Below are 288,358 nucleotides of genomic sequence, written 5' to 3'. Positions count from 1 at the left end.
TAAGGTGGACATTATAGTGAAGGCAAAGGCTACTGTGGCTAGAGTCTATACAATGATGGAGATGAGGTGGTCAGAACATGAGGGTTCTTGTATATCAAAGTATGTTAGTTTTACACCATACATTTATTATTATGAATTCAGCTGCGAGGAACAGAAACCTGCAATTCAGCTGGCTTAAACACTGAGGAAAATTTATTATCACATATAATATGTTCAAAGGCAGTTCCAGGATGACTGAATTCAGTGGCTCGACTCTGACATTAAGGACTTAGGTTCTTTCCATTTTTTTGCTCTGCCATCCTTGGTATGATGGTTAGCTCTCAGACTTGCTCTTCTCCTGATCACGAGGTGACCAAAGAGGAAGAGATATTTGTTATTTGTTTTTGAGGTTTGTTGGTGTTTGTTTCTGTCTTGACTTGTATCTTTTCAATCGGTAAGGAAAATCTTTCCTAAGGAGCTCTCCTGCCACTTCCATCAGACTCATCCTCATGCCTCAGTGGCCAAAAGTGCATCACGTGCCCAATCCTAAACCATTCACTGGCAAGGGGAATGCAACCACCATTACTGGCTTAGACCAATCTTGATTCACTCCCTGGAAGAATTGTCCCACTTCTGGATTACATGGCACAGGTAGAGGATACTGGAACAAAATTGGGTTTCCGATAGAAAGTAGGAGAAAGGGAGACAACTGATTGCTGAGTTGGCAACCAACAACATTTGCTATGGTAGATGATGGGAAACCAGTGTAGATAATTGAGCAGGAGTGGCATGATCAGCCTTTTACGTTTAAAGAAAGTCCTATCGGAAATGTAGGGTTGAGCTTAATAGATAGAAAATTTGAGAACACATGGAATAGTCTTGTGAGCAGCCAAGCAGTTGATCAACATACATGTGGAACTGGAGCTAAAACTTTTCTGGAGTCGTGCTTCTGTAGTGGTAGGAGGAGGTATTTAGGGGTAGAAAGGCAACTAATGCAGAGGAGAGATTTACCAAGAAGTTCCTTATGGTACTATGGCAACCATGCAACTTTTTAAAAAAGTTCAGATGATAATGTGGTCCACTCAGAGGAGCCACTGTGGTGACAGAATGCCAGCGTTTTGGAACTGGTAGTGATCTTGACGTCATCTAGTTCAAGACCTTTATTTTACAAATTACAGAACTGGGACCCAGACAAGCAAAGTGATTTGTTAAGTTCCTATGTGTGGGGTCCATGGCTGAACTAGAACCATGCCCATAGATATTCTGACTTTCAGCCCAGAGCTCTTTGTAACGGGTTCTCAGGGCCCTCTCTCATGGGATTTAACATGTACATTCAGGAGTGCTGTAAAAACTCCACAGACCTTCTTCCTTTGTTTCCCTTATTCTTGACAACAATTCTATTGTTGGAATTTTGTTGATATTGTTTAAATATGATTTTGGTTTCTATAAAAATGCAAATAATACTGATAAGCATAATGTTTTAAGCTCTTATATTCATTTGGATCTTAAAGTGAATGTGTCTTTGGTTTTTTCTTTGAAGCAGATTTTAATGGGGGATGGGAATAAGAAATTCAGGGTATTGGAAACATGAGAGAGAAAAAGAGGCGCTAAGAAGAATCCCTGAAGCTGGAGGCTGAAGGTTCATTACTTTGTTGAGGGTGTTTCTTGTGACACCAAATAAGACCCATGGTGCCGGAGATACTAATGAGAGGCAATTGCCATGCTAATGTGAGTTGGGGCCTCTGGCCCACTTTTCTTGACAATCTAAACATCCATTCACAATGACCCAACTACACTTCTTCACTCTTTCCTTTGGTCTTCAATGTACCTATGCCTATCCTCCCCAGAACATATACAGTTTTTGCTAAAATTGCTATGCAGAAACGTTTGGAAATTTGCCCTGGTAGACAAAGCATGACAGCAGATATCAAAAAAGAAAAAAAAAAGTTCAGTAAAAACAAGAAAATGGTTTGAGAATCAAGCTCTTACTGACAAGGACTCTTATCATTTTGGAGCTGGAAGTGACCCTGAAGTCATCTGGTTCAAGGCCTTTATTTTACAAATGAGAAAACTAGGACCTGGGCAAGCAAAGTGAGTTGTTAAGTTCCTATGTGTGGTCCATGGCTGAACTAGAACCATACCCATAGATTTTCTTCCCTTCAGCCCAGGGCTCTTTGCAATGGGTTCTCACCAAGCTTAAGTATAGACTGATCTGTAAAATCAATTTATTTCAACTTGACGTTTGAAAATATTCCGAAGTATTAATATATTAGTTTATATTTTTGGTAGTATGCCAAACATCATAAAACTGCTAGTTTTAGATATAGACAGTGGAGAAAGATTGAGCTAAATCTGTATAGATTGTGGCCTTTTGAGGCATTTGGTAAAAGACAATACTGTTTCTGTAAAACAAATACTGGAAAGAGAAGAAAAAAAGCACATATGTATGTGTATGTTCATCTAAGATTGTTTAAGCCTGGAAAAACATGGAAGGATGTATATGAAGTTGTTATCATGGGTTTGCCAGGCAGTGCTGATGCGGGTGGAAGAGGAGGGATGGGATAAGCTGTACAAATGTACGAAAAAGGGACTAAAAAGGGATATCTATGATAATATTTATATAAATTTATTTCTAGCTGTGGCTGTATATTGAAAAAAATTGAGTAAAATACTTTAAAAAGTGATCTGGAAAATGAGAAAACAAAACTGTAATTCTCATGTGCATTTAAAATTACAGTGTGTCAAATGCTTGTCTAAATTGGATGATCAGTAAGAATACAATTGAACTGGAAATTTTCATTAAAGGTGCTAAATTAAAGGTACTAATATGTAGCTGGACGTACTCTTCTATTTTCATTTACATTGTGTTTTACTTTTATCCATTCGCTATGTAGTTTTTCCTCTCATGCATTTTTTTGCTACTTTATGTCAGTAGTGGTTGAATTGTATTTGAAAAATATGTATTATGTATAATTACATACACACAATTAAAGCTAAGTTTATTTCAAAATTGTGTATCATTTATTCTAAAATGTATATTAAATCCATCTTTAAAAATCCTTTAGTATTTTTATGATGTTCTTATCTAAAAAAAACCCCTCAAAGTATTAGGACGAGAACTCTGAATAAGCTAGTGAAGTTGACATTTTTACTTGAGATCTTGTAAACCCTTTTCTAAAACTGTGCTTAACGAACTGTAACTGCTTCTGGGTTCACTCGGTACATCCAGTGGCACTTTTAACTGTGGAGAGACTAAGTGCATTCATTTATACCATCCCTCCCTCCACCTCCCAAATACCTCCCAGCACACGCAGGTAGACCAACAGCATTTATTAAGCATTTATCAGGTGTTAGATACTTTCCTCACGATAAACTAGTAAGGGCAAATATTTTATGCCCATTTAATAGATGAGGAAACTGAGTCCAAAAGTAATTAAGAATTTACTCAGGTGAATGAACTGAGCCAGGTTTTAAATCCTGGGCTCTTTGAATCCACAGGTCAGGGGTTTTTTGTTTTTGTTTTTTTCTTTTTTTCTTTTTTGCCATTTGTTTACTACACAACCTAAGCCACATAACAAGGAAAATTGGAAGGGTTTTCTTACTCCAAAGACTTTACCCAGGCATTGTTTCTGAGATGTGGAAGAGGATATGGAAGAGAAAGAACAGGAAGGGAAAGAGAGGGACAGTCTCTATCCACTTGAACACCAGGTTTTCCTAGGAGAAATGACTATCTTGGAATAGTTCAGTCTTGGGGTAACCGTCCTCTAAGAACTTCATCCATTCACTCCTAAAACCAATACCTAACATCACTCACCTGGCTTCCAGAATATTCTAACTTTCTTAAGGCCATGTTACTCCTACCATGTTTAAGCAGAGAGAAATGGAGCTTGGAAATATTCAAAGGCACCAAAATTAGAATAAAATGGGGGCACGGGGTCTTGATTTGAACAGGCTGATTTTTTTTCCCCCAAATCTTGGCGCACCCCAAGGGTAAGCTTTCTTTTGTTAAGTAGCAAGAGTTAAAAGAAAAAGCCAGGAAAAGGAACACTCACTGTAATCTCCTATCGCCTACAATAAAATGAAAATGAGGCAATGTGGATTTTTTTTTTCAGCTACCACTTTGGACCCTCTACCAGTCCTAAGATCCAACTGAGTGAAAATGCATTTGTTATGTTTATTTTTCTCTGACACACGCACTTTAAAATTAAACTGTTCTTCGAGTTGGTTAATGGCGATAAATCCAGGGAGCCTATTTGACATTTTAAGTCGTTAATTGTTGTGTAGGCTTTACCAATTGTTTTAACAGAAGGCTTTTGTTTGCTTCCTACATATTTAAGATTTTCTTTTTTACTTTTAAATAGGACAAAATAGCAGAGGATTAATATTTTCTTTCTGTTGGCTCAAGCAGGAATCCAAGACAGATTTCAATTCTACCATGTCTGATTGATAACTTTGAGAGCACCTAGCCAGGTATTCTGTGATCAAGTATGTAACTGCTGGAGAGTGTGTGGCAAAAGAAACCACACAGGAAGGGGCCAAATCACTTTTTTAAAAATTATCAGATAATTTTAGAATAAGTTAATGCTTAACACAATGTAATCTGACATTTCACACAGTGTATAGTATACATTACTGTGTGTATAGTCATACAATTATGTTTTGGGTATGATTGCTCACATAACATATTTTAAATTAAAGTCTGTCTTTTGAGTTTTTTGCAGAAAAATTATATTTGACACAGGTTAATACAAATTAAATACAAGATTAGAGTATGTATAGTTGTTTTGGGTATCTGATATCCACCATCTGCCCATTTCATAGTGATATAACTACATTCTGCAATAATAAATTATTAGTTCAGAAGTTTTCAAGACTAGGAGAAAGATGACCCAAGACATTTCAAAGGGTGGCATCAGAAATAACAATCAAAAGTAATTATAAAAAGGAAATAAGTACAGTTGAACTGGTGGTGTTCCAGCCTTCACTTCCTTTATTTTTCCTTTTCATTGGATAATTAGAGGATCCTAAAAGGCATCTTCACTGTCTTTTCCCAAGGAATTATGAGCTTTCATGTGCCTGGTATTGGGGAATTGTGGTCTGTTGCTGTCTAGTTAGGAAATATGCTCTAAACAGCTCCTAAGACACTGCTGAGCATTAAACAGATACAAAATAACTGAAAACAGTAGTTTTTATACCCTTTAAGTTCAAGGAAATTAATAGCTAATTTTAGGGGTAGAAAAGAATAATTAACTTGAAGATGCTCACATTCTCTTCTTGATGATAGGGGTAGCTGATACCAAAGCTTTTTTTCAACTAGTCTCCTAATTCTTACAGAGAAGTAAACTGAGGCTTACAGATACTAGAGGCAAGATTCAAACGCAATCACATTTCAAAGCTTAAATGCTTTCTGCCACATCTCATCAAGTGTATTGTTGACAGAAGAGGATGTCCATTTTGATGAGATATCAAAGAAAAACAAATTCTGCACTCACTTCACTCTATACATCTGATGAATAGAGAAATTTTTTACAGAGTACCTTCTAGCTCCATGCATTTCAAACTCTGTTTCTTCTCCATTATACATATACTTTTGGGATCAGTTTCCTGTAAGACATTTATATTATGGTATAACATCTGGTCTTGTACCTTTGTTTGATGATACCGGGTGAATGAGCACAGTAACGGCAGACATAATCCCAAAACCTACTCTTTATACTGGAATGGCTAGCAAAGCAGATAAATATATCCTATTAAATCTAAACTAATATATCCCCAGATTAACTTCTCCTTAATTGGATCTCAAAAATACATCTACTTCAAGGCCAGCTGATACAAGAAATGTGACAAAAGGAAGGTCAGAGTGGAAAGAGACGAGAATGTTAACTGAATGAGATGAAAATTTCTTAATTTTCCAAAGCATATGATAATGTGTACATATTGCCAGGGCCACTCCCAGAGCCTTGGAATGGGCCTGTACAAGTGAGAGGATCTGGAGCTTAAGGCTCATTAGCTTCATGGTAAATGTGTCTTTGATTGTCACATTCCCAATGTAAAGGTTACCAATGACTTTTCGCTTTGTATCTTCTTAATATATAGTCAACGCATAAATCCGATGGCTGTACCCAGTGTAAAAGAACATACACACACACACGAATTACATACAAGGCAAAAATAAGACTTGTGTCTGCACTTCAACTAAAAAAGCATTTTCAAGATAATATAATTTTGAGTGACATAGTCTAAAAACATTTTGTTGTATATATGAAAGGGCATGTACATATAATCCACACTTTGAGGAAAGTACCTTATTTTCAATGTACTGCAAAGATTATAGCACATTAACTGGCTCTGGTAGGAGAGAAAGTTTACTGATCTCCACAGCTTCTGGTTCTTCTTTTATCCCACATCTTGAAGGTCTGCTCCTGAGCCTCTCCCCGCTGTCACCACTGAGGAATGTGTCTCCACATCTCTTCAGGCCCTTCATCACTGCCATTGCTTGGATGCTTGCCATGCACTTCAGACATTGGAAACAACCACGAAGGCACTCTGCCTTGCTTCACCATTGTACTTTTACCTCCCCAGGGCTATAGCAATCTATAGCTGTACCTTGGCTCCTTTGCTCCTGGCTTCTTTCAGAATAGAAATTAACTCAAGTTGTTAGAGGGGGAAGAACTGCAAATTGTAGCAGAAAAATAGGCTGTCAAATCAAAGGAGAAGGAAGGTGTTCTAATTTTGGCCACTGCAAATACATTAAACCACTTATTGAAGTTTTCTTGGTGCCTTAATATTATATGGCCTCATGGCCTTCACTCCAGGCACCTAAGATTAATCAGCTTTGAAGGAAGGTAGACAGTCTCAAACAACAAAACAAGAAATAGGACACCCCAAATCTGGGGCCAGTCACTGTGAGACTAGAACATAACAGACAGCACATCTGAATTTTGTAAGGTCACAGAATAGCTGTTTCTATTCAGGAATTCTTTGGTATCCAAAGAAAGAAGGCTGTGAGAGCCAAGTGGAGGAGGAGGATAAAGTGGATAAAATTCTTTGCTTACATACATTAATTGGTAAGATATATGAACTCTGGGAGTAAGCTATGTCTACAGTAGTTCTTTGAGGGGAACAGTTATATCTCTAAAGTTATGGCCTCAGGAAGAGAGGAGAGTAGGAAGTTTTGGCCTAGCTATTGGTAACCAAGTGGTAGTTAATTATGGCATTTCTTATACCCAGAATGGGCATTTAAAGATTGAATTTTGTTTGTGCTTAGTTATTCTTAAATGTAAAGTGCCTTAGTCTTTACTGGAATATTACAGAAAAGGCTTTTATTTATCAACTGTAGGTATTTCGTTTTTTAGATGCCAACAAAATGAATATTGTTAAAATGAAAATCCTCTGGTTTTAGCCCTCAGATGGATTAGAGAGGAGATATTTTCAGTAACTTTTGGCATCTGGCTAGATACTCACACATACTCTCTTCTCTCAAACCCCAACCTACAGAAAAGATTCAGCTAGATTTGCTTATTTGGTTTGATATGTGGATATATAGCTATAGCAAGTCTGGGAGCCTGTAGCCTGCTTGGTTCCTAGGCGAGCAGACCATCAATTCAGCTCAGTGCCCATCAAGCTTTAGGATGGTGAAATTGTCTTCTGCACTGAAGGCCAGCACTTTGCTCTTTTGTTCTTCATCATCCCACAGCATGTAAACGACACCCCTACTCATCATGCTCAGCTTCTACCCACCCTATGAAACCGGAATATCTCCTACTCTGTGTCAAACCAACATTTGTTTATAGCAGTTTCAGCATCATTGATGGAATTAAACATGACACTACTACTACTCTACCAGCCATATCCAGAGAGGAGCATGGTGGCACTTGCTATGCCCTGCAGTGGGAGCTATCCTTCACTGCCAGCTTCCATGGACCTTGGGGTCCAGAAGGAAGGTCTAACATAATGGTGGCTGATGTAGAGCACACTGTACTTCTGTACTTTGGGCTGATTTATTTCTCCTTTGTCTCTCTCTCTCTCTCTCTTTCTCTTTCTTTCCTCTGTCTTTCTTTCTCTTCTTTCTCTTTCTTTCTTTTTTCCTTTTGCTTTCTCTCTCTCTCTTTCTTTTCTTTTCCTTTCTCTTCTTTCTCTTTCTTTTTTCCTTCCTTCCTTCCCTCCTTCCTTCCTTCCTTCCTTCCTTCCTTCCTTCCTTCCTTCCTTCCTTCCTTCCTTCCTTCCTTCCTTCCTTTCTTTCTTTCTTTCTTTCTTTCTTTCTTTCTTTCTTTCTTTCTTTCTTTCTTTCTTTCTTTCTTTCTTTCTTTCTTTCTTTCTTTCTTTCTTTCTTTCTTTCTTTCTTTCTTCCTTCCTTCCTTCCTTCCTTCCTTCCTTCCTTCCTTCCTTCCTTCCTTCCTTCCTTCTTTCCTTCCTTCCTTCCTTCTTTTTTCCTTTCTTTCTTCTTCATTTTCTGAAATGGGGGTCTCACTCAGTCACCCAGGCTAGAGAGCAATGGCATGAATCTCAGCTCACTGCAACTTCTACTTGTGAGGCTCAAGCAATCCTCCCACCTCAGCCTCCTGAATACCTGGGACCACAGGCACACACCACCATGCCCAGATAATTTTTGTATATTTGTGGAAACAAGGTTTTGTCATCTGGCCCAGGCTGGTCTCAAGCTCCTGGACTCAAGTTATCTTGAGTCTTGGCCTCCCAAAGTGCTGGGATTACAGGGTTCAGCCATTGCAGCTGGCCTTGATTTCTTCAATGATTTGTTCACCTTACAGATGGCTGTTTTTATCTTTTTAAAATCTTCTGGTAGAATATTAAGCTTGATCCCCAGACCATGAACTAATCTAGCAGAATTTGCTTTTTCTAAATTAGTCTATTTGGCCATGGAGGCAGCGGAAGGAAGGCAGCAGAAAGAAAAGGTGAAAAAATTGGTCTTCCTCCATATGAAGGGGTCTTGGTCATGGAGCCTGGTATCGGTACCATGGCTTGGACCATCAATTATCCTTGGCAGATTCAGGACATCATTTAGTGGTATCCAGAAAGATCAGATCTGTGAGTTCAGGGAAAGAAAATGGTGAATTGGAAAGACCACGATTCACGTAGAAATTGAGATGGTGATGGAAACTTTGAACCAAAAATAAATAAATAAATAAAATGGATTTGTTGTGCTCTTTATAGTTTATCTTGAAACTTTCTACCAAGTTCTAGTTGTCTCTATTCAAGGGACAACTTGTGCAGGCTTTAGTTGCTAAGCTATTCTCACAGTCTCCTAAACACTGGTGTCAGGACCAGTGGGGTGAGACAGCTGCAACTGCTAAACAGCCATACAAAGAAAGAATGCAGCTCTTCCTGTATGTCAAACCAAAAAGCAGTGGTGTCCAGAAAATACAATGTGTGTGTGTTAGTGGGGACATCATTTCCAATGAGAGACAAAGATTATTCAAGGATCCAAATTTGTTGCCATGTTATTGTCATTTTAGAAGGCATAGCAGAAAGTTGGGTCTAATTTCTATTTTTATTTACTAATACATTTCTCCCTGAAAACACACTGTTTGGTCTGAGCTCTCTGACTTCAGGGTATAGAGATGGCAAATGCAGATTAAATTCATCTGTCAACAGTGCCTGGAGGTGTTCTTGACTTTGGCATAGCCTTCTTCTCTACCTCCATACTTGTCCCCATCTTAAACCTAACAAGTTGAGAAGGACACTTAGACTGATTTGAAAGTTTGCCATCTTGGATCCTCCTCAGTTTGAGAGGAGGAAGGAAAACTTATATACTAATTGCCTCTATTTTAAATTCTATTTTAATTATCCACTTTTAAAGTCTGGGTGAAAATGTCACTAATCAAAATGATGGGTTTTTCTGATCACAGTATAATCTTCTGTCCTAGTTTTCCCATTTCTAGGATATTTCTGCTGTATGAATGAAAACCTTTGATTTTGGAATAGGAAACAAGATTCTCACAGCAGGTCAAGTGCAAGGCTGGCTGTTCTGATAAAACAGAAGCCATGCTTGGGAGTATGGAGAAAGGAGGACATTTTCCCCAGTAATGTGTGGTCAAAACCATGGGGGAAGGCACACACGTCCTGTCTGGGACTGGAAAGAACAAAGGCCTTTGAAACAAACTGAGTCTTGGTTTCATTTCTTAAAAGCTCTATAGCTTTGGATAAGTTGATTTACTAAACTTTAGCATGCATTACAGTCCCCAGAGGGCTATCTTCATACACATTTGAGGAATCTACCAAACTTTCTAATTCAATGTATTGGGTTGGGCTTAGGAATTTGCATGTCTTCAAAAAATTGGCTGGCCGTGGTGGCACATGCTTGTAGTCCCAGCTACTTGGGAGGCTGAGGTGGGAGGATCACTTGAGCCCAGGAAATTGAGCCTGCCGTGAGCTATGATAATGCCGTTGCACTCCAGCCTGGGTGGACAGGGTCAGACCCTATCCCAAAAAAGAAAATAAAGAGAGAGAGAGAGAAAAAGAATTTGCACTTTTAACAAGTTTCCAGAGGCCAGACTTTGAGAACTTAGATTAACCCATCTGAGTCCCAGGCTTTTCACCTATGAAATGGTGCTAATGTTACCTACATCACAGGATTGTTGGGACAATAAAACACAACTTACATTGAGCACATACCAGCCAGGCATTATACTAAGCATGTTACAAGCTTCCTGTCATTCAATTCTCACAAAACCCTCATGAGGAAGGATTTGCTTTGGAGCGTTTGCAAAGTCAAACAGCTAGGAAAGAGCAGAAGCAAAATTTGAACTCAGACAGTCTTGGTACCATAGCCCATGCTCTTAACCATTCCCCTAGGCCATCTTTGAAATTAAATGAGATGATGTGTAAGGTATCTATTATGGTGTCTGGCACATGGGTGCTTAATATTTGAGTAATTTCTGGTAATTTTGGGTTCTTTCTTGAAATGGCACAGGGGAAGGGGAAAAAAGGAACTATATGTAAGTGCTGTTACGATGGCTTCTGTTTCGTGCTGCCAGGCTGCTGGTGGCTTGGCTCCTTGAGCCTCTTTGCTTCCTTTGCTTGTATGTCAGAGAAAAGGGATAGTCCCAGGAGATGCACTTTTCAGGGGTTTCACCACACTATAGTGTCTGGTGTGATTCATCATGCTTTTGTTTGTTTATTTTGTTTTGAGACAGGGTCTCGCTCTATCATCTAGGCTAGAGTGCATAGAGTGCAGTGGTGCAATTATGGCTCACTGCAGCATCGACCTCTCCAGCTCAGGTGATCCTCCCACATCAGCTTCTTGAATATCTAGGACTACAGTCATGCCATGTGCCACCACGCCCAGCTAATTTTTCTTCCTTTTTTTTTTTTTTTTTTTGTATTTTGTGTAGACATTGCGTTTTACCATGTTACACAGGCAGGTCTCAAACTTCTGGGCTCAAGAGATCCTCCCACCTCAGCCTCCCAAGTGCTAGGATTACAGGCTTGAGTCACCATGCCCAGCCTATATTATGGTTAAAACCCTTAGATTTCACTCTCTCAGGTTCAGACAAACTCTAAACTCCAAAGTAAGTAAAGTTGTTATACACACATCTTCCAGATTGGTTCAGGTGTGACCAGAGGGAGTGTTATTCAGGGTCAAGCTTTGGCATTCTCAGTAAAACTTGAAAACACTGAAATTCAAACATATTACCTTGAGCCAACTTTGACTCTCTGGCTGATATAATAATAACACTTTATATCACAAGACAGGACATACAGAACATGAGAAGCTACTGCTTACTTGTTGCATCGTTTGCATTTAATGAAGGTCTGTGGAATGACTCTGGGGGACCTGGAAATTGCTTCCAGGAGAGCTAACTCAACTTCTCAACTTATCACTAGCTTTTCTAAAAAAGAAGTCAGAACCTTAGTGTTTAAAAGCTTGTAAGTCTCAGCAAGCCCCAAACCAAACCTCTAGTTAAAAAAAAAAAAATCCCCCTGGTTCAATGCTTTAATAAACATCAATGTTAGCAGAAAAAATGTTGATATTATGGAAGATACTGTAACTGATAACTTCTCTATTTCGCTGTATTTGGAAAATAATGTCTTAAAACTCAAACAAGATCTTCAACTTTGCCTTTCTGATATTTTTTCATTTGCACCTTGAGATATATTAGTCATACAGCTCAAACAAATTCAGTAAAATTTATATTGCAAAAATCTGACACTTTGAAAATTTAGAGGGATCTTTTTTTCAAAGTAGGAAATACAGCAAATCCAATTATTTATGGTTGCAACTGGAAGTATTCCATTTACTCTGGATTTAACAATTATTCCCTTGAGACGGCAATAGGGATTGCCAAAGGATAAGGGGAAAGTGATAAGTGGGGATATGATTTTACTTTTTTAACTATGATCATTAAAACTATATACATACATATATCTACATTATATATTTTTCCACAAGTTATTACATATTGAAAACTAAGACTTAGGAGAAATGCACAATAGAAAACATAATTGACAGAACTGAACACCTTTCATCAAGAACAGTGCATTTTTTCTGGCCCTGCAACAAATGGTCTGAGCAAGTTGTTGAAGCCCTATTGTAGACCGCATTTTTCTTTCCATCCACGTTCCTTATTTCCAGAATGAGATGTTATGATAATTACTGGGACAAGGTTAGCAAATGAATCTAGAACTCTGTGGTAGAGGGTGGCACCAGAAATCAAAGTATAATTATGTTTTGGAATTTTGACATTCTAAGATCTATCTAACTTCTCTGACTAAAGATTCCTATACGGACACAAATACCAGATCCTAGTGCCTATAAAAATTCCATTGCTGGTAACTTCTCTGTAGTCATTAGCTGGAGACCTTTGATGTTTTCTATCTACAAAGTTTCTAATCTTTCTGAGAAATAAATAAAGCATTCATTCTTTTACCTTTTACATTTAGCGCTTGAATTTTCTAATTCCACCTTCCCCTTCCCCCATCTTTCCCACTTTGCAGATCTCACAGGTGTCTGGTCAGACCCGTCAGGTGGGTCTCTGTTTGCCTGTCATTTGGGAAGCTGATGGTCTTACCTGGGCATGGCTGATTGCACAGAGCAGAACAGGGGTTAGTTTGAATTGCAGGTGTGAGCAATCAGTGTAGATCAACACTAATCCATCAGCTATTAGAACAGCCAAGCTGCAGCAGACCCAGCAGAGAGAGCCAAACGCTGAGCGTGTGTGTGTCTGTGTGGGTAGTCAATGGTTTCCAGTGCTGAGGCATTTTGCATTTGCAGAACATGGTCTCCATGACTCTTATAATGACACTTCTTCATTGAGTCCTCACCCTGTTCATGCTGTGTGAGAAACCATGGTGATCGGAGACATCTTCAGGTGGTTTATAACCCAGAAGAGACACAATGATATATAACACAAGGGGTAACAGCTCAGGCTTTAGAATTCTGGGTTCAAATAACCTTTCTGTTATTTATCATCTGTTTGATCTTGGGCAAGTTTCTTGTTTTCACTAACTCTCCTTTTCTCATCTGCAAAATAGAGATAGTACCTATTTCAATGAGTTGTCTCCGGCAAATAGTATGCACTAGGTACATGCTAGTTGTTGTCAATTCTACTATTATTAGAAAGCAGTACATTTTAAGGGATATTGAGTAAGAAGAGGAAGATACTCCTCCCGGTCTGGGAGGCCAAGGAAGATTTCGGGAGTGGGGTGGGTGGGGTGTGAAGAATTTGAGCCTTGAAGATTCACACATGATCAGAAGGAAGTGGCATAAACAAAGACTGTTCTGGGGCCAGCAAAGGGTTTATTTAGGTTGATTTGGCAGTTTGGAGATAAAGGTCTATGGGGCCCAGTTTGTCAAGGACTATGCTCTGTAAGGTTTTTGTCCTTTCAAAACAAATTCTGTGATATGAGAGGGCCAGCACCCATTTATCAAAAGATTCCCTTGCAAATATTGTCACTGTGATCCACCTGTCAAGCAAAAAGCCAGGGGCACATAAGAAAGCACACTCTTCTCTTTTGTCGGTAAGGTTGAGTGGCTCAATATGCATTCCTTGAAAAGTATATAAAATAGGAGGAGGTTGCCCTTGGGATACTCTTGTGCCTTTAAACTTCATATCAAAATATGGAACATAGCCTTTGATTTCCATGAAGCCGAAGGCAGCCTAAGGCTGAGATACTCAGAAAGATGACTTGTTGGCAGAAGCAGAATTGATCACATTGTCAGGTAGATGTAGTAATATATGAAGTAAAAATCATTTGTCATTTATTAGTGGGGAGACTTTGGAGCAAGTCACCTCTTCTTCCTATTACCCAGTTGCAACATTTGTAAAATTAGGGTGTCACACTGATCATCAGTAAAAATCAAATTTTTCTAAGTCTTTTTCTTAGGCAGCAAAAGCCCTCTAGGTCAATCAACCCAATGCAAACTCCCAATATGTAGATGAAATAACAGCAGGGTGGAGGATCCTGCTGAGGCCTCAGTGTACTCTGCCTCTTTCCCTAACCTGAGAGTGGGGCAGAGATGGACACCTGGGCCTTTGTGGGTCTGGTGTCCAAGCTGATGAACTTCAGAATTGCTGAGATTCCTTCTATTTCAGATGTACTACAATTCTGTAACAGTGTAAATTACCATCACACAGAGGACTTGGAGGTCTCAATCTTTCTATTAACTTGATTGAAAAGTTTTAGAAAATAAACTCATCCCCCGTGGGCCTCTCTGTTAAAAAATTGCACAATATTTATTTATACAATGGTTCTTCCCAGACATATTTCACTTAATATACTAGAGCTCAAACACCTAGTGCCCTTTGAAGAAGGACATTGAAATATAACTGATTGTATGTATGTTGGAGATATTCAGCTAGGAAGCCATCTTTATTAGCAATGATACTGAAGTGTTTGCAGTAAAAGTCTTGCCTGTCATTGGAACAGAGGTGAGGAAACTTAAAGGAATAGGTTCTCTGAGCTGCAGAAGCGGCTTCCTCTGGAGTTGGTTGACACTTGCCTATTGATGATCCTCCAAGTGAGAGTAGCTGTGGTCACATGGAAGGGCAAATGCTCCATTCCTAAGGAATTTGAGGAAATAGGAAAGCAGCGGAAAGATGCTGATATCCTAACCCTTCAAAAGTATCCCTGTCCATTCCTGCTGCTGTCAGAGCAGTTAATTCTAAGTTGGAGAAGATAATGCCTTAAAATAAGGGCTTTGCAAACCTCCTAGCATTGTTATCCTCCAGCAGTTGAACTTAACTGGAGAAGAAAGTCAAGGCCTTGACTGTCTGTAATGCTACCAGAAGCCCGGACCACACTCTAAGGAAGACGATTATGCACAAACCGCAGAATTAATGCATCATAGACTTAGAAATCATATCCTATACCTAGTCACCAACTACTGTCTTAGACTATCTGTGGCCAGGTGCCATGCTCCGTCTCAGAGAAGCAGGTGTACAGGCCAAAGGATTCCCATGAGCTTCTTGAGTTACTCAAACTTCACCTTAGTGGCTGGGAAACCCTGGAGCTAGCAAGGGGACGTGGTCATCTCCTCTGTGACTCATTTACAGTCATGTATTCAATAACTAGGTTTTATCCTGGAAGATTTTATCTTCAGAAAGTCTCAGATTCATCAATAATTCCGTGAGAGTTACACTTGAAATTCTATGCTCATTTCAAATTCTATACTAATATTGAATTACTATGCTAATATTTCTATGCATCTAAATGCATTATTATACACTTTTTAAAAGTAAAACAAAGAAACAAGCCCTGACAAACAGAGAAGTCAATGGCAAGTTGAATTCTGTATGGTGACTTTACCAGAAAAGATAGTTAATTATTCCTGCTGTGTAGGGTTAATCTAATTCAAACTCTAATACTTTGAAAAGTCCCTTAACATCTCCAATCCTCAATTTCCTCTTCTGTAACACAAATTTAATAAAACTTACTTTGCAGAGTGGTTGCGAGATGTAGAATGTATATATTTTTTACCCTGTTAGCATAGTAGTGGCTTATTATAACTTATATACTTATATACTAACTTTATTATTGTCACTTTTAGTTTCTATTTGCTAATCAATTGATTCTGTTGACCAATTGTGTCTGAACCATGAAGCCATTAAACACATACTACTTATTTAAACTTTTGCAAAACACTTACCCTGCCAACGATTGGAGATTAGACAAGCTACATCCATACCTAGAGCATGTGAGCAATGGTCGATGGTAAACCGTCTAATGATATGTTGACATTCTGCAAATGGGAAGTATGATTTCATTATAAAACCTTAAATGAATACTAAATAAGCTACTATCACAAATAGTTTAAGGGACTAGTAGTACATGGTTTAGTCTTTTTGGAGGCAATTCTTACATAGTTCAGTTCAGACCAATTTCTAAAACACACAGGATTAATATTAAATAAACACATTGACAAAGTAATGTTAGGGAAGACACTCCAGAGTTGCTAGCTTAGTGCTAATGTGGACAAAGCTTAAATGGCTAATTCTACCTAGAAAGAAAGGTTTGAAGAGCCATCTCCTCTATATTCTTTTGACTAAGGCTAGGCTGTTTTTCTTAGCTTGTGAGAAAAAAAATACTCAGAAAAAGATTGCTGGGTATTTCTTTCCTTTGGTGTATTTTTTTTTTCAGCCAAAGTATAAGACCTTGCTTAGATGACTAGCAATTAAGGAATTTTTGTGGTTTATTTCCTGATCTAACTGCTTACTTCTGAAGAAAGCAATTCTGACAAGCTTGAGTTAACCTGGATCTTACCAAAACCATAGAGCCAAAAACATTTTTGAAAGATTCAGATAGAAAAGCCAGGCTGGAATTTTAACAATAAAGTGCTTCTTAAGGTTCTGTTTCCTAGGTCACATGTACTTTTTTTCCCCCTTGGATACTGATTTTGTAGAAAATAATATATTTTTCTGTGCATTAACTTTATGTTTTAATAATATCGGAGACCTGCAGCTGAACTAAAAGTAAGGCAAATAGTCAAATCAACGATGATTATTCTTACAATAATACTTTGAATTAATAAAGTCTTTACTTGAAAAGATTTCAACAAATTTTTTTTATAAATTTTACCTCTTTTCTCTGTAAGCATTAGTTGAATATGGATTTGAATTTTAAGTCTCTTTCAAGAATTGTTATAAGGAAGAAAAGAACTTTTAAAATCCATTTTCTAGGAGAAACTTCAAGATGTCACATTCAGTGTCAAGATGTAGATTTGCATCCTCCTGATTACCAGTAAATGCTGAGTATATTGCTAGCATCAGGGGAGCGTGAATCAGCAGCTCAAGTATGACCCAAGGATTAGATATTTTCATGTCTCTGTTTGCCATCTGTGGTGTTGACTTTATCTAACGAGGCTTTACTTATTGTTGCAAAATGACTGCCGGCAGCAACTAGGGCTGTTTGCTGTCTGCTTGGCCCAGTAGGTGAGCATGGCCATTTTTGCTCCAGTATTCTCTGCAGCTGTCCTGAGGTTCACTCTTATGGTACTGGCTTAGTTGTGGTTTTGGGAGGACCACGGACCATGTCTGTTGGCCAGGAGAATACAGCCAGGCTTCCGTATGTGGAGCCCTGAGCATATGATCCAAGAGGCAAGGATACATTCCCCTGGAGTTGCTGACAGTCAGACAAAACCTAGAATGAAACACAGAAATGTCCATGATATTGGTCACCAATTCACAAAGCTATGCTTTGGGACAATACTGTTGATGATAGAAGTCCGGTGAGAGCAGAGCCGGTGAGTAGAGAACAAGAGGGTGGAGATACTAAGGACTTTTGAGCAGAAATATGGCAAAACAAAATGGCAATTTAGGCGTTTAGGAATGGTAATGATAATGATAGTAATACCTTGCGTGACTAGTGCTTAGTATTCTCCAAAGCACTTTCACTTACTTGAGAGCTCTGGATCCTTTTGTAAGGTAGAAGGGGCAAGGCATATACCTATTTTGCAGATGAAATAGGGGTCTAGAGAAATTATTTACAGCTAACAAAAGAGCAAGGATGATGATTCAAACCTCTTAACTTTTGCTATAGGTCTCTTTTAACTATATTATCAAATTATTATATTAAAATAATATAATACAAATTATTATATTAATGACACCAAAGAAGATTACTGTATTTTTAAATACAGCAATTATTCACAGAGTATTTAGTGAATGATTATGATGTGCCAGGTATTACATTAATTTGTGGGGCTGAAGGACTTTACTAAGAGGTAATACCACATAAGCCAAATCATTGATCATCAGCTAAATAAAAGCACAGAGTAATACAGGATGTATTAATGTAGACTTGAAAGAGGTGGAGGTCCAGTTAGGGAAGTCTCCTTGAGTAAGAGTATCCAACTAAAACCTTCAAGACAAGTAGAGGTAAGGCAGATTCATGATAGAAGACCAAGAGTGTAGTGAGACCAAAGCTTTCCAACAGGAAACAGCATGTACAAGGGTCCTGGGGTGAAAGCATGGCATGTAGAAAAACTGCACAAAGTTGAATATGGCTGCAGCACCAAGTGCCATTGGTTGAGTCATAGAGATGAAAGAGGTTGGAGAGACGGGCTGTGGCCACACCACGAAGTGCCTTGAATGCTTTAGTTTTTTACCCTGAGGGAATGAGGGGACATGGAAAATGTTTTACAAAAGTCACTCAGCTTAGACAATGGAAAATCGGTGAGAATAGGGGGAGGAAGTGGGACAAGTAGCCTATTACGACTGTTTCAGTCAACAAGGAGCGAGGTAATGATGGCTCAGACTAAGGTAGTGTCAAAGGAAGGGAAATAAGTATGTATGCGGGTTTTTGAGGTATTAAGGTTGAAAACATACAAAATACTATTTTACTTCAAAGAAATAAGTAATGTCTCTTCAGAACACTAAGTTTTATCTTTTTGTTCAAGGTTTACTTAAAAATTTTTTTCATTGAATTTTCTTTATTCAGCAAACATTTATTGAAGCACCTGCAACAAGCCAGATATTCTAATACTCCAAGTGTTGGCATTCTTGATATCCAAGTTGTTTAGAATACATTTGCTTCTTTCAGGCATACCACAAAGTGGTCAGTTTCAGCCCTATTATACTTTATTTCAGAATTGCTCTGAATTAATATTATTTCGAGTGTAAGAGAGTTGTGAGATAACATTTCTTTTCACACATATTCCTAAACTAAAAAAACATTATTTTTCTGATGATATCTGGGAGAAAGTCAAAGTAGTGTCCTGAACAAATCACTTTACCACTTGATATAACTGTGTAAAAATCGCTACAAAAATTACTTGCAATGCATTTTGTGGGGCTTGCTGAAATTTCAAAATTAGGACAATTCTATATCCAACAGATGCAAATGAGAAAAGGTATTTAGCTCCTGCAGGGAATAAAAGGATGTAGGCAAATATGCAGTGTTTTTTAACTAATTAATTCAGCTAAATTTTGATGAAGTCCAATGTTTGAAAACACTCTGTTTATTTATGGAATTAAAAGTCCATACACTCCTCCGTTATCAGCAGGCTGGGCACATTCTTCACCCAGGTATCAGTTCCTCTAGTAATCTCTAAGCTGTTGTGGCGCTTTACAACTCTGACTGATAAAGGCAATTCTAATTTAGTGCACACGTTAATTATCAGTAATATTAAATGAATATATTGGAGCTATTTACATGTGTCATTCATAGTTGCTGTATGCTAAGGAAAATGATTATAATTGTTCTTATAGTTATCATATTTCATGCTTCTGCAATGAAATTCTTTTTTGGGGGGGTTGTTTTGGGGAATATCTTAGTGAGGAAAAAGGGCTTATAATATAAAATGTTCACAAGGCACTGAATAGCACTTTCTAATTCATTAGTCATATTTTATTGAAAAATTCCTTTGTGTTATTTGTTTTTCAGCACACGTAAACCAGGTTAAAAAGTAGCAGCCAGTCAATCTTCCTTAGTAATAACTGGCAAAAGAAATTATAATAGAGAATAAAAAACAGAATACCTCTGAGATTTGAGAAAGTTTAGATTTCTCTTTATTTTTGTTCATAGTTCTGTTAGGAGTTGAATATGAAAACATGAAACATACCTTTTGTTGCCTGAGTATTACCCAACTGGAATCCAACTCATAGTAACCCTGCAGGATAATTTGTTTCCACAGCATCTTTTTCTAAGCTGAAAGCATTTCACTGTACCCCATATTGAATACAAACTTATATTTCTAATATGTGGATTACCTGTCTGCTGTAGACACCTGATTAATTTTCAAAGTTGATTCAGTATTCTAAACTTTGCTATGACAATAAGAACTGCCAGATGTTCACTTGAATTGATTTATATAGAATGATGCCTCAGTTACTTAGTGCAATTGGGGGAATAAAATATTTCAAAAAGTGGATTATTTCCAAATAGCTGAAGTTCAAATCTTTAAATCATTTTCATCCTGAGCACTATTTATCATCCAAAGCTCAAGTCAACATTGCCTTTTTTGAAAATCTTTCCCTAATCTCTCTACCAGCCCCGGTTAGAGTTTATGCCCCCTTTCTTTGCATTGCCACACCATTTTGTACTGTAAACTCCCGTTTTACTCATCTGTCCTTATCAGCCTCCTTCCTTCTCCCTCGCCCTACTAAATCACTGAAAGTTGGAACTCCATCATACATGAATACTTCCAGTGCCTTATGCCACGTCTCATACACAGTAGATAAATTTTCACCATGTACTAGAAGCTATTTGAAAATAGAACATACATTTTCCTTTGAATAAAGTTTATTTAAAAGTAATAATCAAAGTTTGATCACTTATGTTTATCATTACGGTCCAGAGGTCCATACACCTTCCAAATGTGTATCTATTCATCTCACTGCTGTTCGTCTCATGGTTGAGCTGCCTAGGGTTTGTGTTCCCTTTAACAAGTTCCTAGAATGAGGTGAGTTCTTGGTGTCGGATTTCTAGAGCTGTTGCAAAATGCTTTGGTGTCCTTTGAGCTGATTCCAGACATCAGGGTGTCTGCCCCTCCATTCTTTAATTGACTTTTGACTTTTTTCCATTTCCTGTGACCCTCCTCATCTCTTTTCGCTTTAGTTTTGGCAATTGTTGGCTATTAAACTAAGCGCTGTGGTTTTCAGAACAATCAGCATCCTTTTTTTCCCAGGACATAAGCCAACTCATCCCAACACATCTTATGCCATCTTTTTGGCTAGTGTCATTACTGAACTCCAGATTTAATCACATTCTGAATGCTTGAACTGAGTATTTGATATGTCCAGAAAGGTGCTTTCTAGAAGACTGAGGTATCAAAATAATTGATTCCCATTTCAAATGACTCAAAATTTGTTTTGTGTCTAAAAAAAAAAAAAAAAAAAGCGTCTAGAAATGTAATTTTAACTTAGCAAGCAAAAACCAGAATGTGTACAGGTATTAAATTTATTTCAAGTAATTCTATAAATTTTTTTACTTTAAATTACTTTAGGGTAAGATTCTTCCTCCATTTCCTTTAAATTTTTCCTAGACTCTTCCTAGTCTTTTAGTATCACATGACTCTTACTTTAGGACATGCTTCTTTCTTTCTTTTTCTTTTCTTTTCTTTTTGTTTGAGACAGAGTCCCACTCTGTCACCCAGGCTGGAGTGCAGTGGTGTGATCTCAGCTCACTGCTAGCTCTGCCTCCCAAGTTCACGCCATTCTCCTGCCTCAGCCTCCAGAGTAGCTGGGACTACAGGTGCCCACCACCACGCCCGGTTAATTTTTTGTATTTTTAGTAGAGACGGGGTTTCACTGTGTTAGCCAGGATGGTTTCGATCTCCTGACCTCGTGATCCACCCGTGTCGGCCTCCCAAAGGACAGCTTCTTTCTGAGAGCTAACCTAAATACTTTCTACAGTGATTTTTGTCTCTTTTTTGCTGCATCATTTCCAGTGAAGGCACAGATTTTTCACTTACTGACATAGTCTATCCCTTGAAAGAATTGGTGACTACTCTAGAACTTATGTTTTTCCCTTAATTGTTGCTCCTTTCCAAGATGCACATTAGAGCAGCATTTCTCAAAATGTGATCCATTGGCCATCTGCATTAGAAGAAGGCTTATTTAGTATTTACTGTAAAAGTTCCCCAAAACTCCACTCTATTTATTCATTTATTCAGTATTTGGCTTTGTATAAAAATAAAAGTAATACCAATAATAAGGTGAGATTAAGTAAATGCAGATTATGGTCCACTCTGAACCCGATTATCCCCCTTGTCTGTTCAAAGTCAGCCTGCTTAATTATTTGTTATAGTGTTAAAAAGGCCCTGTACAGGTCAAGTAATCTTTCTCAGCTACATTTGAGAAATTCTCCTGTGTTTCCAATCCCAGGTTGGATTCTCCTTTCTGTCCATCCTCACTCCAGGCGAGTGCATCCAGTCTCATGGCTTTCAATGACATGTATGAGCTAATGGCTTCCAAATTTATAAGTCTGGTCCAACCTCTCCCCTGCACTCAGACCCATATATACAATTACCTATTTGTCACCTCCATTTGAGTATCTAATGGGCATCTCACACTCCATGGCCAGCAAATCTTAAGATAACTGAAACATAATTATTGACTCCCATCCCAACATCTAAAACCCATACTACTTCAAATCTTCCCCATTCCAATGAGAATCATTATGTTTATTTATCTTCTCAGGCCAGAAATCTAGGAGTCATTTTAGATTCCTCTCTTTCTCTTGTTTCTTACATCCAGTTTATTGGCAAGTCCTACTGGTATCACATCCAACATATATCCTAAATCTGACCAGTCTTCACTCCCTTCACTGCTATCATGCAGCTTCAAGCCACTATCTAGTTGGCTTGAATAGTTCTTGTAGTAGCCTTGTCACTGTTCTCATGACTTTCACTGCTATCCTCTATCCAGCAGCAGAATCAACTTTTTGTAACATTAGTCAGATTGCATTACTCCACTACCCAAAACCCTCTGAGCCCCTAGCCATACTCGGAATAAACCTAAGGTCCCTACCATGGTCTATGAAAGGTTTATATGATGTAGCCTGCCTGCTTCCCCTGCCTTCTCTCCTACCACTCTGTCCTTGTTCACTAACCTCCTGGCACGTTTCTACCTCAGCATCTTTGCAGTATTGTTTCTTCTGTCTGGAATCCCCTTTCCCCGTGTATCACCCTGAATTTTTCCATCACTTCTTTTAGGTGTGTGCTCCATATCACCTTATTTGAGCGGGCTCTCTCATTTAAACTGCCATCACTCTCCATTTCCTTACCCTGTTTGACTTTTCTCCAAAACACGTACACTATCTGGCATTATATTACATACTTATTTTGTTGTTTGCTGCCTATATTATTCCTGTCTGTGTTACTCTACTGGGAGCAGCACTTCTCATGCATTACTGTTTCTTCAGGGCCTGGAACAGTGTAAGCACATAGTATCTTTTGAATGTGTGAATTTAATCCATGTCCCTTCTTTATACAATACTTTAGTTAAATTATGGCTTAGAGTTTGAAAGAAAACATTTTGAAATTTTTCTATGGCCTAAAGTGACAATGACATCACTCAACTTTGGGTGGTCATTAAATTAGTCTGTTATTTATTTATTTATTTATTTATTTATTTATTTATCTATCTATCTATTTCTGAGACAGAGTCTTGCTCTGTCACCCAGGCTGGATTGCAATGATATCACTCAGCTTTGGGTGATCATTAAATTAATCTGTCAATTTTTTTTTTCCCCCAAGACAGAATCTTGCTCTGCCACCCAGGCTGGAGTGCAGTGGTGCGATCTTGACTCACTGCAACCTCCACCTCCCAGTTTCAAGCAATTCTCCTGCTTCAGTCTCCCAAGTAGCTGAGATTACAGGTGCAAGCCACCACACTTGGCTTTTTTTTTTTTTTTTTTTTGGTATTTTTACTAGAGATGGGGTTTCACCATGTTGACCAGGTGGTCTCGAACTCCTGACCTCATGACCCACCCACCTCGGCCTCCCAAAGTGCTGGGATTACAGGCATGAGCCACTGCGCCCGGCCTAGTCTGTCAATTTTTATTTTTTGGTTGTTTGAAATTGTGTCCTTAAATCTGATCGCACTCATTTTATTATTGAGACCTCTCTTTGTCTTGGCTGAGCATTCCTAGAGCCTCTTAGCTGCGCTGTCTATATCCCCAAATCTAAATTATAGCACTACCATAATTGTTTCTGTCATTGATATCACTGTGAGTCTGCGAATATAAGTAATCCACAGAAATTCTTCTGAGACATTTCTTGGTCTCATGTTCTTATTTATAAGTTAGATATACTTTGGACATGTTTAGTTATGTTTTTGCTCTCCAAGTGGCAATGAAAATATGTGAAATTGGATATCAGAAATATTAAAAGCTTCTTTTTCTTAGCTTGGCATCATCCACTGTGCTTATGTAGGTAGCTGAAGATATTATGCCCAGAATGTAGTATATGCATTAAATATGATAGAGTTCACTAGAAAATGTAAAAATAGAACAAAATGCAACACTTTGCTCACAGATTGGAGGTGAGGTGATTGGTATGTTAATTAAAGGCGACCTCAACACTCTTAATATTAACCTCCTGATTTTCTCCAGTGTTTCAGGTGGAAAAAAATTATTCTTCAATATTCCTAAGAATGAGATCGGATAAAGGACACAAATGAAGTCCAGACCAAGTACAAAAACATGAGCTCCTTCTCCTGGCTGCTCAACTAATGCAGACTTAGCCTGAGGATGAGATAACTATCTCAACAGCCATTCCATTGCTCAGACTTCAAATTATAGTAATTATGACAATTTGTGCCAATAGCCATGAGGTGGGATTTTTGATGTGGTTAAAAATAACATCTGTAAAACCCAATAAAAATTACATTTTGCTAATTTTCTGATAAGATACTGTTTTAACTATACTGTGTCTTCTGCCGCTGCCAGTTTTCAATTAGAGCATTCCTTAAAAAAATTTTTTTAACCCATTTTGTCTCCTGGATCCAATTCCATCCTCAGCAATGCATTTGTTTTAATGCTGTTAATTAATTGTTTTGTGTGAATTTTGCCTTTCATACTGATAGTAATCTTCGAGACTTTATTAATGTGCTGATTGCTAAATCTTGATACAAAAGGACCAATAGCACGACTCAGCTTGTTCTTTCTGGCTTAGAAAACAGAGTTCCCATAGCGGCCTGCTCAGTGAAGTCAGTGCAGAAAAGGACAATGATGAAGCGAATAATGGGGCTACTAAAACGGGTTGGGTATGCAGTTCTGTTGGGCTTGGAAATTGCTAGCTCGCTCTAGGAGCACAGCCATTGGTGATATTTCACAAAGAGGTCCCCTCAAATGCGTTGTAACAGTGCCTCGTGTCTTCCTATGTTATGTTTCCTTACACCCCTTTCCTCTTGATTAATTTTTGATGAAAAAAATATGTATTTTCCCATCTCTTTATTTCACAGGTGATAAAGTTGAGGTTTGGAGAGCTCAAGTGGCCTACCCAAGTTAGCTCAGAAGGTGGATGAGTACCAAAGGCAGGGCTAGCATAAGGGCCTTTTGATTCTCCTCTCATTGGTCTTGCAGTTTAACCATGTGGCCTCCAAGCCAATATGTTAGTGTGTGGGTAGTGCCAACTGCTGCTTCCTCAGAAATCATTTTCTCATCTTTGCCCTTTGTTTACTTCATCTTATCTCCAAACAAACAGATAAAGCTCCTTCTTGAGCTAGTAGCCTCCTCTAGCCACTACCTCATCCCTTTCCCTTCCTTTCCTTTTCTTCACACCTATACTTTATAAAGAATAGACTACTCTTGTTGACTCCACGTTTTCACATCCACTCAACAACATGGCACCACTAAACTGAGACAGTTGGTGACAGTATTAATCAAACCATTCTTCTCTCTTCATTTCTGTACTGGTCCGTTTTCACACTGCTGATAATGACATACCTGAGACTGGGAAGAAAAAAAGGTTCAATTGGACTTATAGTGCCGCATGGCTGGGGAGGCCTCAGAATCATGACGGGAGGCAAAAGGCACCCCTTACATGGTGGCAGCAAGAGAAAATGAGGAAGATGCAAAAGTGGAAACCCCTGATAAAACCATCAGATCTCTTGAGACTTATTCACCACCACAAGAGCAGTATGGGGGAAACAACCCCCTTGATTCAAATTATCTCCCACCAGGTCCCTCCCACAGCACGTGAGAATTGTGGGGATACAATTCAAGATAAGATTTGGATGGGGACACAGAGCCCAACCATATTATTATTATGTTTTTTTCTTTTTCTTTCTTTCTTTCTTTTTTTTTTTTTTTTTTTGCGACAGAGTCTCACTTTGTCACCCAGGCTGGAGTACAGTGGCGAGATCTCGGCTCACTGCAGCCTCTGCCTCCCAGGTTCCAGCGATTCTCCTGCCTCTGCCTGCCAAGTAGCTGGGATTACAGGCACGTGCCACTATGCCTGGCTAACTTTTGTATTTTTAGTAGAGACGGGGTTGCACCATGTTGGCCAGGCTGGTCTCGAACTCCTGACCTCAGGTGATCTGCTCACCTCAGCCTCCCAAAGTGCTAGGATTACAGGCATGAGCCACGGTGCCCGGCCATTATTTTTATCTTCACTGCTCCATTTCTGGCCCTATCTCTTCTCTGGCCATGTGGGTATTGGGTGATATGGGAAATAGGTGTTTCTTCATTTACACATTTACTAATTGCTGACGACATTATAGTCAGCAAAACACACACGACTCCTTCTCTCACTGAGCTTATAGGATCTTTTGGCCTGTTTAAGGTGAATGATTAAAGCCCTTCTCATTTCTAATGTCCTCTGTCTCTCCACCTCAATATGTGTACATAATCCTCTCACTAAAAAAAAAAAGATTTTACTGTAAACACTGTCAATAATTATATCCTTTTACATATATTAACTTCTGAAGCATAACAGCTAATACAATAGCTTAGTTATTATTAAAATATTAGGTTGGTGCAAAAGTCATTGTGGTTTTTGTCATACTTTAACAGCAATGACTTTTGCCCTAACCTAATAGAAGTCATATTCTCTAGTAGTATTTTTTGCTCCCCAAGATTGGTGTTTTTATTGACAGAGCATGCATTGTGTGTGTGTGTGTGTGTGTGTGTGTGTGTGTATGTGCACATATGTTATGGTAAGAGTTTATATGTAATATCTCATGTGCTAATTCTCTGGTTAGTATTTCTCTGTGAAGACTTTTTCTTACTTTGCCATTATTGATGAGTTTCAAACACACAAGTGTTTGCTTTAAAAAGGAGATTCGCCTTTTCATTCATTTTTTCCACTTGCAACTTAGTCTGTTGCAAAACATTGATAATACTACATTGCATTATCCAATTCCTCAGCAACCTTTTCCAATTAACTAATCAATTCCTTTAGTTATTTAAAATTTCCTTATTGGAAACAGACTAGACATTTATAGTTTATTTTACTTTAAGTAAAAAAAAAAAAAAATCCCTTTACAGCGACTCAATGTATTGTTTTATTTCACTTACGGTTTTGCTCCCTCTTCTTAGAGCTTGAAAACTCAGGTATGTCAAGAAATTAGTCCTTCTTGAATGTTTAAATAACTTGTTAGGAAACCGAGGCTCTGTCTGTGCCCAGAGCACAAATAAAGATGGCATGAACAGTTCTGGTAATGTTAGGAACCACCACAGAGTTCTAAAGGGTCAATTTCATATCAGTCATAAATATAGCTGGAAAGAAACAGCCATCTTCAGATTTTATCTTGCTGACCTGCTAAACACAGATTTGGTGTCAGGTAGAAAAGTGAATAAGGCCCATGTTTTTCATCATTCAAATCATGCACGGCTCACCTGAAACCTTGCAGGAGCTGAATTGAATGGGTAGAAGGGGACAATAAGGACAAGTGGTAAGGGAGTGCTTGGCTACTTAGGATATAAGGACCGAGGGCAGCCAGGCCACAGAGCTGTGAGGGTAAGGGCCACATCTGTTTTGCTTAGTATCATGATCCCATCACCTGTTGAATACTCATTAGTGAGAGTGGTTTCAGGTAAATGTTTTTGCTCTAATTACTGTGAGTTGCAAAGTAAATGGGAAGTGAAAAGGTAAAGGAATATGTAGTCTATTTATTCAAGAAGTTTGGTTGTTAAGGAAGAAAAGAGATAGGGTGATGGGTAGAGGAACTGTGGAATCAGAAGTTTTTTGCTTTGGTTTTTGGCAGGGGGTCATTTGAAGCAACTTAAATATATTTATAAGAGTGGCAGAGAGGTAGAGGAGAGATTAAAGACAAGAAGAAGATATTGATAGATTGAGATCCAAGGGAAAAAATGTAGGATACCTTACACACACTCTCTGCCACACACACCTTAACAGATATATGGCTTTTTGCCATACAGTATAAGGGCACCAGAGTTTTAAACCTTTTGATCTTTAGAGGAAAGTCTTTCTCTTGCTTTTCTTTTCTTTTTCCTTTTTTTTTTCTTTTTTTCTTTTTTTTTTGACAGAGTCTTACTCTGTCACCCAGGCTGCAGTGCAGTGGCCTGATCTTAGCTCACTGCAACCTCTGCCTCCTGGGTTCAAGTGATTCTCCTGCCGCAGCTTCCTGAGTATCTGGGACTACAGGCGCATGCCACCACATCTGGCTAGTTTTTGTATTTTTAGTAGAGACGGGGTTTCACCATATTGGCCAGGCCAGACTCAAACTCCTGACCTCAAGTGATCTGTCTGCCTCGGCCTCCCAAACTGCTGGTGTTACAGGCATGAGCCTCTTTTGCTTTTATTTCTGAAAACTTTCTGGTATAAAATTCCTAGTTCTGGAAAAATGTAAGTAGATGAAAAGAGAATTTCATCAAAGTATGGAACACTAGTCACACACACACGTTATATATATAGTATATATAAATTATATATGTTATATAAAATATGATATATAGATTTAAGGAAAGATTAGGGAAGCTAGCAAGGGTCATAAATGAAATAAGATTGACCGTGAGCATCCTATATTTTTTTATACATGAAAAATTTTACATAATAAAACATCTTTATAAAGTACTAAACAGTTGCCAAACTCAAATGCTCATTATTTACTCACTCATTGAGTTTTGAAGTGACTGTAAGACCTTGGGTAGTCTACAATGACAGTTAATTGGGTATGTTAATATCTTCAGTGAAAACTGCATTACATAATTTTTTAAATTCTCAGTCTCTTTAATTTTTTGATCTGAGAGATAATGAATGAGTTAACTAATTGCTTTATTGACAGTTATTTCAATTATTACTAACATTGAGCATCTCTCATGTGCTTATTGGCTATTTATTATTCTTCTTCTGTGGTTGAATTTTAAAATATTCTTTGCCAATTATATTTATTTCCTGTAAAAAATTACCACAAACTTGATGGCTTAAAACAACAGAAATTTATTCTCTCACAGTTCTGGAAGCCAGAAGTGGAAATCAGTATCACTGAACAGAAATCAAGGTGTCAGTAGGGCCATACTTCCTCTGGAGGTTCCAGGGGTGAATTTGTTCCATGCCTCCTTCATCTTCTTGTGTCTACCAGCATCCCTTGGACTGTAGCCATGTGACTCCAGTCTCAAGGCTAGCATCTTCAAACATCTCTCTGCTCCATCTTCACATCAACTTCTCTGTGTATACAAAATCCATTCGCCCTTTTGATATGATCTGAATGTATCCCCCAAAAAGCATGTGTTAGAAACTTAATCCCCAATTTAACAAACGTTGGAAGGTGGAGCCTAAAGGGAGGTGTTTAGGTCATGAGTATTCCATCGTCATGAATGGATTGATGCTAATTATAAAAGAGCTTGAGGTTGTAAGTTTGATTTATTATTCTTTCTTGCCCTCTCGCCCTTCCACCCTCTGCCATGGGCTGATGCAACAAAAAGACCCTCACCTGCTGCCAGATCCTCGATCTTGGACTACTCAACCTCCAGAACCATAAAAAAATAAATTTCTGTTTATTACAAATTACCCAGTCTTAAATATTCAGTTGTAGCATCATGGAATGAATTATGACACCCCTTCTTATAATAATACTTGTGAGTGCATTTAGGGCCTATCCAGACAATAATCTTATTTCACTCTATTCTCCCAAAATCTACTCAGGAGATCCAGAGTTAAGGACAGCTAGGCTACAGAGCTGTGAGGCTGTCTGTTTTACTTATCATAATCCCATTATATGATTAACTGAAACACACCTTCATAGCCTCTTTATCCTTGTTTTTTCCCCCTTTTGTCAAATAAAGTAACATTCACTGTTTCTAGGGTTTAAGATGTGGATATCTTTTGGTAGGCCATTTTTTAGTCTACCACACTCATTTTTATACTGCCCTTAAAAAAATAAATGTTTTATATTGGAATAATTTTAGATTCAGAGAAATGTTTCAAAACTAGCACTGTGTTCTCATTTATCTTTCACCCAGTTTCCCTAGGATGACTTTAAAGATGTTTTATTTCTTTAAAACTGTATTTCCGGATTTTTAGGCACTAATAAGTTTGGGTATAGTGTTTATTTTTACAATACAATGTTTTGGAAAAAAAGTTTATGTTGTTCTTTTTAATTAAAATGAGATCCCCATTATGCATCTCCTACTTTTCCAAAACAAGGAGGGAGAAGAGGACCATGATTCGGGCTAAAAAAGCAAATTGATATGTATAGCAAAGTCACATAATTCCACTTGGACCTACAACTGGACAACAGCCATGACTGTCAAATCCAAGAGAGTTGTAGCAATATTAATGTGACAATTCCCAAAGTTCCTTTTATACCTTGTCAATAAATTTCCATATAGATTTTGTTTAATTTGCTCAAGAACAGCTTGGGATATTTTAAGATTTTATGATTAGAAGGAAAAATTGAAAGTAGTAGATTTCAATTTTGTGTGTCACTGTGTATTGAGGAAAAGGGTACAGCCTAGTTGTCCCATTTACTAGTCCCATGCTATGTCATTAAATAAGACATTGAATATATTGAATTAATTATATACAGTCATGCATCAAATAATGATAGGAATACATTCTGAGAAATGCATCGTTAGGCTATTTCATCATTGTGCCAACATCACATAGTGTACTTATGCATAGATGTACTTAGGCATAGCCTGCTGCATATGTAGGCTATATATGTGGTATATAGCCTATTGCTCTTAGGCTGCAAAACTGTACAGCCTGTTAGTGTACTGAATATTACAGGCAATTGTAAAACAACGGTAAGTATTTGTGTGTCTAAACACAGAAAAGACACAGTAAAAATATTGTATAAAATAAAACATGATACACCTGTATAGGGTACTTACCATGATTGGAGCTCGCAGGACTGGAAATTGCTCTGGATGAGTCAGTGAGTGAGTAGTAAGGAAATGTGAAGGCCTAGGACATTACTATATTGTATACTTTATAAATACTGTACACTTAGGCCACACTAAAATTGTTTTCAAAAGTCAATAATAAATTTACGTTAGCTTACTGTAACATTTTTACTTTATACACTTTTTAATTAAAAAAACTTTTCTACTCTTTTAATAATGCTTAGCTTAAAACACAAACTGTACAACCATATAAAAATGTTCTTTATATCCTTATTCTATAAGCTTTTAAAATTTAAAATATTTTTGTAATTTTTATATTTTTTAACATGATTTTTTAAATTGAAAACTAAGTCACAAACACACACATTAGCCTAGGCCTACGTAGGGTCAGGATCATCAATATCACTGTCTTCCACCTCCACATCTTGTCCCACTGAAAGGTTTTCAGAAGCAGTATTAGGTATGAAGCTATTATCTTCCATGATAATAATATCTTCTTCTGGAATATCTTTTGAATGATTAACTGCAACTGTTTCAAAGTTAACTTTTTAAAATAAGGAGTACACTCTAAAATAATGATTAAAATTATAGTATAGTAAAGATATAAGCCGGTAAGTTAGTCGTTTGTTATCATTGTGAAGTATATACTGAACGTCGTTGTATGTGCTATACATTCATATAACTGGCAGCACAGTCGGTTGTTTACACCAACATTACTGCAAACATGGGGATTACGCATTGCACTATGATGTTAAGCAGCTATAATGTTACTAGGCGATAGAAATTCTCAGCTCTATTATAATCTTGTGGGACCACTGTTCGTTGTCCGTTGTTGATGGTAACATTACGTGGCACATGACTGCATAATTTATTGAATATTATGGAGTATGATGTGATCTAAACTCAAAACAATGTCAATATATCTAGGGGGTTCAGGTAAACCGCTCTAAATTTCACACAATTTCAGGCATTTGGTGGGATGGCCAAATGATCAGTGGCTACATTTTCACATTCATTTGTGTTTGCTTTCTGACACCTGAAGTTTGTCATCAAATATAGATTCGGCAATAGAGATCTGTGGACTGGTTTGTTGGGATTAAGGAAACAGAAGGTAAAATTCTATTTAAAGACTCGATTGGGTGATGACACATTTTTAACTTCTTTATGACCAGCCAGGTTAATATGAAGAATCAAACTGACTCTCTTAGTACAGGCAGCAGAACAATCATCTGTTTTCCACTATGCCATCTGGAGAAAGCTGCTGGTTGAATGACATTGTATATGATGTATGAGAGACTAATGAGAAATGCAAACCTTTTATTAAAGTTTGAGATCTCAGAACTCCTCAAGCCACCACAGTCTTCAAATACTGTTTTCTTAATGACTTTGGGCCAATTACTTAGCCTCTTTACCTCAGCTTCTCAACTGGAAAAATGGGAACTGTTATAGTGTGATTAATTTATCTCCTAAGGGGGTTGTTTATATTAATTAACTGCTGGTAAGAGCTTTGAAGATGAAAAGTGCTAACTGCTTATGTCATGATTACCCATGGAATAGTGGAATATGATAACTGCTTCACTAGATAAATGACTAAATCTGATACACACAAACTGTGAAATCAGTGGGAGGGGTTAAGAACCAGGGCAATGAGACAGCTGAGGAACTAACCTCATCGAGGAATATATTAGTTATGCTTTAGCCTTGATTTATACTGTTTAAACTACCTTCTGAAATACAAGTTTAAAAATCTCACAACGCAGGCATCACGTCTTGCTTTGCTAATGCCTATAATAACATTTCTTTCCTGGATATATTTTTTCTATAAACCTAAATAAATCTGCCTCGACTCATATTCTGAAAAAAAATTATTGTTTCAGTTACTCCTTTTGAGTGTGCTCACATCCACCCATAGACAACACACAGATTGTCATTGTTGATAGGGTAGAACATTCTGCTTCTTATTTGCATTGTTCAAAGCAAACCAAATATGTTAGTGGAGCATAAATGGCTATTTCTTTGAGACAATGGATTTTTTTTAAAATTATACTTTAAGTTCTGGGATACATGTGCAGCATGTGCAGGTTTGTTACATAGGTATACATGTGCCATGGTGGTTTGCTGCACCCATCAACCTGTCATCTACATTAGGTATTTCTCCTAATGCTATCTCTCCCCTTGCCCACAACCCCCTCAGGCCCAGTGTGTCATGTTCCCCTTCCTGTGCCCATATGTTCTCACTGTTCAACTCCCACTTATGAGTGAGAACATGGGGTGTTTGGTTTTCTGTTCCTGCGTTAGTTTGCTGAGAATGATGGTTTCCAGCTTCATCCATGTCCCCACAAAGAACGTGAACTTCTTCTTTTTTATGGCTGCGTAGTATTCCATGGTGCATATGTGCCACAGGTTCTTTATCCAGTCTGTCATTGATGGGCATTTGGGTGGGTTCCAAGTCTTTGCTATTGTGAACAGTGCTGCAATAAACATACACGTGCATGTGTCTTTATAGTAGAATGATTTATAATCCTTTGGGTATATACCCAGTAATGGGATCGCTGTGTCAAATGGTATTTCTAGTTCTAGATCCTCGAGGAATCACCACACTGTCTTCCACAATGGTTGAACTAATTTACACTTCCACCTACAATATAAAAGCGTTCCTATTTCTCCACATCCTCACTGGCGTGAGATGGTATCTCATTATGGTTTTGATTTGCATTTCTCTAATGACCAGTGATGATGAGCTTTTTTTCATGTTTCTTGACCACGTAAATGTCTTCTTTTGAGAAGCGTCTGTTCATATCCTTTGGACACTTTTTTTGTTTGTTTTTTTCTTGTAAATTTGTTTAAGTTCCTTGTAGATTCTGAATATTAGCTGTTTGTCAGATGGATAGATTGCAAACATTTTCCCCCATTCTGTAGGCTGCCTGTTCTCTCTGATGATAGTTTCTTTTACTGTGCAGAAGCTCTTTAGTTTAATTAGATTCCATTTGTCAATTTTGGCTTTTGTTGCCATTGCTTTTGGTGTTTTAGTCATGAAGCCCATGCCTGTGTCCTGAATGGTATTGCTTAGGTTTTCTTCTAGAGTTTTTACGGTTTTAGGTCTTACGTTTAAATCTTTAATCCATCTTGAGTTAATTTTTGTTTAAGGTGTAAGGAAGGGATCCAGTTTCAGTTTTCTGCATATGGTTAGCCAGTTTTCCCGACACCATTTATTAAATAGGGAATCCTTTCCCCATTTCTTGCTTTTGTCAGGTTTGTCAAAGGTCAGATGGTTGTAGATGTGTGGTATTATTTCTGAGGCCTGTGTTCTGTTCCTTTGGTCTATATATCTGTTTTGGTACCAGTACCATGCTGCTTTGGTTACTGTAGCCTTGTAATATAATTTGAAGTCAGGTAGCGTGATATCTCCAGCTTTGTTCTTTTTGCTTAGGATTGTCTTGGCTATATGGGCTCTGTTTTCATTCCATATGAAATTTAAAGTAGTTTTTTCTAGATCTGTGAAGAAAGTCAGTGGTAGCTTGATGGGAATAGCATTGAATCTATATATGACTTTGGGCAGTATGGCCATTTTCATGATATTCATTCTTCCTATCCGTAAGCATGGAACGTTTTTCCATTTGTTTGTGTCCTCTCTTATTTCCTCAAGCAGTGGTTTGTAGTTCTCCTTGAAGAGGTCCTTCACATTTCTTGCAATTTGTATTCCTAGGTATTTTATTCTCTTTGTAGCAATTGTGAATGGGAGTTTGCTCATGATTTGGCTCTCTGTTTGTCGGTTATTGGGGTGTAGGAATGTTTGTGATTTTTGCACATTGATTTTGTATCCTGAGCCTTTGCTGAAGTTGCTTATCAACTTCAGGAGTTTTGGGCTGAGATGATGGGGTTTTCTAAATAAACAGTCATATCATCTACAAACAGAGATAATTTTACTTCCTCTCTTCCTATTTGAATACTTTTTATTTCTTTCTCTTGCCTGATTGCCCTGGCCAGGACTTCCAATATTATGCTGAACAGGAGTGGTGAGAGAGGGCATCCTTGTCTTCTGCCGGTTTTCAAAGGGTATGTTTCCAGCTTTTGCCCATTCAGTATGACAGTGAGCCAATGAATACTTAAGGATATTAATTTACTTCCTCTAATAGTCTTTAAGAAATTCAAAAAATAAACATGTGGAACAAAGAATTAAAATGTCAAACCTTAAACTTCAGCTCTCACTGATGAGGACTGTGTTTTGGCATTGACCGTATCATTACCTACCTAGTTATGAGGTCATACTTCTGCATAGTTCATTAGAATTTATCTTTAATTTTATAGCAAACCATAAATGCAAAGCCAACATGTTTTGGTCAACATTTATTGCATGGGCATTTTTTTTCAAGGGTATACATTAAAGAAAACTAAAGGGACAGAGTCTCTCCAAAGTTCTTTGGATTAAGAGTCTTAATGATACTTTAAAATATTTCATTCAGATTATCATTTTGGGAACCTTCTCTAGCATTCTGATGATTCACAAATAATATGTAATACCATTTCATTTTGAGACAATTAATAGACTTTAAAATTTTTTCTCAATTTTTCTTTCCTAACTTATGCATATGCCACTTTGTTTTTAAAAAGGATTTAAGGCAGTCTCCTTTATTAGAACATGCCTGCTCTATATTGCAATATAGTTCTCAAAGCTGAGGAACATATCTGTAGTGGGATATGGGAAAGCACAAATTTAAATTAATTCTTGTTAGAATGCTTAATATTCATACCTAAGAGATATCACAGTATAGTGAAAAGCATATCAAATTTTTAGTCAAAAATCTGATTTTCATTCTCTAGCACTTACTTGATGGTGCAATTTTGACAAATCTTTTGACTTCATATTCCCACCTATAAGCTGGAAATAATATCTTCATCGTAGACTTACTATAAGGATTAAATGATTAATGTTTTTGAAAGAGTGTCTGGCATCTGATATGCACTACGCACATTTTATTTATCCTTTTTGGCCAGTAAAAATCCCTACAAAAGGGCCATTTTATATTTTTATCTAAAAATTGTGCTCGCATCAGTTCTATTTCTGTAAATAGTTCATTCATGAATAAGTCCTACAACTATAAGTTGGTTGCAGCTTTCTCATGCCATAACATTTATATTAAAAGCTTTTTTTTTTTTTTTTTAGACAGAGTCTTGCTCTGTCACCCAGGCTGGAGTGCAATAGTGCAATTATGGCTCACTGTAACCTTGACCTACTGGGCTCAAGCAATCTTCCCACCTTCTGAGTAGCTGGGACCACAGGTGCACACCACCATGCCTGGCTAATTTTTGTATTTTTTTTTTTTTTTTTGTAGAGACAGAGTCTCACTATGTTGCCCAGGTTGGTCTCGAATTCTTGAGCTGAAGTAATCCTCCTGCCTTGGTATCCCAAAGTACTGGATTACAGTCATGAGCCAAAGTACCCAACCGCTAATTTTCTTTTAAAGAATTGAATTTTAAGGGAAAAAAGACTTGTCCTTGATTATCTTTCAATTGAGAAATCAGTCGTGTGAAGGAGGTATCCTATGGCTTCATTTTAAACACAATCTTTTGGAATGATGAATGAGAGTATATTTTATGACCTGAGTTTGTTTAACAATTTAAACTTTTACAACCTTTAATTTGTGTGTCCCTGAATTCCCTATTTTCAGGCTTCAGCTACTACTTCAATGAATAAGGCATCAGTCCCTTAGACAAATGACAAGGAAATCCTCATATAATCTGAAAAAGAGAGAGAAAGGAATGGGGAAGTGCCTAAGCCTAACAGAGGAATAAGTCTTTCAGAATCCAAGCCCAAATAAATATTTGAACGAGAATGGTATCTTCATATGTGTAGTGGAAAATAGGTCCTTTTCAGGCTTCAGATTTTGGCAGACTGGCATGTTGACTTTATCACCTCGGGATCACTGGGGCTTCGGACGCCTTGCCACAGGCTTCATCATGCGCATGCGCACACCCCCTACCTGTTGGGCGCCAAGACCAGGCAGCAGGCCCAGGCCTGTGAGCCGCTTCCAGGAACATCACCTGGCTGTCTTCCGTCTTGGACCCCAGCCTTCAACTTCCCCTCCCTGTTGTTTAATCAATCTTCATCAAATGTCATTTTAGCTATGTCTACTTAATATCCCTGGAAGTCAGAAGTCTCTGCGCAACAGACAGAACCAACGACATCTCTATCCGAAGATAAGTTCCGCTTTCCTCATTTCAGTTTGATGATAAACACCATATGTTTGGATTAATTGGGAGGAAAGGCAAGAGGCCAAATGAAATGTTTGCAAGTTTGGGTTGTAGACTTAAAAAGGTTTTAAAAGGTCTAAAAAGAAGCGTAGACCACAGCAGTCTGGTAAATACAGATCTTTAACAAGTTCAGTTTGTTCATCCAGTGCAGTGGGCAGTTTAAAATGCCCTTTGGGAGGTACTTTAACAGTCATAAAGGTGGATATTCCCCAGGTTGCCCTCTTTGTTGGCTGATGTCTAAGAGAGAGATGGACTCGAGAGGTCATTTCTCGGGGCAGAAGACTCTGCTTGGTACCCAGTGCTCAGATTCTCACCACCAGCGGTCCCCAACCCCATGACCTGATGAGGCAGATACCTAAAAGTTAGCTTGAAGAATGGTATCACACTCTTATATGAAGTAAGAATGCCAGAAATAATGTATTATCCAAATGAGAGCCATCTGTTGTTTGCATTTTTAAGTATTTGCAAAGTTTTCAAAAAATAAATATCTTTGCTTGCTTTTTGAAAGTTACTCCATGATGTAAATGGTTATTTCACATGCCTTTTCTTATTTCATTCAGGCTTTATCTTTGAGAGATTAAGAATTTTAATTATTACGAGTATTATATTAAAGTAACAAATCATTGTTTATCATCAGCACTTTGATCTGCTTGCCTTTTTGAACTGGATCTCTCCCCCTTGCCATAAGCTTTGTTCTTTCAGCTAGACTTTGTTTGTTTCAATAGGTTACTGGGGAACAGGTGGTGTTTGGTTACACGAATAAGTTCTTTAGTGGAGATTTCTGAGATTTTGGTGCACCCATCACTTGAGCAGTGTGCACTGTACCCATTGTGCTTTCTTTTATTCCTCTCCACTCCCACTCTCCACCACCCAGTCCCCAAAGTCCATTGTATCATTCTTAGCCTTTGCATCTTCATAGCTTAGCTCCCACTTATGAATGAGAACATAAGATGTTTGATTTTCCATTTCTGAGTTACTTCACTTGGAATAATGGTCTCCAGTTCCATCCAGGTTACTGCAAATGCCATTATTTCGTTCTTTTTAATGGCTGAATAGTGTTCCATGGTGTGTGTGTATATATATACATGTGTGTATGTATGTATATACACACATATATATATATAATTTTATTTTTCCACTCGATTGATGGGCATTTGGGCTGGTTCCATATTTTTACACTTGCAAATTGTGCTGCCATAAACATGCATGTGCAAGTATCTTTTTCATAAAATGACTTCTTTTCCTCTCAGTAAATACCCAGTAGTGGGATCGCTGGTTCAAATGGTGATTCTACTTTTAGTACCTTAAAGAATATCCGCACTGTTTTCCATAGTGCTCGTACTGGGTTACATTCCCTCCGACAGTGTAAAAGTGTTCCCCTTTCACGACATCCATTCTGACATCTATTATTTTTTGATTTTTTGATTATGGCCATTCTTGGAGGAGTAAGATGGTATCGCATTGTGGTTTTTGACTTATGTTTCTTGATAATTAGTGATGTTGAGCATTTTTTCAAATGTTTATTGGCCAATTGTATATCTTCTTTTCAGGATTGTTTATTTATGTCCTTAGCCCAGTTTTTGGTGGGATTGTGTTTCTTGCTGATTTATTTGAGTTCCTTGTAGATTCTGGATATTAGTCCTTTGTCCGATGTATAGATTCTGAACATTTTCTCCTGCTCTGTGGATTGTCTGTTTACTCTGTTGATTGATTCTTTTGCTGTGCACAAGCGTTTTAGTTTAATTAAGTCCAATCTATTTATCTTAGTTTTTGTTGCATTTGCTTTTGGGTTCTTGGTCATGAAGTCTTTGCCTAAGCTAATGTCTAGAAGACTTTTTCTGATGTTACTTTATAGAATTTTTATGGTTTTAGGTCTTAGATTTAAGTCCTCGATCCAACGTGAGTTGATTTTTGTATAAGGTGAGAGATGAGAATCCAGTTTCATTCTTCTACATATGATTTGCCAATTATTCCTGCGCCATTTGTCGAATGGGGTGTCCTTTCCCCATTTTATGTTTTTGTTTGCTTTGTCAGAGATCAGTTGTCTTTCAGCCAGACTTTGAGAGAATTGGCAAGGCCCAGGCTTTCAACAGTCATCAAGAAAAGGAATATGATGTTGATACTAGTACTCAGCTTACTCCTCGGAGCAAAGGCTGGAATAAATAACCAATTTTAAAATAGGAAAAGTGATTTGGGCTGGACGCAGTGGCTCAGGCCTGTAATCCCAGCACTTCGGGAGGCCGAGACAGGCAGATCATTCGAGGTCAGGAGTTCGAGACCATCCTGACCAACATGGTGAAACCACATCTCTACTAAAAATACAAACAATTAGCTGGGTGTGGTGGTGCACGCTTGTAATATCAGTTGCTTGGGAGACCAAGGCAGGAGAATTGCTTGAACCCAGGAGACGAAGGTTGAAGTGAGCCGAGATCACACCACTGCACCCCAGCCTGGGAGACAGAGTAAGTCTCCATCAAAAGAAAAAAAAAGAGAGAGAGAGAAAGAAAAAGAAAAAAGAAAAGTGGTTTGACTCGTGTGAAGCATTCACCCAAATTTGTAAAGCTAGGGTCTAATGAACCTGCCTATGACTTTGTGGACAATTTATGAGCTTTTTACAAAGGTTTATAGGATTAAATGAGATAATGTTTGTAGAGTGCTGGGCATAGAGTCTGGCACACAAGAAAGCACTAAATTTTAAAAACCAATTATAATGCTGATAATACTGATTGTTATAACAAGCCTCCAGATTTTATTGACATCAAAGAGCAGGAAAAGTGGGAAGATCATGTCAACCATTGCTCTTATAGTTCTTCTGCAGTGCTCCAGTATGTGATCTATGAGGTACTCGGGAACTTCTTGGATCCCTGTGGAAAGTCTCCCTTTTTTATTGTCAGATTTACTCGGGAGAGACATTCGACAACACTTCTCAAACTGCATTGGCTTGCGCCCCCTGGCATTAACTATATGCCAGTAAAAATAGTCTGGGTTTTATTGACAGATGGATAAAGTTCTGGGGTCTTATCATTTGGGTCCCCAGTCAACTCTGGCCTTGGCTAGCAACCTTCCTCCAGACTTAGGAATACATCCTGGGTTTCCAAGGATATCGTCATCAGTTTGTAACTCATTTCATTGCTTTGACTCTATTCTTGACCAACCTGCTGTGTAAGAACCATGGCTTCTAGTGGTTGTTCAAGACTTGGCAGGTGAACTGAGCTCTAAAATGATGTTTTACAAGAGGATAGATCTTACTCTGGCTGGATCTGAATGCAGCAGCTTCACTGGGGAGGTAGATTGCAGGGAGGGGAGGGGAGGGGAGGCAGGAGTATGCCAGCTCAGTCTGAAACTGGCTTAAGTCCCAAATCACCATTAACTTTTCCAAAAGTGAATCCCGTTTCAATGACCAACCTCAAGCTGGCCTTTGGGACTTGACCTCACAGTCAAAGGGCCAGACCCCCACCAGGACTGGGAATTTCTTCAGGTGCACTTGGCCTGAAAACTCAGTGAGTAGCTGTCCACTTTTGTGGCCTGATATGGTTTGACTCTGTGTCCCCAACCAAATCTCACCTGGAATTGTAATAATCCCCACATATCAAGGGTGGGACCAAGTGGAGATAATTGAATCATGGGAACAGTTCCCCCTTCACTGTTCTCGTGATAGTGAGTTCTCACGAGATCTGATGGTTTTATAAGGGGCTTTCTGCTTTGCTTGACACTCATTCTCTCTCCTGCCATCCTGTGAAGGGGTGCCTTCCACCATGCTCATAAGTTTCCTAAGGACCCCCACCCCCAGCCATGTGGAACTGTGAGTCAATTAAACCTCTTTTCTTTATAAATTACCCAGTCTTGGGTATTTCTTCATAGCAGTGTGAGAACGGACTAATACGTGGCCATTCTGATTTCAAGAAAGCAAATCTTAAAATTTTAGAATAAATGTACAAAGGTCTTAGTTTGACCTGAGGATACCAGATGCCCACTAACAGCCTCTTTTCAGAGAACAGAAGGAGAAGGTTATTCTCCATTACTTGTCACTTTCTGTTTTTCTGTCTTTGTGCCCTTGTGGATGATTGGGTTGTAAGTGACTTTGTGTGGGGTGGGGGAATAGGGATTTCATAAACCTACACCAGGACAAGTGGGGCAATGAAGCTGGCCTAGGGGAGACTGAAATCACAGCCTTCCCAACATAGAATTTAGTATCCTGGTTATGACTGAGGCCAGTTTGAGGGCAATTTTGGAGGGGTGCTCCCTCCCCTTTTCTGGAACCTTAATCCTTTTCCTTCCTGCCTCACTTCCCACACTTCCACCATGCTCTTTATATTTCATTTGTGGCTTTTTAAAAGCCCCCAAAGAAATGCATCAGGCTATTAGTACTGGTTAATCTCAGTGAGGATATTTTCACTTTAAAAGCTCTCTCTACATTTTTAGATAATACTACTTGTTGCTTTAAGCATCTATTACATTTGGAATTAAAAGAAAAAGTTAATCTGCTCTGAGAAACAAGAAAAAACTAAAATAAAAAAGAATAAAAAAGTAAATAAATATATATATATTTTTTCCTTTACCACTCCCCTCCTCCAAGGCTTCTGGCTCAAAAGTGATTCTTCTTTCTATCCCTGATCAAAATTTTTATTTCCAAAATGCTGCCTTTTCACCTAGATAGTGATCAAGCTATTTGGTTAAAGTAATTCCACTAATGTGTGTATGAGAAGTGTTGTTGGGTATGTTGATGTAGATGATTATCCAAAGAGTGTCTGGAGGGCATTTGCAGAGCACATTGGCCTGGGTGGTAATCCCCCTACTGTTGGCTTCGTTTAGAACCTTCAGCATGTCATTTCAAATGCCTGTATCTCTGGCTTAATTCTTCATCTAACATGCAAAACTAAGAAAATAATGCTACTATGCTTGCTAACCTTACAAAAATACTTTTTTTTTTCCTTAGTCTGTGATTATCCATTGCATTTTCTCCTAGGTCCGGTGGAGATGGTGGTGATGGGATGCAGGGAGATGGAGAGAAAAATGGGAGCACCACCTTTCTTTACAAAGCCAAAAGATACATCCCCATTGACCTAGATGTCATATGAGTTTTTTTCCCCAAAGGCATATGCACCCTCAAGAGTAACTTGTAGTTGATAACAACCAAAACTAAAACACAAACTGCTTTACTTTGTACACTTTTTAGACTGACATGACCAAAACATGATTTCTTGATTGTCATTTCATTTTTCATAGAGCACCATGATGGAGAATTGGCTTTCCCAAGGACACACATACCTTTGTCACACCAAGCACCACCTTGTCCTCAGACTGTTCTTGTACTGGCTTTGTTTATAAAATAGAATTTTTTTAAATGAGAAAAATCAAATGTTCTCTTAAGAAGTGAAATATGAATAAAATTACAGTCTCAGGCAAAGCCTATTTTTAAAATCAGTGAATAAAGCAAGGGAAATTAAATCATGATCTTTACCTGAACCAGTTCTTCCTCTTTTTTTTTTAAATAGTATTCCTATAGTAGGAAAATAATTCATCTGGCTTGATTGTGTTCATTACCACATAGCTGGCATGGTTGTCTCACGCAAGCACCAAGAAAATATAAAGCTAAATCAACAGACCATAATTTGTTGGCTCTACCAAGTATAAACTAGCCACTGGAAAATCAAGTTGAAAACATAGGACAAATCTGCAAAAGAAACAAGCCACAGCTTGCAGGAAAGAAAATGTTTGCAGAAAACTCCAGCATTACAGGTTTATCTAAGGTGTGGTCTCCACTAAGCCTCAGTAATTACCCAGGATACCACAGCTAGTGGCTGAAAAATGTGCTTCACAGACTTAACCCTTTCACCCTACCCCTAGACAATTTCTTAGAGGAAATTGCACTACAGTCGGATTTAGCTTAAACAAGAAGACTTATTTTTATTGTAATTGAAGTTGTTTTTAAACATTGCTACTATGGTCTACTACAGATATTTTTAAACTGTGAACTTTAGCTTGTTTTTTCTGTAATAGCATAGGTTTATGAGTGGGTAGGACTTCATTTTATGATGCATCACAGTTGAGAATCTTATACCACTTGGGGGCTTTGTGGTTGAGGGGTAATATGGTTTAGGAAGAAAAAGGAGCTAAAAATTGCATTCTGGTCTTGTCTCTGGCCTGAAACAAATTTCTTCATAACTTGGATCTCAATTTTCTTATCCTATCCATGGCATTATGTGGTCTCTGAGGAAGCTTTTAGCTCTAACTCTCCATTTTTCTATTCTGTGTATGTGTGACATCAAGAAGCAGTTCTTTCTAACTGTATGCACAAAAATATGTCCAAGTTATTGATTATCACATCTGGATTCAGAAAAGCCATAATATTTGGAGTTTGCTTTGTTTTGTTAAATAATGATAAAACTGAAAAAACACTTGTTTTGGTTTGAATTGTACCCAAGTTAAAAAAAAAAATCTTCTACTTACTTTGCTTAACTTGAAAATGACCTGATTTGTCTTACTCTGTGTTTTGGATTTTTATATCATATTAACATTTATATGTACCCTGAGTATATTTCAATGTTTTCATTCCAAAGGATTTTAGTTTTGCATAAAATTTAGGGTTTTAGGTAGGGGACCTGCCTGGACCTACACCTGTATTCCTTCTAGAAGCTACCGCTTTACTTTGCTTTCATAACACAAATAGCCCCTTTCCCATAGAAACTGTGCAAATACCTATAGCTAGTGGTCCATCAAATCCTATAGCCAGAAGAAAATTCAGGCATAATCTCATCCAGCCTGATTTTTTTGATGACCATAGTATTGTAATAATTAATAACTATCATTCTTTGGGTACTTCCTGTAAAGCCAGATATTCTGCTGGGCATGTTATGTTCCTTATCGCATTGAGTTCTTAAAACAGCTTTGCAAAGTCAGAGTTATTATTCCCATCCCTTAGCAAGGAAAGTTTGAATAACTTGGCTCCAAGTCCATACACTTAATAACGGTTGAAACTGAGACTCAAACTCAGGCCTGTAAGATGCTAAAATCCTTTGATTTTAAACTCTAGTGTACGATGAGGATATTGAAACCAGAGACATTATATACAGCCTCAAGTTAGAGGACTTTGCATGTCCTGTTTCCTCTGCATGGAAAACTCTTATCCTCCCCATTCTCTATTCCATTCTCCAAACTCCTACCTACACCTCTTTTAGAGCAAATGGCCTTTTCAGCATTACTTTCTGCCTTGAGAGATGAGGTCAATCTCCTCAAACACCTGATCCTTTTATTGAAAAATGGTATTAGAAATCAACATCGCTAATAGCGTGTCATTACTTCCAGGCCCTCTCAGTGGAGAGAATTAGGAAATATATTTATGTGTGTGTGTGCGTGTGTGTGTGTGTGTGTATAGCAACCCACGTATACGCACATAACAATTTTCTTCTTTCATGGCCTCCGTACTTTTCTTCCACAGTGCCTTCATAGGATTTACAAAATGCAAAAATGTGAAACGTTTTTGTGATTATTTGATTAGTGTCAACTCCATAAGGACAAGGGTAATGTCTGACATTTATTTTTCGTGGTTGTTAAATTTAAATAAACTTTTAAAAAGAATAAGTTTAGATTCACAGAAAAGCTGAAAAGATAGCCCAGGCAATTCCTATATATTCTGCATGCAATTTCCCCTACTGTGAACATCTTACATTAACTACCTTGCCACAACTAAGGAAGGAACGTTGGTACATTACTATTAACTAAACTGTTCTTTCTTCAGATTTCACTAGTTTTTATTCTATATCCTTTGTTCATCCCAGGATTTCATCCAGGAAACACAGTATATTCAGATGTTGTGTCTCCTTAGGCTCACTTGTTCTGTGACACTTTCTTAGACTTTTCATAGCTTTTGATGACCTTGACAGTTTCAAGATATATATCTGTAGAAAGTCCAAAAGTTTGTCTGATGTTTTCTTGAAGTTAAACTGGAGTTAATGTGCTTTGGGGAGGAAGATTTCAAAGGTAAACTGCCTTTCTCATACGTCGTATCAAGGGTGCATAATATCAACATGACTTATCACAATATTAACCTGGCTGAAGTAGTGTCTGACAGGTTTCCCCTCTAAGGTTACCCCGTTTTTCCACCTCTTACATGCTCTACTCTTCAGAACTACATTACTAAGCATATTCCATATTCATGGTGTTTTTGTAGGGAAATAAGCTCTACCTTTTTTAAGAGGGTATATCCACAGATATTATTTGGGGTTTTTCTACGTTGGAGATCTATCTTCTCTCTCTCATTTATTTATTTATTCAACTATCTATTTATGTCAGTATGAACTCATTGATATTTATTTATACTTTGGGTTATAATCCAAAACTGTCATTTATTTTGTTGCTCAAATTGTTTCATCTTTGACCATTGGAAGCTCTTTCAAATTGGTTCCTATGTGCCATTGATATGCAACCCGTATCCTTTGATCTTTTAAGCAATTCCTTATTATTACTATTATTATTATTGGTCATTAAAAGATGCTCCTGGCTGGGCATGGTGGCTCATGCCTGTAATCCCAGCACTTTGGGAGGCTGAGGCAGGAGGATTGCTTGAACCCAGGAGTTTGAGACCAGCCTGGGCAACATCGTGAGGCTTCATTTCTAAAAAAATAGAAAAATTAGATGAAAGGATTGCTTGAGCCTAGGAGGTTGAGGCTGCAATGAGTCATGATCGTGCTACTGTGTTCCGGCCTGGGTGATGGGAGTGAAACCCTGTCTCAAAAAAAAAAAAAAGAAAAAATCCTCCAGTTCCAGACTTATCTTGCATATTTCCTGCCCCAGCTTTAGAATCAGTTAATTTTTCAAGAACACCTGATCCTTTTATTGAAAAATGGTATTAGAAATCAACATCGCTAATAGCGTGTCATTACTTCCAGGACCTCTCAGTGGAGAGAATTAGGAAATATATTTATGTGTATATGTGTGTGTGTGTGTGTGTGTGTGTCTATAGCAACCCACGTATACGCACATAACTATAATTTTTCTCTATCAAACCATCTGTATCTATATAAGCTAAACATGAGTTCACACTGATGTCTCTGAACCTAATCCAGTACCATGTGGTTCACTCTGGACTTCCCTCCTGGCTTATCTGTAACTTTCTATGCAAGCTGGTAGAAATTTGGTTCTTGTCATGCACCATCCATTTGCTCACTTGTTCAGTCTTAGTATAGATGTACAGCAATTTCATAATTGTTAGCCTGTACCCCCGTGAGAAAAGTCACCAACTAGAGTACAGGAAGTACAGTACAGTTTTGTTTAGTCTTACAGTTTCCAGTCAAAACACAGTTTTTCGAAGTTACTTAGGTCATCACCTTCCTCAGCCCCCCACTGACTTATTCACTTTATTTATTTAGTTATTCATTTATTTATTTAATTATTTATTTATTTTGAGACAGTGTCTTGCTCTGTCACCCAGGCTGGAGCACAATGGTGAGATCATGTCTTACTGCAGTCTCAACTCCTTGGCTCAAGTGATCCTCCTACTTCCACCTCCCAGTAGGTGGGACTACAGGTACATACCATCATGCCCGGCTAGTGTTTTGTATTTTTTGTGGTACAGGGTTTTGCTATGTTGCCCAGGCTCATCTCAAACTCCTGGGCTCCAGGGATCCACCCACCTCAGCCACCCAAAATGCTGGAATTACAGGTATGAGCCACCGTGCCAGGCCACTTAATCACTTTTATTTGTTCCAGAGCATAGAACAATATTTGGCATGTAAAAACCATTTTTAAAATATTGGCTGAATGAGTAAATGACATAAAAAATCATGAAAGGTCTCATATTTTTTCATTTGTTACCCTTTAGTGAAGATGACCTTGACAACTGATACATATTGCAGTCCAACCCCACATTCCCTATATGCCTTCGCTGATCTACTTCTGTTCATAGAACTTATCATCATCTACATATTATATTTGGGGCATGTTAGAACAGCAGTGATTATTGCAACAGAGTCTACCATTTATCCATGAATACTTCTTGCTATGAGCTTTAATGAGATATTCAACTGTTGCAATATATTTCATATGTCTATCTCTCACTTAAAAAATTATTATGCCTGTATCAAAACATTTTCTGTATCTTATAAATATATACACCTACTCCATACCAACAAAAATTTTTTAAAAATTAAAAATTTTTTTTCACATATAATCTTATTTAATCCTTCCAAAACCCTGTGAGGTGCACAGGGTAAATGCCTAAAGATGACAAATTGAGGTTCAGAGGAATAAATAATGTGACTCAAATCACACTATCAGTGATAAAGTTGGGATTCTTTTGTTAACCACTATATCTCCTGGGAGCATGAGCAAAAGGTATCTTGGGGATGAGATGAGATGGTGCTGATTGAGTTAGACAAGGCAACCAGGGCCCTAAGATACCCTTCTCCCCCTTCCTCCCCGATACATACTCACCTGGGAGAACACCTGTTACTAGGACAGAATAAGCGTGACTTTGTAAAGAATAATTCATGTCTTTAATAAAATTTACCTTCCATCAGTGGTAACTATGGCTGTGATAAAAAGAAACAAATCTAAAGATTTTTATGCCTTTTATCCATTACCATTGGAGAATCACTCTAGAGGAACTCAGAAACTCACACAATTGGGCCAGCTTTGTTTCTTGGCAAATGGGAGAGTATGAGCTGAGCCCAGATGACCACTTTAAGGGGCTGTCATAAGAAAAATTTAAGCAGGGAGGGCATGTGGATGAAGAAAGAAGGAAAACCAAATGACCTTACTTTTATTTAAAAGTAAAAGTCAACACCTTCCCCCGAACCCCCACTGACTGACTTACTTTTCTTTGGAGACAGGATCTTGCTGTGTCACACAGGCTGGAGCCCAGTGGTGAGATCACATGCAAATAAAAGTCTTTTATTTTTAAGGACTGTCCCATGAGCTGTTATGTTGGTTATTATGTCGGAGAGCAGACTCAGGGAGTAACTGGTATAATGATTTGACCAGCAACATGTATTCAAATATGTGGAATGACAGAATGTCTTGCCTTTTGCAAGGCAAGTTTACGTTTGGTATTGTAAAGCACATTAATGCATAAATATGACTTTGTTCATACTTTCCTTCTATAAACACTAAAGTGGTATTTGAGTCAGTTCCAATGAGAATATGTGGTTTTTAAAAGCCTAAAGTGCAAATTAAAACTATCTTTCCAGCTTCCACAGCACCCCTCAGCCTCTCACAACCACTTATAAGTAAGTTTATAGCTATTTTATGTTAAAACATTTTAACATAAAATTTAACATAAAGTATTCCCTGGAACATTTAGACTTGGCCTCGTAGCTACTCTGATCTTGATGAATCTGTAATCTGACTTTCACAAAAGTCAGTTACCTAGTTTCTTAAGTGGCTTCTTTTAGTTCTCTTCTCTTCAAGATAATGGCAATGGTAATGATTTATCTGCCAAAGGAGGCTGTAGTGAGGTAATATTGAGCACGCTCTACATGTTGCATTTTGGTCTATATTTACTACACACATACACTTGGGGATTTTCTGACAGGAGGCAGGAGGGTTGGAGTAGATGGTAAAAAAGGGGAAAGATGGGAGACAGGATTAAGAATTGGCATTCCTCTCTGAGACTGGAGTATTGGTTAGCTATTGTTGTGTAACAAAGTACTCCAAAATGTGGTGGCTTAAATCAACAAACATTTATTATCTCAGTTTCTATAGGCCAGAAATTTAGGCGAAGCTTAGTGAGTGGTTCATGAGGTTGTAACCAAAATGTTGGTTGTGGTCATCTGAAAGCTTAATTGGGGCTGGAAAATCTGCCTCCAAGATAGTCATTTACATGGCTTACACGTTAGTCCGGGCCGCTGGCGGGCAGCCTCATTTCCTTCTATGTGGGCCTCTTCATGGCTGCTTGAGTATCCTCATGACATGGCAGCTGGCTTTCCCCAGTGTAGGTGATTCAAGAAGGTGAGGCAAAAGCCTCAATGCCTTTCATTATATAGCCTTGGAAGCCATACCTCATCATTTTTGCATACTTTATTCGTGATACATATAGGTATTATTCACTGTGGGAGGAGACCACACAAGGGTGTGCATACTGGAAGCCTGATTACCACTTAGTTTCTATATTCATAAACTTAAGGTAATATTTGCCCAGCCTGTTCAGTGCTATTGGGAGACTCCCATGACATAGTGGATGTAGAAGCTAGACATGAAAGAGCATAGAAGTATAATGCTTTATCATTATAAATGTCCTTTTAAATTTATGATGGAGAAAATATTTGCTGAGCACCTGCCCTGTCTCAGGTACTGGGTAACAGTGGTGAACAAGACAGACAAAGTCCTGCCTTTATGGGCCTTATCTTCTAGTAGAAAAAAGAGGCCACAGGCAAGTAAAGGAATAGACAGTAATGATGAAATTGTGTTAGGTTTACATGTAAGAAAGAACAGCATCCTCTAACAGAAAGAAGTTGGGCACTGAGGCTAGATAGGGGGAACTACAAAATTCCCCTCTCAGGATTCAATTTCTTAGCCAAGATCTCAAGGAAAAGATGGAGACAGCCACATAAGGAGAGCTCAGATATCACTGGAATAGGGCTCATTACCAAACAGACTGTGAGCTCCTAGGCTGAATCCCACAAAACACCAAACTATGTATTTCAAAGGCCCACAGGAGTCCAACTTGCCTGTAATGCAGGCGTTAGTCATCGTCTCGAATCCTAGGATTATAAAGGTTGTCCATGGTGCTTTCTATTCAGGGAAAACTGCCTACTGACCTGTCTATAGAGGGGTGGTACCTAAAAGAAGGAATCTGTAAGATAGTTCACTTAGCAAACATCTGAGTATCAGGATCCACGACTCCCCTCCTACCCTCACCCTGCCCCATCACCATGCTGCCAGTCTTACAGTTTGCCAAAAAGTAGATAAACCCCTGGAAGGGCCAGAGGAGAAAACAATTAGACTTTTCTTCTCCTCTTGCTTCTATTTCAGGTGTTCATGGGGGCCAGCAGAGGATCGGAGGAAAGAGATTAGAAGATGCGAAGTGGAAATAAAGCTCCATGACAGGCTTCCCTGCCATTTATTCAGGACCAAGCCTCTTACCCACATTTTTATATCTCTTAGTTTGAAGAATCTTTCAGAACTAAAGGGATCATTAGACACAAAGGAAGTTTACCCTAGCAACGTTGGTTTCTGTGTTATTTTCTACTTAATTTTTAAAACCCTACTTTTGTTTTAATTATTTCTTATTTCTGGATCAGAGCAGTAGAGGTAATTCTTACAATTCTCAGCCCGACTAAGTAAACATAGACCTGAGTGGAGAGAAATCAGGTACCGTTAGTTTTGGGAGTGAATAAAAGATAAGGCAAAATATGTCATTAGGTCCTGGCTCTGAATCCTTTTGACTGAAGTCTAGCAGGAGTATCTTTTGCATGAGAAGGTTTTACAAAGAGATCATTGAATGCAGGAGACATTTCCAGATCCTTTGGGGATGTGTAACCTCTTCCCTTCACCCGACCTGTATCAGAACAAGCCAAATGAGAATACAGTATGACACACAAGCAGCTGGCAAAAGGCAGCTGGGCCTGCAGAGGCCTTAGAAAGAAAACTAAAAGCCAGCAAACCCCCCAAACCACTTTGTTTTAAATATGTTTTTCATGTTAATTTTAGTCATAATAGATGATGAAAATTAAAGGAACACTCTATGGAAAATCGCTGTAAAGCCCAATATAACAAGTCGCTTCTTGGCCAAGAAACATACCTGACAAATTGCTTCAGGATCATGCTGGATGAAGCCTTATTATGGTTATTAGCTGTATGACTTAGGGCCGTTTGCTACCTTTGATCTAGCCCACTACAGTCAATGTTACAAAAAAGAAGCCCAGGTTATGGCTACATGAGACCCCCAAGTTAACACTCAGTTAGAAGCCTGGCAGTCTGGCGTCATAGATACAGGCATTGGCATTGATGTTAAGTGGGCCTGAATCTCAGCTTTGCTGCTTCCTATCTTTAGAACTTTGGGCAACTCAAATCTCCCCAAGACTTCTTTCCAGTGGGGATGAAAACAGTATATACTTCCCAGGCATGTTGAAGATTCAACAAGATAATGTTGATAAAACAAATTTCATAGTAAGCACTCAATATATATTAGTTATTTTTATCATCATGTCTTTTTACTAATCTTCCTTCATTTGAAAAGGTCACTTTTGGCCTATTGGCAGGTGGATTCTACATGTATTATCAATTGCATCTCTATTATTTTTTTCCATAACAATTTTATTGTTTTAACAACAAATCCATCCATCCAGAAATTGTAGTATTTACTCAAACCTATATAGGCCATATTTCTGGAATTATACCACTTTATGTATTTGGGCAACCACAGTAATTAATGAATGAATATAGACCAGTGCTGAAGTTGAAGTTATGACTCCCAGTTAGGTGGGATGTGTTTAAGACAATTAGTGTACAATTTTGGGAAATCGTTTTAGCCATGTGGCAATCTTCCTATGAACCATTATATTAGTCTAGGGATCCTTTTTAGAGACATTAGCTGAAGATTTTATTATTCTTTAAAATTCATCTTAGAATATCAGGGAATAGTCGAGCTGATTGGAAAAGGCAGTGGGAACTTCAAGTTCAATGTAAATTATCAATGTGCTTTAGAAAAATTAAAGACCTCTTTAACTCCCTGGTGCTTGATATGAAAAGCATCCAGACTAACACAATAGGTCACACTCAAATGATTCTCTCCTTAAGAATTAAACTGTCTTTGCACCATGCATTGGTGGAAGAAGATAATAAGATGCAGCTCCCCTAACCGAATCTTTCTTAAAGGAACTGACCAGGTAAAAGAATGGAGTTACTGTGCATGAAAAAAGAAAAATACAAAAATAATTTGACCTGCGAAAAGAATCAATTTTTCTGTGTACTGGAGCAAGACGCTAACAAGCATGACAGTGAGCCCTTCCAGTATTGAAACACTCTGTAAAGGCTTTGCTTCAGCACGAAAGGCATCCATGGGCCAGATTTCAGCTGCAGGATGATTCAGCCACCTAGATCTGAATTCATAAAGGGTTTTAGATAGGATATGTCTGTAACCACCGGAGGCTGGAATTAGCTACAAGATTGTATGTGTGTGTGTTGTAGGTGGGGGTGATTATTAGGATACTGAGGACTCATAGCTCCATGGAGAAACAGAATATTACTTATATCTAAGATTGCCAGCCACCACAGAACACTTCCCTGTGGCTCAACTCTTCTTAAAAAGAGGACACTTTTGTTAGCATTAACATAGAAAGGGCACAGGACTAAATGGGGTTGATACATTTAATTTCTTCCTAATAAGGTGATATTTCACCTGAATAAGGTGGTAGTGGGTAGGGATGGAGTTGGGGAGGGCTCCATTTTTGTAGTGAGATTGCATAAAGGTGTCTGAAAAGCTCTGTCATACACTCTAGTGAAGAGACCTTTTAAGTTCTTCATATTGGAAATTATTTCATTGTAGCAAAATAATTATATCTATAAATGTGCATTGACTATGTGTGAGCCACTGTTCTTTATATCCATTTTTAAATGTAATGCCCATAATAACTCCCTAAGGCAACAGCAGATATTCTTAATTAACAGATTGGCAAACTAAGGCTCAGAGAGGAACAAGGCACAAATGGTAAGTGGTAAAGTAGGGATCTGAACCTGAGTCCATCCAATTCTAAGATGCTTTTATGAGGCTTCTAACCACTATGTGATCATCTTGATTCTGTATGGTCTTACTTGTCCCATGGTGAAGTGCAGGATGCCCCCAGAGGGACTGGAAACATGCCCTGTGCTGTTTCTCAAGAGAGGGAGTTACTTTCATGTTATGGCACTGCTCATTTAAATGGTTCACATGTGTCTGTTTGCTGCATGTTTTTAAATGTTGGTCATAAATATACTTACAAGGACATAGTATAAAATATTTTAAATAGAAACTATTAGACAATACTGAGTGCCTGGTCACCATAATTACAAGAGATATAACACAATGATCCTGCAATTTCTAGGGATTTACATAGCAGCTCAGATGAGATGCGTGGTTGAGGACATACTGAATATCTATATGAATCTATTTTCTTTTATATGGAATAAGTATGTAAGTGCCATTTAAAACTCCAGTGTGGGAACAAGTGACTCTAATCTTTAGTCAGTCTCACCTACCCTCCATGACCTTTTGGTCACTTCATCAGTTTCCCTGGCCCCTTGATCAGTGAGACTGGCTTAAATGGAACTGTGTGAATGAAATCAGATAATGTGAAAACACTAGCAAAGTAAACAGTGTGAACAAAACAGAGAAATTGCTAGAGCCACAAACTGACTGAGGCAACTGGAAAAACTCCAGTGTGCCGACTCGTGTATTCAGCTTCTCCCTATCATTACCTATTGGCCATCTGTTCCCTGGGCAAAATTCTCCTCCATTTCCCATCCCCAAATGAAACATCCTGGAAAGTGGACTCAATCCCATACTCTTCAATCTAGTTAGCTAGCTTCCAGCTAAAAAAAAAAAAAAAAAGTTCATATATTCCTACCAAGGATATTTTTAATCCAACAGGTTCAAATAGACTCCAACTCACCTTGCAAATAAAAAAGGATAAGAAACCTGAGTTTATCTAAATTTTCACATTAATTCTGAGTGCCAGAAAGTACAGAAAGCAGGGACCAAAGTGAATACTATTGAGGTTCGGTACTTGAACACAACCTTTGCTCTGAAAAGTACAGACCATAACGACAAAAGTCTTGACAGTAATAATGACTTCTTACTAAGTCATTTTGGCAACTAAGTATTGCAAAAAATAAAAATAAAGGTGGGGGAGAGAAAGAAAAGAAGGAAGGGAGGAAGGAGGGAGGGAAAAAGAAAGAAAAGGAGGGAAAAGTGAAAGAAAAAATGACAACATAATGGGTGCTACGAACCGTGTACTTTCAACCAGTTTGAACAAAATATGCAGTGGGTCAGATCCATGTTGGCAGCTAATGATGCATCATAATACACTCAAATGCCTTGAGAATTTCTGAGGGTTGTGGCAGAATTTTGCAGGGAGAGGAAAAGTAACCAAAGTTGTTATCGTAGTTTACAATAAGTCAGATACTAAAGACCAGCACAAATCTGTGAAAATAGACTGGATTTTCTTAAAAGTAAATGGTTTTTGTTAGGGGTTTATTTTCCTCACGTCAAAAATATGAAATTACTTGGTAAAAGGAAGTGGTAAAATCGGCATCACTCAAAGTCTTGAGGATGTATTCACGTGTTCCCACATGTTCAACCGTTATTGAAAGTGATTCTCATTTTACCTGCTAATCCAGTACTTGGAAGTGTTCAACAGGGAGCTTAGCCTTCTCCTCAGTTTTGTTTTCTGAGCAATTTCGGTGAACACATTCTGTTACAAAATACACTCAAATGTTTATAATTTTAGAACTTACTTTATGATCAAGTGTTTAATATGGCTCATCTATGGTGACAATAAAGCAACAATTTCTGATTAATATATATAGTCTGGCAAGTTTTCTTTGAAGAGAATTCGGGAAATACATAATGAATGTATACATTTCACCTATATACACGTTTAAAGTGACTCTGTGATGTATGATAATGAAACAAGTTTTTTAGCTGAAATAATGGAAAAAGTTCTCAGAATTGAGAGAAGAGCAACCTTAGCCTGAGGTGTTTTTAGATAACTGGTTCAATTCTGTAATTCTCCTCTTGCTGTAATCTCATACCATCTTAAATTTAGACTTTTGAATGAAAGATGGGGAGGAACATCGTGCAAACTTTCAATGAAGCATAAATGATCCCAAAGCAAAACTTGATCTCTAAATTTCTATGATACACTTCAAAAAGTTTAAGTGTATTGAAAAATTTTTAATATTTACAAATGAATAGAATATTAATTACTTCTGACATATAGCAAGGATAAGATATTAAGTCACTTTTTCTTAAGCCACTTGTAACATTACCTGTATTTTATATTTCAGTAAATATAACATATATTTTTGTATTTCATATATATAATATATACATTAAATATAACTTATACATTAAAATTATGTATACACACAAATATATATGTATAGTTTTTAAGGCAGTATTAAGGAACAGTTGATATCCTCTGAAATTAGTATACAGGCAAGATTTATCTACTTCAGAGGTCACAGTCCCTTAGGTTCTAATTTCCTGGATCCTTACTGACTTCAAAGTTTGCAGTTGTTCCTTAGTTGCTGATTTCCTGGGTCCATAACGCTGAGTGGAGCAACAGATCTTTTAACCTGGAAAGATGGAGAAACCAGTAAGACCAAATTGACCTAGTTCTTATGTGACCCTCCTACTGACTTGGAAAAGGAACATCAAGGTCTGTTGAGAGACATCAGTGGTATTAGTCAAAAGCACTAATTATGCTTTACATGGATCTAGTGATCAGAATTTCTGTGTGCTTGCATTGGTGTCATCTAATTTCTGAATTCAAGTGGCAGTAGTGTACCTTAAACTGTCTACAAAGCTGCAGGACTAAAACAAAAAGAAAAAGGTAATCTACCCATTGTTTTGAACCAAACCACCATCCAAACTCTGAATTTTGGTTTTCTTTTGGTACTATGAAGCACTGGTGAATGGATTATGCTTTTTCCATATCATTTCCTTAAGAGATAAAATAAAGATGGTCATTTCTGCTTATTTGGGGACTTTGTCTTAGAAATACACTATAAAAATAGGCTGTAACCACTTGGGACCAATGTTGCCAAATGCATGTACTGAGCACACTGTTGATTCAGGCTGAAGCATTCACTCAGCTTAGTGATTATCTAGCATTATCTCAGTGGATAATGATTTTAATACTTCATAACACTCATTATGGCATTAGTGGTTTCATATTAATAAGATATTAGTTTTGTTATTCAGGGAATCTAATACATGAAAGTAAAAAAAAAAAATCAACCCTAAAGCCTTTATTACCCAATAGGGTTTTTGTTTGTTTGTTGTTAATATCAAAAGGCCTTTCCTTATTAAAATAATTATTTGAACTTTCATGATTTTATCTCACTATTCTTAGTGTTAATTTATCTTGTTCCTTGACAATTTGACCCTTGTGAATGCCATACTTTGCATTTGGCTATAGTTGATCCAGGGAAAAATGTTAGATTATCTTATTTTAACTTCTTAGTTTGTTTATGCAAAGCGACTTGATCTCAATGCTTATCTTTCATTCTGTACAGATTAATTATAAAATGTACTGTAGATCAAAAAGCAAAATTTGGGGATAATGTCATTATATTTAGAAACCAGTGACTTTCAAAGGTTATGAATGAACAGAAAGTCCTTTGGTGTAACATCACTCATCTTGTTCTTATGACGAAGCATGCAAATTGACACAGGAGAGTGTCATGTCAAGGTTTATGAGAGGTCTGGCAATGCAGACGAAGGCTTTTACTGTAAAGACTGGGGAAAATTGCCTGAGGAGAAGTCATCCTTTAAAACCATAATATTTCCCAAGGAGTTTTAGAATTTTGAATTTAATCCCAAATGAAGAAAATCTAAAATCTTGGAGGAAAAAAACACATACATGCATATGTGTATATATATACACACACAGAGAACACATGCAGCTCATAAGATGATAGCTCTCCTAACTAGGTTACAATGTCTAATGCACAATTATAATTAAAAACAGGACTGATGTATTTATTTAATAAATATCTGTTGAGGACTTGCTATGTGTCTGGCACTGGGCTAAAAGCTAAAGGTAGAGATACAACTATGAATGAAACACAGTTTTTGCCCCAAGGAGCTATTTATTCAGTATAGTTCCTTGTCAGATCTCACAAGTATAAACCTTATTTTTCAGTATAAATAATAGCAGCATATTCTAAGTTTTCCTCGTATACACTACACCATCATCTTACAGTGAGCACAAAATAAAGAATTTGGATGACACAAAGTTTGACATAGAAAATAATACTGTTAGTAACACCTTCAAATTAGGAAGGCATGTGAAAGATACACTAGATCTATTCTTTTTCATAAAATTGATATTTTTTCCTCATAAAATTCTTTCTTGCAAAAGTTTTAGAAATGTATTTTTAAATCTATGGTTTAATAAACTAATTTTAGTTATTTTGATACCTCCCCCCCTCCAATTTCTTATTTTAGCCAGTTCTCCCAATAACAATGGAAGAATACATTCAGGGAAATTTGATTCTATTTCAAGTGACTCACGATGAAGTCTAAGGGAACTTACAAAAAGGATTTACTTTTCAATGCGTTTTTTTGGCAACTGAACCAAAAGCTTTAAAAATGCAGAGTGATCAGTAAATTCAAAACTATGAGAGTTGAAGGAAATACCACCAACTCAGAAGGCATGCTTTTTAATTTCTTGAATTTGAGAAATACTGATTTTTATGATACTTCAGTGTGTGTAAATGAAAAAATCATTATTGATGGTGGTGATTTTTACATATTGAAGAATGTTAAAATAGGTTTTTTTACATCTTGAGCTTTATGGAAAGTAATGGCTTAAAATTTAAATTTAGGGGCGTGAGGGAAAGTGTGATGGCACTCAGAATGGTCTGGGAATAAGAACCCATGTCATGAAAGTTTTAAAACAGAGGAAAGGATTCTAAATATATCAGGTAACTCTTGATATTATATTAAACGTACTTTGGAGATTGCACTGTAACACACTAAATAAAGTAAAAGGGTAGATATTAAATGTTTTCTGTAGCATTTTTGCGGGCTTCCTCAGTCTAGTCACTGAAGACATTACAAAGATCACACTGATTGAAGAGCGCATCAGAGCATTTATGTACCCTAAGGTGAGCCCCAGAATGAATACAATTCACTTCTTTTGCAAGTTTAAAGTTACATCTATCAGACGTTGACTTCTGGACCTTTTGCCAGTAGACACAAGTGATCTTTGAGATGAACTGATGCTACTCAGTACTTCAAAGAATGCTGGACAGTTCCTGAGAATCCTTGAACAAAGCCAGCCTAGTAACACCAACAAAAGTGCACCATGTTCTCCAGTGGCTAGTGGACCAAACAACAAAATTTGACCCATCTGTGTGAGTCATGGTGATCACAACTTGGCTTCATTTCTGTTTGCGACTTAGCCTCTAGTTTTAAGTGGATTTTCCCCCCAGATTTTAAGGTGAGCCTGCTGGCAAAGAAGACACACATACATTTCAGCAATATTAACTTTAGTTATCTCAAAACTCTTACACACACATACACATACACACACATGCTCCACAATTTCCACTATGGGAAAGTCTATCAGAAGTGTTTCTCTTAACATCAAAGTAAACAGCAAGTTTGAAGAATAGCACTTTTTTACTACAAATGTGACAAAAACTGCCTTTGCAAATAGTATTGCCTGTTCTCATCTTTGGTACTTAATACAAAAGTTTTCTGTGTATCACAGAACAACATAATGCTTTTTGTTGAAATGTTACATTAGTAGCAAATTACCCGTTTGCCTAAAGTTATCATACCACATTCTCAAAATTAAGTGTGTAAAGATTCATAGAGTTTTTTATTTTTGGAAGAAACAAAACCATCCAAAGGAGAAATTTGAATGATACATGCATGAACGAATATTGTCTTATTTCCTAGAAGTTACTTTTCAAATAAGTCTTCCACACTAGGTATAATAAACATATGTAAGTGAGCTCTGAGATCTAAAAATTAAGTTGCCCTTTGCTCTTGGAAATCAGTGACGATAATGTGGGAATTATGCCACGGGAAGGTATCATTCCAGTGAACAACACTGGCTGTTGAATTCTGATCTAGTTGCAACCTGAGCTCAATAGCTAGGAAAATAGCAAACCAGTAATTGTGTGAATCCAATCAGGGAACAAAATCGAAGAATACTTCAGCAAGTAAGAAAATGGAGTTGTAAATATCAGCCTTGTTTATTTCCCATTACCACAGCTGGAGGCAAGAAAAGAACATGGTTTAGTATAATACAGTCAGGTAGGAATTATCACATACAATGAGGTTGAAAATCCTAGAGAAATACTGGAAAAAGAAAGCACAGCACCTTCGTGAAACATATTTGGGTGCAGCTACCCTGTCCCATTGCCTCATTTAAAAATCATATCTAGTTTAAAAGCAAAATTACTTTGAAGTCTGTAACAGTAGCAAACCTGCCCTTTGTTGCCCGAGAGTACCTTCAGAACATCTCTGTAAGCCAATATCATTTTTCAAAGAAGGATATATTTTTCACACCATATGTTTTGATGATAATTTTTGCAAAACACTCTAATAACCGGATAGTTATTAAAAAACAAAGACAGCTGATATGCCATGCATCTTGGAAACAAATTTGTGTAACAACCCATTGTCTGTGCACCATTCACAAATGCTGACATGAAGTAGTTTGCATCAGCCAGTATTGGCAGCTCAACTGTGTCTGTAAGGACATCTGCCAGTGAGTGCACCCTGTGCAGCTTAAGGGCTTTCTACGTATACACAGGGCCTACACACTTCATTTCCTCAACCTTCCCCAAAAGCCTGTGTCTCTCTGTATCTTTCCTTTTTCTGTTTTTCCTTTTTCCTTTTTTTTTTTCTTTTTTAAACAGACAGAGTCTCATTCTGTTTCCCAGGCTGGAGTACAGAGGTGCAATCTCGGCTCACTGCAACCTCCGCTTCCTAGGTTCAAGCAATTCTCCTGCCTCAGCATCCCGAGTAGCTGGGACTACAGGCCCACGTGGCCACGCCCGCTTTTTTTTTTTTGTATTTTAGTAGAGACAAGGTTTCACCGTGTTGCCCAGGCTGGTCTCGAACTCCTGAGCTCAGGCAATCCACCCCTCTCGTCCTACCAAAGTACCCTTCCTTTTTCTTGTTTTTCTTCTGAAATGATCCTCACATTTCCTTTCTGACTTTTACACCACTGACATCTAATACTTCTTATGAAAGAAAAGTCTAACTTTTATCTTTCCTATGCATAATGGCAATTAGAAGCCAGTTCAAGTTTTTAAAAAATCTTAATCAGTCAGTCTGACACCAAATGTTAATCTTTTACTGAAAATAAAGCAACAAGAATAGCAATAGGAGGAATAATAAAGATGTCACTAGAACATTTGGTAAAGAGAATACAAATTCAACTTATCAAAACCTTAGCAAAAAGTCCCACAAACCTACTTCACATATACCAGGGCTCCAGACATCGTCTATTCGTTATAGTAAAGACCAGAAACTAGAAAGAAGAATGATAGTGTCCAAGGACTAGTTTGTTTATGCTTTGATTATAGCGTTTTTTATTCCAGAGGATATGAATTGGCTCACAGAACTATATAGAAGACAGAAAGTTGAATTAAATGTAAATGAAAAGGAATAGAATAAAACAAAGATGTGGACTGATCAATAACGTAAAACAGAAACCAGTCAGGAAACAGTCCGTTTGGGTTGCTATAATAAAGTACCATAGACAGTGTGGTTTATAAATAACACATTTATTTCTCAGAGCTCTGGACGTCCAAGGTCAGGGTGCCCCCATGGTTGGGTTCTGGTGAGGGCCCTCTTCCAGGTTGCAGACTGCTGACTTCTTGATGTATCCTCACATGTTTGAAAGGAGGCGTTAGAGCTCTCTGGGGTCTCTTTTATAAGGGCACTAATCCCATTCAGGACAACTCTACCCTTATGACCAAATTACCTCCCAAAGGCTCCACTTCCTTAGACGATCACATTTTGGGGGGACACATTTAGTCAAAACATTTCACCCCTTATCCCCTCAAATGTATGTCCTTCTCACAGGCCACACCTTTAACACTTTGCTTTAACACTCTCTCGGGGAGAGAGAGTTCTGAGCAAAGTGTTAAAGATCCAAGCTCATCACTCACAATTTCTAACTTCCACAAAAACACCTAGGCTATAATTCAGCTAAGTTGTTAAGTTCTTTTTTTTTTTTTTTTTTTTTTTCCTCTGAGACAGTCTCACTCTGTCATCCAGGCTGGAGTGCAGTGGCGCAATCTCAGCTCACTGCAACCTCCATCTCTATGTTCAAGCCATTCTCCTGCCTCAGCCTCCCGACTAGCTGGGATCACAGGCACACACCACCAAACTCGGCTATTTTTTTTGTATTTTTAGTAGAGACAGTGTTTTGCCATGTTTGCCAGGCTGATGTTGAACTCCTGGCCTCAAGTGATCCCCCTACGTTGACCTCCCAGAGTGCTGGGATTACAGGCATGAACCACTGAGCCCAACCTTCAACTAAGTTCTTTGCTGCTTTGTGGCAAGGATCACCTTTCCTCCAGTGTCCAATAACATATTCTTTATTTCTGTCTTAGAACTCATATTTTTACTGATAATCTTTTTAAGGCAATCTAAGTTTCTTCTAACAACCACCTCAAAACTCTTGCATCCTCAACCCATGATCCAGTTCCAAAGCCACGTCTGCATTTTAAAAATATTTGTTATAGCAGTGCCCTAGTTCTCAGCACCAAAATCTGGATTAGTTTGTTATGGCTAACATAACAAAATACTACAGACTGGCTAGGCTTAAACAAACTAAACTCATTTTATCACAATTCTGGCAGCTGAAAATCCAAGATCGAAGTGTTATCAGGGTTGGCATCCTCTGAGACCCGTCTCTGTGGCTTGTAGATGGCTGCTCTCTTGCTGCCTCTTCACATGGTCTTTTCTCTGCACATGTGTGTGTGTCCCTGGCCTCTTTGCACATGTGCTAGTCTCCTCCTCTCCTCCTCCTCCTCCTCCTCCTCCTCCTTCTTCTTCTTCTTCCATTTACCAGTTTAAGAAGGATATTTTAAGGAATACAAATAAATAGACAGATGAAGAGATACATCAGGTGAGGTATGGGGGAAGGGTGCAGAGCTTCCATGCCCTCCTGGGATGCCACCTTCCAGCAACCTCCACACGTTCAGCTATCTGAAAGCTCTCCAAACCTTTGGGTTTTTATAGAGGCTTTACTAATTTCCTCTTCTTCTAAAGACATCAGTCACATTGGATTAAGGCCCCAGACTAATAGTCTCATTTTAACTTAATTATCTCTTAAATTAAAAAAAAATTTTTTTTATTGATATATCATAGTTGTACATATTTTTGAGGTAATGTGATATTTTGATACAATGTGTAATAATTGAATCAGGATAATTAGAATACCCATCACCTCAAACATTTATATTTTCTTTGCATTGGAAACATTTCAGTTCTCTTCTAGCTACTTTGAAACATGCAATAAATTATTGTTAACTATAGTCACTGGTACTATACTATCAAATACTAGAACTTATTCCTTCTAACTGTATTTTTTTTTTTTTTTTTTTTACCCATTAACCAACCTTTCTTCATCTCTCCCACAGTCTGCTACCTTCTGCTTTTCCCAGCATCTGGTAACCACTAACTCTCTACCTACCATCATGAGATCCACTTTTTTTAGCTCCCACATTTGGGTAAGAACATCCAGTATTTGTCTTTCTGTGCCTGGCTTATTTCACTTATTTCACTGGAACCTCCAGTTCCAGTTCCTTCTGTGATTCTGCAAATGATAGGATATCATTCTTTTTGTGGCTGAATAGTACTCCATTGTGTATACATACCACATTTTCTATATCCATTCATCTGTTAATGTACACTTATGTTCATTTTATTTCTTGGCTATTGTTAATAGTGCTGCAACAAACATGGGAGTGTAGATATCTCTTCAATATACTGATTTTCTTTCCTTTGGATATATACCCAGCAGTGGTATTGCTGGATCATATGGTAGTTCTATTTGTAGTTTCTTGAGAAATCTTTATACTGTTTTCCATAATGTCCTTATTACTTTACATTTCTACCAACAGTGTACAGGTGTTCCCCTTTCTCCACAACCTTACCAGCATCTGTTATTTTTTTTGTCTTTTTTATAAAACTATTCTAACTGGGGTGAGATGATACTTTATTATGGTTTTGACTTGCATTTCTCTGATGATTAGTGATGTTGAACATATTTTCATATACCTGTTGGTCATTTGTATATTTTCTTTTGGGTGTGTCTATTTAGGTCTTTTGCCTACTTAAAAAAAAATCAGATTATTTGTTTTATTGCTATTTAGTTGTTTATATTTCTTAGATATTTGGTTACTAGTCCCTTGTTGGATGAAGAGTTTGCAAATATTTTCTCCCATCCTGTAGACTTTCTCTTCACTTTATTAATTGTTTCTTTTGCTGTACTAAAGCTTTTCAGCTTGATATAATCCCATTTGCCTATTTTTACTTTTGTTGCCTATGCTTTAGAAGTTTTACTGAAAAAATCTTTCCCCAGACCAGTCAATGTCCTATAGCATTTCCTCAATGCTTTCTTCTAGTGGTTTCTTAGTTTCAGGTCATGCATTTAAGTATTTAATCCATTTTGAGTTGATTTTTGTATATGGTGAATGACAGGGATCTAGTTTCATTCTTTTGCATATGCATATTCATTTTCCCAGCACCATTTATTAAAGTGACTGTGCCTTCCACAATGTATGTTCTTGGCAACTTTGTCAAAATGAATTGGCTATAAGTGTGTGGATTTACTTCTGAGTTCTTTATTCTGTTCCATATGTCTGTTTTTATGCCAGTACCCTGCTGTTTTGGTTACTATTGCTCTGTAGTATAATTTGAAATCAGGTAGTATGATGCCTCCAGCTTTTGTTTTATTGCCCAGGATTGCTGTGGCTATTTGGGGTCTTTGGTGATTCCATGCAAGGTTTAAGATTTTTTTTTTCTATTTATGTGAAGAATGTCATTGGTATTTTAATAGGGATTGCATTGAATACATAAATTGCTTTGGGTAGTATAGGCTTTTTAACAATATTATTCTTCCAATCCGTGAGCACGGGATATCTTTTCCCTGTTTTTCTGATGTCCAATTCAACTTCTTCAGTGTTTTGTAGTTTTCCTTGTAGATATTTTTTACTCCTTTAGTTAAATTTATTCCTAGGTATTTTAATTTTTTATAGCTATTATAGATGGGATTGTTTTCTTGATTTCTTTTTCAGATTGATCACTTTAGTGCATAGAAACACTACTGATTTTTGTATGTTGATTTTGTATCCTACAACTTTACTAAATTTGTTTATGAGTCTTAAAAGTTTTTTGTGCAGTCTATAGATTTTTCTAAAGATAGGATCATGTCACCTGTTTGGATGCCGTTTCTTTCTTTTTCTTGCCTATTTGTTCTGGCTAGGACTTCCAGTACTATGGTAAAAGTGACAAAAGTGAGCATCCTTTTCTTCTTCCAGATCTCAGAGAAAAGGCTTTCAGTTCTCACCCATTCAGTATAATATTGGCTGTAGGCTTGTCATGTATGACCTTTATCATGTTGAGGTAAGTTCCTTCTATACCCAATTTGTTAGTTTTTCTCATGAAGAGATGTTTAATTTCATTGAATGCTTTTTCAGCATCTATTGAAATTATCATATGGTTTTTGTTCTCAATTCTGTTGATGTGCTGTATCACGTTTATTGACTTGTGTATGTTGAATCATCCTTGCACCCCTGGAATGAATCCCACTTGATTATAGTGAATGATCTTTTTAATGTGTTGTTGAATAAGCATAATTACTTCTTAATGGCCCTATCTTTAAATACAGTCACATTCTGAGGTACTAAGCATTAGGGCTTCAAAATGAATTTTAGGGTAGCAAAATTCATCCCATAACATAGGAGTTGAGGGAAAATTTGGTCTAAGTTTCTCAACACTAAAATGAATAGAGAAAGCTGATCAATTGCACAGTTTGTGTGTGGGTGAATCAAAAACAGAACGACTCCTGAGGAGAGGACAATGCTCCCTGATTTTAACACGTGACAGTCTTGTGAACAAGTGATCTGTCTACCTCAGTAGACAGAAGATGGTAGCAACCTGGGGTAATGTCACTAGGGGTATTAATTTGCAGCAAACACTCTAAAAATCACTGTGGTGTCTGAGTGTGTTCAGGAAAATTCAAGCCAGGGGAAAAAGGAATTTTAACTAGATGCAGATGTGCCAATGTTCAACTAATGTCATCTAAGAAGACATAAGGGTTAGAGACCTAGCAAGGAAATGGGTTTCAACAAGAGGGGACCTCTCTGGGGGAGTAGAACCTCTATATCACGTAGGTGACTGCTGGGGAGAGAGGCAACAGTTTAAAGACTGGGGATTTTCAAGACTGGAGAACCTTGAAGGTGCTGATTGTGACCAAAGGTTCAGCTCGGAGGGCCAAGTAACACACCCAAGTAGGGAATTTTTGCTGATGGAGTTTGGGGACACACTTGAGATGGCAGTTCAGGAGACTGGAGGACTAGCAAGTGTGGTCTGAAGCTGAAGGAAAAGTCTTTTAGAGAAGTAATGAAAAAGTATCCTTTTTTCTAGGAAAATGAGAGAGAGAGAGTGTGTGTGTGTGTGTGTGTATGTGTGAGAGAGAGAGAGAGACAGAGATAGGAAGGGGGAGAGAAAGAGAGAGACTGACTAGCTGAATCTGGAATCATCCTTCAAATAACAGAGTCCAGAATATTAGATGGCAGGAGAATAAGAGATTGATTAATACTTCAATTTGAAATTTCTAAATAAAACCGCAGAAACTGTGATAACAATACTTTGAATTTGGCAGTTTCAAGCGTGTAGAATGCTTGTTAGTTCATCTGAGCCTTGCCAAAGTTTTTTGAGGTCTGCTGGGCAAAGCTGTATTCTATTTAATTCACACTTGAGACTGAGACTCAAAGGAATTAACTGACTTGCTCAAGATTATGAAATTGATGGTAGGATGGGCCTCCACACAGACTAGGTTTTCCAAGGCCACAGCCAGTGGTTGTTTTTCTGTGCCTAGCGATCATTCTCTTGAATGGACTATTGGCTATATTGTGACTTGTATCACAGCAGTGCGCTGGAGAGAGCATGCTTTTGGTGTGGCTTTGGGAAGAGTACCAGCTCTTTTACCATTTCCCCCTCCATCTCTCCCAACCCCCACACCTGCTGCTCATACACACATTTTGAGGCAGGATAGCTGCAGAAAATAACCCAAAGTGAGTGGCAGTTGGAAGATAGTTGGAAAGTAACCGTCTGAGGGGGTCTTGCTTCATCAAAATGACCACACTGGATAACAAATAAAATTAATCAAATGATATTTTTTAGGACAGGCAAAAGTAAGTAAGGAAAAACTGATTCAACTATCTAACAATAAAGTGAAAATGAATAGCAGTAGCGATCTTTTAAATCCAGTGTTCTGTTTTCAAATGAAGCTTTTCTCTTAGGGTCCAAGGCCCAGCCATCATGACAAAAGTCCAATGTCAAACAATAAAGAGCGGTAGTAAAAGTACAAAGTCTTTAAAAAAATTATTAGAACTTTTTAATTTAAACCTACAATTGTAATTATCTTGTGCCTTTGGAGAAGAAAAAAAGGCAAACTTTTAAACTATTACTTAATTTAATCAAGACTCAGATAAAGTTATTCCCATTTAAAAGATATGTAGAGATAAGGAATAGTTAAATCATCCAGAATGTCAGGCATGGAGCATAGATTAGATTAATTTTATGGAATTAGCCCCAGGTCCTGCTAATCCTCTTACAGGGCTGGTCTTTATATAGTCAATGGAGATTTGACAAACCAAGAATGAAATCAGATATCTGGATGAGGAATGCACCATCTTCATTTCACCTATTCTGGTTCACATGAATGAAAATTACTACACTAATTATAAACAGAACTCCAATGGCACTAAAAAAATTGGGAATGTATGTGCTTCATCTCTATTACAGCCATATTTTTCCTCACATTCTGCTACAAAATCATGGCGGGTTAAAGTAGTGAGTTAGGGAGCTTGAGACCATGTCCCACCTGGTTTTGGGAATGTTTCACTTCTTCAAAGTTTTCTTGCCTGGTTTACCACCTACTGCCCCGAAAGGAGACAGATGGTTCACTCAAACAGGGAAATTAAGGAGAGTGTAATGACAGAGTATTCACAAAGGTATGGACAGAGTGTAGGGAGATCAACCAGGGATGGTGAAGAATTTGGGCGCTATCAATGGCAGGGAGCTCTTACCACTCACCCCGAAGGGGCAAGCGAAGGAAACAACCCCAGGACTCCAGAGAGACTTGTGGCTGCAGTTGCAGCCTGTACACACAATCCAGGCACCTTGGCAATAGGAAACATTTCACTTCTACACCTAATGCACACATCTTTAAAATATGCATGCAAGTTAAATGTGTAAAATCCAAACAACAGACTTAAACGTTATGAAGATTTCCTTTCTCAAAGAGCTAAAAAATAAATGTGTACACAAACCTTAGTGGTGTAATTTCTAGCATTTCACATATAGTTTGAATTTTGTCCATTTCCTTCACAGTTGAGCGTCTTAGCTCAAGTATTCAATTGAAGCCAAAACTCTCTCTGACATGTTTAATGATTTACTTTTTGTCTCTTTGACATGCCTAACGATTTTCATCTTTTTTTGGATTGTGCTTATGAAATCTATACATCTTATCACTAGCATCAACACATTCACTTTTCTATTTTCGGATATCTGAATGAAATTATAAGTGCAAAATATTTTAAAAATTCAAATAATTGAATAAATTCTGCTATGTAAAGATGTCAATGCAGGGAAAATTCAGTTCTTGCTCGGTGGCTTCTATTACCACATCGAAATACTCATTCATTGCCTGAATTACAAAAGACCCGATTAAGTATATATGGTCAATGTGTATCGATAGAGGGTAGCAACTGTACAAATATCAAACATGATAAAACTTGAGAATTACTATATTTGTTTCTCAGCTTCACAGTAGATTGGAAATAAGAAGTAGCAGCTGGCAGCCTGACATTATGGGCTGAAAGAGAGATGCTACAAAATTCAAACACTGGCCAGGTGTGGTGGCTCATGCTTGTAATGCTAGCATTTTGTGAAGCCGAGGCAGGTGGATAGCTTTAGCCCAGGAGTTCAAGACCAGCCTGGGCAACACGGTGAGACCCCATCTCTAACAAATAATACAGAAAAAATTAGCCAGACTGGTTATACATACCTTTAGTCTCAGCTACTTAGGAGGCTGAAGTGGGAGGATCGCCTGAGTCTGGGAGGTCAAGGATGCAGTGAGCCATGATCACACCACTGCACACCAGCCTGGGTGATAAAGTGAAACCCTGTATCAAACACACACACACATACACACACACAGGCAAAAATCATATCAATCTAGGATTATTTTATGGAGACAATTTCCTTACAGACCCGGGGAGAGCACTAATAATTAGTTTATAAGAATAATTCTGTTATAGCAAAGCAATTTATTTGTTTTTCTGTTTAAAATGCAGATAAGTGTTTAAAGCATTTTAGAAAGATCTCTGTTAAAGAAATGAGCTTGGTCACCTAAAAATGTCCATTCTCCTTCTAAAGGAAATTCATGTAGGCAACAGAAGAAAAAGAAAGATAAGAAGTAATTTCTAGAACTGCTAATCATACTTTCTGCACAGATACTTCTTTCTAATAAATTGGCTTCCTATACCTCAACTGTCCCAAAGATAGAGGAAAGTCTAGGAAGAAGACATTAGTTTGGGGCCACTTATACAGGATGGTGAGAGTTAATTCCACCTATCTTTTCCCTACTCACCTTCCAGTGATGCGGAAAGGAGCCTTGGTAAGAACATTTACATCACAGAGGTCAGCAAAGTTTATTAATCAGCACCCCCAACCTTCGAGCTAGTTAAAAATTTACCAGCACATCCCTGATTGGGGCTCCTGTTTCTTTTCCTGATCTTAGCTCCCCTGGTGATTCTTTTAAAACAAACTTTTTAATTATAGGAAATTTCAAATACATACGCAAAAGTAGGCAGAGTAGGGTAATAAACTCCCAGTATCCATCACCCAGTTTTAATAATTCTTAATTCATAAACAATATTATTTCATTTCAATTGCACTCACTTCTCTCTCCCCCAGGTTATTTCAAAACATACCCCAGACATTATACCATTTCGTCTGTAAATATTTCTACAAGATAAAGATCTTTATAAAACTCTAACTACATGCCATTATCACTCAAAAAATGATGATACATTTTAATAAGTTCAAATATCCATTCAGTGTTTAACTTCCCAAATGTCTCATAAAATTTAAAAAAATAGTTTCACATTTAATCACAAACTTAAAATAATGCACACACATTGTGCACACACATTGTAATTGATGTATTTTTTTTGAGACGGAGTCTCGCTCTGTCGCCCAGGCTGGAGTACAGTGGTGTGATCTCGGCTCACTGCAACCTGCACCTCCCGGGTTCAAGCGATTTGCTTACCTCAGCCTCCCGAGTAGCTGGGACTACAGACGCCCGCCACCATGCCCGGCTAATTTTTTGTAGTTTTAGTAGAGACGGGGTTTCACTGTGTTAGCCAGGGTGGTCTCGATCTTCTGACCTCGTGATCCGCTGGCCTCGGCCTCCCAAAGTGCTGGGATTACAGGCGTGAGTCACCGCGACTGGCCTAATTGATGTATCTTTTACGTTTCTTTTAGTCTATAGGTTCCCTCTTTATTATTTTTTTTAACCTCTTTTGTATTTCTTTGTTGAGGAACAGGTTATTTGTCCTGTAGAATTTCCCTACGTTCCGTTCCAGCATTTGGGATTTTGCGGACTGTATCTGCTGCGTTCTTCTGTCATTTGTATTTGCTATAAATTGGTAGTTGGATCTAGAGGCTTTAAACAATTCAGTTTCGATTTTTATAGTAAGGATACTTCAGAGACAGTGGTGCGCTCTGTCAGGGAGCACATACTGTCCGATTACCTGCCATTCTGTCACATTAAAAGGAATTGACACACACTGCTTCTATTTGTTAATTAACTAGAGATTGCAAAAAGAATATTCTAATTGTTTTATTCCTTCTCTATTTGTTAGCTGAAATATTTCCACATATTGAGAGAAACTTGCCCTCTTTTAGTTCATAAGGAGCACAGTTTGTTTAGGAAAGTCAGGATTCTACCAAATACTTGACTCTTCCCAATGCTTTGGAAACTGAATAAGCCACTTCCCATTTAGATCCTTATTTTGTTCCTACTGTCCCTTGAAAACTTTTTTTAGCCATATAAATGTTTCCCTTTTGTTTATTATTCTCCAAGACACTTAACACTCTTTATTAGAAGAACATACTTAATTTTGAAGTGTATAAGATGGCATATAAAAAAGAATTGCTGTAAATACCCCAAAGTGAAATCGTTTATCTAAAACTTAAGAGAATCATTTAGTTAGGGAAGAGTACCAAGAACCACATGAGAACGGAGAGAAGTTCTGAATTGATCTGACCTGTGTGTGGTTATCACTATATTAAATAACAAATTTTAAATATAATAAGAAACTAACACTTCTACTTAAATAACTAAAAATATTCATTATTGGTAGAAATCTGTAAACACAATTCAATACTGGCAGAGAACCTGAAGGCATTTTTGTTTGAATTGGCATTCTAATTTCTAGTTAGACTTTAGGAACACCTCATCTTTTTAAGAAGGAACGATTGTTCTTGCTCCAATTTCTTCAAAATTTCCTTTGTACCAGATATTGACTTCTTACCAGGTATTGACCAGCTTGATTACTTGAAACCGTTGTTCTGAATGCTAATTCTCTTTAAACCCACGGCCAGGAAGTAGCGTCCTTGAAATTGAAATTGATGGGTAGATTACACTAAACATCAACTTCAATTTCAAAGCCTGATAATATTCCTACTACCTTGTAAGTTTGTTTTTGAAGTAAAAGATATAGTTCATTGTAGAGGTAATTAATGTCATCAATATTCAGCAAATAGTAAAGAGGTTATTTTTGTTGTTGGTCATATAGCAATTTATCTTTCTAGTGTTTCTGTGGGTATTTATGTGTATGTGTGTGCCTTTTTCTAAAAAAAATTTCTCTTTAATCTCACCAATCTGCTTATTTTAAGGAATTATAACTTGTGTCAGACCTTTTAAGTTTACCGAGACCAGATATCATTTATATAAACCTTTTAAAGATCCACAATTCTCAGGCGAATAAGTCTTATGTGCTAAAAGGAGAGAGATTTGAGCTTTGTAAAGTCATTTTTGACACAGGATAAATGCTCGAGAAATATTTATTGATTGAATACAATTTAAAATCTTATCGATTTCTTGATATAACATTTGGAGCGACTATGGCTGCAGAAGTGTCATAATAGATATTTGGTTTTCAGGCAAACCATTCTCTTTTCTCTTCCTCTTTCCACCAACTCCTACCCACCCTCTCTTCTTCCCCATTCTGTCAATCCCAATTTTATCTTTCTTTCTTAATAAAAGATCCACACTTAGAAGAAAAAAACCAATAACTAAATGTGATTTCAGTCCTTTCCCACCCCTCCTGTCAGCTTGGCATTTTGTTAAATGTTACTACTTTTCACTTTCAAAAAGATTTAGCCAACAGCATTCAATCTACTTTCTACCAGGTAAAACTTGCCCACCTCCTAACCTTTAGGTCATTTCAATCATGTTATTTCTCCCATAATGCTAGAAGTAATGGAGTAGGCAGGAAGTGAAAGTAGAAGTTATATAGCTCTTTCTTTTGTTTGCTTGTCTCTAACTACCTTAAACTACTTCCTTCTCGTCTTTATAACAATAGGACAAAATGGTTCTATCTAAGTGGTCCCAAAGCCAGCCAGACTTCTGTAACCTATTATTATGACCTTTCTCTCATCAGTAATTGTTCAGCAATTTGTGCCTAAAGAAGCCTTATGGCCCCCAATGCCTGCATAAGATATGGTGAAACTTGCTTGAGGGCTAGTTCTAGTGATTATCACATACCAAGATCTTACAGTCGCCCAAATGCAAGAGGCTTAAAATACTTTAAAATATTTGAATAGTGAAGTGATGAACATGTTGTTAGAATGATCCTTTAATTTCATTTTAATGAGAATCCACTCATGGCCTCCTGTTCTCAGCTTTGTGTCTATTATGAGGATGTCTTTTTGGTAAGAGAGCCAACTAAGAGGTTTTATGTATGTTTGGTGAAAATGAGAAACATCCATTCAAAAAACAAACAAAAGAAGATTAAGAAGAAAAGAAATGAAAGAAGAGAAGAAGAAGGTGGAGGAGGAAACACTGACAAGGAAACCCATGTTGGTGTTCATCAGTTGCTTGTAAATCACAAGCTGTTATTTGCCCATGCATGGGGACAGTGGGGGGCCAAGCACCAGTGAGCCGGAGATGGAGCAATTATATAAAAGAGACATTAACAGGAAAATAGTTTCTTCTTTATGTTCTCTGTGTATATTGTTTTCTTCCTACATACCCCTTTTGCCATTGCCTTCTCTCATAGTCAGAATCTTTAATAACCATTATGCCTGCAGGTAGCTTTATGCAGCCAGTGGACATTCAATAAATATTAATTAATGACTGCAATGTATTATGCATTTTGGACTGTTGTATTTTTCTTGGATCACAACCCATTAGCCTAATTTAAGTCTTAGAGACCTTATAGAAAAGTACATTAGTAATGACAGCAAGCCTGTAAAGAACTGCTTTTGGTTTCATGATGTTGAACACTTAGGAAATTTCTCATATACTAGTGAAAACACTTGAAAAGCATTTGTTGGGAGTAGTTAAGAAGCAGATGGGTGATTAGCATGGATATCCTTCAAGGTTCACTTCTAGGGAAATTTGAGATTATTCTTTAGTTTGATACAAAGTACTCTGCCTCCATTTACCATTTCCCTATGCTTTGCAAGCTCTTTTTGTTTTGTTTTGTTTTTAGTTTTTTAGAGGTAGGGTCTTGGTCTGTCACCCAGGCTACAGCATCATCACGGCTCAGTGCAGCCTCGAACTCCTGGGCTCAAGGAATCCTCCCACCCTGGCCTCCCAAAGGACTTGGATTACAGGTGTGAGCCACTGTGCTCAGCCCCTTTGCAAGCTCTTCTTAATTCATTTTATTTGTGTCTGTTGCTTATGGTTATCTGCCCCCCTCCCACACCCCCTCCACAACTCAGTCAGTGAAAAAGGTAAAAGAAGCCAGAAATTTTTCTTTGAGTCACTAGAGCTCTGTCCACCAGTGACTGCTAAAGTGGTCTCTGTGTACCCCAGGGATATTCACAGTGATGAAGTAGTGGTTCTTTCATTTTTGTTTGTTTTAACTTTATTCTTTATATCTATCTTTCACGTGTATTTTCTTTTGCATGTAATATATTAGTATTATATCAGGCAATCAATAGACAAAAAGGTTTTAAGACGCTAGGGCACGACAATACAACATGATGGAAAGAAAACAGGTAACAGTGATGAGGAGATTCAGGAGATAATAAGTTTGCTTGGTCCAAGATAAATAATCCTTGCTCTCTTGAAAACCAGGAGTAACTTACATTGTACACAAAAAGAGGGAGACAAAGGCAGCTGACAGGGACAGCCTTTCTTGCTCTGATTCTGGTTAGTTTTCTACAGACTTTTCTGTTTTCCTCACAGAGGTTGGGAAGACAGGGATGATTATTATAAGCTAAAAAATAAATCTTCAGCAATTAGGTTTGGCCATGGAAGTTACATTATATCTATAAATATATATTTTTTTCAAAGATCCTCAGATGTCTTTGGATATATATAAAGTGCTTTGCTTAAGAATTTCCAATCTAAAAACATTCACAGACAGGAACCAAGCCATGCTGCAGATGTGGGGATTTCAACTCTGATGGCATTAATGGCTCTGTGAAAGCAGCATACTTTATTTATCTTAGTCGATGATTCACAATGTTTGTGCACGGCTTTGAGATGTTTTAGCAGAACTATTTACCCCGCAATGTCCAACTAAATGCAAGAGCAATGGAATTGTGGAAAGCATTCATAAGGTGAGGTTTGAAAATAAAGTAAAGCTAGCCAAACAATTGAAAGTGGAAGGAAGTGTTGGTTATTGCTTGGACATGGAATGAATTTGTCCAAATGAATCATTCTACAGGACAAAGAGTGAATTACCTAAAACACAGTACCTATATAAATTACAATAATTATAGAGGAAATAATTATGTGAAGGCAAAATCTTTTGAGGGGGTGCCTGGGTGGTAGGTTTCAAGTCTTTCCAAACAATAAGCAATTGTTAACACTTATATTTATTTCTTACGTATAACATACATATGCAACTATCACTAGCTAATATCTTAGGGCAAAATTCACATTTGAGGCAAGACAATTCATTAATCACAGTGGATATAAATTGATACTTCAAAAAAAAACTCCTTGATAATTTTTTTTGAGGGGGGACACTGTCTTGTCAGATATGATAAGATCGTTAATTTTTTCTCTGTAATGTGGTGAACAAAGAGCTTATATTAGGAGTGGAAGAAGTGTCATCTCTGCCATTTTCTTGTTGTTTATATGTGCTTGCATAATTAATATTCTCTTTGATTCTCACAGCATCTTTGTAGAAAAATTTAAAAAGCCAGGTGCTCATTTCAAAAGCATGAGCATAAACTAGAAAATATAGTCTGGAAATGCACTGAACTGGGGACACACTCCAGTAAGTTGTAGTGTGACAAAGGAGGAAAGAGAGGGCACCACTGTTGATCCCTTCACACTGTGGGGGAATCACACATGCCCTCTTCCCTCAGAGCATGTGGGCCAAGTAAGAATAACTGTCAACTCCTATGTTAAACACTTGTAAATATTAATTCCTTTTGACTTTTAAGATAAACATTTTTGTAATAAAAGTACTGGTAGGCCAGGCATGGTGGTTCATGCCTGTAATTCCAGCACTTTGGGAGGCCAAGTTGGGCGGATCACCCGAGGTCGGGAGTTCGAGACCAGCCTGACCAACATGGAGACACCCTGTTTCTACTAAAAATACAAAATTAACTGGGCGTGGTGGCGCATGCCTGTAATCTCAGCTATGTGGGAGGCTGAGGCAGGAGACTCCCTTGAACCCAGGAGGTGGAGGTTGCAGTGAGCAGAGATCATGCCATTGCATTCCAGTCTGGACAACAACAGCAAAACTCTGTCCAAAAAAAAAAAAAAAAAAAAGCTAGTAATTTCTTCCTATACCCCAGTGAATCATCTTTTGTACCCCCCAGAGATATGCCCATCTCATTTTGGAGAACCTTGATCTAGAAGATCAGCTCAATTTCAGGCATCTATTAGCTTGATATTAATTCTAAAGAGGGGTAAGTTTGTCCAAGTAATTAAAGGCTAAAATGGTGATAAAACCTTTAGTAAGCTTTATTTCAGAGGTTCAAAACTTGTTTGAATTTGGGCAACATGGAAGTATCCAGATAATGAATAAATAATAAAGCCACTACAGGATTCCCTGTAACACAAACTGGGGAGACTGACATCTGCCTTAATACATTTTGATATATTTAGGTAAAACTATTTAACACAGAATTAAGGAAGAGAAGCATGTGACTGGTTTTAAAGTGCTGAAGGACAGATTTAATCTCCTACTTGGTGAATAGTTATTATAACTTCTATGTCTAGTGGCATGGCCAGCTAGAAGCGCTGGCTGACTCTCTTGCTAAAGAAAACTGGATAAGTACCATGTAATATACATAAAGAATCTTTTTAAAGGCACTGATGTGTTGGCAAGAAGATAAGGATTCCTGAGAGGTCAAATACTGAATGAAAGTAGGAACCCAGAGTGGCAAGCTGAGCACACTGAAGCATCTTCACACACTGCCCTGAAGCTGGTTGAACGTCAGTGACTTTGAGTGTCAGCTTTCATACTGCTGACAGGAGGTAAAACATAGGTCCTTCCTAAGGAGGGGAATTTAATCAGGGGACCTCCAACATAAAGCTAAACCCCCAAAGGGTCATAGCCTCCAAGTAAGGGTGAAAAAGAAAAACCTGTCTTCCTAGAGGAAATAAGAAAAATGGCCTCTTTCAAGTCTTGCTGGTGGGAAGAGAATAAAAATATTTCTTGAGTATTCTCAGTCATCAGTGAGTCCTCACCTAGGTTTGCGGCCCCAAAACATGCTATCTGGGTGTGCTGAAAATCTAAAGCCAATAATTAGGTATAAAGGAGTCCTAGGTGAGCTATGCTCGTGTGTCTAGGACAGAAGACACAAATCTGGAGAAACTCGCTTAAAACTCAGACCCAAATAATTCCCATATATATTGAACTTCCAATAAACATGAGCTGATAATAAAAAAGTCAAATAATACCTGTGAAAACAATACACCATAAACATAAGCCAACAGAGACAGATCTGCAAAGGCTTTCCAATATTTAATTGGAAATATTTTTATTCTCATAATTGTATTTCACATACTGTCAAATAATTATGTTTTATGTATTTAAAGGAATAAACTAAGAGAATATAATTAGGGGTAAGGTGCAAGAAACTAAAAATTTTTCAGACAAATTTTAAAAGAATTAGACATAGTAATTGAAATGACAAATTCAATGGATGGCATTGATAGTAGATTAGACACAGGGGAAGACAGAAATTATGTAGAATGCAACACACAGAGAAATTTTTAAAAATGAATAGTTAAGAAACATGTAGGTACAGTTTCAGAAGAAAAGAGAGAGAATGCATGGAAGAAGCAACATATGAAGAAATGATGACTGAACATTTTCCAGAAAATAAGAAACACACTTCTTAGATATGGGAATTTTAAAGAATTCCAAGAATAATAATTAAAAATAATTCAGGACCAGGCACAATGGCTCCTGTCTATAATCCCAGCACTTTGGGAGGCCAAAGTGGAAGAATTACTTGAGCCTAGGAGTTCAAAACCATCCTGGACAGCATAGTGAGACCCCATCTCTACAAAAAAAAGAATAAAAAATAAGAAAATTGTCTGAGTGTAGCAGTACTCACCTGTAGTCCCAGCTACTCAGAAGGTTGAGGCAGGAGGATCGCTTGAGTCCGGGAGGGTCAAGGCTACATACAGTGAGCCATCATTGCGCCACTGCACTCCAGCCTGAGCAACAGAGTGTGAGCCTGTCTAAAAAAAGAAAAAAAAGAGTAATTTCTCTCTACACTCATCTTAGTGAAACAGTAGAATAATGAAAACAAAAAGAGGATCTTAAGGTCAGCTAGAGACAAAAGAGGGGTTACCCATACAGGCAAAACAATTAGACTGTCACCAACTTCTCAGAAACAACAATGAAAGCCAGAAAAACAGTGGAATGGTACTGTCAAGGTGTTCAGAAAACCAGGAATTGTATACTCTCTGAAAATAATTTTCCAGAAAAAAGGATGAAAACAAATTTCAAACAAATACATATTCAATGAGTTTGACATCTAAAGAATATACCTCAGGCAGGAGGAAAGTCATCCTAGGCGGGGAAATTTGGGATGCAATAAAGATTTTTTATAAGGGGTAAATAATAAGTAAACTTAAGCAAAAGTTGACTATAAGACAAGAATGATAAAATTTATAAGGTTAAAAAGTAGAACTAAAAAGAGGGCAGTAAGAACATTGAGAAGTAGTTACTGGATATAACGTTCTATGGTTTACATGGTTATCTAGTTGAAGGTGAGTATATAACTATATGGTTAGATAGTTTAAGAAGATGATGTATTTATTTATTTATTTATTTTGAGACTGAGTCTCGCTCTGTGGCCCAGGCTGGAGTGCAGTGGCGCGATCTTGGCTCACTGCAAGCTCTGCCTCCTGGGTTCACGCTATTCTCCTGCCTCAGCCTCCCGAGTAGCTGGGACTACAGGCGCCCGCCACCACGCCCGGCTAATTTTTTGTATTTTTAGTACAGGCGGGGTTTCACCATATTGGCCAGTATGGTCTCGATCTCCTGACCTCGTGATTTGCCTGCCTCGGCCTCCCTGGGATTACAGGCGTGAGCCACCGCGCCCAGCCTGAAGATGATGTATTAACTGTAGGCTTTGATAAAAGTTAGCATATGTGTTTACTTAATTGGGATAATCCCTAAATGAATAGAAATACAGTATGTAACATCTAAATTAGTAGAGAAAAAAATGGAAAGAGAAAAATACCTAACATAAAAGTGTGAAGAAATAATAAAAAGAAACTTAAAAAGCAAGAAAAATAAGCATAAATAATACAGTAGAAATAAACCCAAATATATCAGCAATATAAACTAAATATACCAATCTAAAAATTGTCAAGTTGGATTTTTAAAAATTTTTACCTGTATGATGTTTATAAAACCCCTTTAAGCATAAGGATACCAAATAGTTAAAAGTTAAAAGAAGGGATTGAAAATGAAACTCTCTGCAAAACCAAAAGTAAGCAGACAAAACATAGCAATATCCAGTAAAACTTTACAGCAAAAATAAAGAGAGAAACTTGAGATAAAGAGGACAACTTCATTATGCTAAATGTTCACAATGTCAATTAAAGAGGAAGATAATCATATTTAAAAAATTGGATATGTTTAATACTATATCCTCAAAATATATAAAGTAAAACAATAAAATTGCAAGAAGATACAAATTCATCATCATAATTGAAGAAAAGATGTACTGTTCTGAGTAATTAATAGATTAATAGATTAAACAGACCAAAAAGACGACTATGGAAAATTAGAATAGTGTAAATAAGAAGCTGTTCCCAATGGGTATATGTAGAACATTATACCCAACAAATGGGAAATGTGTAGTCTTTTCAATCATATATACTCAAAGTATCCAAGGAAACCAAACATTTGTTCATAAAACTAGTTCATCAAATTCTAAAGATTAGTATGATATAAGACATATTCTCTGGGCACAGTAGAATTAAGTAAGCAGTTAAAAACCAGAAAATCCTCATGAGTTTTTAAGGTAAGAAACATGTTCTATATACTATTCAGATAAGAGAAGAAATTTAAAGAAAAATTAGAGAAACTTAGAACTAAAGAGTAATAAAAATACAATACAAAATTTTGGTAGTCTAAAGGGAAATTATTAGCATTAAACTACTTATATTGGGGGGAAAGGAAAAATATTAATAGGTAACTAACTCGGAAAGTTAGAAAAAAATGGAATGAAATCAAAGAAAGCAGAAGGAAATAAATAGTAAGAATAAGAGCAGAAATTTAATGAAATTATCCCTCATTTGTGGGAGCTAAAAATTAAAACTTGAACTCATGGAGATGGACAGTAGAATGATCATTAACAGAGACTGGGAAAGGCAGTGGTAGGGAGAGTGGGGATGGTTAGTGGGTACAAAGATATAGTTAAATACAGTGAACGAGATCTAGTATTTTATAGCACAACAGGGTGATTATGGTCAACAATGATTTATAGTACACTTTGAAATAACTAAAAGAGTATAATTTAAATGTTGGTAACACAAAGAAATGATAAACGCTTGAGGTAATGGATACCCCCATTTACCCTGATGTGGTTATTATGCACGGTATACCTATATCAAAATATCTCACATATCCTATAAATATATACACATACTATGTATCCATACAAATTAAAAATAAAGTTTTTTAAACATTTTTTAAAATTTAATATATTTAAAAACAAATATACAGTAGAGAGGACTAATAAAATCTACCTAAAGGAGAACCAATCAAGATAAAAAGAGGAAGATACAATGTGTGAAATTAAAAAAAAAAAAAAAAAAAAAAAAGAATGAATAAGGGGGCCGGGCACGGTGGCTCACGCCTGTAATCCCAGCACTTTGAGAGGCCGAGGCGGGTGGATCACCAGGTGAGGAGATGGAGACCATCCTGGCTAACACGATGAAAACTCGTTTCTACTAAAAATACAAAAAATTAGCCGGGCGTGGTGGCGGGCGCCTGTAGTCCCAGCTACTCCGGAGGCTGAGGCAGGAGAATGGCGTGAACCCGGGAGGCGGAGCTTGCAGTGAGCCGAGATCGCGCCATTTCACTCCTGCCTGGGCGACAGAGCGAGACTCTGTCTCAAAAAAAAAATAATAATAATAATAATAAGAGAATAAAATTATAGTTTCTTCAAAGATTTAAACAATAAGAGACCATTACGAAAATATTCTCTACTAATTAATTTGGAAATTTATTATTTAAAGTGGAAAAGCTTTAAGGGAAATATTATTTCCCTGACTCAAAAGAAAGGGATGCTGAGTAATCCAACAAAATCAAAGAAGTGGAATCAGTAATGAAAATCTTTCCACAAAGAAAACACAGGCCAGGTAGTTTTACTGGAAAGTTCGATTAAACATTTGTAAAGAACATGTAAATCCGATCTTCTTCAAATTATTCCAGAGTAAGGAAAAGCAGGAACATTCATCAACTCATTTTATGAAGCTAACGTAAATTTATACTAAGACCTGAAAATGGGGAATTGTAGGCTAACCTCATTCAGAAACAGAGGTAAAAATCCTAAATAAAATAATAAATCTAGCAATATAAATAATAAATATAGCAATGTAAAAAGATAATACATTATGATTAAGTTGGTTTTATTCTAGAAATGTAAGGTTGCTTTGTCACTAAGTTAATTAATGTAATTCACCATATTAACAAATTAAAGAGGAAAAGTATATGATTATCTCAAAAATATTTTACAAAATATTTTATAAAATTTGCAATAAAAATTTTTAGCAAATTAGAAAAATAAGTTTCTCAACCTAAAAAAGGATATCTATAAAAGTTCTACAGGCACTGCCACACTTAATGTCGAACTAAAAGCTTTCCCTTTAATATCAGAAATAAAAGAAATGCCTAAATAGCATTGATTTTATTAAAATTATACTGAAGGTTATATAAGCTGTGATAAAGTAAATAATATATAAAAGATGAAAAGGATGAAACGAAACTCTTTTTATTTGCAAATGGTATGACTGACTAGTAGAAGACCCAGAAGAATCTACAGATAAATAGGAAAAACTAGATTAGACATAGATTTTGGTAGATACAAAAATCAATCTACAAAGAAAATCACATTTTATTAACAAGCAGAAAATGTTAAAATATAATATACAATAAAATCAGAAAACAGAAATAAATGAATACAACTTGATTCAAAGACAGGGAGAAATACACTGAGTTTATGTGTAGGAAGACTCAAGGTTTCAAAGATGTCATTTCGCTTTGAATTGATTTGTAAATTCTGATTTCTAGAAATTCAGACAAAAAGTTCCAACTATTTTTTCCTATAGAATTTATCAAACTGTTTTTTAAAATCGTATGGAAGAACAAAAGTCCAGAATACTCAAGATGCTCCTGAAGAGAAGACTACGTACGGTGAAGAGATTTGCCCTACCAAAGGTTCTAGGATTTTAAAAAAGTTACAGCAATCAGGAAGTGTGGTATTGACATAGCATTGGACAAATAGATCAATGGTACAGAATAGAGAGCCAGGAAAAAAAAGAATAACACATTTGGAAACTTGATTTGTTATAAAACTTGTATTACAGTTAAGTGGAAAAATGATGGACTTTTCAATATATGGTGCTGTGACAATTCACATGAAACAAAATTAAATTGAACCATACTTCATACATACATAAAAAATTACAAATATACTTATGGGTGAAAAAACCTTTCATAAGAAAATATAGGAGAAATCTTTCTGATCTCAGAATAGGGAAATATTTTTCAAAATTAGACAAATGCCACTAACGACAATAAAGAGATTCAACTATATGAAGATTAAGGTACTATGTTCATCAAAATGCACAAAAAATGAAGTGAAATAACAAGCCACAAAGTGAGAAGGGATATTTGTAACACATATGACTGACAAAGGATTAACAGTACAAAACACACAGAGGAACTAGAAATTCATAAGACAAAAACATAATATTAATATAAAAACAGATTTGAAGAGATACCACATAAAAATGGAAATAGAAATGACCAATAGACATTTGAAAAGATGCTCAAACTTCTTAGTAGTTAGAAAATTCAAAATCACAATACATCCAAGTGTTACTTGTCAGATTTGCAGAATATAAAACATCTAACAACGTCAAAGATTTGCAAGGATCTGGAGCTTCAGGAACTCTTATACCCTGCAGGTGGGAGCCCAAAGTGGTAAAAATCATTTCAGAAAACTATTTTGCATTATTCAATAAAATTTAAAATGTGCACACTGTGGAACACTCTTCCTCTGATATCCACATGACTTCTGCCTCATCTCCTTCAAGTTTTTGTTCACATGTCACGTGCTCACCATGTTACTCTTCCTGACCACCCTATGTAAAATTAGAAACTGCCCAGACACTTCCTATTTCCTCCCAAATTAATTTTTCTCCATAAAACTTAACACCTTCCAACAGATATAATTTATATATTTATTTTGCCTATTTCCTTTACTAGTACATAAGCACATTGAAGGCAGAGACTCCTGCCTGTTCTTTTTATGGATGTGTGCTTAGAGTATAAAATACTGCCTGACACCCAGAAAAAACTCGTTGAATTAAATACCTTATGGTTCAGCAATTCCGCTCAACATGTACATCACGGAATAACACAAAACAGGAGACATGCACAAGAATGCTTGTAGCAGTATAACTTGTAATGGGAAAAATCAAAAACACAACACAACACAACATTTTTTAAAAAGTCCTTAGCTGTACATCAACAAAAGATTGAATAATACATTGTGGAATATTCACATAAAGGAATATTATATAGCAATTAAAATAGATGATATATATAACATGAATTTGAAAACCTAACATTGAGCAAAAAAAAGTCTCACAAAAATACAAGCAGCATGAATCCATTTATTTAAATTATGAAAACTTGCAAAACTAAGTAATATATTATTTAAAGCTACAAAAAACTTAAAGATGAACAGGGAGTTGTAAGTAAGCAATTCAGTGAAGTTTACTCTTGAATGAAAAGGAATGCCCATAGGTGGTGTTGGTCTTCATTCTAGTGATATTCTTCTACTTCACACTCTACATATGCATGCAATTGAAGCAATAAGTTCATCAGAGCCTGTAAGTTCCTAATGGGCTTGATTGTGCTGAAATATTTAAAAAGTAGATTTCACCCACAGGTTTTAATGTGTTTGGAAGTAGACTTACTTCTGAACTATGTAAATATTCCTTGTTGAATTGAGCAGCCTTTAAGAAGTAGCGTGGCCACCGGGGTTATTTGCTTCTTTGGGGTTCCCACAATCTCTATTATCTCTAGACTCCCACAGACTGCTGCACTTTGGGATGGAGAGCCTGAATAAATCAAGTCCCAGCTCCGATGATACTAACCAGTTGTTGTCATGTTGGCAAGGGGCACTTTATGCAAAGGAGATTTACTAAATTTTACAGTGATCCTACTATGAGATAGTATTATGATATCCATTTTACAGATAAGAAAACTGAGACAGAGAAACTGAGAATCTTGCTCAATATCCATAGCTGATAAATTTTAGAACTGAGATTCATGCCCAGGTCTGCCTGACTTCAGACATTTTTTTTTCCTGTCAGTCGGTCTCCTCTTAGCTCCCAGAGCTTTTGCTGTTCCAGCTAATTTGTTCCCTCTGTATCTCTCAGTAATTTTCCACATATAAAGTATTTTACAAATTTGACCCAAAGGAAGAAATTGGGTAGAGAGAAAATTCACTGTTTCTGCAGGAGAAGGGCTGCAGCACACACCCATCTGTTGTTTACCGAGGCTGAGAAGGCTGAACGGTTCCCAGTAAGCAGTGCCTGCCTTCTGCATTTTGCTTCTTTGGAAGATGTTTCTTGTCCTGCCCCTTACCACCCACTTGCTTCTGTCTGGTTTCTCTTTGGCTGGCCCTCTTCCCATAGCAGTTAATGTTTGCCCTGCAAGTGCCAGAGCATTCGTCCTTTCTTCCTTGAATGATGTGCCCATTTGCATATCATGCAAACAGCCCAGCTGCTGAAGTCCCAGTTAGGGTAAATAACGGTCACAGTGTTTATGCTGATTCCTCCTGGGGCCTTCTGGAACCTGCTGCACAGCTCCAGGGGAGAAAATCGTTTTGTTGGAATCTCTGCTCTGATCTTGTGACATCATGAATGAATACTTATGCTAAAAATGCACACGTAACCCTTTCCATGTAAATATGCGCTTTTGAACCTAATGACGTAGGGAGGTTTGTAGATGGAGACAAAATATTCACTATTATTTTTGCTTTGTCTAACTTAATTGATTTTTACTTTGGAATATGTTTTCTAAGTATTTCTAAGTATGTATTTCTAAAAAATACATTTATTTTAAAAATTCAGTAAAAATAATTCAACATAATTCCACAAACATTTAAATATTTTTTTCAAATGTAATCAGTTACACTCTTTATGTATCTAATATATCAATTTTATAGTAACTTAACACATAGCAATGAAAAAAGAACTTAACACATGGCAGTGAAAAAAGAATCAGTAAACTTATACTGAGACAGATTACAAGGTTTCTACCACCATTGATTTGTTTTTTACTTTCTTTTTATTATCCTTTCAATTAAGTTTTTTCTCTCTTGTTTCTTCCCAGGAGTACAACTTACACACCAAACCTAGAATGAGAGTAGTCATTTCTGGACCAGCTGAAGCTGTAGATTATCTAGTGGGATACCATCCTGGTTACAACTACGCTTTTTCTGTTACTGTAGAACCATTCAATTTGTTGGCTTTGAACTAAATAAATTTTGTTTTTTGTGATCCCAATCAGTGTTCCACAAATGATGCTTATTTTGAATCTCATTTTTGTAATATAGTCTGTCTTTTTTGAATTTTTTTTCATTTATCAATTAAGAAATACAGTCTCTTAATATTCATTTTTATATGCAGGCATAAATATTTCTATTTTATTTTAGGTCACATATACTTTTAAATATATTTATATATTATATATAATTATATATATACTATACATATATATAATTCATTTAACAAGTTTCTAAAAATCTGATCATTAGTCATTTAGGGTGAAGCCTAGGTGAAGCTCTGATAAAAAAAAAAATAGTCAACAATCAGACTGTAGCAGCTGCCAAATCTTCAGAGATCCTAATGAAAATATCTAATTATTTTACATTTTAATATTCTGGTTTATGTAAATGTCATTGCCCTAGAATGATTTTACCAACAACTGTTTTGAATTTCAAGACTTGAAGTGTAGGAATTTCAGGTAGAAAGAGTGAAAGTTAAGTCACAAATGTATATGTTTATTCCAGCTCATTCAATTTTTTAATGCTTACTGTATCCCTATGCTGGGCCCTGTGGAGGCCATAGAAATCAGACTAGCTACCTACACTGCAGCACACAGCCTTGCTAATACCTCTGAGAAACACGCTAAAATGGATGCACATGTTGGCCAGCAAACCCACACATGCAAGGAAAATGCCTTTCTTTGTTTCTTACTTTACAACTTAGTTTTTGACTCTACTCTAATGTTAGTGTGTCCTCCTTGGTTATCGTTTCTGTCTAAGTTCATTCTTGTGATCTCCTCAAGCCCAATGGCCTTACATACCATCCACATGTTGTTGGCTCCCAAATGTGTCTATTCAGTCGTGACCAATCCCCTTGGATTCCAGATCGGTGTATTCAACTGCCTGATTGAAATCTCCATCTAGATATCTAACAAGCATCTCACACTAGATTTGCATATAACAGATTCCTGTTCATCCCTTCCAAACCGCCTCCTCCTATACACATTGTCTCAACTAATAGCAACCTCATTTTAGTTGTTCAAGATAAAATCCTCAGTGTCATCCCTAACTTCTCTTTTTCTCCCACCCCACATCTGATCTGTCAGCAAATTCTCTTGACTCGAGCTTTAAAAAAGATCCAACATTCATCTACTTCTTACCACCTCCACTGCCACCATCCTGCACAAGTAAGTCATCATGATCTCTCACACAGTTTTATTGCAAATAATCTTCTAACTAGTCTCTCTATTTCTGCCATCCCCCTTCACCTCCAATTCTCCCTGTCTTAGTCCCTTCCTGCTGCTATCACAAAATGCCTTAGACTGGGTAATTTATAAATAATAGATATTTGTTTCTCACAGTTCTGGAGGCTGGGAAGTCCAAGATCAAGGTACCAGGAGATTTGGTTCTGGTGAGGGCCCACTTTCTGCTCCATAGATTTCTGTGTTATCACATGGTAGAAGGGTGGAAGGATAAAGAGCAGAAAGGATGAAATCACTTCCTCGAGCCCTTTTAAAAGCACTCGAATACCATCCATAAGGGCAGAGCCCTCATGGCCTAATCACTTCCTGACAGCTCCACCACTTTTTAAAATATATTTTAAATTTTATTTTATCTTATTTTTTTAATTTTTAATTTTTGTTTTTTGTTTTACTTTAAGTTCCAGGATACATGTGCAGAATGTGAAGTTTGTTACAAAGGAATACATGTGCCATGGTGGTTTGCTGCACCTACCAACCCATCATCTAGCTTTTAAGCCCTGCATGCATTAGGTATTTGTCCTAATGCTTTCCCTCCCCTTGCCCCCAACCCCTTGAGAGGCCCCAGTGTGTGTTGTTCCCTTCCCTGAGCCCAGGTATTCTCATTGTTCAACTCCCACTTAGGAGAGAACATGTGGTGTTTGGTTTTCTGTCCCTGTGTTAGTTTGCTGAGAATGATGGTTTCCAACTTCATCCACGTTCCTGCAAAGGACACAATCTCGTTCTTTTTTATAGCTGCATAGTATTCCATGGTGTTTATGTACAACATTTTCTTTATCCAGTCTACCATTGATGGGCATTTGGATTGGTTCCAAGTCTTTGCTACAATCTGATTGTTGACTTTTTTTTTTTTTTTAAATCAGAGCTTCACCTAGGCTGACCCTAATGCCCATCAATGGTATGGTATCATTGACTATTTTGTAAATAGTGCTGCAATAAACATATGTGTGCAGGTGTCTTTATAGTGTAATGATTTATATTCCTTTGAGTATATACCTAGTAATGGGATTACTGGGTCAAATGGTATTTCTGGTTCTAGATCTTTGAGGAATCACCACACTGTCATCCACAATGGTTGAACTAATTTACATTCCCACCAACAGTGTAAAACTATTCCTATTCGTCCACAGCATCGCCAGCATCTATTGTTTCTTGACTTTTTAATAATCGTCATTCTGACTGGCCTGATGTGGTATCTCATTGTGGTTTTGATTTGCATTTCTCTAACTATCAGTGATGATGAGCTTTTTCCATATGTTTCTTGGCCACATAAATATCTTCTTTTGAGAAGTGTCTGTTCATATCCTTTGCCCACTTTTTGATGAGGTTGTTTTTTCTTGTAAATTTGTTTAAGTTCCTTGTACATTCTGGATATTAGACCTTTGTCAAATAAGTAGATTGTTCCACCTCTTAATACCATCACCTTGAGGTTTAATTTCCAACATATGAATTTGGAATAACACCCATATTCAAGTTATAGTGCTCCTTCTTCCACCCTTGCCAGTTCTCCTGTCAATTCTCAAAACCAAGTGTTACTGTTACAGTGTAAGTCAAATGATGTTACACCTCTACTTGAAAGCTTGTAACTTCTCCACTCAAAATTCTGTAGTTCATTTAAGGTAAAACTCAAAACTTTATTTATTTATTTATTTATTTATTTAGAGACAAAGACTCACTTTCTTGCCTGAGCTGGAATGCAGTGGCCCAATGACAGCTCACTGCGGCCTTGATCTCCTGGGCTCAAGTGATCCTCCTACCTCAGCTGGAACCACAGGTGTGTGCCATCACACTCGGCTAAATTTTTCATTTTTTATAGAGACAAGATCTCCCTGTGTTGTCCAGGCTGGTCTCAAACTCCTGGGCTCAAGCGATGTACCTGACTAAGCCTTCCAAAGTGTTGGGATTACAGGCATGAGCCACTACTCCCGGCTCCAAAACCTCTTTCTGATGGCATAGAAAACTACCTCATCTCTCCCTACTACACCAGCTTCCTGATGATTCTTTTAACAACCAGGCACAATCCTGCCCCAGGAAATTTGCTCTTTCCATGACCTCTTCTTGAGATACTCTTCCCCTAAGTATCCATATTGCTAGGTCCACTTTCTTCAGGTATTTGCTCATAAGTCATTTTCTCAGTGGAATCTTCCCCGGAAATGCTAATAAGATTTCAATCTCCATTTTTAATATTTTTCTTCCATGCTTACTTTTTTTCCTCCCTCAGCACTTACCACTAACATTTTAAAGATTTTAATTTATTTTGCTTGTAATCCATCTCCCCCACTAGAATGTAGTCTCAAGAAGCAGTGATTTTGTCTGTTTTGTTCATTTCTGTTCCTGTTACCTGGAACAGTGTCTGGAACCCAGTTGGTCCTCAATAAATATTTGTTGAAGGAAAGAAGGAATGAATACCAAATGAGGAATTGATGTCATCTGTGCCACTGTGTCATTGTCATATTGGTGACTGCAGTTATCTAATAGCAGATCTTTCTCCCATTAACTGGTTTCATCAAGCACCATGTCACATTTACCCTCACTCCATTTTACTAATATGTTCTTCAGATTGTTTTATTCCATAGGCAAGTTTGCGAAATGCTATATCATACTAAGTTTTTAAAAAGTAGGTTGGGGAGCATAATAATTATAATAATTATATTATTATTATTTTGAGATGGGATCTCACTCTGTCACCCAGGCTGGAGTGCAGTGGAGCGATCTTGGCTCACTGCAACCTCAGCCTCCTGGGTTCAAGTGATTCTCCTGCCTCAGCCTCCTGAGTAGCTGGGATTACAGGCACATGCCACCAAACCCAGCCAGTTTTTGTATTTTTAGTAAAGACGGGATTTCACCTTGTTGGTCAGGCTGGTCTCGAACTCCTGACCTTGTGATCTGCCCACCTCAGCCACCCAAAGTGCTGGGACTTACAGGCATGAGCCACTGCACCTGGCTAAGACATATATATATATATATATATATATATGTAATGTGCATATACTACATGGACCAGGAGGAAGTGTTACCATTAACAGGGTGATAATCTCTGATACATTCTACCCACTTGTTTGTACTTTCTACAATGTTTACAGTGAGTTATGTCAAAAACAACAAAAGCGTTGTTTAAAAATTATCAAACCATTTCTTAAACGTAATTATAGCCTGGTTTATTCTTTTTCCTTTGTATATGAGTGAAATACTCTGTATTATATGGAGTGAGTTTATTCCACTGAAATTTCTCATTCTTAATGACTTTCATGCACTGCACAACTCCAGGTGGTGTCAATTACACAGTGTTCTATTGGGTGGAACCTTCTAGTGTTGTGCAATGTGCACCTCTGCCTCATTATCTGAAAAGTCATTTATCTTGGATTGATTCTTCAATTAGAGATTATGTAGAGAAAAGCAAGACAATTTGTCAAGGCTTATGAATATTTAGCTACAGGCATACCTCAGAGATATTCAGGGTTCAGTTCCTGACCACCACCATAAAAGCATATAAAAGTTATATCTGCACTATTATCTCTTAACTATGCAATAAAATTATGCCTTAAAAATGTAAATACCTTAATTAAAAAGTAAGTTTTTCTGCTAAAATGTGCTTACAATCATCTGTGCCATCAATGAGTCATACTCTTTTTTTGTTGGTCCAGGGTCTTGACTTGATGTTGTTGGCTGCTGGAAGTTGGGGTGGCTGCAGCAATTTCTTAAAATAAGACAGCAATGAAGTTTGCCATATCGATTGACTCGTCCTTTCACAAAAACTTTCTCTGTTAGATGTGATGCTGTTGGATAGCATTTTACCCACGGTAAAACTTCAAAATGGGGGTAAGACCTCTCACAGCCTGTCTCTGCCTTATCAACTAAGTTAATGTAATATTTTAAATCCTTTGCTGTCATTTCAACAATGTTCACAGCATCTTTACCAGGAATAGATCTCATCTCAAGAAACCACTTTTTTTTTGTTCATCTGCAAGAAGCAACTCCTTGTGTTAAAGTTTTATTATTAGATTGCAGCAATTCAGTCATATATTCAGGCTCCACTTCTCATCCTAGTTCTCTTGTTATTTCCACGGCATCTGCAGCGATTTCCTCCACGGAAGTCTTGAGCCCCTCAAAGTCATTCATGAGGGTCAGAATAAATTTCTTTCAAACTCCCATTAATGTTGATATTTTGACCTCCTCTCATGTTCTTAATAGCATCTAGAATGTTCTTAATAGCATCTAGAGTGGCAACTCCTTTCCAGAAGGTTTTAAATTTACTTCCCCCAGATCCATTGGAAGAATTCCTATCGATAACACTTATAGTCTTTTTGAAATGTATTTCTTAAAGAATAAGACTTGAAAGTCAAAACTATTCCTTGATCTGCATGGATGCAAAATGAATGTTAGTAGGCATAAAGATAGTGTTAATATCCTTGTGTTATGATATGTTAATATCCTAGTGTTATGTTAGTAGGCATAAAGATAGTGTTAATATCCTTGTACATCTTCATCAAAGCTCTTTGGTGACGAGGTGTATTGTCAATAAGCAGTAACATTTTGAATTTTTTTTTTTTCCTCAGCAGTAGGTCTCAACAGTGGGCTTAAAATATTCAGTAAACCATGTTATAAACAGATGTGCTGTCATTCAGGCTTTGTTGTTTCATTTATAGAGCCCAGGCAGGGAAGATTTAGCATAACTCTTAAAGATCCTAGGATTTTTTAAATGGTGAATGAGCACTAGCTTCAATTTAAAGTCACCAACTGCATTAGCCCCTAATAAGAGAGTCAGCTTGTGCTTTGAAACTTTGAAGCCAAGCATTGACTTTTCCTTAGTTATGAAAAGTCCTAGATGGCATCTTCCTCCAATATAAGCATCTTCCTCCAATATAAGGAGTATCTTCCTCCAATATAAGGAGTATACATTAAAAATCTGTAGTTTAGTGTAGCCACTTGTATTGATAACTTGCTGTAGCTTCTACATCAGCACTTGCTGCTTCACTTTGCATTTTTATATTATGGAGATGGCTTCCTTGCTACTTCTGTTGGCTTCTAACTTTTCTTCTGTAGCTTCTTCACCTGTCTGAGCCTTCATAGAACTGAAGAGAGTTAGGCCTTGGTCTGGATTAGGCTTTGGCTTAAGGGCATGTTGTGGCTGGTTTTCTCATCTATTCAGATCATTAAAACTTTTTCCATATCAGTAAGAAGGCTATTTCGCTTTCATCATTTGTCTGTTCACTGGAATAGCACTTTTCATTTCCTTCAGGAACTTTTCCTTTGCATTCACAACTTGGTTGTTTGGCACCAGCAGCCTATCCTATGGCCTATTTTGGTTGTGACATGCTTTCCTTACTAAGTTTAATCATTTCTAGCTTTTGATTAAAAATGAGAGACATGCAGCTCTTCCTTTCACTTGAACACTTAGAGGCCATTGTAGGGTCATTAATTGTCCTAGTTTAAATATTGTTGGGTCTCAGGGAATACGGAAGCCTAAGGAGAGAGAGAGAGATGAGAGATGGGGGCGTGGCCGGTGAGTGGAACAGTCAGACCACACACAACATTCCTCAATTAAATTTGCCATCTTATCTGGGCTTGGTTGGTGGTGCCTGAAAGCAATTACAATAGTAACATCAAAGACCACTGATAATAGATCATAATAAAAGATATAATAATAATAATAACAGAAAACTTTGAAATATTGTGAGAATTACCGAAATGTGACACAGAGGCACACAGTGAGCACGTGGTATTCAGAAAATGGTGCCAGCAGACTTGATTGACACAGGGTTTCCACAAACCTTCAATTTGTAAAAAATGCATTACCTGCAAAATGCAGTAAAATAAAGTACAATAAAATGAGGAACACCTGTACTCTTACATGAGTAATTAGTAAAGATATTACTAATGTGAAAGAGTCTTAATAATTATACAGGGAAGATTCTTTTACACCATAGTCATTCTAATAACAGAATTCGTTAAAGCAAATGTCTTGCTGCCAAGCATATTTTCAAGCTGCCCGGGGCCTAGGGGAAAAATGAGGTTGATATTTAAAAAGTTCTTTAGCTCCATCAGTTAAATTGTCACTGTATTCACCACAACCCTTTACTTCTCGTGGATGTACTGTGTGATTTTGGTTTTGTTCATTTCAGCAGATGCAGTGTGGCTCTTTTCATGCTCTCAAAAGAGAACCCCGCTAATTCCAAAAAGCAGGCCTTATGGTCACAGCTCAGCTGCATACCTCACCTCTCAGAGGGCAAAGCCCCATTGCCTTCTTAGTCATTGGAAGGTTAAAGATTTTATATTAGAAAGTGAATGTGACATGAAGAAGTGACTAGACAAAGCTCTGTTGCACAGGATTGTTTTTTCTGTATAATTGGGTAGAACTAAGATTTTAAAATAACATATTATTGATATAGGCCATTAGCTGAAACAGAAATGCCTTTTGCACAGAAACTTCTCGGTGGTGTATTTTTTGTCAAAGTGTCTTTGTTACCTATCAGGGAAGGTTTTTCTCTGTTGTCCTCATATCTCCAAAGAGCAAGATGATTAAGTTCAAGTGCACGTGCATTTGTGTTGCTGGTGCTGGTGGTGGCGCTGATGGCGACGTGGAGAGTGTTGCTGCTGCCTCAGTTTAGTTATCCAAAAATGGGCCTAGGAATATAAGAAGACCGATGAGGTTGAGTCATCAAATTTTGGAGTTTGAGTGAAAAAGTTAAATGAAGAGGGTTGTAGTTGTTTGCTCATCTGACAAAGGGGCATTGGAAAGAGTGACTGTCACCTTGGTCTCAGACCGGAAGATGGCAACAGGACCTCAATCCCTGGGCTTAATCGTAACTCCATACTCACTGGCCCTCTGTTTTACCACACTGAGCACTATTTTTCCCTTCGTAATCTGATCATCATATTTCCTTCACAGAATTAATAAGAGGATAACATGAGATAATTTGTCTAAAAATAAAAGTGCTCTGTAATATAAGGTAGTAATAATAATTGTTGCTATAATCTATAGAGTACCTAATATGTTGGGCATTGAAGTGAGTCCTTTAAATACATTGTCTTAAATCTTCAAATTCTCTTGTTAAGGTAGGTATTATAAACTCTTTTACAGAGACGGAAACAAGTTTAGAGAGGTTGAGTGACTTTTCCAAGCTCACAAAGCCTGGTAAATGTCTGAACAAGGGTTCATATTTCAGGTCTGTTTGACTCCCAAGTCTATTTGGCATTTGAACTGTTTTTGATATACATCCTTGTTTTCATGAATCATTGAAGGCTGTCCTTGGACATGAACCATCAATAATAATGATGATGCTAGCAATAAATTAAAATATGTATTGGCTGGTTACTATGTGATGTGCCAGGCACTTCACATGTCCTGGGCACTTTTCATGTAACAATCCATTTAATCCTTATAACTATATGTGGTAGGTGCTGTTACTATCTCCATTTTATAGATGAGAAAATTGAGGTACAGAGAGGTTAACTAACTTGTCCACCCCACTAAGTGGGTAAGCTAAAATTCAAACCTAGACAGTCAAGTGATTAAATTATGTAAAAGATAAATAAATTATTGGAAAGCAACAAGGGACTTCCTGACTTTTCGTTAATAGAATGCATAATGTAAGGTTTCCCTAATAGGTACAATTTACAAAGAGATGATTATACAGTATGCATTTATGTCCCAAAACCTTGCCAAAATTGTTTCTATTTGGGGAATAGTTTGTCTCTCATGAAGTGAAGTTCAAAAATAAGCCACATCTGTGTGCATATGTATTCATTTAATTCTGTAAAAATTGCTTTCCTGAAGATCATATAAATTCTTAATCATATAAATGGTACATTGACAAAATGTCTCCTTTTAATTTGGTCTCAACCCAGGAAGCGATACAAATAAAGGTTGCTTATTTTTCTTATTAATTTTCCAAAAGAGTTTAAGATTTGGAGGCTTGTTAAAACAAATCTTTTTAGCAAGATTAATTTTAAAGTTAGACATTATGAGTATCAAATTAAGCTGTCAGCCTGTGAAATGATACAGAGAAAGATGTGTTACAACAATTCCCTCCTCTCCAACCTCTGTAGAGATGGGTAAGTCTGAACAGGAAAACCAGAGGCCAGGAATCACATTTTAGTAATTCTTTTCTAGTTATGTCAGATTTCTAGCATGCTATTAGAGACATATGTGTCATCTTCACCATCAACCAACATATCATTGCTGTTTCAAACTGTTACTAGAGCTGTTGACACAGAATATTGTGTCTGTCGACAGCTCCAATTAGCTGGCGTGTCTGACTGGTGACAGCATGGTCTACTTTTGTTTACAGGGACGGTGGGAGCTGTATCTCCGTCTCCCAACCTCCAGTGGCAGACAGATGGATAGAGCTATATAATCATCAACGGAAGTGTGTGATATTCTGTCTTCACAAACCATCGTGCAAAGCAGAACCAACGGCCTTTTGTCTGCTTTTAGAAATGACTGCAAGAATCCCTCCCAGCTGTCAAGCTATGGGGTGAATATGTATAAAATGCATCATGTATGTGTACCTGTAGAAACACTGGATTGGGATGTGCAGAGGAAATAAAGCAAACACTTTTTTAAAAAGCCAATGTGATATTTAATTTAATTTAATTTAATGCGGCAACATTAAATATATGTTTGCCTCAGCACTGCTTCTAAAAACATCTTTTATTGACATTTAAAAAAAAAATCAACCAATTAATGTTTTATTATTATTTACTAGTAAAATTACTAGTAAAAATTATTAAATTGCATTTTGTAATTTTTAACATTCTCTACTGTGTATGGCCTTACTTTGACATATAATGGTTACACTGGCTTGTAATTCTCTATGATGTGCCATCTTCTCTACTAATTTTCATCCTTTCATCATTGGAGACACATGTCAGAGGTTGATGTTCACAGGCAGAAAAAACAAAACAAAACAAAACAAAAAACCTTAGTAAATGTATCCGAGGATGCGTGCAATTCAGAGTACATGGCTTGTAACTCCATTATTTCCAACAGAAAGAAGTGAAGTGAAATATGATACAAGTAATTGAGAACGATATAATTATATGGATAGTCTGGAATTATTTTTAAAATGTAAACTGTTTTTAAACTTCTTTAGGTTTTTTTTTTAAATTAGTTTTACTATGGCATGACTTAAGACTAACCATTATATGGCTGGAAACCACTAACTCTATTCATTTCCTGTTCTCCGTTAACTGTGACTCATCCCTCAGGTTTCAGCTCAAATGCCATTTCCTGAGAAAACATTCCCAGAATCCTCACCATACACACTTACAACACTATTCTTTTTATTTATGATATTTATTGCAATCTGGAGTGTCCATTTGTGTAATTATTTGACTAACATTTGCCTCTTCACTAAGTCCTATGAGAGCAGAGAACAGGTTGGTGTGACTCACCATTGAATCTCTGGTGCCCAGTATAATGCCTGGTACCCAGCTGGGACTCAATACAGATGTGTTAGATGAGTGCTGTTCAGGTGGATTATACTAGAACTTCCCATATAAAAGAAATACAACTCTTCTGGTTTCCTAAGACTCGAGCTTCTTGTGAGAAAGTGTTTTTGTGTGTGTATGTGTGTGTTTGTGTGTGTCTAATTATACCTCCCAACTTAGCCCAGAACTAGATGTAGGTGGATGATAGTGGGGGCGAGGGGCTGTGTTCCAGGTAGAAGGAGTAGCATGTATGAGGCTACCATGTGGGCTTCTAAGAGCTCAGCTCTACACGTGGCAGGATTGAAGGGGAGGCCTAAGAAGAGTAAGATGGAAAAAGAGGCCATCAAACAACAGACCATCTACAGCTGTTGGAGGTCAACCTGAAACTCTGACTTGGAAAACCTTAAGGAAAATTTCTTTTTACCTTCTGTTAATGGATAGTAAATATATTAATATTGGTCTGATCAATACTGTGTTCCAGCAAACATGAGAATAAGACCCACTCTTCTGAAGCCTGGTTTGATAATCGTATCCCATATATCAAGTGGATAGGTAGCACAAAGGAGAAACAAACATTTGTTGTTTCATGTGACTGAAATTTTGGAGTTATTTGTCATGGCGGGATAGCTTAGTCTATCATGACTGATGTGGAAATCTTTGCATCATGCTGAGTTATTTATGTATTTCTACATATTAGAGTATATGGTGAACAAAAACCATGTTTTCATGTTTACTATTCTGCATTCAACAAATTGGCTGCCCTTTAGTGAGAACTTAAAACCCTTTTCTGAATAAACGTTTGGAATTTGAAAATCAGTATTTACTGGACTAACGGTTCATTGAGAGCAGAGGCCATGTCTTTTACATTTGTATACCTCCCATCAAGACTTACACACTTAGCAAGTAGTAAGCATTAACTAAGTGTTAGTTGCGTGCATGGATCATGTTTATAACATTTCTTTTCCTGGCTGAAGCCTGCCAGTTAGTTTCCTCTTTTTTCGCATAGGTTTCATTTCCCAACACCTGAATCCCTTTCTCCAAGTTTTCCTTTTTTTTCCCTGAATTGTAGACCTCACAAACGGTTATGATATGAATACCTACAAGCTGTTAACTAAGTTAAATCTGTTAAATCTGGACTATTCTGACCCCTGGATCCATTTTGTTGCTTTCACTCATCCAGATGGTTACTGTCTACTATTTGGGCAGTTTTTTCTTGTATACTTTGGTCCATGGGAGAGTCATTTAAGACTGTGTTTGTTTAGCTTTCATTTCGCAAGACATTTTTACATTATTATTATTTGATGTTCTCTAGAAACCCTGGGAAAAGTGGATATGGGAAGTATTTCCCCCATTTGATAAATGGAGAAAATAAGGTTCACAGAAGTCACCCAACTAGCAATGGAATATGTACCGTTCAGTGGTTGGCAACATGCTTTATTTTGCTGATATCAGAAAACCAGATAAATACTTAACCTTGCTGTGCTTAACTGCCAATTTGATCTATCAGGTAGAGGTTATTGCTGCACTGGACTTAATTCTCATTAGCAAGGTGATGCTTGTGGAGGTGATGAAGATTACGGGGGAAAAATGACTATATTTTTTAGAGTTGAGAATAGTTGAAGGAGGGAAGACTGAATATAGCCAAATGTGTTCTTTGGGCTTTCAGAATGCATTTTTTTCCCCAAAATCAAAGAAATGACTCCCAAGAAATGGCATCATTCTATGGACAGAGACTTTAAAAGGGAACATAGCTCAAAGGAGATAGAAAACTCTGAAAAATGTAATTCTGATCATATATTCATGAATAATTCCCATGTGAATAAAGGTAGGCACATCTAAAGAAGCTTTTGTGACTGCCAATGGGGCTCTCTGATGAGCTTATATTCAAAAGGACTCATAGAAGGGATAGAAGAAGGAAGGCATAATGATGGATAAGATTGGCCAGGCACTGCATGGATGGGCCCTGAGAGCAAGCAGACTGGCTCCCATAGGCTACTCGGCCATGTGTGACCTTGGGTGGGCTACTGCTTGCTTGTGGGAGCCCTGGAGTAGACATTCTCTGTCCCCATTTCTCACTTCAAGATTCACAAATATTAAACATGCAAAAGAGAGATGCTAAACAGAAGTGTATTCAGATGAGATCAGCCCAAAATGAGATGCAGCTGGTAAAAATGCTAAAGGAGTATAAAGCTGCTTTCAAGCAAAGAAAATAAGAAAGGGAACTGTGAGGATGAAAGTGAATGACATGGGTAAACACATCCTATAAACTGGGGGGGGGGATATATAATGTGAGGATCCCTAGCTCTGATTCATGTTAGGCCCCTTGCTTGGAGAATCTTTTGCTCTGTTAGTAGAAACTGCTTTTGTTTGCCTGTGAACTGATCTAACAAGAATTACCATCTTTAAACTGAGAGGGCAGAACAAGCAATGCAAACAGAAAACAGAGCCAAGAGAGATGAAGAGAGAGAGCATCAGGTATTCTTAATGAGAAAACTTCTGTGTTCAGGAGAACTGTATCCCAAGGTGCCGAAACACCTTAAAGATATGATCAAAGGCCTATCTTGATGCTTTTAAGAAACCACAGAGAAAAAGAGAAGAGCCTTCCACACTGAAGAGCAAACACTATATCAGTTTTCAAGAGAGATAGAAGGATGAAGCATTAGTCTAATTAATGAACATAGTGTTGATCTCTAAAAAATACAGAGTAGATTTTTGAATTGGAAAGTTTGTGAGCACATGGTAAGAAAAGCAGCACACAGAAGAGTCATTGTGATTCTTTAAGAGCATCTGGATGTTACACACACACACACACACACACACACACACACACACACACCCCAAAACTGGGTTGGTAGATGTGGTGGCAGAATAATAGCTCCAAAAGATGTCCTTATCCTCCTCCCTGAAATTGTGAATACATTAGGTTACATGACAAAGGGGAATTAAGATTATAGATGGGATTAAAGTTAATAATCAGTTGAATTTGAGATAAGCAGATTATCCTGGATTACCTGGGTGATCCCATTCCAATAAAAAGGCTCCTTAAATGTGTAAGAGGGAGGCAGAAGAGTCATTGTCAGAGTGATGCAATGTATGAGACTCCATCAGTCATTGCTGGCTTTAAAAAAGGAAGAGGCCATGAGCCAAGGAATGCTGGCAGCCTCTACAAGCTCAGAAATGCCTTTGGACTCAACTGGGACTTACACCATCAGCTCCACTGGTTCTCAGACCTTTGAGTAACACTGCTGATTTTCCTGGTTCTCCAGGAAAACCTGGAGATGGCAGTTTGTAGGACTTCTCAGCCTCTATAACCAAGAGAGCCAATTTTTAGAATAAATCTCCTCTTATTACCACAAACATAGCACTTAAAATGACACATTTATTATCTCACAGTTTCTGTGGGTCAGATTCCAGTCATGGCTTAGCTAGATCATTTGCTTCTGGGTATCACAGGATACAGTCAGCATGTTGACCAGGTCTGCAGTCTCATCTGAGGTTTGACTTAAGAACGTCTGCCTCCAAGCCCACATGGCTATTAGCAGCATCCAGTTCCTTGTAGGTTGCTGGAATGAGGACTTCAATTTCTTTTTGACTGCTGACCCAGGGCTACCCTAAGCTCCTTGCTGCAAGGACTCCTCCAATATAGAAGCTCAAACTATGGCAACTTGCTTCTTCAAAAGTAGCAAGGGAGAGAGTCACATACATGCAATTACATATATCTTGTCACCTCTGTTATTATATTTTATTAGCCAGAAGCTAGTCACAGGTTCTTTCTACACTCAAGGAAAGGAAACCGCACAAGGATATGAATACCAGATCATGGGGGCCATGGTAGAGTCTGTCTTCCATATTACCCTATTTTCTCAATTTACTTATGAATTGGGCAGACATATTATACGCTCAGCTGCTCCTCTAGGAAGTACGGAGGACTTGATCCAACTATTTCACTGAAACTGTGGTTATCAAAGATGCTAAAGCGCTTTGCTAAACTTTTGTTCCATCACATCATGAGTTCTTCAAGGGCAACAAACCTTTAACTGATATTAACATTATTTAAATATCACCAATTTTCTTTTGTCATATATGGCATATGATGTAGACTCATGGTAGGGGAATTCTAATTACCCTCCCTCACCCAGGAGTTCATAGTTTGGTTGTTGCTTTACAAGTGATTAAAATAAATTTATCCAGTTGTATAAATTTGGTATTTATTATATGTACAAACAGGTAGATAAATGAAGAGAGAAATAAAGGCTCACATTTAGAAGGAATCCTTACCTTTCCTCTAAGTTAAAAGAATTCATGGATATGGAGTCTGTGATGATTTGTTCTTCATGAACATGAGCTGACCCCACATGACTCTTGCTTTTTTTCCAGACAGTTACAGGCTATCTGCTTCATGATGGGCTCTTGCCTGCCTCATTAACATCATCTCATGCCACTCTTCCCCTTTTCTATCACATTCCAGCCACATTTGCCTTATTTCTGTGTCTCAAACTCACCAAGCTTTTTGCCTCGAAAGTCTTTGCAGTGTTGTTCTCTCTGCATGGAAAATGCCCCCACCAGTTGCTTTAGACTTCTTGTGCTGTGACAAATCCACCCATCACACGAGTTCTTAATCTTTGCTGTACATCAAATCCCCTGGAGAACTTGTTTAAAAACAAATTGCTGTGTCAGTTTCTGATTCAGTAGGTCTACAGTGGGGACCAAGAATTTGTACTTTCAACAAATTCCCAGGTGATAGTTTAAGGATCACACTTTAAGAACCACCAATCTCTCACATTATCCTATTTTGTTTTCCTCATTGCATTAATCAATTATTTTCTACATATTTGCTTATTTGTTTTTTACATGTAAGTTCCAAGAACATCAAGGACTGTGTAACAAATTACTAGAGCAATGTGTGACTGTCTGGCATTGCTTTTATTGGATGACTGAACAAATAATGAATAGATTGAAATATGAAAAAAATTCTACTAGAATGTGTTTCAGTTTTGGGAGGTGAATTGGAGGATCCATTTTTATTTGTGGGTTTCACAAATAGATATTAAAGATTGCTTAGAAAATATATACTTGAAGCTGTAAACTACAGTAATTAAAATAACACTTTTGTGACTCTATCTACAAATAACACTGGGTTGCCACAATGCTCATGTTAGGGCTTAGGACAAATACAACATTAAATAGTCTAATTTTATAAGTAACATGTAGTAATGAACACATTTCCATGAAAATCTTAAGCTTAATATATTTTAAACTAAAGAGGATAAGTTTTAATTTTATCTGGAAAGTATCTTTTTCTCTCATTTTCCACTTTTTCTCTTTCTTTCTTACAAGAATATTAAGAATTATAGAATTATGTTTTTTTTTCTTTGCCCCAACAGTAGATCGACTACATATCTATCTTTACAGTCTTAGAGTGTTTCTGTCATTTTCCCTCATTATATTACAACTGTGACACTTTTGTTAACATACATTCATTACCAATTACCTGCGCCACCTGTGGATACCACATGCAGAATGGAAATCTTCTTAAATGAGCAGTCTGATTAAATAGAGTTGGTATATGCTAATTATGAGGCATATGTCTTCAAAAAAGGAGCAGCAAGAAAAATTTACAATTAAAAAATATATTTACAGACACCCACAGTCTATAAAATTGGCTTTTGCCAAAGGGTGTGAAGGATTGTAATGCAGGTTGTGTACAACACACAGCCATCAAATAAAGTGAAGATTTGGTATTTATCACCCTGATTTTAATGCTGACTACCCAGTACCAGCTCACAACTTCAGTAGCCAAAATTGGCTGTAGTAACAAGATGAACCTGACACCTTCCATACCTTGCTTCCGTGTTGCATTGCAGACGCATTGATGTTGGGCAAAACACAAATGTTTCATGCTTAGACCTAAGCAATTTCAGCATGTAGCCAATGCTTGTAGACTTACTCATCTTTGAATGAATGGCATTTGATTAACTAAATTTCAAAATGAAGTCACAAAATCATAGGTGTTATAGTTAGAAATGGCCCTAAAGATTATTATCTTCAAATCTGCTTCTTCAAGAGCTAAGGATATTGACAATAGATAAGTAATTTTCTTAAGGTCCCACAAGAAGTTCATGGCAGAACTGGGACCACAGCTCATGTATCCACAGTGATCTTTGCCACTAGTACGTTTTTCTCCTAGTGTTCCATACTCAGTTTATTGTAAAGTGACTTAGATTAAACCCACTTGACATTATTAGTTACCACAAACTTTTAATAGTGAAAGAAATTATATCTAATACTTCCATAATTTCCTATAGCTTCCATAATTTCCGTAGCTTGTTACGGGATCGACAGTTTCTCCCCAAAATTCATATGTTAAGGTCATAACTCCTAATGTGACTGGATTTGGAGACAAGGGCTTTCAAAAGGTAGTTAAGTTTAAATGAGGTCGTAACAGATGAAGCCTTAATCCAATAGAACTGGCATCCTTACAAGAGGACAAAGAAGCAGCAAGAGTGTGCATGCACAGAAGGAAGGTCTTATGAGGACACAGTGAGAAGGTGGTCATCTGCAAGCCAAGTCAAGAAAAACCAAACTGGCCAGCACCTTGATCTTGGACTTCCAGCCTTCAGAGCCATGAGAAAATAAATTTCTGTTGTGTAAGCCCACTTAGTCAGTGGTATTTTGTTATGGCAGCCCTAGGAGAAAAATACTGGGCTGGTCCACATCGAGTGTTGTACCTGGATAGAGCTTTAGAAATGAGTCCATTATTTTTTTCTTATTCCTGCCACTAAATGCTAGAAATAAAACTATCACATTTTTCTCATAGTAGGTCTGCTTCTTTAGCATATATTTAAATGTTCTTTTCAAGAAAGAAATAGAATTCTATTTGGCTGGACTCACATATCACAAGTGAACTGCTACTACCACAGTTGGAAAGCAGGACTCAACAGTTCATCTCTTGGGAACAGTCTCTTCTTCCTTACCTTGTCTCTAGTCTCCATCATACTGAATTTGTTTTTAAAGTCACAGTTTTGAGTGTAGAAAAGTTAGGGGCAGATATAGACTTAGACGTTAGTGTCTGTCAAGGAAAAATTGTAGTCATGGACAAAAATGAGTGGATAGAATTCTACTACAGGTCTAGTCTGGAAGATGATCACGAATTTCAGCAACTCAGTGTGTGGAATATTGGATTTGTAACTTTATCCCTTTTACACCCTCATCATCATGAGCACAGCTCATACCTTAAATCCATGAGTGATTCACCAGAATGAGTTTGATGGGAGAAAGTTTTAAGATGGGGCACCAGCTGGCTGCAATCTTCCACCTTGGCCTTGAATATAAAGAAACATTATAATGACTGAGGCTGCTTTGAGTTGGAGTCTCCATGTGATACTGACTCCCTGTTTCCTACCCATAATGCCTAGCTCTTTGCCCTGATTTTTGATGTCCCTCTGCTTATCTACCCCATTCAATTCACCCAGACTGATGTCACAGGCCTTCTCAGCATTAATTCCACTCATTGAGCTCACTCCTGCCAATCTTCTTCCCAGAAATATCCCCCTCACCCCTTAACTAAATTCTGCCAGTTTTCAAAGACACCATAAGTCCCATCTCCTCTGGGAAACCCATGAAAATATTCAATCATCTTGATCTTTGTTTTTCCCAAACTGCTTTAGCAATTTGTCATCACCGTAGAAGTAGTATCTTATTATATCCTCTTTGATCCACAAATTTTTACTCTATGCAGTGCTGGTGGGTACATATGCAAATAGTCCACATAGCAGAAAAACTACGGGTTTTAGAAATAGATCTGCATTGAAATCCCAAATGTGCCGTTCATGAGCTGAATGACTTCTGCAAATTACTTAACCTTCCCAAGTCTTAATGGCTTTGTCTACAAACAGGGTTAATAGTAACTATTTTCTAGTGTTCTTGTAAGAATTAAGTTAAGTGAGACCCTGTATATGGTATGCTTCTTTCATGTATACTAGTCTTTTTTTTTTTTTTCTGCACAGTTTGTAATATTAAGAGTTATAAAGATTTTTCCATTTACAAAGCACTTTTCTTATATATTCTATGATTTCTAAGCTCTTTCCTTTGTGGGATGTCTCTAAGACTCTCTGCAGGTGGGAGTTATGTCATCAATGTTTTTTATACTGAAACAGCCCAAGACACACAGGAAACACTGTCCTAACTTGGGCAGTTTGAAGCACAAGGAGTGTTGGGATTTTTTTTTTTTTTTATTTTTATTTTTATTTTTTTTTAGATGGAGTCTAACTCTGTTGCCCAGGCTGGAGTGCAGTGGTTTGATCTCGGCTCACTGCAACCTCCGCCTCCAGGTTCACGCCATTCTCCTGCCTCAGGCTCCCGAGTAGCTGGGACTACAGGTGCCCGCCACCATGCCCGGCTAATTTTTTGCATTTTTAGTAGAGATGGGGTTTCGCCATGTTAGCCAGGATGGTCTCGATCTCCTGACCTCATGATCCGACCCTCTCGGCCTCCCAAAGTACTGGGATTACAGGCTTGAGCCACCATGCCCGGCCGAGTGTTGGGACTTTAACTACTCTCTATAAAAGAGAGAAGTAGCAAAGCTAGCAGCAGTGGGAAAAAAAACCCAACCAACCAACAAACAAACAAAACTAAGAAAGCGAATAGGCTTTAAGACTTGCTCATACAGGAACCTCCATTTGTTCAATACATAGTGTGCACAAAGTCACCATATTGTCACCATATTGACTAGGAGACAATATGCCAGCATATTTAATCTGGTGGGTGGAAATCAGAAATTAAAGTCTTAAAGACAGTTGTCACAAAATTAGTTGAGTGATATCATGTAATCAGAAAATCAGCCCACTTTAAGTAAGATACCATTAAGAGAAGATCCAAGCATTAGAGTCTTTAGGGAGAAGCCCTGGAAGATTTAGTAGGAAAATCATCTGGGTTCCAGCCAAGGGCTCTGAGATCCAGTACAGAGGTCCATTTCTAAGAGAATAGAAGCGAAGGCTTGGCCAAGGTGATAAAGACCAGAAAAGGCTAGAACTCAGAAGCCAGATGTGTATCCAGGCTCTTGGGAGGTAAACCAACAGTAGATCTGTAGTAACAAGACTAATTTCAGATCCCACCAGCTGGTCACTTGGGCCCTATTCTCTCCCTTCTGCCTATGTCCCTTTGAAAGCAGTTGACCACCTGGTAACCTTGGCCTGAAGTCAAGGTAATAGGCAGTAGCTCCTGACTCAGGAATGCACCAAACTTCTCTCTCACTTACCGTTTTATTCTCCCTGTTTCTGCATGCCTTGGAGCTCTAGCTCTGCATATCTATTTCTCCTCCATCTTTTCATAATTTATTAAAACTGCCTTTTTGGTCTTAGTCCCGCATACATATGCACATTCAAAATAATCCTTGTCCTTGCATACATGAACTTAGTTTAAAGCAGTGTCTGACACTCTTGGAAAAGGTGCCGGCAGCATTTGCTTTCAGCCCTGGGCCAAGGTGCCCTCACCCTCTAAATTAGAGCCAACCTCTGGGCAGGCCAAGGCTTGCCTTGCTCTGGGTTGGCCCAGGAACTGGACAGGGGGTGGGATGTGGACTGGTTGTTCCTGTTATATAGAACATTAATGACTCCAACTGGGAGAGCCAGGGCAAGGTCACAACCGACAGACACATAAAAAGCCATCTTGACTCATTTGTTGGGAGACAACCATGAACTTAGGAACATTCTGCCCTTGAGAATGGGGGGGGGTTTAATTTTCAACTTCAGGCTCTTGCCTTGGCTGGCTTCCTTGGTAACTAAAATAAGCCATCTGCTGACTTCCTATGCCCACTTGCTTGCTGGAGGAATTGTTTGTCTACCCTCCCATCTGGCTAAAGCTCAGAGAGGAAAAGACTAAAGATGTCTGAGGTTTTTCCAAATCTCTCCTCAAAGAATCAAAAGATTCCGTTATGTGGAAATTCAGTTCCTGTCTTATCCGTTCGTCACTTTTGGGTAACTTTTCAACATTTTCATTGGCTTCATTTTCCATTCAGTAACATGGAGATGGTCTCCTCAGTAGTCTCCTTTACTCCTCCCTCCCCCCAACACACACACACACAATGCCCTAAACATTACCTCGAGCCCTAAAGTGGGCTGGCCACCAGGAGGCCCCCATTAGTAAGGGGTATGTATTTTCAAAGATTGGAAGAATTTTAAAATAATAGCTCCCCCACTGTTCAGTACGGCAAATGGGCTACTTCTATGCCTCATAGAATGCTAACCACATCACCTATTTCATAAAGAGTACTTTCAGCACATTTGAACTGGGTCTCGATCTTTACTTCCGACACTTCTCAGTAAAATCCAGGAATTTAAAACAGTCCAGCTGGAGTAGGACAAGAAAAAGGGGATGATTCTTCAGCATAAAAAATCTGCAGTGGCTCCTCATTGCTCATAGCATATAGAATCAGAAATTCCTCATTAAGCACATGGTATCCTTCCCAGGTTTTTCCCAAGGTAACTTTCTAGCCTTATCTCCTTCCACTCTTCTCTGGATGATTTTGTATTAACATCTACTCACGGGCCGGGCGCGGTGGTTCAAGTCTGTAATCCCAGCACCTTGGGAGGCCAAGACGGGCGGATCACTAGGTCAGGAGATGGAGACCATCCTGGTGAATACGGTGAAGCCCTGTCTCTACTAAAAAATACGAAAAACTAGCCGGGCGAGGTGGCGGGCGCCTGTAGTCCCAGCTACTCGGGAGGCTGAGGCAGGAGAATGGCGTGAACCCGGGAGGCGGAGCTTGCAGTGAGCTGAGATCCGGCCACTGCACTCCAGCCTGGACAGAGCGAGACAGAGCGAGACTCCGTCTTAAAAATAAAAAATTAGAAAAAAATTAAAAAATAAATAAATAAAATGCTTAAAAAAAATCTATTCACTGGAATTTGAAAAATATGCCAACATCCCACAGAAAGAAAAGTACCCTCCCTGCCCCTCCCACCCCTAAATCCCACATTTAAGTGTGGTGGCGCATTTCTTGTTCAGGAGATCTTAAATATCTATACAAACGTGATAAACTTCACTCAGAAACCAAGAATTGCTCAAGTGAAAAGTTCTGGCACAGAGAACATTCTAAGATGGTCTGCATTGAGGGAAAGTCCTGCCCTGGAGCAGAAAGGCAGCTACTCATGAAACTCTACAAAAGTACTTTAGTTTTCACAGAGAAAACTGTATGAAAACTCTTGTTTGGGAATTCTCATCGAGCTGCTCCTTCCGCCACCGACCTCCTTCCCCACCCTCCACCCACATGGAGCTCCAGACTCAGAGCTAAAATATAAAGTATTTAATGAGTATTTAAGGCCTTTATAATATGTGGTTTTGGGAATGTGGTTCCGCCTTTCTCATAGTACACAAGTGTGTGTATGTGTATTCGTGTGTGTGTATTCGTGTGTGTGTTCTGTTATGTGTATTCTTGTGTGTGTATTCTATGTATGTGTATTCGTGTGTGTGTATTCTGTGTATGTGTATTCTTGTGTGTGTATTCTATGTATGTGTATTCGTGTGTGTGTATTCTGTGTATGTGTATTCGTGTGTGATCGTGTATGTATTGTGTGTGTGTATTCGTGTATGTGTATTCATGTGTGTGTAATCATGTGTGTATTCTGTGTGTGTATTCATGTATGTGTATTCGTATGTGTATTCATATGTATTCTCTGTATGTGTATTCTGTGTGTATGTGTATTCATATGTGTGTATTCTGTATATGTGTATTCGTGTGTGTGTATTCTGAGTATGTGTATTTGTGTGTGTATTCTGTGTATGTGTATTCGTGTGTGTGTATTCGTGTGTATGTGTATTCGTGTGTGTGTATTCGGGTGTATGTGTATTCGTGTGTGTGTATTCGTGTGTGTGTATTCTGTGTGTGCGTATTCATGTGTGTGTTTGAATGGTTTGGGGGCAGGTTTTCATGCACTTGGCCAAACTCTTACGATCTGTATATGCCATATTGCCTGCTGTTACTAATCCTGGGACCTATCCTAATTCTCAGAGTTCTTGCCCCATTTTTCATCGTAGGATAACAAGTATCTTGACTGTAATCTATTAATTGAATAATTGAATAAACTTGTTTCCCTCCAGCGCGAGCATATTGTTTGCACACAGTGTCATCCTGGGCCCTCCAGCTATGGAAGGCCTGCCAGATATGTTTATTAAACCCCCTGTGCTTGGAAAGAACACAGAAAACTGTCATCTAGAGCAATACAAAAGTGCCTATCTCAGCTGGAGATCTCGCTGTTATGAATAAAGGAAGAGTTTGTGGTACAGTTTTGAGATGTAAAGAGAAAAAGCTTCCCCATGGTGCAAATGTGTTGTAACCCTCAGGCGAGAAAAAAATATTGAATTGTTGCTGGCAGTACAATGTAATTATTGAGTTAGCAGCAGCTATGTTTCTAAGCTTCTTAAGGTAAAAATCACACTAATTTGGCCTTCTCCAAAGAACATTCCAGGTTGTTAAATGGAACTGTTGAAACATTTTTCACTAATGAACCTAGCCTATGAACAGCCATTTCCACATAAGTCAAATATTGGACAAGTTGAAAGAGGAGATGTGCTACCGTGGAGGCTGTCTTTGTTTGCTCGAGACCACACTGCCTTGGGATGTGTTTTCCAAACTCCTGAGGTGCAGGCATTTGACCTAAGTGGTAACTGAGTGGGAGGCATGATGGAAACCACAATGCTGTACTAAAAAAAAATTGAGCCAGAGCTTGGCCTTTTCCTTTAGGACAGAACAACACACAGTGTATAACCCTGGGATGGAGGGCGTGAGGCTCTAAGATTTCCAAGATGCTATCTTCTAGACAAATAAAATGCTTGGCTCCTGAAAATTGGTGGCTTTTGCTGGGAGCAGTGGCTCATGCCTGTAATCCCAGCACTTTGGGAGGCCGAGGTGGGTGGATCACCTGCGGTCAGGAGTTCGAGACCAGCCTGACCAACATGGAGAAATCCAGTCTCTACTAAAAATACAAAATTAGCCGGGTGTGGTGGCACGTGCCTGTAATCCCAGCTACTCGGGAGGCTGAGGCAGGAGAATTGCTTGAACCTGGGAGGCGGAGGTTGCAGCGTGCTGAGATCATGCCATTGCATTCCAGCTTGGGCAACAAGAGTGAAACTCTGTCTCAAAAAAAAAAAAAAAAAAAAAAAAAAAAAAAGAAGAAGAAAAGAAAAATGGTGGCTTTCATCCTTTCACTTTGATTTCTCAGGGCTTACGTCATTGCTCAGAGTCATTGTAGACCCCAGTCTTAAGTGGCACTATCTCTGCCAGGCAGAGAAAGGAGCCAATGATGCTCTGTGATCCAAACTCAGATTTGGGGACAATCTGTGGTGGTCCCTATACACTGTGCTACAACCCAGATTCCTGCAGTGGGATCCTCCTTGAAATATTAGTGGGGGAAAAATATATGCTGCCTGACTCAGGGCCCAGCTACAGAAATCTGGGAGGTTCATTTGGCATGCTTTGTCTCTTGGATACAGAGAAGATAATTTTCAAAGGTCAAACTCCTTTGCTACTTCCTCCTCCTTACTCTATTGGATGGGGTCAGAGCAATGGACTCAACAAAGAGTATTAGTGGGTAAGGAAGTAAGGTTGAGGATCCTTTGACTTATTATGCTTCTATATCAACTAACTGATACAAGTAGACGGTGTGTTGAAGTGGAAAAAGCAGATTTTGAAGCCGCACTGAGCTGGATTTATTTTCCTTAGTTTTGCAGACATGAACAAGTCACTTAACCTCTCTGAGCCTCAATTTCAACATTTATAAACTGAATTTAGAAATACCTAATTTGTGTCAATGATTGACAGTCTTTGAACAATCCCTTAAAAGGCCAAATTTCAAAATGATTAATCATGGCATGAGGCAAACCTGTAAGGTGGACTTAGCCTTTTAAATTACATGATATGTTACTATCAATACAAGCATATTCATTATATGTGTCTACATTTTGCCTATAGGCTAGAAAATAATAGGTAGCAAAAGCTTTTAAGAAATACACATTTATACAAGTTTCAGTTTCTTTTCTCATTATCCATTGATACCGTATCTCCTGCTCTAATACAGGAGTTGTTTTGATGACACAAATTACACCAAAACTCACTATCTCCCCCCAGTCTTACATATCGAATTCCGGAAAAAAAGTCCCTCTAAATGAGTTTTAAAACTTCTTTCTCCCTTTTGTTAGTTTTCTTAAAATCATAGGCTTTAACAAGAAAAAAACACGTTCTCTCTATTCCACAGTTATTTACAAATATTGTGTTAGTGAAAAAAAAAACAGACAGTGCTGTTTGTTTAAGTCTAGATCAATTAATATCACCCAGTGTAAAAACCACACCACCTTATCTGTAATGCATGGACTCAAGGAGCTAGCAAAAGATTTGCAGAGAAAAAACTCCACAAAGGATATTACTCTGGGTGAGATTTGGTCTACAGGAGTTGATATTTTTTGTCAACTGGCAAAAAAAAAAAAAAAAAAAAAGAGAAATATCTAATTTGTAAGGATTAGACATAATGTCTATAAAGAGACTAGAATCATATCTGGCAACTCGCAAAACGAATACATTTAGCTACTGATTTTTTTTAAGTTGATTAAAAGAAAAGCATCTGAAAGATCCAGAAGCATGAATCCAGAAATACCTTGCAAGGGTATTTACCTGGCAAGGAGGCTCACAGCCATGTGTTTTGGGGAGCATATGAGGTTCTGCCTCAGTTTGAGCAATTAGAACCTTGTTTTAACGTTCTTTTTACAACCTAGCGTGCTTCTTACACTTAACTTAAGCATGTATCAGCAGGATGACTATTCAACAGACCTTGAGCCTCAAAGCCAAGTGTAAATCCTATGTCATATACCAGATCCTTCTGTGGCTTTTGGTATGAGGTTGCCCACTTGGTCTCATCTACAATTTTATAGCTGAGAAAAAAAAAACCTAAGTGATAGGTTTTTAAATGTGCTTTAAAAATACAAAGTCCTTAACACCTATTTGGACTACATGGTTAGCAGCTTTATTGGGGAGGTGCCCCCATAAATTCAGGAATTTCCTCTGGGCAGGAGGAAGGAGACACTCAGAGTTCTAACAGATAATAGAAGACAGTGAGAATGGCAAATGAATTAATATTTCATTTGTGAAATCAATGCCTTCAGAAAATTGTATTTCTACACTTAGTCCATTTTCTTAAAGCAAGAGAGAAACTCTCTAAGACTCTTCTTATGACAGATGCAATACTCGGTGTTTCAGTACTATATGATATGTTCTGAGAAGGCAGCACCTTAAATAACATTAGCTGACTGTCCATCATGTGGCAGCCCATCTAGAGATATTGCCTATTTATTGAACTCAACAGCCCTGCAAGGAGGTAGAGGAACATTCCTTGTTAAACTATGGACAAACTGAGTTTGTATGAAAGTGACCACCTCTTTGAGTCACACAGCTTATGATGACTGAGTCCAAATTATGACCTTGCTGCTATATTGTACTGTTTCTATTAGAGCACAGAGACAAGTATTTTTCCTCCTTACATCTTGGTTAGAGCTTCCCAGCATGCTTTGCAGCACAGAGTGTAACAATAGTCCATTCTCAAGGGAACAAAAGCTGGGATAACTGTGTCGTGTACCTTAGTATTATTTGCATAGCCAAATAAAGCTATCTTGCTACAGATGTAACCTTCGATAATTTATTGATGTAAAAGTGGCCTCAGGTACCAGGATTTTGGCAGCTGTTACACTGTCAGAGTACACTGTAGAACATGGCATCCATGAATATTTTATGCAGAGAAGAAATGGAAAAATACACCTTTCAATATATCAGTTCCCAACCCTGATCTTCATTACTGAAATATGAATCTAATCCCATCTCTGAATTTGATCAGTCAAAACTGTGCAAACTGAGAGTTTCCTAAATTGGATTTTAGTAGTGAATTGATTTGAGCCCTACTTTTTGTTTAGCACATCAGCTGCTTATGTCAGCCTGTACTGTAGTGGTGGGTTAGTGACCTCAGTGATATGTTGGAAGCTACAGACTTAACTGTCAATAGGATTGGCTTGGCCCTTTATCCTTCAGCGGCAGATAAATAGAGCCCCATTCAGTAGGTTCATTGTGTAGGGATTTGTTGGAGTTTTATTTATGCAGATTTGGAAGCAGTTGGAGATCATCAACATCCAATACACCCTCTGTCAAATATTTCTCTTCCATTGTTGGGTTATTAAAATATGGGTTGGGAGGTTGGGGGATTCTGTCCTTTTTCGAAGCAAATACTTTTCTAAAATAATCAAAAGAACATTTTTTAATTTTGTATTTTTTGGTATCTAGGGTATCTCTGAGTAGTCGATTTTTGATCTCTACCCATCCTCAAAACTGAAAACCAGTCCTCCATTTCTCCAGGGTTTACCTTTTCATCACTTGAAGACCAGTGGTTACGTGATTTGGACCCACTGAGGAACGTAGAATGATATCAGTTCAAAAGTACTGGATACCTGTGGAGCACTTTGCAAGATATTGCAGGATTTTTGGGGCTTTCTATAGAACTGCACAGAAGTATTGCTGAGTACTTTGCAACATGAATTCCTGCAATTCACAGGAATTTGCCACGCTTTTCAGGTGATCATGCTTGGTAAGTGCTTCATTTTTATCTCAATTGGTTTGATTTTGTGCTTTCATTATATTATTGCATTTAGGTTTTGCATACTTCGGGGTTTACTTTTTTTTTTAACCTATCTTTAATCCCATCTCCTCTAATGAGCACCTGACTCAGCCTATGTATATCTTTAATTGATGCTCTCTTCAACTCTGTATGCCAAATTGCAGTTCTATGATCTACCTAAGAGATAGACAGTTTAATCAATGTACAAGTTACTCTACTTATTTTAAATAAGTGCCTTTCAGACTTAGTAAACACCATTAGGGGAAACATGGATGGTTTAAAATAAGGTAAGTGATTTCTATTTCTTCAAATGAAGCCTTTAAACTCATTTAAGTAATGAAATCCTTCTATGTCCCTTAAAAAATTTCTCTTTAGTGCAAAGTGTGCTTTTGTATTTAGAATCACGTAATTGAGCAAGATTCCTTCAACACTGATTGAAAGGTATATTCTTGTTGGTGGCTGTTAAATCTTCTGGTAATATTCTAGGGTTCTAAATTTAGGATGTCAAGATAGCACCTCTCTCATAATATTTACTATATCACAAATACATTTATTTAAAGAAAATAGTTTAATTAATATTACACATGACATTTGAGAATCAAAGCTCTATAGCTTTTATTTCTCTTAAACATATAAGTAAATGAAGTGCTGAATAATTATTGAGTTTTATGGATAAGCCTAAAAGCTTTCACTAAACTTCCAGAGTTGCTTAACTTGTAACCATAAATAAATGCAGATGCGGGGTACATCACATTTCATTTCTAAGTGGTTAGACCCCTGCTGACTCCCACTGCTCTATTCCATTCCAATGACAGTGTGATAACTTTCTGTTTTACTCTTTTGTGCCATATTCTTATAGCTAGCGGGGACTGAGTCACAATTAAAACTCAAGTCTTCTGATTCTTAGCCCAGAGCTCTTTCCATTATTGTGCCTCTCTTGAATGTCCTGCCTCAGCACTGATACGTAACTGAATAAATCAAGCACAAATCTCTGGTTTACTCAGTTTTAAGGGAGTAAAAGCATGCCCTCTTTTCTACCAATTGGTGAGTTTAGTTTTTAGCCCTGGAGTACTAGAGTACCTAGTTAATCAGGAACAATAAAGTTTCAAGGTATTACAAAAGATCATTAATTACCAGGGGCTCTTTTCCTGAAAATTGTGGATATAGGTATGGAAACCATATATATTAAATTTTTCCTGGGGGTCCCGATTTCAATTTTTTTTTCTCTTTTTCTCACAAATTTATTAATGCCAATCAGATAGCATGTCTAAATTTCTTGGCTCAGAAATATTGATATTTAACTATAGAATTCCTTTAAAGGACAGGAGTCTTTGGTGAATTTAAACTACTGTTTGATTTAGAAAATAATCAATAATCAAAAATTACTATCTCCAGCAGCCCCCAACTGCCACTATTAGTCAAATTTGAGTTAAGGCATGGAAAAATTATCCTTTAAATGTCAATATAACCATAATAATAATTACCATTTATTGAATGCCTATAGAGGGCCAGACTGGGTGCTTTACATACATTACATTCTAATCCCCTCACTGGTCATTCAAAATCTACATTATTATCCTTATTGTAAAGATAAGGATAAGCAATTTGCCCAAGGCCACACAGCTAGTAAGTCCCAGGGCTAAGGCTTGAATCCAGGTCTGTGTGTTTCTGAAGGCTTTTTATTTCTCCCTGTAAGATAAAGTAATGAATGCATGAAACTATTCTGCTCAATGACACTGAGTCCACATTACTTTGAATCTAATGAAGGTCCAGAAACAATGGCCCCAGGGAAAGTGCCACAAGAAAGATGTTTATGGTAGACTGTAAAGATCTGACTTCATCTCCTTCATAGTTTTGCCTCAAATCCCATGCCTTTGCCTTCCTACTCTCTATTTGTGCACCCTATGGCCTGCCAGGACAGAACTGACTCTTTTTGGTTAGTCAATCTGTTCCCCTTCATTAAAATGTAGGCTTTTGATGCAGAACCAAAGTCTGAGAATTTCAGCAACATCTGGTGACAAAGACAGAACAGCCAATCACCACCTGTCAGGCAGTTACAGACAGAAGAATGACCACAGCTGAGCCCACACCGACCATGTGCTAACGCGCCCTCTTCCAAGACTGCCCCGCCCTAGGGTGACCAGAATTCCAGGCTTGTGCAGTGATTCAGTGTAGGGAATAGGTTTCCTACCAACACTGAATCCAATTTTACAAGCATGACCAGAGTCTTCATGTGCCCTCATGCCACATCCCAGCAGAGGTGAGGTCATTTGAATGAAAGTGTTTTACAACTTATGCCACATGGTGGCTGGATGGTTACAGACGATCACGGCCCCTGTGCTTGCAGTTTCCCAGACCTGCCTCTGGACCTTTGCACATACTTTCTCTTCTTCCTGGATTGTCCTTCTTCCCATTGTACTAGGTTAATGCCTGTATATCCTTCACGACTTAGCTTAGATGTTGCCTCCTATGACTCTCAAAATTGACTCTAATGGTTTTCCATGTGTCCCATTATTAACCTAGTGCCTGCTCCTCTTACAGTAGTTATCACTAATCCAAAAATGGCATTTAATTTTTCTTTCTTTCCCAGAAGACTAAAAGCTCTGAAGGCAGGGACTTAGAGACAATACTGCATTTATTTGAGAACGTGGACTCTGGAATCAGACAAAACCAGTTTGAAATGCTGACTTCAGCATTTACATACTTACCTTACCTGGGGTAAGTTTAACCCTGGGTTACAGAACCACCTTGAGCTTCAGTTTCCACATCATCAAGACTGGGATAATAATGAAAACTATCTTGTTGGGTTATATTGAAGATTAACAGCAATAATGAACATAAAGCACTTGAGACAGTACTTTGTAAATAATAAATGTGCAATTAAGGAGATAGATATTCTTCATTGTTGTACCACATTTCCTACTGTAGTACCTGCTTAACAAACATATTTAAAATACAAATTGTATTAGAGAGCTTGAAAAACATCAGTTCACCACATTTAATATATACTTCCACCGCTGCATCTTAAAGGGATCTCAAGTAATGTGTGATCTTTTTCTGTGCTACTGCGAATAGTTGATAATTGCATGTTTAAGTGTTAAAACTCCAAATTCAACTTCAACAGTTCCTCACTTTTAAACTCCAAATTAGCAGAAGAGGGAAGAGAAAAACATATAGAAGCTGCAACTGCACATCAGATGCAAGATCTGTCCAGGGCACAAAGGACATATCAGTGAGCCCATCATACTCACACATGTCAACCAGGCTGCAAGTACCAAGAGACTTGCAATTATAATATTCGTTTGCTATGTCACTGCTAGTATTTGTACAGGTTTGGCACAGTATACATTCAATAAATACTTGCTGAATGAAGTAGTAAATACATTTGAAAGATTGGAATGAGCCCAGTTTATCTTAGGAATGATTTAGTCATATAACTGATCACTTTCACATTACATTAGTAACAGCTAAAGTGACGCAGACAGGATATATTTTGCAGAGTCTGTATTCCTCTCACTAAACTTCCAAGATTCCTTCGTGTTCTACTGCTTTCAAGATTCAGTGAACATGTTTACATTAACCATGTTACTTGTGATTTACAAATTTTATTTGCATGTTTCTGTTTTGGCCTTTTTAACATGAAATGAGCAAAACATTTAGGCCTCCCCAGGCAAAGCATACCTGTATTCATTTCAATTACATGAGTTCAGTCCTAAACTTATAGGGTGTTTCTGTGCCTCCAGTGTCAGGCACTGTGCAAGGTGCTGGAAACAGTGAGACCATTTTTTTGGTCCAATCACACCTTCCTTGGGATTGGGTAGAGACCAAGCTTCCCTCCAGGTACAGAACATTTTAGAATTAGGTTTTGGCTTTATTTTTGATTTTGTTTCTAATCACTTTCTTGGAGATACCAGATCTGTCCTGGCCTCTTGGATGCATCTCTCTTGATTTCTTGCTCTGGTGCTTCTTGCCTCCTGCATGGTCCACTTCAATGCTCAAGATTGTCACTGTCATCTCCCAAATCCCTACAAGGGGAGGCAGTATTATCTGCCGAGTTTTATTCTGTTATCAACCAGAGTGGTTGTACAACCCCCGGTTTTCTCTTTTCAAGAGGCCAGGGCACAGTCCTTGCTCTATTTCTGCATGAGGCTTTGGGGAGCACTGGATTAGGAGTCAAAAGATTTGGGTTCAACTTCATTCTGCTTCATTCTAGGTACATGACTTTTGGCAAGACATTTAAACTAATGTGTTTCTTTACCTGAAAAATGAGGCCAAAATCTACTCAACAAATTTTCTGTGAGGGCTAAAGAATACTGCATATGAAAACTTCTTATAAACAGTAAAGTGTTCATAAATGTAAGTTATTATCCATTATCATCTGCAATCACCTGTAGAGGACTCACATGAATACATTGAACTATACAATCTTCTAAAAGCTCAAAGAGTTGGGTCGCCAGAACTTAAACTTCTCAATTTCTCAGTGTGAACTTGACTTAATGATGTGTGTTTGTTTAACAATTAAAAAAAAACTGTCTATGCAAAAGCAATGCCACTTTCTAGAAGATGAGAAATCATTTTTCTACGGGGTTAGAGTTGGCAATGAAAAAATATTAAAGAATCAAGGGAGATGCCCTAATCAACAGTTTTCTTTAGTCGCCTCTATCTTAGGCTATAGTAGAACTGGAAAAGAACAAAGAATGTTCTCTTTTGACAATTCATTCTGTAAATGGCAACGTATTTCAGTCAACATTTCAATCAACAAACATTTATCGGTTATTTGCTTTGTGGGTGTTATGCTATTTATCTAGCTGTCATTTTCCTGTTGTTAAATTAAGACTTCTGTATTTATTAATTCAAAAGCATAAAATTCTTAGTCTTTAAAGCCAAAATACAGAGTTAAAATACAACTCTGGATATGGAAAACTGGATAATAAATGATCCCTGCCTTTAAGGCACCTATTTATTTAAGGAAATATAAGTAAACAACTCCCCATCACACAAGACAGAATAAAACAAGAAGATACATAAAACTTCACAGCCACACTCTGATATCATAGAGTAAGAAGTGATTGTTATTGGAGGTCTTGGAAGGTGGGAAAGGATGTAAGGAGACTGTTGAAGAACAGCATGTCTTGGGAGAGAATTAAAGCAATTCTCATTTAGTAGACTCTCCTTAGTTCGTGATTTTAATCTTATGATTTAGAAAGAACAAGGTTATTTTATTCAGAACAGGATGAATAGGAGAATTGCTGGCTATGAGAGCCTGTTGGTTGGTGCAAAGGATGTGCTTGGTGGAATGACTGGAGGTGTGTTACAGGAGTGGTGAACAGTGCCGTGTGAAGGTACTTTGAGGCTAATTTAAAGAGTAGACCTACTGCACAAACAGAGAAATTTTATTTCATGAGTGATAGGAACACAAGGAGTTTTGGAGGAAGAATTGTGACATAATTCAAAGGAAGGCAATGCTGGTGGCAATTCGAAGACTGGTTCTAAGATGCAAGATAAAACGTCCATGGCGTGAAATCCTGAGAGGTTGTGTCTACCATGGTTGAGGAAGATGACTAAAGATTGGCACAGTAAGAGAAAAGTGGTAGGGACACTTTGTGGTCCTCAGATTTCTGGGTCAGATTGATGATCATCACATCAGCATTTGATTCCTATGCCTCAATTTTGGATCAGCTCAGACTATGCTGTGCTTTAAAAAGAGGCTTAGGAAGTACAGATTCGCTGAAAAATATAAATTAGTGGCTCATGCTTGTAATCCCAGCACTTTGGGAGGCTGAGGTGGGCAGATTGCTTGAGCCCAGGAGCTCAAGACCAGTCTGGGCAACATGGCAAAACCCTGTCTCTACAAAAAATACAAAAAGTAGCCATAGTAGTGCACACCTGTGGTCTCAGATACTCAGGAGGCTGAGATGGGAGGATCTCTTGAGCAGGGGAGGTGGAGGTTGCAGTGAGTTGAGATTGCACCACTGCATTTCACCCTGGGTGAAAGTGAAACCTTGTCTCAAACCAAACCAAACCAAACCAAACCAAAACAAAATATAAATAATGAATTTTATAGCTTCATCTTTTTTTTTTTATCTTTTATTTTCAGTTCAGGGATAGATATACAGGTTTGCACATGGCTAAACTTGAGTTGTGAGAATTAGTTGTACAGATTATTTCATCACATATAGTCTCATCTTTAAATCAAATAATATTTAAATCTTTAAATCAAATAATATTTAAATAAAACAATTGATAGTTGATCTTCACTTGTAAAGGTCAAGAGTGTGTTTTCATATTTACAAACTGTATTTTCTAGACTTCAAATGCCAATTCAAATCCCACTTGCTCCAAGAAGCCTTCCCACTGCCAAAAACCCGAAATAAACCTCTCTTTCCCCTGGACTTTCAGAGCAAAGCTCTGGGCTTTAACCTTAGTTGGGGCCACATCTACTCTGGGACAGAGAGAAGCAGACACAAATATCTACAATTAGTTCACTCTTCAGGCAATGCCATGGATCAATGGATCATACTCAATAATATCACATGCGAAATAAGACTATCATGAGGAAAATCAGGTGGTCTATCCAGCACCAACGTGTGGCAGCCCTTGGTGGGGGCTTGGCAGGTATGGAATATGTATAAAAAGATACTGCAGCACCTTATTTTTTTATGACAAGAGAAGATTGTAGATGTTCTTGATAAATTGTATTTTAAAATGTTCTAATCCCACTCAGTGTGACTTAGTAATAATGGTCATTAGTACAAAAGTGCACAGGAACAGAATAAGGGAGCTCTAGGTCTGCCAGTTACTGACATAGTGATCTTGAGAAAGTAACCTGCACCTCCGTTTTCCCTTCTGTGAAATGGAAATGATGATGTCTATCTCTCAAAGTTGTAAAAAAATCCAATGGAATAACCCATGTAAAGCATTAAGAATATGCCTAACAGTAAATTCCAAAACATTTAATAAGCATGCGCTACGGGAAAGTGCCCTAAAAATAGTATAAAAAATATAAATCAAACTATTATGATTATTAAATATGATGACTATTCTGTATAAATACTAGAATTTATATTGGAGTAAGGTAGCTCAAGATAAAATAATGATAATGTATATATTACTGTAATAATGTTGTTTTTACTGGATTACTTCTTTATAATATTAACAGTCTATTCTCTAAATCTTTATTTTTTCTATTAGGTATGTCACAAATTTTAAGTACTTAAAAAGTGATACAATTCATAACTAATTGTTTTTCAAGGTATCCTTCCAATAGGAATTTTCTCTGAAAAATATAGAACAGGCTTTTATTTTTAAATGTCAAATGACAAGATGTTCCCCTTACTGCTCTTGACACCCTGCTCAGTTGCTAGGATATGGTGTCCCTGGATCACCACACTGCAGACCTGCAGCCCCCATGTCACGAGCCCCTGCTGCCTTGCCCACCTGTCAGCATCCACGTGTTTCCCTTAGTCCTGTCAGGTGGGCCTTGCTCCTCTGGTTGTGTCAACCTGTTGTAGCCTCCAGGCCAAATGAGCTAGGCTCACTTTCACATTCTGTCTATCGTTTCATCTGAAAAATGTAAATGGGGAAGGAGTGGGGGTACAGTGGGAATTTAGAGGAGGGTGAGGAGGGAGGAGAATCGGCATCAGCAAAGTAATTGGCCTAAATTATACTCTGCTAAACAGCCATGAGGAAGGACTTAAGTGAAAACTGAGCTGGGGACACTGGAGCACTTCCTGGGCATGAGAGACAGGAGGAAGGGACTCACCAGCTCTATAACTACTGGACAAAAGTATTTCCCGAATATCCACAGGGTTCTTTCCCTAGAGGTTCTTTCTCTAACTCCAACGTGTATTGTTTTGAAGGGCGGTAGATGGAGATCTTTGTGTATAGAGAAGAGGAATTAATTTGACAGGCTTAAACCCTCTACCTGCTATTAATTTAAAAAAATTGACACTTTTCACATATCTGGGTTATGAATGTTAACACAGAAAAAAAATTTTCAAATAATCTGAACTTGTACTAAATTCCATTAAGCTTTTCACCCTTACTGTATCTGTAAAAATAAAAAATAAAAAGTCTTCATTTACAAAACATCTTTTATTTTTGCTGTGAGTCCATGATATCTGCCAAAGCCATGAATTTCCAGTTGTCAAGGGGGAATTACGGTTGGTCTCCGCTCAAGTTAATTCTGGAATATGGGATTAAGTTTGATCACAAAATGAAACTACTTAATCCCAAAAAACTCCCCAATTTGAGAGGTAGCAAGAAATATTAGGCATGCTAGGGTTTTAAGACTGATAAACTTGGGTTACTTTGCTTTAAAATGGGGATAATTGTAGTATTAACCTTAAGAATTAGACAATATAAAGCCGTGTGCTTGTGTCTGATCTGGTCCATAGGATGCATTTAATAAATAATCCTGACTGTCTAAATGGTAAAGCTGGCATGAATTCAGTTGAAATAAATATGTCACCATTATTAGAATTTCAAACGTAATGCAGATATTTTTTACAATGTGGAAACTCATGCTGTAATGGAGTTAGGGGAGCTTTGAACACACAGGTCATGATTCCTTTACAACCTGTTTAACTTTTTCATTTGATTTGGTTGTGGTTTATTTGAGTTTGAATGATGAGAGGGATATATTTGGTCAATTTTGACAACTTGAGAAGCACAGTCCTTTGTTTCAGCTCCCCAGTTTGGATTCCTGAAGAGATGATCCCAGTTAAAAACTTCAGAAAGCAGCACAAAGCAGGCTCTGAATCTGAAGGAACCTTGCAGTCCCTTCAACCTGCACAAAAATATTTCAAGGGTAACTAGAAAGTGCATAAGAGGATTCAGACGTTCTGTGACATACATTTTAAATTCTTCCATTTCCAAATGAGAGCACCACAATATGCAGAAGCAAAGTGCATCAAAAAGACGAGGGCCCTTTGAGGCAGGCGTTTGCAGAACTAAGTATTATTCAAAAAATAATCCTCAAAGAAGTAAGTGAGGAGCACCGAGGCTGAGGCTCTATATTTGCAAATGAGACTACAAATAGGAACTTGACCTGTTCAGGTAATTTTACCAAGTTCTAAACTGTGAGTGGACTTCCCAGTAACCCAAGCCTCTTACAAAATGTCTGAGAAAGCATGCTCACCTCCACGCGGCACAGACGCAGGGAGTCGCGAACCTGCCTTCTGCCTGCCTGGGTTGCGAATAGAGAATTAGGAGCTTACTGCAGGCACTGCTGTAATGGAGCATTCTGCAGAAAGACCTTGAGAGGTGGTCTCAGTTCACTCAGAAAGTAAAATGCCGGCAAGCTTGCAGCTGAATCAGTAGTAGCAGCTCGGTCAAGCTACAAGTCGAAGAAAGACAATAACAGCTGTCTTTCAAGGAGAGCCTGCTGTGTACCAAGCACACTTGAACTTATATATTATTCTGATTTTTACAACTCTGTGAGGAAACACATATTATTATTTCCCTTTTATAGATGAGGAAACTGAGACTCAGTGACTGAGTAACTTGCCCACCATCGTAGCTAGTCTATGGTGAAACTGTGGTATGAACTCAAGTTTACCCAGCTACAAAGCCTCTCACTGTGTAGGTATAAGAATATGATAACAAAATAAAATGTATAATCATACATTTTCCCTCTGACATCCAAGACTCTTCTCTGTGCTGCAAGGCTCCACTGACCTAAGGGCTGCCCCTAACTTTAAAGAGATCCTTAAATGAACTTTGTCATTTTTTTTCCTAATTTTTCTGACACCCCCACTCACTCTCTTCAGCATATTCTTGAAATGCATTATAATCTGTCATCCCTTTACCTTCCTCCTTAAGTGCTATTTTTTAATTTTTAATTTTAACTTTTTATTTCCACACATTTGTGGGAAACAGGTGGTGTTTGGTTACATGAGGAAGTTGTTTAGTGGTGATTTCTGAGATTTTGGTGCACCCTCACCTGAACAGTATACACTGTGCCCAATTTGTAACCTTTTATCCCTCACCCCTTCCTGCCCTTTCCCCCCAAGTCTCCAAAGCCCATTGTATTATTCTCATGCCTTTGCATCCTCACAGCTTAGCTGTCACTTATGAGTGAGAACATATGATATTTGGTTTTCCATTCCTGAGGTACTTTGTTACTTCACTTAGAATAATGGTCTCCAATTCCATCCAGGTTGCTGCAAATGCCATTATTTTATTCCTTTGTATGGTTGAGTAATATATATGTATTTATATATAATATATAATATATATATCACAATTTTAAGTGATGTTTTTAAATATTTAATATTTTTTGTCTCTTAAAACTATTTTCTTTGAATCCAGAACTAAGGGCATATTAGTTTATAAACTAAGCTGTTGTGACAAAGTATCTGTGATAAATAAGGGCATATATAAGATAGAAGTTTTTCTGTCTCTCCTCAGAGGACAGTGGTTCATGCCTAGTGGGCTGCTCTGGCACCCTTAATACTTGTTGCCAAGGTTGTTCAGCAGTGGCCATTTCCCATGCAGCAGGAAGAATGAAACGGCAAATGCATAGCAAGTGGATTTGTCATTGAGGAGATGATCCAGAAGGGACACACATCACTTCAGCTCTCATCCTGTTGGTTCAAATGCAGCCTCATGGGCATACCTACTTTCAAGGGAGTCTAGGAGTATTTAACTTTAGCTGGGCAGTTAAATACTTATCTAAAAACCCAGAGTCTTCTATTACTAAACAGAAAAGCAGGATAGTGAACACTGGGACTAGTAATCAAGGCTGACACAGTTTGTTTCTAGTCTGGCCACCAGTCTGGTTTGGACTATTACTGATGCTACGGAAGTAGTAAGTACCAAGTCTTAAATGCATTACTTCTAAGCAGTAAGCTCAAGGCCAGGAATCTTTGAATCATAAACAAATAAAGCTAAACCAATCTTCAAAACAAGTTTGCCTTTTTGGCTTCTGAAACACTTAGATCTCTTCAATGGCAAAATTTTCATGGTCAGACCTGCGTCAGGTTATTTAGTTAGGTTGCCAGTTAATAAAAGTAAAGATTTTTGGGCAAGTTGTTGATAAAGAGCTAAGAGATGTTATATTTGTTTCTGAACTTGGATAAATATTATATTGATATCAGTATCCATGCCATTAATTTAGGGTTTGTTCAGAAATCATAGAATAAAGTTGCTAGAAGGGATCCCAACCAATCTCATATTTTAAGAGGTGAGGAAACTGAAGCTCAGATTAGTTAAGGACTTTCCCAAAGTAGTAGAGCTGATTAATGGAAATGTACATTGCAAAGTATCATATTCGCAGCAGTGCCTATTCAATGCTAACTGAGTGAATGAATTAATGTTTGAATATTGAATAAGCATGATGGGAAGAACAAGAAGTCATTGAGAAGAAAGAAGTTGTCATTGACTAGTAATAGGACAGACAGCAGATTTCAAAAGTAACGTGGCAATCATAGTTAAATTTTCTGAGACTGAACTTTTAAAATGGGCCATCCTGAATGAAACATTTATATTTAATTTTCCCTAGGAACTGTTTTGACTTTGCTTCTAAACACATCATGGTGATATGGCATGCAATTTCTCTCTACTGAAGCTCTGCTTATTCCAGAATCCAATCAGGTCAGGTCAGATACCTTGAAAACCATGAGCAGAGTCTTCAAAAGAAACCTAGCACAACTCTTTGAAAATGTATTTTTCCTATTATTAAGACAGGGCACTGTCTTGCTGAGCTGTTTTTTCCTATACCTCGATAAGTGTTTCATGAGTCACCTTTGCTCAGTCTGACAGCAGAGCAGTTCAGAAGGTCACAGTCTTCTTTCTGGTTCTAAAAACCTGCACATTCCTGGAATGAGGGGTATTGTTTTACTGGAAGAAAAACTAATTAGGGCAAGAAATACATTAATGAGCTCTGTAGTAGTCTATATACAATAAATAAAGAAGAGGAGAAAGGATAACAAGGAGAAGGAAGTCAAAACACATAATGAAAGCCTTAGAAAGTTGAGTTTCCACACATAAAACTATCTGAAGAAAACCAGAGAGAAAAATTAATTTGCTTCTTCAGTCCTTAGAGCACTGATTCCCAACCTTGGTTTTGTGACACTCCAGGATGTCCCCAATTATCTCAACAAATGTCATGAAATGATCCAAAGAATTCTCAAAATGAAATTAGTTGTATTTCATTTAAAAATAGATGGCCAGTAGCTCTTTCAAGAGCAAGGGAATCAAATGAGCGATTGACTGCCACCAGCCTAAAAAGGTTGCAGAACACCAGGTTAGAGCTGATGAAAGCCATACTGCCATTTTGGAATAAAATTTTGCAATATTTTTCTAGACATTTTTGTCACCCAAATCCCTTGAGATTTATTCTTAAAAAATAGAGTAATAATAATGATAAATGTTTGAGATACTTACTCCACTAATTGACCATACAGTGGGCAGTGGGATTAACTGGAAAGAATGAGAGGTTGGGAGTCAGATGGCCCTGCCTTAAAAACTGGCTTGGCTAATTAATTGTGGAGGAATCTGAGTGTCCTCCTGTACACAATGCTTTCCTATTATTAGGAAAGCATGTGCATGCATCCTAATATAGTAATAGTAACTACTGACTTCTTAGGGGTGTTGTGGCATTAAACAAGATAATGTCCATGAAACACGTAATACAGTAGCCTCATAGTATCTACTGCAATGCAGATGCCTTTCTTACCACCTTCTGACTTTTGAGATGAAAACGCAGGCTGATGTAAATACTCCTGGTGGCGACTGTGGTGGTGGTGGCCCTGGGGGACGGTGCTGGCTTCCAGTATGGGGAATGGACATGTCTGTCACCCTTGGAGACAAGAGGAGGCCCCATGTTACTTTTTTATGGACAGAGATTGGGCAAGAGCAATAGAGGTCTGGCTAGTACTGTTTTCTGCTCATTTCCCATTAGTGCATCTGGGATAGCAGCCTCCCTATACCTCAGAGATATTTCTAGTATACTTTTTTTTTTTTTTTTTAAATGGAGAAAAGCCAGTGATCTGAAGCCAGTGATCTCCAAGTGTATACTGAGATTAAGCAGCAACAAAGGAAGAATGAGAAGTGCTTGCTCTTGGCAGGAGATTCTTAGAACGTGAGAGTAACAGGAGGGACATTAGAGATCAATCTAATTTCACTCCTTCCCTTAAGGAACAATGAAAGTGAGGCTAGGAGAGATGAGGTGGCTCATCCAGAACACCCAGCAAGTTGGGACCATGGTTTCCACTCAGTCTTGTAGAATGTGCCAGACTCAAAATCAGGAGAATAATTGAATTTTGTCAACCTTAACCATTTTCCCTGCTTTGTTTTTTACTGAGTGAGACAACTCTCAAAGATTTCATTCTCAAATAAAGAAAACAAGTTCAGGGGAGTAAAATCTTCCACCTAACAGCACAGAACCTTTAAGAAAATGGATTTTGTTTTTTGACATCATGTTGAGTGGAAGGTTGTAATGAGACATGAGCATAAATAAAAATCATAAATACAAAGTAAGAATTAAGGCATGACGAAGCAATTAGAAGTACATGGCACTCCATTCAGCCTGTACCTGAAATCTGACTATGCTGAGAAGTGCCCATGGTGGCCCTTTAACAGTATATAGAAACCCAAGCTCATGGCAGAAACTGAGTGTCTGGATGCTAATAAACACTACTAGTAAATTATTTGCTTAGAAAAAATTTATAATTCTGCTTCATACTATTTTATACACCTTTGCCAAAGCAATCTGTTTTAGAATTATTTAAGTGGCATAAATATTTGCCCTTCTCTCCCTTCCCATAGAATCACAGAATCTCGGGATTTAAAAGGGTCATTTGGTCCAACCTCTGACTCAAAGCAAAAATCCCTTCTCCAGCGTCCCACCCAGCTAGCCTCTGCTTGGCCACATTCAATAGCAAAATAGTGTCTGAACATACAACTCTGGTGGAAAAGAAAGCACAAAAACAGGGCTTGGAAAAAGGAAAGCATGCATGTGCGTCCTAAAGATTGGTTTTGCTGAATCAGGGTCTAGTGAATAATAATAAAAATAACACTCCCACTTCAAGTCTACATACTAGGCCGCACTCTGGAGGATTTTCCCCTCCCAGATGCTGTTTACATGTCAAACAAGAGGCCATGATCGTGGTGGAGTCTCAGCTGTGTTCACTGCAAATACAGTGGTGTGGGCAAAATAAACAACAGAATCACAGAGGAGGGTGCAAACAAACAGTGTGGCTGTACATTTCTAAGTAAAATGCCCCAGTTATGAAAGTGCCTGAGAGGTTAAAAGACCATCTTTGTTCACTCCCCTTAAAAGCGTCATTGTGACAGGGTTAAAGTAAATTCACTTTTCAGGGAAGAAGCTGTAACCTTCCTTTAGGTATATGTTACATTAGTCAAGATCAAGATGAATCTAGGCAATCCTATTGCTAAAGTGGAATATTTGATTAACTTAAATGTCTTATTAAGCCTCAGTCACAAATGTGATCCAATCGTCTTACTGTTGGGTATCATGGAGTAGTCTCCAAAAGACCTAGGAGTTTTGTTTATCTTGCAGTGTGTGATTAAAGCAGATGGTAAGAATCGACAACCAGAGAGAGCACTCAGGTCTATACTTTGAACCTCTTGAACACTGGAAAAAAATTTTAATATTGTTTTTAGTTAATTTCTCCCTCATCACTCTAAGTTATATTTGAATTTTTAGCAGTACCACAGGGAGTAGTCTAGCAATATTTCTGGATTTTAGTTAGAGCCAATTCAGAATTCATGACATGACCCCATTATGAGAATCAGTGAATTCCACATTTATCTCTTTATTATGCACCAAGTACTAGCATAAATACAAATAAAAAAATTTCTGCTTTTAGAAGACTGTGGAGAAGATAGAAATAAAGAGATTAAAAACAATTCTTTCTTTTTTTATTAAAAAAAGTCATACGCTCACAATCAGATCAGAAATGTATTTGCCATAACACTCCATATTCCTTCAGATACACTGGATGGTTTTCTGTATTGTATTAACTGCTTTTATTTATATTTATAAAAGAAAACAAACTTGGGTTTGAAATGTGGCTTTGCTGTTTACTAGCTATAACCCTGAACAAAGTATTGTCTCCGAATCTGTAAAATGGAGTTAGTAACATCAACTCTGGAGGCTTACAAGGCTGTAAAATGCATGAAGCATCTACGATTGTATCAGATTCAAGTAGCTGTTCAATAAGTGTTAACTCTTATTAATCGCTTGCTTTATGTTCCAATAGTTCTGAGACTTGTCCAGTTTCAGGTGCAAAGCATTTGAACAATACTTTAGGGCTGGGTGCGGTGGCTCACACCTGTAATCCCAACACTTTGGGAGGCTGAGGCAGGCAGATCATGAGGTCAGGAGATCAAGACCATCCTGGCTGACACGGTGAAACCCCGTCTCTACTAAAAATACAAAAAAATTAGCCAGGCGTGGTGGCGGGCACCTGTAGTCCCAGCTACTTGGGAGGCTGAGGCAGGAGAATGGCGTGAACCTGGGAGGCAGAGCTTGCAGTGAGCCAAGATCGCGCCACTGCACTCCAGCCTGGGCGGCAGAGCAAGATACTGTCTCAGAAAAAAAGAAAAAAAAAAAAGCATTTTTAACAATACTGTAAATAACTTTTGCTCATGAAAATATGTCCATACATAATTTTTCGAGTGTTTCTTATATTTGACACTTTGCATTTTTAAATCTTCTAAACATACAAAAGGACATTTATAACATGTGTTTTAAAACCTATAAAACATGTGAACCGACCATCCAATCAAAGGATTAGAACATCACCAATAGCATTGCATCTTTTTTGAGGGTTCTTAATATTAAGGTAATTATCAACACTTGCTATACAATTTTTATTTATTTTATTGCTAAATTCTTATATCCAACTTATAATAGCAGATAATGGTTTTCATACAGGATTTGTGAGAATGTTAAAAGTAGTGGCAAGAAGAGTGGCACACCTGGGTATTGAGGTAGAGGAAGGAAAAGGAGGGAGGCTGTTGCTTTTCTACAACATTCATACTTAAATGCTTCCTGGCTGCCATTCAAAGTGAGTTCAGGCTGACCCATTGTCTCTGTGGGAGCCATTTTTGCTCTACGGTTTCATAAAACATAAGAAAACTGCATTTTATTAGCACTTTGTAAATTTAAGTGCACCAGGGAAAATTGCCTTATTAAGCAATACTGAGTTACCTGAAAAACACATGTTAGAAACTAATGTTTTTACAGAAGACTGACATTAATGGTTGGTTATACTTCCCTTGAGAGCTTAATAATCTTTGATGAATAAAAAGTTCTCTTCTGAAGAGGAAACAAGACAACATTTTAGAGAGTAAACAATAGTTAACAGAGGACTCCTCTTTCCCTGTCTGGTAACCCAAAACGGCCATCATAAATCACCAATTAATGTCTGTATAAGTATCCATCACAGAAGAGAGTTCTAGGTAATGATATAGACTTGCTATGTTCAAGGAAAACAAGTTTCCTGGCCATAGCACACCATACAAGTTTTTTATATAAGATTTGCGAGTGCTGAAGTAAAAAGTGTGAAGTAAAAAAAATGCTCAAGTAAAAATCATGAATGTTAGGAGGCTTATATGTTACTTAATCTTGACGTTATGAATGCAGAGAAAGTCACTTTTGAGTAAAAGTAATGTGTTTGTTAAAAGCCAATATACACCAATATTTAATACTTTCAGTAAAATTTTTGTGTTCACTTTTTGGTTACATATTGTGGCCAATTATAATTTTTACATTTATATGTCCTCCTGACTCCCTCAAAGCTTTCCTGAAAACAATTTTTTGTTTGTTTTTTGAGAATTCAACACACTCAGAAATAGCCATTAAAATGATTCTTTATTGTTGACAGCACAAAAGGGTGACTATAGGCTATTTATTTATTTATTTATTTTTATGTATTTTGAGACGGAGTTTCACTCTTGTTACCCAGGCTGTAGTGCAATGGCACAATCTCAGCTCACAGCAGCCTCCACCTCCCGGGTTCAAGCAATTCTCCTGCCTTAGGCTCCTGAGTAGCTGGGATTACAGGCTTGCACCACCATACCGAGCTAATTTTGTATTTTTAGTAGAGATGGAGTTTCCATTTTGGTCAGGCTGGTCTCGAACTCCCGACCTCAGGTGATCTGCTTGCCTAGGCCTCCCAAAGTGCTGGGATTACAGGCGTGAGCCATTGCGCCCAGCCCTTAATTGTACATTTTTAAATAACTTAAAGAGTGTAATTAACAGTGTTATTGGATCATTTCTAACTCAAAGGAGGGGATATTTGAGGGGATGGAAAGCCCATTCTTCATGATGTGCTTATTTCACATTCCATGTCTTTATCAAAACAGCTCATGTACCTCATAAATGTACACACCTACGATGTACCCACAAACATAAAAAAATTTAAATGATACCTAAATAATAGCCTAAGGACAGTACAAGCAATAAAAGTGATATGTTCTATGTAGTCATGTAAATGATAAATAGTGCCATGCCTGAGCAGCAATCATAATCAGATGTTCAAATTGTGGGTTTGGGAACGTTGTAACGAAAAGCAATCCTCTGAGGAAATCAGTGTGCACTGATGGGGGTGCTATTTCTGTTTTTTATCATAAGCATTAATCATTTTATTGCTTTGATAAGAAGATGTAGTTATAGATGGAGATGGCGTTTAAAAAAAAAAAAAGCCCTCAGCAGTGGATAGAGAAATCTTTTTGCTTTCAGTTTTTCTTAGAAATCCCTTCATGTGCTGCCTCTCTTGGCCCTCCCTCAACTCTCCCGCTCATACACACATACACAAACACACGCACACTGGTGTGCGTCTTGTCTATAGTCTGGCTTGAGCTGCCTGAGGGCTTCTGGGGCAGCCTTGATGTCCTAAAGGGTGTGTGAAATTGAAGACAAACATTTTTACTAGGAGTTTACAGCCATAACAAAGTAAACTGTGGGCCCTCCAGGTGTCCTTGATGGGTAGGAACAAAGGCCTGCGGTGAAGCAAAAAGAGCCCTGGAGTTTGAATTAGAAGAAGCTGCCTTTGAGTCCCTGCTCCAAGTTCACGGGCTGGGTAAACTTGGGTAATCACTTTCTCTCTCCAAGTCTCCGTTTCATCAGGAGTCAAATGGGGGAGCCAGACTAGGTTATCGCTCAAAGTCTTTACCCAGCTCTGGGAACCTATGATCCTAGTGTTTGCTTTACCCTTTATATTTTATTGGTTACTTTCCCATAATTTTTTTTTTTTTAAGGTGTCTTAAATGCTTAGACACCAAGGAATAAAATTACATTTCAAATAGAATCATAAAATTTGGGTGATTTTCTTTTCCTTATTTTTAGTTATTAAAAGTTACTTTTCGAAACAAAATAAGACAAATGTTCCTTTAGATTTTCCCTTTCGAAGAAACCAGCAGAGGGCGGCATATTGGTTCTCCTTCACCACAGGGGAGTCTTATTCATTTATTTGCTTATTGCTCTAAGATATTATTTGTTTTTCAAATATTTAATTAAAAGTGCCCATAAAACGTAGAGTTTTTACACACGAATCATTATTTATTATGGAATGTTGTATCATACATTTCAGTTAACAAACCATATTTACATGCAGGATCATACGGCCTTACCTTATCCTAGTCCCACTGTATTAGGAAGGCAAGCAAGGTACTACTCATGTCATATGATCCGTGGGGAAACCAAGGCTCAAAGAAGTTGGAACTTGGCCACAGCTGCACAGAAACAGAGCCAGAGCCTGAACCTAGACATCTCCTAGAGCTGGGTCCCAAGTGAATGTTAGTGTGATTAAACTAAACTCACTTAATTCAAGGCCACTGTATATATCAAAGGACATTTCACCTGTATCAAGAAGTTTATTTCATTTCTAGTTTGAAGCTTAGATTCCTTGAACCTATAAAATAGTTCAAGAACTGGCCACAGTTCAAATTGAAAGCATGGTATACCAATTCAGAGGTTGGGAATGCCCTTTGGTGAATACCATAGAATATAAGAAATAACTCACAGAAAAAGATAAAGAAGAAATGGGAATAAAGTACATTTCCTTAGAATGTGGAACCATTGCCTCCTAATTGAAGACTGTGGATGTCAGGTGGGAGGGGGAATGCACTGGTACTTTAGAACTGTGCAGACCTGGGTTAGAACCCTGACTATTCCTCTTCCTGACTCTTACACATTTGGTGATACATCCCTTGGAGCCTCTGTTTAGTCCTAGGCTAAAATGCAAATATTTAACTTGCGAGGTTGTTTATAAGCATCAGAGACAATTATATAAAGTGCTTGTCATGTCGTGCTTGACAAAATAAGCACTTCATAAGCAGTGGCTATTGTTCATAGGAATCATTTTCTTTCAAATTGTTGTTAGATCTATTTTGTGATGTATTGTACTATTTAATGTAAGAAATCTAATGTAAGTGTAGGGGGAGCGCTATCAGTGGGAGACCTGTTGAACTTAGATAATCTATGAGATCCTTTGCAATTCGGAATCCTTATTGTAATTTATATTTTCCAATTTGCTAGATCTATTAGAGACCCTGATTATGGTAGTGAAATAGATACTACCAACTTCATACATGTGATCCATTATACAAATATATATGTGTTACAAACAACTTTCAAAATAGAACCTGTACATATACCAAAAAAAAGAAAATGCTAGTTTTTACTGAAAACAGTGCTAGAAAGGGACTGCTACTAATAGCAACAGTAACAACAGCAATAATAGCAACAATCATTTTTAAAGCATCTACTCTATTTAAGGCGCTGTATACCACAATGTGGAAACTTGACTGTATCCTCAAGACACCAGAGTGCATGCCAGGGGTGGGCAAGACTTACCATGCATTATGCCTGCGTAGGTAAAGTGCCCATAAGAGACTGCAAAATTTTTCTAAGCAGCAGGTATGTCATGAAAAATATGTCGTGATTGGATGGAAGGACCAGAATCTATCTTTTATTAGTCCCGGATGACTTTGGACAAGTCATTATCTTTTTGGGCCTCAGTTTTCTCAACTATAAAAAAAATAGCTGCAATAATCTTTCAAGTCCAGCATTCTATGACCCTGTTGCATTAATTATTTTTACAACTTGCCTGAACCAGCTGGGTTCTTTTTACAATCCTATAGGTATATACAATCTGTTTAATTCTTCTTTTCTTCTCTTCTCTTCTCCTCTCTTCTCTTCTCTTCTCTTCTCTTCTCTTCTCTTCTCTTCTCTTCTCTTCTCTTCTCTTCTCTCCTCTCCTCTCCTCTCCTCTCCTCTCCTCCTTCCTTCCTTTCTCTTTCTTTCTTTCTTTCTTTCTTTCTTTCTTTCTTTCTTTCTTTCTTTCTTTCTTTCTTTCTTTCTTTCTTTCTTCTTCCTTAAAACAACATTATTTTGGCCAAGAATAAGCTGGAACATCACAAATTTGCATAAATAGCTGAATTGACTCACAAATATGTTTTCTAATTAAGTTTTAATGTTTAAACTTTTCTTGTAAAATTAACCCCATCAATCTCCTTTTGATGTTTAAATAGTATTGGAAAAATCAAACTTTATATTGAGAAGTGGTGTTAGTAACTGCAGTAAGTTCCTATTAACCAACGTTGCAGTTTTCACAAATTTCACTGTGATCAGACCCATAGGAATAAGAGTAAAGTGAGTGTCAGAGATCCAATTACTATACTGTATAGTTAAAATGTCTAGATGAGATTTTTGAACTCTCAACTCAATCCTTTTCCTTCTTCTGAAATAACTTCTAAGGAGAATAGCGTATTAAGGAAAAATCCAGATATTAGATTGATATTAAAAAGGAAGAAAAACAGCGCCAGGCAACAGGGGTATCAATGTCTCTATAAATGTGACAGACATAAAAGAAAGTGAAGGAAAGTTAAAAATTACCATAGGGCAGGCAGGACACCTGCTAAAGAACCTTCTGCTGCCAGTCACAGCTGGAAAGAAAAATGAAAGAGATGCAAACAACTGTCCTGGAAGCATGAAATCATTCTTTTGTCTTTTTTTCCCTTATGAACAATTACAGTATGCAGAAATTAGGGAGGGATCTCAAAGTATTGGGATGAAAATTTCAGCAGGTTCTGCATATAAATAGCAGGGGCATGGAAGTGTGCCTCTTTGAAAACAAGATGTGTTTGGGAGCTCCCCGTGCATTGAAGAAAGTGGTAATTAATGCATAGTGAATGACTTTGAATGAAGGATGAATAGGGGACATAACAATGGGTAGTTTTTTCTTTTCCTTTTTCTTCTTTTCTTTTTTTCCCCCTTTTTTCCCTTTTTCTTTCTTTTCTTCTTCTTCTTCTTTTTTTAAGGTTAAAGCATTGAAGAAAGAAAGCTGTTAAAGGATGGCTACTGTGAGGCTACCACTTCAATGTCTTCTGTGGCTTTCCTCTCGAGGCTGTGGTGGGAGTTTGTTTTGTATTGCTCTCCAATCACAATGGAGTTAATTTGCACCAATTTCATTTTTGTGCGTGCTCCTCAATGTTTGCCTTTTCTGCTGGATTTTTTTTTTTTAATATTATTTTGGCAGGGCTTGGTCCTTTGATGATCCTTTTGAGCAAATGGTTTGCCCAAAGTTCAGATGGTGCTAGCTCCGTCTTCTTTTTCATTTACAACATCAAGAGGATTACAGAGAATAACTTTGTTGCCCAACATCAATGATATATCTTCAGGCTACTAGAAAGGTAGTTCTCAGAAAGTGTGTCTTCTAATAGTTTAGAACCTCCACAGGCTTCAGATAAAACAAGTATTAAATACAGAAAGCTCACAAGGATACCAAGGAAGGTTAAACTCACGCAACCTCCTTCATCTCAAACACCTGAAATATATCTTTTTTTTTTTTTTTTTGACTGTCGAAGTGTGATCATGGTGAAGACAGCAGTAAGATCTTATATAAGAGAAGACAGAAAAAGACAGAGAAGGAGTCACGTGGAGATGCACACACATATTAGTGAGAGAATATAAAAATAATCTTGTCCAAAGGCAAGTAAATTATAATGGGCCAAAAACTAAATATATGTAAGCTGAAAAAAAGATACTATAGACAAAGTGCTAACAGTGCAATTTTTTTTCTCTCAGTTAAGCCAACTAACATAACCCTAAATTTGGTCTTAAGGAAATTTTAGGAATTCTCATAATTTTAACAATTGCGAATGTGCAGAGGAATTCCCAAATAACACAGGCAACTCATACATCTCTGGGCTCCAGTTACCACTTCAGCTGTGACTGGACATTCAAATGTGGATGACCCACTAGCTCCTTCTAAACCTGTCATTTCCTCTGCTCCTTTCCCTTGAACTAGCTTCTCTGATCTAGTCGCAAATTCTGTGAACAGTTCTAAGAGTCCATTGGAGGAACTGGTATCATAGCTGCGGTAACTAAACATTGCATCAAGGTCATGCCATTGTGTTCTTTTTAATAGAGTCTGTTTTAATAGAGTCTGTTTTATTGACTGCATAACTAAATATGATTTTGACTTTACACCTTTATGTGGCTTCTGATACAAATAAATTCAAACCCAGAGCAATTTATTGGGGGCAGCACAGAAGCATTCTCAAATGGCTCAAAAATTGCTACTAAATGTTACTAACATGTTACTAAAAGCCTCTGTCTAAAGATGTTTTTTTCTGATTTGTCATATTGCCTAAAATTCCACAATGGAAGATAAATTCCTTTCCGTTTTTGGTCCTCAAAGTCTCTGTGTTAAAGCAACAATCTCTGAGTTGGGACTTTGTATCATCTGGAGATACAGAAGTTTCTGGGAGAGAGAAACATGTTGGAAAACAAGGTGCAAAGGGGCCAAAGAAATTCTGGAACCTCACTTGGCACCTACTCCCCACTTCATCCTTCCTTCTGCAGTCCCACTGTTACTTCCTTAAAACAACCAGTAATCATCCCTATCATCAATATTTTCATGTCTCTCAACAGGGTCTTGGAATCCTTTATCAGCCTACTCCAGTTTACCCTCATGCTGCCACAAAAATAATCCTGAGCACAGCTTGGTTTAGGTCACTACCATACTTAAAAACCTTTTGGGCTCTCTTTTGTTTTCCAAAGACATGTATTCATCCAGCTGGGCATTTGAAGACCTCTGTGATCTGACTGTAGTCTGTCATTCTGGCCTTAGCTCATGCTTCTTCCACAAAACACCCTCTGTACTTCAACCACACTATAGTATTTGATTTTCTAGCATGATCATATCTACTCACCTTCATGCCGCTGTTTGTGCTATTTTCATCATCAAGTGCCTTCTTCCCTCTCCTAACCGCCTAACCACCCAATAAGTGCATGACAAATATCTTCTAATTGAAACATTGTTTAAAATGATGTTACCTTGCTTTGATGTGGTATAGGGAAGTGAGCAATTTCTTGTCCTGTGCAGGGAATGGAGATTGTTAGAGACCTTCCAGGGCAGAGCTTGATCTTTTCTATCAAATGCCTGATAGTTTTACCCAGTATGTAATGCAATTATATGTCTAGGATATTTTTCCTAAAGATATGGAAATAAATACTTGGCAAGAAGGATATTCATCATAGCATTGTATACAATAGCAAAAAGTTTGCAACAACCTTCATGCTCCCGAATGAAAACTTAGTTTAATAAGTAGTACAACCAGAAATGGGATAATCTTTAGCCATTATAAGTGGTTTTACAAACTGATGTTTAATAGTACAATATTCATGATAAATTATTGAGTAACAGAAAAGATTTTGAAATCCTATCCAATGATAGGATAATTCAGTATATTTATCTATCTATGAAGAAACCTGGAAAGAAATGACCAAAGTGTTCATAGAGCTTATCTCTGAGATTATGGGTGATAGTTTTTTGTTTTATTTTTTCCTAGTTGTAAAGTGAACATGGCTATCCAGCCATGAAAAGACATGGAGGAACCTTAAATGAATATCGCTAAGTGAAAGCAGTCGGCCTGAAAAGGCTATGTACTGTGAGATTCCAACTATATAACATTCTGTAAAAAGCAAAACTATGAAGACAGTAAAAAGATCAGTGGTTGCCAGAAGTCCAGGGAAAGAGATGGAGGGATGAATAGTGGAGCACAGAAGTTTCAGGGCATTGAAGCTGTTCTGTATTATACTGTAATGATGGGCACATGACACTGTGCGTTTGTCAAAACTCATAAAACTACAACACAGAGAAACTGTAATATAGACTATGGACTTCAATTTATAATAATGTATCAAGATTGATTCATCAATTGTAACAAATGTCTTACACTAATGTGAGCCGTTATTAATAGGGAAACTCTATGGGGACAAGGCGGAGGCAGGAGCTCTATAGGAACTTTCTACCATCTGCTCAATTTTCTGTAAACCTAAAACTTCTCTAAAAAATAAAGTCCATTAATTTAACAAAGATGAACATGGTATTTTCTTATACTAAGAAGAACAGTATTCTCAAAATAATTGTGGATATTCCTTCAGAGCTCAATTTAAGTGTGTACTTTTTCATTAAGTTTTCTTCATTTTTCAAAGCATGTGTTGTCTCCGTAGCTGATGGAATGTGGCACCTGTAGCCCATGCCCAGCCCACCACTCAGTGTTCGCAATGTCGCTCCTTCTGAGGGCAGGAACTGTGCCAGGTCCTTGTCCCCTTAAGCCCAGAACAATGTCTGCCATAGTGAAGACCAACAGGAAGCACGCAGGCAAAGCTGCAGACAGACACATGAACACATGAAAAATGCAGAAATTTTAAAAAGTGTATATAACAAACTATATATGCAATGAATGCTATAATAAGTTGACTCCTTAAGTTTTGGAAATACTAATTCAGCCTTGAAAAGAGCTATTAATACTAATCTGTTTGTGCAAGACTGATAATAATTTAGGCCATTTGAGGGGAAAAAATAGTATCCATGTAATTGATCTTCTCTTCTATATCTTTATTAGGTGATATCAGTTGAAAATGTCAGCACTTTAGAGCCTGGATAACCAGCGATATCTCACCAAATACATGGTTCTTTTTTTATTAGCACGATCTTGCTGTGGCTGCCATAAACAGTTTTTTCTCTCGTTTTCCATGAGATATACAGTTTAATGCTTTCAACATGCATAAAGTAATAAAAAAATTAACCTTTTAGAATTATTTGAAAAGTTGCAATTAAAGAGATTTAAAGAGTCTCATCTTTATTCTTCTTTTACTTTTTGGATTCCAGTGCCATTGTGTAAATACTTCTTGACCCACCCATATCACTTCTAGAAGTTACACACAAAGAATCTGAGATGTTTCTGTTTTTGTTTTTGTTTTTTTCAGATGGAGTCTTGCTCTGTCACCCAGGCTGGAGTGCAGTGGTGCAATCTCAGCTCACCTCAACCTCTGCCACCCAGGTTCAAGCAATTCTCCCATCTCAGCCTCCCAAGTAGCTGGGATTACAGACACCTGCCACCACACCCGGCTAATTTTTTTTTTTTTTTTTTTTTTTTTTTTTTTTTTTTAAGTAGAAACAGGGTTTCACCATCTTGGCCAGGCTGGTCTCGAACTCATGACCTCATGTGATCCACCCGCCTCAGCCTCCCAAAATGCTGGGATTACAGGCGTGAGCCACTGTGCCTGGTCAGAATCTGAGTTTTATAGAAGGGAGTAGCAGTGAGAAATACAATGCAAGAAATAACTTTCTGTTGTGCTTTTTAAAAAAGAATATATAATATACACCATTGTCCTTAATGTATTTCATTTCAACAAGAAATGACATATTATTGAATGCCTTATTTCCTTGGTTCCTTCTATCACAATTAATGTATATACTCTTAAACACAAGGTATATAGCATTAGCTGTAAAGATGGTCCAGTATTTTGGAGTCTTTTCATTATTTTGCTTCTAGTATCACTTTAAGTCTCCGGTGTCTTACCTCTACGGAGACCTGGCATTTCTTTGTGTTGGAGAGGCAATTTAATCCATTTTTACTGTCTGCAAACAGACTTTCAAACAAAATCTCAAACTCTTTGAATGTGCCCCAAGGATTCCACCAAACCTATAATCGTCTACTCTCTTCGGGGGCTGTGAAGGGTGGTGACAGGAATAGAGCTGGCACCAACTAGGGAACCTCATTAGTGTTTGTGATTTTGATTTTTGTTACCATTCTGCTCTCTGGCCTTGTAAAAACTGGAGCAATAAGTACCCTCACATCTCACTGCACCCTTCCCTCTAGCTCCACCAAATCCAAACCACCTGGAATGATCTAGAGAAGCCTCTCCAGACTGTGGAGGAAGCCCACCAGGTGTGCTTTCTCTCATGGAGTTGGGATGGGGGTGCTGATTTGAAATAGCTAAGTGTTCAGCATCTTGTTGTTGACAACTGGAGTGGGCAGCAGTAAGCCATCCCTGTCAGGGGAATATCATTCAGAGTTCTAGATGGCTGTGACTACTTCCGGACATGGAGAGGTGAGACGGGTGTGCCACGCCAAACAGGCAAAGGTTGGCTAAAGATAACCTAGAAAGGAGAGATCAAAGAAAAAAAATCCTGACATTTTTTTCTCTGCGGAAATTTTACTTAATGATTGGGAAGACAGTGCATTCTCAAGTCGGTCTTTTGGAAAGAATGAGATGGGTGGAGTGTACGAAACCACAGATAAACAACATGTGACAAGTGACTGCCATGTGCCAGGCAAGTGATCTCATTTAAGCATTACAACCATCAGGCATTATTATTTTCATTTTACAGATGAAGGAACTGAGGTTCAGTAGTAGCTTCTGATTAAGTAGCTTCAACAGCCTTTGTTCCAACCAAGCTTGTCTGACTCCAAAATGCCTGCTCTCAGCTGTGGCACAGGCTGACTTTGTGCAGGAGCTTGCAAGGACTTACTGTGGTCAGCTCTAAGCTCTAAGATATCTTTCCTACCTCTCCAAAGATCTTGCAACCCACCCCTTCTCTGTTGAATTTATGATTAACTGTTAGTTTTAAATGTAGGTAAAGTTTTCAAAGTATCTAAAATGTAAATATTTATGGGTACAACTTAATCCCTTGAGTTTGTGGGAAAAGTTTTTGTAATACATATATGAATTTATGCATTAAGAGATGTATCTTGGGACAAACTTGTCTCTATTTATGAAAAAAAAGTATAACAAAAGCATTGCTCAGATAAATCTTTACGACCCAACTGAATCATCTAGTAGAAGCATAAAACTCTCATCTGTTCATGCTTAGGCTTAGTTGGCTAAGACTGACCTTTTTATCATTGCCTCCTCTAGTACAAGCATGTTACCCAAAAAAATCAGGACAGCAGAAGTCACCAAAAAGGAAGAGGACCTTAATACATGGAAAGAGCAGAGCAGAGATTTCACATCAGCACATCTTGGTGTGATTCCTGCTGAGTACATAACCAGTAATTTATCTCTCTGAGCTTCACTCAGGTGTATGAATGCGAGAAAACAATGGCACCGCTTACCTGCACTTTTTATTTCTTTTTTTGTGTATCAGTGGAGGGGCCCTTTTGGTGAGTCTATGCACTGGTGCAAATATATGATTTTCACAGTCAAGAATTAGACACTTAGAAGTTTTAGCAGATAAGATAATGTTGGTCTGAATGACACTTCACTTTTTCTGTGTCAACTTCTGTATATGTAAAATAGGAGATAGATATGTTATGGTGATACTGCAAGGGTTAAGAGACAAAAGTATAGAAAAATGCTTCACTATCACTCATGATTCAGACCAGAGGAACTCAGCTGTGCATCCTTAACGATTCAGGTGGGTAGAAGTACGAATGCCGGATTCTAATCCTTTGAAAAGAATGACTCTGGATCTCTGTAAACAGTAGCACAACCATGGAATAGACTGTGTAGTTAGTCATAAGCCCAAGCAGTTTACATACATATTTATAAAGAACTCATATTAGCCTATTTCAATTACTTTCCTCAAATTTTAAGCTCTTTTACATCAGCCTCTTTCAAGAGTTGATGTGAATTTTTCACCTATATTATAAGTGTATATATAGGATGTTTTAGGGAAGATATATACTATTGTAGTTTTTCAGAACCCTATGTCTCGTATATGAAATAATAACCCTGACATTCAAAGAGTGCTTACTATATGCCAAGCATTATGTTAACCACTCGACATGGACTGTCTCAATGAATCCTCAGCACCATTTTCCAGATGGGCAGCTGAGACCCAGGGAGACTAAGGAACATGTTTAGCTTTGCTGCCTACAGTCATAGGATGACAAAGTGGTGGAGCTGAAGTGTGAACCAACAAACTGTAAACCTAAGCCTTCATTTTTAGCCACTGCACTGCATAGCCTCCCAGGAAACTTCAGTAAATAAAAGAATTAATGGATGTAGTTGTTTGTATCTGGGACAAGAAACCTTTTTTTTTTTTTAAAAAAAAAAAACAAAAACAAAACAAAAAAAACTCCTCCTTTCTTTTCTTCTTAAAAACGGAAAAAAAATATTTATTTATAATACTTTAAGTTCTGGGATACATGGGCAGAACGTGCAGGTTTGTAACATAGGTATACATGTGCCATGGTGGTTTGCTGTACCCATCAACCCGTCATCTACCTTAGGTATTTCTCCTAATGCTCTCCCTCCCCCACCTCTACCCCCGACAGGCCCCAGTGTGTGATATTCCCCTCCCTGTGTTCATGTGTGCTCATTGTTCAACTCCCACTTATGAGAGAGAACACACAGTGTTTGGTTTTCTGTCCCTGTGTTAGTTTGCTGAGAACAATGGTTTCCAACTCCATCCATGTCCCTGCAAAGGACATGGACTCATCCTTTTTTATGGCTGCATAGTATTCCATGGTGTATATGTGCCACATTTTCCTTATCCCGTCTGTCACTGATGGGTATCTGGGTTGGTTCCAAGTCTTTGCTGTTGTGAATAGTGCTGCAATAAACATACATGTGCATGTGTCTTTATACTAGAATGATTAATAATCCTCTGGGTATATACTCAGTAATGGGATTGCTGGGTCAAATGGTATTTCTGGTTCTAGATCCTTGAGGAATCACCACACTGTCTTCCACAATGGTTGAATTAATTTACACTCCCACCAACAGTGTAAAAGCATTCCTGTTTACCCATATCCTCTCCAGCATCTGTTGTTTCCTGACTTTTTAATGATCACCATTCTAACTGGAGTGAGATGGTATCTCATTGTGGTTTTGATTTGCATTTCTCTAATGACCAGCATTGATGAGTTTTTTTTCAAATGTTTGTTGGCTACATAAACATCTTCTTTTGAGAAGTGTCTGTTCATATCCCTCACCCACTTTTTAATGGGGCTGTTTGCTTTTTCTTGTAAATTTGTTTAAGTTCCTTGTAGGTTCTGGATATTAGCCCTTTGTTAAATGGATAGATTGCAAAAATTTTCTTCCATTCTGAAGGTTGGCTGTTCACTCTGATGATAGCCATGCAAAAGCTCTTTAGTTTAATTAGATCCCATTTGTTTGTTTTGGATTTTGTTGTCATTGCTTTTGGTGTTTTAATCATGAAGGCTTTGCCCATGCCTATGTCCTGAATGGTATTGCCTCGGTTTTCTTCTAGGGTTTTTATGGTTTTAGGTCTTATGTTTAAGCCATTAATCCATCTTAAGTTAATTTTTGTATAAGGTGTAAGGAAGGGGCCCAGTTTCAGTTTTCTGCATATGGCTAGCCAGTTTTCTCAGCACCATTTATTAAATAGGGAATCCTTTCTTCTTCCTGATTTAGTCTTGGGAGGGTGTATGTATCCAGGAATTCATCCATTCCTTCTAAATTTTCTACTTTATTTGAGCAGAGGTGTTTGTAGTATTCTCTGGTGGTAGTTTGTATTTCTGTGGGATCAGTGGTAATATCCCCTTTATTATTTTTCATTGTGTCTATTTGATTCTTCTCTCTTTTCTTCTTTATTAACCTGGCTAGCAGTCTATCTATTTTGTTAATCTTTTCACAAAACCAGCTCCTGGATTCATTCATTTTCTGTTCATTTTGCATTTGCATTGTTTTTGTCAGATTTGTTGAAGATCAGATGGTTGTAGATGTGTGGCATTATTTCTGAGGCCTCTGTTCTGTTCCATTGGCCTATGTATCTGTTCTGGTACCAGTGCCATGCTGTTTTGGTTACTGTAGCCTTGCAGTATAGTTTGAAGTCAGGTAGCATGATGCCTCCAGTTTTGTTCTTCTTGCCCAGGATTGTCTAGGCTATACGGGCTCTTTTTTGGTTCCAAATGAAATTTAAAGTAGTTTTTCTTCTAATTCTCTGAAGAAAGTCAGTGGTAGCTTGATGGGAATAGCACTGAATCTATAAATTACTTTGGGCAGTATAGCCATTTTCACAATATTGATTCTTCCCATCCAGGATCATGGAATGTTTTTCCATTTGTTTGTGTCCTCTCTTATTTTCTTGAGCCATGGTTTCTAGTTCTCCTTGAAGAAGTCCTTCACATCCCTTGTAGGTTATATTCCTTTTTATTTTAGTCTCTTTGTAACAATTGTGAATTGGAGTTCACTCATGATTTGGCTCTCTGCTTGTCTATTATTGGCATATAGAAATGCTTGTGATTTTTGCACACTGATTTTGTATCCTGAGACTTTGCTGAAGTTGCTTATTAGCTTAAGGAGATTTTGGGCTGAGACAATGTGGTTTTCTAAATATACAGTTATGTCATCTGCAAACAGAGACAATTTGACTTCCTCTCTTCCTATTTGAATATGCTTTATTTCTTTCTCTTGCCTGATAGTCCTGGCCAGAACTTCCAATACTATGTTGAATAGGAATAGTGAGAGAGGGCATCCTTGTCTTGTGCTGGTTTTCAAAGGGAATGCTTCCAGCTTTTGCCCATTCAGTATGATATTGCTGTGGGTTTGTCATACATAGCTCTTATTATTTTGAGACACATTCCATCAATACCTAGTTTATCGAGAGTTTTTAGCACGAAGGAGTGTTGAATTATGTCAAAGGCGTTTTCTTCATCTATTAAGATAATCATGTGGTTTTTGTCATTGGTTTTATGTGATGGATTACGTTTATTGATTTGCGTATGTTGAACCAGCCTTGCATCCCAGGGATGAAGCTGACTTGATCGTGGTGGATAAGCTTTTTGATGTGCTGTTGGATTTGGTTTGCCAGTATTTTATTGAGGATTTTGGCATCAATGTTCATCAGGGATATTGGCCTGGAATTTTTTTTGTTGTTGTGTCTCTGCCAGGTTTTGGTATCAGGATGATGCTGGCCTCATAAAATGAGTTAGGGAGGAGTCCCTCTTTTTCTATTGTTTGGAATAGTTTCAGAAGGAATGGTACCAGCTTCTCTTTGTACCTCTGGTAGAATTCAGCTGTGAATCTGTCTGGTCCTGGGCTTTTTTTGGTTGATAGACTATTACTGCCTACATTTCAGAACTTGTTATTGGCCTATTCAGGGATTCAACTTCTTCCTGGTTAATCATGTCCAGGAATTTACCATTTCTTCTAGATTTTGTAGTTTATTTGCATAGAGGTATTTGTTCTCTGATGGTAGTTTTTATTTCTGTGGGATCCGTGGTGATATCCCCTTCATCATTTTTTATTGTGTCTATTTGATTCTTCTCTCTTTTCTTCTTTATTAGTCTTGCTAGTGGTCTATCAATTTTGTTGATCTTTTCAAAAAACCAGCTCCTGGATTCACTGATTTTTTTGAAGGGTTTTTGTGTCTCTATCTCTTTCAGTTCTCCTCTGATCTTAGTTATTTCTTGTCTTCTGCTAGCTTTTGAATTTGTTTGCTGTTGCTTCTCTAGTTCTTTTAATTGTGATGCTAGTGTGTCAATTTTAGATCTTTCCTGCTTTCTCCTGTGGGCATTTAGTGCTATAAAATTCCCTCTAAACACTGCTTTAGCTGTGTCCCAGAGAGTCTGGAAACATTGTGCCTTTGTTCTCATTGGTTTCAAAGAACTTATTTATTTCTGCCTTAATTTCATTATTTACCCAGTAGTCATTCAGGAGCAGGTTGTTCAGATTCCAAGTAGTTGTGCAATTTTGAGTGAGTTTCTTAATCCTGAGTTCTAATTTGATTGCACTGTGGTTTGAGAGATTGTTTGTTAGGATTTCAGTCCTTTTGCGTTTGCTGAGGAGTGTTTTACTTCCAATTATGTGGCCAATTTTAGAATAAGTGTGATGTGGTGCTGAGAAGAATGTATATTCTGGTTTGGGGTGGAGAGTTCTGTAGATGTCTACTAGGTCCACTTGGTCCAGAGCTGAGTTGAAGTCCTGAATATCCCTGTTAATTTTCTGTCTCATTGAGCTGTCTAATATTAACAGTGGAGTGTTGAAGTCTCCCACTATTATTGTGTCTCTTTGTAGTTCTCTAAGAACTTGCTTTATGAATCTGGGTGCTCCTGTATTGGGTGCATTTAGATTTAGGATAGTTAGCTCTTCTTGTTGCATTGATCCCTTTACCATTATGTAGTGTCTTTCTTTGTATTTTTTGATCTTTGTTTGTTTAAATTCTCTTATATCAGAGACTAGGATTGCAACCCCTGTTTTTGTTTTTTTCTTTCCATTTGCCTGGTGAATATTCCTCCATCCCTTTAATTTTAACCTATGTGTGTCTTTGTATGTGAGATGGGTCTCCTGAATACAGCACACTGATGGGTATTGACTTTTCATCCAATTTGTCAGTCTGTATCTTTTAGTTGGGGCATTTAACCTGTTTACATTTGAGGCTAATATTGTTATGTGTGAATTTGATTCTGTCATTATGATGCTAGTTGGTTATTTTGTCCATTAGTTGGTGTAGTTTCTTTATAGTGTCAATGGTCTTTACAACTTGGTATGTTTTTGCAGTGGCTGGTACCGGTTTTCCTTTCCATATTTAGTACTTCCTTCAGGAACTTTTGTAAGGCAGGCCTGGTGGTGACAAAATCTCTCAGTATTTGCTTCCCTGTAAAGGAGTTTATTTCTCCTTTGCTTATGAAGCTTCGTTTGGCTGCATATGAAATTCTGGGTTGAAAATTCTTTTCTTTAAGAATGTTGAATATTGGCCCCCACTCTCTTTCAGCTTGTAGGGTTTCTGCAGAGAGATCTGCTGTTAGTCTGATGGACTTCACTTTGTGGGTGACCCGACCTTTCTCTCTGGCTGCCCTTAACATTTTCCCCTTCATTTCAACCTTGGTGAATCTGACAATTATGTGTCTTGGGATTGTTCTTCTTAAGGAGTATCTTTGTGGTGTCCTCTGTATTTCCTGAATTTGAATGTTGGTCTCTCTTGCTAGGTTGAGGAAGTTCTCCTGGATTATATTCTGAAGAGTGTTTTCCAACTTGGTTCCATTCTCCCCATCATTTTGAAGTACACCAATCGAACGTAGGTTTGGTGTTTTCACATAGTCCCGTATTTCTTGGAGGCTTTGTTTGTTCCTTTTCATTCTTTTTCTTCTAATCTTGTCTTCACCCTTTATTTCATTAAGTTGATCTTCAATCTCTGATATCCTTTCTTCCACTTGATCAATTCAGTTATTGATACTGTGTATGCCTCACAAAGTTCTCATGGTGTGTTTTTCAGCTCCATCAGGTTATTTATGTCCTTCTCTAAACTGGTTATTCTAGTTAGCAATTCCTCTAACCTTTTTTCAAGGTTCTTAGCTTCCTTGCATTGGGTTCGAACATGCTCCTTCAGCTCGGAGGAGTTTGTTATTACCCACCTTCTGAAGCCTACTTCTGTCTATTTGTCAAACTCATTCTCCATCCAGTTTTGTTCCCTTGTTAGCAAGGAGTTGTGATCCTTTGGAGGAGAAGAGGCATTCTGGTTTTTGGAATTCTCAGCCTTTTTGCACTGGTTTTTCCTTATTTCATAGGTTTATCTACTTTTGGTCTTTGATGTTGGTGACCTTCAGATGGGGTTTTTGTGTGGACATTGTTTTTGTTGATGTCGATGCCATTCCTTTCTGTTTGTTAATTTTCTTTCTAATAGTCACGCCCCTCTACTGCAGGTCTGCTGGAGTTTGCTGGAAGTCCTCTCCAGACCCTGTTTGCCTGAGTATCACCAGTGGAAGCTGCAGAACAGCAAAGATTGCTGCCTGTTCCTTCCTCTGGAAGCTTCATCCCAGAGGGGCACCCACCAGAGGCCAGCTGGAGCTCTCCTGTAAGAGCTATCTGTTGACTCCTGCTAGGAGCTGTCTCCCAGTCAAGAGGCACAGGGGTCAGGAACCCACTTAAGGAGGCAGTCTGTGCCTCAGCAGAGCTTAAACACTGTGCTGGGAGATCCGCTGCTCTATTCAGAGTCAGCAGGTGGGAATATTTAAGTCTACTGAAGCTGCACCCACAGCCACCCCTTCCCCCAGGTGCTCTGTCCCAGGGAGATGGGGGTTTGTCTATAAGCCCCTGATCAGGGCTACTGCCCTTCTTTCAAAGATACCCTGCCCAAAGAGGAGGAATCTAGAGAGGCAGTCTGGCTACAGCAGCTTTGCTGAGCTGCAGCGTGCTCTGTTCAGTTTGAACTTCCCAGTGGCTTTGTTTACACCGTGAGGGGAAAACCACATACTCAAGCCTCAGTAATGGCGGATGCCCCTCTCCCAACCAAGCTCAAGCATCCCAGGTTGACTTCAGACTGCTGTGCTGGCAGCGAGAATTTTAAGCCAGTGGATCTTAGATTGCTGGGCTCCATGGGGGTGGAGTCCACTGAGCTCCCTGGCTTCAGTTCCCTTTCCAGGGCCGTGAACAGTTCTGTCTTGCTGGCATTCCAGGTACCCCTAGGGTATGAAAACAATACTCCTGCAGCTAGTTCAGTGACTGCCTATATGGCTGCTTAATTTTGTACTTGAAACCCAAGGCCCTGGTGGTGTAGGCACCCAAGGAAATCTCCTGGTCTGCAGGTTGCGAAGACAGTGGGAAAAGTGTAGTATCTGGGCTGGAGTGCACCATTCCTCACAGCACAGTCCCTCATGGCTTCCCTTGGCTAGGGGAGGAGTTCCCCAACCCTTTGCACTTCCCAGATGAGGTGACGCCCCACCCTGCTTCAGCTTGCCCTCCATGGGCTACACCCACCGTCTAACCAGTCCCAATGAGATGAGCCGGGTACTTCAACTGGAAATGCAGAAGTCACCCACCTTCTGCCTTGATCTTGCTGGGAGCTGCAGACTGGTGCTATTCCTATTCAGCTATCTTGCCAGCCACCTATTTATTTATTTTTTATTCTTTTCTCCTTTTGAGGAGGCATTTCTCTTACAAGGAGGCAGGAATGTGATACAACAACCAGAGGCAAAAATCAGGAGTTCAACAGAAACCTCCATTGCTTACCAATAACTGAGAGCAGGATTGTGTCCCAAATTGAGAAATTTCAGTTCCACTCCCCTGCTCTGCTTCTGTATCATTAATGATTCTCAGGAGAATAAACCAAAGGTTGAGGCTGCGACTACAAGATCGAAAATGGGGCTACATCTTGTCTCCAGTGACATTATTTAGTGCGTCTGAAATAATAAATAGTATAATTATTGTTACATTAATAAACCTTTTATTAACAGTTTCCCCTCTAGACACAGGACATTTTACCCCCTTTTAATAGAAATTTTTTGAAAAAGCTTTAGTTCCCCCAAATTTCCACAAAAGACTCAACATGTGGGGTCCCTGTTGCCCCTATACTTTTTGGTCCACCATTGTTTCTCTTAATATCCTATCATAGTTTATATTAATACTAAAGGACAAGAAATAAATCATACTTGTCTCATTATTGGAACAAAACAATATTGAAACGGTGGGTGGTCAGTGCATAACACAAATTTAAAAAAATATAGGTGACAACATGAGCTGGTGATTGTCAAGTGTCCCTACGAAATTACTTTGGAATATTTAGCCCATTCAACAAGAAAACTTAGGCAGTTTCAGGCCAGGTTACAAGTGGAAAGACATTTTTCAGGGCTGTTTTCACTGGCAAAGTACTTTAATGAGATGGCATTGAGAGAAGATAGCTAAAAGAACAAAGTCAGGTTTGTTGTGAGGCCTTCAGTAACCCAAGAAGCCATACTGCTCGGGGGCAGAGGCCGTGGAAAGGGTAATTACAGGGAGTTCCAGTCACACATACACCCCACAGAGAAACAACTGGCCATTGATGGTCCACACCAATGGAGGGGCACGGAGACCAGGAGGATGCAAAACAGTAGATATCTCAGAAATAATTTCTGATTGCCTTTTAAGGCATTATATTCTTTCCATCACTAGGAAAAAATAAACAAACAAACAAGAAAGCTAATAGTGGCAAGAGCAAGGAAAATACAGAAAGGGAGATTTCACAAGCCAGCATTGTGAAACAAAAAGAAAGAAGTGAGTGGGCCCTCTTTCAATTTTGTTGAATTAATGCAAGCCACAGGATGTTTTGATTTGATGTAGATGTTCTTAGTGGGAACATATGAAGGTCTGTGAGTTTAAGGAAGAAGATCTGTCACCCACAAAAATCTGGTAGAAGGATGTCCGTGGATGTGGACAAAGAATCCCTGGAATGAGGGGTAGATCCCAAATCTGTTCAAACATTTATAGTACAAACTTTACAACTTAAGCCAGTGCCTACAAGGCCATGGGGATTACAGACTCTACTACCATTGTCACTGGTAGACTGTTCACTTCCTCCTGGAGACCCTGGGAAGGACTACATTAAATTTAAAAGTCATATTGCATTACCAGAGAGATAAAGATGAAACACTGGGAGTTCAGGAGCTAAAAGACAGGCAAGCAGGGTGAAGTGACCATCTTTCAGGTAGATGCCATTAACATGCTTGATTCAAAGGAAGAGAGAATAGAGGGAGAAACTGAAGAGGTGCTTTCAACAGCACTGGGGCTGGAGTCATTAAATGGTAACTGCTATTGAGGGAAAGCCTACTTCTATAGAAAGCCACTGAGCGGGAAAAGTTAGAAGTTGCTCTAGTGGCAAGAATACTCTAGAAACAGGGTAAAGTTGCAATACTTATTAGGGCTTAAGCAGAGATAATGAGGAATAATTTTGATGAGCACAATCATACATGATTGATTTTTTTAAAAAAAACAAAATCCTCTGATCTTGATTACACACTCTGGTATATACACCACCTTCCCTTTTTAGAAAGCTTAACCCCTCTGAATAAATTCAGCTCATGTTTCAAATTGAGTTATAATGCCAGATTGAATTCAAATGAAACATAAAATAAATGTGTGTTCTTGGCACTCAGGGAAATGTAGCATGTTTTATTATTATTTCTTCAATGTGTTTGGTGTAGTGTCTTTCACCTCACAGGTGATAAATAAACATGTTGACTCTCTTGATGTAACTGGTGCTGGTGTTTCTTCTTCTCAATAATCAATTCTTGATGCCACGGATTCCACCACTGACCTGATTTGATAGTGACCTCCTAGTTTGCTACATCCTCTGGACATTTTACATCTATTAATTTAGTCAATTTTACCTAGAATTTTATACCTTTCTTCTCCCCATTCCTTGTTTTCGTGGTAACTGTCTCTCAATTCTTCTTGTACCTCTCTTAACTACCCTCCTTTTTATTTCATTTGCAGTTCTTCCTCCTTCTCTTCCAAAACCTTTAAATATGTCTATATTTTTTGGTGGCCCATGTGTTCTGACAAATCCCACATCCGTATCTCCAGCCCAGAGTGGTTTTGTGAGCTCAAGAAGCGTATATCCAATAGCCTACTAGAAATCTGCAACTGAGTGTTCCAGTGATAATTCAAATTCAAATATGCACATTTCCCCTACCAAACTTCTTATGTATTTTCTTGATGAAAGGCCCAACTTTTACCCAGTTACCCAAGGCTGGAATTTATCAGTCATCTTAGACTTGTCCCTACCTGTGCCCCTGATGTTCAGTCACTAGCCCTTCTATATGTCCTCTCCATATTACTACTTCTGCCAGAGTCCAATCTATCTTCATTTCTCTCCTAAACTATAGCAATAGTGCCTTTTTGTTTAGCTGAGCCTTTAATTTTCTATCTCCAACCCAGCCTCAATTCTGCCCCCAAAATGACTTCTCTAAAACAATATCAGAAGAAAGGGCAGAATCGCATTGCTTAAAGTAAAACCCTAAGTCACCACGTAAGCCCCAAATCACGTTGCTGTATGGGCTTTTCTGTTCTGTGAGCCAGTGTCTCCCCCAGCCCCGGCTTTTTTTTTTTTTTTCTCTTTCCATCTCAACCAGTTCGAATTATGTTTCCTGTCACTTGCAACTAAATGAGAATTAACTAACATACCATTATACATACGGAATAAAAATCAAACTTTCTCTCCCTGGCAATCCAACCTTGTTTCCCTGCTTTCACTCCCTACTTCACCCTCCCTAGCCCAGGATACCCTCATGCCTTTACATTTCAGATCTCTTCTGTCATTCAAAATCCTACTCCTTCTTTAAGTCTCTGTAAATTCTTCTTTGATTCTTTCAGGTTGAAATAGGCATTATTAAGATGTCCTGTGCTCAGTAGAATCACTTACAAAGTAATCTCAATCAATGGATGGGACCATCCATGGAATGAACTGATAAATACCATCAACAGCATTTGAGTGAAAAGCATGGCTTGGATGACTTCAGGAGAAACTTTTTTAGTTGTCAGGAGATGCTTTGAGCTTTTAGAACCTTGGTGCTGCCTTCCAAGGTGGGGATGAATAGAACAGTATTTTCAAGTGAGAAGACTCTTGATAAATATCCTATCAGGTCAAATAAAAGGAAAACTCAGTGTCTCTATGACTAGGAAACCATGAGAGGGTGGGTAGGAGTAAGAGGCTCCCTTCCTTATACAGTAAAGTTCAGTGAACAAGTGGCTTTTTAGAATATTACCATAGAGTAAATGTATATGCAAAATACACCACTAAATTTTCCTAAACAATTAGTAATATTTCTCTTCATTTTCTGCTTTCTCCAAATTATTAATTGTATTCATTTATTTGATTTCTACACTGGTACTTTTAAGAAAAAAGTCATCTTAAAATGCAGTATTAAAAACATCTTTTACATTCAGAGAACACGTCTCCTTGATTTTCTCCTGGATTCACACATTTGCAATCTTCCTTATAGGGAAAGGCAGGACAGAAGGCAGGAGCTTAGATTAGGCACCTACTCAGTGGGCCAGAGCCTTTGCACGTATTATTTAATTTAATTATCAGGAGATTATTATTATGATGATTATTACTATTATATTGGTATAGGTGGGTGTTGGTTGAGGGCAACCTCTTTTCTTTATAAGAATGCCTCCCAGCTGGGTCAGCTCTCATTGAGTGTTCACAACATTAAGAGAGAGGAGTATAGTGCTAAGAACTTCAAACAAGGGTGGAATGATGGGTTTAAATTTTAGCTCCACCCTTTACCAGCTGGGTGACTAGGGATATGTGGCTTAACGACTCTGAACCTTGGTTTCATCATCTGTAAGATGAGGAAATTAATAGTACTCACATCACTGAGTTATTGTGATGATTAAATGACTTGATATTTTCAATGTGCTTAGAAGAGAGCATGGCACTTGGTAAGTGCCACAGTGTTGGTTAACAAACTAAATAAAATATCACCCAAACGTCACATCTCTCCTCTGTGATAAAATAGCAAGGAAACCCCCTCAGTCCAACCAGCTTTTAAATCCAAGATTTCCAGATCAATCTAATAAATGTATCATCAAACCCATTATATCATCTGAGTGTCTGACTCTCTTTGAAGGTCCTATGACGATAACCAGCATAAGTTTAGGCCATTAGAGAGACTAAGAGTGCCAGTCAGCAGTGGCGCTTCCTTTATTCTCTATAAATTTGGAATATGAAAACCTAATATTCCTCTTGAAAAGAAAGATGTTGAGAAGGAAAAAATGTCCTCCAAAGTTATTTTAATGATGTATCCTCTACATGTGTACTTTAAGGATGTTGGATTGAGGCTGCTGTAGCCATTTCCAAGCTTATCAGGAAAGAGTTTGAGGTTCAACTAGTAATGTCTTCCACGGGCACAAGAAGGGCAGTGGAAGGGGGCATGCGTCTGACAGACCTGCACCTGCATCTCATAAGAAGGATACAGAGACCTAGAGAAATGGAGTGATTTAGTCTGTATCACATACTGGGCTAGGTCAAGAGTATAAACCTGGGACCAGTGGTAGGACGCATGTATGTTGGGGGTGATAAGTGGGGGTTGACTTGGAGATCACATGTAAATTTCATCAACCATTTTCCCAAAGTTAAAACTTTTCCATAGGCTAGGCTTTATGAAAAAGTTTATATCTTGACCTAGGGTTGACATATTTAGGTATCCTCAAACTAATAAAAAACAAACAACATAATTTAGATTCACCCAATAGGATTGTCGGGGATGACAGAGAACATATCCAGAGTTTCACCCCTGGAAGCCTCAGTGACAAGTATGGCAATGACTCACCCCAAATGCAAAGACAGATATGAAGAATGACGAGCAAGAAATGCTGGCTGAAATCTTGGCAATGAGAAAACCCATGCATTGCTGCAAACTCGCCATAGAGCTATGAAAAATGAACTGGTCATGCAGGTTCCAGTACCTAGGTGATCATTTTGGTTACTATAGATGCCCTCCAAACATTGAGAAGTTGGATTAAGACACAAAAACGAATTCATCTCCCCCTGGTGGATCTCAAACCGTTTTGGAAATGAACAGAAAGGTTTATGCCAATATTTAAATATTAACAATGCTGTTACCTGATAATTACGTGTCATTTTGTCTGCAAGAATTAAAGAAGACTTTCTGCTTGAGTTGCTGAAATGCCACTTTTCAAAGGACATCAAGTATAAATAAGTTCTATTACTTACAACAAAACGCAGGCTTTGTTTAGCTACAAAGAAGCACAGTGAAATTCTAATTTAAGCCAAGGAGTTTACTGAAGAAGACACAGTAGATATGTATTTTTTAAATTGTTGTTAACCAGTTTTTTACTGGCTATCATGACATGGGAAAAGATTTTGATAATAACTGAGTGCTCTTGCTTTTTGGACTTCTATAGGATTGCTGCAGATAACTGCAAATATAGTCATTTGGTAAGAATGGGTACAACGGGAATAGACAAAAGATCTTCACTACAGCCCAGAAAGAAAAGTGTGCTAGTTGATTTCAGGAGTTCTTTTGGTTCCCTATGTGTGTTCTTGGGAATTCATGAGTTAACCAGACTATCTTCAACAGCAATAAGTTGTCAAGTAGAAAGCACAGATCTTTGAGCAAAAAAAATAGGGTTTATGTCCTGGCTTTGCGATCATTAGCTCAGCGATCCTGGGCAAGTCACTCTTAGTCTGTCTGCTAAAACTTAGTTTGCTCATCTATGAAGAAAGCTAGCAGAGTCTATTTCACCAGATTGTTTTGAGATCCAAATAAGAAACATATATGTAAAAATGCACAGCACCATGAGGTACATGTACATGTTTTGTAAAAATTAGTCGAATGGGAATAAAAATGCTTTGCTTTTATTTTGAATTTGACGCCCTCTAATAAGTACTTTATGTTGCCCTACTCCTGAGTGCTTTCTAGTTTGTGAAGTGTTGTCATTAAAGTCAAGAGTAGGTTTCGCTTGGCAGATGACTTAGTTCTGTAATGTTAATGGTCATCTCAAATTTAACTGATTTATGAGTTCAGAATGTGATACATCAAATAATATAAAATAAGATATCTCTGTGCATAACTAGTAAAAAGGCAAGATCATTTTATCATTAAAAAATGTTAATGACAGACTAAATCATTCTGCTACCTATGTAGAAAACATTTCAAATATTTAATCCCAGGTCCTTAAACAATGAATACACATTTTTCTTCATTATATTTAACAATATTTTTTATTGTATAAATAATTTTTATGGAAAAAGTAAAATAATATACCAGTATAGCTAGGTAAAAAATAAAAGTCCCACCAGGTGTGGTGGCTCATACCTGTAATCCCAGCACTTAGGAAGGCCAAAGTGGGTGAGCCCTGGAGTTCAAGACTAGCCTGGGCAACATGGCAAAACCCTGTCTTTACAAAAAATATAAAAATCAGCAGGGCATAGAGGTGTGTTCCTGTAGTTCCAGCTACTCGGGAGGCTGAGGCAGGAGGATCACTGGGATGTTGAGGCTGCAGTGAGCAGTGATTGTGTCATTGCACTCCAGCCTGGGCAAAAGAGTGAGACCTGGTCTCTTAAAAAAAAAAATGTATTTACTGTATCCCCATCCCACTCATTAAAAGTAAACACTGTTGGTTATGTTTATCATTCAAAAATTCTTTTTCTATGCTTGTGCAAACAAATAGATTAGATAGGTATTTTACAACTCCATATGAAATTATATTGACATATTATCTGGCAACTTGTTTTTACTCACGTAATAACATACTGTGGGCATTTATAGGTACCTTCTTAATAGTGACCATCTGTAAGTCGCTAGAAATGACTACAAGAGTCCCCACTTGAATTCAGCTCCCATTATGACATATGTAATAAGTTTTATAGATTTAAAAATTAGGAGCATCTATCTAAGAAAGAGGAGGAGTGAGCATAAAGCTGGCCAGTGGGAGAATAGGTTGGACTGACGGGGCCTCTGTGCAAGGTCTGGGCAGAAAAAGGAAATCTATGCCCAGATTGCAAGGCGGACCTCTTGACCCATGTGAAAATAAGCAGTGTCTGAAAGGAAGGGCAAAGGAAAGAAGAAGGATTAATGTTTTCTGTATAGCTACTGTATGTCCAGTACAGGATTGGGCCCTGTCTCATGTTACAGCAAATGCAATTCTCACCACAATTCTGATAGGCAGGTACTATTGCCCTTAATTTACAAATAAACTGAGGGCTTAGGCCAGTCACTAACATGACACCTAACAGATGTCAGGATTGGGATAGAAGTCCTATCTCTAAATCCAAAGCCCCAGCTCCTTCTTTGGTATCTGGGTGGGATTAAAGTAAACAACATATGTAGGGTACCTATTTCAATGCTTTACAAATAAGTCGTTCAGAAAAATCTAGTCCTTCTTCCCCAATATATTTCAAAATGTCTGTGTATCTGAAATTAGACACATATGGCAGTAGGGAAGTTTTTCCTTCATACTTACTACCAAATGCAATGCTGTACAATAGTGCACCAATCAATCTTAGCAGAGTTGGAGGACCAAATTTGCTACTGGCTAAGATGGGACATGCTTGAATTGTAATAAAGAAAGAATAATCAATTGAGATTTTATATATTTATTTATATAATGAGAGGGTCTTTACCCTTTCAACTCATAGCTATGACAGAAGAATCTTGGATATCAAGTCTTTCTGTCATAACAGCTCAATAGGCATTTAAACTTCCAGTGAGTCAGAAATATGTGAGTTGAGATTCCACTGAAATCTATGGTGAGAAAGTACTTACGTCAGCTCCTGCTAAGCTCCCACTGAAGCACTTTGCTGATCATAATTAATCATGGAAGTTTGCTCACTGACATGTTGTACAGGTCAGTCGGGTTCTTGTGCAACAATCTGGGGAGCAGCTCTTGACCCACAGTTATGACAAAGTGATCGACAGTCACTCACACAGGAGCTTGGTCTGCTTTACTCACGACCGTATTCCAGAACTGCAGAGAGAGCCTGGGATCCTGGAGACTCTCCAAGAGTACTTAACAAATGAATGAATGAACGGACTCAAAACCAATGCGGAAACTTCAATGCTGGTCTCACATTTGTCACTAGTGGCCATGCTGTACACCTTAAATAAATAATCAAAGAAAAGAACAAAATAAAGGAGGCGATTATTTCCTTACCTTTGCACTTAGATATGATCTGGGATATTGTGTTTAGATCCAGCTGTCTTTTAAAACAATACATTTTAATAAGGGTAACAAACTAAAGTGTCTCTGCTGGGGGCGTCTAGAGGGCTGAAGGGTCCTGAATCTTATAATTCAGATGGAATTCAAATAAACTGGAATCATCCAGTGAAGATTAAGACTTGAGAAAAGACAAGAGAGCTTCATTGAAAGAGAGCAGTAGAGTGTCTAGATCAAGGAAATACTAGCCACAAATTGCATTCTTGAATTTTAGACAATATCTGGATGACGGTGCTTGCTTCTGGATGCAACTTCTAAATAAATTACTTCTCTTATTATAAGAATAATAGATTTTCATAGTTAAAAAAACAAAATATTGAGAGGCATAAGATAAAATGCAAACGTATTCTCAACATCATCCCAAAATCTTAATTGCATTCCTCACAGAAAAAAAATGTAAATAATTCAATATGTATACTCCAGGTTTTTTATGCAAATATAACATATGTTGGCATATTTTTAAGCTCACATGGGATCAAGTTTTCATAGTTTGACATTTTTTACTTAAGATATGTTATCTTTTCATATTATCCATATACATTATGCTTCATCCTTATTAATTATTACATAACATTCTATGACGTGAATGTGCTATAGTTTGGCTTAATTCTCTTTTGACTATTATAGTATATTAAATGATATCCTATTGATAAAAATTATTTCCAATTTTTAAAATTACAAATAATGCTAAGATAAACATTCTTGATCATTCATTGTATACTTCTACAAGAATATTCATAGTTTAAGTCCCTCATGTGCTACCAGGTCAGAGGACACGTGCATGTTTGTTTCAATCTTGGTCTTGTTAAGCATCTCCAAATTGCCCTTCTTGAATTGCCTGTTTCCTCACTTCTTCACCAACTAGATATTTTCAAAATTTTAAATATTTCATAGGTGAAAAATATCTCATTTCTTATTTTATTTGTGAGGTTGAGTATTATTCTATGATTATTGACAATTAATAGTCCTTTTTCTATGAACTTCCCATTTATGTATTGACCTGTTTTGCTAGATTATTTTTTCGCTTTATCTTATTGATCTCTAAGAGTTCTTTGCATATTAAGACTATTAGCCCTTTGTCATAGATATTACAAATGTTATTTGCTAGTTTGTAGTTTTATCTTTTGATTTTGTTTATGGAATTTTTCATGGACTAGCATCTTTATTTACTTGATTTAAATTTTTATTATGTTTTAATTTTGTATTTATATTTTTATTTATTTTTACATAGTTGAATTTAGTCTACTTACTTCCTTTATGATTCTGAGTTTCATACCATACCTTTGCCAGGCCAAATCTCTCTCTCTATATCTATCTATCTATCTATCTATCTATCTATCTATCTATCTATCTATAGAGATATAGATATATATATATATATATTTTTTTTTTTTTTTTTTGGACGGAGTCTCGCTCTGTCACCCAGGCTGCAGTGCAGTGGCGCGATCTCAGCTCACTGCAAGCTCCGCCTCCCAGGTTCACGCCATTCTCCTGCCTCAGCCTCCCGAGTAGCTGGGACTACAGGTGGCCGCCACCACGTCTGGCTAATTTTTTTTGTATTTTTAGTAGAGACGGGATTTCACCGTGTCAGCCAGGATGGTCTTGATCTCCTGACCTCGTGATCCGCCCACCTCTGCCTCCCAAAGTGCTATGATTACAGGCGTGAGACACCACGCCCAGACAACTATATATTTTTTAATTTCCCGTTTACAAAGTATTTCTATGGTATTTTCTATGTTTAAATGTTTGCTCCATCTGGAATTTGTTTCACTTTAAAGAGTGAAGCAGAGATCAAATCTCTTCTTCCTGTAAGCAGCTAGAAATATACCACAACATTATTTATTGATTAACCCATTTTTACTCTGATGACTTGAAGGGCTAGTTTTATTATGTACTAAGTTATCATATGTATTATGTCCTCCTTTTGGATTTTCTGTTCAGTTTTTGTATAGCATGGAATTTTTTCCTTTCTAGCAGATCTCATACCATCCCTTCCTCACTTTCCCCACTCCCCCCTGCCCCCCACCACACGCACACACTCCTCCACCCTGTTCTCTTCCGTAACATTTTCCTGGTTGCTTAGGTGTGCTTATTTTTCCAGGTGACAACTTTATTTTTAAAACAATGGGATTAAATTAAAGCAACACCAACCCTCCATCAAAACCACCAATCGTCACTTACGTTTGGCTTTTCTTCCCCTGAAGCAAAAGCAGGGTCTCTGTTCTATGTACAGCCTCTCTCTGCACCTACCGGGCTGATCCACATCCCCATTTGACCTCGCAATTATTCTCTCTCTCATTCGTCATTAGTTACTTACTACCGATGAATCGTTTCACTAGGCATCTCAATACACCTTAACATCACCCACTTAAAAGAAAAAGACAAAGAAAAGAAAAAAAAAGCAGAAACCCTTAGCTCTATTTTCCACTCCTCTTTTTGCACTAGTTCTTTGCTCACCTTTTCAGCAGAAATTCTTAGGAGTGGTTTGTATTTGCTGTTCCCACTTTCTCACTCCTGTTCTCTCTTCACCTATTCCATCGGGCTTTTCACTTCACCACTCCCCGAAGCAGCTTTTATTGAGGTCACTGATGTCCTTCATTTGACACATCCATGGTCAGTTCTCTGTTCTCATCCTATTTGAGTCTCAATATCATTTGACACGGGTGATTATTCTTCTTTCTTGATGTATTTTCTTCTGAGGGTTTGGGGTCACCACATTCTTCTGCCTTTCCTCCAACCTCACTGGTCATTCTTTCTATGTCTTCTCTGATGTCTAATCTCTTACATCTAATCTCTAAATATAAGAGCATGTCAGGCCTCTCATCTTTCCTCTACTTTTCTTTTTACCTCTTCTCTCATCTCCACTCCTCGTCCCTCCTTCCCCCTTTTCCCATGCTCTGCTATTTTCTCCTTTCCTTCATCTACTTGATTGTATCCAGTCCCATGCCTTTCAATATTCTATGTCTCCAACTGTGATCTCTCTCTCTCTCTCTCTCTGTCTTCTCTCTCTAAGCTTCAGAGTTCTCTCTCCAAAGGTCTACATACAATCTCTGCTTGGATGTCTGACAGAAACTTCAAACCCAGTATATCCAAGACAACTCTTCTTGTTTCCGGTCCCCAATTTTCATATTCTGCCCCCTAATCTTTTTTCTTTCTTTCCTTTTTTTTTTTTTTTTTTTTTTTTTGAGATGGAGTTTCACTCGTGTTGCCCAGGCTGGAATGCAATGGTGCAACCTCTGCTCACTGCAACCTCCACCTCCCAGCTTCAAGCAATTTTCCTGCCTCAGCCTCCCAAGTAGCTGGGATTGCAGACATGCAGCAACATGCCTGGTTAATTTTTTATTTTTAGTAGAGACAAGATTTCACCATGTTGGTCAGGCTGGTCTTGAATTCCTGATCTCAGGTGATCCACCCACCTCAGTCTCCCAAAGTGCTGGGATTACAGGCGTGAGCCACTGTGCCCAACTGTGCCCCCCAGTCTTAACCAGAGATGCACATGGCAGCACTACTCTCTCCCCTGTGCTAAGACTAAAAACATTGACATTGTTTTTGGCCTCTCTCTTCCCTTCATACTCTACACTCAATCCATCAGCAAGATCTGTCAGTGGTACTTCCAAAACACATTGCAAAGCCCTACTGCTCTTCCCCATCTCCCTTGCTGCTACTGTAGCTCAAGCCTTCATTTCCTCAGTCCTGGGATCCTAACTGATCTTTCTACTTCCATTCCTTCCCCTTCCCTTTATTCCCCTGCAGTTGATTGCTTACAGAGTAAACGAGTAATATTCTCAAATCAGATCCCATCACTACCCTGCCCAAAATGCTCGGATGAAATTCAGCTGCTTACTATGGAGTGTAGAATTTACAAGACCTGACCCTTTATTGACTGTATGACCATCTCACTCACTATTCTCTCTCAATGTCCACTCTGTCCTCCTGGATGCAGCGAGCTGTCTCAAATTCTTTGCTTTTGATAGTCCTTCTATGGGAGAACACGTCTCCCTGTGGTTTGAGGGGTTGTGTCTCTCTCATCTTTAGGGTCTTAGCTCAAATGTTACCTCTGCAAGAGACTTCTCCATCTACCTTAACTTGAGCAACATTCCTCCACACCCATACATCTACAACCCAGTCATTCTTGACCCTACTTCCCTATTGTATTTTTTTCATGTCGCTTAAATCCTTCTTAAAAAATAATACTTTTGTCTTCTTCCACTAGAAGGTAAACTCCATGAGGGGGTGATTTTGTTTGTCATATGAATGTATGTGCTGTTACACAGGAGATTTCTGTAGCTATATACAATACCTGGAATAGCCCCTGATACATAGTGGGCAGATAGTATATTGGATGACTTTTGACAATTCTAGGAAAAAACATCTATATCATTTGGAGCCTATATCATTTAAAATTCATACATTTATTAATTGGGATTACATAGAATTTAGTGATTACTGTAAAGAGGCATAACACTTCTAACATATTAAGTATTGATGAAAAACAGTGAATATCTTTCCAGTTACCCAAATGTTCTTATAGCCCCATTCTGGTAAAAACCTTTTTAAGAGGAGTATTTAGCTTGGAAAGTAAATATACAGTTATTATGACATTTATCTCCAAATACAATGCCAAGTGAAAGAAGAAACTAATTTATTCACCATATTCCAAAGATCAGACCTTGATGGGAGATAAAGGAAACAAAATTCTAGTTCAAGGAAGAAGTTTCTAAAAGTTAAAACTATTCAACCTCAGATTCAGCTGTGTAGTAAAGCAGTGAGCTCTCCATCACCAGAGATGTTCAAGCAGAGACTGTGCAGAGAAGATTCTTGTATCTGTGGAAAATTGAACTAGAAGACATCTAAGGCCTCTCTTAACTTTAAGGCACTATGATTCATATTACCACCCTAAGTCTCAACCAATTTGATGTATCTCAAGAAACTAAATCAACCCAAATTTTCCCCAACCAAAGACACTTGAGAGGTTCTGAAACTGAGTGGCTTCATGGTGAAGTCTAAACTCCATTCATCCAGCTCTGCCCTATGAATTATATTTTCTTTCACTAAGAAAAATCTTTAAGACAGGATTCTCCTAGAACCTACCTCTTCTGAAATATTTTGCTTTACTAAGACACTCTGAAATAGAGGGTGCTAAAATCCAGAATGACTTGATATTTTCCTTAAGAAATCAGATGGCAAAGTTGAACAGCCAACAGGTTTTTTTGAGATGTTACTTTCTTCTGCAAGTTATTGCTTTCAAATAGGCTTACTAAATCAAATACTATGAGGCTCTATTGAAGAAGTTTTGTCCAAAGTTGTTACTACTGACCTACAAACCTGGACTTTTTTTTTCTGCCTCCAAAACCTTGACACATTCATAGAGAAAAAAAGAGTGAAAAGAAAGTAATAATGATAGTAGCCTAGCTTGCTATTATCATTTGAAAGAAACGAATGATATTGTTTGCCAAAGGCCCAAGGCTGTGGAGCTAAACCACAATTCTAGATAGCTCAGCAAGGCTTACCAGAAAGCAGAGAGTGCACTTCTTTGTTCCAGGGTTTTATGGGAAGAAATCATTTCACAGCTTGTATGGATTCTGCAAAGGCCTCAAGCTAGAAAGTGTAAGGTGGCCTGCGGGAGGTGTGCAGGGGTCACTGAATGCTATGAGATGTCTCTTCAAGCTGGTGGATTACACTTACGAGCTCTCACAATGTGACTGCCACTCTGACCTTGCCGCTCAAGTCCAGGGCTCTCATGAGCAAGGAAAGAGATTCTGAATCAACCCATTCTCACGTGGCACTATGTCATTCATTTGTCAGTCCAAAATTCAAAGAAAAGAGACCACCTAATTCTCAAAAAAAAAAAAGTTGTTGCACATTTGAGTGTATTACGGCCATATGTTATACAACAAAATTTTCTGTTAAGAAGCACACAGTGATTTTAGTCACTGTCAGCAGCCTAGAAAATCTGCCAAGCTGGCTTCATGGAATTTCTAGAAGCTCATTCACAGCTTTGAATGACATTTCCTTATGTGTATACCACAGCCTATGGTTTTCAGGCACAGTCAGGATTATAAAATATCCTCTTCAAAACTCCCTTATACAGAGAGACGGTATGTCTGACATGATGAGAAAGACAGTCACCTGAGACCCAAGGAGTTTGCCTTTAAGATTTGTTTGATGACTTTTCACTTCAGGAAAAGCAAGGCTACTACAACATTTCCTCACGGGAACGTCTGTTCCAAAGGCAAGCCGGTTCGTTGGCTCTCTGGCTTCTCGAGATCTCCCAGAATTCGGGGAGCTTGTCTCCTTTCCCTTTATTTTCATGTTTTCACCACCCAACTTTACTTTCTTGGCTTACAAAATGGGGATAACATTACCCTCCTCTACACCTAACAAGGGTAATGAAAGGAGCTCATAAAACATTTTGTATTAAAAGACTTTAAAGAATTTAAAATTACCATTTAAATATTGGATTATATTATTACCTAGGACCTGAATTTAACTGTAGAACAGTTTGCTTTTGTTGTTGTTTTATTTTTTACTTGCATTACTTGTAAATGATGGGAAGAGAAGGGATATGAAGAATAAATGAACTATTCGTCTCCAGCCATCCTTAAAACACGATTTTTCTGTAGAAAGGAAGACACTATGTGTGACACACAATGAAACTTTCTCATGTATGGCTTTTAGAAACTAGCCTCACTACTTTGTAGGCATACTCAGATACAATAAATATATACATAGAGTTAGTAATGTTCCCAGAACTTTATTATAAAGACTGTGAAATGCATGGGTCGGAAATTACTTTATGCAAAATTAGAGATTAATTTATCGAGGAAGCCTCAATAGATACTCATCTGATGAACTGACTGACTGCTTTTAACCACTTTCACTTGTATTTAGAGTCTTTTTACCATCATGATTTTAAATGTAAGTTATAGTTACAAGAATTTTTTTAATTCAGCCCCAAGAGGAAGTTTAGAAATAATCAAGTCTATCTTTTTGTTTTATAAAAGTAAACACCAAGATTCAGAGATGTTAAGTGATTAGACTAAAGACACACAGCTAATGCATGTGGAAGAGAGATTAAGACTCACCTCTTCTGGCTTGCAGCCCATAGCTTGTTCCACCCCATGCTACCTTAGCCCAAGGTAAGAAATATTTAATTGAGGGCTAATGACAAAAGACAATGAAGACATATTGTATTTCTTCTTTGGATTTCTTCATATATCACTGCAGCACTTAGGAACTCAGATAATTATACTGTGAGGAGACAAGTGACAGGAGAGCAAAACACCTCCTCTAATTCTTAACCCTCTGTCAAACGCAAAGGATGTGGCAAATTGCTACCTGTAGGCTCCTGGAGGCAGGCGGGAGAGCAGCATTACTCATACAAAGAAGCAGTCCTGGCATCTCCCTTTGTAAGATGTAAACCTAAGATTTGGGGACATTTCAGGAATGGGAGTTTGGACAGGGAAAGCCCTTAGCCTCACGTCTTAGACTCAAAATATTCTTTCCCCAGTTCTTACCAAATTAACTTGAGCCACAAACAACCACCTCAGCCAGGGAGAAGTGCCGGATGTGGAACAGTGAGGTTGATCCTCGGTTACTTAAACTCTTCAAGTTTTCTATTATCGAATTCAGCCTCCCTCTCCATAATGAAGATCAAATTATATCCAGGATTCTGGTTTGCTGAAAAGAGAGGGAGATCATAGGAACATATCATTTTACAGAGGACAATACCAGCAATTTCTGAATGAATCTGGCAGCTAAGCCTGGCAATTATTTGGACCAGCACTCAGTGGTTCTTTGGGGATCAACTGAGTTAGAAGGGCTTTAGAAAGGGCAAGGCTACAGTGGCATCCACTCCTCAGGTAGGAGAGATCGTTGACTCTTGCTACTCACTTCAGCAGACTCCCTTGTCACAATATTTTCCTAAAATTCCAACATATTATCGAGAAAATGCAAAAAAAAACCCCACCTCACTATCTTCACAAAAATGTTAATTTCCTACTTAAAGCTATTAGGAAGAAAGTCTCTTCCCCAAAACAAGAAAACACTGAAATATTTTGCACACCAAAGTGTTTGAAAATTTTTTATAAAGTGGGAAATGTGGGAGTTTTTAAATTATAAAGAAATTTGGGGCCAGTTAGGAGGACTTGTGAAATAACTAATTCAAAGCAGATGTCTAGAGAAACTGAGTTCACTGTTCTTTCCCCAACAGTATTCAGTGAAGTAAGTGCCTGTGTTGCCTTGTGCAGAGCAGAAGTGTGGCCAATGGATAGGAAAAAAAGCCGGATTCTGGTTGCACGTTAGGAAGAGTTTCCTGATGTTTCATGCTTTCAAAAAATGGTTGTGGGTTTCATCGAAAGTCCCCATGGCTGAAGGTGTTTATAGAGAAGGGAAGGAAGCTGAGACGTGAGCTATATGATCTCTCAACGCCATTGTAGAATTTTCTAAAACCCTCCGCTTTATCACTAAGAAACATTTCTCCATGTCCATGGCTTTTGGAATTTAAAACTCATGGATTCTTAGAATGCGTATTCAACATCTTTCCAAACACGGTAAGGGAAAAATGAATCCAAAAACAATGACTTTAGAAAAGGAGTTTTGTATTTTTAAAAAGTCTTGTCCGTGCTTCCATTCTTTCAAGGGAATCTTCTAAACTGATTCAAAATTGTGGATGACTTCTGAGCATTCAGTCCCACGGTCACTGGTTTGTCATGGCCTTGAGGTGGGAGTGCCACCCTTTGCCTGAAAGCCAGCATAGTCACATTTTCCTGCAATGGAAATGGTTGATGTAGGCAACCAACCTTTTTGCCATGTTTCCACAAAGCAGTGTAAATGTTAGTAGGTCACAATGGAACAGACAAAGAGAATTTGACAAGTAATCTGTTTATTCTTTAGATTATATAATGGCTTTCACGGTCACATTAAAGTAATACACACTTGGCCAAGAGAAAGAAATCATCACTTGGTACAAATAGAATAGGGACTTTCAGACAATCAGGGGAAGGATGGCAAGTTACCCCTCTGCCACACAGGCAGTGAAAGAAAGTAGAAGTACTGTTTCAAAGGTCAGTGTCACCAATAAAAGCACAAAATTGGTGCAGGAGGAAAAGGTAAAAATAGGCTAAAGATGGGGAAAGCGGCCTTCAACATTTTAAAGCAACATTATATATAAATGGGAAAAAAAACCAAAGAGTAGGAAACTTTCTGATCATTGCAGTACAACAGGTCATTGTAAAGATGTCATATATTGGATTGCATGCACTCAAAAACTTAAAAAATATCCAAAATGTGCTTTTGTCTTTGAACTGTCTTTGTCTGTCTGTCTGTCTCTCTCTTTTTCATACTTCTCCCCACATGCTGTTGGAAACTTGTCCTCTTTCGATTTGCTTGCATGAATTCCATCTTATTCTTTATATCGCAGTTCAAAGACCACTTCTGCTACAGAGGGACTTTCTTTGGCCCCATTTTAATCTTTCCCTGGGTATCTATCTCTTTTCTTCATAAAATGTACACACTTTGAAATTATATTTGCATTCATATGTTTTCTTCACGTCTCACTCCAATAAGCTCTTAGGGACCAGAGACCTCGTCCTTTGTGTTTTCCTCTTAGTCCTCAGTGTTGGGCATGATGCCTGAAGAAATATTTTTCTATAAATAAATTAATGTCAGAATAGGATCAGAATGGTGATAAACAAGGAGGGTCCTCAGCATCAGGTGTCCGTGGTGAGTGGTGGGTGAGGCCCACCACTGCCTTCTATGCCCAAACAGGTAGGTGCTATGGGGCCTGATTCTCTAGATTAAGAGTGCAGGATTAAAACAGCAAAGTTTTCTGTTGGTAAATGACTTACAAGGATCCAAACAGTCCAATCTTCTTCAATTCTCTACTGCTGAGGTTGACCCACATAACTGAGATTGCTTTACCACAGTCTATTATCCTGACCAAACATTAATGTTGAGAATGGCTAAAAGATTCTATAGCTGTTTGTATCTACCCAACATAACAAGTTGTTTTGCTTTCTCAGAAATCTTTTATTTATTAAAGTATCACATAAACAGGCAAATAAATAAAAGTTTCTGAACATAGAGTTGCATCTTGCTTTTTTTCAAGGAAGCAACTTGAGGGACCTCCTGACCAGATAAAAAACTGGCCCTGGATATCTCTTCTTCCCAGCACTAATCACAATTGAAAATTTACATTTACGGTTTTGATTATTATTTAGTATCTATCACACTCAAAAAGACTATAAGATGCCTAAAGGTAGGGGTATTGTCTGTTTTTGCTACTACAGTATCCCTAGCACCAAGCCCATAAGAGACTCAGTGAACTGATGAATGAATGAATGAGACTTACATTCTTTCTAGGCTTGACTTTATCATCAGCTCTCTGGGTATGTTTGAATAAGTCACTTTATCTTGCCGGTGTTCATTCTCACATTTGAGAAAATGGTGATATCACTCTGATCCCTTCTTAGTATAGTTTCAAAGATTAAATGACACAAAAATGACCTGAATGTTCTGAAAAGGATAAAATTCTATTAAAATGTGAACTACTAGGCAAGGAATTACTTTTGCTCTCAGGGCAGTAGCTATAGGCAGTAGAGCAGAAAGCAGATCTGAGATCAAGTATGACCTGAAAGCAAGTTGGAGCCGGGACAGGAAAGGGATTGGCCCTAAGTGCTAACTTCAGGAATTCTGGATTATTAGAATCACCTACTAGAAGTTCTATTTGTGGAGGAACTTCCTAAGTCACCCAGAGAAAAAAGGAAAGGAAACACGGACCCCCAGATTTGACACTCCTGGGAAGAGAAAGACCACCTTGGCCTTCACAGGGAGGATGCAAGGGAGACAAAACAAATCTAGGGAGCTCAGTCCTGATTTTACAGTTCAGGGTTAGCATGAGATTGTAGTAGATGGTGTTCTGGACGTTATTTAGCTTGATATTAGAAACACCAAAATTTCCTTAAGCAAGAGAATAATAAAACTCAAAGAGCGAGGTTACATTTGGAGAAAGGGGTGTCTTATAGCTGTAACAATTCAAGAATAATACTAATAATTAGTACTATTTATTGTCTAAAATATCTTAGTAACTTTACATATGTTCATCCCTAACATCAACTCTGTAAAGTAGGCATCTCTATACCTATTCCACAGATGAAGAAACTGAGGCCCAGTGAGGTCAAGTGACTTGCACAGGATCATACAGCTACATGGCAGAGCTAGGTATTAAACATAGGACTGCCTGACTTCAAATATCATGCTCTTTCTCCTCTGGCTCTCCAACTGGAGACCAAACCATCAGGACTAGCTACATAGTGTGCAAGGCCCAGTGTAAATTGATAATGCAGTATCCCTTGCATTAATTAAAAAATTTAAGACGGCAACTGCAGAGCAATAAGCCAAGCATGAGGCCCTTCTGCGTGTGGGGCCCTGTGTTGTACAGGGCATACTTAAAGTTGACTTAAAAGGATAGAATAACTACGACCCTACTTCACACCAGTTCTCAGGACTCCCGGTTGAAGCTTTGGCCGGAGAAATAGTGACAATGGTGATAAGGCAGAGCAAAGGCGAGTGGCATGGGTAGAAGCAAGAAAAGGTAATAGAAGTGAAGCAGACCATCACTGCTGTACCTTCCAGGGATCGAGCCACCTGAGACTGGCATCAATGAGAGGGGTCCGGGAGCCCCACATCCTGGGAACAGCCCCCACTGAAGCTGAGTCTTGCACCATGGCCATCCCCATCCACATTCTTGGTTATCCCCAAGACAGGTGCCCTGGGGCAACAAGATAGGTAACTATAACATAAACATGCAAACATTTTAACAAGAAGGAAGAGGCAAAATTCCCATGAGAAATGAAATAAGAAACATTCACTTGTAGAAAGCTCAAGTTACATAGAGGCAGAACCAACAGAACAGGGCTTTCCTGGTCTGGTTTCAATCACCATCACAGCTAAGAGGGCAGAGCAATCCAAAGGGAAGAAGTCCTCTCAAGAATAAATGAAATGAATCTGGTAGAAAGCTCATAATGACTGGACAAAATTTGTGGGCCCTGAAGATGCAATTTTCGTGAAGGACCTTTTACCAACATTTATGTCTTTTCATACTACCATAAAAGTCATATATGCTAGTCCAGAAACTTGAAAAACAGAGAATCACAGTGAACAAGCATCACTCATAATTCTGTCACTCAGTGATAACCATTGCTGATTTGACCCTTTGGTATAGGAGCTTTCAAACATATACTATATACCAACATACATATACAAATAATTATTTTCAGGCATGGTTTGAATCTTAGCAAAAAATCACGATTTTTTCCCTTCATCAAATATTATTCTTTGTGATTTTTAAACAGCCACATAGTAGCTCATCAAATAAATCCTCTTCAACAAGTTTCTCGGTTTTTTTTTTTTTTTGGTATTATAAATAAGGCTAATATATACATCTTTTGCACACACATACATACACTTCCACTAATATATTATGTATTCTTGGTGTCTCTTAAGAAAACATTTTCATCTGGTGTTTCTTAAGAAAACATTTTCACGTTTTCTGTTTCTACTCTTAGGAAAAGCCATGGAAAGAAAGTGATTTTTTGTTTTGTTTTGTTTTAATTTAATTTAATTTAAACTTCTGGGATACACGTGCAAGATGTGCAGGTTTGTTACCTAGGTGAAAAATGTGCCTAGGTAGTTTGCTACCATGGTGGTTTGCTGCACCTATAAGAAAGTGTTAATGATAGTGCAATAGCACCTGGGCAGATCACCTTCTTCATGTTTCCAACACTCCCTTGGCACTTTACCTGCACATCTTTGACGGGAGTTCCCACCCTCTCCTTCCTTGTTATTTTTTCTGTAACTGGATATTCCTTGAAGGAGAGGACACATGACACTCATCTCTGTACCCCCCAGTGCCTTGTCCACATTGGGTGCTCCATAAATGTTTATGCCATAGCTCAGCAAGTTCCTCAAATCCTGTAGCCTAGTCCTAATTCCCGTCCCCTGCCACCTTTCTTCCATAATTGATGTGACATTTCCTTCACAGTTGAGGGATTGAAGTTTGGAGATGTGTCCTGAGGGGGTCAATTAGTTCACTGGAGGCATCTACCACCAGGTGACCAGAGGTGGGTCTTTGAGAAATTTAGCAGGAAAAGTGGTTTAGGATTTCCTGGGTAAGTCTAGAAGAATTAAGATGCTGAAGTTTATAATTTACACTATTGAGAAATGACTTCATGTTTTACGCTCAAAACTAACTACAGTTTTTATATTCCGCAAAGCACTGTTAACCGAAAAGCACTGATAGACTTCTATAGACCATTCAATGTCATATAAAAGGAAAAAAAAAATCTAAAGCACAAATTGTGTACTGCCTTTTCTTAAATGTGATGAAACTCTATTTCTAAATGTTTGTTTGACTTATTCTGCTCTCGAAAGGGTGCCTTGGGCTTTTCCCTACTTCGGCCTTGAAATATTCTGAGTTGCCTGCGGCTGTTAAAACTGTTAAATCACATCCTATCTTGTAGGAACAACAATAATTTTTTAAAAATCATCTCTCATGAATACTCTAAACTGATTAACAAAATCACCTTCCCCTGCACTGGTTTCCTACTATGCTATGTGCTTCCCGCTCTGTGCAAGGCTTATGGTAGAAGCTGGAGTGCAGTCATGAATGAAGTAAGGCCCCTCCTTCTTTCAGGAAATTTTCAAAGTAATGGGAAAGACAGGTCAGTAGGCCAACACCTGGTGGGACAGCCTCTGTCCTAGATGGTCTTAATAAACCCACTTTAGTTCTTTCTGGGTAACTGAGAAGGCTTACTTAGTCTTTTGTAAACTAATATTTTAAAGCTAGACAAGTTTGCATCATTCACTGAAAAGAAAAAACAAATACCACTCAGTACAATAAATATAATTAAGTCAACAGATTAGATTTCCACACATACATGCCTCTCCATTTAATACATTTTTAGGAGAAGGTAGAGTGAGCTACAACTCCTACCTGCAGAAAATCCAACCCTGCAGGCTCCCAGCCCTTCCTTCCCAAAAAGGAAAATGATGATTCAGAATGAGGGCCAGACCCTTTGAGGGAATTCCAAGGGGTGGAAAGTCAAATGATTCATTCCTGGGTCCCTGGTCACTTTTCTCTCCTTAACCCTAAACACCCCTAAACCTCCACACAGAAGAGGCATCAAAGCATTAAAAAAAAAAAAAAAAAAAAAAAGGAGTTGGGGAAAATCTAGCTTTGAATTTTGGCTGATCTATGTATTAGTCTCAGGTTTCAGGTAAGTTGCTTCACATCTGAGCATGGGGAAGCACTTGACACAGCAAACACTTAGCATGGAGTAATATTAATAACGTGATTGCAGCAGTGAGTGGTTAAGAGCGGGCAATCTGTAGTTCCTGACCAGACTGCTGGGGGTCAAATCTCTTTCAGCATTATATGCTCTGTGACTTTGGGCAGGTCATTTCAGCTGTCTGGGCTTCAATTCCATCAGCTGTAAGATGGAAATAAAAATAGGATCTTCCTCAGAGGTTGTGAAGATTAAACTTATTCATATACGTGAAGTGCTAAGAATATTGTGAACTCTTACTACGATGATTAGACAGTTGCTGCTGGTAGAAGTCATGATAGTGCTGGTGGGGAGTGATAGTTATAATAGTCTGTGCCCAACCACAGCCTCAGATCCTTTCTGTTTATATTTAATTAACTTCTGGCTAATTATATTAAAATTTGAAGAACCTAAATTACTTGCATCTTCCCTAACTTAGTAATGACACTAACATCTGTCAAGCATTTTCCATGTGACAGACGTAATTCTAAGCACTGGCTCACTTAATTCTCACAATAATGTCAGGAGGTAGGTACTCTGATTAGCTCCATTTTACAGAGAGGGCGAATGAGTTAGTAAATGGCTTGTTCAAGAGTACATGGCTAACTGCTTCAGTTAGCTCACATAGTCACTCTTAATTGATAAGATAAACCTAACCATGCTCATTGCTGAATCTTACTAGGGCTTGATTTCTTCCTGCAAATAGCCAATAGCTATTGAATATTATTTGAGCTTCCAAATGCCTGCTGTTCTATGTAATGGCAAGGTGCTATTCTACAAAGCACTTACAAAATGACCAGAGTTTTTACCACTGAAGATCACGGTATTTTGAGAATTTGGCTGAGTATTTCTCTCTGGCCCCTGTGTTGGGATAAGAGGGAGTGCTCCTGTTTGCATTAGCCAAAGGACTGTGAACTATTATCTTACCTTGTTATCTGAGCTGCTGTGCACAAGGAAGTTTCCTTTGCTAATGGTTGAACTGCTCTTCAGATAAAGGCCTCCCCTAGATCTCTGCAGCACTAATTAATCAGCTGTTAAAACAGTAGTTGATAAAGACAGGCTTACTTAAAGTTCGAATTGCCTGCAATCAGAGATAACGGGTGAGTCCCTTTTGGCAGTGAGATATGAAAACAGGAGAATGATCTGTTATCAAAGTGAACATGGCACTCACATGAAAAATGTGGTTCAAAAAATAGTTAAAACAATGTTCAAACTGAAAAAAAAAATAAACAAATAATTGTTTCTTTTAACCTGTGTCGGGAAAGTGAAAATGATGCAAAACACACACGCGCAAGTAAATATTAAAAGGTGGTCCACACTGACGCTTCAGTGTGAGTCGGGTGAGCAGAACTGGAGCAGGTTCCATCAATGTGGTCACACAAGAATGTGTGACATGTGACCACCATTTCCCTTTGATGGATCCTTATTTACCTATACTTATTATTTTTAAAAATCAAATTTTTCTCAGAAGCAAAGGACATGATTTTTAAAAAATAGTTTCTAAAGAGAAATCACCTGACAAAACAGGTGGATGAATGAAAATAGACTTCCCTGAGAAAACACCTAGATGAAAGGGGGAAAAAGGCATGTAAGTTGGTAGATGCTAGTAACATTTTTCCAACAGGTGTAGCAGAAAGAAAGGCGCTAACTGGTATAAATGTAGAGGGAAGGACAATTCCACCTTCTGGCAGTGAGGTCTAAGGAGGTTCAGACTGGTAGAAACAAACAAATAAACAAAATCCTGTCTCTGAAATTTAGATTTCAGAGTATGCAGAATTTTTAAAAATTGCATATAGACCCAAACCTGAGCCATAAGCAAAAAAAAAAAAAAGCCTGAACAATAAATTATAACTTTCCTAAGTGATGCTGTGTTAGCACCATCACATACATTGTCATCCTGAATTTGCTCGGTTTCATAAACTTAGGATGGCAAAGTGGAAAGATTAGTGGATTTGGAATCTGGCAACCTAATCACAGAATAATAGTTATTATAAAAACTAATAATCAATATAAACTTGAGTAAATAATCTCTCATCCTCAGTTTCCTCATATATAAAATGGATGAGTACAGTGGGGGGGGGGGGTCACCAAACTATATTACTTTCAATATCTCTTTCAAGATCAACATCTTATAATTCTAGATTTTACCATGTATTATTTGTATTCAAATGCTATAAATTTTATTGACAGTTTTAAGCTACATACCCAAGAGCACCCCAAAAGTTTCAAAATGCTTGGGTTTCAAGAAGCAGTATGAGCTAAAAAACACAACTATGAATGTGGAAGGCCTTCCTAAAACTCTCTTAGAATTGTTGATCTTTAAAATGCAATGGTAATTCATAATAGCTAAGAACCTTTTGACAAAATTCCACTTACTTACATATTTACATAAGGCTTGCACAATGGGAATTAGTATCATTGATTTTCCATGTCAGTGATCCCATTTTGCATGCTTGAAATTGCCTTTTGCCTTCTGGATGCTTTTTTCCCATACCACTTGATATGTGTGTAACATGATCACCACTGTACCCAAGAGCTTTACCGAATAAGACAGAACTCAGTCATTATTACTGTAGAATGTGGCAGTTCAGGAAGTGCACGTGTGGGCAGCAGATGAGGCAGGTATGAATTGGGTGGTGAGCAAGCCGGGGTCTGAGAATCGGAGCATCAATATCCTGTACAATCATGGGCATGCCATTCCACAGGCCCTCTGCGAGCCATAGTTCTCTCACATGAACCACCGATAATAATAACCTAGCCACAGTCACCACATGCTGCTGGCTGTCATTCAGAGGTGCTTGACCTGATTTACAAAGCCAGAGAAACTAGTGTATAAATGCAGGAAACTATTATTATTCTACTATCTAAACTATTTTGATGTCTTTGCAATCTAAGAAAGAACCTAATGTGGCAAGTAATAACGAGAAAGGAAAAGAAATATCCCTTAACTAGTTACCAAGAAAGTAACATTTGAGAAAAAGTAAGTGCTCGTGATTATTTCTCCGAGATTGACTATAGAGAACCTGCAAAGTAGGATGCTATGCATAAAAATAGTTAAAACCTGACAAACTTTTATTATACGCCAGGTATCGTACTACAAATTTACACATAGCCCCTCCTCGAATTCTCAGAAAAACTCTATTTTATAGAATGGGAACTGAGGCACAGAGAGGTCAAGTTGCTCACGGTCACACAGCTGGTATGTTGAAGTCTAGATTTAAACCCAGGTGGGCTGGCTCTAGGACCTGCGCTTTTAACCACTACGCTAAGTAAAGTTTTATTTGTTTGTTTTTCGTTTTTGTTTTTGTTTTGAGATGGAATTTCACTGTTGTTGCTCAGGCTAGTGTGCAATGGCGTGATCTCACCTCACTGCAACCTCCACCTCCTGGGTCCAATCAATTTTCTGGCCTCAGCCTCCTGAGTACCTGTGATTACAGGCACCCACCATCATGCCCGGCTAATTTTGTATTTTTAGTAGAGATGGGGTTTCACCATGTTGGCCACGCTGGTCTCAAACTCCTGACCTCAAGTGATCCGCCCGCCTTGGCCTCCCAAAGTGCTGGGATTACATTGCTGGGATGACCGCGTCTGTAATCAGAGATAACCAGTGAGTCCGTTTTGGCAGTGAGATATGAAAACAGGAGAATGATCTATCAAAGTCAACATGGCATGAAAGTTTAGAATAATAAAATATAATACTTTACCCAAGATCCCATGCCCTGTAAGTGGCAGACCTTGCAGACAAAAGCAGGTCTTCCTTCAGCAGGAGCCTTCCAGTTACTAGCACTCTCACCTCGCACTGTCTCTAGCCCTCAGTCTCCATTCTCCTGATGTGTTAAGCTTTTCCAACCCCCATCAGTGGATAGGTGAGGAAAAGTTGACAGGATGATTAAACCCTCCTCATCTTCTATCTAGGGTAAGTCAAGGCTGAGCCTGACAATGATATGGCCAGCTAACTCCAGAAGAAGAAAGAGAAGAGAAGAAAGGAGGAGAAAAGAAGTTCCAGGCCAAGAAACTAGAAACAGGAAACTCATTTTGTCAAAGGCCTCCATCATCTCTACCACCCTTTTCTCCCCTCACCCCTTCCCAGACAGTGGCTAGCCAGCACCCCAAGCCATGCCTGGCACATAATAGATGTTTAATATGTGTTTGTCTCCCTCTTTCCCTTTCTCCTTCCCTCCCTCCTTCCCTCCCTTTCCTTCCTTCCTTCCTTCCTTCCTTCCTTCCTTCCTTCCTTCCTTCCTTCCTTCCTTCCTTCCTTCCTTCCTTTTTCCCTAGTGTGGCCATGAGGACTGAGTACTCACAAGTAGATTCATCTAGATTTTTAATATGATCACTATTGGTAGCGGAAGGGCACCCTATGCCAGTTAAAATAAATATCGAAGCTAAGTAACAGCTCCTTCCCTTTTATTCCTGCCACCCACCTGTTAGATGGATAACCCCCACAGAGGACTTGGGATGACTATGCTTTCCTAATCTATTTTTAATTCTCACTCATATTTGCAAGTAGAAGACTCTTATCCAGATGCCACGCTCAGTGTGGGCACATTGTGATGCATGGTAGTACTCAAGAAATGCCATAGAGGCTGTTGTGATTGCTGTGAGCAATTGCCATGAGCAATTAGCTATCTTTCCTGGACTGCTCAAGACTTCTCAGAGACAAAAAAGTAAACTGTTTTCTTCTTAAATTCAATGCACAGATTCCACTCATTCACTAATTAAATACCAAAGAAATCTGCCCTTATAAACTACAGAGACACGAGTCATACTTGCCTGGATTAGTTTCCGGGCTCAGATCTCTTAGAAGGATTTTCTTGGCATTATTTGCTACATTTTTGCTCCTGGTGCTCAACAATAAGTGATGAGTGAAGCCAGATCTTCACATGATGCCCTGAATCTGGTTGATGTCTTCTTGGTCCAAACACCTGCTTAAACAAAAGGCATGAGTTCCCCTGGCTTTCCACACTATTCCAGTGGCATGCTGTTCTAGCCAGTATGGGGTTGAGTGCATGTGTGCTTGTGTGCATATGTGTCTGTCTGTGTTCATTAAAATATTTACTCGGTTTCTTTCTTTTTTATTTTTGTATTCCATCTAAATGCTTAACTAATAAGGAAAAGAAAACCAAGGTGCATGCTTTATGTCAGGAGAAAGGGGAAAAAAGGACTTAGAAAGGTCCTGTTGAGAACAAAAGCCTTTTGTTATCAAGGTGTCTTAGTATTAGCATAATGACTTCAGAGGATGAGATAAGGTAAGGAAAGGTAAGATGGAGTGAGATAAGATAAGACTAGGTGGTAACATCAATAAGTAATACAGTGTTAAGGTACAAAAGGTGAACACACTAAAAATGGTTGAATCTGAAGAGAAACTGTAAAATTAACCTGGGTTTTAAATGGGTCCAGTGATACTCTAGTTCATGCTACGGAAATTCAATAACTGACTCTACAATCTCCAGAACGACTTGTTCTTCAGAAAGCTGCTTAAGGAGGCATAGGTTTGGAACCACCTATTTTACTTATGCTATTATAAGGAGGCTGCTTCTATTGGTGAGAAGTGCGCCAACTCCCATTTTGAGGTCGTGCATTAACCCTTCCAAATGCTGCACTGCTTTAGTAAATGCTGTCTCCTATTTGGGTCTAAAAGATCAGTGACACATTGCAAAATTAAAATCAGCCACATTCCAAATTAAGATATGCGTGTGTCCAAAATTTTGTTAGTGTTCCACCTGCTGCTCCCTGCCCACCCCCTGCTCCGCCCCATCCTGGTAAAGGAGATAAATGGCAGGATAAAATGTCTTTGTTTATTACAGTGTTGATCTTGGACTCAATAATGGTTAAAGCCCCAATTTTATGAGTGAAAATACTGAGGTAACTTCCTGAAGGTTATATGCTGCAGAATCAGAGCTGAAACCCAGCTCACACAGGCCAGTGAGGGTTCTTTGAACCACACCATATTTCCCACTACCTCTTTGGATTGTTATTGTTAATGGTGAAACTTTTGTTTCTTGGACATGCTAGAGTCCAAAGTGCTGCCCTGAAAACTTAGAATGCAGTTCTCTTTCGTTCCACATGAAACACTTTTCCAACACAAAAGAAACTGGATTTGCATGAGATTAGAAGAGGGGACTCACTTGCAACAACTCTTTGCAAAATTTTTCTTGTGGCTAGAGCAACAGCCTGGATGTTTTGTGAGACTGAGGTTGCTTCCAATGTTCCAATTAAATCTACACACTCAATGAGTAAGAACTTAGCTATACTTTTAGAAAAATACCCACTAAGTGCTTAGTTTTGTTGTATTAAAAAACATTGAGCATTCAACTTCATTTTGCAAGGTGGAATATACCCATTTTTAAGAATACTATAGTTGTCGAGATTTGGCTCATTGGCTTACTTGCAAGGCCTTTCGGTCTTAAAATAAATGAAATCTTCCTGAGGCCTCGTAAAGACTTTGTGGGGTGGAAGGACAGCTTTGAGACAGCTTTTCCCAGCTCTTAGTGGGCAACACATAGCAGCAAAATGATTCACCCACACTTTATTTTTACTTGGAGTTTCAGTGAGTTCAAGCATGAGAGTTTCCTGCAGGTTCCAAGACCTGAAACAAGCAGTGAAGCCCCTCATTCATGTCCAGACAGAACTTTATTTATTTATTCATTCATTTATTTTTGTTTCTTTTATTAAAGTTCTGGGGTACATGTGCAGAACATGTAGGTTTGTTACATGGGTATACACGTGCCATGGTGGTTTGCTGCACCCATCAATTGGTCATTTTACATTAGGTGTATCTCCTCATGCTATCCCTCCCCTAGATCCCCACCCCACAACAGGCCCTGGTATGTGATGTTCCCCTCCCTGTGTCCATGTGTTCTCATTGTTCAACTCTCACTTATGAGTGAGAACATGCTGTGTTTGGTTTTCTGTTCTTGTGTTAGTTATGATTTCCAGCTTCATCCATGTCCCTGCAAAGGACATGAACTCATCCTTTTTTATGGCTTCATAGTATTCCATGGTGTATATGTGCCACACTTCTCAAAAGAAGACATTTATGCAGCCAACAAACATATGAAAAAAAGATCATCATCGCCGGTCATTAGAGAAATGGAAATCAAAACCACAATGAGATACCATCTCACGCCAGTTAGAATAGTGATAATTAGAAAGTCAGGAAACAACAGATGCTGGAGAGGATGTGGAGAAGTAGGAACACTTTTACATTGTTGATGGGAGTGTAAATTAGTTCAACCATTGTGGAAGACAGTGTGGCGATTCCTCAAGAATCTAGAACTGGAAATACCATTTGACCCAGTAATCCCATTGCTGGTATATACCCAAAGAACTTTCCTTTAAAAAAAAAAATCTTCAGAGAGTGGGAGGTAGGGTAAGAGATGAGCAAGGACTGAAGGAAGTCTCCCCAAATGAGGTTCTGTTTTTTGTGTGTGTGTATTGTTTTTTCATCAACAAGTTTATCTGAATACAAATTTCCTCTATTTGCAGTCCTTCCTTTTGTGGCCCTATTTTCTTGCCTGGAGTTGGAAGAAGGAAGGGTCTTGGGCAAGTGAGCAGCACTTTTAAAGAAAGAGCAGCTCCTGATCTGTTTTCTTTGCCATGACATTTGGTGATTTTTACATTTCCAAGTCTGGTCTGCTGGTCTTTTTTAGTTTTACACCCTATTTGGCTTCATAAAAAGAAAAAAGAGAGAAAAAGAAAGAAGAAGGAAGGGAGAAGGAAGGAAGGAAGGAAGGAAGGAAGGGAGGGAGGGAGGGAGGGAGGGAGGGAAAGAAATGGAGGTTGGTTGGCCCAATTTCCCGATCTGTATTTACCTGTAGAAAACATGAGGGCATAGTATTTATTTATCAATAGATGATTAATGTATAAAGAGCAGATTTACATGGAAAAGTTCCTTATTCAGTTACACATGGTCAAAAGGAAAGCCAGAAGATCATATGGAGAGTGTATTCTTCCCAATGCCCTGTAAATTATGTGGTTTTCCAGTCTGGTTGTTGGAATAGGCACTAACCTAGGACAGACTCCGACATGCACACCTAACCCATGACAGTACTGGACACTGTTACCGCTAATCCTTTCTGGTGGTTCCTTCCCAAGCCTCTGGCAGCCTCCTCACATGCATGTCCTGATCAGTATTCTGCTGAATATGTGAGGCAGAGCCTCTGCAGATATCCAGCCCTCTCCTCTCTGGTACTTCATCTTGTGAATTCTAGCCACCTTGGTCATCCCAGCCTTTAAGCACTGCTTCCTCAACTCAGGGAATGTACGGGACTCCACCTGTATTCTCTCTCCCTGCACCATAGCCTAGAAACTCTCTCAAGACAGTAAGATGGGTAGTTTTCTTAGGGTGTTCAGGCTTCTGTAACAAAATACCTTAGACTGGGTGACTTATAAACAACACAAATGTATAGCTCTCAGTTGTGGAGATAGGGAAGTCCAAGATCAAGGCATCAGCATATCTGGATCCAGTGAGGTCACGCTTCTCATAGATGGCCCCTTCTAGCTTTGCTGTCACATGTGGAAGGGTGAACAAGTTTTTTTCAACCTCTTTTATAAGGTCACTAATCTCATTCATGAGGGCTCCATCCTCAGGACCCAATCACCTCCAAAAAGTCCCACGTCTGAATACCGCATTGGAGAGCAGGTTTTAGCTCATGAATTTCGAGGGGGACACAAACATTCAGACCACAGCCATAGGGTTTACACCATTTGTTTTCCATCTCACCAGGATCACTGCCCCTCATTACCTAAGGCCAGTGTCTCAAAAACTGGGATTTTAAAGTATATTTTATCTGTTTTTAAGTTCCTTCAGGTGGAAAAGTAAGTCTGGTTCCTGTTAGTCTATCTTAGCTAAAACCAGAAGTGCAAAGGAAGCTTTGAGGAATCACACTATCTCTAGACAGATCCCGATAAATCCAGATATGGATAAGTCACAGCTTCCTTCTTTCTTCTCTCCTTTACTCTCTTTGTAGACCAAGGAGATTAAAGAGAGAGTGCCATTTCAGCTGGCTGTAATCATAACATTCTTTTTATGATACTTCATGTGAATTAGGGACTAACATTTACTTTGCATTAACTATGTGCCACAATATGCTCAATGTTTTGTGTCACTTACCTCTTAAATCTTTCTAACTATCTTCCATAGCATAGATAGAAAGATAGATAGATAGATAGATAGATGATGTGTGTGTGTGTATATATATTTGTATGTGCGTATATACATATTTGTATGTGTGTATATATATGTGTGCATGTGTGTGTGTATATATATATATATACATATATAATTTTCAAATAAGAAAGCTGAAGCATTGAGAAGATAGGTTAGCTTACCCAAGTTCATATAACTGATAAGTAGTGGAAGTAGTGGAGTGAAGATTCAGAAACAGAACTGACTCCAAAATGAGCATCCTTTGCACAGTGTAATGCTGCCTTCATGGATCAAATTCTGTCTCCTAAACATAACTCCTGCAGTGGGTATTATTCTCTCTGTTTTATGTATTTAAAAAACAAGTTTCAGAGATCAAGTGTTTGGCCTTAGAAGGCTCCACTGCAATGGAACCCAGGCCTTCATCCACGGCCTATGCTCTTTCTAAGTCACTTGACTGCTCCTGGAGGGTTCTGAGGACGCAGAAGTCACCTGCCCTTGGTTTACTATTATACAACCTTGGGGTCTTATTTAAAGCAATTTTTAAAGATAGTCTCTGTTGTTCAAACTGTAAGGTACATTACAAAGAATGGTGAGAAGTCCACATTGCTCAGCTTTACTAAGACTAGGAATCTACTCTTCTTTTCCTAGACTCATTTGAGAAGGTTATTACTATTAGCTTTGATCCTGATTTCACAAATTCAGACATATAAACAAAAAGGAAGTTTCCCCCAGGCAAACTAGAAGAATATCCATTTACATTTGTTTTAATTATGTCTATAGTATTCATATCTATGTATAATACATAGGGTAAAATTATGGGAATATGTTTTTTGGCTTCATTCATGGATTTCTTTTTTCAAAAACTAAGTATACCAGTAAATTTCCTTATGTCTTTTTGAAATGAATTTTTATAACGACATCAAGCTCATTTTTATGGCATATTTTGGAAACTAGTTTTAAAATTATAACTGTAAGGTATATAGTCTTGCAAAAACAAAAATTCAATAGAGCAGAAGAGTATAAAGTGAAAGAGTGAAATGCCCTTTTCTCCTTAATTCTTATCATCATTCTCCAGGGGTAGCCACTGAAAACAGTTTCTTCTATGTCCTTTCAGAAATTTTTATGTATAAACATGCTTACAGAAATACATATAAATATGCTTCTTAGTTTTATGAAACAGGATCATACATAAATGTATATCTATATTCTGTATCGACTTTCTTTTAACTTGCTATATCTTAGAAAGCTTTTTGCATCAGTTTATACAGTCCATTGCATTTTTTATCACCTGTATAATGCTGTACATCATATACGTATGAAATGTATAAAAATACCATGTTATATTTAAGTAATGTCACCCACTGGAGAACATTTAGATTGTGTTAAATTTTTTGCTGTTATAAGCATTGCAGCAATACATTCATTTGGTAGATACATCTTTGTTAACATAAATTCTTAGAAGCATAGATACTGGAAAAATGTCTGCTTTTAAAATTTTGTTAGATATTTCTAAGTTGCCCTTCTTAAAGACTGCAACAATTTGCTATTCCATGGTAAGTATTTTAGAGTAGAACTCAGTAAACACCCGTTTAATGTGCATGTGAATGAGCACCCACTTCTCCATGTTCTTGTCAACAATTGACATTGTTGGACTTTAAAAACCTTTATCTGGTAGATGAAAGAGGTACATTGTTGCTTTCATTTGCACTTTCAAAATTACGAGTAAGTTGAACACTCTTTTTAGTTTTCTGCTTATTCACTAGCCATTTATATTTTATTTTCTATATTTGTGCCCTTTGCCCTTTTTCTGTGCAGTGATTTGTCTTTTTCTTATTGATTTTATAAAGGCTATACCATGGACTGAATGTTGTGTCTTCATCAGATTCATATGTTAAAGTCTAATCCCCAATGTGATGTTATTCGGAAGTGGCACCTTTGGGAGCAGGTTAAGTCTCAAGATTGGAACATTCATGAATGAGATTTGCACCCTTATGAAAGACACCCCAAAGAGCTCCATTTGCCCCTCCCACCATGTGGAACACAGAACCAGAAAGTAGACCTTCACTAGATACCAAAAATCTGCCGGTAACTTGATCTTGAACTTCCATCTTCCAGAACTGTGAAAATTCAATTTCTGTTATTTATAAGCCTCCCAGTTTATGATATTTTGTTATTTCAGTCCAAACTAAAACAAGCAGTTTGTATATTTATTACACTGGCCCTTTCTCTGGCATATATATTGGACAAATTTCTTCCTAATAAGTTGTTATATTTTAACTTTTTCTTTGTCTATACGTGAATTTAGTACTTTCATGTGTCAGACTTATCAGCCTTTCCTCTATATTGCTAGATATCTGATATCAAATTTACACTTTACACATGGAGTTTTTGTGAAGATATATTTCTAAAACTATTCTTCTTAACGTTGCAAAGGCTATTCGAATAATGTATTAGCTACTTAATTAGCCAAATTAAGAATGGATTTTGCATAATATATTTTCTTTTTTCTGAAAGGTTGAGGACACTAAAGAAAATGAAAGTTCTGCTATTATGATATAAATAAGGAAATTAAAATACATTGAGTTAAAAAATAACTTGATCAAAGTGAGAGGAATAGGGAGCTAGGTGGGTAACTGACCTCCTAAGGGCATGAAAGTAAAATGTAAAAGCAGAAAAGATTTATGAAAAGAAATATTAGAAGAATAACTGAGGAATAGAAGGAGATAATCCAACAAAGAAGGGAGGCCCTGTAAGAGTGAGAGAAAGGAGTACTGAAAAATGAGGCCAGGGGCAGTAGCTCATGCCTGTAATCACCCCCTAGAACTTTGAGACGCCAAGGTGGAAAGATCGCTAGAGGCCAACCTGGGCAGCATAGTGAGACCCCATCTATAAAAAATAAATAAAATAAGCCAGGCATGGTGGTTCATGTCTGTGGTCTCAGCTACTAGGGACGCTAAGGTGGGAGGATTGCTTGAGTCTAGGAGTTTGAGGCTGCAGTGAGCTATGACGGCGCCACTGAACCCCAACCTGGGTGTCAGAGCAAGACTCTGACTCTAAAAAAATAAAAATAAAAAATAAATTAAAAGGAAAGGTTCAAAGACAGAGGAAGGTATTTAGTGAAACTTGAAAAAGAGTAATAGATCTGAAAGAAGCGTGGAAGGGGAAGCTCCAGCTGAATACCTCCCTTTCATTTCATTTCTAAGATGTCCCTTCGTTCCAATCAGTAACATTCTTTGGGCCCAGGTGAAAATTGACTTCTAGTCAGCATTATCTGTTACCACCTCCAAATGCACAACTCTTTTATTTATTTATTTATTTTAATAAAAGAAACAAAATTCTTCATCTCATATGCCCCCATACGGACATTGCTATAGTCTGGACATTTGTCCCCGCCCAAATCTCACGGCGAATTGTAATCTCCAGTGTTGGGTATGGGGCCTGGTGGGAGGTGTTCGGGCCATGGAGGCAGACTCCTCGTGGCTTGGTACTGTCTTTGCCATAGTGAGCGAGTTCTTCTAAGATCTGGTCATTTAAAAGGGCGTGGCATCCCTCTCCTTCCCTGCTCCTTTCTCACCATGTGAAGTGCCTGCTTCCATTTCACCCAGCTTCCGCAGTGAGTAAAAGTTTCCTGAGGCCTCCCCAGAAGCAGATGCTGGCACTGTGCTTCCTGTACAGCCTGCAGAACTGTGAGTCAATTAAACCTCCTTTCTTATAAATTACCCAGTCTCAGGTATTTCTCCATAGCAATGCAAGAATGGCCTAATACAGACATCTTCAAGGAGGTAACACTCAGATTAAATCTTTATTCTGTCAATTTTAATTTTGCTGGGTAAGAAAAATTGGAGCATAGAAAAATGGATGACTTGATATGGATTTTTCAGAACTAGAAGAAAAATTTTAGTTTTCCTCTGCATATTCTTTTGGACCTCACTGGGCTCAATCTTAGTTGTAAAATGAATCAACACAAATCAGCATTTTCATCTAAAACACTTTTATGAAACAATTCTTAGAAGAGACCCTGATACAGGAAAATTAAGGGCTAAGAAATGAATCTGATGTCTTATTCCTTTCTTTAAAGATCTTAATTAATTTAACGTTTTTATCACTCTAAGGAAAGTTTTAAATTCCTTGACATTATCCAATCGTATATTTAAGGCAAAGAGAATTCTTACCATTTCTGTGGGGTTTTTTGTTTGTTGGTTTGTTGGTTTGTTTGTTTGTTTAGAGATGGGGTCTCGCTATGTTGACCAGGCTGACCTTGAACTCCTGACCTCAAGCGATCCTCCCATCTCAGCCTCCCAAACTGCAGTGATTGCAGGCGTGAGCCACCACACCCAGTCACCACTTCTGTGTTTCAAAACAATCCTGCACATTTGAGGTTTGGCTAGACCCGGCATTAGCTTTGTTACAATAGCATAAGCTCTTTCTTTTAAAAATGGAAATACATTCTGTTCCTCTAATTCTTTTCAATCCTCCCCCTGTCCCCTCCCTCCCTGTCTGTTTTTTAACTGTGGGTTTTAGACACTAAAAATATATCAATTTCTCCATTTCTCCGGGGTTCAGGATTTATGCAGTTGAGTCTTATGTGATTTTTGAGATTCTATTTTACTCTTGTCCTCTCTGCACATCCAAGTATGTCTATTTCTTAGCGAGTGATACCTAAAAAATATGACTAGTTTCGAAACTATTTCCAACTTCTTTGTTTTGTCTTGTATTTCTATTGTGGCACTAATTACTAGCAATATGATTAATGCACTACTTACTGGTGGCTTTGTTCTCTTTGTTTTTCTGATAATGCTAATTAATCCAATTTTGAAAAAAATACTTTCAGTTCTGCTCATACATGTCAGATTGCTGGTGCCTTGGAAATCATTTTTCTCCCCTTTGGTTTTAAATTAAAGTGAAAAGTAAGAGTAAGCCAATTAGTGATGTGACTGAAAAAAGTGTTCTTACCTAAGTTGTTCATCCAGAATGTCTAGGGCCAGCAGTGTTAGAAATGACTCTGAAGTAAGAAAGTTTCAATTCACTAAAAAGTTATTTTGGCTTTTACTCATTTCTTAATTATTGTGTAGGAGGAGGTGGAGGAGTATTACTTTGGTTTAGTTGCAACAGACTTCTTCCCAAGTGGAAGCGCTGTTGAAGATGGCTGCCTGAGATACGAGCACCAATCAGATTTAAAACAGAACACATCTGCCCCTCTCCTATCTAAATGTCTCAGTCTTCCCGCAGCTCTCTCTTAGCAGGGGCTCATTAGGTTTAACGCTGGGAGACTCAGTTTTAAACCTGTAGTTGTTACTTGCTGTGCAGTTTCGTTTATGTGCGCAGCACTCATTTTCTTTGACAGATCAATAATACCCAATGGACGCCCTCCATTAAACTTCTTTCAACACTTTTTAAGGGCTCTGCTAAATTACACTATATATATTAAAATTTGAGTGGTGCCCAGCTTTCTCACACGCCAAAGATGCAGTGATTTTTGCCCTAAGAAATAATGAACTTAAAAAAAAAATAGATTTCATTTCCCCTCCTTTTTCTTTTTTTAAAAAAGAACTTCTTAGAGGATTAATTTTGCATCTACTTTTTAATGGATTAGGATTAAAAACCTCCCAGAACTTCAGAATCATTGCATAAATAACTACATTTTTATTCATGCTCTTTGATTCAATGTATAGAATTGTTTATTCTGCATATAATTTCAAAAATTTTTAACATGAAGTTAGAATGTTTACGCCCAATATGGAATACAAAAAGTGACTGCTGATTTCCTCTTAGATTATGTCTCATTTTGAACCTGCATATTCTAATCTATGTGTTTCTTATAGAATGCCAAGAAGGTTTTCCCAAATGCCTTTAAGAACTGCAGGAAGGTGGGCTATCCCCCTGCCACCACCACCTTTGTGTATTTGTTTGTTTCCTTTACTTCTTCTAAATAAACCGGCAGAGCAAATCTGTATAACCTCTCTTATTCACTCAGCAGGGGTAGGTTAAAAACGCACCTACTGCAAATAGTTAAATATTTCTGTTGAAATTCAAGGTTGTGCTTTTAATTTTTAAAATTAACTTTGAAATTGAATTCATTTCAACAAAAGGCAGGAGACTTGGTGAAGTCCCCACCCCTAAAAAATTGGATTAAAGTGCTCATTGTTTTATCTGAAATATCACTTTCAACTAATTAATTCATTTTGCCCTTCACTGAATTGGTTGGAAACCCCAAAAGATCTTTAAGGAAAGAAAAAGAGAGCTGTGTGCCTTGACCTTCCCTCACCCCCCAATCACATCTTTATTTACTATACTAAAATATGAAGCTCTGCCATAAAACAAAAGGTGGGAAAATTATGTAGGCTGAGGGAATACTTCTCCCTTATGATATGCAGACTAATAGATTTTCTTTTTCAATAAGATTCAGTTTATGTTTTTGAATGACTCTAAAGAAACTGTAATCGCATTAATCTAGACTTTCATTTATGAAGCACCAATTCTTCCTTTGTTTTCCAATTGTCCCTGGCTTGTAATTTAGTGAATTTTGTTGACAGATTCCATGCCACCCAAAAGTTGTCAAGTAAACTTGGCGTTTCATGGTATAACACTTTGGAGTTATACAATGGAAGCCCCTTTCTTTTTAGGTCAGTTAGAAAGATGGGTGAAATACCCTTGTAATTTCAGCATTATACCTTTCTTTATATTTACTCATTATACCTTTACTCATTATACCTTTAGTTATACTACAGAACCGTTCCACTATCTGTTATCTATTTGCATGAGTCTCTTTTAACTGATTTTCAAAAGTGGTTACATATACTAGGTGTTCCACTTACCGGTTTTTTTTTTTTTTTAATGGAGTTTTCGCTCTTGCTGCCCAGGCTGGAGTGCAGTGGTGTAAGCTCGACTCTCACTGCAACCTCCGCCTCCCGGGTTCAAAGGATTCTCCTGCTTCAGCCTCCCGAGTAGCTGGAATTACAGGTGCATGCCACCATGGCCAGTTGTTGTTGTTGTTGTTGTTGTTGTTGTTGTTGTTTGTATTTTTAGTAGAGACAGGGTTTCACAATGTTGGCCAGGCTGGTCTCGAACTCCTGATCTCAAGTAAAGGTGATCTGCCTGCCTCAGCCTCCCAAAGTGCTGGGATTACAGACATGAGCCACTGCACCTGGCCAACACTTACTTTTTTACCTGGCCTACACTTACTTTTTAAAAAGGACTTAAGTGAATTTCTGTTAGGTAGTGAAATGCCTTCAAAGCATATCAAACATCTGAAATACTTTCATGCAGGGGTCCTGAGTATTTGGTAAAGTGTTTTGTGAATGTTTGTGTGGGTTTGTTTTTCATAGCTCATTGATTCTTTTTTAGTATTTGATTCTTTTTTAGTTCTTGAGCATATTTAACAAACAAAATGTGTTTCATAAAACTTCGAATTTTCAAAGTAAGTTTCAAAATGCAGTCTTTATTGTAAGTCCTAGTTTTTCAGGTATAATTGCTTGTCTTCCTATTTCTGTAATTTATGTATAATGACTAAAATCAATAATGACATCTGTGAATTAAATAACACTGTATTTGTCCTGAGTTCTGTAATGGTCTCTTGGTTACCTAGTGACATAACTGAGCATTTGAGCAATCACTCCGTGTAGTATGAGTTAGTACTGTTTGTACTGAACATACGAGGAAAAGATATATTAATTTTATTTAATTAATAATATATTCTAAGATCATCAGCTATTGTTTATTGAGCACTTATTATATGCCAGGAAGTCTGCCAAGGGCTATCCAAATGCTGTTTCATTTCACCTTTGCATCAATCCTCTGGGAGAAGTATTACTAGCATTTCCACTTTACAAATGGGGACACTGAGGCTCAGTAAAGTTAACCCAAGGTTACACATAACACATCTGTCAGATACCAAAGCACCTGAGAACTGATTCATCTCGATTTAATTCTGGAACAACGCCACTGCTCATTTTGGAAATTCAGAAGTTATTTTTGTTAGGCATTGATTGTTTTGTTACCAAATCAGTGAGGAGTATTCAAATGGCTCGTCTTGGAATCCCTGTTAAGCATGCTTTCAAAAATTTTCAGAAGACAAAGTGATGAACAATTTAAATTGTCTATAATCTGACCCTGGAACATTCAAGAAATTTCATGAATTCAGTTTAAAATAAAAGTAAAGGAAGGAAAGAAGAGAGAAAGAAAGGGAAGCAATAAGGGAAGAAATAAGGAAAGAAACAAAAAAAAAGGGGACAGAAAAAGGAAAGAAAAGCATCAAATTAAAACCAGGTTGATAAAATTTTTCACTTTTCCCAACTGCTTGCAGTGGTACTATAGAGATCACAGCTTGAAATGGCCTAACCACTTTAGCAGCCACACAGAATCTTAGATCCTAAAATGTTCTGTTCTTGGAGAGGGACTGGTTTTATTCAAAAGCCACAATCATTTGTAATCTTGCTTTGCTGGAGAATTAAAACAAATGCAGCAGAATTATCCAAACCTTTTAAATTAAATAGAACTATATAGTCAGTTTACTAAACTTTTAGAGTTTTTAAAAATATTTCTATTTTCTATTTTCACATATATAGGTTATCAATTTGGTTCATATATATTAAATACGTAAGATAGTTTGTATATTTGTGTGTGTATAAACTCATTCACTATATACACATTATATATATAATTATATAGAAACACTTCTTAAATTTTGTCCATTTATTTGATTTCAAATAATTATTACCTTACTTTGACTGACAATGGTACATCTGAGAAAACAGGAATGATTTCAGCAATACTCCTTCCGTAGCTGATTATCACCCCATTTTTTTACATGGTTATTATCTATAAAACAACATGCATGCAAAAATAGTCCCACAATCTTTTCTGTATTTCTTCTTTCATTATATATAATACTTCCTTATTTAAGGAATGGAAATTTTCATGTAAAAGTTAGCCCCCTCCAAGTTTTTTTTTTTTTTAGATGGTGTTTCGCTCTTGTTCCCCAGGCTGGAGTGCAATGGGGCGATATCAAATCACTGCAATCTCTGCTTCCCGGGTTCAAGCAATTCTCCTGCCTCAGCCTCCCGAGTAGCTGGGATTACAGGCATGTGCCACCATGCCTGGCTAATTTTGTACTTTTAGTAGAGATGGGGTTTCTCCATGTTGATCAGGCTGGTCTCGAACTCCTGACCTCAGGTGATCTGCCCGCCTCGGCCTCCCAAAGTGCTGGGATTACAGGTGTGAGCCACCGCGCTCAGCCCATCCTCTCTCCTTTTTTTTAAAGATGTTCTTCACAAGTACAGAAACTTACTTAAAAAATAGTGGCCAGCCTTTCATACCAGAAATCAACACTAATAATTGTATTAAAAGTGAATAAGGACCAGCAATTTTAAAATGAGTTATGAAAATATAGTACATATAATTAATTTTAATGTTTATTTAATAATACAATACAAACCATTGGTAATATTTACTTATCCGTAATTTTTTAGAAGTTGCTTTTCCTCTTCCAGATATTATATTCTAGGGTCACTTTTCCTTTCCTATATGAAGGTAAGGGTTTGAGAAATACAAAACATCTTTCATCCAGTCTGAGCAAAATTCAGAAGCTAAAAGGAAGGAATTCATTCTAAAGGAAAATAAATTTTATTTCCAATTATCCAGTCTGTTCATATTTCCATTAAAGTTGGAATTAAGAGTTGACTATACTTGCCTACATAATCTTGCATTTATCTTTCCTACCTCAAGAATTTTGTAAGCCTGGCAAGGTGGTTCACACCTGTAATCCCACACTGTGCGAGACTGAGGCAGAAGAATCTCTTGAGGTCAGTGGTTCAAGACCAGCCTGGACAACACGGTGAGACCTCGTCTCAAAAAAAAAAAAAAAAAAAATTAGCCAGACCTGGTGGCACATGCCAACAACTCCAAAGTACTGTTCCAAACCCCTCAAGTAGGACTCCAAGTAGTACTCAAGAGTCCCAGGTAGTCTCAGCTACTTGAGAGCCTGAGGCAGGAGGATCACTTGAACCCAGGAGTTTGAGGTTGCATTGAACTATGATCATGCCACTGCACTCCAGCCTGGGTGACAGAGCACGACTCCATCTCAGAAAAAAAAAAAAAAAAGAATTTTTGCATATATAAAAGTGTGCTACCATCCACCTGATGGATTATTGTGCAGTCACAGAAACTTAGGCTTAGGAAGTATTTATAATTAAGAATTTATGAACATGAAACATGTTTATTTTAATTATGTTGAGGCAAAAAAGTAAGGTACAAAATTACGTATGCAACATGATTACAGCTACGTAAAAGAAAAATAATAGAAGGTAATATAGGAAAATGTTAACAGCGATCGTGTTGGGTGACAGAGTTATGAGTGATCTTTCTTCGCCTTTCTCTGTATTTTCCAAATTTTGTATAGAACAAGTATATGTGATTTTCATATAAAAAACTTCATTCAAACTGAAATGTGTGAGTTTAGTCATATTTTCCAGTGATGTTTAAAAGCATTCTTCCATTTCACTGGAGTTATTTTACATCCAGGCAAGAAAATTCAGTTTGTGCCAATAAAGAAGGCTTACCCCCAGTTGGTAGGTGTGCTGGTAAGCATCATCTGGTTGCAAAGCAATCGTGTGTGGGAAGAAATATAAAGAGAGGGAATGGTTAGAACAATCAGATAATATGAGTAATGGAAGAGTACTCTATTTAATATAGGGGTCCTATTGACTGACTTTAGTTTAGTCCCCACAGATGCTATCACTGAGTTTTAATAATCATTATTAGTAATTGGTTCATAAGTTTTTGTCTCCGTATCCCACTAAATGAAAATGTTTTTCCACCCTATAACAACAATTTTAAAGAATGAGATTAAAAAATAAAACAAAAACATTGGTGACCAAACTACTGTGTTTTTATTTTATTTTTTTCTGGCGGTAGTTATGAGAAAAGACCAACTGCAAAAATGAGAGTTACTAATTGTAACCCTCAGAAACTTAGTTTCTTTTTCCTTGTCAGTGAAATGAAGACGACAATCCATATTTTATAAGGTAGTCTAGAGAAGTGGCCCCCAAAATCAAGTATGCTCAAGCTAGTGGGTGAAACACCACACACACACACACACACACAAACACACGTGTATGTGCTATGCATTATAATTTTATATACACATACATTTATTTATCTACAACTCTGCTGACTTCAGTGTTCCATGGAGTGATTGACCTGGGGCCACTGCTTGTTGCGTGTGTCAGATGACCGTGTCCAGGAAGGACAGTGAGGAAAGGAAGGCAGATTGCATCAGGGGGCTGACAGGGCACCCTCACCTGTTAGGCTGCTTTCACCACATTGTAAAGCATTATGGTTTTCTTGTGTTCGGCTAAAAGGAATTGTGGATTATATTATCCGGTGTAACTAAAGTATCCTTTACAAATTGAATGAGCAGCTTAAAAAGATCCCTGTAGTAAAACTACATACTGAAATTAATAATAATAATGTGAATTCAAATGAACAAGGAAATGGCAAGGCCAGCATGTCTCCTAGTAAAATCGCCACTCTAAGTTAAGGATAATGATAATATGTTTAAGCTTTGATATCATTAATAGCAAGCATAAAAACAAAGTGAACTTAGAGCTAGATCCTATTATAAATTGATTAGTCAGGATTTTCATAAAACATGAAGCATACTCAATTGTTCTTGTTAAAACATTATTAGTTGTATTTTTTGAAGGCAAAATATTATAATAAATAGTTATAAGCAAAATATTCTAATTTATTTAAAATAAAATTTGTTTTATATTTATCAGATTCTTTTTAAATCCCTGTTTTTGTGCACATTTTATAATGTATGTAATATAGTGGTAGTGTCGAAAATATATATAATCAATCAATGAATATGCATATTTTGTGGATACATGTTCCAAATTGTGAAACTGCTGGGGTGTATGATCAAAGAAGTTTGGCAACCACTGGTTTCAAGGACTGGATCTGAAAATATGTATAAAGTCCCAGGAATAGCACTTGTCACCAGTGATTGTCAATCTAATGCACTAAGGAAATTCTACTGAGGTGACTGTCAGTGAGAACTAAGAGATATTTTTAAATTCACTTCAGTTTATACCAAGTCTTTATGAACAACCTCATTCTTGGTAGGATATTTATATCACATCTGAGGGCACCAGAGGAGTATCCAGTGATCCATGGGCTAACCCCACTTTTCACCAGTACAGAGAGAACAGAAGGAGGCATGGTAACATGATGGGCTTGAGGCTGGTTGATTTCTGACTCATCCAGATAACTTATCCAGAGAAGTGACGATGATTTCATTTCTAGTAAAGAAAGTGACAAGTGGTATAAAATAAAAATATAATGTAACAATGCTTAGATAAGCCCAATCAGTGTCTAACTCAGAGAAATTTGCATTTTGGCAATGAAAAACTTTAAGTAAATATAGCAATTGGCTTATATAGTTATATAGCAAAATATTTTTTCTCAGATGAATTAAAAATATCATTTATTGGTCCTACATCTTCTCAGGTCAAGTAATAAAAATTTTTAAAAGATGAGCAATAATAGTTATTTCGCCCTCCATTATTAGATGGTTTCAATACAGGATTAGAGAATTTAGCATAGTTCTTCCCCAGCTTTGCCGCAGAACCCCTGCATTCAAGGTACTGTTACACTGAGTGAGACTGTTGTGAGAAAGAGGGAGGAGAAATTCACAGCTAGAGAATGTTCAGGACCCACATTTCAGCTCCTGAAGTGTTATCTCATTTAAATGTTTTGTATCTGTTAGGCATTCGTATTTCTAACCTGTTAGGTAAATTAGCAACCTTGTTTCTTTCTTCCCTATCCCCTCATTTCCCCCTTCAACATATGGACATTTAAAAGAAAATCAATAAATGAACAAAGACGAAGACAAATACTTGTTTGGAAAATAATTTTGACCCTAACTCTTATTCTTGAGGGATTAAATGATACAAGAGCGAGGGAAGAACTGGACAAATGTGTGTCTCACCTTTTCTCACTTTCCGCCTTTCTTGGACTCTCCTCTCCATCTACTGGAATGTTAAAGAGAGAAAGTTCTTTGGCCCATACATGGTTGGCTCATTCAAATTCCATATGCATTCAGCTGTGCAACTGGGAGAGGCCCTCTGTTTCCTTGGTGCGTTGGGGAAGCCAACATAATTGGATCAGTAAAATTATTGAAGGTGATATTTGAAATAAACAAAAAGCAGAAAGGCTGGGACCTAGAACAAAACAGTGGTTGAGAGATTCCAAAGAATTTCTTCTGACAGATTTTAGTGGGATGTGTTTTCTAAAATCGTAATTCACCCAACGCTTCTAAACACAGCACAGGGGAACAGCAGCCCCTCTCCCTGTCCAAATGCCTGTGCTGCCGTGTGACTAAACACAGCTCCTGCCACTTTTCCAGTTCTTATTTTCTAGCCTTGTGAGAACATCCAGCCATTTAGGGGGTGTCACTCAGGCTTATCCTTTTAATCGGAGGCCTTAGAAGAAATGCCAGTTTGTTTTTGGAGACAGTTAATCTGACGGAAGTAAATTCAAGTTTTGGCAAAGATCTGTGGTAAGATAGAGTGAAAAGCTGCCAAACAGTATTATAAGAAGAAGAAGAAAAGGTACGACCTCCCCAAGTCAACTGCCAGCACACCTACACCAGTTTCAATCAAGCCGTAGAAAAATAAGATATTTTTAGATGTATTAAGCCTTAGTGCTTCTTTGCCCTGAGGGCTGGTTTATTACCACAGAAAGAGCCTGCAATCGCTTTTCCCTGAGGTTTTTATAATTTAATATGAAATGAGCTTTTAGAAAAACTACAAAACAAATCTGAACAGTTACTCCTCCACCTCACTCCACTGACCACAGAGGCCACCATTTTCTCTCACTTTACTTCATCTCAGAGCCCTTTCCCGCAGCTCTTCAGACAGCTGTCCAGTTCTGCGGGCGTCAGAGGAATGAATGCACCTCCTGGTTTGGGTTGCCTACGCCCACCATACTGGCTGAGTTATTGTCACACTGCTGAGCTGATGGCTAAACTGAGACTCCAGACGAACTTGTGGCATCCTGGAGGCAGAGCTGAGTAGCAATCGAAGCTTCCACTGTCAGAGTTACCTGTGGGTGGGATCTAGTCGATGCTCTGGCCTAAGACCCCCTTCCTGTAAATAAGGAGACTGAAATTCAGGGTGGCTGTGGTGGACTCAACATCATGTAAGTCATTAAGTGTTAAGTAGAGAGTATGGGTCAGAGCCTGGGTTTAGCCCGTGGGTTTTCCCATGTCACCTCTCTGGACGTTTTATTCATACCAGAAAAATAAGAGTGCTCATTCAAGGAACATAAAGTGCTTCTTTTTCCTTCTTCTGCCTCTTCATCCACTGACAGGTCACAGGAGCCCGTCTCATGCCACACTGTGGTTTGTGACATTTCACTCCCTGGAATGCCAAAGAGAATCCATAAGCATCCCTTTACCGAATTCACTCTGGTCATGGGGCAGAGGGGAGGGAGAGGGCAAGGAAGTTCCGAAAAACACTCCCTCCGGCAAAGGAGGAGGAGTGGCGAGTATAGGTGATTGGATTCCTTTAATCCCATGTTACAACTGAAGCCACCAAACGGAGCGGGGTGTGCTCACAACAGCAATCCCTGTTTGCCAGGAACTATAATTTGAGCCTTATGAAACTACCCACATTCAACCATTTTTGACCTACAAAAACAGCAATCGCATATAATTCGACCTGAATGGTACTGAGCAGCCAACTACATGCCAGGAGCTCTGTCAAATGTCCATCAGTAACTCAACCCTTCAGATCACCAGTGAGTTCAATGTTTTGGTTCTTCCTAAGCAGATGAGGTAACAATGGCTCAGCAAGGCAACGAGATTTACCTAAACCGTAGGGCTGGGAAGGGAGCATGGCAGGATTTGGCCAATTTGGGCTCACTCATTCCTTGTTCCTTCATGTTTTCCCGGGTGGAGGAAAAGAGTGTTCCTGCTGCTCACTCCTCACTTCCTCTCCCTCTCACCTCCCCTCAGTCCTTCCTGCTCTGGGCACCAGCCTTTCCTGCTCGTGGTCCATGGTGTTCTGGCATGGAGCCCATGACCCTTACCTCCATAACCCTGCACCATCCATCAAGCTTTCATTGGGAGGTCCCCCTCCCCATTCTCCCACCGCTCTCTTGAGTTTATCCATTCAGCCCTCTGATCCCAGGTCTGACTCTACCTGAGAAGCTCCCTGCTAGAGAGTTATCCTCCTAAACCCTAGGCATCCACTCCGTTCCTTCCACCTGCTGGCTCCCAAATAAAGATGACCTGGGTCTATGCTTAGGACTGGGCTTCACAGACCTTGCCAGTCAAGTCCCTGGCCACAAGACAGTATAGCCTGGCCCAGGAATCCTTACCCAATGGTTACTAAAGAGAATTTGAAAGTTAGGTGGCTTTTAAACTTGAGTAGAAATGACATTTTAATTTTCATGAACTTTTCACTGAAATTTGGCATTTTCTTCCATTTTGAATGGAATAAAACAGTAGAATTCACATACCTATAACTTTGTCACCAACAGAAGTCACAGATGTTTTCACTTCCAATTCCAGTTATTGCTGAAATACTGTTACACTCATCACAACTTCCAAATCATGACCTGCCACCAGCTGTTATTATTTTATTTATCAACAAAGAAGCACATCTATTTTAACAACAAAAATTTGCTTTTTAATATTTGGTCATTAAATCTTAACGCATTTGGGGTTTTTTGCAGCCTATATATTTTATTTTATGTATTTTAAAGCAATTTTCTGAGAAGGGATCCATGGGCTTTGTCAGATAGCCAAAGGGGTCTGTGGCACTGAAATAGTTAAAATCCCCTGGGCCACAGGCTAAAGGGGCAGTCAGTTAGGGTTGCGTCTGAATCCTGCCCCCACCAGCTGCGTGGCCCAGGAAGTAGCCGCTGAGTGTCTAAGCCTCACAGGTCTGTTGTGAGGCTCAAATGAGATGACACCTGCAACACACAGAGCACAGCACCTAGCAGTCAGGCTCCCAGATGCTAACCCTTCTTATTGTTGGGCCATCCCACCCTGTGGTGTCACTGGCCTTACACAGTCCTCTATAGCATTGAGAGTTGGATCAGAGGCAGTTGGTGATTTCAAGTTCACTCTTGGTACCCAGTGCTTTTAAGGTCCTTCTCCGTACCCACAGACTCTCATGGAATGTTGACTCTCTCAGAAACAAGGAGTGATTCTTGGGGATTTCCCCCCATCCAAGCCACTGGTCATCAATAAGCAATCTCTGCTTGATTTCCATGGGGCCATTTCTCTATCCAAAGAGGGAGTTTTTACCAGTGGACTTGGAGTCAGACTTCAGTTCTACCAACACTCACATCCTGTCCTGGAATAGACACTAGTCTGGGTAAGTCCCTTCACTTCTCTGCACCCCCGTGGAAGCAGCCAGGAAATCTCTGGCTTGTCCTCTTTTTATAATTTAAATTTTATTTTTTAAATTGGCACATAATAATTATACATATTAATGCATAATGTGATACATAGTGATGTATACATCATAGTGATGTGTAGTGCATCATCATTTACACTACACATGCATATAATGTGTAGTGATCAGATCAAGTTTATTAGCATATCCGTCATCTAAAACATTGATCATTACTTTGTGTTGGGAACATTCAATGTCCTTGCTCTCTTCAACTGACTGTTGTGCAAAATAAATGAGAGAGAGAGTGCAGTGGCCCTTTGAAAACTGTGAAGTGTGATGTAAATGTTTGCCACGCACACCTCCCTCTTCCTCCTCTATGCCTTTGTGTTTGTTTTCTCCTCTGCCAGCAGTACTTTTCTCTACCATATTTCCAGGCCTGACTCAGATGGTGCCTTCCCCAGCAATATGCCCTGATGGAGTCATCTGGGAGAGACAATCGTCCTCCCATTTCTCCTATCACCCCTTTATTTACATCAGTCATTCAGCACTCTTCACTTTCTACTTCACAGCTTGTCTTCCCTGCCAAGTAAGCATTCTGAGGGTAGGATCATTGTCTAATTCCACTTTGTATAAACAAAGCATTCTGAGGGTAGAACCATTGTCTAATTTCACGTTGTATAAACAAATCCTGTTGTATTATAGGTCCCTGCCTAAATTTATGAAAAAATATATGAAAAACTTCTTAAAAACATATGAAAAAAACCATTAAAATATATGAAAAACCTCATTAAAAAACATTTTTCAAGATGTTGAAGATAATTCCTGCCCTACAGGAAGGTTAATGGGGAGATAATAAATAAAAACATGGGATAGCTCAAGTGCAAAAGCATTATCCAAACACCATACTCTGAGCTCTGAAGGAAAGCAAACAGTGAACTCCATGGGCTGGGGATGGAGGTATGATATTGTAGGGAAGGCTTCCTGGAGGAGGTGACTATTGCCAAGAGATGAGTAAACGCTGGACTGATAATTTGAATGAAGCAGGAGGGAAAGGTGAGGTACTAAGCATGGAGAATTACACAAAGAGAAGAGCAAGACTATGGTACCTCTATTCATTCTTTCATTTTCTCTTTCCATCAACAAATCTTTAGCGAAGACCTGTTCTGTCCCAGGAAGAGCCCTAGATAAACTCAGATAATGGAAGGCAACTGATGTGCCATGACAATTATTATTGTGATAGTAAGAGTGTAGCTGTGTCTGTAGTTCCTACCAAGGGCACCACTGATGCAGGAATTCTGGATCGTCAAAACCTGGCAAATGCCATGTTTAGTGGGGGCTCTTCATGAGCAGACCATGTTTCTGCATAGTGATAGGTGGTCATGAGTGACACCAACAGACTTTTCATCCCTGGGTGACTCACAGGACACAGGGACACTTTGGAGGTTAATGGTCACTGCAGCTGTTACCTTTGAACACCTATGGCAGATGGTTTTAGATTCCTCTGAAGAAAGTAAGGCTCTTTCCTAATACACTTGTTTTGGGATCCTTAAATATGCATTTTCGTAACTAGTTGTTCTTTTGTTCCAACTATGCACCAGACATTTTCTGTTAATCATCTCATTTAAAATGCTCAGTGACCCCACGTGAGGTGAGTTTCTTCCCCCCACAGTTTACCAACAAGAAACAAAGACAGATGTTAAGTAACTTTCCCAAGGTTACACAGTTTGTAAATGTCAAGCTAGGTTTTGGTGCAAAGCTAGTGTTTTGTTTTTGTTTTTTAACCACATAGTTCTATATCCATGCCTTTTCATGTTACACTACTTTTGTTAAAGCTTCTGGACATATGGGGTTGGTTGGAGACATACTTCACATGTACATACTTGTCATACCCAGAGAAAACGTTCTAAAACTGAAGAAGAAAAATGCTGATCAGGTCTATGCTGGGAAAAGTAATATGAACCTAACATTTTAGAATGGATTCTTTAGAATTCAAAAGGACTAATAATAAATATGATGTGGCCATTATTTTTGGTGAGCAATTAGAATAGCATTATCTTGACAGAATTGAATTTCCATGAACGGAAGTAGGAAGAGTACTTCAGAATCTGGCACATCTTCACTTTTATGTTTGAAGTAGGCACTGGAAACAATGTTTTCCTAAAAACTTCAAAAGCCCACTTATCGTTGGAAATTTGTTCACGGATATATGTAGCTGTTCTTTGGCACTGTTTTGTAGAATGCTTTAATATTCCATTTCAGAGGCTCTCTAGCGCAATCATACCAATTCAGCCTTCATTCATTCACGCATTTAAAGAATTAATTTAAAGTTGCGCAAAGAACCGTTTGAAATCCATAGGACTTGTAGCTCCCGCCAACTGAGTCATGAATATGCTTATATTTCTTCTCATAAGGATGTGTTTGTTGAGCACAGATGTGTGTGTGCACAGGATAGCACAGATCTAAGTCTATGTGCGTGCCCACATACACATACACACTTTTGCATTCATAGGTACATGTGCTGTGGAATTGCCTTCTAGAGGTTGATTCATTCATTAAATACATATTACCTGGCACACTCCATGTGCATCTCTTCTAGACAACTGCATGGCATTCAAAGGATCCTCAGATCCAATCTATTAATGGAAAGAAGCCAGAGGAAAATAAAATACTAAGTACCCAGCTGAGAAGTGCTGTTACTTAATCTATGGTAAGTGAGTGGTCAGAGTTGTAGAAAGAACAATAATAGTACTCATGGCCTCATACCAGAAGAAGCCACGTCTTTAGCTGCTAGTGCGAGCTGCCATCCCCTGGACGCTCATCATGTGCCAGGCACTTTACAGACATTATCTCTGGTTCACATCCTTCTTTCTAAGGTGAGAAAGCAGACATTAAGGGACATACCTAAGGATACACAGAAGCTGAGGACAGAAGCAGAATCCACACCCAGTTCTGCAGGCTGCAAAGTCCTCACACTTTCCACTCCACCCATTGCTCCTCTTCACTCCTTTACTTCTTTTCGCTCCTCAGAAAAAACAGGAGGCTTTCCTGTAACGGAACAAACTGAGGCTCATGGCTGGGGCTATGCTTTCCCTTCTTGCGGCCTCCACAGGACACACACATGGGTGCCAGGAGATGGAGCAGAGTGGCAAGTTTGGGAGAATGCTAATAAGAGGGGAGAAATTCCAGACTGGGAATAAGCTGAGCTAGGAGGGGCTGGGCAGGCATTGCCAGAGAAGCCTGTTCGTGTCAGGGACTTTGCTCTGTGCAGGCACACATGGTGGGTAACGAGGCACTCCCTCAGCCTTGGAACCCTCCATATCTCTCATGGCCCCAGGAAAGACCTAGGCTCAACACAAAGTAAAATAAAAATGTAAGGCCCTGTCATAGGACCTCTGGGGCTATGAGGGTGGACCAGCAGCCTACACAGCAATAGGTGGCTCTCTGATATCCCATATTCACACCTCCCATAGATAGTACTGTCTGTGATTCATAATGTTGTATATATTGATGCACACACATTTTCATATACATGTTAGAGATAAGAGTGGTCGACATCATTAGAAGACAGCTTATTTATAAAACAACATCCTTCTGATAAATTTTCAGTGGTAAAAACTGGTGTTGGGAATACAATTTATTATTTCTATTGTTAAATCAGAATAATGTTAATTTTTCTTGCTAAAGTACTTAAGTGACTTTATTTTGTTTTTACTAGGCATATTTTGTTGTTGTTGCTGTCGTTTTTGAGACAGAGTCTCGCTTTGTCACCCAGGCTGGAGTGCAATGGTGCGTTATCAGCTCACTGCAACCTCCGCCTCCCAGGTTCAAGTGATTCTCCTGCCTCAGCCTCCCAAGTAGCTGGGACTACAGGCGTGTGCCGGGACTACAGGTGTGTGCCACCACATCTGGCTAATTTTTGTATTTTTAGTAGAGGTGGGGTTTTACCATGTTGGCCAAGTTGGTCTCGATCTCCTGACCTCAAATGATCTGCCTGCCTTGGCCTCCCAAACTGCTGGGTACAGACATAAGCCACCGCGCACGGCCTGTTGTTGTTTTTGAAGGAGTAGGAGTTGATTTTGTAGGAGAGGTATTAATGGTGTCCTTCATATTAAAAGATGATTGTTTGATGCCTTAGACCTCAGAAAATTTAAAGTTTAGTAATCCAACTTAACACCTCACATCATAAGGTGAGAATGTTTAAGCAGTTTGCGTGAGTGCCCAGTGAAGCAGTGGCAGGACCTCCTGACCAGCACAATGCTGGTTGGGCGTTATGGCAGCGCAATGGCTGTGAAGACAGCATGACGGAGGAGTGCTTTTCTCCTCCTCTTTCTCTTCTTCCTTTGCTTTATTCTTATTCTCCAAGAAAAGTGAAGTACTAGGCTTTTATTTTCTAGATAAAATTTTTATTTTAGAGTAGTTTTAGACGTACAGAAATATTGCAAAGATAACAGTTTCCATATACCCCACACTGTTTCCCCTATTATTAACATCTTACATTAGCGCATATAGTTGTCACAATTAATCAACCAATACTGATACATTGTTATTAACTAAAGCCCACACTTTATTCAGATTTCCATAGTTTTTTTTTTTTTTTTTTTTTTGAGATGGAGTTTCGCTCTTGTTGCCCAGGCTGGAGTGCAATGGTGCAATCTCAGCTCACCGCAACCCCCACCTCCTGAGTTCAAGTGATTCTCCTGCCCCAGCCTCCCAAGTAGCTGGGATTACAAGCATACACCACCAGGCCTGGCTAATTTTGTAGTTTTAGTAGAGACAGGTTTCTCCATGTTGGTCAGGCTGGTCTCGAACTCCCGAAACTCAGGTGATCAGCCCGCCTCGGCCTCCCAGAGTGCTGGGATTACAGGTGTGAGCCACCACACCCTGCCCAGATTTCCATAGTTTTTACCGAATGTCTGTTTTCTTTTCCAGGCCCCCATCGGGGACACCATATTACATTTGTTGGTCATGTGTCCTTAGGCTCTCATTGGCTGTGATAGTTTCTCGGAATTCTTTATTTTTGAAGACCTTAACAGTTTTGAAAAATACTGCTCAGATATTTTATTGAGTGCCCCTCAATAGTAATAAGATTTGTCTGATGTTTTCTCATAATTAGAATGTAATTGTGAAGGGAGGGAAACCACAGAAGCAAAATGAAATTCTCTTCACATAGTGAGTCTCCATTTTTAACATAAGTGAAACACCTGGCACATTGGGTATACAGCAAGTACTCACTAAATATAAAGAAATGTCAATAAATGTCAGATTCTTCCTCTCCTCCCTTTCCCAGGTCAGTTTGGTAACCAGAAAATCATTTGTATATGAAATATCTTTACTATGTGTCAGTTCCTCTCCTCTAGGAAAGGTGAGAACCAGAGAGAAGGCAGGCTTGACCCCACTGTGTGCCCCCGAAAGGTAATCTCTGTGGTATGTGACAACAGGTAGGCTCTTTGCTGTGTGTTCTTGGTGGGTTTGGTCTGTGGGGCAGTAGCAGGAGTTCAGAGGGCAGGAGGAGAGTGAGATGGGATATTTGCTCTGAGCTGGGAACCCCCTATGTTTGGTAGACACGGGTTGGCTGCCTCCCCCAATGCAGGCCCTTGCACTCAGCCCTGTTCACAGCAGCAACCCTCCCTGGTTCTTTCCCTGCTCCTCTCCTTCCCCTGCAGGCTGAGGGGCATGATGGTGCCTCCACGCTGCCTATCCAGGGATCTGCATTTTCTGTGACTGGTTTCCACAAATCCTGCTTATAACCCTGTAAACTGTTTCTTTATTTAACTCTCCTCAATTGCCCATTTTGAGTCATTCTCTCACCAGGGTCTTGACCGATAATGTCCCCTATATAAATTTGGATACAGAAGAATCGAAGGGGCTTCTAACAGGTCAGGTAGTCAAATAGCATCTATTGAATTGTGACCTAATAGGATGGTTTCATATGTTTAGAGGATGAATCACTGGGGCAGAAACATCTATGCTACTGTTCTCTGTCTTTCTAATGCTCTTCAGAATGACCTTTGCAGGCTTTTCCATTTATTTTAATGATGCTGCCATTACACAAAATATTTTTGGAATTCTAGAATCTCTGCTTGAAAATTATATTTAGAGACAGTTTAACTTACAGTGATCTTACCAAACTTGATTCCTCCTTTCTTCATCAGCCTGAGTTTTGCATCACTTTCAACTATTTCCAAAATCAAACTCAACTTCAAAGAGTGAAGATTTTGCTGGTGATATTTAGACCAACACGGCATAGTTTCCACAATATTTTTTTTAGAAATGAAAGAAAAGAGAGGGTTCTGGAAGTGTTAAGCCACGGCAAAATTTGAAATAAGTATAGAGCATACATAGGTGGCTGCTTTAGGATGGACTGGATTCATTTACATGCATAGATTCTTCTGTGTTTGTTTAAAAATGTGTCATTAGACCATAATAACATAGTGTTTTATAATTCAGGTTCTGAGGTCTGACTGTCTAGATTTAAATTCTGGCTTCATCATTTATTATCTGTGTGTGACCATAGGCAAGCTGCCTAACCTCTCTCTGCCTGGAGCTTCTCATCTGTAAAATGCAGACAATAAGAGTACCAATGTTGTAGGGTGTTCTGATAATTAAATAAATTAGTATTTGTAAAGCATTTTAAATTGTGCTAGAATATAGGAGGAAATCAATTATTAGCTATTGCATCATAAGTCTTGATCAATGCCCATTAATTTGCAGCAAATTGGTGCTGTAACTATATTTTTATATTCTTAAATCTTATTAGTTTAGTTGATGGTAGTTATCTTCATTAGGCACTACTAACATGTAAAAGCAAGATTTGTTCAGAGATGAATAAAGTGAAGAAATATACTTATATTTACTCTTTTGTTTTTACGACCAAAACTTGAGTGTTCTTTAAAAAGAAAAATGTCTCGGAAGAGCTAAAATTTCTGACAACATTCGACTAAATAAGCCCCAAGGCTGGGAAAGGAATTAGCGTTGGCTAATTCACCAATTGTTATGGACCTCAGTCCCCCACATATGCCCATGCAGAGGGATAAAAGTGAGAAATATCATTAACAAGTGTATGTGTTACAGTAAAATGACATACGTAGAAATTGATTTTTTTCTAAATATTTCAAATAAACACAACATTTTATAATTACTCAATGACAGGTTTTACTTTTAAATTTCTAAGCTATAGCACACTCCTGGGATATAAGTAAATACACACACACACACACACACGTATTTTTAACTATTATACAGTCAAATTAAGTTGGCTGGAACTACTGAGCAACCCCATGAATTAATGAGGTAAACATTTGCCCCCACTGGGATGTGGAAGACTTCCAGGACTCCCAAGCTTACACCTGCAGAAACCAATGATTCACCTCTGAGTCATTCGGCAAACGTTAGCAAGGAGAAGCCAGCTGGGATACAGAGGATGCACTTGGCTGCTGGCTCTCTCTCGCTCTCCTGGAATAATGACATTAATGACACTTCCAAACAGCTCACCCAGTCACAAAGTGGGAGATTACAAAATCCATGTGGCAGCTGATTTCCTAATAGGATGCATTAAACAGGACATTGCATGTTTTATGGGCTAGGGTTGATTAAACTATAAGACTTAAAATATGTAGCTAAAGTGGTTGAAAAATAGGCCTTGGAAGTTCAGATCAAAGCATTACAGAGGGGTGATTAGATAAATAAAAAGTTTAAGCCTAACTGAGCAAATAATTGCACATCCCCTGAAAAGCTCAGTTCACAGGGATTGATCAAATGTGAGTCACCCCAGGCACAGATGTCTTTCTAAGAATATTTCTTTTAATTTTTTTAATGTACATCAAAAGAAAAAAAAATCTGGGCACTGACCAGCAAATACTCCTGTTTGTATAAGAAAAGCTTCTTTAAGATACTGACAAATATATATGTATTCCTCATTGTTTAAATAGGCCATTTTCTTTCCTTTCTCTTCCTTCTCAGTCTATAGTAAAGGGTTTTTCCTCTTTTAACATAGATTAATAGAGCTCATCTAAGAAAATTCTAAAATATTTCTGGAGTCTTATCTTGTCCATTATTACACAGAAGTTAGATTCAGGTTTATGTTAAAAGCATGTCCTGATATTTTTTTCCTAAAGAAAAACATACCACTGGAAACATTTACCTTCGTCAAGTTAAAAAACAAAAACATTTGCTAAGCTTATTTGTGCATTGGTATGTGCCAGACAGAACTTATCTCATTTAATCCCCATGACAATGCTCAAAGGCAGGTTTTCATATTCCTATTTTATATGTGATGAAATGGAAACACACTTACAGATTAAATAACCTGTCCAAAATTGCAAGGTTGGGAATTGGCAAAGTGAAGGATGAGTCAAGACCTAACAGTGGGCTTTTCCCACCTAAGGTCACTTCTTACAGTCATTCTCTAGTGTCCACAAATGTGCAGTACTACCTAGATTTCAAACATTTCTATGAGCTGATCTTCACTGATTTTTTGAGGCAAGATCCCAGTATTATTTCTTATTTTGCAAAAAAACAATCTGATGTAGAGATTATGGCTTTCCAAAAACTGCATAATAATGTCAGACAGATGAGCAGGTTGATGTGCACTCGCAGCCATTAGGTTTCAAGTCTGTAATTTGGCCATCAGTTCCCTGTGGCCGGGTGACCAGGGGAAGTATTTTGGTACCAGGATTTCTTGGTGAGCTCTTGTTCCTGCCCCAGAATCAGCAGTTTCTTTGGAAGCAACATTTGTCTTATTATAATATGCCCAAGAAAATGGTGATCAAAATTATTATTGATGATATTTTATACCTTATTCACATACCACTGATAGCCAATACTCTTTGTTTGGTACTAACACTTCATTTATTAGAAATTTTTTACTCAGAAGTTTTACCAATGTTAGAAACCAGAATTTTGATAATTCATTCCACCAAATCAAAGAAAATAAACATGTCTGCTTTCACATACGTTCCCATGAAGATTTGCCAAGAAATATCTAAATAACCTCAAGAAAAATTAGGGGAAAAATAAACATATTTTGAAAACTTAATTGTGGTGCAATTCCTTTCTCTTTTTTCATTTTTATTATTATAAAATACCTAAAACAGAGCCATGTACCTTTAACTCATACCAAATCAATAACAGATACCGTCTTTCAATTTTCTGCCTTACCTACCTCTTGGCTTAATATGTTCTGTACATTGCTTCCCATTCACAGAAAGGGTGCAGGGCTGGGTTTTGTTTCTTTGTTTGTTTGTGCAGAGATGACCACTGATTGAGCTACATGTATCCAACAGTTTTGATAAAGAACCAGAGAAGTAGCTGGTCAGCCGCCTGTGGTACATATGGTCTCACTCGTATGAGCTGGCTTTCTACCAGTTTCTAGAACTGGAAATACTCAAAGACAGAGCAGATCAGTGGAGACAAGCAGAATGTAGGTTGGTGTTCCTTGTAGGGCTGCACCCCAAAAGATCAAGCAGAGGACTCAGGTGAAGACGGAAGCAGACCGATAAATGATGAGAGACACACAGAGATGAGGGGGATCATGCGGTCTCCTGGAAAGAAATGTTTTCTTGATTACTGACTACCTTCTAGGTGCCTGTTCTATGAGACCTGCCCATAATTCCCACCTATGGGTCCAATGACATTTCCTGTATTCTCACACTAACAGCACCCAGGAAAACCTTGATTTTTCTACTTGAAAGCTAGTTTGGGTTCTAATACCCTTTCTGAAGTTTGTTTACTCAAATATTTCTGCAACAGGTTGTTGCTTTATATTTCAATTCCCCCTCAGACAGAAAAAGGCGGGGAAACAGCTTAGCACAGAGAAACAGCCCTTCCCTCAGGGAGTCAGACTAGCCTGGTCCAAATGCCAGCTGTGTGACTTTGAGAAAGCTGCTAAGTTCCCTAAGCCTCAGTTTCTTCACTGATAAAAATGGTATTAGCTCATAGTGTATTGTCTTAGTTCACTTGCACTGCTGTAACAAAACACCACAGACTGGGTTGCTTAAACAACAAAAATTTATTTCTCACAGATCTGGAGGCTTGAAGTCCAAGATCAAAGTACTGGCCACTTCAGTCACTGGTGAGTGCTGTCTTCTTCCTAGCTTGCACATGCCCATCTCCTTGCTCCATCTTCACATGGCAGGACAGAGAGAGAGAGAGAGAGAGAGAAAGAGAGAGAGAGAGAGAGTACTCTGGTCTCATTTTATAAAAGCACCAATCTCATCACGAGGGCATCATGTAAACCTTATTACCTCCCAAAGGCCCTGCCTCCTTATACCATTGCATTGGGAGTTAGGGCTTTAACATGGGAGTTTGGGGGAGGACATAAACAGTCAGACCATAACAGGTACTATCAGTAAAGCAACTAGCAAGAGCTCCGTAAATGTTAGTCATTATTATTGTCACTCAGATACCAAACTTAAGGAAACAGATAATATTACAATAAAGAGTGTCTGTGTACCCATCTTGACAAATATTGAGAGACAAGCATTTATTGTGCCAGATGCTGAAAGACACAAATAGGAATAAGGCAAAGTTGCTTCCCTCAAGGAGTCCCTGGTCTCCTGTGCTCTTTGGAAGATTCTGCTCTAGAAGACATCCTGCTCTCCTTGAGGACCACCCTCTGTTTTGTGGGGAAGATGACTAGCTATGGAAAAACATCCAAGACGGGCCTGGAACACACACCTGTTGCACAACTATACAAACCATAAGACAGAAGTCATTAGACAAACATTCAAATTCCAGCTGTTGTAGTTGCTGCCTGTGACTTTGGCCGAGTCACTTAACCTTGTTCCATTCAGCTTTCTTCTCTGTGGAATAGGAATAATATTTATTTATTTTTTACTTTAAAATGTTCATGTTTTTATTATCATTGCATCAGAAAAGATGCTTATCTTGCACTTTACAGTGTGGTGTCTAAGAAGGAGACAGCTGTGCACAGCATCGCGACTGCAGAGTCCCTGGGGTGAATGGGGAATCATCACCACCATCATCATCATTATTGTGTTAGTCCGTTCTCACCTGCTATAAAGATACTACCCGAGACTGGCTAATTTATAAACAAAGGAGGTTTAATTGACTCACAGTTCCACATGACTGGGGAGGCCTCAGGAAACTTACAATCATGGCAGAAGGGGAAGCAGGCACCTTCTTAACAAGGCAGCAGGAGAGAATGTGAATGTGTGAAGGAGGAACTGTCAAACACTTCCAAAACCATCAGATTTCACTCACGTAAGAACACGCTTACTAGCCCGAGAACAGTATGGGGGAACCACCCCCATGATGCAATCACCTCCCTCCCTCGACCTGTGGAGATTACAGGTTCCTCCCTTGAGATGAGATTTGGGTGGGGACACAGAGCCAAGCCATATCAATCATCATTTACTGTATATCATACCCCATGTATGTCATATCTGACAACTACAACCCTAATTTGCAGAGTTATTGTGAGAATTAAATGAAATGTACATAAAATCAGCTATCTGTAGTTATCTCATACAAGAACTCAACAAATGTTCTTAAAATAAACATAACTAAAGCAAGCATAGTCCCTCCTTGTCAGGAGGGTATGTGAGGAGAAAGGCTCTGCCCTATCAACACATTTATCTGTAACAACGGGCAGAGCTCAATAAATTGCCATAATATACTGAGGCTGTGGCTCCATGAAGACAAAGTTACAAGCAGAGTGGCCGAGCGTTGTGAACTTCTGTCCTTGTCCTCAGGGATCCACCAGCTGGGGGTCCTTGCAAGTCCCAGTGTTAACATTTAATGTGCTCTGGCACCAAAGATAAAGCAAACATGAAAAGTTTTTCCAGTGCTACCTAGGTTTTCACTGATTACTTTAGAAATCATCCACATATTAAAAATGAAAAACAAAACACAGCAAGCCTAAAATAGGGTTAGTTCCTTTTCCCCTAAAGCATTTTTCCACATTCTCTTTGTCTCATGGAAATGAAGATTCAAAGGAAAGTTTTAAAAGTGATACATGACCATTTTTTTCCCCTAAATTTAGATTTAAACCTCAATGAATATTAATGGGGAGAGTGAACCAATATAAAATAGTGTTTTTCAAAGACTGATAGAGCATCCTTCTCAGAATCAATTGAGGTCTTTGTTAAAAATGTGGATTCCAGACTAGTTATCTTGACCCTCTGGGGATGAGGCCCTGGAATCCCCATGTATAACAGGCTTCCCGGAGGACTGACTCTCACACACAAAGATACTGTGGAAACTCTGATAAATGAGGATAAAATTTTCTGGACTTATTCTGCCTGCAAACAACACCAGCTAATTTTTAAAACAAACAAAGCAATAACAGGTTGATTTTAAAATGACAAATAAGAAGAAGGAGTACCTAAAAACATTTCTGACTTAAATTCAGTTGTCCTTTGATATCTGCTGGAGACTGGTTTCAGGAACCATAGCATAGCAAAACCTGAGGTTTCTCAACTCCCACATATGAAATGGTGTAGTATTTGCATATCACCTATGTACAACCTCCTGTATACTTCAAATCATCTCTAGGTTACTTATAGTATCTATACAATATAAATGCAAATGTAAATAGTTGTTACACTGTTTTTAATGTTGTATTGCTATTTTTATTTTAAAAATATTTTTTATCTGCAGGATCTGCAGAGGCAGAACCTGAGGTTATAAAACCATGGGTATAAAGGGACGACTGTAGTAGCAAACTCCAATTTGCAAACAACCATTTTACCAAGTTTGATCATAGGGCTAGTCTAAGCTTACCAATGCATTAGGGACCATCTAATAATTTAGAAAGAAGAAAGTGTGTGTGTGTGTGTCTGTGTGTGTGTGTGTATCACCGTCAAGTAGACCAAAATGTTAAATAACTACAAAAGAATAGGGTCACAGAATAACGAATTACATCTCTTTGATGCATAAAAGTGCCAAAATAATGTCAATACTCAGGAAGACTCACCGTATATTAACCAATATTGTGTGCCCACCCTGCTGGACACTGACCTAGCCCCTAACATACAAAAATGAATCAAACATAGTTCTTCTCTCCAGCTCACTAGTGCCGTGATTCTTAAACAGTACAGGCTTCCACAGCCCTTTGAGAGTCTGATGAAACTTAAAAGCTTTTACCCCCGAAAAAATGGACACATGCACAAACACTTGATTTTGAATATGGTTTCAGGGGACTGGTGGAGACTTCACTTAAGAATCTCTCATCAAGAGCAGGCACAGAGTACGAATCAAGGAGGCTCTGAATTCTGGAAGGTTGATGGTGTTCCCTTCCCACAGATGTTTCAAAATACAATTTAACTGTTTTAAAGACATAAAAATGAAGTGTTCTACATTAAAATTGCATCTTTCCAGGTCTTCTAATTGCCCATTTCTGCTTTTGTTTGTTTGTTTTTTGTGTTGATGGTTTGAGTAGTTTGTTTCGTTTAACGCCTCTGCTTTGCCAGAGCCCAAAGTGTGTATTTAATTTTCCTGTGGATAATTTAGCAATAAGCAGGAGGGAAGCACTGGTCTCCCCACATATTTATTACATTACAATATAGGATGCTACAAGCTCTGAGAATGATCTGGGAGTACAGAGCAGAGGGCATGGGAAGAAAGTGTCATCTCAACACAGTTATCCAAATATAAGTTCTGAGCTCAAATGAAATGTTCTATTAGTGGTGCTAAGGGAAAGAAATGACTCTCAGTTAACAGACAGTATCCCCAGGGTGCCCTCAACAATCCCTTTGGGCTAACCAGTTAGAAAGGGCATATGTGAGGCTGGTATGGAGAACAAAAAGGGAAAGGCATTTGGGTAGCATCAGATGTTCTGTCCTGTTTTCCAACAAAAGATACCATATAACACCTACTAGTGGTGAGGACTGGGGCAAGGTAATGTGTGAGCCAACATGAAGCTGTGGGCAAACAGAGGAGAGCAATGGGGAAAGATGAATCATGTGAGAGAAAATTCCTGCCACACAATAAAGGAAGGGAAAGGGAAGTGGACAAGGCAAGGACAGAGAAAGTGGCCACACTTGGAGGACTGTGCTTTGCAATTTACCCAAATGTTGCTAACAGAACAAAGACGCTCCCAGAGCAAAGACCCAAGTGACCTAGGTTCCCATTCAAAAAATATTTCCAGTCTTATTGTTCAAGTTATTTACCTCATAAGACATTTGTTTTTAACTCTCTCACACACATTGACCCATGTCTTCTCAATCACCACCTGCTTTCTCCCAAACATCCAGAGAAGAGTTGACTGTTTATTTATTTATACTCGGACTGTTTCCAAAATGGATTTATGGCAGTGGAGCCAAGAGGTAAGTCAAATTTCAATGTTAAAAATTCATCACTCTAAGATTTTTTCGTCTCTTTAGCTAGACAATACCCTATCATTAGAATGTTATGTTAGGACTTCCAACACTTTATATTCAGGTGCTGCTTTCTGCTTACGTAATAGAGAAAAGAGATCTCTTGTCCTCAACTCTGTGCCAGTTGCTTTTAAATATTTCAAGGCAGGGTATCAGGAACCATATTTTCAGATGGAGAGTCAGCCATGCATGTGAAGTTCACCGTGATAATAACTACCATTTCAAGTGTACCTGCCATTTTAACCTAGAACCACATTGAGTTCTCACAGCAATCTTTTAAGGAACTGATTGCTAAAATGTCTTCATTTTATTTTATTTTATTTTATTTAGTTCACATTCTACAGATGAGGAAACTGAGGACCAAAAAGGGATTTATTGACTTGCTGAGGCACATTGCTAATAGGTAACAGGTTCCAAAGGCAGGCCTCGCTGGATTCAAAGTCCTGTGTTTTGCTTGAGAGTGCTTTTCCTTTCTGAAAACAGGGAGAATTTGGCAAAGATGTGAAGCATCAGAGGTAGCCCTCAGTACCTGTGGTCCTAATGTAGAAATGGATACTTGCACAGAGCATTTCTTCTGAAACACACCTTTGCTATTAATCCATCCCAAGGATTTTATTCACTCTGTCCACCTAAATGAACAAGGTTTGCTTTAGCATCACTTAGGCAATGCAAACATCATCTTCCCCCATGGGAATCTTTTTCCTGTTTGAGACTGTTGGTTCAGGTCTGGATTTGTGCATGTTTTGCCTGGCAGATCATTGCCACGAACAATTTAAGTGACAGTTCAACAGAAAGGTAAACATACTGTTTTCAAACACTGGTGTTTTCAAATACCATTGCAGAAGTAAGATGATTAAATTAAGACCCTCAGCTGCAAATTTTATTTTTTATACAGTACTTTAACTTTTTTAGGGGGTAGAGGCAAAGTCTGGACGTAATTCAAAGGGAAATGGGGATTTAGCAGGATCCAATCAGGAGTTAATTAGCCCTTTATATGCCAGAAGCCTGTGAGTATTCTTCAACTAATTCTTGGTTCTGTAACTTGTGCCTAGAGGAATTTTGAGTCCAGGGTAAAAGTCAGAGATTCCACCAAGATTCCGGGATGAATACTCCGACCTGCGTTAGCAAATCAGCTCTTTTGTGGAATGTTCCCCTGTTTCCACATGAATTGACATGGCTTTGTATTTCACCAGCCATTCTTTTCTAAGTTAGTGACTGAGCAATGGTTCTCAAACTGTTTCTAAAAAATGAAAGGGGGACTTCCACTCCCCTCGCCCGATGCTTGATATGAATCTTTTCCTCATTATCCATTTAAGGTCATCTTTATCTCAATAAAAATAGTGATATTTTCAACAAAAGATTATTTTTGTTCCCAACCATAACCAACATCAACTCAAAGTCTACTCCCTATGGCTTGTGAGCCTGGATCAAAGATGCTCCTTTCAAAAACAGATCACCAAAGCCAGTAATACATAGGTTGACAGAACCGTAAACTTGAAGACAGGCAGGGCCGCACACAGAGACAGGCACTCCATAACAGTTTTAGTGACAAATATGACTGACTGAGATGGATTGACTGCCTTTTTTCTTTCTTTCTTTTTTTGTCACTTTTCATTTGTTTATGGAAAAATCTTAAAACATAAGTTAATGTATATTTCTTACAGAAAATTTAGAAAATGGAGATAAAGAGAAAGAAAAACATGAAAATTCTGTGTTCTGCTACACAAAGGTAACTACAGTTAATATTTTGGCATATTACCTTCCAGGCTTTTAAGATACACATAATATATATTTAATATGAAAATAGATCATGTCATAGGAGATTTTTTAAAAATCCAAAGTTTTCAAAAATCACTTTATAAAATATCATGAGTATCTTTCTATGCCATTAAAAGTTATTTTACAACATCACTTTTCTGTCTTTATAGATTCCATTTTGCATTATTATTCATTTTAACAGGAAAATATGAGAGTGTCTATTGTTTTCATAACCTCAAAGACAGAGTATTATCTCTTTTTAATGTTTTCTAATTAGATAGGTTGACAAAAAGGAAATATGATTTTATTTCTCATGACTTTGATTCTTAGTAAGGTTGTTTACTCCTATATATTTTTTTGTATTTCCCTCTATAATTCTCACGTTTGCATTTCTCACTATGTATTGCTTATTTTGTTTCCTGACTTTTCAATGGGTTTATAAAAGCCCCTTTGTAGTAAGACTACCAATCATTTTTTCTGCCATCTGTATTAAACATTTTCTTCAATTTGTTCTTTGTCTTTTAATTGTTTATTTGTTTGTTTGTTTTAAACTTTTTATTTTTGAACAGTTTTATTTATGGGAGAAGTTCACAAGTAGTACAATGAGCTCCCACATATCCTTTATCTGGTTTTCTCTGTTACCTTACATAATCACAATGCCATTATCAAAATTAACATTGGTGCAATACCATTAACAAAACTATAGACTTTATTTAGATTTCACCAAGTTTTTCCACTATATTTTTCTGTTCCGGGCTCCAATCTGGAATACCACATTGCATTTTGTTGTCATGTTACCTTAGTCTCCTCCAATTTAAAACAATTTTAATCTTTCCTTAATTTTCATGACCTTGACACTTTTGAAGAGTACTTGTCAAATGTTTTGTAGAATGTCACTCAGTTTGAGTTTCTCCACTGTGAAGTTACCGTTTTTCTCTTTCCATATTCAATTGTTAAAAGGGAGTCCCTAAGTCTAACTTGTACTGAAAGAGGAGGTGAGCTGATTTCCACTTTCTAGAAGGAGGAATATCTAAGAATTTGTCGAGATATGTTAAAACTAGCACATTAAGTAATAAACATTTGGGAGTGGAGATAATTTGAGGCAATGGAAATGTTCTGTTTCTCTTGAAAGTTTCACCCACTAATTTCAGAATTCAGTACTGGATCTTGCTTAGAGAGATTATTACTGTGGAGTTCTAAAGGTAATTTTCTATTTTTCCTCATTGCTTCTACATTTATTTACTTATTCATTTAACTTTTATTTTAAGTTCAGGGGTACATGTGCAGGTTTGTCACACAGGTAAACTTGTGGCATGGGGGTTTGTTGTACAGATTATTTCATCACCTGGGTATTAAACCTAGTATCCATTAGTTATTTTCCTGATCCTCTCCCTCCTCTCACCTGCCACCTTCTGATAGGCCCCAGTGTGTGTTGTTCCTCTTTTTGTGTCCATGTGTTCTAATCATTTAGCTCCCACTTATAAGTGAGAACATGAGGTATTTGATTTTCGGTCCCTGTGTTAGTTTGCTAAGGATTACGACCTCCAGCTCCATCCATGTTCCTGCAAAGGACATGATCTTGTTCTTTTTTGTGGCTGCATAGTATTCCATGGTGTTTATGTACCACATTTTCTTTATTGATGGACACTTAGACTGAGTCCATATTTTTGCTATTATGAATAGTGCTGTAATGAACATATGTGTGCATGTGTCTTCATAATAGAATAATTTATAATCCTCTGGGTATATATCCAGTAATGGGATTGCTGGGCTGAATGGTATTTCTGTTTTTAGGTACTTAAGGAATCATCACACTGTCTTCCACAACGACTAAACTAATTTACACTCTCAACAACAGTGTATAAATGTTCCTTTTTCTCCACAACCTCATCAGCATCTGTTATTTTTTGACTTTTTAATAATAGCCATTCTGAGTGGTATGAAGTAATATCTCATTGCAGTTTTGATTTGGATTTTTCTAATGATCAGCGATGTTGAGCTTTTTTTCATACAATTGTTGGCCACATATATGTTTTCTTTTGAAAAGTATCTATTTATGTCTTTTGCTCACATTTTTATGGGGTTTTTTATTTTCTTGTAAATTTGTTCAAATTCCTTATAGACGCTGGATATTAGACCTTTGTCGGATGCATAGTTTGCAAAAATTTTCTTCTATTCCGTAAGTTGTCTGTTTATTCTGTTGATAGTTTCTTTTGCTGTTCAGAAGCTCTTTGGTTTAATTAGATCCCATTTGTCGATTTTTGTTTTTGGTGTCTTCATCGTGAACTCTTTGCCCATGCCTATGTCCTGAATAGTATTGCCTAGGTTGTCTTCCAGGGTTTTTGTAGCTTGGAGTTTTACATTTAAGTCTTTAATCCATGTTGAGTTAATTTTTAAGCATAGTAGAAGGAAGGGGTCCAGTTTCAATCTTTTGCATATGGCTACCCAACTATCCCAGCACCATCTATTGAATAGGGAATCCTTTCCCCATTGCTTGTTTTTGTCAGGTTTGTTGAAGATCAAATAGTTGCAGGCGTGCAGCCTTATTTCCGGGTTCTCTATTCTGTTCCATTGGTCTATGTGTCTGTTTTTGTATAAGAACCATGCTGTTTTGGTTATTATAACCCTGTAGTAGAGTTTGAAGTTGGGTAGCATGATTCCTCCAGTTTTGTTCTTTTTGCCTAGGATTGTCTTAGCTATTTGGGCTCTTTTTTGGTTCCATATGAATTTTAAAATAGCTTTCTCTAGTTCTGTGAAGGGTGTCAATGCTAGTTCAATAGGAATAACATTGAATCTATAAATTGCTTTGGGCAGTATGGCCATTTTAATTATATTGATTCTTCCTATTCATGAACATGGAACATTTTTCTATTTGTTTGTGCCATCTCTGATTTCTTTGAGCAGTGGTTTGTAGTTCTTCTTGTAGAGATCATTTACCTCCTTATTAGCTGTATGCCTAGGTATTTTAATCTTCTTGTGGCAACTGCAAATGGGAGTTCGTTCCTGATTTGGCTCCTGGCTTGACTGTTGTTGGTATATAGGAATGCTAGTGATTTTTGCACATTGATTTTGTATCTTGAGACTTCGCTGAAGTTGTTTATCAGTTTAAGAAGCTTTTGGACTGGGACTATGGGATTTTCTAGGTATATGATCATGTCATCTGCAAACAGGGATAGTTCGACTTCTCTCTTCCTATTTGTATGCCTTTTATTCCTTTCTCTTTCTTGATTGCCCTGGCCAGAACTTCCAATACTATGTCAAATAGGAGTGGTGAGAGAAGGAATCCTCGAATTGTGCTGGTTTTCAAGGGAAATGCTTCCAGCTTTTGCCCATTCAGTATGATGTTGGCTGTGGGTTTGTCATAGATGATGGCTCTTATTATTTTGAGGTATGTTCCTTTAATACCTACTTTATTGAGAGTTTTTAACATGAATGGAATTTTATCAAAACCTTTTTCTGCATGTATTGAGATAATCATGTAGTTTTTATCTTTAGTTTTGTTTATATGATGAACCACATTTATTGATTTGTGTATGTTGAACCAACCTTCTATCCCAGGAATGAAGCCTACTTGACTATGGTGGATAGGTTTTTTGATGTGCTGCTGGATTCAGTTTGCCAGCATTTTGTTGAGGATTTTTGCATCAATGTTCATCAAGGATATTGACCCAAAGTTTTCTTTTTATGTTGTATCACTGCCAGGTTTTGTTATCAGGATAATGCTTGCCTCAAAGAACATGTTGGGGGAGTCCCTCCTCCTCAATTTTTTGGAATAGTTTTGGTAGGAATTGTACCAGCTATTCTTTGTATATCTTGTGGAATTCAGCTGTGAATTCACCTGGTTCTGGGCTTTTTTGGGTTGGTATGCCATTTATTACTTCCTCAATTTCAGAACTCATTTTGGTCTGTTCAAGGATTCAGTTTCTTCCTGGTTCAGTGTCTGAAGGATGTATGTGTCCAGGAATTTATCCATTTCTTCTAGATTGTCTAGTTTACTTGCATAGAGGTGTTCATAATATTCTCTGATGGTTGTTTGTATTTCTGTGGGATCAGTGGTAGTCTCCCCCGTGTCATTTCTGATTATGTTTATTTGAATCTTGTCTCTTTTTTTCTTTATTAGTCTAGCCAGTGGTCTATCTATTTTATTATTTCTTTCAGAAAACTAGCTCCTGGATTTGTTGATTTTTCGAATGGCTCTTTGTGTCTCTATCTTCTTCAGTTCAGCTCTGATTTGGGTCGTTTCTTGTGATTTGCTACCTTTGGGATTTGTTTGTTCTTGGTTCTCTAGTTCTTTCAGTTTGATATTAGGTTGTTAAATTGAGATCTTTCTAACTTTTTGGAGTGGACATTTAGTGCTATTGATTTCCCTCTTAACACAGCCTTAGCTGTGTCCCAGAGAATTTAGTACATTGTATTTTTGTTTTCATTAGTTTCAAAGAACTTCTTGATTTCTGCCTTAATTTCATTATTTACCCAAAATTCATTCAGGAGCAGGTTATTCAATTTTCATTCTATGTTTATTATATGGAATCCTTCTATAAGGAACATATGTCCCTTCTCTCTCAAAAATACATTTTACTTCAGTGGCTAAAAAATGTCCCCAAAGGCCTAACCTGTTTATCTGCTCTGCTTTCTGTGCTGTCACTTTTCCTGTGATGGTACAAAAGTTCCCATGGTATATTAGTTTTCTATTGCTGCTGTGGCAAAGTACTAGAAATTTGGTGGCTTTAAACAACACAACTTTATTATCTTACATTTTTGGAAATCAAGTCTGAAATGGGTCTCACTGGTCTAAAATCAAGGTGTTGGCAGTGCCGTGTTCCTTCTGGAGGATCTAAGGCAAAATTCATTACTTTGACTTTTCCAGCTTCTAGAGGTCACCACATTCCTTGTTTCATGGGCTTCATCCTCCATCTTCAATGTCAGCAGTGTCTGGCCAAGACCACCTCATACTGCAATCTATCTGGTTCTCCCCTTCTGCCTCCCTCTTTCACATATAAGGAAGACCTTTGTGATTACATTGGGTTTACAAGGATAATCCAGGATACTCTCTCCATCTCAAGGTCAGCTGATTAGCAAACTTAGTTACATCCGCAACCTTAATTACCTTTTCCTGTATGATGTATCATAGTCACAGTTTCAGGAATTAGGATGAAGATATCTTTGGGAGACATTATCTGTCTGTTACACAGAGCTATAAACTTTTTCATCTGTGAGCACCGGGAGAACGAACGAAATGGAGAAAAAGAGAAAGAGAACAATTCTATCAGCCTCAACAAGTGTAATACAATAGAATTAGTTTGTACATGGGACCCTGATACATAGCTCTGGGCCCTCTTTATTTTGGGGGTCAAATGAGTTCAGTTCTGAGACATTATTGAGAATGACCAGATAATCAGGGCCTAGGCTCCTTAGGTACAAGTAACCCTGAGCCAAAATATCATTCTTATATTTAAGGGCTACAGACTTCAATTAATTCAAGGACCAAGGAAATAAACTATCATTCCAAACTGACCATTAAAAACAGATTTTTGAGGCGAGGCCTTACTAATTCACATAACTATTCTTGATTAGATACAAGCTATTCCAAGGTTCTCTTGAACCTAAAGCGAGGTATTCAGAAACTGGCTTCTCTAGTATTAGTTACTTTGACCTTGTTAGAAGCTGTAAACTCTTATTCTCCTTTGTACTAGGAATTTTCCCTTTCTTCTCTTTTAGATTTAGTGAGCAGTACTAGATAACAGGGATTTTCTTTTTCTTTTATATTGTGAGTCTCTATTTTTTGTGTAGAAGTTCACTTCATCCATCTTCCTTCTACCCCTCTTATTGAGGGCTCTTGTTCTACTCTGCTGCACATAGAACTAGAGGAAAATGTTCTATTATTCTAAAAGATAACACAAAACCAAACAACTGGGCTCACCTTCTCTATTGCTTATAGCTCCCTCGAGTGGTATGACTTTTCAGTACTTGGGAAGAACAGGTCTTTGGAACCATCTAGACCTGATTTCAAATTCTGTTTCTGCTTTTTAACAACTATGTGCTTTTTGAAAATTGAAATCTCTTGGAGCTCTGTTTTCACCTATTCATAGGCTAGAGTGGTCATTGTCTTTGCCATGAAGGCTAGTTATCAGTCATTGTCTTCTATTCATCCATCGAACACCTACTATGTGCTAAGTTCTTGGTATGAAGAACACAAAGGTAAACATCATCTATACAGTAGATTGCCTTCATGTTGCTTCCAATCTAAAGGGGAAGACATACTAAAAATCTTAAGACAGTGTAATAACCATTGTGCAATGGTGACTTAAGTAAAGGGTGATAGACAAGAATTTAAGGGAATCAGATGTCTTTTTAAGTTTGCTAGAGTTTGTTGCAGTTGTAAATGTACATGTTTGCCTCTGCTGGTTGATAAGTTCTTTGAGAGCAAGAACTCAGTCCTCTTCATTTGCATAAATTTATCCACCAGAGAAAGCAAGAACTTAATGGAAATCTGTTAAGTCTAGGTTTTCATGGTGGATACTTCAAATTTTATTGCTAAATGAAATGAATTCAACTGATCATCATAAAAGGACTAGACTTTGGGCTGTTTCATGGCAGTCACTGCTTCCCTATAATCTTGATACCCTTAATATCTTGTTTGGGGTCAGATGCATAGCAGCTACACAAAACATTATTGTTGAATAAATGAATAAACAAACTTGGAATCTAAAAGTACCTTTGTCTATCACTAACCTTCTCATTTAAATAAGTGAAGAAACATTCTTTATGAATGTTTGGGCTAACTGAACACTCCAAAGTCATGATAAATATCATCTTGTTCTTGTATGTCTTAAATATGCCCCGCATGAATAAGGTGTGAGATTTACAATCTCATTTCTCTATGTAAAAGCTTTTTATTTGGCTTCAAAGTCTTCAACTTCACAGCAAAATTTCATTATGTCCCAGTTGAGTTCTGTTTAATGGAATTAAATTTCACCCCTTCTAATTATCTTTTGGAACAGACAATCTTTACAGAATAATTAGTAATAGAAGAACATAATGGATCATTGTCTTTATTACTGCAAAGAAATCCTAGATGCTGCTCTAAATCTTAAAAAAAGATCTCATGAAATATAAAATGTATTGAATCCTTCCTCTTAAATTATATAACATTTAAACTTTGTCAACATAGCTTAAAGATTAGGGGAGGTAATTATTTTCTTGCTTCGCTTGAAATTATTTTATGAAACCACCTTAATGATCTCATTCAAATTAATTATGCTTACAATTTATTTTCAATATTTTTATTGGTAGGACATTTTATTATCCAACACAATTTGACTGCATTGTTTTCACTCATTTTGGGCTTCATTTTGCTTCCATGGACTTTTTTTTCTTGCCTCTAACGTAAATTCATTAGATTATATATATAGAATACAAAAGAGGGCTAAAAACATAGTTACTCCAATATGAAAAACAGATAAGATCTAATTAAAAGTAATTCCACTTACCCATCTGAAAAACCATGGTACCATTGGAAAAATTTCATAAAACATAGTTCAATGAAAAATAAATATCCTAACATGGTTCTTTTATTTAAAAAAATTGAAAAGCACCAAGACACACACAAAAAATCTCCTTTTCCTTTTTCCACATTGAAGCAATTAAAACACCTTTAAAAAATGGAAGATGAAAAATGTACTTGAAAAATGAGTAAGGTCCTTCTTGGACTTGTAGTCTTTATAGTTTAATTTGTTGAGAATTTAAAATTACAGTAATTGCCCTTAAATAACTGACATTATTTGACACTACAACAACAGAGGAGTGGAAATGACTGACAAACACACAAAAGACTTTTGTTATCTTTGTTTGTCTGCCTGAATAAATCTTAACAAGTATTTCAAAGATTTAAATTTATAGCATACTTAATCGCCATTAGATGGCCAATCCTATTGGCTTTCAGCTAAGTTTCACTGACACTCAACATTTTTCGTATCAACTTCTTTAACACATCTAGTTAGTCTCAACAACTGTTTTTAAAGTAAATTATTACCTCTAAATTAAACATTTTGATAAAATACAGGCAAACCTTAGCGATATTGCATATTTGGTTGTAGACCATCATAATAAAGTGAATATCACAATAAAACAAGTCACACAAATTTTGTGGTTTCCCAGTAAATGTAAGTTATGTTTATACAATACTGTAGTCTGTTAAGTGTGCAATAGAATTATGACTTTTTAAAAAGCCAATGCACATACCTAAATTAAAAAATACTTTATTGCTAAAAAATGTTAATGATCATCTGGGCCTTCAGTGACAGTGAATCTTTTTGCTGGCAGAGATCTTACTTTGATATCAGTTGATGGCTGCTGACTAATCAGGGTCGTGGCTACTGAAGGCTGGGGTGGCCGTGGCAATTTCTTAAAATAAGACAACAATGAAGTTTGCTAGATTAACTGTCTCTTCCTTTCACAAAAAATTTCTCTATAGCATGGGATGCTGTTTGATAACATTTTACCCATAACAGAACCTCTTTCAAAATTGGAATCCTTTTAAACCCTGCTGCTGTCTCATCAACTAGTTTATGTAATATTCTAAATCTTTCATTGTCATTTTAACAATGCTCATAGCATTTTAACCACCAGTAGATTCCACCTAAAGAAACCACTTTTTTTGCTCATCCGTAAGAAACAACTTCTTATTCATTACTTTTATCATAAGATGACAGCAACTAAATCACATCTTCAGGCTCTATTTCTAATTCTAGTTTTCTTGCTATTTCTACCACATCTGTGGCTAATTCCTCTACTGAAGTGCTGAACATCTTAAAGTCATCCATGAAGGTGGGAATCAACTTCTTCCAAACTTCTGTTACCATTGATATTCTGACCTCCTCCCATGACACACAAATGTTCTTAATGTCATCTAGAATGGTGAATCCTTTCTAGAAGGTTTTTGATTTGCTTTACCCAGATCCGTCAGAGGAATCACTAGCTATGGCAGCTATATCCTTTCAAAATGTATTTCTTAAAGAATAAGACTTGAGTAAATGTTGTGTTAGCAGGCACAAAAACAACACTAGTCTCCTTGTACATCTCCATCAGAGTTCTTGGATGACTAAGTGTGTTGTCAATAAGCAGTAATATTTTGAGAAGAATTTTTTTTTTCTGAATAATCGGCCTCACTAGTGGGCTTAGAACACTCAATAAACCGTAAACAGATGTGCTGTCATCCAGGCTCTGTTGCTCCATTTACAGAACCCAGGCAGAGTAGATTTAGCATTGTTCTTAAGGGCCCTAGGATTTTTAGAATGGTTGATGAGCACCGGCTTTAAATTAAAGTCACCAGCTCCCCTGGCTCCTAATAAGAGCCAGCCTATGGCTTTAAAGCCTTTAAGTCAGGCATTGACTTCTCCTCTCTAGCTGGGGAAGTCCCAGATGACATCTTCTTCCAGTATAAGGCTGTTTCATCTACACTGAAAACCTGTTGTTTAGTGTAGCCACCTTCATCAATGATCTTAGCTGGATCTTCTGGATAACTTGCAGCAGCCTCTCCACCAGCACTTGCTGCTTCACCCTGCACTTTTACGTTATAGACATAGCTTTCTCCCTTAAACTTCATGAACAAACCTCTACATCTTCCTCATCTCTTCCACTTTTACAGAATTGAAGAGAGTAAGGGCCTTGCACTGGATTAGGCTTTGGCTTAAGGGAACATTGTGGCTAATTTGATCTTCTATTCAGATCACCAAGTCTTTCTTCATATCAGCAATAAGGCTGTTTTGCTTTCTTATCATTTGTGTGTTCACCGTAGTAGTACTTTTAACTTCCTTCAAGGACTTTTCCTTTGCATTCACAGCTTAGTTAACTGGTGCAAGGCCTAGCTTTTGGCCTATCTCAGCTTTCAAACTGCCTTCCTCACTAAGCTTAATCATTTCCCGCTTGTGATTTAAAGTGAGAGATATGCAAGTCTTCCTTTGACTTGAACACTTCAAGACCACTATAGAGTCATTAACTGGCCTAATTTCAATATTATTGTGTCTCAGGGAATAGGGAGGCCTAGGGAGAGGGAGAAAGATGGGGGAATGGCCAGGCAGTGGAGCAGTCAGAGCACACACAACATTCATTGATTAAGTTGATCATCTATATAGGGGTGCAATTCATAGCACCCTGATAGTAACATTTGATCTTACAATAGTACTATCAAAAGCACTGATCACAGATCACCATAATAGATATAATAATAATGAAAAAGTTTGAAATTCTGTGAGAATTGTTCAAATGTGACACAGACATGAAATGAGCAAGTGCTATTGGAAAAATGGTGCTGATAAACTTGCTTGACACAGGGTTGCCACAAACTTAAATTTGTAAAAAGCATGTCTGCTAAGTGCAATAAAGTAAAGTTCGATAAAATGAGGTATGACCATCTGTAGAATTTAATAGTATTAATTGAGCTAAGTAGAGTCTCTTCTTTTATCTCCCCCTATACTGAGGACTGACTTGTTAGGGGAGGGGTGTTGAAATGGTGATTTTGAAAAATATAATTGACTACCTTCATGTATCAAAAAATATAATTGTCTACCTTCATGTAAGTTGTTAGGTTGGTTAATATTTGGTTTGATGATTTCTTTCTCAGAAAATCAAGTACATTTAAGAAATCAATGCCCAAGCCATTTATTGTGATTTAGATGTCAAGTAGAAGTCACTTAAAGAAAATCAAGTCTGCCACACAATTTAAAATTCCTATAAAGAATATACAATTCAAATGACACCAGTGAAATATAGCTTTATTTTTACATTATTTTTATTTAAATATTTAATTCTTATCTTTTCCTACTTCTGAATAAGACATAACCTACAAACAGACATAAAGCATTTCTTCTTGAAGCCATGATTTTATTTCCTAGAGAAAATAAACATTTAAAACAATTAAATTGCAATATTCCCTTAATTGGTAACACATTTGACATTTAAAAAATGTTTTCCCATAAATTCATTTAACATTTGCCTGGCTTTAAAGAAAATTCATCTCCTTCTTGTATTTTAACTTTGATGTCAAGTTCCATGCATACTAAACAAGAGGCATAACTGCTTCTATGTGCATTACAGTATAGTGACTTTCTGTAAGGAAATACTACATGTGACATAAAGAATGGTCTTTTGGCATGTGAGCACTTGTAAAATAAGAACTGTATTAGGTTTCTATTACATTAGGTCACGAGTATGAATGGGGCAGAGGGGGCTTTAAGTTCACTAATGCATGGTCCACCTCAGAAGAAAGATTATCTGGTTTTCTTTTTGGATGTGCTCCTCTTTGTCCATGATTACAGCCTATTTCTTCATGAAATTAGAAGATGCTAGCTTGTTTATTATCAGAAAACAAGTTAATTGTTTGTACTGTTTGTGTATATCTATAGAGGCTAAGTACACACAATTACGACAACTCAATTTTTCCTTCAGTTCTCTTCTAGTGCCTTTATGAAGTCAATGAAAGCACACCCTACCTATCCACAGTTCTAAGGACTTTTCTGCTGGAGCTATTTGTTGCATACTAGCTATTTACACTAACTGCCTAATTAACCAGCCGAAACTCTGATTCATTCCTCTGGCCAAATAAGGCAATTTCCTTCCCTCATTCTCATCTGGTACATGTGAAATGTCCCATAGCTTTAGATCTGACATTGTCATTGCAATGATACTCTTTCCTTTCCTCTCTTTCCAAATGCTAAAACCTGGGAACATCTTTTTCATAATAGCTAATGAAGATTTCACCCAATTTCACAGGAAACAAGTCTCTTTTCAGATCTAAAGTCTTTCAACAACTTCTTAATGTGAAATCACTGAGATGCTTTATTTTCAATTCAACTGTTGCAACCCCATTCTCCTTTGAGCTGAGAATGTTCTGAGAATCTTGATTATGCATGATGAATTCAAAATCATGGGGTTTGTCTCACAGACCAGGAAACATCACCTTAATCCATAGTTACTCTAATATTTGAGCCAGTATTTAAAGACAGGCAATTAACAGTTGGCACAAGGTGGAAATTATTTTGGCAACTCGAGGGTTAAATATTAATTGACCTATTAGTTCTCAATATTCAGTTATTTAAACTCATTTATACACCATGCCAAGCAAATGAGTCTGATGGCAATGTCTTCACCCAGCTTTCAGAATTGTCCTTCCTGTGAACTTAGCTGCTCCTAAGCTGATAGGATCAGCAAACTTCCTGAAGCCTACCGGGAGATTGGTAATGTTCAAAGAGTTGTCCAGGAAAACAAGAAAAGCAAATGTTCTTAATCTTTGGGGCAGAAGGAAGGGTAGGGAGAAATTTTAAAATACAACAAGGAATTATTTCCCTGTTGATTGCATTTTGACAGGAAAGTAGAATGTATTCTTACATTGTTTTTTTCTTTATAGATTTATTTAAGGTAAATCTGTGTTCAAAATTGGGCTTATCAAAAGAGGGAAGATCTTGTGAGTGGCAAATACCGAAACATCATCTGAGGAATTATAAATTGATCGGTTACATATTAAATTAATCTAGCATTTAAATTTAGACTCAGTATGGCCAATTATTCAGCTATAGTTGTAACAGATACTCTTGATTTTATTGTTAGTGTTTGAAAATGTGTAATAGTGATAGAAGAGATCTACCAGTTTCATTCAGGTGGTCTCCAGTAACAACATTAATTTGGAAAGTGATGTGTAAATGCACAATTTTGCCACATGTTTACTTATAAAATCTCTATTCATTTGTGTTCTATTCAATGCAAGTTATATGGTTTGGATGTTTTTGCTAGTGACATCTTGACTCTAGGTTGAGATTATTTGAGAGAGAACTTTTTACCAGCCTATAGCAGGTATTAGTGGGTTTACTTTGTCCTTATCAGACTTAGGAGAAATAAAATAAACTTTCTTCTATAGTTACTGGTGCAAAGATTGATCTATAGTCACTAATTATCTTCATGTTATAAATTCTTAGGGCAAAAACATAAACGTTTACTCACAGTTTGCTTGATACCAGAGCTAAAGTAACTTGATTATTCTTTTCTGGTTTAAAATATGTTTTAAATGACCAAGTGAAAGAAAAAAGCAATTAGTACTTTTTTTTTGCATTACACAATACTAGATGAGTGATATGTTAAGACTTTTGTACATATATGTTTAGAAGGACACTCATTTGTAATAATTAGTTAATAGACTATTTAGCAACAAAATGTTCTGTTAGGAGACACACTTTAATTTTTTCCAAATCTCATGTTCATAATTGTCCCCCACTGTTACCAAATACATTATATTGTTAGAGCAATGCAGTAAGAAACACAACACATCTTTGTTACTGAAAACATTTAACAGTCAAGCTGAATTTCATAAAATATTTTATGACAAAAGTTGAGGGAAAAGGCACAAAGAAACAACACAAATGAAATTTAAATTTAATGAATATTCTGTTGCTGCCTGCCAGAGGGAATAAACATTTTCACATTTATTTTCTCTTTTAAGTATACCTGGTAACTGTGTAGCTTTCCCCTCCTCACTTCTATTTGGTTCTCTTATTAATTAATTAATAGCTTTACTTAGATAGAGGACCACACAAACATACCAGCATTTTGCTAAGTTGCACACAGCCACGTTAGAGGGAAATAGTAATTGATCTGTAGCTCCTAGATATCTGGCTGTTGATCTCAGTCATACACAGAGATTCTCAGTCATACCCAGGAAACAAAAGGTCCAGAACAGTAGGGCTTTCTTTTGAAAGTAGCTGTATGCTGGCTATTAAACGTTAAGGCTGGTTCTATGCAAGGAAATAGTTGTATTTGCTCCTCCAAGAAAACCCCTTGTATCTGTCACATTCCTACACTGAGAAAAGCATTCTGGTGCTTTCTGAGATAATCATATGCTTCTCAGGGTTTTGTTATGATTTTTCTATTAAGGCCAACGACACACAATATTGGTGGGGATGGCTTAGATCTGATCAATGTTGTGGTAATACACAATAATATCTAAACCCTTTTTAATACCCTGCTGTAAAAATGGGAATGAGAAATACCATTTACTGAAGACCTGCTCTGTGACAGCCACTGCATATATTGCAGATACTGCAAATACATGACATAAACTATCACACCACCACAACCTCATGAGCTAAATACCATTATTTTCCTTCCCATTAGGCAGATAAAGAAACTGAGACTCAGATGTAGTAACTTTCCAAAATTGTTTGAATTGAGACCTTACACAACTCTGATTAACTTGCAAACCGATACCTAAAAATAAAAGCCTCAGTTGGGTGGAAAAGCTCTGAAAAACATTTTTGTTCAGGACAGTTCAACAAACTATTGTAACCGGAGAATTTTTCAGTTTGAATAAGTCACTTGTTTAAAACATGGGATGCTTCCTGACCTTGCTTAAAGTGCTAATGGAGTGGCCAGCCTGTGTTTTCGGCTGCTCTACCAGGTAAATGGAAGTCCACTCACCACTCACTGTGTGCGACAGTCTATTTTTCTCCCACTGTGGAGTTTTTATGTTGATGCTTCTCTAAAACTCTTTTTCTTCAGAGTGTGAGCAGGATAAAAATATAAAAATACAAGGATACAATAGTGTTTTTAGAAATACCCTATTTGTTGAAATTTTCAAAGTATTTTCATGGGTAGCAAATACAGCATGTTTTGTTAAGTCTTCCAGAAACATCCAAGTCCTGGATTACTTATATATGAAGACTGGTTATATACAAGTATATACTTCTTATTTGATTCACCAATAAGACAAAATAATTTGATTCCCATATAGACAAAATTATCCTAAAATGCAATTCAGGATAATCATTCCTTCTCAGATTTTATTTTTTCCATCCTGTTAAAACCAAAACGCAAACAGGATTGGGGGAAAATTCTCTAGTCCAGATAGAAATACAACATGCAAACAAACTGCTACTAAAAATGGCACCATACATAGGTATACTTCAAGTAAAATTTTTTTAAAAATTCAGGGAAAACAAAACGAGAATAAATATTTTCATAGCACACTTAAAAAACGGACAAAAAAAGGCACCATAAAAAATCAAGGCTCCTAGAGGCAGATAAAACCTCAGACTGGGTTTAGTCAAGCAGAATACTGCGAATATTTTTGTCACGGTTTGAGTAATTTTACTTCCTTTTTGTCTGCCTACAAAACTTCCTTCTACCTTAAAGAGTGTTTATTACTATTACTATTATCATTTAATATAATTGACACCGGTAGTCTTTTGAAAGAATAATAATGAGATGGACAAGTGGGTCTCTGGCTTTTGGAGAGGGTTATGAGTAAGTCATTTGACAGTAATAGACTGGAAAAATAATCTGTGGCCCATGTAAGTGACAAAATATCCTTAATTTGAAGACATTGCTTATAGCAAATGTTTAGGAGTTGAGAACCCACAGGACTGTTCAGTAATGATATTGAGTCTAAATGCAATGGTAATAAATAATCCCTTATTATAATGATACCACTTCCCATTTACTGAGGGCTTACTATGCACAAAGCACTGTTCTAAGCACTGGCATGCATTCTCTCTTTATACTTCATAACAATCTCTATGGGGGAGTACTATTATTGACCCCACTCTACAGATGGTGAAAACAAGGCTTAGACAGATCAGGTCACTTGCTCAGTGCTACAGAGTAAGTTGTTAAGCTGAGATCTAAACCCAGATCTCTTTTACCCCAAAACCTATTGGTTTAATCTACAACACAGCTTTGCCTTCTGTACTCTGAATCCTAAAATGGTCAAGCTGAAAGCAACCTCTGAGGCTGCAGTCCAGCCTCTTTCTTGTACGTATGAGAAAACTGAAGTTTTAAAAAGGAACTATGTCTTTCCCATCATCCTAATAACAAATTGGTGACAGAGCAGGCCTAGAACTCAGGTCTCTTGCCTTCATTCCAGATAGAATGCCATTCTATCATTTAACAAAATTTGCATGATCCAGGAGTCTAGAAGACTAGCTCTGCAGTTTAACACACACACACACACACACACACACACACACACACACACACACACCAGATAAAATACCAAAGAGCTAAATTCAGGTTGCTTCTGTGTTTTCTAACTTGCAGCTGCTTCATTGCAGGATCATACAACACATGATGCGACAGGGACTTAAAGCCACACATAAAACATATTAAATGTAGTCAGCAGTGATGAGATTTGGTACCAAATAAGAAGCTTTAATTAATTTTAAATGGTGCTTTTCATAGTGTCAAAAGCTCAGTCCACTGAAGTGGAAAAGGGGGTTGGAATGGCCAGATCCTAGCAACCCAGCTAATCTGGGCCCTTCTGAGCAAGCTCATTTGGAATTCTTACATCAGTGCATCGGCACGCCGAGGTGGGGCTCATGGGGACAAACAAAATAGCAACCCCAACTCCGACACTACTCAGAATCCCGCATCCCGGGGAGGCCTGAGAGTTCAGCTGTATTAAGGGGCCGTTGGAGTTTCCCTGTTATTTGTCTACTTTTTGAGGATTAGAACTTCCGCTGGGCTGTGTTCATCTGTGCTGAGAATTTAAACTCGGTGCATGCAGCAACAGGAACAGCGAGATCTGCTAGAAATGTTCAAAAAGAAGTCTGTTGTGACTTTTAAAAGCTGTTAGATGCACAAAGAGCAATAAATTGAAGGGTTTCCGATTTCTTCTGGGAGTCTATATTGAGTAGTGATTTCTTTTTCTATTTCTTTCCCCTCACATCATAAGCCTTTGTTTCAAGGCTGTGACCATACAGATATTCACCATGTAAACCTATGAGAGTAGTATCATTTTAGAAAGGCTGATACATTCATGTGGTTTGTACACCCACACACACCCCCACACGCAGATGAACAGGAACCTTCTTTTACTCTCCATGACATAGAAACAGAAACTATCGTTATGGTCCTTCTTCCTAGAGGCTGCAGAACCATGTAGTAAGAAACATATAGTAAGGACTAGTTGAGATTTTCTGTGACCCAATTTCCTGGCTTTACAGGTGAGGAAACTGAGGTTCAATGTGCCATGACAAGAATGAGGACATGACTCTAGATTTCTCTATTTTCCTGTTCCTTTCATTATTACTCAGCTCATCATTTGTAGGTATTTGTTTATAAGAGCAGAATCTAAATAAGAGCCAGGTACCAGTTGGGAATGTGACATACTTACTATTTTTAACGTAGGAACTATGCTATGTATCATATTGATGACAATAACGAAAAAAAATTGTGACTAGTTCTTAACAAATGAAGCACTCATTTGGGTCAACAATCATGGATCAAAAATATTTTATTTCTCCCTATTACTTTATCTTACATAAATGCACGGCTTGTCATGTGAACATAACTAACACAAAATAATTATACATTTCTGAAGATCATCCATTTATTGACAAGATTTATAAGCTTTTTTCTTTTTCCCCAAACTCAGACTTGACTCTGTTTTGTCCTCTACAGAAAGAAAGAGTAAAACATCACCCATCCCTCACCCATGCTCTCTGTCCCTGTTGTATGAACAGGGGTCTAGAATCGAGACCATCCTGCAGCCTGGGTGATTTGCTATTAGTGGTAGGAATGTGCACAAAACAGTTTAGGCCAGCATCCAAAAGAACATATCTGTTCAGTGATCTAGTTCCTGAAAAGGAACTAGAAATGATCAGGTTTCCATCACAGGATTTTTTAGAAACTTGATATTGGCAAGATTGGAAATATTTTAAGGAGATTATTTTTAAGGCGTTCCCGTTTTTTCTACATTTCTAGCCTATATCAAATTAGAGTGAGAAAGAAAAGGAAAGAGCTAATAGAATAACAATTGTACTTTGCATTACATTGAAGCACACTGATTTTCTAGCATTCGTTTTTAATATTTATTAATGAAAAGTCACAGAAACTCAGGTAAACTCTTTACTGATGGTTTTAAACATTCTTTTTTCTTGGTGGACTTGAGATATCCTTCACAGTTGTTTAAGTCATTTCATTAACTCTGTATTGAGTATCCCTATAGGTTTTTCCCCTGCAAACAATTGACTTTTCTTTTCTATTTGTCCTTTTGCCTCCTTAAACACAATCCAAATATGGGATGTTGGTATTAGTGTGGTTATTACTGGACTTTTGAAAGCATCTCTTTGGTGTCATCTACCCATCATTCCACTCAGAAGAAAAAAGTAAAACTGAACGGAGCCTGCTCATCTTGTTAATAATAGTAGCTCTCATCCTAGAAATATTTTATACAATACTCATTCAATATCTTCTGAGAGATGTGTGTATGTGTATAATATTTTTTAAAATAAGAAAGTTCTTGGCATACATGAAGTATAAAACTACCAAATATTAAAATAACAGAATCAATAGAATTTATAAATAGATATTTGCTTTGCCCATCTATACCACAAAATGCAAATAATATATTAGTTAAAACTTAGAATGGAAAGAAAAATGGAGCTTAAATGCTCATCTGAAAACATTCTTTGTTTGCATGTAGGCATGTGCGGTATGAAACTGTCTCTCTCAGCTCAGCCACTTAATAACTAAGTAAGGATTAAGGTAGCAGGAATAGATCTTGTAAGTACAGAAAATGGAGGGAGTTGTGGGAGTGAGTGTGGGGAGAAATCCAAAAAGCGTTTTGGAAAAGCAGTAACTTTGTACACACTTTTAATCATTGCTGAGAAAAGGGTAAAGAACTTTTGTTAGCCTTATATAAGTTCAACAACAAGAGAGTAAAGGTTAAGAATCCTACTTTCAGTTCTAGTGTGGAATTAGAAGTCCATTTGCCCATCAATACACAGGGGATTTGCACATGAGAATGAATGGGAGTTACATGATCAAATCCTTCAGAGATCTGTGAGAAAATAAACTCTAACAAGAATATTTGAACTATCTTTTATAACAGATGGATCGTCATAATAGACATGCATATAGGAATTTTAATATTTCAAGAGTAATATATAAGTACATGTCTGAATATATAGACGTGCATTTATACCTCTATAAAATATACGTATATATTTGAAATCTGCATGTATCTATGTGATTATGCACTAAATCTAGTCAGTAAAACAGCTCATTAAGTGCTCCTAGTATTTTGTGTGTGTGTGTGCTGTTTTGAGGACATGATTACAGCATATAAGATTTAATTTAAACAATTGAGATAATACTATGGAAAAACTCAAATGCACTTCATATAAATTTTTCTTTTACTTTCTTTTTTCTCCTTTTTTTTTTTAGTAGACTCAACTATAAACACACAAAAATATGTTCATTACAATTTTTCTCAGAGAAGCCTTTTCAACAATAGATAAAGCATCTCTATTTTTCTTTAAAAAGGCCCAAAGAAGCAAATTTTCCCTTTTCCCTTACAAGCAACATTGTGGATTTTCAAATGCAGATTTTAGCATAAAACATCTTCTCACTGTGGGAAAAGTGGTGCATTCTAGTACAAATTAAGATAGATAATTCTTATACTAATATGCATATTATAATATTAAAATGTATACGGAGGTGGATGGAAGGCTAGTGTTTATTAGACTATTTCAGTTCTTCATAATCTGTTTGCTTACTCCTATAGCAACTTGTTGATAATAGGAAGTCTTTTGTGAGAAATGGCATGAAAAACAATAAAAAGCATCAGATTTAATAAAGTATCTAAGGAAAGTCTTAAAATGACACCCACACTATGAAGGGAAAGCCAAATTTGCTTTTTCTGAGGGGAATTTGTGTTCGTCAGGAAGGGTTCCTGGAGGCTTTGTTTTGAGGCCTTGATGTGTGACCAGTGCGCTACGGGCCGCCCTTCACCCTTGCCCTTCTTCTACCACGGCTCTGCCCACCCATACTGACACCGCAGGGGGAAGGGTTTCAGAGCAGAAAGAATCAAAAGCTGAGGGACGGGGGAAAAAAAGTGCTTTTCAGGGTCTGATGTGTGGGAATCAAATGAGAGGCCTAGCTCAAATCCGGTCGCCAGGCAACCAAAGTGATATGCTGAGGGAATATCATTAAAGTTGGAAAGTAAGCAGTCTCTCTGAATTAGTAAACCAACCACAGGATCGACGATGCACCGAACTCTCTCAGTGCTGGAGTGCAATTTCTCCAAGGCGGACAAGCGGGGGGCTTTGCTAAGTGTAAGGGGGAAAGGAGAGGGAGAGGGAGTGAGAGAACGCAGCTGATTTGTAGAGTTTTTTCATAAAAAAAGACAATGGCTGTCCAGACATGGAGTTGGTGGTGAAATATGGTAACTGCCACGGCTGCAGCTGGCTCTCTGACACAAGATTAATAAGTTGCCGTTTCCTAGCCGACCAGAACCTAGTGGGAACTATCCAGCATTTTATCTTGAATTGTGGGTAACAGCCTTACTGCAAGCTGGCCTAGTTTACTGCTCTGTTTTTTCCACATCTCCCAAAGTGCAGCAAACATCTGTGACTCTAATGAGGTCATCATTGAGGGTGTCCAGCGAGCTGGGCCCTGAGAACTGACCTCACCTCTGCCTGAACATAAAGTACAAGTGCTGTGGGGAAGCAGGACAAATTAAATGGGGGAGCTGGCACTTGGCTGTGAGTTAAGCTCTTAAGAAACTTTTTGCTGTGATTAAAAAAGAGAGGGAGAGAGAGGGAGAAAGAGAGAGGGAGAGATTGAGGTTCAGAAATGACAGTACAACAAAGCAGTAGCAAGCCTACAGAATTACATTTAGGCCTCACTGATGAATATTATCACTGACATGAACAAGCAAAGCTTATCTAGGCCTTCCTTCTTGAAAGGCTGAATAAAATTGAATTGCCAACTTCTGCATTTTACCACATTTTGGTGGAAATGTCTCAGAGACCTACACGATTTAAAAGGAAACTTGGGTGAATTCCACCACAAAGTGCATATATATGTTTCTGACAGCAAAATTTCAAGCATTATAAACCATGTCATATCATTTATAAGTAATTTGATTACAGACACAGAAAACAAATCAAACTTCTCCAGATAGGTCTTTTTTTTCCCTGCAGTTATTCCAACGGAGGAATGGTTTTTATAAATAACATGACCAGGCAAACATGCAAACACAACCCAAAACTGCATTCAAACCAGTGAACTATAATAATTCTGTTTAGTCATCAGAGGAAAGAACATTGAAGACATGACTCTACCCACTGCTTTCTTAAAACAGTCCATTTCAATGGAGTGAGAAATGTAAGCTTTCAAAAGGAAGAAAAGTGTTTTAAGTTTGGAAGAAAAAAAGCATATTTCTGAAAGTTTTCTCTATCATTTAATATATAAGTGTATTGGCCACATGTTGAATATGTATTGTTCATTTTAGCTACATCTGCTCTCAGTGAGAACAGTCATTCTTGATTCCTAAAAAAGAATGGCTATGTGGATAGAGTCCAGAAGGAGAAAAAAAGATGGAGGTCATCTTCAAAACTAATCTAGAAACCTTCATTCATATGTATTAACTCACTATGTATGCAGATGTATTTTTCCCTGAGAGCAAATCCATGAAGCCCAGAATGACATGTCATGGTACTTTTACAAAGAGTTTGATTTTTAAAAAGTAGGCATATGACGAGATTAAATCTGGCAAGTTTTTATCTTATTATTCTCATATTATTATCAGGCTCACTGCAGCCTTGACCTCCCTGGCTCAAGAAATCCTTCTACCTCAGCCTACTGAATAGCTGGGACTATTGGCATGCACCACTACGCCTGGCTAATTTTTAAAAATGTTGCCCAGGCTGGTCTCAAAGTCCTGGGCTCAAGTGGTCCACCTGCCTTGGCTTCCTAAAGTGTTGGGATTATAGGCATGAGCCACTACACCCAGCCTCAGTATTATTAGACCAGATCTGATGCAAGAGATACAGAGGACTTGCAATAGAAACATATCCACTTTCTCAAAAGCTAGTAAATGTTATACAAAACTTTCGTTTGACTAAATATGTAGTATAGGTGGCTGGAGACTGAGAGGGCAGGAGCAGATAGGCTAGATAACAGAAAGTGTTAGCTATTTCTGATTGATATGAACCTTTCCACTGTGATATCAAGAAGGAAATCAAGGAGCTGTCCTAAACTTAATTTATAAATAATGGATATTATGGATTGGGAATGATTGTGAACACGTGCTTTAACGTAGGACATTTAGGATGAAGGGTTTAAACAGTAATGCTAGCAAAAAGTTCTAGTGTTACCTGAAAGTCCCTCAATTTGGACAGCAGAAATCTATCCCGTTACACTTTTTCTCAGTTTTCAGGAAGGGCCTGCCTAATGCCCATTTCAAGGCTGAGTTTATTTTTTAAATGCAAATGAAGGAAGTGTTGCGTTCAGCTTTGCAAACAGTTTTCAGAAATCCTGTTGGCCTACATTTAGCTGGGAAGCAGCACCCAGTACCAAGTGTAGGGGCTCAAACAATCAAGTAGTTGTTTGCCTCACTCACATTCCTGAGGCAATCTGGTTCCAGCTGAACTCCTTGGGAACAGTCTGGGCTATGTACCCCTGGGGCATCTGCCCCAATTAGCATTGACCCTTGTGGGCCTCCTTGCTGGCTCTAGGTTGCTCCCAACCTCTTGAACTCTGGGTAAACCAGATTGCTTTAAGAGCCTCCAAGCTTTCCACAACCCCAAGATGAACTGGACATCCAGGCTCACCAACAGAAATTCAGTCACCCTGTAGTGGCCAAACCAATATGGCCTCCTCCAGGTTCTCTGAGCCAGAGGAGAGACCCATGTGGTGGGATTATTGCTATGACTAAGGAACAGCAGGAAAGAAGGCTCAAAGAGTACTTGGCCAGGCTAAACTCAGTAGTATGTGGAGAGAGTACATAAGGCCTAAAGCCTCACAGAACTGGGTTGGACTCTTGGATCTTCTCTAACTAGCTGGGTGACCTTGGCAAGTTACCAAACCCTATCAAGTTTCAATTTCCTCATGTGTAAAATGCGGACAAAGATATCTATCCTGCAGTACTTTTGTGAAAATTAAATGGTTTAATGCATGTAAACATGTTCGATAAAATGTCTGGCTTATAGACAGTCCTCAGGAAATGGGAGTTAGTTACAAAAAATAAAAAATAAAACCCATCATGTTTGACCAGGGCAATACTACTCCTGAGAAAATTCAGGCCCAGATAATTCTTGAAATCCCTCTTTTTTGTTGTGGTTCATGATCCATTTGTTACTACCTCTTCCTTTCTTAGAAAAAAAATAACCCACGACTAATTTTTGTACCTCTCTCGCCTAGCACTTCCAGGAACTGTGAGGCTAACAGAAGGGATATGCAACAGGTTCTGCATCCTTGAGGATCTGACTGCAAGAACAGCACAGAAAGAGCATGACCCAACTCAAGAGGAGTCTAGACATCGAGTTGCACAGGACTGAGTGTGCACAATGGGATTTGAGAGAAGTATTGGCATGGGCTGACGTGATCAGGGAAAGCTACACGGAAATGTTGGGTTTGGTGAGTGTCTCACAGCGAGTGACTACTATGAACCAGATACCGAGGCAGAGCTAAATAAGGTGCAGCCTTTGCTCTAGGGAGCTTAGAACTAGTGAAGAAAGACGTATTAACATGCAATTTTTAAATGGTGCAGTGAGTGAGTGCTAGGAATGGTTTTTGGGAGGAGAATATTGTTAAGAACATGGAAGGAAAAGGGCTTAAGTTGGCTTTGCAGGATGAATTGGGTCTAAGTAAGTCCTAGGCAGGTGGATCAGCATGAACAAAGGTATAAGAATGGGGAAACAAGCCAGGTACCCCTGTGTGTGCATGTGTGTCTGTGTGTCGGGATGGGGTGGGGATGGGGGAGGATAGGGAGAGAGGACAATAGAGTATATAAGTGGAAGAAAAATATAGGTCGAAAATTAGATCCAAGATTTAAAAAGGAATCGATTCCAAATAGTTGTCTTTCTTTGTATTGATGTAGCAGATGATCACACTATGATGGTCCATGGCTGGTAGGTTATAAAGGCTAGAGATTTTACAGTATGGCTTTAGTGGGTGAGCTATGCAGTTTATTCACATTTCAATACACTCTTATTTCCCAAAGAAATTTCACAGGCTGATGGGATCAACCAGAGTGGGGATGGAATCAGGAGTGATTTTTGTGAGTTGGTTTTCTGATCAAGGCTTTCTCTTAGAAACTAGCCCAGAAAGCAGAAATCTGGGCCCGAGTTTCTGCAGCAGAATCCACTGGCCAGGCACTGGGTCTGGGGTAGGAGTAAAAGGACTGTGAGGATTGGGACCCAGACAGCACTTTTGGAATTGGCTGGGAGAAAGGAACTAGTACTAGATACTGCTTTGAGACTCTCTGAAGACCCCTAAATCACAATCCAATACCCAGCAAGTCCTCTGCTTCTTTGGCTTGAGTCATCTCTTGTATTGGCTGATCCCTGCTGGTGTGGCTGTCTGCCATGCATGCCGGGACCAGAACAGGAACGGTGTTGAGGTTCTGGATCCTTCTTGACAGGGTCATCTAAGACTCTATCTCGTGGAATTATCCATGTTTATTGATTATAATCTCTGAGCTCTAGTAGTTCAGAAGGTCTTTAGTGATATAACAAATGCTCCTTTGAAGGAAAAAAAAAAGTATGAGTCATCATGAGCTTCTTCCCTTAGTGACAAGAGACCTGGGGACATCTGCTTCTCCCACCACTGGGACTGAACATCACAAAACAGTAGTTCTGCTGTGTGAGTATTTAAGTGGCACTGGGAAGAGTAAGCTATTGAAATACAACCACTCCACTCATTTGGAGTTTCCTTTCTTTTATCCAACATTTATTAAGCACCTATTATGAGCCAAACAAAATGCTAGGCATGGTTTCGATCTTCAAAAGCTTGGGGTTAAGAAGAGTGAGAATGCTGGTAGAAGCAAGCATAAAACATGGATCGAGGCCACAGGAGTGGGCCTTGGGATCAGGAAAGGCTTCACGCAGAGGAGACAGGAAACACCGTGGAACTGTTGACAGGGTTGCATGTGAGGACATGTGGGACAGAGAGCTGAAGCAGGATAGGCAAGCAGGCCATGAATGTCTTATACAGCAGGCCAATGAGACAGAGTTTTATCTTGAAGGAAATAGGGCATCACAGAAGGTCTTAAGCAAGGAAGTGGCATAATCGGTATTGTGTTTGAAAGCCGTCTTTTGGCAGCTGAAAAGTGGAAGCGGTGATGGGGCAGGAAGAGACTGCAAGTCTGTGAGGCAGACAATGAAAATATTATTAGTTACCATCCTATGGACGATACATTTTAGATGCCTGTTAGTTTACTTGACCAAATTCTCAAGGCTCCCCAGTGGAGTTTCTTGAGGACAGGGGCCCATGTTTTTTACTGTAGTGTGCTTTCCTTTGTCTAGACAATCCTAGTCCATAGCAGGCACTTGCAAATGGCTGCTGAATCAATGGCAAATCTAGGGTGAGGAATCAGGTTTCCAGTGCTCCGACTAGAGCTTTTTCTACACCCACACAGTGGTTTCCCAACAAGGGTTTTATTTTGGAAATGATTAAAGGTTGGGGTAGCAGCTTTGTGTATTAGAGCCCAGCACCATTAGACCCTTTGTGAATACTGAGTGGAGCAGGCCAGTGTTGGAGAGGGGAGCTAAAGAGGTGAAAAATGGCCGGGCACGGTGGCTCATGCCTGTAATCCCACCACTTTGGGAGGCCGAGGCGGGCAGATCACCTGAGGGCAGGAGTTCAAGACCAGCCTGACCAACATGGAGAAAACCCATCTCTACTAAAAAAATAAAATAAGCTGAGGGTGGTGGCACACGCCTGTAATCCCAGCTACTCGGGAGGCTGAGGCAGGAAAATTGCTTACACCTGGGAGGCAGAAGTTGCAGCGAGCCGAGATTATACCACTACACTCCAGTCTGGGCAACAAGAGCAAAACTCCATGTAGAAAAAAAAAAAAAAAAAAAGAGGTAAAAAAACGAGTGTTCCCTTTAGTCTCCAGTGCATTGTTAGGGTGTGAGGCATTTTAGTAGGAGCTGCAGCCAGTAGATGGCTAAAGAGGAGGACTTTGGGCAATCCAGATCAGAGAGAGGTCATTAAGCTCTTGGGAGAGCGGGGAGGGAGACAGAGAAGTTTCTAGGAAGTAGTTGGAGACTAGGTTAGGAGAGAGACAAAGCAGGAGGAGTCCTGCTTTGATGTTTTGTTGCTGACCTGCACCCTCCCCAACCCTCTACCCTGAAGGCAGAGAGAGCTTTTGAGCTTCCATCTTTGTCTAGTCAGTTCCTTTTGCCATTAGGCACCCATCAGCTTCGGCCCACCCAGAATGTAGAAGTGAGGTATAAGAATGCAGGTAAAGGCTGCACAGCACACGACTGCATGGGCTCTTGAATCTGAGCTCTGGGATATTTTGGCCTCAGTTTTCTCATCTGTAAAATGGAAATAACAGTACACACTTCAGAAAGTTGCTCTGAGGATTTAATAGATGATGTTTGTAAAGAGTTCAGCATAAGTGTCTGACACAAATTAGGAACTGAAAAAAAGATTTGCACTGATTATTTTCAGGAGCTTAGGAGGTGAGAAGGTCATGGAACCAATAATTGATGACCCCAGAGATGCATCTCTCCATAACGACATTAAACTTTACAATCGGCCACCAGATGGCTCTTGAGAAACTTCCCTTATGTCCATATCTGCTCCTGGTGGGGCTGAGGGATCGGGCTCCATTGTAACAAGCAGAGACACCCAGAGCAGTGGCAGAGGGAAGGCCCTGATGACGGCCAGCAAGTAGAACCAACAGAAGGCCTCGGGAAACCCTGGGGTGGCCACCCAAGAAAGCCACAGCCAGCAGCTGGAAGGAATGCTTAGAAGTTTGCTTACATAATCATTTCTTAAAACATACCAGACTAACCCAAACTAGGAAACAAAGGAAATACAGTCATATCTTCAAATGCAGCCTATCCAGTGCACCATCCCTAACTGTGACCCAGTAAATTTGAGGAACTGAAGTACAAAAGGGGCTGTATTTCTTCTATCATCCTATTTATCATGGACATCACATACAAAAGTAAATAAAGCATTCAAAAAATATTAGAAAAACAGGCAAATTCTTATTTACTTTCAATAACTCAAAGAACCTTTATTCAAAAGAAAAAAAAATCTATAGCAGAGGATTTCTCCAGAAAAATTTCTGATTGAAATATTGACTTATCAGCATTTGCACTGATACATTTTTCCAATTATTATAAGAACCTTGGTATTTCTCATAGAAACTAAATCAGTAGAAAGATCAGCTAAGAACATATATAATAAAGTGTGAAACTGTATTTAAGTTATACCTAAAAAAACAGAGCAAAAATAAAAACATTTGATATTCACTTTTTTTTTTTTTTGAGGTGGAGCCTCACTTTGTCGCCCAAGCTGGAGTGCAGTGGTGTGATCTCGGCTCACTGCAAGCTCTGCCTCCCAGGTTCAGTCGATTCTACTGCCTCAGTCTCCCAGGTAGCTGAAACTACAGGCACATGCCACCACACCAGGCTAATTTTTGTGTTTTTAGTAGAGATGGGGTTTCACCATATTGGCCCAGATGGTCTCGAACTCCTGACCTCATGATCCACCCATCTCAGCTTCCCAAAGTGCTGGGATTACAGGTGTGAGCCACTGCGCCTGGTCAAAATTCACTTTTAAAAATCTGGCCTAAGCCAACGGACAGAAATTAAACCAGTTAATTATGTACGAAGATGAATATTTATTGTAGAATTATTATAATGGCAATCATTAAAACTAAACTAAATGTCCAACAACAGGGGACCTGTTAAGCCCATGCAATAGAATGTTATACAGTTATTAGAAATGACCAGCCTGCCCAACATGGTGAAACCCCCATCTCTACTAAAATACAAAAATCAGCCGGGAGTGGTGGCGCACACCTGTAATCCCAGCTACTTGAGGCTGAGGCAGAAGAATCACTTCAATCTGGGAGGTGGAGGTTGCAGTGAGCCAAGATCACACTACTGCACTCCAGCCTAAGTGATGGAGTGAGACTCCAACTCAAAAAAAAAAAAAAAAAAAAAGAAATGTTGTATGTTAATGATTTTAAAGATATGAGAAAATGCTGAAAATATAATAGTAAATAAAAAGGATGCAGAACTGCAAATGAAGTATGATATCACTTATGTGCACCGTAACAAGACTGGAAGGAAGTTACCAATTAGCATACTAAAATGTTTAACAGTGGTTATCTTTGGGTGGTAAGATTATGGATGATTTTCATTTTATTTTCTATTATAAAGATTTCCTAACTCTATATATTATATGCATGTAATACTTTTTAATTGGTTTAAAAACACAATAAAATTACCCTGCCCAGTTACAGTTTTTTTAGGCCTTATAAAAGGAACTAATTATTTCTGTTCATAACAAATTCCACTAAACTTTATAACAGATAAAAAATATGAGTTTTGAACAGAGTCCACTCCCACCCCCAGATCTCCCAGTCTCCAAGAGATTCTGATTTCTAAAGCTATTCACAAATCGCACCACCTGCCCCACCCACCCCATTTTTTTCTCCACCCACTGGTAAATTTCTGTCTTAAAACACACCTTATTCTTTCTCTCTTATATTAATGAGGTAGAAAAAAAAGATAATAAACAGCCACACTGAGTGAGAAGGTACGTATGGGTGCTTTGTGGCATTTTGTTGTTTTTGTTTTGTTTTGAGATGAAGTCTTGCTCTGTCGCCCAGGCCAGAGTGCAATGGTGCAATCTTGGCTCACTGCAACCTCCTCCACCCGTGTTCAAGCAATTCTCCTGCCTCAGCCTCCCCAGTAGCTGGGATTACAGACATGCACCACCACGTTCAGCTCATTTTTCTTGTGTTTTTAGTAGAGACAAGGTTTCACCATGTTGGTCAGACTGGTCTCAAACTCCTGACCTCAGGTGATCTCCCCACCTAGGCGGGTGCTTTGTTTTGAGTCAAAACAGTATTATAAAAACAAATATATGATTTTTAAAAAAGCAATCCCTTGTTTTACAAATAATTCACATTCATACATTCACCTTTAGAACCTACAGTAATGAATTTAAAATACAATTTGTTTTGTTTTTTCTTTTTTTTTCCTTTTGAGATGGAGTCTCACTCTGTCACTCAGGCTGGAGTGCAGTGGCACCATTTTAGCTCACTGCAACCTCTACCTCCGGGGTTTAAGCAGTTCTCTTGCCTCAACCTCCCAAATAGCTGGGATTACAGGTGCCCACCACTAAGACCAGTTAATTTTTGTATTTTTGGTAGAGTTGGGTTTTCACCATGTTGGCCAGGCTGGTCTTGAACTCCTGACCTCCAGCGATTCGCCTGCCTTGGCCTCCCAAAGTGCTGGGACTACAGGCGTGAGCCATGGCGCCCAGTCACAATATGATGCTTGAAGGTATAAGTTTCCCCAGCTTCTTTTCTCAGGATCCATTGCTTTCTCCATCTCCTGTCAATCTCCAGGTTCCCCTTAGGCAACTTATCAGGCTCTAATTTGTGAAGAAGCTCAGGCAGAGCTGCAGTGAAACTGACTGGAAAAGGTTGTTCTTGAGGCTGGGATTAACTTAAGGCAAGTGAGACACTTGCTTTGGGCACAAAATTTAAGGGTTAGGAGGTGGGGAAACAAAAAACTCATAATCAAGCTCAACACTATCTCAATGTAATACTTTTAAGCATCAAAATTAATGCAAAAATCAATGATAACCAAACATCAAAATGTTGAATAAAGTCCAGTACCACACCAAGACACCAACCCACATGGGAGCCTAAGGAGAAAAAAAAAAAAAAAGTACACCACCTATAAACATGTTTGCATCTACTTTTTTAGCAGTTAATTTTTCCTGGAACATTAAAGTAGTTTAAACCTTTTGAAGCATTGAAATATGGGTGTATTTTTATTCCTAAAGGAATGAAATAATACAAAAATCACTCCTCAAATTCAGTGATTTCCTCAAAAGCAACCATAATGAAAAGGCCCAAAGCTCTGGGCCAAACACTTAACAAATATAGTGTCTTAAGTACACTCAATTGTGGGTTCAAGTGCCTATCCCAGGTCAGGAACTGAGAGTCCAGATTCAAGGAGAAGACATCCTGCAACTATGCCATTCGGTTCACAAACATTTACTGAACACCCACTGCATGTACATCAGTGCGTAAGACAGATTAGAGGCTGATATCGTGGGACTCATGTTCTGCTGAGGCCTTCATTAATTGGCTTTTCTTGCTTGTTTTTACTGAGTCTTTATTTCTAACCAAGCTTTTCTTTTTCAAGCTGCTGTAAATGTACTCACTGCCCATCTATGTCATTCTTTACGCTATTGAAATATGCTGTCTTGCTCTAACTCTTGCATTTCGCACTGGACCTCTATATTTTCAGTGATGGTTTATTTTCCACATGCATAAGTCTTTCCTTTCATACTGCCTTTGCTTTTCCTATTTCTTGCTTTGCTGAGCTCAGTGCTTTACACATAGTAGCTGTTCACCAAATATTTGAGGGTCACTTGATTGTTGAATGAATGAACCAGTGAAAGAATCAGCAAAGGAAGGAAGAAACAAATGAATGTACCTGGTCCCTGGAGAGGTGGAGGGAGGAAGGGAGCAGTGTCATCATGTGCCATCTTGCTGTTTTTGTATGTTCAATATATGAATGTGTGATTGTGTATGCATTGTTTGTGTATGTTCAATAGTTGCACCTTCACAGGTGGGATAGAAACAGCAGGATAAGCCCTTCACAGTTGTATTGTCTCAGAAGGACAGCAGACTGGGAGATCTGTGGTATATTAGGCAACTCATTCCCCTCACTGAAAGGGTCTCTGTTTCCTCATCTACAGAATAAGGGAGCTGGATTGTGAAATCTAAAGTACCTTTCAGTTCTAACGTGGATTGCATTCATTGTTTCTAATGCTATTAATACCCAGTTAGTGTAGGTGCCAATAAGCACTGCCTTGGATTCTCTTGTGCTTTTGGTTTTATTGGAAAAAGAATGCCCTTTAATTCTACAATAGAAATATGAGTCAAGAAAAGGGCACAATCATGGCGTTTCTTCTTGACGAAGATTCCAAGAAAAAGCTGTGGGATTCTAAGACATCCCTCTGTTCTCTAGTAATTTTAACGTTAAAATGAAACCTCAAGCAATAACCTCAGGTTTCATCTAGGACAAAATATCTCTGGTTTAGCATGTTCTACTTTGAGAATTTTTGTACTCAACTATGGGGTGAGGGTAGAGGAGCATTATTTGGCTTTTAATTTAGCCTTTAAGACAATTGGCAAATCAAATGCCAGATCCTAAATACTATTACAGTAACTAACATTTGTGAAGTGTTTTACAGTTTACACAGAAATTCTCACATTTATATTCCTATTTAATCCTCATGACAGTCCTGTGGACTGGGAATTCCTTACCATAATTCTCTTTTTCTATGTGAGGAAAATGAGCTGAACTTGTGATGCCCACCTTCAGATCCCAAATCTTCAGCCCCTTACAGACACAGATTTTTAAAATCTCTTTCAAAGAGGAAGGATCCAAAATAGAACAGGCATCTGACAGAGTCTGTGGCATTGTCTCTCAAAGATTAGGGAAAGCATCCTGCTTTGAAGGGGTAGGTGAAATAAATCAGCAGTTCCCCCAAACCTGGCTTCATCCTAGACCTGTGGACTCAGAATCTCCAGGGAGCGGTTTAAATTTCAGTTTTGAAAAAATTTGAAAGCTTTTTCTTTTCTTTTTTTTTTTTTTTTTTCTTTTCAGAAACAGGGTCTCACTCTGTTACCCAGGCTGGAATGCAGTGATGTGATCATAACTCACTTCAGCCTCAAACTCCCCAGCTCTAAGTAATCCTCCCACCTCAACCTGCCAAGTGTTGGGATTACAGACAACGAGCCACTGGGCCTGGTCTCAACATTTTTTTCTATTAAAAATATTTCTTATATAAAATTTTAATAAATATTTATCCAGTGATAATGTATTTGTAATTTCTCCACTTGATGAAAAAAGTTGCAACACTAAGTTTGGTTCCCTTAGTTTTTAGTTATGTATATCTGGCTGTCTATGTATTTCTAAGAACGTTTTTGGACTTTTCATATAACTGAAAAGCCTAGAAAACAGTGATGTATACCTATTACTTTTACTGTATTAATTCCCTACGTAGAAATCTCTAATGATCTTTCATTACTACCAGACTGAATACTATTGCCTAAGTCTAACTTGACGACAAGCAGCCTGCTTGATTTCATCTGCTCTGGGTTTTTTAAGCTGTAAAATGAGGTTGTTTGACTAAATAGACTCTAAAATAACCCTTAGCTCCCACATTCTATAGATTTATAAGTATCATAGATATGAGTACAGTGGCATTTAAAGAACAATAAGCAAAACATTCTTAGGGAAGGCTCTTCCTGAAGACGGAGGTAAGAATGGCTTGGGAAACCCCACATTTCCTCTGAGTGGTATTGGCCCACTTGAGTGTGGTTTGGTTGTCAACCACAGAAGTAAGAGCTCCACCCACTTCTGGTGAGGTAGTGAGAGGAAACATTCCTCTATTGAATCGAATTCTTACGCACATTTGTCAAAATATAATTAACTAGAACATCATGAAGTAAAATATAAAGGTCGATCATTATAATATAGACGCAAATATAAACTGCCCAGATGATAATCTAATGTTAACTTTCTCTAATGTGTCACACTTAGATCTTTCAAGATTTTTGCTTTATTTAGCGTTAAGGACTTGTATCTCTTTCTGATTAAATGAATTCATTTCTCTTTCCTTTCTTCCTTTCATCTTGCTTTTCTTCCTTCCTTTCTTACCTTCATCTTTCTTTCCTTCTGTCCTTCCTTTCTTTTTTCTTTTTTAGTCCATTGGCATCTTTAAAGGAAAATCAATATCACTATTACTTGTTTTAAACCATCCTATTACATGCATGGAAAGGAGTAAATCAGAGCAATGAATGTGTGTTGTGAAAATGGATAATAAAGCGATGATAGATGACTATTATCGCGGTTGTTATGATACTGTCAAATTAAATGCATGTACAATATGTCCATTCAGAAATCCAGCAAAACACAAAAACTATTCCCTTTTTTGCCTTTTTTGAAGCTTTGTTTTAAAAAGACACCTCCCTGTCACCAGTGCTTATAAGTGAATAAAATGAAATTGATGCCTTGCAGGGGGAAAAAAGGAAAATACTTCTTTACTTTGTATTAAGAATACGTGACATCTTTGCTGTCAGTGATAGTGAAGTGAAATACATACCAAATATGTCTTGACATAACTTGACAGAAATGTATGTCTTCTTTCCTCTCATTTATTTTTGTGATAAGAATATGTGATTTTGCTGCCAAGGAAGCTTGTAATGTTGTAGAGAAATGGAAATGAATTGTGTTGGGCATGTCCAATTCCCTCTGACAGAGTGGCATAAGCTATAGTACTCAGGCAGCCTTGCAGAGTCAACAACAGGCCTCAGCCAGCGAGACCCAGGCGCTGACATTTGTCAAAACAACTTTCCTCAACACATCAAAATGTTCCTTTCTCTTTTGTGTTATTCAGATGTGTTCGGGTAACTACATTTTAGAAAATGGTGACTGTCAAAGAATCATTGCCATCCACATGTGAATGATATCAAGAGGAAAATCTTAACTTTCCCACTGAAGGATGAGTTTATTCCATTTTGATAATTCATAATCCGTGAAGGTCTTTTAAATTAAACCCCAAATCTAATGTAACTAAAAGTATGCTCTTTTTTTGTGTGCTTTTTCCCCCACAATCTGACAAAAGTAAATGACACCAGTTGGTTCTTTCTAATTTTCAAAGCATTACACAGATGGATGTTGTGTGCCAGTGTGGGTTTGGTTTATTGTTCTTGAGTTCGTATGATTTTTACTGTCATTACCTTTCTTAGAAGAGCTCAAACCATGTGGGTACCACTGGCCCTTTAGGAAGTATTCTATGCTTAATTTCTTACTCTATTGTTATGGAGCAGAGAAGGTTAGGTGAGGTGGGTACTAAGTACAACAAAATGGTATTTTATGTGAACCTCCAATTCTGTCTTTTTGGGACTCTTTTAAGGATACACACACAATTTCTAGAACCCTAGCAACAGTTTCTACAATAAATGGTGTTTGAAGCAAGAATCCCTTACCTAGGGCAGACAGAAAGAGAATCAGCCCAGCAGTGTAATCATTGCTCTGCTGTTTGAAGGAATATTGAGCTCAGATGCCTCCAGAAAGCCCACCAGGCCCAGAGGCACTGGACAATAAAAGGGGAAAAATAATAGACGCCAATGCTTTATTAAGTATATTTTTTTCTCACTTAGGTGCCCATTCCCTGGTCAGACAATTAGTTGAGGTTCTTTCCAGAGAAAGTGTTACCCACCAAGAAAAACTCTTTTAACCTTTCAAAATAACAAATATCTTTAATGACTTTTATCCCCTTTCCATTGACATCACAGATACAATGTGGCCTGTCTTGAAGTCAAGCCCAAATTGAAATCACTGCTGGCAGGGACAGGAAAAATAGAACATTTGACAATAAGAGTGACAGATGAAGCATTGGGAACCTTTAAAGGGAGAATAACTCAAGCTATGACCCAGGACAGAAAGACTGCACCTTAGTAAAATACCTGCCCAATCTGTAAGTTAATAGGCAGGTACATTTGCACATGATAACGGGCTAAATCCAATGCTTGATAGAAGTTGGTATTATTTCCAATGTACATGTTTAAAAGGAAAGCTGAACATGCTTCCTAGCAAGAACCTTTTGATTATAACCAACGGTTCATCACCACACTTCCTGGGGAAAACATTTTTATTTGGTTATATAAAAGGGTAACACTTATTAGGAATATATCTAAAGATAGGACTTCTGAAATTTACTCCTGCTACAAATGATTATTTAACATTTATAAGAGTAAAGTTAAAATATTTAAATATATATATATACACACATATATATATGATAAAGGCAACTTCATATAATATCCCTTGACTGATTGGCAGAAGGGAGAAACTTTATATATCATGACTTACAAAATCCGTTAGTTGCATCTCAAATTTCTTTTCTTTTTTTTTTTTTTTCATTGTACTTCATTTCTGATTACTTGGATTAGGGGGAGAAACCTCAGTAGGATCTGCCAATTTTTAGTGATTTCTGTCATCAATTCCTGATTGCCTGGGATTGCTTTGTTGTTCACCTTAGATACCTTTAAAACATGATTTATTTAAGCCTATTCACTCTTAGTTGGTTTGGTGATTGGTAGTAAAATTGTTTTGGTATCACCCATTGGAGTGAGAATTTTCCCCACATGATGGCCATTGTAGGTCTTTCACATCAGGTGTACTTTACTTCTAGAGTTGTCAGAAAATTTAATTCCAGTGATTAATTATTTGAGATAAGTTTCCCAAGGAGTCCTCAGCTTAGGCTACATTAGAGGCACTACATTCTATTCATACAATCTGAAACCTTTTAGGTGATATGAATAATTAAGTTTTACATCATTGTGGAATAAACACATACGCCTACATTTTCACTGAAGTATGTAAGTGGATGGTTAAGAAAAAATGTGTGTTTCCTTTTGTGGATAATAATGGCAGACATATTGTTTATTTTGCCTTTGGTATAAATTTAAATCAAACAAGGATGGTTCAAGTTAGCACAGGGAAAATCCAGTTGCTTCCCTGGGTCCATCAGCATCTTAATCCGTTTTTCAAATGTTTTGGAGTCTTGTAAAGCTTGAAACATTTTTTTTTTTACCATGCTCCCTTTCCCTTATTTTATAAGACAATATAATTTTAAAGAAAAACTTAATCCATATGTTTGTGATTAATCTTTACTAAACTCATCAAAATGGTGTTTTGTAAGAGTGATTTGGTGTCCAACAAGTCTTTTGAGTCTCTCTGTAACAGGCCTTCTTAATGCCATTTCTCTTTGAAGCAAGAAGTTGTGTTTTGCCAACAGTAAAGAAATTCAAAACCCCAAAGGGTTGAAATCAGTTTGAAACTTCAAGCCCAAGGGCTCTGTGGGGTTCTGTACTTGGCAAATGGCTACTTCCCTTCTAACTCTGAAATACGTTATTTTCCTCTCACAAGAAATGCTCTATTGTTTTGCTAAAATATGTATTTAAAATAATCTTCAGATTCTTTAATATATAAAAATATATACATTAAAAAGTGGGGCCTAACGTTTAATTTATTCTAAAGCAATATCATTTGGTTATCCATTTGGATTTTCCTTTGATTCTCATTTTCTGACCCTACACATCTTTGTGATTTGGATTTACCCCAAGATTTACCAGAAAAGATGACCATGAAGATCCTACAAGCTGGAAATAAGTGCTGGGTAGTTACTGGCTTTCTTCCCGAGGTAGCTGAATAAAGGACATATTTCTTAACGTACTAAGCTAATGTCTCACACTATATTTCATACTTTTATTTATGTTGACAACCAAAAATTCAATGCAGAAGATTTTGAATAATGTGCTCTATGTCACAAGGTGAACCGTAATTCACAGTTGTAGATGTTTGCTAGTTTTTCAATGTAACTCATTTCTATTTATATGTTTAAAGGAAGACCTGTATAATTTCAGTTAGTTTTTATACAATAGGCGAGAGAGAGGAGAGAGAGTGCGAAAGAGGAAACAAAATAGTATGTACAGCAAGTTAAACATCCACACCACTATGGTCCTTTGTCCTGACTGCCTTCTGGCCATGAAGTGGGAGTGCCCTCTAGTGAAACTTTAAAATCATTGGAAGATATTGGGTGTAACGTGATTAAGGTTTCCAACTAAATTCTTTTCTTCAAAAATCTTTGGGCATTAACAATTTGCGTAAGTTTTGAATGAGAGTTAGAGAAAAACACAAAATACCATCAAGTAAAACTATTTCTTTGGAAAACAAATACAAATGAATATATTACTGTCAATATCAAAAAGTACATGTCTGCATATCTTTATCATCTATCTATCTATCTATCTATCTATCTATCTATCTATCTATCTGTCTATCTATCTATCGATCGAAAGATCCCAAGGACACATAAGTAGCATATAACCCACATCAGGGCTATGGTTATCTAAAAGAAAACATTTAAAAGCATAATTACCCACTTCTCAAGAAGACGAATAATAAATAAGTTACTTTGGAATGTGAAAACAGTAGTAGCAATACACACGAGTAAACAAGAAGTGAAAAATACATGTTGTCATCTGTATTATTCCAAATCTCTTTGTAGAAAGCAGCACATGCTCATTGTGATAAAATCTGAAAAAGTACAAGGCCAGGAGTCAGAGTTCTTGCCCTGGACTTCACTTACCAGCTGTGTGAGCTTGGGCAAAACATTTAACCTCTCTGAGCCTCCGGGTCATCATCTGCAAAATGGGGCTTAAGAACACCTGCCCTGCTACCTCATAGGGTAGTACTGAAGGAGATAAAGCATGTGAAAAGGCTTTGAAGTAGATAAAGTTCTATACTGTGAAGGTATTATTTTTCTGACTTCTCTCTTCTTTCTACTGAGGAAATTTCAAGCAAAGTCCCCTTTCAGGATGAAGAGGGAAAGAAAGAAGACCCTTCAAAAATTCTCTGGAGTCAGGAATCATTGACAAAACATCTTTCTTCCCAATCAAAAAGGGTCACAGAGAAAGAAACAGGTGGCGCCCGAGGAAGGATGCAGGGTTAGAAATTACCGTCGTGGAGCCGCCACCTCTCCCGGACTAGGCTGACGCCCACGTGGAGGGCCCTTGGCCAGGAAGCACAGCCTGGGCAGCCTGTGCTAGAGCTGGCTGGGCAGCAGCTGGTACAGGAGTCAGGAGCCGTGTCCCCTCAGGTTTACGGCAGCAAGAGTTTCCGTGAGTCTAATCTCCACCTTGCACAGAGAGAAGCCCAGCAGCACGTATGCTCTGCACCTCTGTGGTTTTAATCCCCCCTCTTCGTGACCATCCACGCAAAACTGTTCCCTCTCTGTTGTCTTTTCAAAACCGAAAATATTTTCATTTTGTTTATGCCAACATAATAAACTCTTCATCTGAGCAAACAATCTGGTTTTTCCTTTTAGTTGCAGTGAGTTTAATTTTAGATTTGTGCTATAACAATTCCTCACTTTTCTCCACATAAAGCTTGTTTTCAGTGGGATGTGGTTTCTCCCTAGCTGTGTTTGCTTTGAAGAGAGTTTTACGTACTTATTTTTAAAATCAACTTGTATAGGTACTTTAAATCAGGACACTAAAAATTTCAGATTATTCAAAAACTTTTCCCTTTTTTTTTTTTTTTAATGGCAACACAGGTATCTCCTACGTATTTATTGCCTGGATTTTCACTGTTTATCTTCTGGATGTACATCTTTCTTTTGTCCAGAGTGAGAAACTGTTTCTAGTTTCTTTACTCAGAGGTACTTCACATTGTCAGACATGCATAATCAATCTTGTACTTAAACCTTTGTGAGGAACACAACAGATGGATAATGGGAACATGGTTGCCATTTGGGGTCTAGTCAATTCATGAGCTGCCTCTACAGCCATGACTCTGGTGTATAGGAGAAAAATCATAAAGTTAATCTCTAAAGCTATCTGACAGGTCCCGTGCCTGCTGTTTATGTCCTCCCTCCCCATTTGATCTAAACAGTTGGCACGGGGTTTGAGGGGTGCCACTTCTTCCTCAGAATAAAATTAAATAAGATGTTCATCAGGTCTTCCACTGCTCACGGATTTATCCAAGACAAGTGACCAGTTTCAGTTGAATGACTGGAAGCTCCCATGTCCTAAAATTGCTCTTGGCTAAAGCTAGAGTTCACTTTGTCTGAGCTACATGCTCGTGTATTGCTGGAGCACCACGACTTCTCATTGAAACTTTGGGTTCCTTCTGTATTAGAACCTTCCCTGACCTTTGCTGAACACCACAAAGAAACCAAATGCTAACCTCTGTTTGTCTCAAATTTTCCCCTATTAATGCTTGGTCCAAGTCTACATTTCCAGCCAGTCTTTCATTTAAAAACACAATCTCATTCAAAACCTGCCTGGTAACTTTATCACTGGGGTAACTGTTACCTATGATGCAGGGCTGACCTGGGTCCTTGTAGCACTTGACATCATCTTTTGGACGGGTTACAGAGCCTTTTGAGGGAGTTGTTAGAAGCAGGCTCACCCTGCAATGCAGAACCGGTCACAGAAGAAAATTAGTGCATTTATCTGTCAGCATTAGACTAGATTTTCAATCCAGTTCACTAGTCACAGGGTCTGGTTTTCTCTTCCTCTGGGAGATGAAACTGATATGCTGGTAGGTAGTAAAGGTGTCAGTTATAAATTGGACCGTTGGAGCACGCACACACGAAAAATAGACGAGAAGACTTTAAGGCCATAAATTTAGTTCAAGGCAAAGAATTTCCCTAAAAATAGTCCCGCTTGTTAAAACACTATAGGAAGAATGTATGTCAGGTAACCGTTGGCATTATCAGAACCAGTTCACATTTCTTTTATGGGAACCAATGTTTGCAATTCTCTCTCCAGTGTGCTATTCCTTTTAACTACTTGAGGGAAGACAGGATTTTGCTGACTCTGGTGCTAAATAAATAAATACCTTGATTGGTTCCTCTTTACTGTTTCATACATAAGTGAGGATGCAGCAAGTCTGACTTGCAAACAGAAGGGGCAAGTTTGGCAGACACCACCAAGCTTCTCCCTGTGTTCTACTTACTGTTTACCTACCATTTAACTAAATGGGGCTCCAATATCAACTCAAAAGAAGCATATGACCTTTTCCTAACTCACTGAGTTATCCTGTTCTAAATTGGTTGTTTCCTACCCTCAATCCTATAAAATTATTCAGGTGGAAACCCTGAAGACCAACCTAATGTTAATGACCCATTACTCAGACATAACACAAACTAGTGGTTGAAGTAAGAATGTTCAGTGTCCAGTGACTCCCATACTTCAAACCAATAGAGCCAATGTGGCCACTCAGTTTGATAAATACGAAGTGTCTGTTGACCCGGAACCACTGTGATGAACTGTGTGGGTTTACAGACACTACCTCTTGACTCAGAGAGCTAATAATATAGATTGAGTGATCTCCGACAACTCACCATAGAATAAATCAGAGTAAAATAAGAAGTTAGTGGGGGCAAGCACCAGTAGCATATTATGAAAAGAACAAAGAAAGGAATCCATAATATACCATATAGGTAGTAGTTTAATTCATTTATCATTTAAGCCTTTATATATGTCACCAACTACACATCAGGTATGGTGCTAGATATTGAAGATTTTAAAAACCTTCCCTCCATGCAGCTATATTCTCTCAAGGGCAATAGAAATAAATAACTACAATCTATCTTTACATCCAACCACTTCCTTCCTCACTATATTGTGTCTTCTCCTAGGATGGCCTCATCTTATTCATCTGTGTCCTTAGAAAAGCACCTGGCCCAGAGCAGGTGCTCAGTACATGTATTTCAAAGGAATGAATGAATGTTAAAATGTGATATGTGTGATAATGTTTCTAAGAAGCTTCACTTTTCCTGGATGATGGGGAAAGTGTGTTGAAAATGAAGATGTGGAGGATGACTCCTAGGTTTTAGTAGGGCTCATAGTGGATAGGAATGCTATCTATAAACTCTACAGAGAACACAAAGGAGAACTAATACGAGGAAAGGGAAAGGGAGAGACACTGAGCTGAATTTGGGACAAGTTGCACTGGAGGTACTAGTTGTATGACGTTCAGCTGGAAATGTCTAGTAGGCAGCTTAAGGATTGGCTTAGAGCTCAAAAGAAAACTTGGAGTTAATTTATCAGTATGCTGAGAACATGTAGATTAAGAATAGTATCAAGGACTGCTTTGACCTAAGTATTTGTGTCCCACCCCACCTCACCCCTATTTTTATGTTGAAATCCTAACCCCCAAGGTGATGGTAGTAGAAAGTGGGGCCTTGGCTGGGCACGGTGGCTCCCACCTGTAATCCCAGCACTTTGGGAGGCTGAGGTGGGCAGATCATGAGGTAAGGAGTTTGAAACCAGCCTGGCCAACATAGTAAAACCCTGTCTCTAATAAAATACAAAAATTAGCCAGGCATGGTGGTGGGTACCTGTAGTCCCAGCTACTTGGCTGGCTAAGGCAGGCCAAAATTGTGCGACTGCACTCCAGCCTAGGCAACAGAGCGAGACTTGGAAGGAAGGAAGGAAGGAAGGAAGGAAGGAAGGAAGGAAAAGAAAGAAAGGTTTTCCAGGATATAATTGGTTCTTGTCATAAATAGGATTAGTGTTCTTATAAAATAAGCCTAAGGGAGCTAGTTCACTTTTTCCATCATATGAAGGTACAGCAAGAAGCTACCATCGATGAACTACGAAATTAGCCTTTGACTGTTGACACCTTTATCTTGGACTTTCTAGCCTTTAGAACAGTGAGTAATAAATTTATGTTGCTTATAAGCCACTCAGTTTATGGCATTCTGTTATAACAATGCAAATGGACTAAGATAAGAACTAAATTCAACTTAATAAAAATTTATTGAGCATCTACTATATTTGAAGTAATCAATTTAAATAGGTAATCCCATTTGATTAAGGAAATAATCCTTAGACTGAAATATTTAGCATCGAGTGGAAGGAACAGGTTAACACCTAATTCTTTGTTGAAGATGAGTATGTAATGGCTGGGTGGAGAATGAAAGCCCGCAGTAAAGCTGTGACATAGCAAAGCAGGGGGCTCTGGACTCAAGACTGCTTGGGGTTAAATCCTAGATTAGTGTGGCTTTAGTGAATTACTTAATTTATCTGGATTATTTGTTAAATACAAGAATAATAGCGTCTCTTCTTAGGATTCCTAAGTATTGAATAAAATAACACAAAAAGCAATTACTTAGTAGAGATTGAGTGCTCAAATATTAGCTATTGGAGAAAGCAACATTATAAGCTGGCGAGTCAGTTTTCAATCTTTCAGTTTCACATCTCTGCGGCTCTCGTTATTCACAGAGATAAAGGAATACTGATGCCATAAACTGAAGAAATAAGAAATACCATACATGTCAGAGAAATTTATTTCAGCCTTATTTCTGTAAATTGGTTCTGATTTCTAATTAAACATTTAGGAAAGAAAAGCAATTCCAAAGTTGGCATGGATGCACTGGATTCCTAAACCATTAGCGATTGATTAAATGAAAGAAGAAAAAGAACACAAATTACCTCCATAGCTCCAATATTATTGCCACAAAAAAGAAAGCCCCAATAACCCCACAGATGGATGCAAACATCAAAACTCATAGTTTTAACTGAATGATAGGTGTGCTTGTTACCCCATAACCTTTCTGTGTTATGTCACTTTCTTCCTTGAACTATGGTTGTTTTTGTCCTGAACCTTTTCCCCTGTTATGTGTAAATTCAATATCTATTAAACAAACCAAATAGAGAAATGGAGTCAACTGCAAATAGAAAATGGAGATTATGTCTCCTACTTGAAACAGTGCTGAGAGGTCTTTGGTACAAAGAAAACAAGGACTGACATTCTTGTAAGTGCATGTATAGGTACAAAATGGTAAGCCTGGCCAAATCATTTTTATTTCAATGGGAATACCATAGACAGGAAAAGGAAAACATACATGTTTCTGAGCCAGCACAATCTCCCTTCTTACAGAGAGATTTTAAAGTAAGATCAAGATCCAACAAAAGAACATTTAGTTCTAATCAGTCTTCCTGGGAATTCTAGTTCCAACCCAGATGATGCTTCAACAGCCCTATATCTCACTAAGAACCAGCAAGGCCCCCAAGGCCACCTCCCTGTTGTGTACAAGCTGGGAGGCAAGCTATTGAGATTCTTCTGCCTGGTAACCACTGCTCTGGCCAACTTGGCTAAACTAGTTCTAGTGCAGATGCATCTAAGACATGGCATTCAAAAAGAAGGCCTGAAACACAGACATTCTTTGAAGAAAAGGGGATATTGCTTTGTAAGAGTGAATCAAAACTCTTCCAGAGGACATAAGGAAAAAGAGAACATGGGATTCTGCAATATTGAGGACCTTTCAAACTCTAGATTACTGAGACTTTTGAGGAAACACTTTGTCTTTTGCTTAAAGTTTTCATTTGAATGGCCTTCTAAGCCAACGGTTAAGTAAAGTGGACAATCATTGCAAGAGAAATTAATTCTGGAATCTTATTCCTGAATATCAGCCTATAGTACCCTTCTTCCTCTCACATCTAACTTCTTGAGTTCAAAGTATTAATTTGTTTGTAAATTAATCTGCAAACTGAACTTTTTACCATATGCTGGACTAAACATAACAAAATAAAGTGAGCTTTTCACATCTCATTGCACTAAGTAATGATGTTAGTCCTAACTAAAAATAAAACTTCATTAAATATTTTTAGTATATATAAATGTTTAAAATCTATATATCTTTTCTGCAAAGTATCTGAGACATTCTTACTTTTTCTTCCCTCAGCAATTTGGAGTTCAGATTGTGTGGCCAGACTTCTGTGGAGGCTCACTAGGAGTGATATAACAGTCAAGCTCCTTTGTTTAATACAGTCACCTTTTCCATGATGTAGTTGAGGGTACCCTAGAAATTTTCCCTTCACCAATATGTCTCCACGTAATTGAGAATCTACTATTTTATCTCATTCGCTTTACCCAATTTCACTTACCCAACATCTACCAGGTGCTTCCTATGTGCCAAGTCTAGGACAAATGCTTACAGTGTAAGGCAAGGTATGAGTACAGACCAGTACTCAAGAAGCTGAAAAAAGTAGCACAATTTGCTGCTTTTCCTCCAGTTCATAAAGCCATTCAGACTCAAACTTGGCATGAAAAATAAAATACTTATCGCATGTTCTCACTTACAAGTGGGAGCTAAATGATGAGAACACATGGACACATACAGGGGAACAATACACCCCGAGACCTTCTGGAGGGTCGAGGGTGGGAGGAGGGAGAGGATCAGGAAAAATAACGAATGGGTACTGGGCCTAATACCTGGGTGATGAAATAATCTGTACAACAAACCCCCATAACACAAGTTTGTCTGTGTAACAAACCTGAACATCCTGCACGTGTACCCCTGAACTTAAAAGTTTTTTTTTGTTTTTAAAAAAAAGAAAAAGAAAATACCTAACAGAGATGCAGAGACTCTCAATTATACATTACTACTCACTTAGTGTTGACCCGTTTGGCTTAATATTATTTTGTTGGTTTGTATCTGTATTTGCTTTTGTGGAATTGCATTAGATTATTGACTTGCAGAGACAAATATGAATTGTAGGACATCTAGACTGTTTGGAAAGTTTGTTTTAGGCATGTACCCACATGCAACTTGTTTCTTAATAAATAATTTATGATGCCGGGCGCGGTGGCTCAGGCCTGTAATCCCAGCACTTTGGGAGGCCGAGGTGGGTGGATCACAAGGTCAGGAGATTGAGACCACGGTGAAACCCTGTCTCTACTAAAAATACAAAAAATGAGCCAGGCGCGGTGGTGGGCGCCTGTAGTCCCAGCTACTCGGGAGGCTGAGGCAGGAGAATGGCGTGAACCCAGGAGGCGGAGCTTGCAGTGAGCCGAGATCGCGCCACTGCACTCCAGCTTGGGCGAGAAAGCGAGACTCCGTCTTAAATAAATAAATAAATAAATAATTTATGATGATGATAAAAATGCAGATGAGATGCTGTTCCTTGAAAACACTAGGGTATAACATTCTTGCTTATATCTTTTTCGCATAAATTGAAATCATTTAAGAGTAAACTTACCCTTAGGGGAATAAGTGCTACTGCGGAAGGAGAATCGTATTTTTCCAAATCATTTTCAATTAAACATCTACAAGTCCAAGATCTCTGGCTTTGTGAGGGCATCAAAAAAATGTTGTTTGGCTTCTTCTGGTAATGAATTATACCGGCTCTCTCAGATTTTTTTTTCCTATTTCTTTTGCTCAGAAAATCCTGTAATTTTTTTTCTTTCCATTGTGTTTCCCCAACAAGTATAAAAGGCGCTCTATTTCAAAAAACAAAAACTGAGATTAAGTCTCAGCCACATCACATACTGCTTATGTGCTCTTAGGGAGCCATTGACCATTCTAAGACTCAGTTTCCTAACCTGTGAAATGAGCAGAGCATGCCAGTGCTGCCTATCTCCCACGGTTGCTGAGACCAAGCCATAGGATGCCCTATGTGTACAGTAGTTTTTTACTGGAGCTAAATTTTAAAGATTATTATTTAAAGAAACATGACATAAATAAGCAGAAAATACACAAAATGAAAAATAGCATACTCAAAGGCCCCTTTACAGTTTCCACCTCTACATATAAAAATACCTGCAGCATTATTTGGAGTTGCAGAAGTAATAAAAATTAGCAATACTGATCACTTTTTGAGCTCTTATTGTAACAGAGGCACAGAACTAAGTTCTTTGCATGGATTATCTCATTGAATTTTTACTACTTCATAGTACATTATTACTTACATTTTACAGAAGTGAGACTTCAGGGATTAAATACGTTCATGGGCACACCGGGAATGTCAGCCATGGCAGCCTGTCTCCCGAGCCCACACTCTTAGTCATATTTTTAGGTATGAGGAGGCTGTAAGGCAAAATTCTATCCTGAATCCAAAGTCGAGTTTCCAAGCTCTTGGTTTAATGTATAGCATTAAGAACCTAAGGGGAGAGCTGGAGTTCACAGCTTTAGGCCTCATTTATTTGTCAGCACACAAGAGCACATGGAAAGGGCACAGAGACAAGTGGTGCTCAGATGAGCATGACCGTCAGACAGGACATGTGACAGTGACCAAGGACAGAAACAACTTGTTAGTTGAGTCCTGGTGTCAGACCTGCCAACCATATTCCCACATCACGAAGAGAAAAGTCCAGTAATCAGCATGTCATGGTACCTCAATGCACAAGAGCAAATCAAGCTACTCTGAAGAAAACTATTAAATTAGAGGCTAGAGAAAATATATTAATGTATAACAGCTCAGCACCATTAGCAATCATCTTTGCTACCCTCAGAAGTCCATATATGGCAGGTGCTATGAAAAGGGTGATCACTTCCCAGCCATACGTGGGAGTGAGAGAGCTTCTTTCCCCTCACTGGGCCCTCCCCAGGCATGGGCACTTGGCCAGCCTGTTTCTGCTCAGGTTTGGGCTTCACTGTGTCCTCAACATCGAGGTGAGTGGCTCTTTCTCCCCTGGTCACACTGGGAACTTACTCCCTTTCTCTCACTCCTGAACTGACGCAACAAAACTGAGCTTTGAATATGAGCATGTTGCTGTTCTGAGAGCAACACAGGGGATCCTTGGCTTTCTTAGAACCAATATAGCTTCACATGTAAGTGCACTGAATCCAACCAGGCACTCCCTTTTCTTCTGTAGTAAAGATGCCTCTGAGCCTCCTCGATTCTGTATGGGGTTAAGACTCAGCCCTGGGTTCAGGCTGGCACTAACAAGCCCGCAAACATCCTCAGAGCAGAATGGAGGAAGACACAGGTGAAACAAATCAAACAGAACAATCAGGGGTGAATTTTCAGTGTGACCCAGCGTGGAGATTTCCTGGCGGGATTTCCATTAACACGAATGGGACTAAATCCCTACACACTGTGTGGAAAATGTGCCTCTAAGTGCTCTGCAGCATTATGCCTGAGGGAACAAAAACACCAACTACCCAAACTAGACGAAGTACTCCTGGGGCTGAGATTCTAACATTCACCACAGAAGGTGTCTCAAGTCATAACTGTCCTGGGTGAGAAAAAATGGACCCCCACTCGGCTGGACACCGTGCACTGAAAATAGGAGGGCTGTCCAGTACCTGCCCAGTGGTACCTCTCCTTGACACAGACTTTGATTGCGAGTAGATGTGGTGTTCCACGCAAATGGCCTGTGTTTGCTAAAATGATTTCCCTCCTGTCCTGATTACCTGAAATTTCAGTAAACCTTAGCATTTCATCATGCCTACTGGAACCACAAACATAAAGGATGATAGTGCATGATTCATTTTGATGTGGTTTTATGGCCTCTAAAAAGTAAACGTTGCAAAGGGCTCTTACGCTAGGATCAAAGAAAATAGTCAAGAAATCACTTAGCTTGCCCACTTTCAGGGAGCAATTTTCTTTCCATAGCATCCATAGGGTGGTTCTGAAACACAAGTCTGATCACGTTGCTTGACTTCTCAAAAATCTTCACTGACTTCCTTATTTCTCTAAAACAAAGTTTAAGCCTCTCTGCAAATTATTTTTCTACTTCATGCTCCACTATATCTCTCCATGTATTCTATGCTCTGAGTGTATTTTTCTATTTGCCATTCCTCTAAATGAAGTCACCTCTGGTTGACCTACTCATATTGTTCCTTTAGCCAGAATAGCTCCCCTCTAGCAATCCCTGTCCTCTATCTACTTACTCTTCCAAGTCAAGGTTGTACATGTCATCTTCTTCATTAAACATGTCTCATGTCAACTTAATCAGTTACTCTACCGTGCAATCTCTGGACATGTATTGCAGAATTCATTGAATTCTGCTGCCAGCCACTTTAATTTCTACTACAATTTGTTCTTTTCCTTTCTGTTTCCTCAAGTACAGTGTAATCTCCACAAGAGTTTTCCTAATCTTTGTATTCTCCACAATGCCTTGCATGTAGGAGGTTCTTGACTAATGAGTGAAAGTTAGGGGTTGCACTACTACCTTTTATCTTAGCACCAAGTTTTCAGCTGGGTGTGGTGGCTCACACCTGTAATCCCAGCACTTTGGGAGGCCGAGGAGGGCAGATCACTTGAGGTCAGGAGTTCGAGACCAGCCTGGCCAAAATGGTGAAACCCCATCTCTACTAAAAATACAAAAAATTAGCTGGACATGGTGGGGGGCACCTGAAATCCCAGCTACTTGGGAGACTGAGGTGGGAAAATAACTGGAATCGGGGGGGGGGTGGAGGTTGCAGTGACACAAGGTTGCACCACTGCACTCCAGCCTGGGTGACAAAGTGAGACTCCATCTTAAATAAGTAAATAAATAAATAAATAAATAAATAAATAAATAAATAGAAATAAAAATAAATAAAAAAATAAAAATAAATACCCAGTTTTCTGTCTCCTATAGGTCATGGTGATGAAGATGCTAACTAAAACGAAGTCATTACCAATACTCCTCTAGCTGTTCTTTCACACATATAACAAACATTTATCAAATATCTCAAATGAGTCAGGGCACTGTACTGGGGGCACAGTAGGACACGGTCCCTTGCCCTGGAGCAGCTTGCAATCTAGACAGCAATGTAATGACGGCTAAGTGTTAAGGAGCCTCACTCTGTGTGATCAAGTTTGTTACAATTGTGTTTGCATAGAAAGGATGTGTTCAGGGAAATGTGACATTCAGGGGCTTTTCTCCTAATGGGCAGGTGCCTAAAAAGCTGAGTTGTAGCATCAGGTGACAGCCCACCTCACCAATAAGTAAACTTGGCAAGGCCAGGCAAGATTGCGAAATGAGGCAAAGTGTGTCTTTGATATTAGGCTATCTCTCCTCTTGTCCTTTACCCCAGCTCCCTAAAACTCACCACCTGCTCCTTGACTCTTCACTCTCCAATTTATAAGGCAATTAGTCTATTAATCTTTGATGCATTTATAAAGTAAGATGAACTGGCTTAAGTTTCTCTTGCAGAAGGTTAAAGAAGGGAGCACGGCTCTATATAAAGAGTGCAGGCTTTGGAAACTGACATCCCTCAATTTTGAGCTTCAGCAATTCTTATCTGAGTTACCTGGAAAAAATCATTTAAACTCTCTGAGCTACATTTTCCTCCTTGGGCAAGTTTCTTAAACTCTACTTCCCTCAGCTGCTGCTTCTATAAAATTAAGATATTAACACTTACCTGGCAGGGCTATTTTAAGGATTAGAAATATTGTATATAAAGTGCTTAGGCCACACATGGTAGACACTAAAGCATGATAGTTATTAATCGATTCTTTAAGGGGGGTTCTTGAAGAGATACAATAACTTGTTCAAGCACTGGTTTTGCTAGTGGAAACTCAAGGCAGAGTGATAAGCAAATAATGAAAATGTGTGAGGGCCCCAAATGGCGAGCTCTGAGTGTCCCACAAGTGCCCCTGGGGTGGCTGTGTGTCTAACCCACAGGTCATGGGATAAACAGGGTGCTGTGATTTCCCAGATCTGCCAATGGTATTAGCATGGGAATCCGGGTAAGTTGCTAATCTTCTTGCCTCAATTTCCTCCTGTTTAATATGTATCTTGAGATCGCCTCCCCTGACAAGGCAATTTTGACTAATGTACAGTCAAGCTTCGAGCTCCTTGGGTGTAGTGGAGCCATAAAAGCCACGGGTATTACTATTCAATTCAGGGCTCCTGTATCTGCTGTGAGACTCAAAGCAGTGGTGTTCCTTCCCCCACCCTCCTTGTAATATTTGGTTTCTTTGAGTTGCTTCATTAGAAGAAATACTGAGTTCTCCATTTCCCTGGCTCACTTTCCCACTGACGAGGGTGATGTTAACACCAAGTCCCAAATCACAGTTAGATCAATATTATAACAGCTGTGAGAGAAGGGCACTAGCCCTAGAACACAAACACACTTTCTTTTCCAAGAAAGACTGTAGTTCCCTTAGTGTTAACTTCCCCTTGTTCCCCTCGATGCCTCCCCCACCTTCCCCTCCCCTCCTGCCACCAGCACGACCCAGATCACATTAGAGTCCCAGAGCACAGGGAACAGTTCTCGTCTATCCGTCACCAAGGAGGCAGACGGGACAGGGGGAACAACAAGTCATTTGTACCTGATGAGGAGGACACTCCTGGGAAACAAACAGATGAGCCACCCCATGAATCTGAGCCATTCTCCGAGGTAAACAGAACTGCATGAGAAACCACCAACTATCTCCAGCATCGCCCTTCCCTCGCTCCCTGCCCTCTGGCAGCCGGGTGGGGGACATGAAACTGTAGCTTGGACCAATATCTGATTCTGAGAAAGTTAACCCTCACAAAGGTGATTTTCTTTTCCCTCAGTCTCCTGGAATTGAATAACCACTTTCTATTACCTTTCTGTAAATAATGTTTTTATTTGAGAAGTATGTGTCCATAGAAAATAGGGAAAACTAACTTTCAGAATGTGACCTAGTGTTTGGATAGGGAGTGCCAATTACTAGGCCAATTAGTGCACAGTAAAGGGGAAGTACTTTGAAACATGTTTAGGGTACTTTTCTTAAAACACACCCCAACACACATCAAAACAAAGCAGTCGCTTCCATGAACTGTTACAAGGCAATTGGAATATTGATTAGATCCCACAAACGCATTCTAGGACACAAACCCAGTGGAGAACCCAAGTGGAGAACCCAACTGTAGTTTGTTGTGAATACTATTATTATCTTCTAATTCTACATATTGTAATAGTGAATATTAACACTGATGATGGGCCGGGCGCGGTGGCTCAAGCCTGTAATCCCAGCACTTTGGGAGGCCGAGACGGGCGGATCACGAGGTCAGGAGATCGAGACCATCCTGGCTAACACAGTGAAACCCCGTCTCTACTAAAAAATACAAAAACTAGCCGGGTGAGGTGGCGGGCGCCTGTAGTCCCAGCTACTCGGGAGGCTGAGGCAGGAGAATGGCGTGAACCCGGGAGGCGGAGCTTGCAGTGAGCTGAGATCTGGCCACTGCACTCCAGCCTGGGCGATAGAGCAAGACTCCGTCTCAAAAAAAAAAAAAAAAAAAAAAAAAAAAAAAAAAAACACTGATGATGGCTGAAGAGTTGGGTCTGCAGGTCAGGTAGCCTGCCCTGGTGGTGGAATACACACACTGGGCTATGCCACTTTACAGAAAAATGATATCTCTGATCAGTAAAAGAAAAACAAAGTGAGTGACATGGTAGGTAAGGAGGCATAGACAGACGTTTAGGAAAGGCAAGCTTGGCACCCCAAAGTAGCATAAAGCCCAATTTCTATCATTTTAAAATATGTATTCTTTTTAAAAAACATGAAATGTATGCTTGAACTTGGCAAAATGTGAGCAACCATAAGAAAGTTGAAGGGACTATTTTTATCTTGTGTTGAAATACAAGTGAATTAATGCCTACACCAAACATGGCATTAGAAAATCACGTGACAAAGTTTTATTTTATTCAATGTGCTCCTAACTACTGGCCTAAAAATTACTGCCCTACTCCAAGAACATAACATAGAGCTAGTCCCTTGATATCTACTGTGCGGAAGCCAAACAGAGAAGCTCTTCTTATTTGGTAGGGCCTGTCATCTGGTCTCCCCTGTCCCATGAAGGAAGGTGATGAAGGATAGGTTAGGATGCATGAGTCCTAAAGAGAGCAAATCCCTTAGGACAACCACCAAGAAAAATCAAAGAAGAGACATCGCCTAGCAACTTCTTATAGAACAGATGAGCTGCTCCTCTGTTAGCTTTCCAAAAGTCACTAATAACTACATTGGACCTCCAATCACCTCTCAACTATTAACACTAGTAAGAACAGGAAAGAGGAAGAAGGAATGAACTAATAGTTTTTAGACATTTATTTTATGTTAGGCATTAGGCTTTACATATATCATTTTGCTTGATTTGCATAACATTTCTTTAAGGGAGGCATTATTTTAGACAAATAAATTGAGGCACAGAAAAATTATGTCACTTGTCTTCTGAGGTTTATATATGTTTAAATTTTTTAGAAAACTCAGAAAGCTAAAATCCTAAAGGACATCATTTAGAGTTTTGCATTCCTTGAGGATCCTTACAACTAATGATTTGAAAACTCATCCTACACTTTTTCAGAGAAGAGAATATAAGTTGTTCTACAAGCATTCAAAAAAATTGAGTGTCAGGAGTTCTAAAGGGTGTTCACTGGTTTGATGCATTTTTAATGTATATAGGACATGAAAGAGTGAATTACCCACAATAAAACCTGTTCATTCACCTTCTTAGGTGGAGTAAATAAGTAGGAGAAAGATTTAGGGTAGTGAAATGTAACAACCACTTGTATAAGCTTCCACCCATGGAGACGCTCTAGAAAAGAGTAAGAGGAAAATCGCCTCTCAAGGAAATATAACTGTCATAGGAAAAATGAAAAAATACCCTCAGGCCTGGAGTCAGGAAAATAGGGTTCGAGCCCATTGCCTCTTTTAACTTGCTGTGGGACCTCAGGCAAATCTCTCCACTTCCTTGAGCCTCAGTTTTCTCTTCTACAAAAAAAGGGAATTGGGCTCTAGGTTGTCCTTGCCATGCTACTTTTTAATTCCAACACACTATTACTCCCTGCAAGGTAATATTAATAGCTATGTCCTGGTTTGGCTATTTACACCAAAGTGGTTTAGGTCGGTGGTTCTGGAACTTCAGGGAATCCCCTGGAGGACATGTTGAAATCAGACCAGGCTGGGCTGCTGCCCTGCAGTTTCCAAAATAGTAGGTCTGGGGCGGGGACTCTGAACTTATGTTTCTAAGTTCTCAGGTGATAGCGATGCTACTGGTGGAACCACACTTTGAGAACCACTGATTCAGGACTTGAAGACTTTTCAGTAGATTAAAGATAAATGTAAGCACCTATCAAGGTCAGTTCATTCTAGTAGGCTACAGACTGCATTTTTAAGTTAACCTAAAACACTCTGAAACTATCAGACAGGATGTCAGAGCTGGGGTAATCGGGAAGAAACATATGCTCCCATACTCTAGAAAGGTATCCTGTACAAGATGGATGGCTATGTTTGCCTTGTATATATCTTTCTGGACCTATTCCACCAGGCACTTTTGAGACTGTTTAAGAATTAAGAAAATCAGCTGGGCCAACATGGTGAAACCCTGTCACTACAAAAAAGTGCAAATATTAGCCAGGCATGGTGGCATGACACCTGTAATTCCAGCTAGTCGGGGACTGTGGCAGGAGGATTGCTTGAACCTGGGAAGTGGAGGTTGCAGTGAGCTGAGATTGCACCACTGCACTCCAGCCTGGGTAACAGAGAGAGACTCCATCTCGAAGAAAAAAAAAAAAAAAAATTAACAAAATCACATTTGTGCAAAAGTGGGATGAGTGTATTCAGGCACTGGCTTTGGTCAGGCTTCTAAGTTTGGGGAGCCATAAGCCAACCTCTCCTTCTCTGTCTAGGCTCAGACCTACCCCAGCGACCTACCAGAGACAAATGCTTGAACTCAATATCACACAGTGGAGTCAGGCTGCCTACTTTCTATTCCTTAATAGCTAACAACGATTCCACCTTGAATCTCTCATACCTCTTTATTTCATCTATAAAAATGAAAATGTTAGCCTCATAGGATCGTCATGAGGATTACATGAAATAATACACCTTAAGGACTTAGAATCTCTGGCACACAGTACATGCTCAATAAAAGCTAAGTTGTTATTTCACTCGTTACCAGAGAATATAACCTTAAACCATCTACTCTCCACCTCTGAACAAATGTACAAGTATAACATAGTCAAGGAAAATAGTCAAGGAAAGGTCAAGAAAAGAGCCTTAAGGACGTGCTGCCCATCCACGTCTCTAAACCAAGCCATCATCACAAAGGCTACATGCTTAGACCATACTTTGTTTTGGGGGCTGAGTGTCCCCAAATTGTAAAATTGCTTTTACTAAATTTAACTTTGGCCTTAGTCATGTCCTGAGAGACATCATAAGTAGTTAAATGTAACTCACTTTGAGGTAGGGATAGGACAACGTCTTTTTCATTGCACCTTGTCCTCTTTAGGAGGAGCCACTAAACTCATTTCTCCTGAGCAATGTTTTACTGTTGTTCCCTTCATATTTTTATGTGTTCTTACATTGTATTTTCCTCTTGTTTTTAGTCAACAGTAAGCTAAGGGCTAAATCTGTGTCTGCCTCCACTATTGTACAGGACATAACAGCATCTGTTCACTTGTGCCCCGGTTTTTTCCCTTACCTATACTTGACTTACTCTTCTAGCTTGATTTTTCTCGTCTCTTTATTTTATCATTTGGAATTGCATGTATTTTTTCAGCCTTTTCCAAGATATTCTGGGTAGAGTCAAGGCATAAATGAGTAAATAGATTAAATGATTCAGATCATATAAGGCTACAGAGAATTATCATATTTTAAAAATTTAGTGTCTGGTGAGGCAATACCCTCTTCATTTGATTTACAGTTTAACATTAGGATAGAACATGTTTTCGTCCAATGAATGTTTTAGTAATCATTCTCCTTTTCTTTCCATAAGGAGAATTTTTAGAAGATTATAGCTTTAAGATACTAGAATACTTAATAGAAAGAAGACTTCATAAAATAGTGCACACATCACAAAGAGAGCATAAATCCCATTCAGTCTCATGAAATGTATATATGTCTTAGTGATGTAGGGCCTTGCTCTTGCCCGCCGGGAGGGAATGGAAGGCTGGTCAGTATCGTGACCTCCCTGGGAAGATGATGATTTAAGGAAACCTGTGATGAACCATTTTTATAAAGTGAAATAACCTTTGGAAATTTGAGCATGAACCTTCCTGCCTACCACTGTACCCTTACCTACTGGGTGAAACAGTTTTTAAAGTCTAGGATTTTGTGCTTTAGGCTTTCTCAAAGCAAGACCCACCATTATAAATAAGTCAAATTCAGAAGCCTCAGCCCTCGAGGTGAAGCTCAATTTTCTTTTTGTGTGGACGTTATTTCATGACATGGTATGATTAAATTGCTGTCAATGACGCAATAATCCCTCTGGAAATTACAAGAACAAAACCCTTTAGTGAGCTTTCCGATTCTCACATCTAACAGAAAGACACAGGCCCTGATCCCGAGGAGCACTGAGTGCTGTCCAGCTGCTAGAACTCGCCAGTGCTGCATCTTCATTGCCCTTCCTCTGGTTCAGTTCCCCGCCCAGAACTCCAGGGAGTGACAGCTGTGCTTGGGCACCTCATAGAAGGCTCCAGAAGAGCCTGCACTGCAAAACCTCCCGGCCAGAGCTCAGCGGGGAAGGCACTTCTTATCACAGCAGATTTCCATCCACCTGTTTCCTCGGCCTTCCTCTCTCAGCAGAGTACACTACACAGCTTTTTAATTTTGTGGGTGAGAAGGACCTTTTTCTTATTCTTTCCTAAGTTTCTCATCATTTTGGATCAGCATCTCCCTACTTCTTACTGGGAGTAAGGAGTATTCTCTATTTCATCCATGCCCACCATATTGCCTTTCTTTCCCACAGAACAATATTTGCATTTTCAGAGGGCTGAGTTTAATTTTGAGGCAAAAATATAATATAGTCTTCAAAAGATGTCTATGATCATGGAATTCTCACCATGTTGCAACTCAGATTTATCTTAAAATTAAAAAGTACATATTTAAAACGTTCGTTTTTCCAGCAATCAGTCTTAGCATCACTAAAGATAACCTGATATGATATGCCTCCTGGGAAATGTAATACATACGTTGATTCACCTAATTATTTTTCCTTCCATCATGGTATTACTTACGTACTGTAAAAGTCAAAGTAGCTCAATGAGTTTTGAAAAATCGATGCACCCATACTACTGTCCCCAAATCAAGATACAGAACTTTTCCATCACCTCAGAAATTCCCCTGTGCCCCTCTGTAGTGAACCAGCATCCTCTGGGCCCAAAGTCATATGTTCTGATTTGTAACATCATAGATGAATTTTGCAGGCTCTTGTACTTCAAATAAATGGGATCATATTGTGTGTACACTTTTGTAAATGGCTTCTTTCTCTCAATATAATGCTTTCAAGCTTTATCCATATTGATGTGTCCATCACTAGTTACTTCTTTTTAATGCTAGGTAGTATTCCATTGTATGAATGTTTTACATTTTCTTTATCCATTCTCTTGTTGGCAGATATTTGGATTGTTTCCAATTTGGAGTGACTGTAAATTAGGAGTGATTGCAAAGAAAGCTATTATGGACATTCTTGTAACAAGACTTTTATTGTGGCCATGTGATCTGATTTTTCTTGGATATACATGTAGAAGTAGAACTGTTAGGTCTTCTCTGAAATATTCCTGCCAAAAAAGGTCTCTAATTTGTATCAAGAAAGGCCTATACGCCCAACTTTCAGTTTACAGGAAACAAAGAATAGAAGAAAAAGTTAAACCACCACTAGAAAGCAATGACATTTTATATGACAATTGCCCTGCTCTCCAACAAGTCAGTGTCATGCAAAAAAATATGTGGGAGGGGTTGAGGGGGAGAGGAGAAAGGGTGGTATTGGTTTGGATTCCAAGAATTGTAAGAGTCATCATATCCAAATGTAATGTGTGGTCTTAATTGGATCCTGGTTTAAACAAACCCAGCTATAAAATATATATTGGATAGATTGAGTATGAATTGGGTTTTAGGCAATATTAGGAAATATTTGTTAATTATACTAGTCGTGATACTGAAAAATTGTCATTATACCGAAAGTATTCTTATTAAACACTTAAAGTGTTTAGAGGTGAAATATAATGTCTGTAATTTACTTTGAAAAACTTTAGCAGAAAAAAGTGTATGAGGCAAATGTTAAAAATTATTAAATCTAAGTGATGGGTACATGGGTGTTGCTTACACAATTCTCTTTTCTTTTACCATGTGTTTGAAAATCTTCATAATAAGAGGGAAAATTATTTTTGATTATATTAAATATAATTGTTATATTCGGTTCTAGTAATTTAATTTTTTATTTCCATCCTGTTTTAATCCATAGAAAACAGGCCCTTTTATTTGTTCACTATATTTTTCCTAGTTTAACTCAGTAGATGGCAAAATACAGAGCCAGTGGGGCTACAGTAACATCTTAAAATAAGTTCCCATTTAATAAATGCCCTACTTACAATAGTATCAACATAATTGACAATTTCTTAGACTAGAGATCATTATCCAGTGAGCCATAGCAAGTTGCAAAGCAGGGACAGAATAATAGATTTAGGTTTCAATTTATGAAGCCCTTTGTAAAAGCTGCAGGAATTGGAAACATTAAAAATTTTCAAGACATCTCTACCTGTCTCTCTAACATGTTGCAACACTGTAGAAAGTTTATTTTACAGGAGAAACTTCTGTTCACAATATTCTAATTATGAGTATCAAACGGAGTTTCACCTTCCACCACCCCAGTGATTCATAGCATTCTTGTCAGCTAAGTTAAACTCTGTTTTGTCTGGTTAAAATGATTTGGTATTTTGCACAAACAGATCACAACTTCTTTCCTCCCCATTGAGAAAGGAAGTCTCTCTTGCTCCCCTCAGAGTGGTATTCATGCAGGTCAGCCCTTCTGCTCTCTTCACCAGCTGTTTTGCCCTCTTTTCCTCAAATGTATTATCATCGTTTCACCGCATTCTGCTATTTTAAATCAAGAGAGCCCCACAGTCAAGGATGGCATTCCTCTTTTCCACCCCGTGCTTTCCTTAATGTTTGTTGAAGACAGACATTTACTAGTGATTAAAACAATAGGAATATGGAGAAAGAACATGATTTAAGATAAGCATTCGTTCCGGGACATTTCTTAGGGCTCAGATCTTGCGTATAGGTGTCTGGTGAGGACTGCAGGATGTGGAGTAGAGTATACTAGAAAGGGTGGTGTAAATTCAAAAGACACAAACAATGAGTTTTTTTATTAGCTGCTGTGTGGCCTTGGGCAAGCCACTTAACATTTCTTAGCCTCAGTTTCCCCAACTGCTCAGTGCAGAGTTCAGATCAAATTATTCCAAGATTGTATAAGTTCTGATATTTAACAACTGCTTTTAAGACCTTATAAGTCTGTTATAGATAATAAGACATTAACTGTGCAATTATTAGATGATTAACATGTAATAGGAGAAAAGCTCCCAACCATTAAGAAAATATTGGATTTAAAACTATGAAATTTTTATCAAAAAAAAGTTGGAGAAAACTAATTTTTCCAAGAGATATAATATAGCTAATAAACATGCACAAAATACTGCTTTTGTCTTCCATTGACAAGAGAACGAAGATGGAGCCCCTGATGAAAGATAATAAGCAGATCTGTTGGATTTCTCTGAACGGCAAAAGGTCCCATAACAATTTGGGAAATTTAATCAGTGAGCAAGACCATATCAAGTCAAATGCATTTTTGCCGAAGCACGAGACGTAAAAATAGGATCAACCAAATTCACATTCAGATGTATCATCGTAGCTGCAATTGCTTTCCCCCATAGGTCTGCTTTCATCTCTCACCTATTTGTATTCACTAATACTCTCTCATTGTCCTTAATTTTTCCCCAATTATTTTTTTTCTTTTATTAAAAACAGACACAACAGATTAAGGATGTAAAGTTGAATAGCACAGCGAATTAGTCAAAACAGACCTTTGAAATGGCACACAATAGTTCCCCAAGGTGGTTTGTTTTATCCCCTTTCAGAGTTGGGCTTCTCCCTCACTCCACCTTTCCTGTCTTAGTCAGGCTTTGTACCAACCAACTTCCCTCAGCTTGGACCAGGTAGGGTCAGCTGGAGGTGAAGCCCTAGTGAGGTGATGGGAAAAAGCGCAGTGTGGCTTGGGATGGGACTCTCTCATGGTATCATTTAGAGGTCATGGTTTTTACCCTAGCAGATTTTCATAGGGTCCTTCATTAAAAATTAAGATTCTACTACATTACAAAACAGTTTGGCAGGCTACTAGAAATTGCCATAAATAATTTATCAGCTCGTCCATTCTGATTTCTTCCAAATACTATCTTTGTTATTTTTAGCACAAAGCAAATCATATCTAACTATTGAGTTCAGTGGAGATGGAAGAAAAATGACACCAAGTATATAGCATTTAACCAAATTATGGGAAAGCATTTTAATTATCTTCATATCTTATTATATCAATAAATGATAGACAATATATGATTGAATTTAGTGGTGTGGACCCTGTACTTAACAGGAAAATGTCATTTGAATTAAAAGAAAGCAGACTATTGAAGCTCCAGGCAGGATTGGCTGAAATAGATGATCCCTAAATCATATGACTCAATTCAACTAACATTAATTGAGCCCTCTTATGGTATACAAAATAAGTGAGTCAAATTCTTCTCCATATAGACCTCTCAGTGTAGCAGATATTGCTGAATAAATTGGCTGGCTGGAATACAAATTGCACATTCCCATGAGAATGATATGATCTATGTAATAAAGGTTAGATCACAACAAAACCCCTTAGCCCATACTGTGAAGCTCATGTAGAATTCTCAGAGTTGTTTGGAAGCCACACACTGAACTACTCTGTTTCCATCAGAAAGATAATTCTTTGATTCAACTCAGGACAGAAAGACATTTCCTCTAGGGGTGTTTCTACCACCTTTCCTGGCACGTGCAGCAAAGATGGAAGAACAGTGGTTGAGGCTGGAACTAAAGAGGAAGGAGAAAAGTGAAGTGGCTCTGGGGTCAGCATGTATTCATGGTGATCCTGGTGGCAAAGGCAAGAGGCATGGGTGAGCTCCAGTCAATGGAGAGGAGTCAATCAGTAGGGTTGATTATGTAGTGATAGCCCGTGCCTCCCAAGCACTAGTCTAGTAGAAGGGTTGGAGGGGGTCATACTAACAGAAACAAAATAGTGTTCGTCTGCCTGGATCCCTACCCACAGAATAGTGGCAACTCCATTCTTTCTCACACTCAAGGTGTTTTGTGTGCTCCAGAATACAGGTTCTACACCACAAGGGGCTGCCCATTCTGGTCTCAATAATGACTAGGCACACCCCTGGATACCAAGTCAACTCCTCTGCCACTACGACTCTTTTCTGCTTCTAACACTAGCTATGTGGGTCCCAGATCACACCAGGAAAACCATCAGTGACTTCTGATGTGTAGCAAAACCTCTAATCCTTGCTTTAATTTGGCTTCCAGTAGTCTCAGAAGTATAGAGAAAAAGATACCAAGCCACATCCTCCTGCCTCCATTACACTCTGTTAGTGGGCTCACAAGGCAGTCCTGACTCACATTTCTTAGCATTAGGCTGCAGTAATTCAGCTATGTTAATATACCTTCCCTGTTAAAGCGGCAGTATGAAGCTGAAGCCAGAAAACAATCGGAGTAAGATACAGAATGATACACCATTGTTGCTGGACCCATTCTGTAAACCTCATTCTCTTGGTTTGTGAAGTTTCCTTCCATGAGATTTCTCATTCTCTCCTCTTACGAAATCTCTGATGGCCTATCCTGGCAACCTCCAGACCATATCTGAGTTTGTATCAGTATACAATACCTGAGGTCGTTGCCCCAGGATCCTTGTTAGAAATGAACAGTTTATGAGTTGGTGTTTATAAGACAGGGAATTCATTCATACAAGTATTTCATAAAAGAGTAACAATGTTCAGAACATAAATTGAATTTAAAATGTTTTGACTACTAACATACGATCACGTTCTAAACTCCCTGGAGCACACCTTGATGAAGTCCTTCCAGTTTTCTGTTTTTCTAACTAGTTCTAAGTCTTACTCGAAAGGATAAAACGGCCTATTTAGGGGACTGTTAGGAGGGATGGAAACAGAAAGGGTGCTTCGAGAACGTCACAGAGTGTGGCAAATTGATAGAAAGGGGGTGTCAGACCAAGACTGCCTTAGAACTATGCCACCTACAAGCTACTGGCGCCAAGAGCAACTCCAGTGGCTATGCATGTATAATTGCTTCAGCAACAATCTCAATAATAACTAACACTGGCATGGCACTTACAGTTAATGAAATAAGAGCACATTCTTTATCTCACTTAATCCCCACAGTGAAGTGGTTTATTAGTATTCCCAGTTGACAAATGAAAAAATGAGCTTAGAAAGACTAAGTAATTTGTCCCAGATTTTCCCAAGTAGGAAAGAAAGCTAAGGTCCAAACCCAGGTTTTCTAAGATTACATCCCATTGTCTACCCATTGGCACATACTGCTTCCATGTTCACTCATGGACATTTACTCCACAATTTCTCATCAAGGGCCTATTTAGTGCTAGTTACTGTTCTAGACCCTTAGGGGAAGGATGTTTAAAAATGAGCACCCTCAGAAGATTGTCTTTTTAACTTAACTTTTTATTTTGAAGTGATGACAGCTTCACAGGAAGTTGCAAAGAGGAAAAAAACAAACAAAAAAAAAAACCCTCAGGGAACTTTTTACCCATATAGGAAAATAATGTGTATCCATAGGTGTCTACAATGCAGCCCAGAATGCGTTCTTGTTCTATGCTAACAGAGGGACTCTGGGAAGATTTGGGCAGGAGTGATTGTATTTGGGTAATTGGGCAAGGCTTGCTTAAAGAAGTGGAATTTGGATTGACTTGGAAGAGATGAGTATGATTTCTATTAACACACATAGAAGTAGACGGGAAAAGCATTCCAGGGACAGACACTAACTTGGGCAAAGATACAGAGACGGGAAAGTGCAGGGCAGGTTTAGGAAAATAGAAAATGTCCAAGGGGGAGAAAAAGTATATTTTTAATAAGCTTAAATTCCAAGCTCTTCTCTATGGTGTGTTCTGTTGAAAGGTCAACATGAATGGAGAGAGATGGACTTAGCCCCTTTTCTTGAACATCCACAGGGGTGGGCTCAGAACTCTCAGGGCTAAGAAAGCTACAGCTTTGTATTTCTCTGGTACAGAAATCCAAAGGACTTTTATTTGTAGAATGAAGAAGGCATTCTCAAAGTTTTTCTTAGAAAAGTGATACAGTAAGGGTGAGCAGAGACTTAGTAAACTAAGTAAAAATGGGCTTCCAGAATGCTGTTTCTCCTTTTCCTAATTCAGACCAGCATATTTTCTACCTTTCCACTTGCCCACCTACCCTAACCTTGCACTAAAACAGACTTAAGGTTTTTATAATAATGCACACAATTCAGCAATACAGTTTAAATTAAAAATAAAATGAGGCAAAGGTATTTATCAAAGGGATGCTGTGCAGATATTGTTCATTCCATTAGTCAGAACCCTAAGAACAGCTAAAGGAGATGTTTCTCTCTGGCCTCTTTATCCACATTTTTGTTCTTTGTTTGAAAAATTGGTTTGTTTTTATTTTCACATATACACTGAATCTTGTAACTAACAGTGTTTCCTTCTTTTTAGTGGCTTCTAGAAATGGCAGAGCCGAATTTGTGCCTCACCTTTAGGAAATATAAAAAATATTTCATGTCTTAAATTTTGTGCATCAACCTCACTTTTGGCTCTACAGCCATGAAAACATTTTGCCCTCCGATCAATCTAAAGTTAAGAAATACATAAAGTATTCTAACTTACCTGTGTAGATTTTTTTCTTAAGAAAATTTGCAAGAGTGTTTTCAAGCAGGACAAATATAATTTCACTAGGAAAATAGAATTTGGATATCTCCACTATGAAAAGCTATAGTTGAGTCAGAAAATAGCAAATCTATTGTGTCCCTTTTTTAAAAACAATCAATCTTTTTGAATATTCCCCAACAATTCCCCACCCACACCTCCACCTCACCCCGAATAGTCTTCAAATAAGCATTTGGGAGAAAAGCATTAATAATAAAGCCAATCTCTTCAGGCACTTTCACACATACAGCACCACTGTCAGCTTGAGAGTCTTCAACAAAATATTTTTGGCATGTACATTATATAACACTGGCTCCATAGAGAGCCAAACCACAATACCTTGTTCAGAGTAGGTGCTCAATAAATACTTGCTAATTATATTTAATGTGTGCGTGCGTGCCTATTTACATTGGACCCACCGATAAAAGGATTTTTGTATGGTAAGCAAAATACAAAAATTTATTTACAATCACTCAGTGTTATCCTCAACTCTAATACGGCTATAGTTGAACCTAGTTACACAGTAAGCAGAAGCTTTCTTTTAATCCAATGAGCCTTGTCGCTTTGATAAATTTAAGTCTATCCCTTCCTGCTACTTGTTTTGCTGTAACCACTGCCTTGTCTATGGGCTCTTGATAATAAAGTATTTCTGGGTCTTCCATCAGGGAAAAAGAATCACAGATGCAGCTTTTCTGGTTGCTCCCCCACTCTACCTGTTTCAGGGTGTGGAGGAGAGGGAACTAGAATCCACAAAAGGATTCAGCTCTGACTGCCTTCCTTCACCTGTTCAGCAGGTGGGCCCCAGGTGAGCGCCAGACTCCTGGGTTCCGCAGAGTTACTCTGCTCCTTTGTTTAATCACTAGTTGCTTTCTCTGCCTGTTTGTTTTTCTGGTTTGGTTTCCTGTCCTGTTCATTAGTCAGTTCGTTCTTCCTTGTTTGTTCTGTCTCCTGTGTGTTTCTGCAGGTTACCTCGCTCCTCAGCACCGGAAGGCTAATATCCTTTGTTCCTTGTAATCTGCCTTCCCGTGGTGGCAGGGAGTTGTTAGACACATGTGTACACGCTCAGTGTACAGGGAGAAGGCTAAAGAGTTACCTGAGCACGATGAGTTTGTAGAAATGGCCAGATCTTTGGTAAAGGAGCAATTCTCACCGTCCTCCTTAACCCCCACGTACTCAAAGGATTTCTAAAGAGATATCTTTGGAGTAGGGGGTTCACACTCTCGAGTGCTGGTTTGGTTATGTTTGGTTTTGTGTTTTAACTTCTTAACTCAGCATACTTTTTACCAAGTAAATATGTACTTGTGGTGCTTAGAAAGTTGAACACAACAGCAAAGTGCTGTACACTCTGAAAAACAATTCCTATAACCAACTGTAAAAAAAAGTGAGAGCTTTTTGTGGTCTCAGCTGTCACACATAGAATCATTTGCCCCTGGTAAGGGCCATTGTTGAATATGTGATCATTTAAAGTTTTGGAACAAAAGAGTAGGATGAGATGCTTTTTAAGTTTCACTGACTGTTTTTGAGCTTGTTTTAAATTTAATTTGAACAGACTCAGGCTGCTCAAATCATAAATTTGGGCTCACAAAAGAATCTTGATTATTATGAACCCCCACTAATTTGGAATTTTTTTGCATTTGGAATCATTCTAATGGACTTAACAAGAATGTACTTTATACATGTGAGGGAAAAAGCAAACTCAAAATTTGGAATATAAAATGCAGCTATCAGAATGCTTAGGCAAAATTGTTTCTAAGTCCTATGAATAGTAACCCAAACTTCTCAAGTCATAGGAAAATCACTTGATAAAAATGTTGAAATCTTTGCTCCTAGAGATTGTGATGCAGTTGGTCTGGGGTGGGAATTGGAAAGCCATATTTTAGTGAATACTTCTCAGATGATTCTATTAGACAAGTTTCAGAAACCTTTCTTTTGAAGCATCCATGAAAAATGTATACAAAAATTACAAACCAGTATTCTCCATTGAGAAACCAACTTTCCTCTGCCACAAATTTCACTACTTAGGAAATATCAAGAATCTAGTTATAACCATTGATTATACCTGAAAGTAATAATTCAATTCCCAAAGCAAGCATCTCTTCAACACCTCGCTGTGCAAAACATTGCCCCAGGTACTAAGGATTAATACAAAAGTCAGATCTTGCCTTTGAAAAGTTAATTATCTAATGATAAAGTTACACTTATTCATTCAGTATTTCTGAAGTATCTTGAATAATTTTTTTTCTGAGTTATTTATTCATTAAATTAATACATACAGAGTTTCTATTTTACGCCAGGCACTGGGCTCGGTAACTTGAAAACATCTCCCCTGCCCTCCAGGAGCAAGTGTGGAGGAAAATCAAATCAGCTGACAAATGACAGTGCACGCTTTGCCTGCTATGACAGAGGCAAGCCTGGAGTGCTGTGAGAACACGGGGAAAGGGTCCCTAATCTAGCCAAAGGGGTGTGTGTAGGGTGTGTGTGTGTCTGTGTGTGTATGTGTGTGTGTTCAGGGGTACAGGGAGGTAAATACAAGTTTACCTCAGGGCCTAGTGGGTAAATACAAGTTACTGGGGTGAGGCAGGCATGGAAGAGTGTTCCTAACAAAGGCATGGAAGCAAGAGACCTGTGTGATGGGTGATGCCAAGTCGTTAAATAGGACCAGAGCTACATTCCTCCTACTTAGGATTATTGATATACAACTTCATTCTAATATTCAGATATTGGTCTCCTAGGGAGGGGGCCAAAATGAACCAAACTTTTCTTCATTAAAATAAGTTGTCTGTACACTTGTATACGGGTGTGTCAGGATTTAACTCCATATTGGAATTTTATTGTAGAGCTGTTATTTTGAATAAGAAAATACATCTAATATAATCAGGTGAATTCAGGAGTGAGAAAGAGGAAGAAAGAGAGAGGTAGAGAGAGAGAAGGCAAATCATATACTTTCACATCTTCAGAATTCAAATCATTTTACTACTTCTGTGATTTAAATGTTGTGTTTAGAGTCAATTTTCTTCATAAAAATCATCAATAATATAAAATTGCATCTCTAGACCTGCCTATTAGTTGTTACTAAATGAAGTTGTTTTCATTTCTTTACATTTAACAATTCCTATGTCAACTCACTTTACTAATAAAACCAATATTCACTTTAACTTCCCCTATGTCCATCTTTTCTCAGTTTTTCCCCTTTAAAGCATCCATGGTTTTAGTCAGAGCAAAAGCAAATCAATGAATGTATGAGTTGAAAATGACCCTAATACAACCAATGTCCAAAAATTTGGACCAATTTTATTATAATTATTTTACTATTTTACAACATATTGAGATAACACAATTTTTCAATTGGGGTAAGTGTTCATGAATCAAATCTTTTAACGTTATTAAGGGTTTGGAATTTTAAGTTTGTACTTATTAACCACAATTTATAGCTACAAAATAGATTTAGGGATATCTGACCAGAGTTGCCCTGTTCTCATTAGCTGTATATAACACACCACACATCACCTTTCAGAAATCAGAATTAGAGAGCTGGTGTCTCCCAGAAAGCTGCCTCAGGGAAGCTAGAAGAATGATGTACTTTTACTCTGTGTCAGTCAAGCCCTGTTGTAGACAACATCACATTGCTTCCTTTTTACAAATCAGACACAATTCCTGCTGCAATGAATTTCTAACAGAAAATAATAGGAATACATCATTTTGGTATTTCTTTTCAACCATGCAATCAATCAAACATTTATTGAAATACTGCAATCAAGAAACAAAATCAACAAATATTTACTGAGCCCAGTAACTTTGGGAAGGCCTGTTTCCTCAAGGATCTTACCTCTTAGCATTGTAATCAGTGCACTGGGAGGGTCAGAAGACATGCAGAATGTAGCCCAATTTTTAAACATGCAAATAACCTGGTTGAGAAGGTCAAACCAACACACACTAACCAAAAAGTAAGCTGCGCACAGTGTGGCTTTCGGATACTCTGGAGTGGACTATTGCTGTTGGTGAGTTGTAAAGAATAAGGCTAGAAACATAGGATGTGAGCTGGATTATAGAACTTCAAAGCTAAAAAGAGGTGCTTATTAGCAGGAGGGAGCCACTGTGAGTTCCTGAGTTTGGAATGACATAGTGAAACTGCACTTTAGGAAGATTTTTAGGTCTTTAATTATTTCCTCCCACTTCTCATTCATCTGGGAGCCAAGTAATAGTATAAATTATGCATCTCAAAAATTGTCATCTGATTTAACTAATGGACCGTGAAATGTAAAACACAGTGTCTGCTCACATTTAAAGATGATGAAGCCAACGGCTGGTGGGATTAATGTCTACGTAAAGCAGGCCCGAGGTGACTTTAGACCTCAGAGAGCCAAACTTTGATCTACTAAAGACTACTGCAATTAGCAATAGTAGCGCAAAACAAGAAACCTGCTTGTTTCTGTAATCAAACTGTCCCTTAAGAAAGATTGACAAATATATAAAATGTGTGCCAATTCTTCCTAACTCTCAGGCCTAGGGCTGGTGTCACTCATTGATGACTGGATTCTTTTTTGCTATGTTCTGATTGGCCTCACAGTACTTCTCAAAAGCTCCATAGGAAGCATCTAACTATTGATTGGAGTTGTCCTTGAAGATAAAAACTGTTTGTTACTCTGCACTAACAGGTAACTTTGCCTAAAACAATGGCTAAAAAATTCTCCCAATTAACTGTGCCCATTTACTACAATATCTTTTTGTAATCCCACAATATCTTTGTGTCCTTTGGTTTATTATTCAACATTGGAAGAAAGGATTCTCAAAATTCTCTCATCCTTAGATGCAGTATAATATATTAAAAGAGTGATCTGTGTCACGGGTGTAGGTCACAGTTCGGGTAAACAGACACAAGTGCGCTAAAAGCACCTTGCTAGAGAACTCCTCAGAATGAAGTCTCAGTGACAAGAGGACCTCAGAATACCTATCTCTTTCTGCCCTTCTAGGGTGTGCTGAATGGCAGTTAGAGAAGCATAAAATGCTTCCATGAGAGACAGAATGTTGAATGCTGAAGATGATGGTAATAAAAAATTATTGAGTGTTTACTATGTGCTACTCATCTAAAAGCTTTCTCAACACTATCTCATGTAATTGTCACTGTAACTCAGTGATAGAGCTATTATATCCCATTTTACAAACCAGGAAATTGAGATTCAGAGAAATGAGGGAACTTTTCCAAGGCCATACAACTAGTAAGCAGCAGAAACATGGTTTGCACTTAATTCTGTTTGATTCCACTACTAGCGCTGTTCAATGGAACCTTTTATGATGGTGAAAATGGTCCATAACTACAGTGTCCAGTACAATAGCCACCAGCCACATGCACCTGTTAAGGACTTGAAATGTGACTAATGCAACCGAGTAGCTAAATGTTAACTTTGTTTAATTTATATTTAAATACGAATAGCCATATGCGACTGGTGGCTACTGTATTAAACAGCATAGCACTGGACTATGAATCCTATGAGGACAGGTCATGTTGTTTGGCTGATGACTGTATCAGCATTTAGCACAAGAGTCTAGCATATTTAATACACAATAATATTTTAAACAAACAAGTTTAAAATTTGTGCACATAATTCATGTAGAAATCTTATCCCCATGACACCAACTCCTTGGAAAACTCACTGAAGTTCCTCATGCTTCAAGACTCACCATCACCACCAGGATAAAACAGGATAATAATGAAGATAATGTTATTTCTCTACCTCAGTATACAAGGAAAAACTAACCAAAATAAGCCAATTTTGTGAAGAAAATTTTACCTGTAAATCATTGATCACTCAGAGGATTAAACCCAGTTCTTTTCATCTTTCTCAGCAGAAGAAAAAACATTTTTACTTGATACAAAGAAGCCAAGGGAGTTAGAAGTCATCTGCCTCTTTTCCGAATGGAATGGAAAAACATTTCTCTCAGTAAATGTTTATAAATATGGCAATACCCATCACTGGAACCAAAAGGAAGTCAAAATGTAGTTTAAGAGTATGTGGATAATTCCAAAAGTGTATCTTAAAAAGAGAAAAACCCAATGCCCATTTTTTTTTTTTTTTTTTTTTTGCCTGCTTGATGTCAAAAACCTAGATTTATTTCCCCTCATAAAAATATATTACAGACTAAGCACAGTGGCTCCCACCTGTAATCCCAGCACTTTGAGAGGCTCACCTGAGGTCAGGAATTCAAGACCAGCCTGACCAACATAGGGAAACCCCACCTCTACTAAAAACACAAAAAAATTAGCTGGCCATGGTGGCAGGCACCTGTAATCCCAGCTACTCGGGAGGCTGAGGCAAGAATCATGTGAACCCGGGAGGCAGAGGTTGCAGACCTCCTGAGAGCAGACCACTGCACTCCAGCCTGGGCATCAAAGTAAGACTCCGTCTCAATAAAACAAAACAAAACAAAACAAAACAAAATAAAATAAAATAAAATAATGTGTGTGTGTGTGTGTGTGTGTGTGTATATATATATATTACATAAATCATTTCAAAGGTAGCTTTAATTAAATACTTTTACATCTTACTAATATAAAATAATGTCCGTATTAATGTGAGGTGGTACTGGGGTGGCAACTGTTGATAGCTATTTTATTTGAGACAATTTGCAAAGGTACTGTAAGAAACTTTATCAAATCCTGCTAAAGTAAGAAGGTGCTCTCCTGATACCTTTACTTTTGGTCAGGTTTCTCTGAAATCAGTGTGTTCCAAACTTTAATGGGCATAAAACTACTCAGAAAGCTTGCTAAAAAGGCAAACTAAGTCATCACTTACAGGGGTTCTGATTCATGAGGTCTTAGAAGGGCCCAGGAGTCTGGATTTAAGCAACCCTTGTCATTTTGGTTCAGAACTTAGAATCCTACACTTAGAAATGCTGTAAATTCTTTACGGTAATTCAATTAAGGGAACCAGGAAAAGATTTACTTGATAGAATGTCTCCTTTCTCAGGAAGCATGAAAAATTGAAATGCTGGGGTCAAGGATACACTGTAGACTGTCCAGCTGCATCATTTTCATTAGTCGCATCCCCCTTCCCCTACCACCACCATTTTGCATTTTTGAAGTCATTGATCCCTTACCCCCAATTCTCAAAGTAAGCATGGAATTGCTAATCAGTTTGAGCCCATACGCATTGCCAGCATGGCCTATACTGGTCTATCAGAGTGAAATCTAGGACTTTTGTTTGGTTGGGTGAAAGATACTCTATCTCTCCTTTCCTAGCCAGGTATGGGAAAGAATGCAGTTTCAGTAACTGTTGGCAGCCATCTTGCAACCATGTGGGAAATCAGGCTTGGGATAAAACTGACACCATGAGGAAAAAGCAGAGCAAAGAGACAGACAGGGTTTTTAGGGGGATTGTTGAACTAGATAAAACCTCTACACTTCTCTGTTACTTAAGTTAATACATTCTCCCATTGTTTTGTTTAAGTTTTCTGTTTTTTGGAACATAAAAAATCCTAACTGATACGGGCTGCTGTCTTAAATTTTATACACCCATTTTTCTTTCTTAGCTTTGATCTCTGTGTCTCCAAGATGTTATTCTGCTGCTTCCTCTACAATACCCCTCTAAGCATTATGTAAGGGCAAGGTAAATGTCGAAGTTTTCACTATTCACTTACCCCTACCATACAATCGCTACAATGACCTTGCAATTCCTCTTCTTCACCTGCCACTTTCTCTTCTCACTGGAACTGAGCCATCAGATATACAAGTAGTTCTACCTCCTGGCAAAGAGAGCTGTTAAAGACCCTTTGATTGATTTAATGAAGTCCATATCTTTACAAGAAACTGCCTTTCCAAAGGCTTGATGAACGTAGTAGCTTCCACTCAGAACCCTCTGTGCCCTTTTATTCTTGCTTCCCTAGGATTTTAGGTACATTTCAAAAGCATTTAGATATTCTCCAGCATTTGGTTCTTTCATGAAATACCTTTTCATATATTGTCTAGTTGCAGTAGAAAGAGATGAAGATGCAGAGGAAATCACAGTGGACATCCAACAGAAGTCAGACAGCCCCTTGCAGGGACCTTAGGGACAGTTGAATAGATGAGGCCACCAAAGAAAACCCTGGGCTGCCAATCCATCTGTACAAGAAGTAGTAATTGTGGGATTTGGTGCTCTGAAGACAGAAAGCAGAAAAATTCACCCTTTTTCCCCCCTTCACTTAAGAAGACGAGAGCAAATTAAATTTAAAAGCCAATAGTAAATACTAAATCCAAGAAGTTTGCAAGGCAGAAGGAAACAAAAAAAGTCCAATGAAATTTCAATTTTTTTCATGGCTTTGGGAATATAGGTAGAAGAATTTTTACTAAAAACCGCCTTCTAATTACATCATGGGCTAAATGGAATTGAATCAACTAAGGCCTATAGGAGATTTTCATTAATCTCTTGTTTCCAAAGGAAAGACCAAGGAAATCAAGTGTTCATCTAAAGAAATGTTATCACCAAACTTATTTGTTTGTCTATTTATTTAGTTGTTGCTGTCTGCTTTATCACTTATATAATGTTAACATTCTTTTAAAATGGGCAGATGGACCTCATTCAAGTTCTGACAGTAACTCTTTGTTACTGGTACAAATGGCTTCAGAGGTATTTAATTACCATTAGTAGTCATCCGTTTGCTCCTAGCTGGTGACATTTGGAATAGTAAGCAGGCAGCATTCTTTGTATCCAGTGAGTTCATAGAAAGTTAAACCTACTTTTGACAACAGACTCAAGCTTAGTTACCATTAACCCCTCTTCAGTTACTGGATGATGTGTTTGAACAGTATGAATGATTAATGAAGGCTAAATAGCCCAGCTTCTATCTTAAAACCTTTTTGTTAACTGCTGGAGAGTTGAGTGACTGACAAGGTGAGTTCAGCTCAAGAAAGTATTTCTGCAATCCATTGCTTGCACTTGGAAAAAAATTAATTTGTCAGCTATTTAGTTTCAAAAGAATTGGAAAAATTTAGAAATGCTCACCTTGATGCCTTTTCTTTTGCACAGACGAATACCAGAGACCAATATTTATCAGCTTGGCATCAGAAAGTGTACTTTGATTGCATGTCTAAACTAGGGGTGTGACTGTTTTCTTTCAATGAAACCAAGATAAAATGTTGTCAACTAGTAGCATCCCATTACAAAGCTTCTGAAAGTAGCCCTTGAATTTTCCTGCAGCAAATTCTAGGATAGTTCTTGGGTAAAGGCCAACCTATCATCCACTAAGCTGAGAAAACTACTTATGTCTGCAGCTTATTCGAGGTAGGTAGATGTGTAAAGATGTTCAGGACATTTGCTGTCTGATCTGTGAGGAGCATCCCTACAGCTCCTCCAGAGGTATCTTTTGCAAAAGAGATTACAGAAGAAGCCAGGCAAACTGGACGCTAAAAGAAAGCAGAGATTAAAAATTCATTCAGAGGACCAAAAAGGTGAACCTGACAGCTGACTCTAAGAAATGAAAGTACACAGGAGAAAAAAAAATCCAAGCAGAATTTTTAAGGAAATAATACAGTCTGGGAACATAGCTTAAGCATATCTTTATATGCATCTTTAAACAAACTTTATAGGCATTGGCAGAGGTTTCTTTAACTGTGCCTTAAATTTCATCCTCTTCACTTTTATAATTTTATAGCATTTAGGGTGTCACTTATGATATACTTGATCACTCAGATAGCCCAGAACTTGAGATCCACAGCAAGTGACACAGATATGTTGATCCAACAGCCTTTGGGGAAAAAAAAAAAAAAAAAAAAAAAAACCAAACAAAATTATTATATCATGTTTGGTATCTATTTGGCAATTGCCTTTTTACCCATTTCCAAATAAAGTGCTTCATGGTATTTTTAATTAATTCTATACCAATTTTTGTAAATGTGCCTTTTCCATCATTTTTATCAATTATGTATTGTTATAGCCTAAGCATTTCCTCCCAAAAACAGGAAAGTGAAGTGAGACCTGAGACCTGAACTAGTGTTTCTCAAAGAGAATTCACAGGCCCATCTCATTTATTTATTGATTCAACAAACATTTTATTGGGCATTTATTATGTGCCTGACAGTGTGCTAGGCACTGAGGATACAGAGATGTTTAATATCCAGCCCTTGCCCACAAGGATCTCGCTGTCTATTTTAATAGACAAGTAAGGATAATAGCAATAGCTTATATATATTAATAATGCTTGACACAGCTCAGGGCATGCAGACAGTGTCCAGGAACAACACATTGTGAATGTGTGGTCAGTTAGAAGAGGATTTTGCAGAACCAGCAAATCATATGAATTCTGATGAAGGCATGATTAGCCTTCAATGTTAGGAATCTTCACCCTGGAGTGGATATGCAGCTGACTAGGACAGCTCATAAGACAAGCATGAAGCAAGGAATTTCCTGCATTAGTCCTCTTAAACCAGGTCCCACACAACAGCTAAAAGGGATGTCTAGATACTACCCAGAACTCATATTGGTCTCCATAGACCCGTCTCGCCTAAGTCCCACCTCGTTCATAGTGTGTCCGGGGAAATAATAACCAAGCTCCTGTATGCAGCATATAGAACTGAGCGCTTTCTTGTTTTATGGTTCTATGTTGAGGTAAGAGGAACAGATCATCTTACTTCTGGTTTCTTCCAGGAGTATTCAACCCAAGTGACCGGCCACATAGGCTGCTGGATGAAGTTCATGAAGTTTCAAGGTGGGATAGTAGTCGAGGAGTGGTAGCAAATGGTTTCAGACTTTTCCCTGGCAAGCACTAACTGGAGATGGAGGTAGCAGCAGGGTAAGGAACAGGACAAGCCAGGCCTAGGAAGTGTCAGGGAGGGTGTGTGGGCCACCCAGAAAGCAAAAAAAGCACACCCATTCCAGCACACCAATGGCCTCTAATTGGACAATTTCAGTTTTGTCAGAGGCCTTTGTCTCAATGGCTTCTTCTATTAGAGGCTTCAACATTAGCTCTTAAAATAATGGATGACCTTACTGGCAGAAGAAATCCCATTAAAATCAGAGGAGCTTGAATTTAGATGCAAAAGTCTACCCAATACCATCAACGTTAGTTTGGGGCCAGATTATCAAAAGTAAAAAATTTTGGCAGGAACAAGTGAGTGGGTTAATAAGCAGAATACCACAGTACTCAGAAATCCTGCTAGTGGGGCGGGGGCAAGCCTAAGGAAAGAAGAGTTTCGCTGGTGAGTTGCAAAGAGAGAACTTGAGCTGGACAAAATGTTCACCTGTGTATCCTCAGTGCCTAAACAGACTCAGCAAACTTGTGTTCAACTCCTGTTTCTCTCTCTTACTAGCTGTGTGACTTCCAAAAAATTATTTGTCCTTTCAAGGTCTCAGTTTCCATATCTGCAATATGAGAAAAGGAAGAAAATATATGTCTCCTAGGGTTGTGAGAATTAACTGAGATAATCCATGTCAAGAGTGAGAACAGTACTTGATATTATGTAAATGTGATATAAGTGTGCAGAAAATAAGTGAATAATGTCACAAAACCTCAGAACATGCCTGTGATATCAATACTGTTACCTCCAACTAATAGATGAGTAAACTGAAAGTGAGAAGTTCTAGATAAGTTACCTGTATTAGTTCATTTTCACACTGCTGATAAAGACATACACAAGACTGGGCAATTTACAAAAGAAAGAGGCTTAACGGACTTACAGTTCTACAGGGCTGGGGAGGCGTCACCATCATGGCAGAAGGCAAGGACCAAATCATATCTTATGTGGATGGAGACAGGCAAAAAGAGAGAGAGAGATCAGATCTCGTAAACCATCAGATCTCGTGAGGCTTATCACTATCGCGAGAACAGCACGGGAAAGACTTGCAGGCACGATTCAATTACCTTCCACCACGTCCCTCCCATAAGACGTGGAAATTCAAGATGAAATTTGGGTGGGAACACAGCCGAACCATATCCTTACCCAAGGTCGCAGAGCGTAGGATGGCGATTCAGGATTTGCACCCATATCTAAATGCTTGTGTAGTTTCTGTTCTTTCCCATTGATTCTATACTCACTCGTTTTTTAAAGTTGATCTTCTTGGCCGGGCGCGGTGGCTCAAGCCTGTAATCCCAGCACTTTGGGAGGCCGAGACGGGTGGATCACGAGGTCAGGAGATCGAGACCATCCTGGCTAACACGGTGAAACCCCGTCTCTACTAAAAAATACAAAAAACTAGCCGGGCGAGGTGGCGGGCGCCAGTAGTCCCAGCTACTCAGGAGGCTGAGGCAGGAGAATGGGGTGAACCCGGGAGGCGGAGCTTGCAGTGAGCCGAGATCCGGTCATTGCACTCCAGCCCGGGGGACAGAGCAAGACTCCGTCTCAAATAAATAAATAAATAAATAAATAAATAAATAAATAAATAAATAAAGTTGATCTTCTTGCTTTGTTGAAATGTAAGTGTGTTTGTATTTATATATAGTCTTATTTCCCAGAAATGCTGTTTTGGTCCACAATGATAAGGATCTATAATGCTGGGAAACATTTCTAATTTCTTTCTGTGAACATGCCCAGAGCATCTCAGTAGCAGTGCCTGGGAGCACTCACTTCCTCAAAAGAGCTGCGATAACTTGGACCAGTCACCAATTATCAGGGACCCAAAAGACTGGCTTTCAAAGAACCAGTTATAAATAATAATAACTTTATTTACTCTATGATCTAGGCAATGCACACAGACCATGGAACGTGCAGGCAGGAAAGGATGGCAAGACATGTTTCTGGCTTGGCCAATTTTTACTTCTTTCTGCAAGATTGGACTAATTCCAAAAGGCTCCCACCTCCTTTGAGAAGAACTAAAGGACCAGAGAGAATACATTCATCAAAACCTACTCAAAACAAAAGGCTGCCCCTGCTCTAAGTCCCTTAAGCTTCTCAGAGGAAAGGTGTCATTACAGGTGAAACATGGAGTTGGTACTAAGCCTTTGGCCTAGCACAATCACTGTAAGCAGGCTCATCACTTTCCTGTTCCACTGGCCTTTGCTGTGTTCTTGGAAATACTTGTTTCATCACACGCCTTGGACAATTTCAACTTGCCTATAGACTCTCTTAGGCAACAGTATCTTGGTTTATTTTTAACTGAATCTCAGTTTTGTTGAAAGTACATGAAATTTGTATCTGGGAAGATGTTTGGGGCTGCAAAACTAAAAATAGCCTAAGCAAAAAGGAAAATGTATTATTTTGTGTAATGAAAACACTGGAGCCTGGGAAGTCTTAGGTGAGTGAATTCAGCGATTCAATAGCACCATTGTAGACCGAGGTGCATTTCATCTTTTCTCTTTGTTAATGTCAGTAGGTCAGTTATATCCCTCTTGATTGCAGGTGACAACAGTATCCAAAGGCCAAAGAGTATCTCTCTTCTTTGGATCCATTTTTAAGAACAAGAAGAATCTTCCCAGAAACCCCCAGAGCAGACCGTCCCTCAAGTTTCATTAGACAGGTTTGGGTCATTGCCCACCAATCTCTGACCAGAGGTCAGTAGACTACTCAAGATCCACTTCCTGGGGCTGCCAAGAAGCCCAGGATTCACTGAAGCACAAAGCTGCCCAAAGTCTTTATTCTGTGAACAAAGAAGACTGGGTAGGAAACAACAATGTCTACCCTGATGTATGAAGTCATATAGATCTGGGTTTTAATCTAAGCTTAACATTTATAAACTTAGACAATTTTACCTCTTGAAACTTTAGTGCACTCACATGTAAAATAGTACACTCACATCTACCATAAGGGTGGTTGGTGAAGATTAAACAAGGCAATATTTGTTAAAGGTACAGCACAGAGCTTGGCACATAATTGTTACCTAATACCTAATGGTTTCTGCTCTTTCTTTTTTGCCTCCCTTTTGGAAAGCTTTCAGCATATATGTTTCCATTAGAAACAGAGGACTTTCTCTTTTTCTCTTCATGTTTGTGTAGTCTATTACTCATTCTCCTGCCTTTTCTTGTGATTTCTGGTCTTGCAACACTATTAGTGGTGCTTTTTAAAATGTGATTATTTCTTGTTATTAATACTGCTATTGGAATAATTTATAAATGTGTAACATAAAATGATACTTGCCCAAAGTTCACATCTGGCATTGTATTTGACCCTGATAATGTGGTCAATTGGGGATGCTCCAATTAAAGGTAATGAACTGATTTATTTCATTGTAATTTGTTATGTTTCATAAGTGAGAACCTTCCCTGCACTCTGTCCCGTGAGTATACCCACACATTAGTCTTGATCAATTGCCAGCAAGCATTTAGCGAGTGCCTTTGTTGATATGACTTAGGATGTTTCTTTGCTGTATGTACTACTTGAGGAGAAACTTAAGAAAGGAAAATTCATATATGTTGTTATTAAATGAGCTCTGTGCTGCCCTAAGAAAGAGACAAGTATTTTGTTTGCATAGCAGAACACAAAAAGGACTCATGATGATACATTGGTTCAGATTATTATTAAACGACAAATCTATTTTTAAAAATTGAAGATTATCTTTAA

This window comes from Chlorocebus sabaeus, chromosome 15 (assembly GCF_047675955.1).
Source record: "Chlorocebus sabaeus isolate Y175 chromosome 15, mChlSab1.0.hap1, whole genome shotgun sequence".
In the NCBI taxonomy this organism is placed as follows: Eukaryota; Metazoa; Chordata; class Mammalia; order Primates; family Cercopithecidae; genus Chlorocebus; species Chlorocebus sabaeus.
This window is presented reverse-complemented; position numbering follows the sequence as displayed.